This window comes from Eleutherodactylus coqui, chromosome 2, assembly GCF_035609145.1.
Source record: "Eleutherodactylus coqui strain aEleCoq1 chromosome 2, aEleCoq1.hap1, whole genome shotgun sequence".
In the NCBI taxonomy this organism is placed as follows: Eukaryota; Metazoa; Chordata; class Amphibia; order Anura; family Eleutherodactylidae; genus Eleutherodactylus; species Eleutherodactylus coqui.
In genome coordinates, this window is record NC_089838.1 from 82,485,091 (window position 1) to 82,773,448 (window position 288,358).

A 288,358-nucleotide genomic window follows, 5' to 3' on the forward strand; every position below is an offset into this window, starting at 1 on the left:
AAAATAAGCCCTTTTTAGCACTTCATTTCTCAAAAATGTCCATTCAGTAAGCGATACCCAATAAAATGTAACACAATGGCTGAGATATAATACAGCACAGTCTATTCTGCAACGCTCCTCAAATAGACGTGCTACATTCTGCTCCAGGTTACGTTTCAGAGGGAAAAGTGAAAGTAACTCAAACATAAAGCCAGAGGTCTTCAGTTTACAAAAGCAGATGTGAACATGCATAGTGAAGAGCGAGGCGTCCGTACTGCTTGGGATTTTCAGTGGATTATTTATCACTTTGACTTGGATGTGGATTATAATCTCATGATAGGATACAATAGGAAGAAATGAAGATCCCCAGAAGGTAATTATGAAGGTCCATTTCTTTTCCTAAAAAGGTCATGCAGATTTCTGACATCCCTAGTTGGTTAAACCTTTCATGAACAACCAAAAATCTAGGGGCTATAAAATGGAAACAGGGTGATAAGGGGGAAAACAAGAAGAATCCTGTAGTCCTACCCATAGCAAAGATGTGGAGAATGGGGCTAGTAATCACTCAATCCCCTAATCACAAGCGTTCTATTTCATCATAATGCTTAAGATTTCCCTCTACATTGTTTGATCTTAGTTTGTAGATTAATGCAAAGACAATCATTTAAACAAAAGTCGTCTCATAAGAAGAAAAACAAACGTTTCATATTACTCCAGTTGCTTTCACTTTCTATTTTCTTCTCTGCTTTGCTTATTTTCCCCTTCTTGTAGAATGAGGATGATTTTTGGTTTGATAAAATTGTATATAAGGCAATGTGAAGAGAAAAAAAAACATTTATTTGCTGAAAATCTTTGAAATGCAGCCAGGTTTTAAAATCTGTGATGATGATGATGATGATGATGATGAGCTGAACTATCAATGCAGATATGTCCAATCTAGATGTGATCTGCTCAATGATGAAGTCAGAGATTCTGTGCTTATTGTGTATTGATATATATGATATTTGTCACCTGTATGGACAGATTTAAACCCTGGTTTTATTGGTCGGCCTTTTTACATGACATGGAAGACTGACAGACATGACTGACGATTGACATCTGCGGAAAACTCAATCTGATGGATCCTTTTAGGGTACAGTCATTAGCTTGAACAATCCTTCAGATGCGCATTACATCAACTAAAGTCCAGGCCAGGCCACAGTTCAATCATCAGTTTGTTATTTTATCTTAAGCCACAGTAGTCTAGAAAAAAAAACCCCAAAGACCAACTGAGAAGGAAAAATTGTTTAGAAAGTTTCCCAAAGTCTGTATAGCTATCTAAGCAAACCTGTTGTTTCAGGTAATATTACAGAATATTGTACATGACGAATAACACCACTTCTGGCCATTATATGACTTGTGTTCTGCACTTTTACCAGTTTTCCCCTTTGTAGGCGGTTTATCTACTTGTCAGTTTTCCCTGAGTTAGTGGGTGAAGACTAGCAGCTGTGATGTACAGTGAATGGGAAACATCTCAGCTTTCTGTCTGTATCACGAAAAATTCCCACAGGTCAAGAATAAAGTGGGAATAAAGCGCGACCCTTAGATATACATGCACATACATGGGTCTTTGTCATGAAAAAAAATCTGTTTTATGTGATAAAACCAGCTTAGAAGATGCAACGCATTTTAAAGCAATTGCTGGGAGTACACTGTATACAATATACATAAAACATAAAAATGTTCAGAGACCTGATTTATAAAGAGTACATAGTGGGGAGATGGAGAGGAAACAGGAGCTATGGGGGAAATAAAACCAAATATATATATTTCATGTTGATGGAGCAAATAATTATGGAATGATATGAGTAGTAATAAAATGACAATAATAACATAAGAAAGATCGAGTATAAAAAAAAAACATAATAAAAAAATGCTAAAATGTTGAAAGGATATAAAATAGTGATAATAATAGCAATAAAAACAATATAAGTATAGGAGCAAGTACATTGCTGACCGTCATGATAATGGCATACCGGAAGAGTAATACATGCCGTAGAGGCATGGCTACAGACAGGTGGAGAATAAATGATGGGTATGAATGAAATGCAATGAATGTAGGAATATGAATTGGAGAGGAGTAGATAACAGATAGAGAAAAAAAAAGACATGCACAATCACATGCAAGCGCCTACACAGTTGCATGTGATTGTGCATGGGCGATAGGAAAATTACTAGAACGCGTAGAGTATCTCTGCCTCTCTTAGGCCAGCTTCACATGAGCGTAAGCATTTTTCCGTGTGCACGAGCTCCGCATATTTATGGAATGAATGATGCTTTTTTGCACCTGCAACGGCGAATATATTTCAGTTTTTTCCGCACATAAGGCACATGCATTTGCTCGTTAAAAGAAAGCATCGGTGCTTCCCAGCCACTGAAATGGCTAATTAATCTAATGAGTTTATGATATGCTTTTTCCTGTGCAATTAGGCAGTGTTTCACGCATCTCTTACCATACTGCCCGTGCATTTGCGCATCCCCATTGACTTCTGTGGGGATTGTTAGTGCACAAATGAGCAAGAAAATAGAGCATGCTGCTGGGAGTTTTTTTGTGCTACCGAAATGCCCAGGAAGATACGTACATGAAATCAGTGGGTTCTAATCACTAAGTATTGCATACAGAAATGTTTCATGCGCATACGCATAAAAATACATCCATGTATAGCCGGCCTTAGGACTTCTACCCACCAGCATTTTTTTAACGCTGCGATATCGCAACATTAAAAAAACGCTAGTGGATAAGAGCCCTGAGAGGGAATAAAGTGAGGGATCAGCGAACTAATAGCCCATAGATGTCTGTGAAGAAGAGAGGAGGAGGGACTATCTCCAGAGTAAGGGCTCTTACCCACTAGCGTTTGTGCTTTGCGATTTTTGTGCAATGCGATTTTAACATTAGAAAGTCCCATTGACATCTGCATTAAAAAAAATGCAGCGTTAAGAACTACTAGTGGGTAGAAGCCCTCAAGGTGGATTTAAGACTTGCATCTAAATTGCCATATTAATGCATATTAAACTACATTTTGTAATTCTATTACATAAGGAACTCAGTTGTGTTTTAGATTTTGCAACCATTTTAATTAATGTTGAATATTATCTGATGGTACAGAACACCTGCAGAAGAAACAAAGGAAAACAGAGTATTCTCAGTGAGTTTTATGGCTTTCATGTTCAGGCAGATCATTGTAAATTCCACAAATGCAGTTGCAAATCCTGGACATATGCCAGCCCAGCCCAGCACTTCAGTATCGGACCATACATCTAGCACACTTAGTACTGGCTGTAAAGAGCGGAAAAGAAGTCACTTTGGCTATAAAGTTTCAGGGAGTTTCTTAAAAAATGTTGCGCTGTTGTAGCTCTGGTAGCAAAAGGTTATGGTTGGTCACATTTGGATTTCCCATTGCAAAAGTAAAAAATACAAGTAAACTGCTCAGAATGTTGCATCATGGGACACTCAGGGGCCGACAGAACAGAATTTGGGATGGAATGTTAAACACAGAATAAAGGTCGTTGCCCATTATGTGATTACAGTATCTTCCCGTGGGAAGGATTCACAGCAGATTTTCAGCAGCAGAAATCCGCAGCGGTATAAACAGCGCCAAACGTTGCCGTTTTTGTAGAGGATTTCACTGGTAAATGCTGCTGATGTACTACAGATTTCACCGGCAAAGAATCTGCTGAGGATTCAAAATCCGCCTCATGTCTGTTTCTGCTGCGGAATTCAACCTTTAACATGCAATGATTAAATTCCACAGCTGATCTGCAATTAAAAACTTGGCCAAAACCTAAATGGTTCAGGTTTGTCCAATGCAGATTTACATTGGAATTGCTGTGGGTATTCCATTGTGGAATGCCTGCAGTGATTTCAACCCCCTGTATGAACGTACTCGAAGGTCTAGCTTCACACACAGCAATTTTTTAAAAACTCCTTTGCATTCTTTGATGCAGCTTTTTGAGCCAAAGCCAGAAATGGATTTAAAAAGAATAAGAACGGTACTATTGTATCTTGTCTCCACCACAAGTATGGGTGGAGACCTAGTGATGGCCTGTATCCGCCCATGTAATGCCCCCAAGCAAGGGATTGGCTGGCTGTAGCAAGGTCCTAGCATCCGTGGGGAGTGAGTTTTGCCTTGGATAGAGGGTTAGGGTTAAAAACTCACTGCACACGCTGCTAGGACCTTGCTGAAGGGGTTAAAATAATAAGCTAAAAATACTTACCCCACTGTGGCCACTTTGGATTCAGCACTGCAGCCTCGCTGTGGTCCCGGTGGTTATTGTGATTGCTGACATTACAGGAACTCAGTGACCGCTGATGCCAATGAGAGGCTACAACATCATGTTCTTGAAGGCATCATGGCACTCAGGATATGAGTGCTGATGCCAGGAAAACGATTGGTGATGCTGCTGTCTCTCATAGTTTACAGTTCCTGTGACATCAGGGATCGCAACAACCACCGGGACCACAGCAGAGCTGCAGGGTAAGTATGTTTCAGTTTATTATTTTAACTCCTTTAGCGTTATTGAAGTGGGGGGGTCCAGTAACTGCAAATCTCCTTATCACTGCTTACCTACAATTCCACTTCCTGTTCTGCGGGTGGTTCATATCCGGTTTCCTATTAGAAACTTTCTAAACTAATGAAAAAGTGTTCCATCTTAGCCAGTGCAATTCAACGGAATCGTATCTTGAAACTGAATCGGAAATGTAGCATGTGACTCCTTCAGGATGCGAAGCAGAATAAACTTGTGTGTGAGTGGATTAAACTCAGACAGATGTAGCATTTCCCATCTTTATGTATATTGTTATTATTGCCACAGTAGTCTAAACATATATCTAGATAATACCTCAGTGCCCCATGACTGCGTGGCATGTGTTAGCAGATTTTCCCCTTAAGAACCCCAGAGCAAATGGAACACAGTGGAGATAATATTTCCACAAATATCTGTATTACTATTAACCCTTTCCAGTCCAATTTTCCCGTCACCCGCACACTCCCCAGCTCTTATTTATTTTGGGTGGGAAAGCGAGTTGTGGATTCCTTGGAATTACTCAACAGAAACACCTAAAAATGATGTTATGATGATTTTATGCGCTGAGGTGCATTGGAACTGAGCTGTCCTGCATACTATAATATGCATATGCAGAACAGCCTACGACATCGAAGCTCTGTTCTGCATAGTGTTAGAAACATGTGTCAGACCTCATCAGGCATCAGAGCTATGTAGGGAAATCTGAACGTCGGACTAGGTCCATCACTGGGTTGGAAAGAGTTAATAGACACAATAGAAACATAACAGTCCCACACAAGTTAATACCTTGTTATATAGAATTTGGGCCGGCAGGAATGTGGTGATGGCATGCAGTAACTATAGGAGGGCTGACTTGGAACAACAATGCCCTCTCATTAAATATCTGCTTTAGAATAGCTATTCTTCATATCCTTAACCCTCCTTGTGCGCGATATAGTCAGTAGTTAACATTAGAAAGCGTACAAGTATAAAGAGAGAAGGGGAATTCCACAGACAAGACTCATGTTGTGGGAACAAGCGCTGAAATGGCAGACGTGTTTTATTAAATGGTTGGCGGTGTTACAGCATCATAAATAAAGGGCAAATTTCCTTATAAATCTCAAGTGAAAAGAAAGAAACACTGTGCTTTCTACAATATGTGTTAAATCAGCCTACTTTCCTGTTTTGTCAGAAAAATGGGAACAGATCCGTCACATGACACAAATGAATGGTTTCCATCATGCCACCATAGCGCAGCATGCTATGTCACATGTCACTTCGTCAGATGGCTTCAAATGGAGCCTCAGACACAGATGTACACAGAGTTACCAATACTAATCAATAGTGATGATGTCACCAATTATAGGTCAACGTTACACTACATAGAAACAGGATAACCTTCACTGTATAAATAAGAAACTGCACAATTGAAAGACCAGAATGTTGCCTTTTAGAGATGAGCGAGCACCAAAATGCTCGGGTGCTCGTTGCTCGAGTCGAACTTTCCGCGATGCTTGAGGGTTCGTTTCGAGTAATGGGTGACTCGAGCATTTTTGTATATCGCCGATGCTCGCTAAGGTTTTCATTGGTGAAAATCTAGAAAACCCAAGAAAGTGATGGAAACGACACAGAAACGGATAGGGCAGGCAAGGGGCAACACGCTGGGCCGCATTTCAGGTTCCCAGGTCTCACTATTAAGCCACAATAGCGGCAAGAGTGCCCCCCCCCTAACAATTTTTACTTCGGACAAACCCTCATTAGCAAGGCATACCTCAGCTAAGCACCACACTACCTCCAACCAAGCACAAGCACTGCCTGCGAGACACACCGCTGCCTCTTCTCCTGGGTTACATGCTGCCCAACCCCCCCCCCCTCCCCCCGCGCGCGCGCACGACCCAGCGTCCACAGCGCACACCAAAGTGTCCCTGCGCAGCCTTCAGCTGCCCTCATGCCACACGCTGGCCCCATAGCCACACCACGCTCATGTCTATTTATACGTGCGTCTGCCATGAGGAGGAACCGGAGGCACACACTGCAGAGGGTTGGCAGGGCCAGGCAGCGACCCTCTTTAAAAGGGGCGGGGTGATAGCCCACAATGCTGTACAGAAGCAATGAGAACTCCAGTCCTGTGCCACCTCCATCAGGAGCTGCAAATGTGGGCATAGCAATGGGGAATCCATGTGCCACACAGTATTCATTCAGTCAAGGTGTCGCATAGCTCAATCGACACTGCAAGGGGAAAGCCATCTGCGCTCTGCCCCCTACCCAAGTCAGTCAGTGTCTTTGTGCCAGACAGGTCAAACACCGCGATGGGAACTAAGTTTGCACCAACAGCATAGGTGGGTCCTAGGAAACCCAAGACATGAACAAAAAATTGATCTGAGCGGCCAAACATGGCAGACTTGCACCGCGCCCACGGCATAGGTCTCGGCCCACAGCTTCAGCAATCCTAGGCAGGAAGCGGACTTTCACTGCACCAAGGACATCGTGGGCCTACAGCGGACTCCAATGCTAGCGTAGCTGTGCACGTCTCATTAGCGCTGTATTGCTCCTGTAGTTTGTCCCAATGCAGTGCCCCGGATAGTAGAGCTAACGTCAGATGAAATACAGGTGGGCTTCGGCCCACACTGCATGCCCCAGTCAGACTGGGGTTTTTATAAATAATCACAGGCAGGTACAACTCCGCAATGGGAAGTCCGTGTGCACCCACAGCATGGGTGACTCCCTGGAACCCACCGGCGGTACATAAATACATCCCATTGCAGTGCCCCGGACAGCAGAGCTAACGTCAGATTAAATACAGGTGGGCTTTGGCCCACACTGCATGCCCCAGTCAGACTGGGGTTTTTATAAGTCGACACAGGCAGGTACAACTCCTTAATGTGAAGTCTGTGTGGACCGACAGCATGGGTGGGTCCCAGGAAGCCACCGGCGGTACATAAATAAATCCCATTGCATTGCCCTGCACAGCTGAGGTAACATCAGATAAAATGCAGGTGGGCTTCGGCCCGCACTGCATGCCCCAGTCAGACTGCGGTTTTTAATACATAGACACAGGCAGGTACAAATCCCCTATGTGAAGTCCATGTGGACCGACAGCATGGGTGGCTCCCTGAAACCCACCGGCGGTACATAAATAAATCCTATTGCAGTGCCCTGGACAGCAGAGCTAACGTCAGATTAAATACAGGTGGGCTTCGGCCCACACTGCATGCCCCAATCAGACTGGGGTTCTTTATAAGTCGACACAGGCAGGTACAAATCCCCTATGTGAAGTCCCTGTGGACCGACAGCATGGGTGGCTCCCTGAAACCCACCGGCGGTATATAAATATATCCCATTGCAGTGCCCTGGACAGCAGAGCTAACGTCAGATTAAATACAAGTCCCCAGCCTCATTCCTCGGACCCCGGGAACTTTGCAAAGGTTGGGCATCGGTCACGACAAACTCCTCCGGTGGGAGAGGAACCATTGTTGCCCAATCTGGGCAGGGGCCCGAGAACAGTTCCTGGGAGTCTGCCTGCTCCTCAGAATGTGTCATTTTCATGGAGTGAGGAGGCTGGGAGGAAGGAGTAGCAGCAGCCAGAGGATTCAGAGTTGCAGTAGTGGACGGCGTAGAAGACTGGGTGGTCGATAGATTGCTGGATGCACTTTCTGCCATCCACGACAGGACCTGCTCACACTGCTCGGTTTTTAATAAAGGTCTACGACGTGGACCCAAAAATTGTGATATGAAGCTGGGGACTCCAGAAACTGTCCTCTCTCCTACTCCCGCATCAGCCGGCTGTGATTCCCTGGACCAGGAACTCGGCCTATAACCACACCCTCACTTGGAACTCCGCGTCCTCGACCGCGTCCACGTCCTCTACCCCTACCCCTACCCTTCAGCATGGTGGATTAAGAATCGAGCAGACACTGAGCGGTGTGAAATTTTCTTTGAATTATTGCCGCGCAGTTGTTGCCTGCCAACGGTTATACAACGCAAAAAGAAGCCTGAGATAAATTATAAGGAAGGATGCAAGCAGGACTAGCTGTGCACTGTGCAGTTGAGATTTACCTCAAGTCCCAAAGGTCACGCAGTAATGTGCACTGGGTTACAAGCAGCCGTAAAAAAGGATTCCTTTTTTAAAATTACTTTTTCTGCAATGCAATGCAGGCAATGGAGCGTGTATTGGACTCTCCCTCTATGGCTGTCTTGCACTGTACACTGCACCGACAGCTGGCTGGTAACACAGAGCGGTGTAAAAATTTTGTGGTTTCTTGGCATACACTTGGAGGCAGACAGCGCTGACGGTACGCTAAGTGCAGACAGAAAAATATTTAAATGAAGGCTGCATGCAGGCCTTGCTGTGCACTATGCAGTTTGGATAGACATGAAGTCCCACAGGCCACGCAGGCAAATGCACTGGGTCACCGGATTTCTTTTTTAAATTTCCTTTTTTTTCTATGCAATGCAGGCTGAGGCTATGCAGTGTGTATTGCACTTTCAATCTATGGGTGTCAGACACACCGTACACTTCTGAGGCAGCTGGCGTCTAACACAGAGCGGTGTAAAAAATTTGTGGTTTCTTGGCGTAGACTTAGAGGCAGACAGCACTGACGTTACACTAACTGCAGACCGAAAAATATTTACATGAAGGCTGCACGCAGGCTCTGCTGTGCAATACTGAGGTACTACAACTCCCAGCAACCACGGAGTTAAATGCACACGGTAACAGGTAGCCCTAAGAAGGACCGTTGGGGTTCTTGTAGACAGGATTCTACACTACCACTGTCCCTGCATGACCAATACTGCCCCTATACTCAAGTACAGCCTGCAGCCTGAGAACGCTATAGCCTGCACGCCCGATATACATTAAAAAAAAAAAGTGCAAAACTGCTCACAGCAGCCACAACAGTAATGCACTAGGTGAGCTGTGGCCCTAAGAAGGACCGTTGTGGTTCTTGAAGACGCTAACACTCTCCCTATAGCAGCAGGAGCACTTTCCCTGATGTCTCTTAGCGTGTGTCTGTGGCGAGCCGCGGGGGGGGCCCACTTTAAATACTCGGCGGTCACTTGATCTCGCCAGCCACTCACTGCAGGGGGGTGGGATAGGGCTGGAACGTCACAGGAGGAAGTTGTAATGCCTTCCCTGTGTTTCTATTGGCCAGAAAATGGCACAAATTTCTCAGGGAAGGAAATGTAATTGACTTGAGTGCCGCGTGGTGCTCGTCTCGAGTACCCTAATACTCGAACGAGCATCAAGCTCGGACGAGTACGCTCGCTCGTCTCTATTGCCTTTAATCTGGTTATACTTAATTCTGTTCATCAATTTTATTATAAGCTGTCTTCATTGTAGGACGATCCAGACTCTTATCTTATTCTCGGGATTGTGAAGGGTCCCAGCAGGTCAACTCCAAGGGATTAGCAAATTCTTTATTCTGTGGAATCAGGATAACTTGTTTTCATTGGAGAAGCAGCTTCAGTTACTTAGAATAAGTCTCCACTTTTTACCAGCACTTTTTTGTTTTCTGTAGGTGTAAAATGATGTGCTAATTAATTAAAAAATATACATGTTTATAGCAGTCAGAGCTCCATCTCACTGATACAGAGCTTCAAATCATCTGCCCAGACACAGTATCTAATGATAAACTCTTGGCTACCTACTGACACCACTAGAGGGAGCCCTAGGAACTTACTGCAATACTGTTATTAGTATACACAGTATGCAGTATGCTCCTAAAGTCATTCCTGCAGCTGTACATAGATAGATTACCACTTCACACTATGTCTAGTGCTCTGTATCAGAAAACTAAGCAGTTTGAGTTTGTAGTAAGAAATTAAGCATCTTAGTATTTTTGACTTGTTATAGGGGTTTTCTGAGTTATTTTTTTTATATTGTTTTGGCCTCCCCATGCCCAAAACTATATGAAAGAAATATAGTCACTGCAGCACTGGACTACTGTCTTGGTAGAAGCCCCTAGGTTTACGTTGATGTCCCTGCTGGCCTCCCATTGGCTACAGTTCTCACATCAGTAAGCAACTCATACCACAACTGCAGCCGATGTAAACAGCGACCGGAGTGGCGGACAGTAGAACAGAAGCCCAGTGGGAGATATGTGCATTTTTTATTTTACACACATCTCGTCCCTCCTCCCCACCGCCACCAATGTCAGACAACCCCTTTAAGATTGAAGAAAACAAATTAGCGTTCAATGCTGGACATTCAAATTCCATGTACTGAGGTGTTTGAGTCTTTTTCCAAAGTTCCCCCAATATATCATTAACAGAAGAAGTGCCAGTCGTAGGAGTCACCATGATGGTGAAAGCCATAGTGCTCCATAAGTGACAGCCCCAACAAGACAGGAACACAACCAAGCAGACACATAGCAGACCTATGAAGGGCCTATATGTCTCTCTGGCTACTACTTGGGTATTACTTATGCAAAGAATGGTAAAATTGATATATTACATGCGAGCCGTAGCAAAACACCTCGCCAAAATTAGATGAAATTTATTATCCCAGAAGCACAGACACACATATTAAATACTAACACAGAGAACATAATATATTTATAATGAAAAAGTGGGGGAATGGGAAATCTGACCCTAACCTATTAATGCTATGAGACCCTACCTAAAAGCGAAGCACTTGTCCTGGTGAGGGTTACTGGACGTCAGGAACCTGGGGTCATCCTGACTCTCTCTAGTTGGAAATAGCAAAAAAGTTGGCTACAATAAATAACATGTAGAATAGATGTTAAACAAGAGTAGTGGCCCAGTACATGCTTTCGTGGCCCCCTCCATCATGTCATACATGTATGTCTTATGTAGGTGCTCTGTACAAAACTGTCTTGTCATTCTGTTATGTGTATTGCACAGCTGCAGCAAATGAGAGGTTAATTTCTGCAAAGTGTGAGCTGACTGTATGTAAATGTATCAATTCTATTCTGTCACGTGGTATGAATGAGGCTATAAATATGAGTGTTTGAGAGCCGGAAAGGGGTTCCATGTCTTCTGGAGTCGTAGTCAGGAGGAGCGATTTCTCGAGTGCCTGCTAACTATGAAGAAGGAGTGAGCCCCCACAAAAAGAGAGAGTGAGTGAACAACGAGTAAGCATTTAATTCCAAGGCCTAGTGCACAGGTACTCCGTCCTAGCTGCTTCACTCCCGTGCGTCCTAAAGACTGGAACTGCCAGGTGGAGGTACTCTACTTTCATTGTTCACACTCGAGCCTTCTGAATTCTGGGTCTGCCGTGTGGAGGTACTTTGTCTTATCTAATTCCTGCACTTTTCAAAATTTTCATTTGTGCCTTGCACTGCTGAAGTTTCAAGTAAAGTTATTTCTAGGCCCTGACCGTTCCCGGGGGCCTGAGGTACTATACTACTGTCTGTGGTTATTTCCCCGCCGATGTTCATGCCGGTGGGTGCCGGAATAGTGGCGTCACTCGTGACAACCCCTTCACCTGTCCTAATGTTTGTTGGGCATCCCCATGCCGGGGGTGTCCCAAAGAGCCCCAGCGCTGCCCTGGCCTTGGCCTCGTGCGTCCCTCCGGGAGGGAGCGTGGTAAATGCCACCGTGACAAGCCAGCATCTTGCCGTCCCAGCTCCTCAGTGTATGCCATGTGTCCGGGGTCACCCTACGGGACGCTGCACAAGCATCCGATGAACCAGATGAAATATCAATGCAGAAATAGCAGTAAGTCAGGAGAAAGATGTTACAACACCCCAGATATCCTTAACACCAAAACAGAATTAACTGACAATGGAACAGGACAGGAGCTGCAAACTAGAAGTATAACTGACGTCCTCCGTAAGGAGGAGCTGGAATAAATGTTTACAGACGCACTCTGATTGGCTGGCTGGGAAACACCCCTCCCAGCCAACCAATTCATCCACACACTAGCAGAGAAGTGCTCATGCCTGTGTCCAATGCTGAAATAACACCGAGTATATGCCATTGTGTTGGATCACACAGGCCGGGGCTGACGTCATGATGTTACCCCAGTCCCGATCCCAGTCCCGATCCAACACAGCTGGTGAGCCGTGACAGTTTGCTTACAATCTTTAGCACAATGTAAAGACGCAGGAGGAGACTTACTAAGCTAAATGTGCCAGAAATCCTGCCTAATTTGCATTAATTTTATTATGTATTTTAGATACTTTTTGAACCTTGATAAACAAGGAGTGTGGTCTAGGTAAAACAGGGCAAAATTTATCAGAGAAGGCTATTGATTAAAATACACCAATGTGCATCAACTATTTGTCCAGCTATATCCCATGTCTTGGTTGGTTTATTTCATCCTGTAAATTCTGGCAAAATGTAGGACTGCTGGCCGGAAATCGAACAGACCCTCATTATGCTCAATGGGGGGCCGTTCAGCGTCATTTTGTTCCGTTATAAGACGGAACCATGTGGCAGGGGGTGCATTTTCCCTGCTCTTCGAATGCATCTGGCAAATGGAATCCCCCAATGCTCATGTGAACGAGTCCAAACTATGCCAGAGCTGTTTGTTTGAAGTGCTGAACATTCTTTTGGTGCATTGCGCCATTTGTAAAGTCTATTGACTGCTGGTCTACACAAATAGCACAGACGCATGATGATAGCTACAGTATATAGCTCCCTGTCACAGTCAAGATAAAAAATAATAGTATATCTGTACTTGGCTTCCTTTTAGTTCTGTTGCAACAGTTGGCATCTACCAGGGTGAGCAAAGATGCAACTCAGAGTAGCATGTAGTGTCTTCTACTAATGAGGTTTACTAATACACATTATGCATCGGGTTGCCAGAAAAGTGGTCGTCCATCTTTGTTTCTCCAAGCCCAAAGACTCATTTTAAATATACCTCCAATGTAACCACTGGCTCATTCTATCCTCAAGCCCTCTCCATGCCAGTGCAAGTACAAATTCCCAAGTAAGTTTATCCATGTGAAGCCAATTTCCATCACAGCCAGGAATGCAACTAAACACAAACAAGAAAAAGATTATCAGATAATCAGATATAGGTCACTTTCACACGGCAGTATTCTGCTTTATTTTGCATTAGTGTTTGTAAGCCAAAACGAGAAATGGAACATAAACAGAGTAAAAGATACAATGGAAAGATCTCTACCTCTGCTGGGTTCTGGACCCAAGCCCAGTTTTGGCTTAAAAGTACTTGTGCAAAATACTGACTAAAATACTGCTGTGTGAAAGGGACCTAGGAAAGCCAATATTTTGTCCATTCTTGCTACAAATAAAACCCATAGCATGCTACGGCAAAACGCGATTTCCTCTACATGAGAGGAAATCGATTGCGAGTTTCTGCTCGCGGAGGAGAAATAGCAGCATACTCCATTTCTGTGCAGATTCCGTATGGGCGGCTTCCATTGAAGTAAAAATAAAATCATAGATAGTTGCTTTTTGCATCATTGAATATAGACAAATAGACAAGTACACCCTGCAATTTACAACTTCCTAGCTCAATTTTGTTTCTGGGTAAGGCTCAATTCTCATCAGCACCCCCTCGTATGCTTCCATCAGTGGGCAGAGCTAAGATATAGTCTTACTTGTACTATAGAAATGAATATTGTATGCAGATGTTTAGCAGCAGTGGTTGCCACTAGTGTTGAGCAATCACTGAAATATTCTAAAAAATTATCAAATTGGGACTGCCTATTCCAACTTCCATTATAATCAATAGGAGCAAAAACCGAGTACTCTAATTTGGCCTCCTTGAACAACAGTGGAGGTAGCGGCAGCGGCCCAATGGTCATCACTGTTGCCTTGCAGTGGTGGAGTGCCAGATGCAATTACTCATCAAGTTACGATTCGAACTCGGAGGTCCAGCATTGCAAGGCAGCAGTGCCAAGCCAACGAACTTGTCCTTTCTACTCAAAGCACAGAGCCAATATTTTGTCGATTCTTGCTAGAAATCAGATTGGGATGATCCAATCTGATTTAGCAAAAATTGGCCCGATGTTATCGCCTGGCCAATCACGCCTAGGATGTGATCGTTATTTGCTCCATTTCCTGCAAAAATCTTTATTATTTATCACATTATGCTGCCACCGCATCATTGATGCTATCTTCTTCAACAACACCATCAACACTAAACGTTACCTGGTAACTACAGGCCGGTAAGTCTCACTTCAAAAACTGGAAAAATATTCAATGGGTTTCTGAGAGATGCCATCCTAGAATACCTCAAGTAATACCTCAGCACGGGTTCATGAGGGGTCGATCATGTCAGACCAATTTGATCAGATTCCAGAATGAAGTAAATTCTAGGCTGGACCTGGGAGAGTCTATTGATTTTGCATATCTGGATTTCTCTAAAGCATTTGACACCGTGCTGCATAATAGGCTGATATATAAAATGAGACAGCTCAAATTGGGTGTAAGTGGGTAAAGAACTGGCTCAAAGATAGAAAGCAGAGGGTGGTAATAAATGGTTCATACTCTGATTGGGCCACCGTTGCTAGCGGGGTGCCACAGGGTTCAGTACTAGACCCCATTCTGTTCAATATATTTATCAACGACCTGATAGAGGGACTGCACAGTAAAATATTGATATTTGCAGATGACACAAAATTATAGAAGATAATTAATACAATGGAGGACAATGTGCAACTACAAACGGACCTAAATAAGCTGGAGGCTTGGGCAGAAAAATGGCAAATGAAGTTCAATGTTGATAAATGTAAGGTTATGCAGATGGGCAGGAGAAACGGATGTCACCAATATACACTAAATGGGATGCTGCTAGGGAAAAGTGATATGGAAAAAAGACCTGGGGGTACTAGTAGACTTAACTGGATGAATCAATACCAGTCAGCTGCTGGCAAAGCAAATAAAGTCTTGGGGTGCACTAAAAGAGGTATAGGGGCAAGGGACAAGAACATTATTCTTCCACCCTATAAGGCACTTGTCAGGCCTCACATGGAATACTGCGCACAGTTCTGGTCACCGGTGCTCAGGAAAGATGTTACAGTGTTTGAGGGGGTTCAAAGAAGAGAGGCTATCAAAATTGGGATTATTCACCCTGTAAAAAAGACGGCAAAGGGGCGACCAAATAACTATGTATAAATACATAAGGGAACAATACAAGGATCTCTCCCATGATCTGTTTATACCCAGGACTGCATCGGTAACATGAGGGTTTCCGCTACATCTAAAAGAAAGCAGGTTTCATCACTAACACAGAAAGGGGTTCTTTACTGTAAGAGCAATGAGACTGTTGAACTCTCTGCCTGAGAACGTGGTGATGGCAAAAATCGATAAAGGAGTTTAAGAGGGGACTAGACGTCTTTTTAGAGCGCTATACAGTAGAAGCAGAAACCCAAAATGTCAACAGAACGTAAGATAAATTTACTATCAGAGGTATACATACCTATAATCAATACTCTAACCACATTAAATACTGCAAGGTTCTTGGTATATAATTCGATTGAATTACATTGGCCCATCTACCAACGTTTAGGTGACCAAGCTGTCAGATGGGTCCTAACGCTAATAGCAGGTGGTAAATCTCAACCTGGGAAAGTTGGGTTCCTACCTCTCAGAATGCTCCTCTCTTGGAACTAAGCCTACAAATAAAACCAGGGAAGGTAGGATACCGTTCATATGCTCCAGTAGGAGGGACAGAAGGTAAATGGGCAGCAGGTGTGCATGACCAAGTGAAGGCAGCCAAAACTTCACAATATTTGTACAAAAAAAAAGATAAAATAGGTCAGCACTACCTATTAAATATTTTTTTTTACAGCGCTATGACATTACTGGATACAGACATTAAATAACCAGCAGGGTTGTTGATCCGGGTCTTGGAGTTAGGTAGAAACTTTCAAATCTTGATCCATGGATTATTTTGATTGCCATTATGGAGTCAGTAAAGAAATTTCTCCCCCCAAATGAGCTAATTGGCTTCTGCCTCATTGAGTTTTGTTTGCCTTCCTCTGGATCAACAAGGAGGGTGGGAGTGGAAACAGGCTGAACTTGATGGACATTGTCTCCCTTCAGCCTAATTTACTCTGTTACTCTGATGTCAGCATGTTGCAGCACATTTTCGACAACAAGTAGTGCCCGGGTTCAGAAGTGCTTGGAGGTCGCGGTGACCACTTTCAACATCTTCTGTGATGACTTTGAGCTCAGCAAGAGGTAGGCGTTGGTATCCACTCTTGTGAGATATTATTGTCCCACACACAAATATTGCGACATTACTGGATTGCCCTTCCAGTAAAACATCCTGTATATTTACATTATAAATATTATAAAGTATATAAATAACCATATAACAATCCAAATAAATACACAGTAAAAGCACAATAAGAAGGGAGCTTGGAAGGTCCATGATTGTCAAATTGTAACATTGCCACCTCCTCTTCCAACTCTCAGCTGCATTGTGCCGATATGACGGCATCTCCAGCTGAATGTTGCCCAAATATACCGTCCCACTGAGATTTGGGACACACTACAAGAACTTATCCTCCTTAATGTATAATTTGGGGAACTCCTTATACCTGCGATGCGCCTCCATTCTTTACCAAATTGCCTCTTTCAAAGACCCCATTCCTGTTAGCTGCTATGACAACTCAATCCTAGAAATGGAAAATAAAATATGTCCTTTTGAAAAAAAAAAAATGGTGGATGGGTGGGAAACTACTCCACTTGACGAACTACCGATCTGGAGACCTCTCGCTGCACCTACAGTGTATACTGACCTGTCTACCTACCAAGCAGGTAAGAGTCTGATCCTCATGTCACACTACCCCACCTTCTAAATATGCCCGAACCCTCCCAGATCTTACATTAACCCTAAGGCCTAATCATACCTCCCATGTCATGGTGCCCTCCCCTAAGCTATGCATTGGTCCATGCCTTTGCTGCATGGAGGTTAGTGCAGGACCAACAGTATAAATATATAAAGCACTCATGTTACCCTGCCTCCTCATCCACAAAACAACCAACGCTGCAACCAGTGCAACTAAGTATCTATGGAGGACAGCAAGCTATTCCGAGTCTTTTGAGTGATTCTCGTTCTGTCTAAATGCACTAACATCGTGCAGTTTTCGTGCATGAGTCATTGATCGCTGAATTCTAGCTTGCTAGAATTGAGCGATCTGCTGTTATTAGTGGAGCAGGCTGTTATAAACCGGCTGCACTGATAAGATTCTCTGTGCCTGTGTCCTGCTGTGAATTCACAGTGGGGACACTGGCAGTCAGAGTGCAGAAAAATATGGCTGTTTGCTTATTCGCCAGTATAAAGTGTGCAAAGATGATTGCTCAAAACTGTCACTCAAACTATCGTTTGAGCTATCATCTGTCAGTGTAAATGGGGTATTAGTGATGCAAGCTCAAAACCCATGCAATCATCCTCAATCCTTTTAATTACTGGCTCTAGTCACCTGCAGGAAAAACAATGCAGTATTGTCAGCATAAAAGTTGCTGATATTAACTATTTAGCAAGCTGCTAATGAGGTTAGTATGGTTAGGGGCATTTAAGCACAACGATCATCGCTCAAAATTCGTTATAACAATCAAAAGTGAATGAATAAATGTATGACTGTGGCCGGATTAACCACAGAGATTCCCACCTCATCATTAACCCGTTAACATTATAGGACGTACATTTGAGTCCTGCAGCATCGGGGTATGTATGAAGGGAGATCGCAGGCCAATCTTCCACCATACAATGCGGGTGCTGGCTGTTTCTTACAGCCGACACCTGGTGGCAACAGCTCCGATAAGCCGTGTGGCTGATTGGAGCTGTTAACAGGGAGCCGTGTGGGTGTAATATCTTTGAAAAAAAATAAACGCCTTAAACCAAAAAAATTATATAAGTTTGGTATCGTAGTAATCGCACTGACCCATAGAATAAAGTTATCATGTCATTTTTTGTTGCAGTTTGTGCGCCGTAGAAACAAGACGCACCGAAAGATCACGGAATTTTTTTTTTTTTCATTTTACTCCACGTAGAATTTTTAAAAAGTTTTTCAGTACCTTATATGGTACATTAAATAGTACCATTGAAAAATACAACTCGTCCCGCAAAAAACAAGCCCTCATACGGCTACGTCGATGAATAAATAAAAGGAGTTGAGATTTTTTTGAAAGGGGGAGGAAAATTCCAAAATTGAAAAAAAAGGGCCATGTCCTTAAAGGGTTAACTGTCTATGTGATTGAAAGAGATAGCCAAGCATGTACTTATGATGTTTTGTTTGTGCAGTTGGGGGGTTGTGTGTGGAAGTAGAAAATGATTTACCAATAAAGCAAAGTTTAACATGTTATCATACCTCGCTGTGGCAGTTTGTTTACACTTTCAATTACTTTAGAAAGGCTTTTGTTGTGCCAAGATTAGAGAACAATAGCCTTTTAATGGCTGAAGATAAGATAGCTTGTCTGCGATAACTCCTTGCAGAAAGTTTAAATCTGCTACATCTGAATACACTGCCGAATGAAGGGAGTCTAAAGGCCCTTTTACACACAACGACTATCGCTCAAAATCCGCTCAAAAGCCATCTTTTGAGCAATAATGATTGCGTGTAAATGTGCCCATCTTTCACTTTTCTGCCTAGCAATAACAATGGTATGTTGGGCTCAGCATATACTCGCCGCACCCGGGCCATCTGAATGGGCGCACAAATGGGAGATTTGAGTGCCCACTCACATGATCTTCAGTCCTGCTGTGGCTGTGACACGGCCGACCGGAAATCGCACGTGTGAATGAGCCCAAAGGCTGATGAGTTACATCTACTGCGGTTACAGCATGTTTGTGCAGACTTTAGTTTACATTTATTAACTATTTAGCCAGAGTGTCTTTGTTTTTATGTCTAAATGTATCTATTTACCCTATCAGATGAATTCCTAGCACTCCTTCCTGGCCGTTGGTGCTATGTGAGAGGCTGTCCTGTGCTGCATGTGGCTTCCCCTCCTCCTATAACACCGTTCATTGCCAAGTCCCAGAGCACTGAGTCAGTGTCTCAGAAGTATCATGCAGGGTGTAATACTGAAGCACGCACCTGATGCACTGAGACTCTGACAAAGTGGGTCAGTTCTTGGCAGTGAGTGGGCACTATAGTAGGAGAAGCCATATGCAGCATGGGACTGATATTTTTTTTCTTTGGTGCCTTGAAGGACTTTTACTAGAACTATAAAGCTGCTAACTGAGCATCTGTGAGATGTGCACTTCTAAAGCTAGAGACTTTGGTGTGAACCAGGATTTCCCATTTATTCTTCTATCCCGGGTAGAGACAGTTTCTGCTGTAGATATCTTAAAGAGGTTATCTAGGACAAAGATAAAGATGACCTATCCTTAAAGCACCCCTGCCAATCAGCTGTTTGAAGGGGCCATGGTGCTTGGGTAAGTGCTGCAACCTCTTCATGGCATACCTGGCACACTGCTGTACATTTTGTAGTGGCGGCATCGAGTACTACAGCTAAAGGTCCATTTACGCGGGACACGCTGTTTGGCAAGCGATACCCAGCAGCTCATCCCAGTGATATTCACTCCTGTACTGGAGTGAGTATCGGTTGCATTGCTCACAGCCCTGCCAGAATGGAACTGAACTGCGCATAAGCCATGTGACTGCTGGATGTGACGTCACAGGCCAGAGAAAAGGCCACAAGCTCTTTAGACAACTGGGGGTGGGAATTGGACCCCCATTATCTGATATACTGTAGGACAGGTCATCAATATTTTAGCCCTGGTTAACCCCTGTGAAGTTTCTTGGCAATTTGTTGAATAGAGCAGCCTTAATTTCTTAGATTAATAAATTGATGAGTTTTGGAAGAAAGCGCCATCTTCGCAGGCAGGGTGAGACTATAATTAAGCCACTAATTCTTAGTATTAGCTTACATAATGAGCCTCTGAGAAGAAGAGTGATGATTGATGAAATTGTATATCTGTGCAGACATTCCATTGAAAATCAATCTTTTCCATGTATAATGGTCATTTACAACATTAATAATGTCTGGTCCGTATTTCTCATCAATTTAATGTAATTTTCATTGAAAACAGAAAATCCCCGGGTGATTCCAGATTTTTGTGATGGCATGCACTGCTTAATAAATTTGGCAGATTGTACTCCAACAAAGTGTAGATTAAAACTGGTCTATGAAACACCAGTCGTAATAAATTCTCCCACAGTATACTCAATGCTGATTGGAAGATCTACGCAAGTTTCACAAACTGATGTGGTTCTGCATTGCCATCTAGTGGACACAGAATGTAGTACACTAAATATTTAACAATATGATGTCACGTGCCTTTTTCCTATTTTTATGATGTGCAGAACTGTCTCTTGTTGTTTTAAAGGGATGTTTCATAGTAATATAGTATGCTAGGCCTAAAAAAGACATATTTCCATACAGTTCAGCCTATTAAGCCCCTACCCACCACAATGTTTTTAGTTTAAGGAAGTAAAGAGGAAATACTGGAGGATTTACACAGGTTTACAAAACAGATGGCATTGTTCTGCATCTACGGGACAGAGTATGTAGTACAATCATTTTATCTTATATGTTGGGGTAAGGGAACTTGTTCTTGTTAGGACATGATTGGGATGTGATCAAAATCTACATCTGGTTTTTGCCACCAAATTGATGCAATTGTGATGCGGCTTTTAACTGTACACTTAGAAAGCACATTCATAGCACCAGAGCCTGGTATAATGAGCCTGACAATCAGTTACATTTGGATTACACGTGTAGAATTTGCAATACATGCTTCCTGCACAAACTAGAAGAGATTAAATGAAGACAGAGAAACCTACCACCAAACCCTCAATCCTCAGCCGGCAAAATCAATGCATTCACAATGGAATCAAGTCCAGAGGAAACTCCATTATTCAATGATGTGCGGCAAACAAATCTCATAATGCTCAATCAGCATATATCCATAGACGCACACACCATATTGCTTCTCAGAACTGACTTTAGATGTGTAGCCAATCATATACAATATATGAGATATACTCACCCACGTGTAGGTATATAAGGGGAGATTTATTAAGACCTGCATTTATAACACCGGTCCTAATATAAATCTTGTTGGCGCATGGTGTGCCAATATATAAGGAGTCACACACCTCTTCATATATTCTTTAGTTCCTGCACAGAAATATACATCAGCTACGATCTGCAGTAGATTTCTGGTATAATTTATGCATGTGTTAATCTTGGGAAGCCACACCTCCTACTGACAAGCCACACCTCCTACTGACAAGCCATGCCTCTTTTTTAGTAAAGTGCAGCAAGCAGACTGCAAAATCTCAAATTTGTTGCACTAAATTTTACACCTTTTTTTAGACCCGTTTTACCTTCAGACGAAAGTCCACATATAGAAATGCATGGAGGCTGGACTTGGACCTGCATTATTACACCACAGCAACATTTTGGAGGACCTTTCCATTCCTCATGTGTTGGGAATGTCCTTCAAAGGGTATTTCTATCTCAGACGTTTATGGCGTATCCACAGGATATATGAGGGAGCAAGTCAGCTCCAAGGATTAAGGTATCTCCTACCTAAGCCTGCAGGGAACCTGCTCCAACAGCAGTGGGGAATGTTTAGTAGCAGCAATAGTATTCAGTGTGCAAGAAGGTAGATAAAAATTCAAACTTTAATTTAAGAAAATTCAAACTTTAATTTAGACAAATCCCAAACCAGTGACAACTGACACATTTTGGACAGAAGTTCCTAATTTCGTCACCATTACTAAACTGAATGGAAACACATTACTGGTCCTAATTTTCTTGAACACCTCAATTTTTCCAGTTATTTTTTACATTAACAGCTTAAATCCAGCAAATAATCTGAAATTGTACAAAAGTTAACAAGGAAGCTGAAAACATAAAATTTTAACCTGAAACACAACCTGAATTTATGATTTTAACCAAAGGGTATTTTCAGGGAACACATCAAGGACAGCTGCTCTGCAGAACAGAAAGCAATCTATGGTTTGAAATTGGGTGCAAACTATTCCTATAGGTGTCTCAACATTTGTAGATTACTTTCCAACCCTCTGATTCTATATAACCAGCGTTATAACAGACTGCATAAAAACACCCTCTAGGGCAGGATTTGGACATTTTTGCTCTTCAGGACAGAACACATTGCTATCATAATGACAAGAAGAACGCAATTAATCAAAGAAGACAGACAAACATTTCTAACCCATAAAAAAGGTGTAGGTCTGTCCTACAGAGAAATTGCCAAGAAAGCCAAGGTTGCAGCTAGTACAGTTTCCTATACCATCAAAAGGCACTTGAAAACTGGGGGGAATTCTAGCAAGAAGAAGACTGGAAGAGCAAAGGCCACTATAAAATCAGATGATAAGTTTTTGAGAGACAATTTGGAAGAAGGCTCTAGTTCCCTTTGTACCGCCTCTAGCTTGGATACAAGATGTGATACAGACGGGCATGGAGGCTCTAGTACCCTGTTGTACCGCCTCTAGCTTGGATACAAGATGTGATACAGGCAGGCATGGAGGCTCTAGACCCTGTTTTACCGCCTCTAGCTTGGTTGTAAGATGTGAAACAGGTGGGCATGGAGGCTCTAGTACCCATTTGTACCACCTCTAGCTTGGATGTAAGATGTAATACGGGCGGGCATGGAGGCTCTAGTACCCTGGTGTACCGCCTCTAGCTTGGATGTAAGATGTGATACAGGTGGGCATGGAGGCTCTAGTACCCTGTTGTACCGCCTCTAGCTTGGATAGAAGATGTGATACAGGCAGGCATGGAGGCTCTAGACCCTGTTGTACCGCTTCTAGCTTGGATGTAAGATGTGATACAGGCGGGTATGGAGGCTCTAGTACCCTGTTGTACTGCCTCCAGCTTGGATGTAAGATGTGATACGGGTGGGCATGGAGGCTCTAGTACCCGTTTGTACCGCCTCTAGCTTGGATGTAAGATGTAATACGGGTGAGCATGGAGGCTCTAGTACCCTCTTGTACCGCCTCTACCTTGGATACAAGATGTGATACGGGCGGCATGGAGGCTCTAATACACTATTGTACTGACTCTAGCTTGGATATAAGATGTGATACGGGCGGGCATAGAGGTATACAGATTCTGTATGATATCCTGCAACATATTGCTCCACATTTCCTGTAACAGCCTCTAGATCATGAAAACTCGTAGGCTGTCGAAGTTGGCGTCTCAGATGGTCCCATACATGTTCTATTGGTGATAAATCTGGTGACTGGGCAGCCATGGAAGTGTGACAACGTTGTGAAGACATTCCTGTGACCCCCTTGTGTGTGCGGCCGAGCATTATTCTGCTGGAAGATGCCTCTTGGAAGCCACCATGAGAGGAACACATGTGGCTGCAGGATGTCCTGAACACGTAATTGGCGCTGTAAAACCAAAATGTCCTTCTTCCAAGTCCCTGGAAATGGTTCCGAGAAACGAAGGGGCCTGTAACAGTTAGAGGTACTTGTTGGACAATCAGACAATCTTCACTTCTAGTCATCTGTTCAGGGTGTTCTAAGCCCAGTCGCCTTGTGTGAGTGCCCTCATGAATTCATTGATCTCAACTAGGGATGAGCGAGTATACTTGCTAAGGCACTACTCGCTCGAGTAATGTGCCTTAGCCGAGTATCTCCCCGCTCGTCTCTAAAGATTCGGGGGCCGGCGTGGGGCGGGGAGCTGCGGGGGAGAGCAGGGAGGAACGGAGGGGAGATCTCTCTCTCCCTCTCTCCCGCCCGCTCTCCTCTGCTCCCCGCCGCAACTCACCTATCAGCTGCGCCGGCCCCCGAATCTTTAGGGACGAGCAGGGATATACTCGGCTAAGGCACATTACTCGAGCGAGTAGTGCCTTAGCGAGTATACTCGCTCATCCCTAATCCCAACACCTTCAAAAATGCGCCACTCTCAGCAAAATCTCATCTCTGCGTTGTAGAGGCGTCTAGTGGTCAACAAGCTCTACACAAGTGGAAAAAGAGGTCACTACACACAAGGAGCCTCTGAAAGCCTTTGGACGAGGGGCTGCTGATAAGTCTTTGGCTTTACCCAGAAAGAAACGAGATAGGAAGATGAAACTACATCTATTCCACATACTCTCCACTGATGGCAACACACTTCTTACATCGGTATTCCAAGTTCTGTAAGCCTTGCAAAAACAAGGATTTCGGTTATGCCTCAAACCAGTCATCTGTAGCAGTATGCAAATTTGGGCACACCTGAGCACTACGTATTTCTAGAATGGATGATGTTTTTTGCACCCACATCGGCATATTTTGCTGTGCTTTTGCTCCTGCAAGGCATGTTCATTTGCGTTTGGCAAACAAAGATGCACCGATTGAAATAGCTAATTAGTCCTAATGAGTTCCAGTTGTGCTCTTTTTCCTGCGCATCTCCTTGCATATTGCACAGGAAAAAGACTTCCATGGGCACACTTGGTGCCCAAATACGTATGTTCTATTTTTTTTTTGCACAATCGAAATGCATGCACAAAATATGGAAATGTGAATGAACCCATTCACCCTTGTGAAGCCGGCCTTTTTATTTTACACTTCCCCCTTTCCCTCCTCCTTTTAATTAGGGTGAGGTAGAGGGAGATAGGGTTAGGTCCCTGCGCAGGTCATCCTTTTCTTGGCGGTCACTCTATACCATCTACAAGTTGGTGCTTGGGATGGATTATGGTGCAAATTAAGGTGACCAGACATCCCAATTTAGTTGGGACAGTCCCGCTTTGGGACCCTGTGTCCCGTCTTTCCCTGGGACCCCAGCGGGACAGGCATTTCTCCCGCATTCAGGTGATGTATGGTCACCATGGTGCCGCAGCAGTGGGTGTATCTTATTATTGCTGGCCTGGAATAGGGGACCACTTATACTATGGGTCACTGTGGGGGTCACTATTATTGCTGGAGTGAGTATAGGCGAGTGCTAATACTATTTGGCTACTGTGGGGGTCATTATTATTGTTAAGGCGAGTACAGGGGACCACTAATACTATGAATCACTGTGGGGATCACTACTATAGCTGGCCTGGAATAGGGGAGTGCTAATACTATTGGACTACTGTGGAGATCACTATTCTTGCTGGGGCGAGTATAGGAGAGTGCTAATACTACTGGGCTACTGTGGGGGGCACTATTATTGCTGGGGCGAGTATAGGGGAGCGCTAATATTATTGGGGCTACTGTGGGGGTCACTATTAATCCTGGGGATACTGTGGGGTGTGACTATTATTGCTGCGGATACTGTGGGGTGTGACTATTATTGCTGGAGCTACTGTGGGGTCCCTATTATTGCTGGGAATACTGTGGGGAGGTCACTATTATGCTGGGGCTGGCATAGGGGAGCAGCAATACTACTGGGGCTACTATGGGGGTCACTTATTATTGCTAGGGCTGGTATAGGGGACTTTATTACTACTAAGGCCACTCTGCACGTGGCAGTGTACCTCAAGCTGCTTTAGGGTATGTTTACACATGGCGGAAATACTGCGGAATGCCCACAGCGTACATTTCTGTAGCTAAAAAAATAGTCAAAATCTATACTATTGGTGCAGATTTTGACTAAGTCAGCTGCAGATTTGCAACAGTGCGACCCTCACAAGTGCTTCCTGTCAGTGCTCCCCAGCTTCCAGTCCCCGGTGGCCTGGTCAGGTGCGATGCCACTGGTCAGGTGATGCTGCTACAGGCTGCTGGGAACCGGAAGCCGGGGAGCGCTGACAGTGGAAAGCCTATGGAGGAGGTGAGGGGGAGCGCCACATAGTATGAAATCTGCTGCAGTTATACTGCTGATTTTCAGTAAAAATCCGTACCAATGGTACATATTTTGACTATTTTTTGGATGCAGAAATGCTGCAGAATTTGCTCCTTGTCTTTTTCTGAATCGGCCCTGTACTTTTTATAACGACGGGGTAAAATCATACGTTGTGATAAGCCCCGCCCCTGACCACACCCCTTTGCCCTGCTTTAACCCTAAGAAAATCTGGTCTCTTTATGCAAATAGCTTATTAATTCTAATAATAAAGAGAACTATGTCACGCCCCTCTGTGATTAGGCTCTATTCATCCACATATCCCTGGTAATTCTGGGTGACATATTGTGGATAAGTGAGATAATACCCCTGTATAATCTGATATATAATAAAGGGTACGATCACACATCGCTGAGAAGGATCATTTTCTTCTCAGTATCCTGTAGATCTGCTAGAGAGTCCACAGCTTCTGCAAATAGGCATAATGTGTCTAAATTGTAACTAACCTCACTTGCACATACTTATTTTAATTATTGAGTAACCTTTTAAAAGAAGCGTGTCAGCACTTCCATGCTGCCCGCGGTTAGGACATCATGAAATACCAACAGGCTCCCTCATTACTAAGAAGTGGGACTCTAGAACTAGAAATGCTGCGTTTCAGAGAAAATAGTTTTAGAAAACAGCTGAACATTCGGAGAAGTGTCTTCTGGCACCTATCTTTCAATATCTCTTGATTGGCAGGTCTCTCTCTATAAAGCATACAAAAGTTTTGGGACACACATAAAGGTGATGAAATTCAATTTTATTCACAGTTGTCAATGTGGTGTTGGGCCACCTCTAGCTTTAATGACTGCAGTAACTGTCCACCAAATAGATGGGTGGAGGGATTTACCTCCATTCCTTGAGGGAAGCTTCAGATAGTGATGCGAGGATGGTTCTGGAGCTAATTGGATGTTTTTATTGGCCTGTGAGACCTCCTGAGCGAGTGTTTTGACAGACGATGTTTGTGATGCCTTCACAGCTCGTAGAAGGCTTCATTCTCCACGTTCTGTCAGTTTATGAGGTCCCCCTGAATGTGGCTGCACCACACACACCAGAGGGTTTCCATTCCGAATAACATTGCCAACAGTGGAATTTGGAAGGTCCAGAAGTGCTGCGATGACCCGGGCTGATTGGTTGCTCAGTTGACATCCCACCACTGTACCCCGTTAGAAGACGACCGACTCTACATCTGGTGGAAGTCTGATGGCTTCTGTACTTCTTGTGTGATTCTCTCCTTTATACCTAATGCTCACACATCCGGTTTGCATATCCCCTTCACCTGACAGTGCAGGGTTGGTGGGGGGTCCTAAAACTTTTGTCAAAACAGCATATAAGTAGAGATATGTGAATAATGCTTAGGCGGGCGAGGATAAGCCAGAGGTGAGAAGTCCAGCAGTCACTTTTAAAACTACAGTGGTACCTCGGGATGCGAGCGCCTCAGCTTGTGAGTTTTTTGACTTAGGAGTAGGCTCTCTCCTGAATTTTTGTTCTGATTTACGAGCAAAAACTCGGGTTATGAGCCTGCTTACAAGTCAAAAAACTCGCAAGCTGAGGCTCAGGGGAGGTCCAATACTCACCTACCGCCGGTGTTATGTCCTCCAATGGTCTGTGGCGCTGCTGCAGGCTGTCGCACCCACCTCCCCACCAACAGAGCATTGCTTTCTGGATGCGTTGAGTTAACCAATCAGTGCATTAGCTTGCTGGAGGTGGGGCATTCAAGCCCCGCATCGAGGAAGCAATGCTCTGTCGGCATGGAGGAGGACGCGACAGCCTGCAGCAGCGCCACAGACCATCGCATAAAGGAGTTATGATTTTTTAAAAGGGGGAGGAAAAAACAAACATGGAATAACAGAAGACTGGAGCAGCAGCAGAGCACTGCTGCAGTAAGAGGTGAGTATGCATGACTTTTTTTTAACTTGGGTTCTGGCCCCACTGCCACCACTGATTTTTATTGAGAAGACCATTTTACCCCCTTAATGCCACAGGACATACAGTTACATCCTACAGCTTCAGGATATGTATAAAGGGAGATCGCGGCCCTACAAAAAAGGGCCGCGTTCTTAAGGGGTTAATGTTTCTCAGTGATGTATTTACAGTTGCTCAGAAATTAACACATCAGGGTGAAAATTGAGATGCGGACCTTAAAGGAGTTGTTGGGGATAAAGATTTGTTCTGAATATAGGAAAGTTATATAATAGAATAAGAAGGTAAACTCACCAGTTCGATCCCCCGCGGATCCTGTGCCGGCGCTCAGCTCCTCTCTGCAGAGCCTTGTCTACATGGCTGCAGTGTGATCTGGTCCCTATAACACTGCAGTCAATCTCTGGCCGCCCAGTATATGGCATGAGTCCAGTAAGGCTAATGACTGGCTGTAGTGGCCACAAGGGTATACGAGCATATCACCATTGCAAACATAAGCACAAAGCCCAATAGGGAGGACAGCATTGGCAAAGTAATCAAACCAGTGATTATAGGAGCATTTTTATGTTCTAACATTTCCTTCTTATCTTTGAAACCCCTTTAACAGGGAGGCAATCCTTACAGAATCCAGTATCTGCCAGTTAATTTATAGGAACTGCTAGAAAATACCGTTGTCCTGTTATACACGCAAACTTCACCTGATAATCGGAACAAAGGAACAGATTTGCTCTGATGTTCTTCATTGTGCATTACAAAAAACATTACAGAAAGTAGTTAGGGAAAATACTTTTTACATGCACCCACTACTTGTTACCACTAGAGGGAGCCATTGCCCTTCTGTGCTTTGCATTGTCATTTATGTATTGTACTGTAGCACACAGCAAATTAAATGTCACCTGTGCCTCAGTAAATGTAAGTGGAGGTTAACTAACATGTATAGGTTTTCCTCAGTAGTATTGGACCACTTTTGGGCTATTTATGCTGAATTTATACATATGGCCTAGGGAGCCAGTAGAGATAAGTGACGCTACCGATGACTTGCTGTATGTGGAAAATACATTCTACACTTTCTATCATCAGCTGTTAATAGAGGAATTGCTTTACATTGCTGGGTGAAATGCAAAATCTGTAACAGGGCCCTCACCTACCCTGTGTTATTTATAGTATTGGGGTCTTCTGATGGTAGAGGGGTCTCTGAGCCCCCTCAGGCACTAGGACCCCAGTTCAATTGCTCGCACTGCATGTCTCCTTTACCGCTATGTCATCCACTGTAAATACAGCAATCTTTCTATTTCCTCAAATGTCTCTGATTTCCTGTAAAGTGTAATTAAGTGAACCAATACTGCATGCTCACCACTAGAGGGAGACACTATCATTTGTAGAGTAGACTGATACTGTATGAGAAGCCTTCTCTCTAGCAGTATTTAGACTGGGTGCATGCAGATATTTTGTGGACTGAAAGAAGTGAAATTTGCAAAAAAGTCAAAGTCCGTAAGAGTAAATTGAGCATCAGGTACAGACCGCTTTAATAAGATATGCAACTGTAATGTGACAATAAGACACAGGCTGCTTTCACATCTGCGTTGGGGGCCCCGTTTTCCGTCTCTCTTCGGCCAAATGGGTCCGTCCTATGACAAAACTGAACAGCGCCAAACAACCCCACTAACTAGAATGAGGTCTGTTTGGTTTGCACTCAGGTGCTGCAGGCAGGATTGTTTCTTCTGGTATTTTGTTCTACATCTGCTTAGATGCACCTCTATGACCTCTATGCAAACTGCTCAACTTTTTCTTTGCGCCAATTTTTCATACTTATTCCCCATGGTGTTTTTTTTTTCTTTCCATTATTGTAATGAGTTGCCCTTTGAACTTATGGCCTTTGGGAGTCATTGGGAGTCACCTGCGCTACCCTTCTTCTACCTGTAAAGCAGTCAATACGGCATCTATATCTCCCTTTTAGGCTGGGTTCTCACAGGACGTATTACTGGTGGAAAACTCACGGTTTGGCTGCAGCAAAAAAACTTGAGATTTCCACCGGGAAAGCGCTGCTTTAAAAGCCGTGGCACTTAGCTGCAGGTTTTGGAGCGCCTTGGCCACACGCTTTTCCGTTGCGGCCAGCGCTCCCAAAGAGGAGAGCGCGTCCGCAACAGAAAAAAAAAAGAATGGACATGCTGTGGCCGGGGAATCCATACCGCAACACCGGCTTATTCTGACTTTGCCGCGATGGATTTGCCGTTCTGTGTGGACGAGATTTCTGAGAAATCTCATCCACATGGCTGGCTAATCCCGGAATTAGCGGTCGCAGGCGGGTTTACCACGGTGAAATTCCTGACGGAATTTCCGTGGCAAATCCACCCTGTGTGAACCCAGCCTTAGACATACAAAATATTGCAATTTATTATCATTGTACATTTACTAATTCTCCATTCTATCTTAGTGCTAGAACAAATACGACATGAACACCCCTTCATAGCCGCCGTGTTCACACACACAAGTGGTTTGTAGCAGTTCAAGCGACTGATGAGTAGCTACTTGTTTCCAGAGTCCCTCTAACCAGTCCCAGCTGCACGGATATAGCATGTGCGCCATCAAAACTTTAGTTATACTGTATTGTGGTCCCTTTTAGCACAGTTAAGCATCACTGTCCACCGAGTCCATTTTGGTGTTACTGCTCCTTACAAGGTGGAACTTTAATTTTAACTTGCATGTACAGGACTGTCCATCTTTCCATGGTCGTCTCTCAGAATTATCCTGACCAGGAGTTGAATACAGAAGCTTTCCTTTTATTGACAACGCGTTTCGGGGTACATAAAACCTTTCTCAAGTCATAACCTTATCATACACAGTACAACATTTAAATAGTCTTTACCCTCTATGATCCCGCTGTCTAACCCCAGAGCGAGTGGTGAACAAGTAGTGTAGTCTAGCATGACCAGGATATAATGATGTCCTCTCACCGACTTGACTATGGGACCCACTAAATCCATACCAATTCTCTTAAATGGCACCTCAATAATAGGGAAAGGCACTAATGGAGTGTGAAAGAATAACACAGGGACTGTCATCTGAGACAAGATTCTTCTATTTTTTTTTTATAAATTTGAAGCCAGAAGGACCTTTGAAGGACTCTGTCCTGCGTCTTATCAGTCCCCCATGTAATTGCCCCTTGTTGCACTTTTTTCTACCAATCGTTACTGTTCTTATTTATAGGCACTGGTGCTTGAACTTGTCAACTTTCAATTTTAGCACAATCACTTAATGTTCTTGACTAGTTATCTGTGCATCCTATTTAAATGGGTTGTCCAGTTGAAAAAACATTTGATGGCCTATCCACAGGATAAGCCATCAATTGTAGATCATTGGGAGTCTGTCACGCTAGACCAGTGTTCCCTGACTCCAGTCCTCAGGGACCCCCAACAGGTCATGTCTTCAGGATTTCCTCAGTGTTACACAGGTGATGTAATTATTGTCGGTGCCTCAGACATTGCCACAGGTGTTTTTACCATAGGATATTCTGAATGAAAACATGACCTGTTGGTGGTCCCTGAGGACTGGAGTTGGGGACCCCTGCTCTATACCCCTTCCAATTGGCTATTCTCTGGGCTAATGCGCTCGTGCTCTGTCAGCATGGAGGAGGATGCGACAGCCTGCAGCAGCGCCGCAGACCATCGCGTAAAGGAGTTATGATTTTTTAAAAGGGGGAAGAAAAAACAAACATGGAATAAACAGAAGACTGGAGCAGCAGCAGAGCACTGCTGCAGTAAGAGGTGAGTATGCATGACTTTTTTAAACTTGGCTTCTGGCCCCACTGCCACCACTGATTTTTATTGAGAAGACCATTTTACCCCCTTAATGCCACAGGACATACAGTTACATCCTACAGCTTCAGGGTATGTATAAAGGGAGATCGCGGCCCTACAAAAAAGGGCTGCGTTCTTAAGGGGTTAATGTTTCTCAGTGATGTATTTACAGTTGCTCAGAAATTCACACATCAGGGTGAAAATTGAGATGCGGACCTTAAAGGAGTTGTTGGGGATAAAGATGTGTTCTGAATATAGGGAATGTTATATAATAGAATAGGAAGGTAAACTCACCAGTTCGATCCCCCGCGGATCCTGTGCCGGCGCTCAGCTCCTCTCTGCTGAGCCTTGTCTACATGGCTGCAGTGTGATCTGGTCCCTATAACACTGCAGTCAATCTCTGGCCGCCCAGTATATGGCATGAGTCCAGTAAGGCTAATGACTGGCTGTAGTGGCCACAAGGGTATACGGGCATATCACCATTGCAAACATAAGCACAAAGCCCAATAGGGAGGACAGCATTGGCAAAGGAATCAAATCAGTGATTATAGGAGCATTTTTATGTTCTAACATTTCCTCCTTATCTTGGAAACCCCTTTAACAGGGAGGCAATGCTTACAGAATCCAGTATCTGCCAGTTAATTTATAGGAACTGCTAGAAAATACCGTTGTCCTGTTATACACGCAAACTTCACCTGATAATCGGAACAAAGGAACAGATTTGCTCTGATGTTCTTCATTGTGCTTTACAAATAACTACAGAAACTAGTTAGGGAAAATACTTATTACATGCACCCACTACTTGTTACCACTAGAGGGAGCCATTGCGCTTCTGTGCTTTACATTGTCATTTATGTATTGTACTGTAGCACACAGCAAATTAAATGTCACCTGTGCCTCAGTATATATAAGTGCATGTGGGGGTTAACTAACGTATAGGTTTTCTTCAGTAGTACTAGACGACGTTTAGGCTATTTATGCTGAATTTATACATATGGCCTAGGGAGCCAGTAGAGATAAGTGACGCTACCGACGACTTGCTGAACGTGGAAAATACATTCTACACTTTCTATCATCAGCTGTTAATAGAGGAGTTGCTTTACATTGCTGGGTGAAATGCAAAATCTGTAACAGGGCCCTCACCTACCCTGTGTCATATATAATATTGGGGTCTTCTGATGCAGTAGAGGGGTCTCTGATCCTGGTCAGGCACTATGACCCCAGTTCAATTGCTCGCACTGCATGTGGTCTCCTTTACCGCTATGTCATCCACTGTAAATACAGCAATCTTTCTATTTCCTCAAATGTCTCTGATTTCCTGTAAAGTGTAATTAAGTGAACCAATACTGCATGCTCGCCACTAGAGGGAGACACTATCATTTGTAGAGTAGACTGATACTGTATGAGAAGCCTCCTCTCTAACAGTATTTAGACTGGGTGCATGCAGATATTTTGTGGACTGAAAGAAGTGAAATTTGCACATAAGTCAATAGAAGTAAATTGAGCATCAAGTACAGACCGCTTTCATAAGATATGCAACTGTAATGTGACAATAAGACACAGGCTGCTTTCACATCTGCGTTGGGGGCCCCGTTTTCCGTCTCTCTTCGGCCAAATGGGTCCGTCCTATGACAAAACTGAACAGCGCCAAACAACCCCACTAACTAGAATGAGGTCTGTTAGGTTTGCACTCAGGTGCTGCAGGCAGGATTGTTTCTTCTGGTATTTTGTTCTACATCTGCTTAGATGCACCTCTATGACCTCTATGCAAACTGCTCAACTTTTTCTTTGCGCCAATTTTTCATAATGATTCCCCATGGTGTTTTTTTTTTCTTTCCATTATTGTAATGAGTTGCCCTTTGAACTTATGGCCTTTGGGAGTCATTGGGAGTCACCTGCGCTACCCTTCTTCTACCTGTAAAGCAGTCAATACAGCATCTATATCTTGCTTTAGGCTGGGTTCTCACAGGACGTATTACTGGTGCAAATCTCACGGTTTGTCTGCAGCAAAAAAACGTGAGATTTCCGCCGGGAAAGCGCTGCTTTAAAAGCCGTGGCACTTAGATGCGGGTTTTGGAGCGGCTTGGCCGGTGAATCCTGGCCGCAACACCGGCTTATGCCGGCTTTGACGCGATGGATTTGCTGTCCTGTGTGGACAAGATTTCTGAGAAATCTCATCCACAAGGCTGACTAACCCCCAGATTAGTGGCCGCAGGCCGGTCTGCCACAGCGAAATTCCAGACGGAATTTCCGCGGCAAATCCACCCTGTGTGAACCCAGCCTTAGACATACAAAATATTGCAATTTATTATCATTGTACATTTACTAATTCTCCATTCTATCTTAGTGCTAGAACAAATACGACATGAACACCCCTTCATAGCCGCCGTGTTCACACACACAAGTGGTTTGCAGCAGTTCAAGCGACTGATGAGTAGCTGCTTGTTTCCAGAGTCCCTCTAACCAGTCCCAGCTGCACGGATATAGCATGTGCGCCATCAAAACTTTAGTTATATTGTATTGTGGTCCCTTTTAGCACAGTTAAGCATCACTGTCCACCGAGTCCATTTTGGGGTCACTGCTCCTTGCAAGGTGGATCTTTAATTTTAACTTGCATGTACAGGACTGTCCATCTTTCCACGGCTTAATTAAATTGATATGGCATGTCTGGTAAGACTGTATTTTCCCCAGCTGGTGTACTTTATAATTTACTTCACCAACTTTCTTTACATTTTCATAGGGACCTTGCCACTTGGTGAGAAATTTGCTTTGAATTGTGGGCAGCAAGAACAGGACTTGGTCCCCAGGGTTAAAAATTCCAGTGATGGCAGATCGATTATACAGAATGCTCTGGGCCTCTTGCACCCTCTGCAGGTTTCCTTACAATTGGCATTACCGTAGCAATCCTGTCTTACATTTGTGTCACATACTCATAACACTTTTGTAAGTAATAAACTCTGTTTCCTATGTCTCTTTGGCTATGTCTAGCAGATCCCTTGGGTGACGACCATAGACCAACTGAAAGGCTGGGTTCACATGGGACAGATTTGCCGCGGAAATCGCGCGGCTTGGCCGTACTTTAAAGCTGCAAAATTTCAGCGGGAGAGCCGCAGCTTCAAAACCCCCTGCATTTCGCTGCAGGTTTTTGAGTGGTTCAGCTGCCGACATTCCATTGCGGGTTTCTCTCCCCATAGAGAAGAGTGAGGCTGCAGTGGAAAAAAAAAGAATTGACATGCTCTGGCTGTCAATTCTGTGCTGCATCACCGGTTCCACCCGGGTTTGCCGCAACGGATTGGCTGCCCCGTGTGGACAAGCTTTTTGCAAAATCTCAAAGCTCGTCCACATGGCTGGCTAATCCTGGGATTAGGAGCCGCGGGCGAAATTGCCACACAGAAATCCTGCTAGGAATTTCCGCGGCAAATCCGTCCCGTGTGAACCCAGCCAAAGGGTGAGAATCCTGTAGATGCCTGAGGTACTTCTCTAATGGAGGACATCAGATACGGTAATAGACGGTCCCACTCACGCCCATCTTTTTTTACTATCCTTTTTAACATCTGCTTTAGGGTCTTGTTAAATCTTTCTACTAAGCCATCTGTCTGAGGGTGGAAAAAAGGAAGTGATTATAAAAAATCCTGAGCTCACAGGGCAGCAGATTACTAATCTTCCAAAGATTGTGCAGTAGCTGATTACACAGAATAGCCAACACTTACTTTAAAGGAGGGGATATGATACCACAACAGCTCCCCCCTATTGTAGATGACTCCTGTAGACATGGTCGTCTCTCAGAATTATCCTGACCAGGAGTTGAATACAGAAGTTTTCCTTTTATTGACAACGCGTTTCGGGGTACATAAAACCTTTCTCAAGTCATAACCTTATCATACACAGTACAACATTTAAATAGTCTTTACCCTCTATGATCCCGCTGCCTAACCTCAGAGCGAGTGGTGAACAAGTAGTGTAGTCTAGCATGACCAGGATATAATGATGTCCTCTTACCGACTTGACTATGGGACCCACTAAATCCATACCAATTCTCTTAAATGGTACCTCAATAATAGGGAAAGGCACTAATAGTCTGTGAAAGAATAACACAGGGACTGTCATCTGAGACAAGATTCTTCTATTTTTTTATAAATTTGAAGCCAGAAGGACCTTTGAAGGACTCTGTCCTGCATCTTATCAGTATCCAAGTGTCCCCCAAATACATGATTATGTGCGATTACAGGAACCTTATCCCTCTATGACAAGGTACAACGTGCTGTTCAACAATTTCCCCATTTATGTTTGTTTCTCTATACAAAAAAAATAAAATCCTTCATGGCCAGCACCTTGTTCTTGTAGTACACCATATGTGATAGCACTTTCTCGTACATTTGTGAGAGTCGGACCTCTCAATTGTGCAGTACCAAAGTTTTCATGTGATAGCTCCAGTTCAGATACACCCTGAACAAGAGGAGGATCCTCATCTTCTCCAGCTAAGACCTGCAACGAGATGTTGCAGTTGAGATGTTGCTTTTCTCCCACAAGTCCCAAAATAGAGGGAAATCACGCCCCAATATCAGACTATGCATCAATTTTTTTTTACCATGCCTACTTCGTAGGACACAGTTCCTACCACTGTGTCTATTGCAGCAAGAGCTACAGGGTACACCTGTGTATCACCATATATACATAAACTCAGTTATGCATTTTCCTGGCATAGAGCCTTCAGCTACCAGGCTGGCATGAATCAAGATAACCAGACTACCAGAGTCCTTCAAAAAAGTAATTCACACTTACTTTACACACCTATGGTCCTGGTGATACAACACAAACTGGCTCAGCAAACAAAGAGTGATGCCAACCTCAGTCACAGTCTATGCGTTTGGTGTTTAATGGGTAATTGGCTGAGATATGATCCAAATCCTGGCACCTCTAACACCACAACAGCCATAATCTCCTTGGCAGAGAGTCCTTTCTAGGGCTCTAAAGTCCCAGGAACCTGGTGGTGCCATCCCAGGAGCCCTTGTCTCTATCTATGCCCCAGCAGCTAGTAGTCTCTTAGTAGTAGGCCAGAACTTCTAGGATAGGTCTGGGCAGCAGGGAAGTGAAAAAAGGAACATCAAGAGAAGCCAGTGCAGTAGAAAGTGAATAAGTGTGAGTACTAACATCTAACTTGTGTGGAGAATAAAAATAGAAAAGAGAGACAGGGGAGAGAAGAATTAACAGACAGAATAAGAGCCAAGAGAGGGAGAAGAGATCTAAACTAAGTAAAAGAAAGAGAGAAGAACAGAAAGATAAAGAATAGCATATAGAAATTTTTCAAGAATTTATGGCATCAAAATGTACGAATGTGATCCTAACACGTAATTGTCATAACTGCTGCAGAGGAAAGACATGCCATTAATGAAGAACACTTCCCGGAATAAATCATTATATTGTTTTCACCTTTAATCCTGTCTCCTGGGGTCCCTTCCCAGCATCGAACCATCTGCACTGAGGTACAACACTATCCTCCAGGAAGATAGGTTTTCTTTATTATTACTTCGTCCGGAACTGGTCTTGACCTATACACGGACTGGCGTCATGAACTTGACAACCTTACCATCGCACACTGCCCGACTTCACGGGTAGCAGCAAACGCCAAACTAGAACACCATTTACACTGCGCTGTTTTTCCCGCATGCATGGTTCATGAGAGGGGGAATAACGGAGCCACTAACGCTGCTTTGGCTGTCATCCGAACCCCTCTGCGGTCCTGTCGGCCTGTGGCCGTCACACATTGCACAGCCTATCTTGCACATACAATCAAAGGAGTCCTTTCCTCCTTTCTTTCAGGGCGCCTCGCTACAGTCTCTTTTAGCAGTGCAATTTGTTCTTGTTGTGCCTGGAGATGCCACTGGATGCTTGCTACTGCTGAGTGTTTGCTTGCATCAGCTGTTGACAAGCTCCGCTAGAGCAGTGGACTATGATTGCATAGTAAAAGCAAGTTTCATCCAAGACATAAGCAGACTTAGTCCTTTAAGATCAGGAGGTTGTCATGCCATTGCAGCTAGCATCCAGATTCACCCACATCTGCTACAATATGTGGCCATGTCTGTGTTGGGATTGGGGATCAGCAAGGACACAGTCACTCACAAGGTCCATCCAGCTTTATTTTAATCCAGCAACAGGAAAAAATCTGTAGAAAAGCAGCCACTTGCAGCACAAGACAAAGATAAAACACTTACCCAATGGGCCACCAACCAGATAGTACTTAGCTCACCAAGTAGTACCATGCAGCATTTGTCAGCAAATCAGAAGTTCAGTGGACCTGTGCTCACCCCCAGTTTCTCACCCAGACTGCCTGGACTTGCAGTCTTTATTTTCCAGTAGGAAGATCAGTGAAGTACCTATCTGACCGCTCTTTCAGCGTCTCCTTTGCTGGCTCTACCTCCCCTCCTCCTCCCCTTGCTGTTGAGGTCCCCCAGGGCTCGGTCCTCGGCCCTCTCCTTTTCTCTATCTACACAGCCCCTATTGGACAAACCATCAGGAGATTTGACCTCCAATACCACCTGTATGCTGAAGACACCCAGCTATACACCTCTTCCCGTGACATCTCTGCACCTTTCCTCCAAAACATCACCGACTGTCTGCTGTCTCTGACACTATTTCCTCTCTCTACCTAAAACTAAACCTCTCTAAAACTGACTTACTGGTATTTCCACCCTCCACTAACCGACCTCATCCTGACATCTCCATCTCAGTTTGTGGCACCACCATAACTCCCAGACAGCATGCCCGCTGCCTTGGGGTCATATTCGACTCCGATCTCTCATTTACCACCTGCATCCAGTCTCTTGCCCGAACATGTCAGCTGCACCTCAAGAACATCGTAAGAATCCGCTCTTTTCTCACTGTAGACACTCTAAAAACGCTTACTGTTGCCCTCATCCACTCCCAGCTCGAATATTGCAACTCATTGCTGATCGGCCTCCCCTGCTCCAGACTCTACCCTCTCCAATCCATCCTGAATGCGGCATCCAGGCTCATCTTCCTGTCTAGCCGCTACTCAGACGCCTCTGCCCTGTGCCGGTCACTGCACTGGTTGCTCGTTAAATACAGAATTCAATTTAAACTCGCCACCTTCATCCACAAAGCCCTCCACAGTGCAGCGCCCCCCTATATCGCCTCCCTCATCTCAATCCATCAACCAGCCCGGGCTCTCCGCTCTGCTAACGAAACCAGACTGAGCTCCCCTTTAATTCGAACTTCTCATTCCCGCCTCTAAGACTTCTCCAGAGCAGCACCGGTCCTCTGGAACGCGCTACCAAAGGCTACCCGAGCAATCCAAGACTCGCAGAACTTCAGGCGTGCTCTAAAAACGCACCTCTTCAGGGAGGCATACCGAATTCCCTAAATAAACCCCTCTGTACTCCGCCTGATAACATGCTCCCTGACCTATTGACTGCAATCCCTGCTAGCCATTATAAACCGCTCCTGCAGTCATACTGATTCTGCCGTCACACGGCCAAATGTCTGACCATTGTCTATGTGTCTAGAATCTCTCACTCTCCACCCCGCCATACCATGCACATCTCCGCCATACCGTGCACATCTCCAGCCTTTACCTTCTGTATCACCCCATTATTTGTAGTATGTAAGCTCCTTGGAGCAGGACCCTCACCCCATCAACTGATTACTATGTAACCGTGGTTCTGTAATGTTTGTACTTTTGTCTTTCTGTATCCCCCTGTCTATGTAAGCGCTGTGGAATATGTTGGCGCTATACAAATAAAGATTATTATTAAGTATAAGAGGTACTGGTTCTACGTACGAAGGGGGACACTGCTGTATAAATCTTTGTTTTCTTCGTAAAACTGCTACTTAATGCCCCTTAAAAATGTGTATGCATCCAGGACACACACTGGAAATCCAATTCCCTTGCAGCAGCGCCACCACAGGAGAAATTAAGCATTACACAGTTTTTACTGAAAGCAATGCGCTGTGTGGAATAGACAAATGTGTTGGGTTCTCCAGCGCAACAGATTCTCTTTAAAGGCCTTATTCATAAGGGCTACAAAATCGCACGACTTTGTAGCCCTACAAAACGCATGTATGTGAAGCCCGTGGTTTCCAATGGGTTCTTTCCGGCTACCAAACATCTCTCATGTGAAGAACCCATTGGTAACCATGGAATTTACATACATGCGTTTTTGTGGCGCTATGAAATGGCGTTATTCTGTAGCCCATGTGAATAAGGCCTTTGGGCCGCTCTCTGCTCCAGATGAGTCTTTCGAACAACTAACTATTCACTCTGTAAAAGAAAGCCATTAAAATAGCATATACAGTGGTTGGCGTACGATTGTGTCCCCTTTTTCTATGTCCCTACCTGTGGATATTTTGCAGAAGAACAATTTGGATTCGACATCCGCGTTGAAGTCCAAGGGAAAACTCCAGAAACTTCTAACCGTTCCCACAATACATTAACCTGATTTAAAATCCAGAAAAATAAGGACACATATGCAACTGACAGTTCCTATGTTAAAAAACGCAACGCAACGCAAAAAAAAACGCCAGTGAACAGGAGTACATTCAATTCTAATTGCTCTTGAGAAAAAACGCAAAACGCAAAGAAAAAAAAATCGCCAGTGGGTGGGCGCCCTTAGGGTGACTACCCACTACAGTTTTTTTTCACTGCGAAATTCACAGCGTTTTTTTCTCTGCAGGGATCTATGGGAGTTGTAATGTTAAAATCGCGATCGCGCAAAATCGTAGTGGGTAGTCACCCTAAGGCCTCATGTCCACGGGGAAAATAAGAATTAAAATCCGCAGCGTTTTTCCCGCACGCGGATCCACGCCCTATAGGAATGCATTGACCACCCGCGGGTAGATAAATACCCGCGATGGTAATTAAAAAATTTCTGGAGCATGAAAAAAAATGCTCCATTTTAGTGCAGATCACGCGTGCGGGAGCTCATAGAACACATAGCTCAATTGATCTCCCTCATGAAAAAAAAAGACAATTACAGTGCATCCGCAGCCCAAATCCGCGTTACAAATCCGCAGCGGATCTGATTTTCCCCGTGGACATGAGGCCTAAGGGGGCTTCAGATGAGCGTAAGTGCAAATTTGTTCACCTCAGCGCAACCAATTTGTGCAATGAACAAGGTTTTATGAGGTAGTACTGTACTTTTTTGCGCATGCAGGGCCAGTTCACACATATTTAGAGTGTGTATGTGTGCACCTCCCATAGACTTCTATGGGGCTCTTGGTCCGCAAATACGCAGGAAATTAGAGCAGTACCTATTTTTTTACATACGCAAAACACGCACATGAGAGCGATCCTATTGACAGCAATCGTTTCTATTCTCTACACATTGCGTGCGTATATTTAACACGCACAAAAACACATGCAAATGCGGTAATCTGGAGAAGCCTATAAGAGTGCGTTCACACGTAGCCAATTTGGTGCACCAAATCCCCATCTTATGGTGTGGATTTTTTCGTTGCAGAAAATCTGCACTAAATCCGCTGTGTGTGAACGCACCCTCATACATACATCCATTATATACACATATATGGCACCTTCACATGTAGTCGTGTCATAATCTGCACCACGCTGCCCAACGGCTCTTTCACAGCTGAGCAGTGCTTCTTATCCTCTTTGGGGAAGAGTTGCCCAATTTGTACCCCACTAATCCCCTCCATACACACTTCCCTCCCTGCCCTCATTAACTATGTATTTACCATGCTTACCAAACGTTTGCATCACTCTTGCTCACTCTATTGGGGGAGGGGGGCACCATGATTATTATGTTTATGACCTTTTATGATTTTTCACTTCAATAAGTTTTATTAAAGTTTTCAAAGCAAAAAAGTTGCAGAATATCACATGTATAGAAGAGTTACACAAAACAGGAACACCAAGACAGAGTTGGAAATTTGCATCTTGCACATTGTCGAAGATACAGTGTTAGGGACTTCCTAATGCTGCTTCTGCTTTTCCCAAGATTTGCACAGTCTGTTCTTTTGCCAACTCCTGACTGTGTGTAAGTCTTGACATGAATATCCCATAGTAAGTAAGGCCTCATGTTCACGGGGACAGATCCGCAGCTGGTCACCCGCAGCGTGATCCGCGCCCCATAGGGATGCATTGGACACCCGCAGGTAATTAAATACCTGCGGAGGTCATTTTCCCCTGAGGCGCGGATTGCATGTGCAGGAAAACACCTGCAGCATGCTCCACTTTGGTGCGGGTCTCTCGTGGGGACGGCACCCGCAGGCTTCTATTGAAGCCTATGGAAGCCGTCTGGATCCGCGGCACACCCGCAGCTGAATTTCTGCTCTCTGGCGCGGGAGAGCAGGAGTTTTAAAAAGAAAAAATGCAGTGCACACTGCCGGCGTGCCGAGCACATCCGCAGCGCTGAAGAAAGAAGATCTGGCCACGACGGAGGGAAGATCTGCAGCGTCCGGACAGGTGAGTAACTCTCCTTTTTAGGCCTCAGGAGGGACCCGCAACGGGTTTCTGCATGGAGAATCCGCACGGGCCCGAATTTCCCCGTGGACATGAGGCCTAAGAGTAATGCTCAGCACATACCTCCACAGAAGATGAAGCCAGACTGTTGCCAGATCCTACTAACCACCAGCCTTTCTACTGGGAGCTCATTCTCCGTTGGGTTTCTAGGGCTGCTGACAATTACTAGTTCTCACTTAGCTACCCCAACGGTCCTTCTTAGGGCCACATCTAACCGTGTGCAGTAGTTTTTTTGTATATCGGCCGTGCAGAGCATTGCGTCCTGCAGTAATTTTACATTGTCCAGGGCCAGTAGTGGTGAGGCAGGGACAGAAGACATATTTAGTGTATATAGGCAGTGGGCCTTTCCAAAAACATTTGGGAAAAAAAATCTATTTGGGCTGCCTGTGACCGTCCTCAGTGTACTGGGTCTCTGCTGGGGGTAGTTGTCCTAATTCATATGCAGCCAGCTAAGTGTTACAGCAGGCTTGCGCAAAATTCTTTCCTGGCTCTGCTGTGCGTTCCGTAAGCGAAGTCAGCCTCCAACCACAGGCCAATAAGCGGCACATTTAATTACAGCGTTCTGTTTCTGCACTACTGGTAATACACCATGCTGGGGGGTACGGGTAGGCCTAGAGGACGTGAATGCGGGCGAGGACGCGGAGGCCCAAGTCAGGGTGTGGGCACAGGCCGAGCTCCTGATCCAGGTGTATCGCAGCCGACTGCTGCGGGATTAGGAGAGAGGCACGTTTCTGGCGTCCCCACATTCATCTCACAATTAATGGGTCCACGCGGTAGACCTTTATTAGAAAATGAGCAGTGTGAGCAGGTCCTGTCATGGATGGCAGAAAGTGCATCCAGCAATCTATCGACCACCCAGAGTTCTGCGCCGTCCACTGCTGCAACTCTGAATCCTCTGGCTGCTACTCCTCCTTCCTCCCAGCCTCCTCACTCCATTACCATAACACATTCTGAGGAGCAGGCAGACTCCCAGGAACAGTTCTCGGGCCCCTGCCCAGAATGGGCAGCAATGGCTCCGAATCCTCTCCCACTGGAGGAGTTTGTCGTGACCGATGCCCAACCTTTGGAAAGTTCCCGGGGTCCGGGGGATGAGGCTGGGGACTTCCGGCAACTGTCTCAAGAGCTTTCAGTGGGTGAGGAGGACGATGACGATGAGACACAGTTGTCTATCAGTGAGGTAGTAGTAAGGGCAGTAAGTCCGAGGGAGGAGCGCACAGAGGATTCGGAGGAAGAGCAACAGAACGATGAGGTGACTGACCCCACCTGGTTTGCTACGCCTACTGAGGACAGGTCTTCAGAGGGGGAGGCAAGGGCAGCAGCAGGGCAGGTTGGAAGAGGCAGTGCGGTGGCCAGGGGTAGAGGCAGGGCCAGACCGAATAATCCACCAACTGCTTCCCAAAGCGCCCCCTCGCGCCATGCCACCCTGCAGAGGCCGAGGTGCTCAAAGGTCTGGCAGTTTTTCACTGAGAGTGCAGACGACCGACGAACAGTGGTGTGCAACCTGTGTCGCGCCAAGATCAGCCGGGGAGCCACCACCACCAGCCTCACCACCACCAGCATGCGCAGACATATGATGGCCAAGCACCCCACAAGGTGGGACGAAGGCCGTTCACCGCCTCCGGTTTGCACCGCTGCCTCTCCCCCTGTGCCCCAACCTGCCACTGAGATCCAACCCCCCTCTCAGGACACAGGCACTACCGTCTCATGGCCTGCACCCACACCCTCACCTCCGCTGTCCTCGGCCCCATCCACCAATGTCTGTCAGCGCACCGTCCAGCCGTCGCTAGCGCAAGTGTTGGAGCGCAAGTACGCCGCCACGCACCCGCACGCTCAAGCGTTAAACGTGCACATAGCCAAATTTATCAGCCTGGAGATGCTGCCGTATAGTGTTGTGGAAACGGAGGCTTTCAAAGGTATGATGGCGGCGGCGGCCCCGCGCTACTCAGTTCCCAGTCACCACTACTTTTCCCGATGTGCCGTCCCAGCCCTGCACGACCACGTCTCCCGCAACATTGTACGCACCCTCACCAACGCGGCTACTGCCAAGGTCCACTTAACAACCGACACGTGGACAAGCACAGGCGGGCAGGGCCACTATATCTCCCTGATGGCACATTGGGTGAATTTAGTGGAGGCTGGGACAGAGTCAGAGCCTGGGACCGCTCACGTCCTACCCACCCCCAGAATTGCGGGCCCCAGCTTGGTGGTGGTATCTGCGGCGGTGTATGCTTCCTCCACTAAACCACCCTCCTCCTCCTCCTACGCAACCTCTGTCTCGCAATCAAGATGTGTTAGCAGCAGCACGTCGGCAGCAGTCGGTGTCGCGCGGCGTGGCAGCAGAGCGGTGGGCAAGCATCAGCAGGCCGTGCTGAAACTACTCAGCTTAGGAGATAAGAGGCCCACGGCCCACGAACTGCTGCAGGGTCTGACAGAGCAGACCGACCGCTGGCTTGCGCCGCTGAGCCTCCAACCGGGCATGGTCGTGTGTGACAACGGCCGTAACCTGGTGGCGGCTCTGCAGCTCGGCAGCCTCACGCACATGCCATGCCTGGCCCACGTCTTTAATTTGGTGGTTCAGCGCTTTCTGAAAAGCTTCCCATGCTTGTCAGACCTGCTCGGAAAGGTGCGCCGGCTCTGCGCACATTTCCGCAAGTCCCACACGGACGCTGCCACCCTGCGCACCCTGCAACATCGGTTTAATCTGCCAGTGCACCGACTGCTGTGCGACGTGCCCACACGGTGGAACTCTACGCTCCACATGTTGGCCAGGCTCTATGAGCAGCGTAGAGCTATAGTGGAATACCAACTCCAACATGGGCGGCGCAGTGGGAGTCAGCCTCCTCAATTCTTTACAGAAGAGTGGGCCTGGTTGGCAGACATCTGCCAGGTCCTTGGAAACTTTGAGGAGTCTACCCAGATGGTGAGTGGCGATGCTGCAATCATTAGCGTCACCATTCCTCTGCTATGCCTCTTGAGAAGTTCCCTGCAAAGCATAAAGGCAGACGCTTTGCGCTCGGAAACAGAGCCGGGGGAAGACAGTATGTCGCTGGATAGTCAGAGCACCCTCCTGTCTATATCTCAGCGCGCTGAGGAGAAGGAGGAGCATGAGGAGGATGAGGAGGAGGGGGAAGAGACAGCTTGGCCCACTGCTGACGGTACCCATGCTGCTTGCCTGTCATCCTTTCAGCGTGTATGGCCTGAGGAGGAGGAGGAGGAGGATCCTGAAAGTGATCTTCCTAGTGAGGACAGCCATTTGTTGCGTACAAGTACCCTGGCACACATGGTGGACTTCATGTTAGGATGCCTTTCTCGTGACCCTCGCGTTACACGCATTCTGGTCACTACGGATTACTGGGTGTACACAATGCTCGACCCACGGTATAAGGAGAACCTTTCCACTCGGATACCCGAAGAGGAAAGGGGTTCGAGAGTGATGCTATACCACAGGACCCTGGCGGACAAGCTGATGGTAAAATTCCCATCCGACAGCGCTAGTGGCAGAAGGCGCAGTTCCGAGGGCCAGGTAGCAGGGGAGGCGCTGAGATCAGGAAGCATGTACAGCACAGGCAGGGGAACACTCTCTAAGGCCTTTGACAGCTTTCTGGCTCCCCAGCAAGACTGTGTCACCGCTCCCCAGTCAAGGCTGAGTCGGCGGGAGCACTGTAAAAGGATGGTGAGGGAGTACGTAGCCGATCGCACGACCGTCCTCCGTGACACCTCTGCCCCCTACAACTACTGGGTGTTGAAGCTGGACACGTTGCCTGAAGTCGCGCTGTATGCCCTGGAGGTGCTTGCTTGTCCTGCGGCTAGCGTCTTGTCAGAGAGGGTGTTTAGTGCGGCTGCGGGAATTATCACAGATAAGCGTACCCGCCTGTCAACCGACAGTGCCGACAGGCTTACACTCATCAAGATGAACAAAGCCTGGATTTCCCCAGACTTCTCTTCTCCACCAGCGGACAGCAGCGATACCTAAGCAATACGTAGGCTGCACCCGCGGATGGAAGCATTGTTCTCTATCACCATCAAAAACGGGGACCTTTTTGCTTCATCAATCTGTGTATTCTATTCATCCTCCTCCTGAAACCTCACATAATCACGCCGAACGGGCAATTTTTCTTAGGGCCACAAGGCTCAGTCATATAATTTTTGTAAACAATTTTTATACGTTTCAATGCTCAATAAAGCGTTGAAACTTGCACCTGAACCAATTTTTATTTTAACTGGGCTGCCTCCAGGCCTAGTTACAAATTAAGCCACATTAACCAAAGCGATTAATGGGTTTCACCTGCCCTCTTGGTTGGGCATTGGCAATTTTTCTGAGGTACATTAGTACTGTTGTTACACCAATTTTTTGGGGCCCTCGCCTACAGTGTAATCCAATTAATTTTTGGCCCACCTGCATTAAAGCTGACATTACCTCAGCTGTGCTGGGCACTGCAATGGGATATATTTATGTACCGCCGGTGGGTTCCAGGGAGCCACCCATGCTGTGGGTGCACACGGAATTCCCATTGCGGAGTTGTACCTGCCTGTGACTATTTATAAAAAAACGCGGTCTGACTGGGGCATGCAGACACCTTGACAGAATGAATAGTGTGTGGCACATAGGTTCCCCATTGCTATGCCCACGTGTGCAGCTCCTGATGGCGGTGGCACAGGATTATATTTCTCATTGCTTCTGTACAGCATTGTGGGCTATCGCCCCGCCCCTTTTAAAGAGGGTCGCTGCCTAGCCGTGCCAACCCTCTGCAGTGTGTGCCTGCGGTTCCTCCTCATGGCAGACGCACTTATAAATAGACATGAGGGTGGTGTGGCATGAGTGCAGCTGAAGGCTGCGCAGGGACAATTTGGTGTGCGCTGTGGACACTGCGTCGTGCGGGGGGGGGGGGGTTGGGCAGCATGTAACCCAGGAGAAGTGGCAGCGGAGTGTCATGCAGGCAGTGATTGTGCTTTGTTGGAGGTAGTGTGGTGCTTAGCTAAGGTATGCATTGCTAATGAGGGCTTTTCAGAAGTAAAAGTTGTTGGGAGGGGGGGGGGGCCCACTCTTGCCGCTATTGTGGCTTAATAGCGGGACCTGGGAACTTGAGATGCAGCCCAACATGTAGCCCCTCGCCTGCCCTATCCGTTGCTGTGTCGTTCCCATCACTTTCTTGAATTGCCCAGATTTTCACAAATGAAAACCTTAGCGAGCATCGGCGATATACAAAAATGCTCGAGTCGCCCATTGACTTCAATGGGGTTCGTTACTCGAAACGAACCCTCGAGCATCGCGATAATTTCATCCCAAGTAACGAGCACCCGAGCATTTTGGTGCTCGCTCATCTCTACTCTCCAGATTCTGCCGGTTTCATGCCTTAAGTTTGGTTTTATAGCTGCCCGGGTTCCTCTGGTTGGAGGTTCCATCACAGATCCGGCAAAAATACCAAAGGAAAAAGTGCTTTATGGAGCGCTTGTTCTTCCGGCTGAAAGCCGGGAAGCTGAGTGGAAACTGAACAGACCCTGTTATAGTCAGTGGGGTCTTTTTGGTTTCCTAAGACGAAGCTATTTGGCCACGGGAAATCCTCTTTCTTGCGGCCTCAATGGAGCAGAAAACCAGAGCCCCCTTATCTGCATAGTTTTGTATAAGGCCCTGTTCAGACCTTTTGTTATATACTATACTGTATGCTTTAGGCCACCTGTCCATGGCAGTGTATTCACGCCGGCCGACGCTTCCCAAGGACGGATTTCCGCCGCATAATACGTGGCGGAAATCCGCTGCGTTGCCCGAAGCTATTAGGTTCTACTGAACCCAATAGCACAATGCTTACGGTGCGGAATTCCGCACCGTAAAATCACCTGTCCTCATATGCGGCATGCTCTATTTGCTGCGGGTGTACGCGCGGACGGCTTCCATTGCAGTTAATGATAGCTGTCCGTCACGCTATCTTCCGCTGTAGCACAGCGGAAGATGGCGTGAAACCACTTCCCCAGCCGCATCATATGATGCGGCAGGCGCGTCATGTGATGCTGTGGGCGTGTCATATGACACGGCCGACGCATCACGCGCTCTAATGCGCACCGAAGTGTCATGCGGGACGTAGGACGCCGGATCCGGAGGTAAGTATTGGGCTCTCGGGGGGGGGGGGGCGCCGTGACGGGCTCCGCCGCAAAATTACGCGGTGGAGCCCATCACGGCCGTGTGAAGCCGGCCTTAGGTGGGAAAAGGCTAAAGGCAGTCATAGGTTACAAAAAAAAGTTACCAATGTATGCAAATGTATTGCTAATCTTGCAGTTACATTCATGTGTTATATCTAAGGCTCTGTCAAGACCTTGTTTGTTTGCTCTTAATTCCTATGAGTTGTCTGTCTATCTTTTGGGTGTATTCCACAACATATACCTCTCATAGATGCTACTTTATAGGCATATAGTGGCATGTGTCCGATGTTTTTTTTTCAGTATCCCTCTGTATAGGAAAGTGCAGCAGACTAATAAACTGTAACAAAAAACGATGCCAATGCATACTAGCCCAGTGTCTGCTGAAAAGACAGTCTTTTGTCATATGCGGTGTACATGGGAAGGGGTCCTATGGATAGGTTGTTGTACAAAGATATATGGAAAATGACATACTTTAGTACATAAAGAAATAATAGGATACTTCTATGAGGCACTTCTATACTTTTCTTGCAAATTGTCTGTGATTAAAAAAATGGGTGTGAAAGGGGTTACTTGTCATCTGAGCTGTAACCCCCGGTACCTCAGCTTTTTGATCATTTTGACTGTGACATAATGAGGGAGTAGAATATTCCCACATGAAGACATGAATCTTGGAAAATATCCAAAACACAAGTGCCAAAAATTGGAGAACGAATTGAAGCCTAAAATGACATAAAGACCTATCAGTTAATTAACCAGAAAGGGTTAAACTATAGTAGTAGTACATTTTGGTAGATAATATCTGCTATTTCCCTCCTTTACATTACTGAAGGACAGGAAAAACATAATAAAAAAACATACACCAAAATAAACTGTTGCTGACAGTGATAGTTTACTGTAAAATGCAGGGGAAGGAAATGCTGGCAGAATGTGACACTAAGCACCACCAGCCTTGCTGCACTACTCAGAGACACCACTGGAGGGTGCTGATTAGAAAGCACAGTGCTTGCAAAAGTAAAATCTGAAGGACTTCACTGCTAATTGAATCAAGAAACTCCAGGAGTTTCCCTTCAATGATTATATAAGAAAATCCCAAAGCTAGAAATTCCCTGGTATATTTTTATCTGATTGTTTTGGAAACAACCTAATGCTAATATTATTATCCTGCATTACTTTTGTCTTAAAGAATATACCTACGTGTACATAAAATATGTGCACTTCTGAATACAAACACCTATGTAACGCCTTGGCTCGCCTAAATATAAAACACAACTTGATAACAGTTTGTTACAATGATTCTGGATTACGTTTACTGATTTTGCTACGTTGATAGTAGAAACACGTCCTATAAAACATTACCTTAGAAACTGGATTGCTCCATACTTACATTAATCTTCTTGGATGCCCCCAGGTTCTGGCAATAGCCAGTCTAGTCACAAGAAGCATTCGTCACCTATATTCAAATACTTTTCTTTTAAAGCATCTCCACCCATATGATTATTATTAGTTTCATCAGTTTCACAACTTTGGAGTAAAAGGGGTTTTCTGGGATTAGAAAAACAACCTCCTTTCTTTCAAGATCTGGCACCAGTCAAGTTCAAGGGTTGGGTCTGGAAATACCCAAAATAGCAAGCACACATCATGGACAAGACTGGTGCTCATCCTGAAATCCTATATCATTCATTTTCTGCATTTTTGTACTATACAATATAATGAAAATGTTTAAATGGTGTAGTCCTATTGGAGGAGGACATTAGATACTTCTATCTGTCGTTTTGTATTAAATCCCATTGTTTACTCTGATTTCTCCTAATTCCATTTTCCAAGCATTCCTACTAATGGAGTTAAAGGGGTTGTCTCGCGCCGAAACGTTTTTGTTTTTTTCCCATAGGCCCCCCGTTCGGCGCAGGACAACTCCAAAGGATGTGTTAAAAAAAAATAAAAATTTATTACTTACCCGAATCCCCGCTCTGCGACGTCTTCCTTCTTCTTCCTTCACCAAGATGGCCACCGGGATCTTCACCCACGATGCACCGCGGGTCTTCTCCCATGGTGCACCGTGGGCTCTGTGCGGTCCATTGCCGATTCCAGCCTCCTGATTGGCTGGAATCGGCACACGTGACGGGGCGGAGCTACGAGGACCAGCTCTCCGGCACGAGCAGCCCCATTCACCAGGAAGAAGACCGCACAGCGCAAGCGCATCTAAAAAAGCAAGAAGACATCAGAATTAGACGGATCCATGGCGACGGGGACACTAGCAACGGAGCAGGTAAGTGTATAACTTCTGTATGGCTCATATTTAATGCACGATGTACATTACAAAGTGCATTAATATGGCCATACAGAAGTGTATAACCCCACTTGCTGCCGCGAGACAACCCCTTTAAGGCCCATTTACACAGAGCGATGATCGCTCAAAAATTGCTAAAAAGCAAACATTTGAGCGATCATCATTGCATCTAAACATGTGCCTTTCGTGCACTTTTCGCACACTGCTAGCTGATTGTTAAATTCAGGCCAACCTAAAAATCGTCCTGTGGTCCTATCAGGAGTTCTCCACGGTGAGTGCTGATAGCATTGTTTCTCGTTGGAGAACAAAGGAACTGAAAGCAGATAAGAGCCCTCAGGCAATTAACTGCATTCAGCTAAAGGCTTCATTTGCACACTAATAAGCTATAAGGTAGCTACTTAATAGTTTATGCAAAATGATCACTCAAAGCTGTCACTCAAACTGTCGTTTGAGCGATCATCGCTCTGTGTAACACAATTAGCTCTGTGTAAATAACATAATTAGCTCCAACAACTATTTAAAAAATTCTTTGACTTTTCCCCTATTATCACTTTGATCAACCCAACTTATTTTAAGCCGAGTCTTTTGTCTTTCAATTAGTGATATCACATTTAACTAACACAATACTAATTTAGATCTAATTATACCAATAGAAGAGAAAATATTTTAGCATTTTGAATAATTCATGGGTATAAAAAGGTACTTTATTGCTGCATATTCCAGGAGTTAAAAACCTTCACATTATCCTTCCCCTGGTATATCATTTTTTGTCAATGTTCCAAAGAGTACTAAAACTTCCATCATAGGATCTTGTCCTTATTTTCCCTCCAACACCTTCCAACTATTCCTAATCTTGGTTGATAAAGGTTGAATCGCTAATACAAAGAGCGAGAGAAAGATTGGATACAACAGCGCTGATTGTTCAAAGTATGTAATATGTAACCTGGAAGTGCGTCCTCAGAATATAAACTGCAATGATGCGAAAAAGAAGTTTTACTACTGTAAACATTGTAAGTTGTCAGAATTTAAAAAGGACCGGTCACTTCTCCTCACTTGTCTGTTTTACTAAATACTTGCATCCCCTTTAGTATAACAATTCTGGAACATCTCTTCTTAGAACTCTGCGTTGTGCTGTTCCTCTGTTACTCCTATTAGAAATAAATAATTAAATTGTCACACCTGGGTGTTACCAGCTGGGGCAAGTCCGTACACACTCACCTTGTCTAAGAAAATGGTAACACCCAGTTGTCAATTTATTGATGAATTTCTAAAGATAATTCAGAATTAGAGATGAGCGAGCGTACTCGCTAAGTCACATTACTCAAGCGAGTAGTGCCTTAGCCCAGTATCTCCCCGCTCGTCTCTAAAGATTTGGGGGGCGGCAGAGGGCGGAGAGCGGCGGGGGAGAGCGGGGAGGAACGGAGGGGAGATCTCTCTCTCCCTCTCTCCCCCCCCCCCCGCTCGCCCCTGCTCCCCGCTGCAACTCACCTGTCACCCGTGCCGGCCCCCGAATCTTTAGAGACGAGCGGGGAGATACTCGGCTAAGGCACTACTCACTCGAGTAATGTGCCTTAGCGAGTATACTCGCTCATCTCCATTCAGAATTGATATTTTATGGGGAAAACAAGTATTTACTGAAAAAGACATATTATGAGAGGTGAGCGCTGAGCAGTCCTCTTTATAGATATCATTTATGCTATCCTCACTACGGGCAACATAAATTAGTCATAGACACACTGATTTATGCTACTCTGTCTGAGGGCAGCATGAAATCATGGCAGAGACACTGATTTCAGTGGACTGTCACTTATGTGGTAGGGTGCCGCAGGTTTTAAGTACTTAAAACTTTTTTCTGCAGCTCCTGGGGAAGAATAAGTCACCCTCATTATTGAGGTGCCGCTAGCCCCGCCCAACTACTCTAATTGACAGTTTTCTCAGTATGCAGCATAATAGCAAAAAAATTCTGCAAACATGACAGTGGATGGGGTTATAGTGCGTCATCAATAGGCGTGAGAAGTTCAGGCACAACTCACATTGGACACCACACAGACACATGTCCATGTGCTTACCGGTACACAGATGGCCCGCTCACTGACATGCATTAGTATGTCCTAACTCTCATTTGGTATACAAAGAATAGGACGTGCGATGAGTTCTTTCATGTGGACCACCGGTCTGTGTGAAAATACGACACTGTGCATGACCTCATAGGCTGTAATGGGACCATGTGCTGCATGTGAATTAACACGAACAGCACACAAACCCAAATACACTATTGTGCAGAAGGCCTTAGTGTGACTCACTGCTTGCCAGGACCTGCATGAATAACCTTTTATGTTCTTAAAACCCACTGCACATTACCCACTAAAATCAGTGAGTCCGTCACTATCTCATGCTGTCCTCAACGAAGAGAGCATAGCCCTCAAGACCCACATTCAAGGCCTCTCACTAGCCAAGCGAGAATCCCACTGCACACTGATGAGGGGCAAACACCCGAAACAGCTGTCTGTGTATGGATTCTGGCTAGGTTTTCAATTCCCAATCATTGCTCTACAGACCTGTATAAAGGGTCAAGCATTGATTTGCAGAAATGCTGCCATCCAATAGGTGGCGCTGCAGAGGTATTGTTCCATCTCCCTTATTAGCATAAATAAGATGACAGGCTCTCTTTAAAAGAAAAATACAGTTGTTAGTCTTGTTCTATTCATTAACATCACTAATAAAGTCATTATAATGTGGTGATCATTATTTGGAGAACCACAGTATAATTATAGCTTATTCTGTACTGGTAAAAATTATATAGGAGCGTAATAATATGAATGATAACAAAAGTAAGTGGCCTTATTTATTATTATGGAAAATCACACATTTGGCCAACTCTTATGATTATGCAAACAAAAGAACAAGGCAACAACCACAACCGGACCAGCTGGTAGATTAAACCTGCTAATCTGCTTTCTGTGCCACAGAGCAATGGTAAAAACCTGCAGGTGTCTGTTACCTTGGCTATCACCAAGTGCAGAATGAGGAACAAGTTTATGGGTAGACATTCTTGTGGTTAATATACATGGTTAGACTTGTTTTGGAATACTATTGCTAAATTAGGCGTATTTGTTTGCTATAAAGCACCATAAGTAACCTATTCATACAGTCATTCTAACCAAGCAGATGCAGTGTAAATAATGGAACAAACTTCATGGAGACACTGTGAAACGAGACAAGCAAACTTCCTGGAAATTATGGAAAACATGAGCTTTAACCTTTAATCCCTCTTAGAGATTTAGGTTATGGCTTTCTATACTTTTGACACCTGCCTAATAACATGTAGGTCCCCCTCGTGACGCCAAAAACAGCTCTGAGCCATTGTGGCATAGGTTCCATAAGACATCTGAAGGTGTCCAGAGGTATTTGGCACCAAGATGCTAGCAGCAAATTCCTTAAATCTTGATGCTACAAAGTGGGACCTCCATGGATTAGAATTGCTTTTCCAGCTTTACCCACAGATGCTCCTTTGCTGTCTGACATCACTCTCTGCTGTGCTGAAACCTCACATAATCACTGCCAGGGGTAGTTAATCAAGACGGGGTAGGGATTATGGAAGAAAGCCAAAGCGCTTGGCGCGATTCAGGCTGCTCACTGGGCACTTGCAACTCATTCACATAATGGAGAACAGTATATTTTCTCTCAAATTAAGACCCATTTAGACAGTACGATTATCGCTCAAAATTCGCTCTAAAGCCATCTTTTAAGCGATAATCGGTGTGTGTAACTGCACTGACATTGTGCAGTTTTCGTTAAGCAGTCACTCATCGTAGTCTTTCAGCGTGCCTTATCAGGGATTCACAGCGGGATACAGCTGATACTATTGTTTCAGCTGTGTCCTGCTCCCTGATAACAGTCTGGGTATAAAGAACAGAGCGGTCCAGCTCTGTTCACCATACCCCGCTCAGAGCGCCCGGTTTGTATAACAGCCGGATGCACCATGCAGAGAACAGCTGGATGCAGAAGACAAGTGGGGACACTTTGCTTGTCTTCTGCATCCTCCGCTCAGAGCGCTCGGCTGTATAACACCTGGGCGCTCGGAGTGGGAAACAGTTGGATGTAGCAGACAAGTGGGGAAGATGATTTGAGCGATCATCTTCCGCTGTAAATGACACAACGATTATCGCTCAAAAGACACCTTTTGAGTGATGATCGTTGTGTCTAAATGGGCTTTTAGACTTCACTCCACAACAATAAAGACATATTTGCTGATGTGCTGCACACCCCTGCCCAGTGCTGTAATTAGTTTAATAGCAACAACGGCTCTGACAGACTCCATCCTAAATGTTATGCATTTATGATATTTTAACAATTCTCTATTCTTCTATTATAGTTTTATATTCTTTAATAGGATTTTTCACATTTTTAAAGCTTTTATATATACTTACAACTGATGTCTCCATATACAGTCCAGAAAAAACTAAGTACACCCACTTTAAATTCTGTGGTTTTACATGTCAGAGCATAATAAAAGAATCAGTTTTTTACAAGGCGTTAAAATTAGGCAAATACAACCTTAGATGAAAAACAACACATGACAAATTATATTGTGGTATTATTGCACAAAATATTAGGCCAAAATGCAGAAGCAGTGTGTGAAAAATTAAACAGATGGCAGGAAACAATACCTTGTAGAACTACGGTACCCTTAACAGCAATAACTTGAAGTAATTGTTTTCTGTATGCCTTTATCGGTGTCTCACATAATTCTGGAGGAGTTTTGGCCCACTCTTCTTTAGAACATTGCTTCAGTTCATTGATGTTTCTAGGCCCTCGTTCATGCATAGCTCTCTTATGGACTTGCCACAACATTTCCATTAGCTCTGGAGTTTCACTGCGCATTGCAACACCCAAGCCATCACACAAGCTGACCTTGGAGTGAATTTGCTGGGACGTCCACTCCTTAGAAGATTGTCAGCTGTCTTGAATGTTTTCTGCTTGTGAATAATCTTTATCACTATAGAATAGTGCCCTGCGATTGCTTCTCTAAGATCCTTGTTGATGTCTTTTATCCTTGGTATTGTGCTAACACACGCCCAAATATTTCAGACCAGCTTTTCTGGCCTTCTTCACATGAACGTTTTATCGCTGCTGTCTTGCCGCCATAAAAAGTTGTCCGTAAATTGCAGCCATCTAAAGCATTGGATTCCAATAAAATCGGCTGGCAGGAAAAGATAGCACATACGCTGCTGATTCCCAACGGCTGCTTTTACACACGGCCGAAAAAGATAGGTCTTGACCTATCTTTTGGTCCCAATCAGCCATCGGCTCCCATAGAAGCCTAAGGGAGCTGCTGGCAAGGGGAGAGGTAAAGAAGGTAGGGAGAGACAGCTTAGCATTTGTAAACTCTTTTCCACCAGGTGACAGAAATTCCGGGCTGTGGCATATAAATATATGCCGCACCCGGCCTTGTGAATGGGTGAGAAAACACAAGATTTAGTCGTGACTTGGTCTGGTCTGGACATGAAAAGGAAAGAATCTGTAAAGCTTCCACTTCAATGCAGTTCTGATGACTTGAAAACGTGCTGTTTTCATGATGGATCGGCAAAATGGAAAGCAAAACACCAGTGTGAATAGACCCTCACTAATATGTGACTTTATTCGATTTTACACTGCGATCCAGTGATGGTTTTTAAGCTAGCTTTCAAAACCTGTGAACAAAAAGTGAGCGATTTTTGTGCATTTACACGTAACGGTTATCACTCAAATTTGTTCATTTGAACGAATTCTGGACGATAATCGTTTCATGTAAATGGCCCATTAGGCAGTTACAGGCAGTAGTAAAACATTTCAAAATGTTCATTGATGGGATGGGTGGGGGGCTCAGTGATGTCAAGTAGACTGGGCCCAGGAGGTAGGGAAGGAGTAGACTGCTTGGTCTGTCAGCGCACCTTGATGTCATCTTAGTCAGCCAATGCATCTATACAGATAGATACATAGCTGAGATGCTATATGCTGCCTATTTGTAGATGTTCATGGATGGGGGGCTGGGGTTCCATTCCTGCTCAGGGCCCATTGGGGGATTCATCTTATGGGCCAGTCTAATCCTATAAGGTAGCACAAAGAAAGCAGTATAAGCCATTCCCCCAACCAGTATCTGTGTATGCATAGATATGAAATGCATCAGGTGTATGGGGAGACTAATGAATGAAGGGATGAGATTTGGAGGTTAGCTTTACTTAAAGGCACTTCTAGCATTTTGTATGTTTATCATGAACTGATTTTTACCCTGTTCTATGTCTATATTCAGTCCCAACCAACATAAACCAAATTTCATCAGCTTTAGGCCTGTTTCACACGCTGCAGATAAAACAAACAAAAAAACATATATATCACCTAAGAAGGGCTGTCCTGCTCCACTGCATCCTCCCCATGGTCCCCAGCATGTCTTCTGTTCAGGAATTGGAAAATTCCTGCCTCCAGGAAGCTCTGCCTCTGATCGGCTGTGATTGGTTCACCAAAGCACTCAGCCAATCAAAGACAGCACTTCCTGGAGGCAAAGAATTTCCAATCCCCAGCCAGAACACATGCCTAAAGACAACTGCTGTGGGAGAAGATGCAGCGGAGCCGAACAGAACTTCTAAGGTGATGTATGTGGTTTTTTTTTCTGCAGCCAGGGCTTATTTTAGGGCTTTAACAGTAGGATTTCCTACTGTCAAAGTTACATTGCACTGCACGAAACTGCGTTTTCATGCGATGCAACAGAGAGGAAGGCCCCATAGGGAAACATGGGCTACAAAACATCGCTAGTCACGGGCACATTGCGAAAGCAGCAAGCTTTTAGACTTGCAATGTCGCATGCTACAAAACATTGCAAATGTGAAGGAACTCATAGGAAAGCATGAGCTTCGCATACCTGTGATTTATACCATTGTCGCAACCCGAGAAAATCACGTGACTTTGTCGCCCGTGTAAAACAGGCCTTAAATCAAGGAATGAATCCAGAAACTAGTCCCATCATATTCCTATCCATACCTCATATTTATCCTATATAGTACGCCTTTGGTGATGAACTGTCACTGGGGCAGAGGAATCAAATATACTTTCAATGAATTTCACTGGGTTGAAGCCCAAGACTTAACGTTTATTTCTTTCTTAGATAAAACTGTAGGCTCCAAAGACAAACAAATACATAAAAAAGGTATTTCTATGATTGAATACATTCCCCGCCACCCCTATTCAGTGGTTCTTATAACTCCCAGATATGAGTAGGCCACAGAACAGGATAGAAACACCTAAAATAACTTATCCAATCTACCCGACTAGATTCTCATCCTCACGATAATTTAGTAGGATGGAGATCAATTCAGGTATTAGTTGAGATCGGTTCCCGTATAGGTTAGTCTATAGTTTTAAGAAATGCTCTAAACCGTAGCCCACATGGTCAGAGGGCTCTTTTAAGTCCCATTTTGATGGTTTTGTGTAAAATTGGTGTAATTTATATGTAGCTGGTGTTTTTAGCACTGTTTCTAATGAACTAGAGGTCCCCTTAGGTAAAAAAATCAATTGATCTGGACTAGGTAACAGAGGGATTCCAGATCTTAGTTCAGGTAATACGTGCCCTTCTGGATAGCTCCCAACACAAGTAATAGACTGTAAATTAGAGCAGACCCAGACACAGTGTTACTAACTCCTTCTAAATTATTCTAAAATATGGTACCGAAATCCCAATTCACGACTGGGGTACCTCCTAATCATAGACTGTGGACCATTATTCTTTGTCCTAATTTTTTGTTCTCACAAGATTAGTATTACCTTAAGTTCTTTCAATCGTTTGCTTGGTTCTAGCTTTGGTTCAACACTAGAGATGAGCGAGCATACTCGTCCGAGCTTCATGCTCGTTCGAGTATTAGGGTGCTCGAGATGCTCGTTACTCGAGACGAGCACCACGCGGTACTCATCTCGATTAAACGAGCACTGACTATTGAATTCAATGGAGCCGGCAATACAGCTGGCTCCATAGAAAGCAATGGGCTGCCGGTGATCTCAGGATGAATTTTCGGGAAGGGCTTAAAAATATAAGCCCTTACCTGAAAATCATCCTAAAATGTGTAGAAAAAAAATAAAAAAAATGTCAGCATAAGGATCGTTCTCCTCTGCCATAGATGTAACAGCTGTGGCAGAGAAGAATGATGTTAGCCCATTGAATTCAATGGAGCTGGCAATACAGCCGGCTCCATTGAAAGCAATGGGCTGCCGGCGAGCGCGGGATGAATTTTCGGGAAGGGCTTAAAAATATAAGCCCTTACCTGAAAATCATCCTAAAATGTGTAAAAATAAAAAAAAAATGTATACTCACCTTTCCGCTGCAGCCGGAGTTCAGCCGCGTCTGGCCGGCAGTTCTCCTGAACTGCTTTCTGTAGTATTCAGCAGGTGGGGATTTAAAATCCCCGCCTGCTGAATGAGCTGCCTCTGATTGGTCACAGCCTCACCAATCAAAGGCAGCTCTCACTCACACCCATTCATGAATTCATGAATGGGTGAGTGCTGCCTGTGATTGGCTCAGCGCAGGGACCAATCAGGGGCAGCTCTCACTCACACCCATTCATGAATTCATGAATGGGTGTGAGTGACAGCTGCCTCTGATTGGTGAGGCTGTGACCAATCAGAGGCAGCTCATTTAGCAGGCGGGGATTTTAAATCCCCGGCTGCTGAATACTACTCAGAGCAGTTCAGGAGAACTGCCGGCCAGACGCGGCTGAACTCCGGCTTCAGCGGAAAGGTGAGTATACATTTTTTTAATATTTTTACACATTTTAGGATGATTTTTCAGGTAAGAGCTTATATTTTTAAGCCACTGCTATATTGCCGGCTCCATTGAATTCAATGGGCTAACATCGTTCTTCTCTGCCACAGCTGTTACAGCTGTGGCAGAGCAGAACGATCTTTATGCAGACAGGGGGGGGTCTCACTCCCGCGCTCGCCAGCAGCCCATTGCTTTCAATAGAGCTGGCTGTATTGCTGGCTCCACTGAATTCAATGGGCTAACATCGTTCTTCTCTGCCATACAAAAATGCTCGAGTCGCCCATTGAGTTTAATGGGGTTCGTTACTCGAAACGAACCCTCGAGCCTTGTGGGAAGTTTGACTCGAGTAACGAGCACTCGAGCATTTTGGTGCTCGCTCATCTCTATTCAACACGTTTCTGTCGTTTGCATGACTCATCAGGAACCTAAGTCTAACTGAACCTTCCCTGTGTATATCTGAGTACCAGGGTGTACACTAGTTTAATATCTGAATTAGCCAGGCCTATAGGAACCCAGTTAGTCAGTAATCTTCATTGTTTTTCTAGAATATAAATTTTCAGAATGATTCAATATTCTGACTAAATAGCCTAGATTAGATCTAATTCTACAGAGGATTCATGGAGAGCACCTTACATATCCACCCCACCCCCGGGATAGAGAACAATCTCTCCAGGCTAGATCCTAACTTGGTCTGATTAAAATAATCTAGGCTAGTTTATACATCTGTGGATAATACCACACAAAACCTGCTACCTAGCCAAAACCAAGATGATCATAAATAGATCAAGCAAAAAAATAACAAACATAAGACCTAGCAGAGCCTCCAGCCTTGACGGTAGACTGGAGACTAATGACCACACATAGATACAGTGCTTCCTTTTAAGGCCGTCTTTGGTAACTCCCCTCATGCAGCTCTGTCTCTGCTCCACCAATCCAGAAGAATAACCTCATTCACAACGCCACAGAAGGCCGGGGGTTTCAAGCACTACACCGCTTCTGGGTGATGTATCAGCCGATCTTGCAAATCATATCACCCTGACCTGTGGCCTCCCAATTGTACCTGCTGTCCAGTCTTGTTCCCTTCAGTTGCAGCCGATCTGCTCCTGGGCGCAATACACATAGTCGCTAGTTACGGCCCACAGAGGCCAACGACCACATGATAACCCTGCGTCATGCCGCGATGACGTAGAGGGTGAGTCTAGACCAGGACATAGGGTCACATGGTCACTTCGCATTATAGTGCGACGATGCGGGGACTGGGTGGGGTTGGGGAGGCGGGGGAGGTGCATGTATTGACCAGGGCCCATGGTCACATGATTCGGATTGTAACAGGACACTCACCCGTTCCCATAGTGACACAGTAGGATTGATACACCTTAGTGGATGCGCTCCGTGGCAACAGAGACCGCCCTCCATAATAATGTAGGTAAATTACTTATATTGCGGAATTGGAGATATATAACAGACCTTTATAATAAAGACTGTCAGCATAATAGCCATAATAATAGCCGAATAATTATTTAACTTTTTTTTCCTGAGGGGGACATAGAGAATAATAACCACTTTCATTTTTACTCAGATTCTGACAGAAGTCGTTTTGTTCATTAGTTCGTCCTCATTGATGGGAACTACAATCTCAAAATGATATTAGAGGTCTGATCCAGAGATAACAGTACAGAGTAGTGAATAATCTTAATCTTTTACAGGAAACAATTAGAAGACAATACCTCATTTAGCCCTCTAGGATGCACCCAGTCAATCCTGTACATCCATTCTGTTTCCTTCTGTAGGAGTCTTTTATCCACGTTACCTCTCCTCCCGCAAGATCTGACTGACTCAATGCCTTGGAATTTTAACTTATCAGGACCCCCTCTCGTGGAATTGGCACATGTGGTTTGTGAGGGGTGTACTGTCCACCATTCTGATGTTTCCAACATGTGCCAAGATCCGTCTCCTAAACTGCTGTGTGGTTTTACCCACATAGTTGTTTTGGGCAGGGGCATATTGCTATGTAGACAAAATTGGATGACCTGCAGTTCAGGAGCGCTCTGATTTTAGACGAGTTTTTAGTGTGGGCACTAGAAAAAGTCTCTCCTCTCATAATGAACTTACTGGCTAGGCAGTCATTGCAGGGGAAGATTTCACAAGGATGCCGGGCACTCAGACGGGTTTTGCCTCCTCCTAAACGTTATTAGTAGGACCTCTGGAAGAGGAAGATCTTTATTTTATTTTAGGATGTACCAAAATTTCCCCAATAAATCACTCATCTGTGGTACCCCGTTATCATATATACTGGTAAGTCTCATGGTTTTATCTGGTTCTCTTTTACGTGGGATCGGTAGGTCAACCCTATTTTGTTGTGCTGCAAACCGAAATGCTTGTTCGATTATATTATCCGGATATCCTGTTTGGATGAACCTATTTTTGAGATTTAAAGGGGTTGTCCCGCGGCAGCAAGTGGGTCTATACACTTCTGTATGGCCATATTAATGCACTTTGTAATGTACATTGTGCATTAATTATGAGCCATACAGAAGTTATAAAAAGTTTTTTACTTACCTGCTCCGTTGCTAGCGTCCTCGTTCCCATGGAGCCGACTAATTTTCGCCCTCCGATGGCCAAATTAGCCGCGCTTGCGCAGTCCGGGTCTTCTGCTCTCTTCAATGGAGCCGCTCGTGCAGAATGCCGGCTCCGTGTAGCTCCGCCCCGTCACGTGCCGATTCCAGCCAATCAGGAGGCTGGAATCGGCAATGGACCGCACAGAAGAGCTGCGGTCCATGGAGGGAGCAGACCCCGGCGGCCATCTTCAGCAGGTAAGTATGAAGACGCCGGACCGCTGGGATTCAGGTAAGCGCCGAGCGGTTTGTTTTTTTAACCCCTGCATCGGGGTTGTCTCGCGCCGAACGGGGGGGGGGGGTTAAAAAAAAAAAAAAAAACCCGTTTCGGCGCGGGACAACCCCTTTAAACCCTCTTGCCAAAAGTCCTCATCCAAGGAGCAATTTCTCCTTAACCACAGAAACTGCCCTTTTGGAAGTCCCCTCCAAAGTGGGAAGGGGTGCGAACTCTTCCTTGAGAGCAAGCTGTTCACGGCTGTGGATTTTCTGTACAGGGTTGAAGTCAGTATGCCTTGAGATGTTTTTGTAATCGTAATGTCTAATAATGTGATGGATGTTTCCTATATTTCTCATGTTACTATCAGATTGATCTAATTTCTGTTAAGTTGCTTTACGAAATCATCGAAGCTTTCCTTCATTCCAGTCCAAAGTTTCAGAGCATCATCGATATATCTAAACCAGATAAAAAAAATTTCTGTCCAAACACTATTCCCTTCAGAGAAGACTAGCTGTTCCCTCCACCAGCTCAGGAACAAGTTGGCATAGGATTGGGGCCCCTGAGCTGGTGGAAGGATTTACCATCAAATAGGAAGTAATTTTGGGTGAGTTTGAAGGAGAGGAGATCTTCCATGAATTGATTATGTCTCTTAAGGGCATTACCCCTTTGTTTAAAAAAAAAATGGTTTATGGCCATCAGACCCCCTTTATTGAGCTACATAAATCTTCAATATCAAGGCTTGCCAGGAGAACATCTGATTCTTCATGCATGCCCTCAATCTGGTGAAAGACATCAGTAGTGTCTCAAACATAAGAGGGGAGGGCCTGAACAAAGGGGCGTAAGATCTTATCTAAGTAGACACCGCTGTTTTTTGTGTCAAATTGTCTATCCCTGAGACAACAGCTAGTTACCCTTTCGCTTTAACCTCCCCCAGCACTAACTATGATGGGTCCCGAGCAACCCTCAGGGGAGAAGATGGCAGAGCCCTGTGACAGAAACCCTTATCCTACCCCGCCATCTCCTCGGCTGTGGATTTGCTCCTTGGACACTGCACATCAGAGAGGGCTAAATTAGGTATTGTCTTCTAATTGTTTCCTGTAAGAGATTACGATTATTCACTACTCTGTGTTATCTCTGGATCACGTAGACCTCTAATATTATCTTGAGATTGTAGTTCCCATCAATGAGGACGAAATAATGAACAAAACGACTTCTGTCAAAATCTGAGTAAAAATGAAAGTGGTTATTATTCTCTATATCCCCTCAGGAAATATAAGTTAAATAATTATTTGCTATTATGATGGCTATTATGCTGACATTCTTTATTATAAAGGTCTGTTATGCATCTCCAATTCCGCAATATAATGAATTTACCTTAAAGGGGTTCTGTCAGAAAAATGAAAAAAATTAGACTCACCTGCATCCTGCCCTACATCCCTTTACAGTCTAACCTGTGGAAAGAGGAAAGTTAGAAAAAACAAAGCAAACGCACCTAATCCCGTTGTACCTAGTTGCTCCCTTGCTTACCTGATGCATGAGGGGTTGGCTCCAGTGTCTCCTGCATGCGCGCTCCCGCCAACCTTGCCGCGTCTAACCTCTGCTGTCCATGGAGAGTCAATGGCGTATGCGCAAGTGCGCCGGGAAGGGGGACGCATGCACAATCGCCGTTGACTCTCCAAGGACGGCAGAAGTTAGATGCGGCCAGGCCAATCAGTGGGTAACGCGTCACTTGTGACGCGTGACCCCTGACCTGGACGGCAGGACTTGCCGTCCGGCAGTGGTCAGAGCAGGGGCACAAACTGGAACTTTGCCAGCTTCTGCCTTGCGATCGGACACCTGACGGAGGGAGAGGAGAAGACCAGCAGGTTCCTAGTGACCTTCCCCATAAGGCACAGGTGAATATGTTTTTTTCTTTTCCTGACAGAACCTCTTTAGGTCTAGTAGATCAAACAGTAAAAAATAACATAGATGACAATTAGGGTCAGGCATATGAGAGTGAGTAGGGCACTGGTAAAAACAGATACATTAATATGGAGGGTGGCTTCTGTCGCTACAGATGGCATCCACTAAGGTGTATCAATCCTACTGTGTCACTATGGGAACGAATGATCTCCTGTTACGATACGGGTTATGTGACTATTAGAGATGAGCGAGTATACTTGGTAAAGGCAATTGCTCGAGCGAGCATTGCCTTTAGCGAGTACCTGCCCGCTCGAGACTGATGGTTCGGGTGCCGGCGCGGGGGAGCGGTGAGTAGCGGCAGTCAGCAGGAGGGAGCGGGGGGGGGGGGGGGAGAGGCAGAGAGAGATCTCCTCCCCTCCGTTCCGCCCCGCTCTCCCCCGCAGCTCTCTGCCCGCCGCCGGCACCTGAACCTTCAGTCTCGAGCAATTGCCTTTAGCGAGTATACTCGCTCATCTCTAGTGACTATGTTTGTTATTTCTTGGCTTGATCTATTTATGGTCATCTTGGTTCCGGATAGGTAGTGGTTTTTCTGTGGTATTATTCACACATGTTTAAACTAGCTTGGATTATTTTAATCAGACAAAGTTAGGATCTAGCCTGGAGAGATTGTTCTCTATCCCGGGGTGGGGGGACATGTAAGAGGCTCTCCATGACACCTCAGTAGAATTAGATCTAATCTAGGCTATTTATTCAGACTATTAGATCACTCTGAAAATTTCTATCCTAGAAAAACAATAAAGATTACTGACTAACTGGGTTCCTGTAGGCCTAGCTATGGGTGAATACAGAATTCTCGCAGCAGGATGCGACCCGTGCCCCTGCAGTGACCCGCAGTTTACCTCCTCTGATGTCTTCTCTCTGCTCTGTGATGTGCCAGCTGGCGCACAGCCGCACATTAAGAGAGCAGACCCGGCACGTCAGCGCTGACGTTTCTGCGCGGGCCTCTGCGAGGTTTGCACAGAAATCGCAGCTGTCTGCATGGGATTGCATAAACCAATGCAATCCTACGGCAGCGTGTGCGGGCGGAAATTCTGCAGGAAATCTCGCTGCAGAATTTCCGTCCGTGTGCATTGACCCTAATTCAGATATTAAACTAGTGTACAGCTTGGTACTCAGATGTACACAGGGAAGGTTCAGTTAGACTTAGGTTCCTGATGAGTCGTGCAAACGACAAAAACGCGTTGAACCAAAGCTAGAACCAAGCAAATGATTAAAAGAACTTAAGATAATACTAATCTTGTGAGAACGAGAAATTAGAACAAAGAATAATGATCCACAGTCTATGATTAGGAGGTACCACAATCGTGAATTGGGATTTCGGTACCATATTTTAGAATAATTTAGAAGGAGTTAGTAACGCTGTGTCTGGGTCTGGTCTAATTTACAGTCTATTACTTGTGTAGTGAACACTGGACTCTAAAAAGAGCTATCCAGAAGGGCACGTATTAGCCGAACTAAGATCTGGAATTCCTATGTTACCTAGTCCAGATCTATTGATTTTTTTCACCTAAGGGGACCTTTAGTTTATTAGAGACAGAGCTGAAAACACCTGCTGCATATAAACTACACCCATTTTACACAAAACCATCAAAATGGGACTTAAAAGAGCCCTCTGACCATGTGGGCTACTGTTTAGAGCATTTCTTAAAACTATAGACAAAGCTACCCACAGGCTATAAGTCCTTAATGGTTGAAGACGGATATATACAGTCCTAAATGAAGGGAACCGATCTCAACCAATACCTGAATACTGTGTTTCCCGGAAAATAAGACAGTGTCTTATATTAATTTTTGTTCAAAAAGGTTTAACTTTTTTACATGTATAGCTGCCTGGACACTATTTAAATTGGCTTTTTTAATTAACTGTTAGCAGGGATTAATTTTGGAGTGGGGCTTATATTTCAAGCATCCTCAAAAAAGCCTGAAAAATCATTTTGCATCCTCAAAAATTCTGGAAAATCATGCTATGTCTTATTTTCAGGGAAACGGTAGATCTCCATCCTACTAAATTATCGTGAGGATGAGATTCTAGTCGGGTAGATTGGATACATTATTTTAGGTGTTTCTATCCGGTTCTGTGGCCTACTCATACCTAGGAGTTATAAGAACCACTGAATAGGGGTGGTGGGGAATGTATTCACTCATAGAAATACCTTTTTTATGTTTTTGTTTGTCTTTGGAGCCTACAGTTTTAAGAAATAAATAAAAGTTAAGTTTTAGGAATCATCCTTTGGTGATGAAAGTTGAAACTGTACATACAAATATACTGTAGGTGTTTGTGGGTTTACAGGAGAATAAGAGTTATGGTTAAAAAAAAAGAATAATTGTACTAAAGAACACAATTTAGGCTTAAAACTTAGAAGATATCACTCTATGATCATCTGTCTGGATCAGTATCTCCGGATCTGAAGTCAGCTTTTAGGCAAACAACTACAGAATAGTTTAGATGGCTATTCAGAAATTATACTGAACTTCACCATAGTGCTGTATACAGAGGCGTAACATGAAGCTCCTGGGCCCCAATGCAAAACCTGTAACAAGACCCCCAACTATATGCTTTATTCATAGTGCTGGGCTCCCTATATGGAGAAGAGAGGCCTTATGGGCCCTTTAAGGGTGCCTGTCCACTGGCGTTATTGCATTGCCTTCCTAGCGATAATCCTGCTGTGGGGAATTCAATGCACGCTTTCCATAGTGTTTCTATGGAAAGCGCAGCCCGCCTGTCCACAAGCAGAAAATCATAGGGATTCTCCTCTAGCAGCCGGCAAATCGCAGCATGCTGTGAATTGCCGCAATTCTCTGCGGTGAGCATAACTGTCAGATAGGCTGACCACAGAGATCCGTCTGCTGGCTCCTGCTCCCAGGCGGCGGAGATCCACCGTGGAATACATCAACGCCCGTGGACAGGCAGCCTAAGGCTCCCGGGCCCAGGTGTAACCGCATCCTCTGCATCCCCTATAGTTACACCAGTGGCTGTATATATATATCTCTGGACATGTAAGTATGCTTTGTGTCTTTTACTTCTAATCTTCAGACTATACTTGGACACAGATTTACATGTAATTAAACAACTTGTTATCACTTACTGGAAGATGTTACAAAACCAGTTCACCTGGTTCCTTACAGGAAATGGTTTGGTTTTTTTATAAGCGATTATAAGATTGGCCAGAGATACACGGTAAACGTATTTATAGGCTCCTAATCAGTGCTCATATATTCATGCATAAATGGTAATTCAGCAGTCTCTATGTGAAGTTTCTTTGATCTGTGTGATGATTTTTTGTGCCACCTAAGGGATGTGATCACTCTTCCGCTGCTGGAACTGATGCGTCCAGTACTTTCACTCTTTGGTTCCAAGGATGGAACCAAACAGAAATCACCCTGGAGGAGTCAGCGCAGGTCTGAATGAGGCCTTACCCACAGACATATTACCTTTTTATTATACAGATCATTACAGATTCAGGGCTCCTTCAAATGGAAGTATTTGCGTGCTTTTTTGCAAATGTAAAAATAATGGGCGCAAATACTGAAGAACCCTGCGTTGGTTCAAAAGCTCGCCAGAACATCATGTATTTTTGTTAGCCATTAAAAGCTATCATATCTACAAGATTACTTGGTTTTTCTTGCTGGGAAGAATCACATTTTGCTCTACTGGCTAACACGGTACCAAACTTTTTTTGTTTTAGTCTTTACAGATGTACCCCAATGTAACGGCAGCTGAAGAATTATGGGGAAGGTAAAGGGTGGGCCACGGAAATGTAGCCCAGCATCATCTTATGGAAGCTGTCTGAAAGAAAAGCTATATTTGTTGCCCATAGCAATCAATCACAGCGCAAATTTCATTTCCATAAGAGTGTGGTACGGGCCTACTTTTCTGTGGCCGACCCTGTACCTGCACTGATGTGAGATCTCCCCAAGATAAACATTTTATAAATGCAATGTAGAATATATCGCTACCAAATATAAACGAAGAGTCAGTGTCAGTCTGCGCGGGCGTTATATTTACTGAACGCAGAAAAAACATCGCCTTCCCGTAAGTCTGAGTATCACTATAATAACATGTGTGATAACAGTTTATGATCATTGCTGGTAACCATTGAACAGAAGGGAGAGGCCTATTGATTTAGCACTAAGTACATGATTGTTTTCATTCGGAATGGTATAATATGTAACTTCTTGACATAACAATCCTGTAGGACCATCATTTTATTTGACTAAACACCATATAATTTATCAGCAACCATCTTCAGTCGAGAAGACCAACAGACATTTTCTCACAGTGACACTATACATCTCACATACAGGGGGTGGACAAAAATATGGAAACACTGTATGAAATGCATGCCTTAAAATCAATCCCTACTTGTCCTATTGAAATATAATTTATAATCCCAACTTAAGTGGAGGTAATATGACACAGATGCTGCCGGGCAGAAGTGAACATTTGCCCTAGCAACAAGGTTCCATTGGTCAGGGGTTTGAGCCACATAGCTGCTGTTATCAGCTGGCTCCCAAAACCACCCAGAGCAGGGCAAGAGGTGAAGTAAATACAAATTTGGTGGAAAAGCTCTTAGCTAAGCAAGGGCCAAAAGGGCAGCTCAGTGCTAACGATTAAAATCCCATGCATTTTGTATAGCGTTTCGCTATTTTTGTCCACCCCTGTACATAATGACCGCCACTGTCACCGGACAGCTCTGCTGTCTATGCAGAATGTAGTCCAAAAGACTGATCCAGTGCTATATCTCAGTATGGGTGTTCTATGTCAAAATAACAGTAGTGTACTTGAATGGGATGGCATGGATGTGCTACATGATGGTATGGCACACAGCCCCTTGGGGCCCCAGAACATGATTTTCAATTCAGCATTGCGGCCCCTGTAAGAAATAGAGAGTAAAACCCAATTGCAAAGTTGTAGAGTAGCACGTGAGGAGAAATCCACTTTCTATGTCTCTTGAAACTTAGGCCCCTGTTCGCACATGTGAGCGTTTTTGCCTTTTTATGGATATATTCTAATACAGATTCATTTTTTTGTGGGAAGTGCTGTAGCTATTTCCATAGTTTTTTTCCATAGTTTTTTCCACATTGTATTCCTGAGAAACTGGTTTATCATTGTTCTCCAGCCCACTTCCTTTATTAGAGGTTGGCTGTTTGGTATAATGCTGTGGATCAAGATTTATGGTCTAGATAGCATATCGTGCCCGGATTCAGGCATTTTAGGAGACCACATCACCCCCTTCCCTATGTTGGGGCCTGTAACTATGTTCATCTGGTAGAGTCAGTGTTGTAGAGTCCAATAATACCCAGGCTGTGTCTTCAGAAAGCTTAGACACTTTATTGTATCGGCATATTTGTTCAGTGGAATAGTTTCCAAAAGACGGAACACCCAACAAAAGGAAGCATATTTTCTTATACAATCCACATAAAGGCATTCCTTTCCTAAAAACAAACTGGTTGGTTATGTTTTACTACACTAGTACATACTGGCGCAGTAGACTTTTTAACCCTACAATTGCTGTCTAATCTCCTCGCCCTAAAATGGGCATACTTCCGACCTCCCCTTTACAACACCCACCATATTACTTACGTTAATGCTTTCTTATTCAAATCCCAGCTACCACATGAGTAGCCATAATATTGAGCACCACAATAGCGGCTATTATAAATTAGTGAATCCTCTGTTCTACGGAAATTACTGTGTTAAGTTTTGGCAGCGTTATTTTTTCAAGAAGTTTATTTGTTTTATTTGTTCAAGAGTGAACAAGAGGAACCATACAGGACGGAATATTCCTCAATAGCATTGCAGAATATGCCGTCTCTATACTCCGCACTGAAATCTGCACTGCTAACTGCGTATTTTGATGTAGAATTGCTGGTAGGATTTTGCTGTTTTCAGTTCCGCACCTAAATCCACACGTTAGCAGTACGTATTTTGGGGCTCAATATTCTGCAGGAGGACATAATCCGCCACATTGTTGTGGAATAATCCATCCTGTTTGAGACGTGTCCCTTAGACTCGTGTAATATCTGTAAATTAGCCATAATTCTCTCCATAAAAATAATAACTTCACCACATCAGACGTATCACTATTTAGTCATATCAATCTAGACAAGGTAAAAAAATTCATTGGTTGCCGCCTTGTACATGTTGGCAGAGAATCAATTGTTACGTGACTTCTCGGATGAAGCACCTTTGGCAGTAAAGTCTAGCCACGCCATGTAAATCACACAGAAGGGCAGAGAGGTGTTTACTATGTACAGTACCTGAAAAGCCTGCCGGGAGTTCATTTCGCCTGTGAATCATTGTCAGAGTATCGCTATTTCATGGAAAAGACACATTCGACATGTGTTATATTACATTATGTATTACAGCCACATGAGTCATAGATGATTCTTTTCCATTATTGAGGTTATTATATGGTATACAATGAACCTTTTCTTTATTATGTTTTAAGTTCTTATCTGTTTGTAGTAATGCTTTATCTCCTTTACTGCCTCATTTGTAACATATAATAAGCTTTCTGTGGAACCCTTAGACTAGGGTCATACGGGGCGGATTTGCCGCGGTTTTGCAGCGGTTTTTCCGTTGCGGTTTTGTCACAGAATAATGGCTTCTGCGGCAAAACGGCTTCAAAGCTCCTTTTTTTGCTTCCGGATTTTCTTGTGTACATTGGCCACTTTTTTAGCACGGAAAATCTGCAAGCGTTTTTTTCACAAAGGCTAAATGCAAAAAAGCACTGCGGAAAATCCAAAAGTATTGACATGCTGCATATTCTAAAACTGCGCCACAGCTGCATTTCCGCACTGCGGCAGTGCAGAAAAATTCTGCACTGTGAGAACAGCTTTTTAGCCAAACATATTTACACAGCATTGCACTGCAAATGCAGCAGTTTTGCCACAGTGCTGATATGCAACGCCGCAAAACCGCCGCAAAACCGCAGTAAATCCACACTGTGTAAACCCAGCTCTAGGCCTCTTGCACACGGGCGTATTTGCATTGCGGAGTCCGCAGCGTGCGTCCGCCTTCGGACTCCGCAGCAAATACAGCCCATAGTTTTCAATGGCAAAAGGCCACTTCATCTCCACGAGCGGAAACCAATTGCGATTTTCCACTGGGGGAGAATAAATCACAGAATGCTGCGATTTTGTGCGGGTTCCGCACGGCTGGCTTCCATTGAAGCGAACACTGCAGAAGTATTGCTGGATACGTCACCCCCCAGCGCCGGCGGCTACTGCGCATGCACAACAGAGTGCCGGCCGGCACATCTGCAACATGTGCAAAAGCCGCCGGACAGGTAAGCTGGGGTCAACAGCCGGGCACTGGGTTGAACACCGCTGCAGGAATTCCTCATGCAGGGTCCGATTCGCCCATGTGCAGGAGGGCTTACTGTGAGTATGGAAATCTACACTCTGTTAGGGTAGAGGAGGTGGGCTGTCTTATTGTATTCCAAAAAAAAGCTTTCAATAAGTTATCCAATGAAAAGAAAATAGGTGCATGTACCTGTGATATTTATTTCCATAATAGATTTTTACAGGGGCAGAGCTTCGGTTTTTTAGATACAGCTTTCCAGGTAAAGATTCAAAAAGCAAACCTCTGGTGCCAAGAGGAAGAAATATTACTTGCCACTTCAACACTTCCCAGGCTCCTCTTGATCTGCTATGATGGCCGCAGTGCTACTTTTATTTCCTGATGCACACTGTGCATTGGTAGTGCATCAGTAGTCTAAAATATGACACGCTGCTCACTGATTGGCTAGAGCTGTTCATGTGTCGTGCATTGGGTTGTGAGTAGTGTTCCAGCCAGGGGTGCCCATCTACGAGGCTGGTTGAACACTTTTCCTACTGCCGGGGGGGCGGCAGTTTAGAAGACCCGCTGCCACCTTGAGCTCAGCGGGCTGCCGACATGGCCCGCTGATCCTCTTGGCTCTCTGTACTGCCGCCCAGCGATGCTGGTGGTGGTCAGAAAAGGCCAGGCAGTGCACAGAAGATGCCATGGAACCATATGAGATGTGAGTGACTTTATTGTTTTACTATGGGGGACAAAATGTGGTCGTTTTCAGCAAGAGAAACCAAGTAATCTTGTAGATATGATACCTTTTAATGGCTAACAAAAATACATGATGTTATAGCGAGCTTTCAAACCTGCTTAGGGTTCTTCTTCAGGCTTCAGAAATATCATGTCTTTTTGTTAGCCATTAAAAGGTATCATATCTACAATTTTTTCCTGGGACTGGTGGGGGATTGCTTTAATCAGGGCGGAGAGCCACTAGAAAGAACAACTCTCACTCTGGTAGACTAAATTTGCTCATGTTTAACTTTATTGCCTCTTGACTTGAAGGAGCACCTTGTGATATTATAGTATTTGAAGGGGAACTGAGTGGCAACCAGAAGCTTAGACAATTGGTATTATCAAAGGTTTCAGCTGATTACCAAGAAGTCTAATATATAATATAAGTGGTGCTCAGACAATACAATTACAATATTACAAAGCCAAACAGCGTATAATTGTGAGTCTATTTAGATTAAAAAAAAAAAAAAAAACAGAAACCACTTACTTGTATAGAAGGTATACATAGCGATGTAAGCACTAGTTCTGAGATGCAAAATATTATCCTAAGTATTTCATTTGCACTACACTTGCATTTACTGTGTTACAGTATGAGTAGTTTACTGCATTATCTTACAGGTGCTTGTTAGAAGTCTTATCTTTAGTTGTAGATCATCACATAATTATGGCTTTGTGGATGTTAATAATAATTGTTCCTTTATGGCATCATGCACTGTTATACTGCATGCCAACTTGTGTGTTTCAGTTCAAGGCTGCAAAACTCTACTTACAGTATTAGAGGGTCATTAAGGGAATTCCGCGGCGGAGCCCGTCACGGCGCCCCCCAGAGACCCCAATACTTACCTGCGGATTCGATGTCCTACGTCCCGCATGACGCTTCGGCGTGACGCGCCGCAGCGTCATGTGACACGCCGGCAACGTCACATGACACGGCAACGGCGTCATATGTGCTACAGCGGAAGATAGCGTGACGGACGGCTTCCATTGACTGCAATGAAAGCCGTCCGCGCATACACCCGCGGCATGCTCTAATAGAGCATGCCGCGGGTGAGAACGGGTGGTTTTACAGTGCGGAATTCCATCCGTATTACGTGGCGGAAATCTGTCCATGGGAAGAAGCCCTAAAAGGGATTCTAGTCTTGTCCACCATCTTTTGTAAACTAACTGGACATCAGGAACAAGAAGTGGAATAAAAAGGGAGTTAGGGCGCCCACCCACTGGCGTTTGCGTTTGCCGCGGGAAAAAAACGCAGCGTTTTCGCCGCGTTTCCGTTAATTTCCATTGACATTCATGGGTGCATTAGGAGAAAAATAAGGACACATATGCAACTGACAGTTCCTATGTTAAAAACGCAACGCAAAAAAAACGCCAGTGGACAGGAACACATGTTATCTCTATGCCTGTGCAGGAAAAACGCAAAACGCAGGTAAAAAAAACGCCAGTGGGTGCTCGCCCTTATATTTAGTAAGTCAGCAGAAAGAAGGGAGAATTTGGTGCGCTGAAGATAGGAGAAGTGGGATAAAGGGGGAAAGAATTTTATTGGCAACACCTTTCAACACTGCATCCATGTCTTTATCTGGCCTTTTGTGAACCTCTTACAGACACATACAGTATATAAAAATTGTGGGTGAAAACACTGATGACGTCCTTACGATCATGTGGAGTGTCACATGATCGCAAGGGCATTTAAACACGGTTAAAGAACTACATTGTAAAAACAAATGACAAAGTAAAGTGACAAAGAAAAGTACAAAAGAAAGACTAATTAATGGGAGAATCAATGAAATCATCATCGCTCCGCCCCCTGATGACATCATTGCAGGTCCTACAGCATATATATAAACACAGAGCCTGACCAACAGAAGAACAACAAAGTTAGGGCTCTTGGAAGGGGAGGACAAAAATAACAAAATGAAAATACAACTAAGCCGTTATTATCTCAGCCACAATTCAGTGGTCCTGACAGAAGGCACTGACCTCCCGCCACCACATAGATCCGGTGGGTTGAAGGACCTGCGGTGATGTCACTGCTGTGGGAGGAGCCATTGTGCAGTTTGGTAGAAAGTACTGTATGCTGGATAAGCCAACAGCAGCCACCAGGATCTGTGGTGACATCACCATCATGTGATCACCTGTGTAGGTGGAGTAAAGGATCAAATGACCAGGGGCTGATCACTGTATCCAGGAGTCTGCTGAGCTGGTGATGTCTGGAAATCAGCATAGATGTACCACAGCTGTGTGTGTGAATCAGGATGCATGTAGTAGAGTTGTGTGTGTGATGTGTGGGGATCATAAAGGATGTACCATGTAGCACAGCTGTGTGGTGCATTGTGCCACCAGAAACACTGGTACTATAATTTCCTAACAATTACTAGTATTTACATGTTCAGTAGTGACTTTGTTGTGTTTTCCTCTTGCAGTAATTTACAGTACCATGGCCAGATTTCATATTGTATGGGATTTTCTGGTTATAGCTTTTGACATGCCTGTGAGTGGGTGCGTGCTTCCTCTTCCTGCCATGGATGCACCGTGTACCTCCACACTCTATTGCCATATATTATTATACATGTAGAAGTCCACCCTCCTTATATTTTATGGAAGCAGGGGTGGGCATTTATTAAAGCGCTACTCCAGCGAACACATTTTTCCATCCCTGCCCCCTTCACACAATTGCCTGTCACACTCTGGAAGTCTCCTTTTTTCCCCGATTCACTTCCATGCAGTAAAGCCACCTGTCTGATACATATTATGCACCATCTTGATGCTGAGATGTTTTACTTTCAATTTTACATCTATCCTATGATGTATCAGCACAGCATTAGCTACTGTTATACCATTTTTACCTGCTGGAGGGACAGTTTAATTATCATTGTTTCTATATTCACCGAAATAAGGTACAGAGCATAAGTATGCAGTTTGGAGGATGAGCTGTGATCTCCTCTATTGTATCTGCGTGACAGCAGCTGTGTGATCATCATTAGTAACTGTGATGGGAGTGTCTGTTTCTTCCTGTGGCCAGTTTCTGTTGCAGATCTATGTAACACATCACACAAACCAAGAATTTGACTAGAAAATGAATCCATAACCCCAAGCAGATCTGAGTTGCTCAGAACTGGGATCACATGACCATCTGAGGGAAAAGAAGCCAGGAGTTTCAGATAGAAAGAAAAAATGAATTGAGGTAATACTAGCTGACTTATAGATAGACTGTGCCGATTCCAGCCAATCAGGAGGCTGGAATCGGCAATGGACCGCACAGAAGAGCTGCGGTCCACGGAGACAGAGGATCCCGGCGGCCATCTTCAGCGGTAAGTATTGAAGTCACCGGAGCGCGGGGATTAAGGTAAGCGCTCCGGTAAGCTTTCTTTACCTCCCTGCATCGGGGTTGTCTCGCGCCGACCGGGGGGGGGGGGTTGAAAAAAAAAAAAACCCGTTTCGGCGCGGGACAACCCCTTTAAAGTAGAGTTCATCTTTGTCTTTATGACTGCAGGTTACCCAGGTGTTTTGCAATGACTATATAATGACTGATGGTATACATTGTCTAGATCCACAGCTCTTTTTGCACTTTAGATTAATAAACTAAGGCTCCTTTTACATGGAGCGATAAATCGTTCGCTCGTGCAGCCTGTTAATCTAGGCAGAAAAGTCGTTCACAGTTGTGTTCACGTATTGTTCAGTCATTCATGTTCAGTGAATGTGGACAATTAAACAATCGCTGTTCACATGCAATAACATGCGAATGAGTGATAATTTTTATGCCTGGATAAAATGAATGAGAGGTGAAGGAAGTCTCGATCATCGTTCAGTCATTAGCCATGCTTACGCTAAACGATTTATCCATTAAATTCGCACGATCCAACAATTTTTTTTACAATATAATAATTCTGTGTAAAAGAGCCCTAAGATAGAAGAGTCTTCAGTAGCCATATGACTGCCGAATGATTCAGTGTCATTGCTAAGCACCAGTATAACCTACCTGTCCTTACAACAGGTGAAGCCTTTATCTATTGTGTACTCTGACTGCGTCCTACCTCTGAAGAAGGAATCAGGAAACAGATCACATAATCCATGATTGTGTTTAAATACTTTGTTGACTTTCCCCTTCAAGGGCCAAAAACCTTTAGTTTCGCGGAGGTATTCCGCCCAGTTCATATTAGGTTCTTCGTGACAAGGTTTCTTTATTTTCTCATCATTGGCTTAGATCTGCAAATAAATCTGTACCCAGAGAACACAATATCATACAATGACTATGGCTGCAATGTAGTTTAAAACATTATGCAAATGTATGTAGGCTTGTCATATTGACAGCTACTGTATAATTGTATAAACTTTAGATGTATGCCAAGTAGAGTTCTTCAACACTATCGCTTATACCAGAGGTGTAACTTGTAGCTTCTGGGCCCCAATGCAAAACCTGTAACAGGGCCCCCAACTGTAATGGTTTATTCATTGTACTGGGCTCCCTATATGGAGAAGAGAGGCCTTATAGGCCCCCTAAGGCTCCTGGGCCCAGGTGCAACTGCATCCCCGAAAGTTCCGCCAGTAGCTTATACCTTTGTGATTTGGCTCCATCCCAGGATGTGAACAATGATTAAACCAGAATTGCCACATCTAGCCCATGCCAGACCCAAATGGCACCAGATGGAACCCATTGTCGATAATGAGTTCCATCTGAAAATCTACGGTGGAGGCTGTCACTAGAGCTTCAAACACAAACTAATGCCAGAATTAGAAAAAAAAACAAGAATCCATAAATGGGTTCTGAAACATTATCTTTATGGAATAAACATATGTGCAAGAGCAAATATGAGAAACTCTGCTGAACTTATTAAAGGCCTAATGCATCAGTTTTCTCCATGCTCTGGCAAAGGACTGGATCTCCTTGCAGAGATCCAGAAGATGTAGGGTGTCGTGCAGACAATGCTCCCTGGGAAAAGTATGCAGGGTCCTTTAAGCTTCTAATAGACTGGCAGAATTATTGGCCCACTAGCCAAGCATTGATTTATGGGGACCAAGGATCACTAATAGGATCCTTCATTCCCATAGGCTGGTTGTATATCTTCCTATTTGCACAATCAGATGATGAAAAAGTTCCCAATTGTTGAACGATTGAATGTTCAGAGAAACATTCATGCCTGATAATCGGGCCTTGAAATAATGCTAATCCTTATGTATATAGCACCAGCATATTCCGCTGCACTTTACAAATTAGAGGCAACATATACAAAATGCATTATAACATACAGTAATCAATCAATGTGTATATAATATATATATATATACATACGCACACACATATGGCACATACATGAAGCTGTACGAGTGGATCAACAACCATGTTTGTGCAATGTAGTATTTGTTGAATGCAGTGGAAAGAAGGGGGGCAGGTTTCCAAGGGAGAGAGTAGAGGCAGGCTAGATGGAGAGAAGTTTAGATTAGGGAATATGACAGGCCTCCCTAAAAATATGTGTTTTTAGGGCCCAGTTTTTAGGGCGTTCAAAATTAAACTGTCTGGGACAGCGCATTCCAGAGAACTGGTGCAGCTTTGGATAACAGTACCTTACAGCATCTCTCAGCCAACCAGAGCCCTACTCATTGATGAGGAGCAAAAACTTTAAGACAGTACGGTCTACAGATAGTGTTTCTGGTTGAGCTGATATCACTAGTCAACTCTAATTGGTTGGACACTGACTTGCAGGGTTAGTTAGCAAAAGACAGGCAGTTTTGTTCCTTCTCGAGAAGAGCTACTTTGCAACAGTTCACTGCATAACCTACAACCTCGTTGGGTACGTTTACATGGGCAGGTGTCTTGTAGAAAAATCCATTACATGCATCTGGATAGGGCTTTTTCTGTAGCATGTGCATAATATTCTACAAGTCCCATTCAGATTCATGGAACCGTGGCAGGCATTTTTGCTCCAGATCTGCCATGTATAATGTTATATTCTAATACATTATGTAAAAAGTATTTTGTAGAGCTTAGAGAGCCTATGGCACACTTGTCTTCCGGTGATACCAAGTCATATTCCAACTGAAGCCCATGATTTTGATGTTTGCAAGCTTACACCATGACTTCTCATTTACTGGAGAAATGTAGATCCATTTTCCTCTTATAATATTATGTGCATAGTAATGCAATTTCTTAAATTATCTGATTTTAATGGGATACTCTGGTGAAAACACATTTTTCTATTACTTCCCCATCACCTGATTGTCTGTCTCTCTATGGATGTCTGTTATGTATATTGCAGTATCAGCCTCCTGTCTGATACTTATCAATTTCAAATCCCAAAGTCACAGAAGAATTTGGGAGTACAAATTTATAACAACCTTTGACACTTTCAGGACCGGAATGAACCTCAGAGGGGGCTTCTTGCATCAGTAGAGAATATTATAAATCTGAGCTAACACACAGGCCTGGTGACCCCCTAACACAAATTCAGAGATCATAAAACTGTCACATTCTTATCAATGGACAATGGATTCATTAAGTATTTACTCCTATGTTCATTCTGTTCTGGTATTGTTTTAAGTGCAAATTAATTATACTGTCTGTGCCTTGTCTCATATATATAAGCCTGAGAAGGAACCCTGCATAGGTTCAAAAGCTCACTATAACACCATGCATTTTTGCTAGCCATTAAAAGGTATCATATCTACAAGATTACTTGGTTTTTCTTACCGAGAACAATCAGATTTTGAAGCTATCAAGGTGCTATTATTTTTCTCCACTTTGCCTTTAGACATAATGTAGTGTGATGTTCTGATGAAAGAGACTTCTTTAGACAATATCGGTTTTATCAGTGAAGTCTCGTAAATTTAATGGCCTTTAACGTCCAAGTATATAGTTTATGATATGGGCTGTATGTGAGTTCCAGGTCTTAATGATCTATTAACAAAGGGGGTGGATTAGGACGCACCCCACTATACATGCTTCTAGTAAGACAAATGATAAGGTCTTCATGAGATGACAAGCTAAATCCTTAAGAGAATGTAGTCATAGAGAATCTGTGCCTGGCTGATGTCAAGCTATGGTTACAACATGCCCCTACTCTGTTAGTGAATAATAATTTCCAGCTTGGTTAATTGTCTTCAAATATAATGAAAAGTAATAACCATTTTGTGTAGCTCTTAGTCTTGGGCCACCTGCCCACGGGCAGATTTTAATTGTGGAATTGGGAGCGGGCATCCGCCTCCTGATTCCGCAGCAAATAGTGCCCATAGCATGCTATGCAAAAAACGTGTTTTCCTGTCTATGAGCGGAAATCAATTGTGATTTTCCGCTCGCAGAGGGAAAATCACAGCATGCTACCTTTCTTTGCGGATTCCACGCGGACGGCTTCCATTGAAGTCAATGGAAGCTGTCCGACCCACGGCCGGAAAGGTTGTGATAGGCAACAACGCGGGAACAGCAGGGATTTGAAAAAAAACCCTGTATTGTGCATGTCTGATGGCTTGGCGTGCGGACCATCCACAGTTCAGTTATGTCAGGTACGCACAGATGCCACTGCTGCCAGGGACGGATTCCGCATAGTATGCCACATACTACTTAATGTAATATATAATGTACTGAAAACTGCAACAAAACTGATGTGATAACTTTATTCTATGGGTCAGTATAATTATTACGATACTAAACTTGTATAGGTTTTATTTGCTGTAGTACTTGTATTTTTTTTCAAAGATATTACATTTTTTTGACTTATTTTCTGCCGCCATCTTCTGAGCGCAATATCTTTTTTATTTTTCCATCGACGTACTTGAGCGAGGACTCATTTTTGTGGGGCATCCTGTAGTTTCCGTTTTGAAATACATACGACTTTTTAAACACTTTTTATTGCATTTTTTTCTGGGAGACAGGGTGACCAAATAAAAGAACATTTCCAGCGTTCCTTTTTTTTCAGATGACGTTCACCATGCGGGGCAAATAATGCGCTACTTTGATAGATTGGACTTTTAAGGATGCAGAGATACCAAATATGCATTTTTGATTTATTGAATCCAATTTATTGAAGCCACCCCTTTTAGAAGGCCCCCGGCTGCCATAACACCCGCATGGCTCCCTCTGATCACATCGCGGGGGGTGGGCCGTACGGGACCCCGAAAATTTAAATGCCGCTGTCAGAATTGACAGCGGCATTTAAAGAGTTAACAGCCCCGATTAACCGTGCGGCTCATTGGAGCTGTTGCCCCCAGGTGTCAGCTGGAATGAACAGCTGACACCTGAGATGTATGTAGGAAGATAGCACCACGATCTCCCTCTATATATGTCCTGCAACGGCATGACGTAAAAACACTATAGGGTGGTCAATAAGTGGCTATTACAGCACAGCCTTAGCAGGACACATAGAGAAACTATTTTCTGATACACAACCTGGCATTGAACCCCAATGGCTTATATATTTGCTTAATCTTGCTTCTGGAGTGTGCATTTCTTTACTTCTATGCTGTTTTCCACTTCTTGTTAATAATAATGTATATTTTTTGTGGTGCGCACTCCATTACTCTGCTTAAACATCATGAAAATAATTTGCTGAATTTGATGGATTTATGGTCTTTTTCATTCTTTACTAGGACCAGAGTGTCTGGTATCCTGATATGAACTGTACTGACCTTATGCTGGTGATTGGGAACTATGAGGACTCAACAAGCACAAATCAGCTAAGCAACTATTCTTATCTTATTGAGGAGACTCATAAAATATATCACAGACTTCTATACCAAACATTGATCTATTTATTCTGTACTAGCCATCTACTATGGTTTGTGGCTTAGGGCATTTTAAGGTGACATTGTTAAGCTGACAGTTCCTTTATATCCTGAGAATTCTGACTGACCAGCTATCAGTGAGGGACAAAAGCTAACACACTGTTTCGCTAATCTTAAGCCAGCTTCATACATGCGTATTTGCATACGCAATATTTGCGCAAGGAACATTTAGTGAATAGAATTTATTGATTTTAATGGGTTCGTTCACATGCAAATATTTTTCCTGTGCACTTCGGCCACGCAAAAAGAAACTATTTTCTTGCACATTCCTTTCCATTGTTTTTATTTTATTTTTTTAATTTCTCACTTTTCTGCTGTAGCTGGGGCATCCATAAGCGCCCCAATAATAGGGTTAAATATGCCCCTATAGTGATAGTAGTCACTAACAGAGCTGATTTGGGTCTGCTATGACTCTGCAGCTCTGTCTTGGCAGGGGCACTCAGTGGTCACGTGATCTCAGGGAAATAAGATTTCCACTTTCTCTCTGCACTACTTAGCACTCATTGAGCGCTATGTATCCTGGAAAGGAGAAGGCAGACGTGGTTGAAAACTGCTTCTGCCTTCTCCTCCACATCCTCGGCTGTGTGACAGCCTAGAACCATTGCAGGAGCAGGAGCTTTTTTGCTATTGCCCAAGCTTAAAGTCCAGGACCAAGTGCCATAAATTTACTGTGCTTGGTCCTTAAGGGGTTAAATTGTATGCTTAGTGTAATAAATCACTACATTGTGAAAAATACATCCCAGATAATGTCCTATGTTTTCTTAAGAGTTGTTGCACCAGAAAACTAGTGTCACACCAGGGCATAACTCATTTCTTAATATAGATAGTTATCTAAAGAAAGAGGAACTCTGAAAGGACCTCTTATTTCAGTTCCCTGCAGCAGAATTAATGTTCTGTACACAATAGATAAAGCATGTATTTCAGGAGCGTAGCTAAAGGCTCATAGGCCCGGGTACAAAAGTTTAAGTTGCCCCCTTTCCCTCCCTCCATGAACGTCTCTTCATGACTGCAATCTATAAATTTTACAACTTTTGAAGTGGGTGAAATTGGAAATTAACACAATAGAGACATTGTTTTTTTGGGTTTGTTTTTATGGCCTTCTAAGTGCAGTAAAAGGACATATTCAATGAATTCTGCAGTTCAGTATGACTGCAGCGATCAGAAAGTTAGACTTTTTTTTATGTTTTACTGTTAAAAAATAAAAACCATATTTAAAAAGAATATTTTGTCGCCCTATTTTGATATCAATAACTTTTTTATTTTTCATCAATTGGGCAATGTGATGGTTCTTTTTTTGCAGTGCTGACTGTAGTTTTTATTGGTACCATTACAGGGTACTATTGAAGTTTTCAATAGGATAGGTTACAAAAACTTACAAATCTCAAAAATGTCTTGCAGGACTTATAAACCGTGTATAATAAAAGACATCGCTTTTTAGTATAACTCTTTGAACGAACATAAATGGGCCTCTTCTTGAAATATTCGTCTCATAAAAGAAAAGGTATTATTGTATCTTGATGCCACCGGAAGCTAGGGGTTTGAGAGGGCATCGAAGCAGGAACGCCCTTGTGACACCCCTAGCTCCCGATTGGCTACATTGAAGAAGGTTCTAGCAGCAGCGTCTGGATATCTTTTTGCCGCGGCTGCAGGGTTAAGTTTAGGGATTGGTGTTCGTGTTAGTCTTACTGTATTAGCTGTTATTGCTTCCATGTTACAGCTGTGCAACAAGCTCTGCTCATCACACTGTGCTCATGGCCCCCCACTCATTACACTGCTTCCCCCTCCCCCACGCTCACCACCGCTCATGGCCGCTCCCAAGTCTTGTCCGCTGGCTTATAGATGTGGCACAGCAGAGCTCACCACTGCCGACCACTGGCTCTGCCCTTCCTGCACGGGCAGCGCTGAGAAATGCCGACCGCCACCTGTCACCTTCCTCCACCATGGACCCGATACTGGGAACGGAGGGCCTACAACGCCACCACCAGGGACAGTCACCAGAGGACCGCTGCAAGGGAGCGGAGGCCATCACGTTTAGTGCTGCTAAGAGGCCGCCGACACATAAAAGACCTTTGAGGCCAAGGACGGGAAGACAGGTGGACAGCCAATCACCAACAGGGGGCGTCAACCACCTGTCAAATCCCCTGTATCTTGGCGTCAAGATACAATAATACCAAAGAGAATGCATAAAAGAGTTCAGCATGTTCTATTTTACCTTGTATTACATGCGAAAGAGCCCTGTTCTTCTCTATGGGTGCGTACGAAAACGCTATGCGTACATTGCATATGTACAGCGTCCTTTATGCATGTTGCTAGGAAACATGAGTTACAAGTTGAAAAGGAAAAAAAGAAACTGAGGAAGCCAGTGCATGACAATGTGCGTCAGATACGCTGTCATACGCGATCACAAACATGGCGAAACACAACTCCACATGGTGATAAAATACGGCCTGCTTGCGCAGAAAAGTGATGCTGGGGAACTTTCATGAGACACTATAAACTACAGCCCCTCACCTAGGTTTCACTGGCCAATCAGTGATCAGTGAAACAACCAATGAACGCTTCCTTCAGTGTGATGAAGGAAACACTCATTGATTAGTATGGCCTTCCTGATGTGATCTCCGCTACTGCCCCTGGCACCGCGATGCCAGCCCCAGAAAATGAGTAGTACTGTGCAGTCTGTGGCGAAGGGGGCCTGGTTACAAGTGTGACCCCTGCAACACCTATACCTATGCGACTGATGTAAATACATTTTTCTAGTGTGTCAATATACAGTGTCAATGTATATTTAGGCAGATACTTTGTACTCGAAGGTATGCAAAGTCATTTAGTCATATAGGTCTTTTTTTTTAATTGACTCATTCTATGTCAGTCTACAGGGTCAAACTGACAAGACTGATAAAACCACAGACCCTAAAAGTGGTAAAGAAAACAACTCCATCAGTAGCTGATTTTAACCCATTAAGGACATGGCTTAAGGTGACCAGATTTTCCCAGGCTCAAAGCAGAACAAAGGGTATGGGGGGCGGGGCTTATCACGACGTATGATTTTACCTCCGTCGTTTTAAAAAGTACAGGGCCGTTTAAAAAAAAAAAAAGACAGGAAGCAAATTCTGCATCCAACAAACAGTCAAATTACGTACCATCACGCCGTCTGAAGCTTTCCGTAGCGTTGCTATTGGAAGCGCCGGCCCCCTGTCCACAACCAGAGAATCAATGAGATTCTCCGCTCGCGGCCGACAATTCACAGCATGCTCCGAATTGCCGCGATTCTGCACAGTCAACTTATCTGTCAGATAGGCTAACAGCGGAGATCTGTCTGCTGGCTCCTTCTCTCGGCCGGCGGCTCCCGCGGCAGAGATCCGCAACGTCCTAATCATGCAGCATAAAGGACACAATACATTTTTTCTGCGGGTCGGTACGATTACAATACCAAAATGTTTAATTTTTTTAAGGATTTTAGACTTTTCCGCATACAAAACCCTTTTTTTTTGGAAAGCAATGAGCTGTAGTTTTTATGGGTACCATTTTGGGGTACCTACAGTTTTTTTTATCACTTTTATTGCGTTTTTAGGGAGGCAAAATGAAAAGAAATAATCACTTTACCTCAGTTATTTAGAGTTTTTTTTTTTTACACTTTTTGCCGTGCAGGATAAAAAGTGTGATCAATTTGTTGTACGATTCGTTACTGATACGACGATACCAAATATGTGGGATTTTAAATTTTTTTAAATTTAATTTTCTTTTTACGTGAATAGGGGAAAAAAGCACAAAAAAAAGGTTATTTTTTTACACTTTTTTTTTTAAACACAATTTTTACCTTTTTCTTACATTATTTATGTCCCTGTAGGGGACTTGTAACATGACACCTATGATCGCCATGATAAAGCATAGCAGGACTTCTGTCCTGAAATGCCTTATCGCTTGTAATAGCGATCATGGGCAATGGCAAAGCAGGACGCCTATATCTGGCGTTTTGTTGCCATGGCAACCCGTCAGCCCTCTGAGATTACATGTAAGGGGTTAACAACAGGGGTCGCAGTATTGGTGACAGCCGACTCTCGCTGCCGAATGGTGCTGGATCCAGGGGTGTAACTATAGAGGGTGCAGGGGATACGGTTGCACCCGGGCCCAGGAGCCTTAGGGGGCCCATAAGGACTCTCTTCTCCATTTAGGGAGCCCAGTACTATAGTTGGGGGCCCTGTTACAGGTTTTGCATTGGGGCCCAGAAGCTTCAAGTTATGTCTCTGTGCAGCATGGTTTAGGTATGGGTACGGGTACCCAGCTCACGTTTTGCATCAGGGCCCCCGAGCCCGAGTCTGGCTTTTGCTGCTGTCCCTGGCCTCTCACTAGCAAAAGCCAGACTCCTACTGTACACTGATGATGGGCAATAACCCGGAAACAGCTGTATGTACATGGGGTCTGGCTTTGCTTTTGATTCCCAGTCATTGTAGCAAGACTTGTATAAAAAGTCCCACTTTGACTCGAAGGAATGCTGCCTTTTAGTAGGTGGCACTGTGGAGGATTTATTCCATCTCCCTTATTTGCATATTACCCAGAGGAGCGTGCGTGGCCATTTGAGTCTCCTCACTTATTTATAGTATATAGTTGCTCTCCCTAAGGAGAAAAGAGTGTTTCTGACCCCTGTCCCAGGCCTCTCACTAGCAAAAGCCAGACTCCTACTGTACACTGATGATGGGCAATAACCCGGAAACAGCTGTACGTACATGGGGTCTGGCTTTGCTTTTGATTCCCAGTCATTGTAGCAAGACTTGTATAAAAAGTCCCACTTTGACTCGAAGGAATGCTGCCTTTTAGTAGGTGGCACTGTGGAGGATTTATTCCATCTCCCTTATTTGCATATTACCCAGAGGAGCGTGCGTGGCCATTTGAGTCTCCTCACTTATTTATAGTATATAGTTGCTCTCCCTAAGGAGAAAAGAGCGTTTCTGACCCCTGTCCCTGGCCTCTCACTAGCAAAAGCCAGACTCCTACTGTACACTGATGATGGGCAATAACCCGGAAACAGCTGTATGTACATGGGGTCTGGCTTTGCTTTTGATTCCCAGTCATTGTAGCAAGACTTGTATAAAAAGTCCCACTTTGACTCGAAGGAATGCTGCCTTTCAGTAGGTGGCACTGTGGAGGATTTATTCCATCTCCCTTATTTGCATATTACCCAGAGGAGCGTGCGTGGCCATTTGAGTCTCCTCACTTATTTATAGATTACTGAAAACAATCACACGTGGAGGAGGCTGAGGACAGAAAAGAGACAAGGCCAGGCACACAGTAATAAATCACTGCATGTGGTTTGTCCAGCTCCTACTTGTCTAAAACAATAAGGAGGGGGAGATCGGAAGTTGGACAGCCACTCCTCTATGCACCTTGTGGGGAAGACTGTCTACACCTATTTGACCTTAGTGATGATATGTCCTGTGTGTTAATGATAAGAACAAGGTTTACAATACAATTGGAATTTGCAGTCCACTTGTTCTATGTATATTGGTCTCCTAGAATCACAACCTTCTGGCGGCCCAAGGAACCCCATTCTGTTGCTGTTTACACAGTTTTCCCAGAGTGCAATGCTAGATGCAAGCAGTCATTACACTGTGGAGAACATCTCTCTCTATCTCATGTGCAAGTTTAGTGTTAGCTATTTTTTTGACTGTCAGATATAGTGTAGCACTAATAAACACATTATTATTTTACCAATGCGCCTGGCACCATAAATGTGTCAGTGTGAATAGTATTAATAGTGAGAAACTGAGGAAGAAGGCTGCGATATCCAATTAGGCAAAAGAATCTTTTATTGATTACCTATTGGCAATGTTTCAGTAGTTCAGAGCGTTTCTGAAACACAAAGTCCTTAGGCTAACTTCACACGTGCGAGGGCAAAATCGAGCCGTGAATCATGGCCCAATATCGCCCTTGTTATCCATGTGAAATCCCCCAGGATGAAAGGCGTTTTCATGTGAAACCAGCCTCCCATCACTTCGGGGATGCAGGGAACAGCCGTGACGGAGTTTCGCGGAGTTTCTCCTAGTCTTTTCAATGGGAGACCTCACATCGCGTGCACCTTGAAAACAATGGGCGGTGCGATGCGAGAGCATGCACAAGACAGGACACTCAGCAATTTGATTCCCACATCGCGTCGTAGTGCAATGCAGGAAAACATCACTCGTGTGTATGACTGCATTCAAAAGAATGGCTTCATATTTGTGTGAGATTTGTGCATCTTGCAGCGCACAAATTTTACGCAATTTTCTCTGGCGACCTTAAACTTAGTTCACAGTCTTTGTCCTATGAGCTGAGCAGAAAAAGGATGGACCAAAACAGCACCAGATGGACTTGACTGACTTTAACCCCTTGAGTGGCGGGTTTCCTACTCCCCCTGTTGTGCCCACCAGGGCAGGTTTTTTAAATGGTCTAATCATTTAATTTCAACTCATTTTCCAGTTGTGTTCCAAGAGCCATAACCTTTTCATTTTTCCATTGACACGGTCATGTGAGGGCTTGTTTTTTGTGGGACAAGCTGTACTTTTCGATAGCATCATTTTTGGGTATATAGAATGTATTGCATAACTTTTGTGAAAAAATTTGTAGGGAGATTAGGGGAAAAAAAAGAAATCCTGCCATCTGTTTTTTGGATTTCATTTTTACGGTGTTCAGAATAAATAGTGTGATAACATTATTCTCTGAGTCGCACGATTCCGGTGATACCGAGTTTATACAGTTTTTTTATGCTTTGCTATTTTTGTACATTTAAAACATTTTTTTTCTTAAAGGTTTGCTTTTGTGTCGCCACATTCCAAGAGCCATATTAATGATTTTTTACCATTGCCAGAGCTCTAGAAGGGCTTGTTGTTTGCGGGATGAACTCCAGTCTTCATTTATGTAATTTTTTTTGGAACATGTAAAATTTTGATCACTTTTTATTCCATTTTTTTCTAGTGGCACAATTAACAAAATCTGTAATTCTGGCATATTTTTTATTTTTATTTTTCACTGCATTCTCTGTGCAGTATAAATAATGTATTAGGCCTCGGTCAGACGGGCGTTTTTTCGTGCGATTTGCACATGCGCATGCGATCTGCGAACGCATATATAGAACCATTGCTTCGCAATTGCATCGGACACTTGGCCGCTTTTTATGCGGATGTCCAATAAATTATAGGACACGAGGAATCGCAGATCGGCGGTCGCGCCTATCTGCGATTCCTTGTGTTCTATTATATGCGCTCAATGGGGCAGGCGGGAGCAGCGCCGACCCCATTGAGAACATATACTATAGAAATCATTCTCCTCTGCCACAGCTGTAACAGCTGTGGCAGAGAAGAATGATGTTCCCCCATTGAATTCAATAGAGCCGGCAATACAGCCGGCTTCATTGAAAGCAATGGGCTGGCGGTGAGCGTGTGACGAATTTTCGGGAAGGGCTTAAAAATATAAGCCCTTCCCTGAAAATCATCCAAAAATGTGTAAAAATAAAAAAAATATATATACTCATATATATAAACTTGTCCCTGCAGCCGGAGTTCAGCTGCGGCCGGCCGGCAGTTCTCCTGAACTGCTCTGTGTAGTATTCAGCAGACGGGGATTTAAAATCCCCGCCTGCTGAATGGGCTGCCTCTGATTTGTCACAGCCCTCACCAATCAGAGGCAGCTCTCACTCACCCATTCATGAATTCATGAATGGGTGAGTGAGTGCTGCCTCTGATTGGCTCAGCACAAGGACCAATCAGGGGCAGCTCTCAGCTATTGAATGACAGCTGAAGGATGGTGGAATGTCATTTTTCTTTCATTTTTCAGTACATTATATGGTACCTTAAATAGCACCATTGAAAAATATAACTAATTCCGCAAAAAACAAGCCCTCATACAGCGGTCAATGGATAAATAAAGAAGTTATGATTTTTTTAACAGAGGGAGGAAAAAAAGAAATGGGGGAGAAGAAAAAAAAGGGGTTAAATAATGTACTAACTTCCTTCTCTGGGTCATTCCGATGCAGGGATACCACATGTGTAATTTTATTTTTAATTTTTCACAAAGTAAAGGGAGACAAGTGTTTTTAATTTTATTTATTTTTTTAAATAATTTTTTACTTTCTTTTTTTGTCCCTTTAGGGGACTTCCACAGAGACCCATCAGGACTCCCTGATCACATTCTGGGGGTGTCCCATGGTGACAGCCCTTTACATGCTGCTGTCACATAGACTGCAGCATGTAAAGGGTTAACACAGCAGAGATTAGAGGTTTTCTCTGATCTCTGCTGTAAGAGCTGGTGCCTAGCTGTCCTCAGACAGCGAAGCACCAGCTCTCCCTGCCACAGAGACCATCGGCTTGCTTCTGACAAGCCGATGGTCTCTATGGCAACCTGTAAACAAAGCAGGACATTAGAAGCAGGAGATTGCTGGCATATCGGCAATATCGTCCTGCTTCTCAATGTCCTGCTTTGTTCTCTGTGGGACTATGCAGGCAGAGCACACTGCCACAACTTGTGGCATTGTGCTCTGCAGCTCCCATAGTGATGCATAGCCCAGAAATCTTCTGGGCTATATCGCTATGGGTAGTGGAGCTTGTCCCGGAAAATTTCCGGGCGTGCCACTCAAGGGGTTAATTGGGTCTAGCTGGCTTCTAATATGTTGTCTGGAACTTTTTCAGATAAACTAGCACAGCATGCTGTGCTAACTCATCTGGGATTGTATGCTGGATCAGCGTCGGAGGCTCTCGTGTAGATGTGAACATAGCCTTACTGTGTCTTGCATAATAACTGTGCCTACAGTCTCTACTAGAGCACTGACAAACACCATTGCTGTGTCAGTGTGACACCATTACCATAGTTGATGACGGAAAATCGAGCTATGTGGTCTTCATCCATGGTGCACCTTACTAGCCATTTTGGCTTTTGCTTGAACTCTATGGAAAACACTTATTAAGACTAGCGTTTCAATGTTAACTAAAATTCCATTGCAGTGAAATGCACCAAATTTATCAAGAGGCACATGCATATGACGGAACATACGTTTTAACAGAAGTCATTAACACAGTGTGAAAAAGCAGCCATATACCCTCTGTGCACCGGAGTTTAGGCTTTGTCACACTCCATGTGTCTTTCCAGATGAATCGACAACTTCTGTCCTCCATGCTGCACCACACACCACAGCCAATGCACATTTTGCATCAGCTGCCTCACTTAGAAGTCATTATTTGCTGTGAAATACGTGTTGGATATGTTGGGTCTTTGGGTGTCTCCTCTGGTTTATTTTTATCATCAACTTTTATTTGGTATTTTTTCAAGCTTTTGCTGCTTGTTAACATGTTTATTGTGGGCTGGAACTACCTTACTTTGGCTTTGATGGCCTGTTGCTCTTACGTTAAGGTGGCCATATACATTAGATTGATGTTGGATGAACCCAACATTTTTGGTGAATAGTCTACATCTAATGTGTATGGGAGTCTCCCAGCTTTCCCCCCAACAGGTGACGTCAGGGAAAGGAAGGATCAGGTTTACAGATTTCAATTTGCCCATTCTTTCCTTCTCGGGGTAGATAGGCCACCTCTGGAGTTGTCTGGTAGCGGCTTACTCCCCTCTCCTTATTCATAACACATTTATGCTCGGCTATGGAAGGGGGCTAGGAAAGAATAGCTGTCGATCAAACAAGTGCTTAGTTGACAGCTATCTAAAGTTAACAGGCAGACTTAGGCCGCCTGCACATGGCTGGGTCGGATTCCGCATGTGCCCGGTCGGTGACCCCAGCCTACCTGTCCACCATCTTCATAATTTGTGCTGCGAATGTGCACACATGCGCACAACAGATTATGCTGTGCTGTTTCTAGGCAATGACGTGGATCCCGCAACCTTAAAGGGGTGGTCTCGCGAAACCAAGTGGGGTTATACACTTCCGTATGGCCATATTAATGCACTTTGTAATGTACATTGTGCATTAAATATGAGCCATACAGAAGTTATTCCACTTACCTGCTCCGTTGCTAGCGTCCTCGTCTCCATGGTTCCGTCTAAATTCGCTGGCAGCTTGCTTTTTTAGACGCGCTTGCGCAGTCCGGTCTTCTCCATTCAGCACGAGCCGCTTCAGTGTGCTCCCCGCTACAGCTCTTCTGCGCATGCGCAGACGAGCTGTCACTGCTCAGGAGCGCGCTGAAGCGGCCATTCTGCACCATCCTCTGTTAGAGGAAGGTGCAGAAACTGGAGCTGCCCAGCGGAGAAGACCAGCCCAGCCGCCCCGAGAAGCTTCCCAGGTAAGTGATGGGTCGGGGGGGGGCTGCCGCTGCGCCGGGGGGGGGCTGCCGCTGCGCCGGGCTGCGCCGGGGGGGGGGCTGCCGCTGCGCCGGGGGGGGGGGCTGCCGCTGCGCCGGGCTGCGCCGGGGGGGGCTGTCGCTAGGCCGGGGGGGGGCTGCCGCTGCGCCGGGGGGGCTGTCGCTGCGATGGGGGGGGCTGTCGCTAGGCCGGGGGGGCTGTCGCTAGGCCGGGGGAGCTAGCGCTAGGCCGGGGGGGCTGTCGCTGCGATGGGGGGGGCTGTCGCTAGGCCGGGGGAGCTAGCGCTAGGCCGGGGGGGCTGTCGCTAGGCCGGGGGAGCTAGCGCTAGGCCGGGGGGGCTGTCGCTAGGCCGGGGGAGCTAGCGCTAGGCCGGGGGGGCTGTCGCTGCGCCGGGGGAACTAGCGCTGGGGAGCCGGGGGCTAGCGCCGGTTACCTGCTGTCTGGTCGGCGGCTGCGGGGCGTCTGGTCGGCGGCTGCGATGCGTCCGGTTGCCATGGAGACACAGCTGGCGGCGTCTCGGGAGCGCGCACGTCGGGCTGCAGCGAGCGACTGGGAAAGAGCCGGCGGCCATCTTGAGGAAACTTTTATAACTTGCTGAAACGCTGGAACGGTAAGTACGAACCAGCTAGAAATGTCATTTACAGGGGGGCTTAGTAATGTGTACTTAATGGGGGGGACTGGGCAAAAAAAAAAATTAACTGCTTCCTCGAGACATCTCCTTTAATGATTGCGGAAGAGTTGCGGGATGGACGGCTTCTATTGATTTCAATAAAGCCATCGGCATAGAAGCCACATACAATTGCAGCATGCTACAATTTCTTCTCCACGAGCGGAAAATCGTAATCAATTTTCACTAGTATAGAAGAAATCTCGTTTTGCCACGGCTTGCTATGGGTGGCATTTGCTGCGGAATTTGGAGGCACAATGCAAATCCAGGCGACCTTGCACATCCATTCATGCATGGAATGTGCTGTGGAGATTGCATATATATATATATATATATCCACACATTGTGACACTAGGATGTGAGGACGCAGCTTTTTAACCTTATGATATGTATTTTTTTTAAATGCATTAATAAACCTGTGAATTTTAAGTTGCCCTTGGGTCCTGCGCATTCTCCTTGGTTGGTGTTTACTACTAAATCAAATAAAATGCACATCAGACTTCATTATAAAACGGTTTACCTGGTTTGTTAAATTAATATTTGCTGATACAAAAAACTCCGAAACATGCTGAATGCTACAAAAAAACATGCTGAATCATACCTTGCAGGAAAGTATTTCTGTATATCAAGACGCTGGCAGGAATTATTGGGTGTGCCTCCTTCTATTTTTTTTAATAAGGAAGCAGCATGTGTCTTGCCCTCATGGACTATGTCTGATATTGTAATGTGGGCGGAATGACTTGAATGAGGATGAGTTGTGATACAAGATACGATCAGGAGTGTTGCTGTTTTTAACAGAAAAAAGATCCTTTATCTTTGATAACCTCATGACGACAAACCCTGTAAGAACGCATCTGTAGCGTAGGCACTTTTGGGGGCAAATGTAGTGGGCACACAGTTATGAGGGCATCTGCGGCTTACTTTTGGGAACATAGGAACCAATGAAAAGAATAGAGTGAAGTATTTGCAATTGTGCATTAGGCTGTGTCACTTACACCTTCTTCCTTTAACAGTATCACTGGCATACCACTAGAGGTCGCAACCGTGACCCAACCGTTAGCGAATGGGGGCCCACAGGCCCAGCTGTGAGTGGCACTCAGAGAGGGGAGGGCAGTCACCTGGGGAGCCGGCAGCCAATTATATGCTGCAGACTCCCCTAGTTCGCTCCTTCCTTCCATTGAGAGACTGCAGTTGTGATTTGGTCCAGGCGGTGCACTGACCGTGTCGGGAAGCAGAGTTAGCAGATCCTGTTTGTACTATGCATGTACTATGTATAATCATATATGTACAGCTGGTGTAAGTTATTCCAGCATGCTTCATATCACTATATACAGGAGTATGTACAGTGATATGGATGATGCCGGTATAACCTGGATAATTCCTGTATATAATTACATGTACAACTGGTATAAGTTATACATTTCCCTGCATATAGTGATATAGAGCCTCCTGGTATAACCTGGATATCCCCTGCATATTTTTATATATGTACAGCTGATATACATCATACATCTCCCTGGATACATATAGTGATAAAAACCATGCTGGTATAACCTGGAAATCTATATATATAAAGACGAAAGCCCTCACTGACTGGCTGGCTGGCTGACTGACTGACTCACTGATTCACTGACTCGCTGACTTACTCACTGACTCACTGACTGATTCACTGATTGACTCGCCACTAATTCTCCAGCTTCCCGATGTCATTGAAACATGAAATTTGGCACAAGCATAGATTACCTCCAAAATAGGAAAAGTAAAGGAGTCCCAACTCGATTATTCAATTCTAGCGCAAAAGAATTAGCGTCCAAATTTTACGTACGGAATCTAATTCTCTCACTTCCCGATGTCATAGAAACTTGAAATTTGGCATGAGCATTGATTATGTCATATATAGGAAAAGCTAATGGGTCCAAACTCGATTATTCAATTTTAAGCGCAAAAGAATTAGCGTCCAAATTTTACATATGGAATCTAATTCTCTTACTTCCCGATGTCATAGAAACTTGAAATTTGGCACGAACATTGATTATGTCATAAATAGGAAAAGTTAATGGGTCCCAACTCAATTATTCAATTCTAAGCGCAAAAGAATTAGCGTCCAAATTTTACGTACGTAATCTAATTCTCTCACTTCCTGATGTCATTTTATATAAAGGAAACATCACATGGTTACCTCCACGTAGTGTTTCCTGGGTAACACAAAGAACCATGCAAAATGGTGAACATATTTTTTGTTCCTCGGTATCTCTAAAGTAATGAGAGGACATCTCATTACCTTACTCGCGCCTTCCCTGCATCGTCCGCTGGGGCCATTCCACCCCTTCAGATGACATAACTGCTGCACGTGATCCGTGGGATGCAGCGCCGCGCTCCCCCTCCCCACTGACGAACGAGCGCTGTCACATGACACGGATCACGTGCAGCAGTTACGTCATCTGAAGGGGCGGAATGGCGCCAGCGGACGACGCAGGGAAGGCGCGAGTAAGGTAATGAGATGTCCTCTTTCTGATATAAATATTATGATCTTTTAAATGTATACATGCTTGAGAAAGGGTTTTTTTGAGCCGAAACGCGTCGCATGATATGGACCAATAAACAATACCTCTTTACTACGCCTGTGATATATCTGCTATCTGGGATTCAGGGGTGCCGGGTGACAAGGTACCCCTGCAAAGTAAGTGCCCTATTCCATTATATTTCTCTCCCCTGTTGGTTGCATTGGAGCGCTGGTAACTTTTTCTTATCTCTGGTATTTATTCCCATTCCGTGGCGTTTATTTTACATCTGGAATTCTACCATGATGCTCTCCTGAGGATGCCTTAATTGACCAATGCAATCCTAATTTAATTTCAACCATATTTGAGGCTTGGACCATCCTGAGTTATCCAGTGATCATCTGGAGTTGCATGCTATCCTAGATTGTGACGTAACAGTGCCCCACAAAACGGCCCGGTAACGTCGGGTGAGTTCATTTTCCATTTCTCTCACCCTTATATCCCTAATACATCTAATCTCTGGAGCGCTACCCACATTTTACTGTCCTTTTATAGCAGCTATGCATATATAATTATATACAGTAGATACCCAAGTAAGGGTGATTTCACACCTGCATTGGGGATTACGCTTTCCTACTCTGTTCGGGGAGCAGGTCAAGGGAAACCTCTCAGCTGAATTGCTCCATCTCTGACTATAATGGGGTCCATCTGCTTTCCATTCAGCTGCCCGGCTTGTGGATGGAAGAAAAAGTGCTGCATGCAGAGCCCTGTCTTCCAGTATTTTGAGCAGGATCTGTGACGGAGGTTCCTTATACCATCAGGGTCCATATCATTATATGCAGGGAGATATATAATGAATACCAGCTGTATTTATATAATTATATGCAGGAAATACCCAGGTTCTACCAGCATGATCAATGTCACTATACAAGTATGTGTAAGGGTGCTTTCACACTTGCGATCGGGATATCACTGCGTTTTTTTAACGCGAATGTCAATGGGACTTCTAATGTTAAAAACGCATCACACAAAAATTGCAAGTTAGTGGTTGCAATTTTTCTGCGATGCGGTTTTTTAAAATTAGAAAGTCCTGTTGACAATCGCGTGAAAAAAACGAGCAAGAAAAACGCAAGTGTGGAAGAGCCCTAAAAATGGTGCTTCAAAATGTACATACATATCGTAATATGGACCATATTTATAGTGATATGGACCATGGCGGTATAACCTGGATATCTCCTGTATGTAATTATATATGTACAGCTGGTGTATACAGTTATACATCTTCCTGTAAATCGTGATTTGGACCATGTTGGTATAACCTAGGTATTTCCGGTATATGATTGCACACTTTATACACAATTGAAAAATGCGTCAAAAACTTGCATGAGGTTTAAAAAAAAAATGCATGTATTGTTTAAATCCGCGTGTTTTTTGAATACCGTATGCAGTATTTTTATGTGATCTTAATTGTGGTTCAAAAATGCAAAAAACCCATAAAAACAGCCTATGGCCGCCTGCAGACAGCCGGGTCGGGTCCCGCTGCGAGAATTCTCGCAGCAGGATGTAGACCCGTGCCGCTGCACAGCCCTGCGGCTCACCTGCTCCCGGCGTCTTCTCTCTGCACTATGTGCCAGCTGCTGGATGCGCATAGTGGAGCCGGCCCGTCACTAGTGACGTTTCTGTGCGGGCCTCGAAATAGAACATGCCGCGATTTGTTTTACACTCGTGTTTTCACGTGGACAAATCGTGGCCGTCTTCATAGGATTGCATTATCTAATGAAATCCTATGGTAGCGGGCACAGGCGGAAATTCTGCGGGAAATCCAGCCGCGGGGGCCTAAGGCCGGCTTCACACAGGTGCTAAAATCGCGCAAGATTTGTGCGTTGTGAGATGTATAAATCTCGCACAAATATGAACTCTATTCTTTTGAATAGGGTCATACACATGAGCGATGTTTCCCTGCATGACACCGTGATACTATGCAGGAAACAAACTGCAGCATGTTCTATCATCACAGCGCCTATTGTCTTCAATGGGGCCAGCGGCAGCATCGCAGTATGTGTACAGTGCACGCGGTGCGATACGAGATCTCCCATTGAAAACACTGGGGGAAGCTCTGCAAACCTGCATCCCCGAAATTATTTCAATAGTTTCGTTTTCACTATCGGGATTCTCACCTGTTAAGGCCTCCCTCACACAGGGCGTTTGCAGAAACGCAGCGTTTTGCAATGCTGCGTTACTGCAGATTCCGCCCGTTTCAGCAGCGCTGGCATACTTTATGCCAGCGTTTTGGCTGCGTTTCCAGCTCGGCTGAAAACGCAGCCAAGAATGCTGAAAAGAAAAAAAAAAGTAATACTCACCTAGCCGCTGCAGTCCAGGTCGCGGCCGCTGGTCTCTGCCGCTGATCCGGGCTTCCTCGGCACTCCAAAGTCTATTGCCGGAGGCCGGGTTTGAGAACCCGGCCTCTGGCAATAGAGTGCTGTGATTGGTTGTCGGTGCTTGCTCGATGCCCAATCACAGCCCTTCATTGACTGTCTCAGCCAATCAGAGCTTTCCGGCGCTGATTGGCTGAGACAGTCAATGAAGGGCTGTGATTGGGCATCGAGCGTGCCGATAACCAATCACAGCACTCTTTTGCCGGAGCCGGGGTTCTCAAACCTGCCCTCCAGCTATAGACTTGGGAGTGTTGGAGAAGCCCGGATCAGCGGCAGAGACCAGCGGCCGCGACCCGGACTGCAGCGGCTAGGTGAGTATTAACTTTCTTTTTTTCTCTAGCCCGCTGGGACTGTTTTTCGGGGTAGGGCTTCTATTACAAGCCCTCACCCCGAAAATCGGCGAGCGGTTAACGCTGCCAAAAATGCGGCACCAAGTGTTGCTGCGTTTTCAGCAGTGCTAAAAACGCTGCCCATTCATTTTAATGGGCGACGCAGGGCTGAAAACGCCCCAAAATAGAACATGCATCGCTGTCAAAGCGCAGCGTTGGAAGGCGCTGCGTTTTCAGCCCTGTGTGAGCAGCCCCATTGAAATGAATGGGAGTGTTGTACAGCGTTTAGCGCTGGGCTGAAAAGGCAGCGCTAAACGCTGTATAAAACGCCCTGTGTGAGGGAGGCCTAACTGTACGTAAGGGATAAATAGGGCAGGACCTATTTTCCTGCAATTTTTTTCAAACTCCCGTGCAATGTTGTGGAGTTTGAACAGCCCGACAATAAAGAAAAAACCTTGTTTAAGCGCAACTACGCTCTGTAACGGCGAGCACAGTTGCACATTCGGCCGTCTGAAACTGTGCTTAGGGGCTACAAACAAATTTTCACTTAGTGTAGGTTATTAGTCATATTTGGAAAGCTTATGCCAAGGGGATAGATCATTTCTGTAAATTAGTTTTGTAGCTATATGCAGCATGATTTAGGTATGGGTACCAGTACAGGTAGGGGGGCCCAAGCTGAACTTTTGTACCCGGGCCCCTGAGCCTGTAGCCACTGAACAGCATATATTTCAGCATAGTTGATGCTCCAAGCACTTGCTTAGCTTTCCTAAACCTATTAATGGCATATGAAAGTATAAAGCCTACAGTACAAAAGTTAGCTTGCTATTTGATATTTGTAGGACGCAGAGCTATCACGTGTCTACACACAAACGATTGCTTCATGTACAGTTCACTAATTCTAGTTCCTTTGTGGCTACAGATTCCCATGGGTCTGAAAAAGGTGAAAAAGAGTTTTCTCCATTCTCATGGGTCCAAAAAAGGTGAAAAGGAGTTTTCTCCTGTGATATCTTTACAAACGCAGGGGGTATCCCTGACAATAGACAAATTAAAAATGTACGATCAGTAGGCTATTAAGCCCACTGCCTCATATTGCAACATACTTACTAAAAGGGTTTGCGGGGATATAAATAAAAAGTTAAAAGGGTTTAAAATGAAGAAAAATTGAATACCCACCTATTTTGGTGGCTCCCGATCCAACGCTGCAGCTCCCGTGCCCGCTGCACGGAACCCAGAAGAAGTGTCAGGCAGTCACATGCCATATATTGTGCACATGATTGCTCAGCCACTCACAGGCTTCAGTGACCATTCTTCTATGGCCACTGAAGCCTGTGAGTGGCTGAGCAGCCATATGCGCAATATATGGCATGTGACCACCCGGTGGGCACCGGGGCTGCAGCATTAAACAGAGAGCCTCCGGGAGAGGTGAGGGTGCATTTACACAGGCAAATGCAATATTGCTCCGAGAGACTCGGACAGATATCAAACTTGCAAACCCGCGATTTGCATGTGAGAGTGATGTGCCATGTGAAAAAACGCATCGCAGCGCTTGTGATTTTAATGCCTGTGAAAATTGAGCATTATTTCCTTTAGGAGCAAAAACGCATCACACTCGCATGAAAATCGCATGTACAGGCAAGTGTGATGTGTTTTTGTTTTTGCTCCCATAGAGAACGGGAGATTTTTAAATAAAATCACCCAAAAGTAGGACATGCTGCAATTTTTCTCTTGCATCACTGGAAGAGAAAAATTGCACATGCAATTTCTGTGCATCTTGCAGTGTACAGAAGTCATGCCAGAAAACCGCCCAAGTATATGCACCCTTAGTGATGGGCATAAAGCTGCTCCTACCTTAGTAGAAAGATGTTCTGCAGAAGCTCCGGTATTTATTATAAGGGTATGGTCACACGAGCTGTGGAAGATCCGCACTTTATTTGCAGTGGCAAGATCTGCCCCGAATGGTGTGTTTGCTGCGGAACTTAGTGTGGATTTGCAGTGGATTCCATCCTTGCATTACATGGGTAAAATCTGAGTTCTAATCTGCATGAAACAATTGACATGCTTCAGATTTCAAATCCACATTGTATATCAAGTCTGCTGCAGATTCCACACGGAATGTTGTCACACCAAGATTTTTTAACCCTTTCCAATCCAATTTGTATTCTGGTTTTCCTAGGGGGCTTACTCTTTTTCTGCCATTATACAACGGCGCTATCTGCTGGCTAAAGCCAGTACTGCGTGAGGTGACACGTTGGATAGGCTCCGACAGCAGAGAGGCTGGCAATACACAGTAAGAGAACCCCGATGGATGTCTTCCAACATCGGAGCTGTATAGCCTTAAACCATAATGTTTTCACAGGTCAGACAGTGGATTGGAAAGGGTTAAAACTTATCCTCATAGCTTGTACTGTAAATGCAGCAAATTTTCCGTATGAAAAGTCCACAGCATGTATACCCATGTGACCATAACCTAAAGATCCTTTTAACCCCCTACTATAAATGACTAGGAATATGTTATACCATAAATTAGGGAAAAAAAACTAATATTAATGAACACACCCCACAAGCCTGAGTGATCTAATAATAACCTCGCAGAGCTACCAGGAAACTTTACATTTCCTTCCGCTGTTCATCAGTAGACATGTCTCTACTCTGTCCATGTTCAGCACACAAAGCAGGGGCAGACAAACCATACCAGCTGCACAGGGGCCCGGGAGGTAAGGGGGCCAACTGTCACATTACAAACTGCTTCCTACTGACAGAGATGTTGATCTGCAATGTATTATATACCTAATACCACAGATCTTAGGCTACAGCTTTTATTCTTCAGACTTGTTGAGAATACAATAGGTCCCAGTAAATGATGAAAGAGTCTAAGTGAGTAAATCTAGCTACCATGATATAGAGTGAAATGAATGAGACAACTTTGTTGGGAGGCAGACGATTAGACTCAAGGCGCCTTTTTGGCCAAAAGCCACGGCAGATGTTTCCCTTACGATATGCTATGGCATATTTCACTTTGACAAAAGGCCTGAGCATGACCCAACATTCACTCACTTCACATAAATATTTTCTTACAGTTTCTAAGTCTTTTTTCTTCCTTTTTCTTCAAGACAGGTGAGAAGGGCTGGATATGGAGTGGAAGAATAACATTTAAAAGGGTGAAGGGCTTTAATATTTTCTAGAAATAAAGTTGTTTCATCATGCCACGACAAAACCGAACTCTGTAATATAAACATTATATCACGCACTGAATGCAACTGCAAGTGAAAAGACTAGATGGCTCTTCTTGTCACAGTGACGTCCAAGGACATGTGTACACTGATCAGTCACAAGATTAAAACCACCCATTTAATACTGCACACGTCTGCCTCATGTGACCATAACAGCTCTGACCCGTCAAGGCATGGGCTCCTTAAGGCCTTGGAAGGTGTTCTGCAGTATCTACTCCCAAGGCATTAGCAGCAAATCCTCTAAGTCATGTTAGGGTCTGTTCATATATTTGTATTTTCTATGTCCAAGCATTCTGTCTGAATTTACGATTAAGATCCCAAAAACCGACTGGGATGGAAGCTATCTCTTCTGCTGTTGAAATTTGCTGAAATGGAGACCAATAGGTCTTTGTTTTCGGAAGGTTTCCTTGGGTTTCTGACACTTTCCTCCAGAAAGAATAACATACCAGTTATTTGCATTGAGGTTCTCCAGGATAACATCTCTTAGAAACCCTTCAAGTATTTTTTCCACTATAGAAGTTAAAATTACTAGTCTATAGTTTCTGGGCCCGAATTATGACCACTGTTTGTATAGGTTATTTTTACTTTTGTTTCAACTTTTGGTGCCCTTTTTTTTGGAAGTTTAAACTCTCTTTTGATCCCTTATTGAGACCTTACAATTTTGTTTCACTATATTGGATTTTTTTTTGTTTCTTTGTTTCTGAAATGTTTGTTCCTATAACGTATGTCACATTCATGGGATATATTTCAGATGCTTTAAAAAAAATGTTCCATTTAGTTTCAGTACTTTTATTTTTTAGGACATTGTCTCAGGTTATGCAATTAAAGAGGTTATCCATGGATAATGGTTTTTCAAAAGTTGCTTACCATGCTGTACTAACATAAAAAAAAATGATACTGAGCCACCTTCCCCTTTTCCCCAACCACTTCATTTCCCACTGTAGGGAGCCAGCAATCACATTACAGTCACCAGTTCCATCTGACTGCTGCCGCCACTCACTGGCTCACTCCAGTCATTCATTAGCTGGTTTGGTCACATGTCCTTTTTACAGCTCTGCAGCTGGAAGAGTTTTTGTAACTCCTTGACTAAACATTTCAATAAAGGATAAAAAGAAACCTTCCATTTTTGGTAGGTACTAACTGCTACAAAGTGACCCAAGGAGTGTCCTTTTATGCCAGAGCAGAATGCGTTAACATATAAATAGAGATGAGCGAACGTACTCGTTACGAGTACTTACGCACCCGAGCACCGCCATTTTCGAGTACAGCGGTACTCGCGCGTAAAGATTCGGGGGGCGCCGTGGCGGCACGGGGGGTAGCAGTGGGGAGTGGGGGGGAGAGGGAGAGAGAGGGCTCCCCCCTGTTCCCCGCTGCTACCCCCCGCACCGCCGCGCCTCTCCCCGCCCCCCGGCGCCCCCCGAATCTTTACGCCCGAGTACTGAAGTACTCGAAAATGGCGGTACTCGGGTGCGTAAGTACTCATTACGAGTACGTTCGCTCATCTCTACATATAAATTAAGGCCTGCAGTAAAAAATCTATACCATGCTGTATATTTTTTCACCCTTCTAGCTAATATCATAATGGCCTCTTACAATACAAATTCAGTACATTTTTGTGACATGTTAGCAAAACCCTCAACAGGATCCAATTTACATCAAGTTAGACCATTGGGTTGCCACACATACAGTAGGCAAATATAGCACATACATCACAAAATGATGCCATGCCTTTAAGAATATATCAAGCCAAGAAGAAAGATAAGGAAGGATACATCTGTATGCCTCCAAAGTAGCACTCATTGGAGCCTTCTGTCATGGTTACAAGCCAGGAAATCCTCCCAACATAGACCTCCGAAGAGCCTAACTTATTTCCTATTTCATTACAACACAGCCACTCTATATTCACAAAAAGTTTCCAATTAATTTAATAGGTTAGTCTAAAGGCTTAGTTACACGCAACGATTATCGCTCACAATTCACTAAGCAATGTCTTTTGAGCGATAATCGTTGCTTGTAAATGCTACCCTCATTTACTTTTCGTCTGAACATTGATTTTTAGGTGAGCATAAAATCCATAATTCGGCCAGAGAGCTGATAGCAGGGACCACATGCTCTGATCTCCAAGGGAGTGCTTATTACATTGTATTCAGATTGCAGCCCCCTGGCAGAAAAAAAATAGCTGTATGCAGAGAACAGACCACCTACTCTGCATACAGCTCATGGAGGCTCGTTTACATGCAAATTAAGGTAATAAGCAGCTAATAGGCATTAGTGCCCATTAGCAACTTATGCAAAATGATCGCTAAAACTGTCAATCTCCCTATCTTATGAACGGATTTTGAGCGATCATCTTTGCGTGTAAATGGACCTTAAAGGAGATGTCTCGAGGAAGCAGTGAATTTTTTTTTTTGCCCAGTCCCCCTAATTAAACATACATTACTAATTACCCCTGTAAATGACTTTCCTAGCTGGTTTCTACTTACCGTTCCAGCGTTTCAGCAACTTATAAAACTTTTTCCCAAGATGGCCGCCAGCTCTTTTCGCATCGCTTGCTGTAGCCCGACGTGCGCGCTCCCGAGACGCTACCAGCTGTGTCTCCATGGCAACCAGACGTCCCGCAGCCGCCGACCGGACCCCTGGAGTGAACACGGCCGACCAGTCAACCACCGCCAGGCAGAAGGTAACCGGCGCAGCCCCCCCCATCAAAGCGGCAGCCCCCCCGGCGCAGCGACAGCCCCCCCCCATCGCAGCGACAGCCCCCCCCCGGCGCAGCCCGGCGCAGCGGCAGCCCCCCCGGCCCATCACTTACCAGGACAGCTGGACGGCGGGACAGCTGGGCGGCTTCTCCGGACAGCTCGGCAGCTCTGCACCTTCCTCTAACAGAGGAAGGTACAGAATGGCCGCTCCAGCGCGCTCCCGAGCAGTGACAGCTCGTCTGCGCATGCGCAGAAGAGCTGTAGCGGGGAGCACACTGAAGCGGCTCGTGCTGAAAGGAGAAGACCGGACTGCGCAAGCGCGTCTAAAAAAGCAAGCTGCCAGCGAATTTAGACGGAACCATGGAGACGAGGACGCTAGCAACGGAGCAGGTAAGTGAATAACTTCTGTATGGCTCATATTTAATGCACGATGTACATTACAAAGTGCATTAATATGGCCATACGGAAGTGTATAACCCCACTTGCTGCCGCGAGACAACCCCTTTAACTGAGAAAAGCTGCTTACCTGTGTGTCTAGGACATTTGCTAAGTGAATCCCCATGGATGATATCATTCATTTCTAGCTTAAAAAAAAACAACAAAAAAACCCCGAAAAAGTAGATGCTTTTTTTAATTACATTTTACAGTACCTTTTGTAACTGTACTTCTATGTCTCTACCACAAGAGAGATTATGTCCTGTCTTCAAGAAAGAGGACTGCAGACAGTGAAATAAGAATGAAACAAGTTGGCATATATAAAACAATGTAACATTACTTGCAGGGACAATGTGTCCTCTGGGCTGGGAAAACGGAAATAGCTGCTATTTGGCATGCATTTAGAGTTACGCTACTATTGGCAACACATTGACCTCCTGGAGATTTCTTATAAACAGCCAGCTACCAATTCAGTGCAAAGTTCATAGTGGATATAGTTTGACAAAACCTCAAACTTCCCGAATAGGCAAGTAAGACAATGTTTATAATCCTGAATCTGTGACAGTACGGTTCTGAAGGCATAAACATGAAGCTAGTTTTCCTTCTGTTCAGTTGCACTTTTTCAGTATTGCTCCTTTTGCTATCTGGCAACCACCAGTTGAAAGCTGTCGACTGCCTTGATTCTTCAATGCGTCTGTTTAATATTTTGAGTACACAATGGTACATTATAGCTGTACTCCAATGCAGGAACGTGTTTGCATTGCCTTTATGGCATCTTGTATTGTATTTAATGTTACATCATACATGTTATTTCAGGTGACAGAATAAGCCGTTGTGTTCACATGAGGAGTAGCCGTATTTTCAGCCTTTATATGACTTGTGGATGGCATTTTTCACTAGTTGGACTCTTGCAGGTTTCAGCTTTCTGACAAGCCTTTTCATGTTGTGTTTGATATTAGTCACTTCTATTAACGTAACTTACTTTCTAGTACAAACTATAGAAGGCTATCCTAAAAGTGAGTATGATCATATACTGTCTGATTAGTGCCCAACATCTGTCAAACTAAAGGCCCATTTAGACACAACGATTATCGCTCAAAATTCACTCAAAAGCCGTCTTTTGAGTGATAATCGTTGTGTGTAACTGTACTGACATTGTGCAGTTTTCGTTAAGGAGTCACTGATCGTTCTTTCAGCGTGTGGAAAGACAATGATGAACCTTATCAGGGATTCAGAAGGTTGGGACATTGAAAACCGATATATCGAAATATTGATATATCACTAATGCTTTGGCGATACTTTTCATCGATATTGTTATGTCCGATATATCGGTAACTGATAGTTTAAGGCGATAGGATATTGATTTTTGTAAAGAAGAAACGTGTCTTGTGGTCCGGTGACCAGATTTTCTTTCCTTTGTGTTGTACAGGATGTAGTTTTGCTTGCGGCACTAATGAACTTATAAACAAGTTCTAGAAACTTTTGGAAAGTGTCAGGTGACTCTTTGTCACCAATAAGGTTTGCTCCAGGCAAAACGCCTCTCAAAAAAAGTGGAGTCTAGGCCCCTTTTCCACATGCGTTTGTTCATCGCGTTAGACGCAGGCTCTGAACGCTTGCGTCTAACGTGATGGCTGTGGGCAATGCTTTCTAAATGACAGCATTTCCACGTGCAGATGGAGGGCTGCGCTAAACGCATGAAGGTCGCGTCCAGAAAAGGAGACGCAACATGTCGTGCGTTCAGCGTCTAACGCGAATGCAGTGCTCATAGAAAAGATTGGAGACCCAACTAACGCAATTACAATTCGTTCGGGGGACTTCCTTAGCGTTACCAGGCCCTGCATTGTTTACGAGTTGCCATGGAGACCGTTGGTCCCTCAGCGGCAACTTGAAAAAATGCAGGGCACACAGCCCCACAAACACACAGAGATCATGCCCACAGCCTGTCAGGTCCAGCCTACATCTTCTGGCCTCCTTGTAGCTGGCAGGACCTTCTGCACTCCAGGTCAAGTTGGTGAATTTATATCTGCTCGAAGGAGCATTGTGAGGGGAGAGCATGCAAGCAAATTCATATTTCTTGGCTCATTAGATAACGATTATTGGGGCCGATGATAAAAAACTTATTTTCATAAACCTAATTTTATTGATATGTTTCATCTGTGATTTTTTATTTTCATTTGTAACTTTAATATATTTTCATGTTATTAATAGTTGGAAGTTAATAATAAATTCAACAGTTTAAAGTCTTAAAAGAAATCTATAATTTTTTTGTTGATTGTGTTGCTTTATTAATAGAGATGAGCGAACGTACTCGTTCGAGCTTGATGCTCGGGCGAATATTAGGGTGTTCGGGATGCTCGTTACTCGTAACGAGTACCACGCGATGTTCGGGTTACTTTCACTTTCATCTCTGAGACGTTAGCGCGCTTTTCTGGCCAATTGAAAGACAGCGAAGGCATTACAACTTCCCCCTGTGATGTTCCAGCCCTATACCACCCCCCTGCAGTGAGTGGCTGGCGAGATCAGGTGTCCGCCGAATATAAAAGTCGGCCCCTCCCGCGGCTCGCCTCAGATGCGTTGTGACAGAGATCAGGGACAGTGCTATCGTGTTGGAGCTGCTGTAGGGAGAGTGTTAGGAGTTAGTGTAGGCTTCAAGAACCCCAACGGTCCTTCTTAGGGCCACATCTAACCGTGTGCAGTACTGTGGAGGCTGCCTTTTGCAGTGGTGCACATTTTTTTTTTTCCCAAATCGGCCGTGCAGAGCATTGCGCCCTGCAGTAATACTACAGGGACAGAAGTGGTGGTTAGGCAGGGAGAGTGTTAGGAGTTAGTGTAGGCTTCAAGAACCCCAACGGTCCTTCTTAGGGCCACATGTAACCGTGTGCAGTACTGTGGAGGCTGCTGTTAGCAGTGTTGCACTTTTTTTTTTTCCAAATCGGCCGTGCAGAGCATTGCGCCCTGCAGTAATACTCCAGGGACAGAATTGTGTAGGCAGGGCCAGAAGACATATTTTATTGATTGAATATAGGCAGTGGGCCTTTCCTTTAAAAAAAAAGGGCAAAAATTCTATTTGGCCTGCCTCTGACAGTCCTCAGCGTTCTGGGTACGTGTGTGCTGGGTGGAGAACGTAAAAAAAGTCATACGCAGCCAGCTAAGTTTAACAGCAGGCTTGCGCCAATTTATTTCCTGGCTGGGAAATCACCGCTCTGCTGCAGTTAATAACAGTGCAACACTGCAGTTCTGTGACACACAGCAGGGCCACACAACACATTTATTAATTGATTGAATATAGTCAGTGGGCCTTTCCTTTAAAGAAAAAGGGCAAAAATTCTATTTGGCCTGCAGGCTTGCGCCAATTTATTTCCTGGCTGGGAAATCACCGCTCTGCTGCAGTTAATAACAGTGCAACACTGTAGTTCTGTGACACACAGCAGGGCCACACAACACATTTATTATTGATTGAATATAGTCAGTGGGCCTTTCCTTTAAAAAAAAGGGCAAAAATTCTATTTGGCCTGCAGGCTTGCGCCAATTTATTTCCTGGCTGGGAAATCACCGCTCTGCTGCAGTTAATAACAGTGCAAGACTGCAGTTCTGTGACACACAGCAGGGCCACACAACACATTTATTATTGATTGAATGTAGTCAGTGGGCCTTTCGTTTAAAAAAAAAGGGCAAAAATTCTATTTGGCCTGCCTCTGACAGTCCTCAGCGTTCTGGGTACGTGTGTGCTGGGTGGAGAACGTAAAAAAAATCATACGCAGCCAGCTAAGTTTAACAGCAGGCTTGCGCCAATTTATTTCCTGGCTGGGAAATCACCGCTCTGCTGCAGTTAATAACACTGCAACACTGCAGTTCTGTGACACACTGCAGGGCCACAACACATTTATTATTGATTGAATATAGGCAGTGGGCCTTTCCTTTAAAAAAAAAGGGCAAAAATTCTATTTGGCCTTCAGGCTTGCGCCAATTTATTTCCTGGCTGGGAAATCACCGCTCTTCTGCAGTTAATAACAGTGCAACACTGCAGTTCTGTGACACACTGCAGGGCCACAACACATTTATTATTGATTGAATATAGGCAGTGGGCCTTTCCTTTAAAAAAAAGGGCAACTATTCTATTTGGCCTGCCTCTGACAGTCCTCAGCGTTCTGGGTATGTGTGTGCTGGGTGGAGAACTTAAACAAAAATCATACGCAGCCAGCTAAGTTTAACAGCAGGCTTGCGCCAATTTATTTCCTGGCTGGGAAATCAAATCACTGGTAATACAGCATGCTGAGGGGTAGGCCTAGAGGACGTGGGCGCGGCCGAGGACGCGTAGGCCCAAGTGAGGGTGTGGGCACAGGCCGAACTGCTGATCCAGGTGTATCGCAGCCGACTGCTGCGCGATTAGGAGAGAGGCACGTTTCTGGCGTCCCCACATTCATCGCACAATTAATGGGTCCACGCGGGAGACCTTTATTAGAAAATGAGCAGTGTGAGCAGGTCCTGTCGTGGATGGCAGAAAGTGCTTCGAGCAACCTATCGTCCACCCACAGTTCTGCGCCGTCCACTGCTGCAAATCCGAATCCTCTGGCTGCTGCTCCTCCTTCCTCCCAGCCTCCTCACTCCACTACAATGACACATGCTCAGGAGCGGGAAGACTCCCAGGAACTGTTCTCGGGCCCCTGCTCAGATTGGGCAGCAGTGGTTCCTCTCCCACCAGAGGAGTTTATCGTCACTGATGCCCAATCATTGGAAAGTTCCCGGGGTCCGGGGGATGAGGCTGGGGACTTCCGCAACTGTCTCAAGACCTTTCAGTGGGTGAGGAGGACGATGACGATGAGACACAGTTGTCTTGCAGTGAGGTAGTAGTAAGGGCAGTAAGTCCGAGGGAGGAGCGCACAGAGGATTCGGAGGAAGAGCAGCAGGACGATGAGGTGACTGACCCCACCTGGTTTGCAACGCCTACTCAGGACAGGTCTTCAGAGGGGGAGGCAAGGGCAGTAGCAGGGCAGGTTGCAAGAGGCAGTGCGGTGTCCAGGGGTAGAGGCAGGGCCAGACCGAATAATCCACCAACTGTTTCCCAAAGCGCACCCTCGCGCCATGCCACCCTGCAGAGGCCAAGGTGCTCTAAGGTCTGGCAGTTTTCACAGAGACGCCTGACGACCGACGAACAGTGGTGTGCAACCTTTGTCGCGCCAAGATCAGCCGGGGAGCCACCACCAACAGCCTCACCACCACCAGCATGCGCAGACATATGATGGCCAAGCACCCCACAAGGTGGGACGAAGGCCGTTCACCGCCTCCGGTTTGCACCGCTGCCTCTCCCCCTGTGCCCCAACCTGCCACTGAGATCCAACCCCCCTCTCAGGACACAGGCACTACCGTCTCCTGGCCTGCACCCACACCCTCACCTCCGCCGTCCTCGGCCCCATCCACCAATGTCTCGCACCGCACCGTCCAGCCGTCGCTAGCGCAAGTGTTTGAGCGCAAGTACGCCGCCACGCACCCGCACGCTCAAGCGTTAACCGTCCACATAGCCAAATTTATCAGCCTTGAGATGCTGCCGTATAGGGTTGTGGAAACGGAGTCCTTCAAAAGTATGATGGCGGCGGCGGCCCCGCGCTACTCAGTTCCCAGTCGCCACTACTTTTCCCGATGTGCCATCCCAGCCCTGCATGACCACGTCTCCCGCAACATTGTACGCGCCCTCACCAACGCGGTTACTGCCAAGGTCCACTTAACAACGGACACGTGGACAAGCACAGGCGGGCAGGGCCACTACATCTCCCTGACGGCACACTGGGTGAATTTAGTGGAGGCTAGGACAGAGTCAGAGCCTGGGACCGCTCACGTCCTACCCACCCCCAGAATTGCGGGCCCCAGCTCGGTGGTGGTATCTTCGGCGGTGTATGCTTCCTCCACTAAAGCACCCTCCTCCTCCTCCTCCTCCGCAACATCTGTCTCGCAATCTAGATGTGTCAGCAGCAGCAGGACGTCGCCAGCAGTCGGTGTCGCGCGGCGTGGCAGCACAGCGGTGGGCAAGCGTCAGCAGGCCGTGCTGAAACTACTCAGCTTAGGAGATAAGAGGCACATGGCCCACGAACTGCTGCGGGGTCTAACAGAGCAGACCGACCGTTGGCTTGCGCCGCTGAGCATCCAACCGAGCATGGTTGTGTGTGACAACGGGCGTAACCTGGTGGCGGCTCTGCAGCTCGGCAGCCTCACGCACGTGCCATGCCTGGCCCACGTCTTTAATTTGGTGGTTCAGCGCTTTCTGAAAAGCTACCCACGCTTGTCAGACCTGCTCGTAAAGGTGCGCCGGCTTTGTGCACATTTCCGCAAGTCCCACACGGACGCTGGCACCCTGCGCACCCTGCAACATCGCTTTAATCTGCCAGTGCACCGACTGCTGTGCGACGTGCCCACACGGTGGAACTCTACGCTCCACATGTTGGCCAGGCTCTATGAGCAGCGTAGAGCTATAGTGGAATACCAACTCCAACATGGGCGGCGCAGTGGGAGTCAGCCTCCTCAATTATTTTCAGAAGAGTGGGCCTGGTTGGCAGACATCTGCCAGGTCCTTGGAAAGTTTGAGGAGTCAACCCAGGTGGTGAGAGGCGATGCTGCAATCATTAGCGTCACCATTCCTCTGCTATGCCTCTTGAGAAGTTCCCTGCAAAGCATAAAGGCAGATGCTTTGCGCTCGGAAACGGAGGCGGGTGAAGACAGTATGTCGCTGGATAGTCAGAGCACCCTCCTGTCTATATCTCAGCGCGTTGAGGAGGAGGAGGAGGAGCATGAGGAGGATGAGGAGGAGGGGAAAGAGACAGCTTGGCCCACTGCTGACGGTACCCATGCTGCTTGCCTGTCATCCTTTCAGTGTGTATGGCCTGAAGAGGAGGAGGAGGATCCTGAAAGTGATCTTCCTAGTGAAGACAGCCATGTGTTGCGTACAGGTACCCTGGCACACATGGCTGACTTCATGTTAGGATGCCTTTCTCGTGACCCTCGCGTTGCACGCATTCTGGCCACTACGGATTACTGGGTGTACACACTACTCGACCCACGGTATAAGGAGAACCTTTCCACTCTCATTCCCGAAGAGGAAAGGGGTTCGAGAGTGTTGCTATACCACAGGACCCTGGCGGACAAGCTGATGGTAAAATTCCCATCCGACAGCGCTAGTGGCAGAAGGCGCAGTTCCGAGGGCCAGGTAGCAGGGGAGGTGCGGAGATCGAGCAGCATGTACAGCACAGGCAGTGCAACACTCTTTAAGGCCCTGGACAGCTTTATGGCTCCCCACCAAGACTGTGTCACCGCTCCCCAGTCAAGGCTGAGTCGGCGGGAGCACTGTAAAAGGATGGTGAGGGAGTACGTAGCCGATCGCACGACCGTCCTCCGTGATGCCTCTGCCACCTACAACTACTGGGTGTCGAAGCTGGACACGTGGCCTGAACTCGCGCTGTATGCCCTGGAGGTGCTTGCTTGTCCTGCGGCTAGCGTCTTGTCAGAGAGGGTGTTTAGTGCGGCTGGGGGAATCATCACAGATAGGCGTACACGCCTGTCAACCGACAGTGCCGACAGGCTTACACTCATCAAGATGAACAAAGCCTGGATTTCCCCAGACTTCTCTTCTCCACCAGCGGACAGCAGCGATACCTAAGCAATACGTAGGCTGCACCCGCGGATGGAAGCATCGTTCTCTATCACCATCCAAAACGGGGACATTTCTGCTTCATCAATCTGTGTATAATATTCCTCCTCCTCCTCCTGCTCCTCCTCCTGAAACCTCACGTAATCACGCCGAACGGGCAATTTTTCTTAGGGCCACAAGGCTCACTCATATAATTTTTCTAAACAATTTTTATACGTTTCAATGCTCTTAAAAGTGTTGAAACTTTAACTTGAACCAATTTTTCGTTAAACTGGGCTGCCTCCAGGCCTAGTTACCACTTAAGCCACATTAACCAAAGCGATTAATGGGTTTCACCTGCCATCTTGGTTGGGCATGGCCAATTTTTTCTGAGGTACATTAGTACTGTTGGTACACCAATTTTTTTGGGCCCTCACCTACAGTGTAATCATAGTAATTTCTATGTTCTTCGCCTGCACTCATGGTACAGAAAGGTGTGTGGGGTTGGCCTACACTTTAGCTACATAAATGTAACTGGGGCCTTGTCTATACTGCAGCTACTGAAATGTGAAAGAGACTGTTATCTCCCTAAACTGCTGCAATGGGAATGTTACTGGGGCCTGTCTTGAGTGCTACTATTACTGAAATGGAACTAAGACTGCGCTCCCCCTATACTGCTGCTAGTGATATGTTAGTGGGGCCTGTCCCTAATGCTACCGCTGAAATATTAATAATTCTGGGCTCTGCCTATACCGCTGCTAATGGTATGTCACTGGGGTGTGGAAACAGAGGCTTCACAAAGACATGATGGCGGCGAGGCCATTTCCCACCAACGCTGTTACTGTTAAGGTGCATATAACCACAGACACGTGTAGAGGACACATAGTGCCTCCAAAACATCCCCCTCCTCCTCCAACAATGAAAACATTCTTGGCAAATACCTTTGCATTGGTCCGTCTGGTGGCAGTCCAAGAATTTCACCTTTAACGACACAACAAGAGAGCACCACCACCATCCCCCCGCCACGGCCCACTTAATCCTGGCCACATTCCGAAAACCAACTACATAAAACCGCGCTACCAGGTCCGCAGTCACCACCACATTACCACCAACGAGGTTACTGTTAAGGTACATATTACCAGTCTGACTGGGGCATGCAGTGTGGGCCGAAGCCCACCTGTATTGTATCTGATGTTAGCTCTGCTGAGTAGGGCACTGCAATGGGATATATTTATGTACCGCCGGTGGGTTCCAGGGAGCCACCCATGCTGTGGGTCCACACGGAGTTGTAACTGCATCTGTCCACTTGTAAAGAACCCCAGTCTGACTGGGGCATGCAGTGTGGGCCGAAGCCCACCTGCATTAACCACGACATTACCTCAGCTGTGATGGGCAATGCAATGGGATTTATTTATGTACCGCCGGTGGCTTCCTGGCACCCACCCATGCTGTGGGTCCACAGGGAGTTGTTACTACATCTGTCCACTTGTAAAGAACCCCAGTCTGACTGGGGCATGCAGTGTGGGCCGAAGCCCACCTGCATGAACCACGACATTACCTCAGCTGTGATGGGCAATGCAATGGGATTTATTTATGTACCACCGGTGGGTTCCAGGGAGCCACCCATGCTGTAGGTGCACACGGAGTTGAACCTACATCTGTCCACTTGTAAAGAACCCCAGTCTGACTGGGGCATGCAGTGTGGGCCGAAGCCCACCTGTATTGTATCTGACGTTAGCTCTGCTGAGTAGGGCACTGCAATGGGAAATATTTATGTACCGCCGGTGGCTTCCTGGCACCCACCCATGCTGTGGGTCCACAGGGAGTTGTTACTACATCTGTCCACTTGTAAAGAACCCCAGTCTGACTGGGGCATGCAGTGTGGGCCGAAGCCCACCTGCATTAACCACGACATTACCTCAGCTGTGATGGGCAATGCAATGGGATATTTTTATGTACCGCCGGTGGGTTCCAGGGAGCCACCCATGCTGTGGGTGCACACGGAATTCCCATTGCGGAGTTGGACCTGGCTGTGACTATTTATAAAAAACCGCGGTCTGACTGGGGCATGCAGACACCTTGACAGAATGAATAGTGTGTGGCACATAGGTTCCCCATTGCTATGCCCACGTGTGCAGCTCCAGATGGAGGTGGCACAGGATTGGATTTCTCATTGCTTCTGTACAGCATTGTGGACTATCGGCCCGCCCCTTTTATGGGGGGGTCGCTGCCTAGCCATGCCAACCCTCTGCAGTGTGCGCCTGCTTTTCCTGTGGCAGACGCACTTATAAATAGACATGAGGGTGGCGTGGCATGAGGGCAGCTGAAGGCTGGGCAGGGACAATTTGGTGTACGCTGTGGACACTGTCGTGCGGGGGGGGGGGGGTTGGGCAGCATGTAACCCAGGAGAAGTGGCAGCGGAGTGTCATGCAGGCAGTGATTGTGCTTTGTTGGAGGTAGTGTGGTGCTTAGCTAAGGTATGCATTGCTAATGAGGGCTTTTCAGAAGTAAAAGTTTTTGGGAGGGGGGGGGCCCACTCTTGCCGGTATTGTGGCTTAATAGTGGGACCTGGGAACTTGAGATGCAGCCCAACATGTAGCCCCTCGCCTGCCCTATCCGTTGCTGTGTCGTTCCCATCACTTTCTTGAATTGCCCAGATTTTCACACATGAAAACCTTAGCGAGCATCGGCGAAATACAAAAATGCTCCGGTCGCCCATTGACTTCAATGGGGTTCGTTACTCGAAACGAACCCTCGAGCATCGCGATGATTTTGTCCCGAGTAACGAGCACCCGAGCATTTTGGTGCTCGCTCATCTCTATTTATTAATAGAGATGAGTGAACGTACTCGTTTCGAGTACTTACGCAGCCGAGTACCGCCATTTTCGAGTACTTCAGTACTCGGGTGAAAAGATTCGGGGGGCGCCGGGGGGCGGGGAGAGGCGTGGCGGTGCGGGGGGTAGCAGCGGGGAACAGGGGGGAGCCCTCTCTCTCTCCCTCTCCCCCCCACTCCCCACTGCTACCCCCCGTGCCGTCACGGCGCCCCCCGAATTTTTTCGCCCGAGTACGGAAGTACTCGGAAATCGCGGTATTCGGGCGAAAAAGGGGCGTGGTTGAGCATGTTCGCTCATCTCTATTTATTAACCCTAGACCTGCTTTATTTTTATACAGCATTTAAGAAAGTCGATATATCAAAATATCGATAGTTTTCCACTGATGTTTTACAATAATCGATAGTTTGTTCAGCGATAGTCGATACTATCGATATTTTTGTGTCGATGTCCCAAGCCTACCGCTCCCTGATGACAAGCCGGGCGCTCAGAGCAGAGAACAGCTGAATGCAGAAGGCAAGCGGGGACACCCCACTTGTTTTCTGCATCCTCCGCTCGGAGCGCCCCGGCTGTATAAGAGCTGGGTGCTCGGAGCGGGGAACAGCTGGATGCAGAAGACAAGCGGGGACCCGGGCTTGTCTTCTGCATCCTCCGCTCACAGCACTCGGCTGTAAAACAGCCAGGCACTCCGAGCGGAGAACAGCTGTATGCAGAAGACAAGCGCAAGGTGGTCGCTCAGTGTTTGAGCGATCATCTTGCGCTGTAAATGACGCAACGATTATCGCTCAAAAGTCACTCGAAAGACATCTTTTGAGCGATAATCGCTGTGTCTAAATGGGCCTTAAGTGGCTGTCTACATTGGATAAGCAGTGTTTCATTCTTTTTGAAAGACAAATGCGTCAAAATTATGGTTCAGCATTGCATGCTGCGCTATTTTTTTTCCAGGGATTTAACAGAATTTGCTAAACATGTGAATGAGGCCTAAAATTGTTCTTTGGGATATTTTTCTGCAACAGTATGCTGTTAACCTAAATGAAACAAAAACACGTTCTTGACGCCATCTTTAAGTTTAACCCCCTCCTGCACACAGCACCGTCAACGGGATTGCACTGGCATACTGACAGCCTGATCCTGTGGTGTTATAAGGAACTGAAATAATCCATTCCCTGTCACAAAGGTCTTCAAACACATCACTCATATTGAATGCTGTGTCCATGAATACAGAAGCACTGTTTCTGCATTCAGGTAGTTTCTAAGCAGTCCTATGACATTAGTAATAGAGAGGACTGAAAGGCTATATCTGTTTAAAACAGATCACTGGTCACGGTCATCTAATGCTCTGTTCCCGTTAAGTCACTGTTTTTCAGTGAGTCGTATGTGGGAACAGCAGGGAACACGTAGATAAGGTATTCTCTGCTAACTTGTGCAGCCATAGTAAAATAAAAAATAATAAATGAGTATATTAAAAGTTAAAAATAAACCAAATAAATGAGAAAAAACATAAAAAGCCACCCAACCAATAAAAAAGTACGTTAAAGAAAGTCTGACAGGTCTTCGGCAATCAAAGCCCTATATACTGTTTGGGCTTATATCCAGCAGCGTATGCGTAAAACCCACAGGTCGCATGCAGCATTTTGCACATACGCAAAGCATAACCTCTGGCGGCAGAGAGCCAGCAGAGACCGTGTATGAGCTGAGTATGACGTCACGGACATGCGCAGTGTGATCCATTTAATTTTTGGCTGACAGAGGTCTGAGGGGGTGGGGCTTCATTAAGCGGGGGAGGACTACTGTTGCAACTAATTGTCTTATAGCCAGAGATTGGTAAAACTGGAAATCTATAGAAAAAGAGTGGGAAGAATGTATTTATTAACTGTATTTCTTACAGTTTGATTGCAATATCAGACAGCCTAAAAGAAATTGGGAAGTTAAAGCAGAAATTGCAGTTCTTTTTTTTTCTTGTTTTGGTGTATTTTCTACATTTAGTGCTCCTTTAAGTAAAAAAGAAAAGATGGTGTCATGTTTAGGTTATTATTGCTTCTTCTTTCATCTGCTGTTATTTTATCAATTTTTTTTTTATTCACAGTCTTCACTTTCTTTATATCTTTCTGTTGCCTCTAACATGACCTTTCTTGAAATCCTCTCCTCCCTTGTGTTTCCTTCAGCACTGCTCTTCACTCCCCCTCACAACAGTACAAAGAATGAGGGAGGGAGGACATACTTGGCTCGGCACATACAAACTGTTTATATTCCGCACAAAAACATTAAAAGTCTAAAAGGGGCGCTACAAATATGATGTGTATTGTTATAAAACCTTTAACACTACATACCTTATACAACTAAAACTACTAAGATGTCACATATCCCTTTTAGCTTATGACACTATAGGACTATGTATGTGTCTGAGGACTATGAGAACACATCAAATGTTTTCATTAGAAAACTAGTAACACAATAAAAGACTAACGAGTAACACATTCCATACAGTATATAGGTGTTAGATTTCTTCTGTTTTATTTCATAGCCTCAGATTGGCTGCAGAGACCTTTAAATGGCCGGTGTCAGCAGGGATTGTAGTCCATCACCTGGTGCCAGGACTTAGGACTACCTTTCACTGCATCAGTATGGTACTGATGACGGCTGCATCCTCTCAGCTTTCATCTCCTCATGCTGATATTTTTATTATCTTCTCATGCGTACGTGACACGGAGTCAATGAAAGTTCATTATTTTTCATTGATCCATTCACACTTGTGAATATTTATTGCGTAATAATGCAACAGGTTCTATTTTGCCACATATGCGCGATAGAGAGCATTGTACTTTATGGGCACATAATCAATGCTGTACATATGCAATTACATCGCATTCAGGCCGCGTTTATACACCTTGTTCGGATGCGACCGAGCGGAAAATTTAAACAAGAAAAGAAACCAGGAAGACTGTGCGTGACAGCATGTATGAGACACGCTGTCATACACAGTGCACAATCGCTGCCATATGCAGCGATAGGCCGGCTCCACAGTGGTAAACAGTGCTTTACGCTTAGGCCTCATGTCCACAGGGTTAAAATCCACAGCGTTTTTCCCGCACGCGGATCCGCGCCCCATAGGGATGCATTGGACACCCACAGGTAGTTAAATACCTGCGGATGTCATTTTTCCCGTCAGGCACGGATCCGCGTGCGGGAAAAAATCCGGACATGCTCCATTTTAGTGCGGGTCTCCCGTGGGGACGGCTCCCGCAGGCTTCTATTGAAGCCTATGGGAGCCGTCCGGATCCGCGGAACACTCGTACCATAATTAAAACTCACCTGTCCTGGACGCTGTAGGTCTCCCTTCCTTCCCGGCCGGATCTTCTTTCTTTGGCCCGGCGGATGTGCCCGGCGCATGCGCGCGGCACGCTGACGGCGTGCCGAGCACATCCGCCGGGCCGAAGAAAGAAGATTCGGCTGGGAAGGAAGAACCACAGCATCCGGAGAGGTGAGTTCTTATTTTTTAGCCTCATGTCCGCGGGGCAGGAGGGACCCGCTACGGATTCTACATGAAGAATCCGCGGCGGGTCTGATTTTCCCCATGAACATGAGGCCTTAAGGTCTTGGGAGCCTGGCCTGGCAAGTTCATAAGATAGATACTTGTTTTGTAACATCAATTATTAAAAAAACAACATTTTGCTTTTTATTTTATTTTCTTTTTTTATCTTTGATTTTTTTTGCCACTGGTGGGAATGCATTGTAGATAACAGTAGAGATTGGCTGGGAAATGGGGCATCAGGGTAATTACTGCAAATTAATTATTGTCAATATGACAACCAACATACTAAATTTAAGTGGCTAAGGATGGCGGTGAGCATCCTGAAACCACTGCCTTGGGCAAATTAGAGTTTTTGGCACATGTACAGCCACAGATGCGTCAAACTATCTTGCCCGGAAAACCCCGACTCAACCAAGTGTTCATGCGTTCTTAATGTGGTGAGGAGAGAAAGCTGCTGTCAGATTCATCTAGCAGTGGTTTATCTCCCCAAGAACAAAAGGATAAGTTAGTTGAAATCCAACAAGTTGGCAGGCCTCCTAACACATTGCATGATTGGCTAATCCTGCCAACAGGTTCGGCCAATTTACGAGTAATGTGTATGGCCAACCATTGTAATGTGAAGCCTGGAAGGTCGGTTAAATCTGTACAATATTTAAAGATAGGGATTAGTCAGTTACCAATTATCAATAATTGTATGGATATGGCATATTCACTAAATTTATCACATGTATGACACTTTCGGGAAAGGCAATAGGTAGTAACTTGTCCAGCTGTAATCGCAGGCTCGCTGAAGTCACTGTGTGTGCGCCTTTCCCCAAAAGTTGAAGATGTTACTCAATTGGAAAGGGTTATTGTGCAAGGAGAGGGAGGAAGCTGAACTAGTGCTGAGGGCTGAACTGCCCATCAAATGGTTTAATCCAAATTAGCATATGATGTGTAGAGTGAAAATAAGCTAATTTCAGGGACTGTTGAGAATAAAAGCAAAGGTATCCATAGAATAGTCTTTATTCTTCTAAGGATTGGGAGATTGTGGGAGGGAAGGAGTGACAGACGTCCTTTAAGTGCAAGGTGGGTTTACCAAGTATTGGGATACAGATAGCAGAGATAGTTGTGCAGGGATAAGGTGAAACTAACTATCCTTCTCTTTGTGAAGCAACATATGCTTATCTTCTCACATATGCAACAGATTCAAGGGGTCCTGGACAATATAATTACTTTTTAGCATTTTAATCACCTACTGTAGAGATAGCAATTATGAAGTCATTATAGGCATTCCATTCTAACAGGGCATCAGCGAGCCACAGTTGGTCATCCTATAGGTAATTTGGGCAGAAAAGGCATCCTTGACCACCTTCGAAAACCAATGGCAGTGTTCTGCTTGGTTGGCATTGACAGGATGTACCCATGGAAAATAATAATAATTCAGCAGGTTGATCTGCAATGCCACAAAGAAAGAGACAGGTTTGACTATAGACTACAAAGTAGGATAAGAAGAATAAGATCTATGTGGGTTAATATCTTACGAGATGCATCATTGAAAGTCATAGCACTTGTGGTGAAAAATGCCTCTGTATATTGTGCAACAGTACATTTTATGTGTATGTGTTAAAATGCATTCACTGGTGCAGAAAATGATAAATAATATTGTAAGGCAGTGTTATGTGTAGGCCAGGTGGACTAATGCCTAAACATTACGGTAGGAATATCATGGGCACCGCAAGGGTATAAAAATACCACATCTCACCGCCCACATGTCCCATTAGGTATACATATAAGTCCCATTTGGTGTGCTACAAATTTCTTTGGGGTGCAGCAGTAGAGTGGCAATAAGTGCAGAGAGTACAGAGACATTGTGTGATAAGGACTGAAGAGTGTCAGTTTGGGTGAGCAGTTAGTGTTCTAGTGTGACGGAAATTATATCATATGATTTAATGTTTATTTGAGGCTACTTTTGGCGATGTCAGCAAGCAGAATGTATGCTGTGCAGAGTAAATTCCTCACACAATGTTACTGCAAATTTTGTCTTTGTTTACTATCACCTGGGAGACAGAATCCAAGGGACAGATTTTTATCAGCACAATGGAACCAGCAGAGAGAGAGGAGTCATCAGTATATGATCATTCTTTACACTTCAAAGGAAAAACAGTTTGAACCAAATGAATGATGTAACTAAGTTTGGCTTTGTAACACCCCTTTTCTGTCTCAACCTAAAACCTACCTATGTGTCTATAAAAAGCTGTGTCTTGATGCAATAAATAAAATCTCTTGGTTAACACATCCCATTGTGTTGTGTGAAATGATTTTTTCTGAGTCCGTACCAACCACTCCTAATATGGCACCCGCAGTATATCGAACAGCACAATTGCACTAACACTAGCCAGAGAGAGTACATAGCGAGAGTACGTCTTCAGAGCAAGAGAGCCACACAGTGCCACAATAAGCTGAAAAACAAGCCTAGAATGAAGGTCCAAGTGAGCCCAGCAGATGAAAGTGCCAGCACCGCAGCTGTTTATTTGTAACCTGCAGAACCGGAAACTGATTGAGATTCTTTGTGAGTTTTGCCAGAAAGTGAAAGCACGTTCCAACATTCAGTCAAATTGGTCTTATTTTTCAACCATGCCTGTCAGTGCTGCGCTCAGGTAAACACTTTTAAGCACATTTATTAAAGGTTTTAAGCCAGTTTATGTTTAAAAAAGTTGCTAAGTTTTGTGCAGGCATATATTTGCACAAAATTTGCTCCTCTCCATGAAGTCAGCGCACCGTGCACCTGGGAAAATTGCACTAAGCTCGGCGCAGGAAATGCTGTCATGATGTCATTCATTAGTAAAAGGCTTTTCTTAGTAAAAAACAGAGATTTAACATTGAGTATTAATATGACTGTTCCATCCATTCATATCTTATGTTGGCATATCTTGGATTTCTACAACCTATTTTGGCAGTAGAATATGGGATAAGTTAGAAGTAGAACATGGGATGGTGCAAAAATAATATAGTCTTAAAAATGTTTGCGAGTCAGACACTGAGTAGTTAGAAATAAAGTAATCGAAGCTTTGTTTATCATAGAATCCATTAGCAATGACTATCATGAAACACTGAAAAAAACAATGACAGTTTTGCCATTTCCACTACTTGAATGGTATTTAATGGCCATGTCCCAGCTAGTTTAAAGCAGGAAATACATGTTGTGCAACAGAGTAGCTTGGTTTGAAATTCAATGCGAATCGTAGATGCTATTAGTTTAAGAAAAAAGGTATACTTTGTATACCAGCCAAATGAAGGCCAGGGGGACACACTTTTGGTTCCCTTTGGGGCCAATGGATGGGTTTGGTATGTATGCAGGGATTTTTTCTAGCATGTATGCCTAATGTAAACATCAAACATGATGAGAACATAGGCTTTAATCAGGTATAGATACACGTGTTGACAGTATGGAACATATAAAGCCTAAGAGAAGTCATTAATTCCAACTAGAATACATTGTCTCTGATTTGGCTTTGGTGCAGTTTGAGACAAATGAGTCTCAAACAAAAAATTATGAAGATACTCAAAATGCCTCTATTTCTACTCCCTAGCACAGAGCAAGAGTCCAATGTAACTAATGTCTTCTAACTGTGTGTACGTTGGCTCGCGCAAACAGAATCTAGCACTGCTGTTGCGTGTCAGTATCTGTTTCTGTAAACTTTGCTGTTGGGTGACTTTCAGGAAAATGCTGTCAGATGTCAGAAAAGTTGCAGCAGGCCTGAACTAATTCCTATTGAATGAAGCATCGTGTGAAGCACGCTGAAAATCTTTTGGCCAAGCCTAAATGAGCTGTAGTGTGCAATGGACATACTCCTTAAAGGGGTTGTCCCGCGCCGAAACGGGTTTTTTTTTTTTTTCAATAGCCCCCCATTCGGCGCGAGACAAACCCGATGCAGGGGTTTAAAAAAAAAAAAAACGGATAGTGCTTACCCGAATCCCCGCGCTCCGGTGACTTCTTACTTACCTTGCGAAGATGGCCGCCGGGATCTTCACCCACGGTGGACCGCAGGTCTTCTCCCATGGTGCACCGTGGGCTCTGTGCGTTCCATTGCCGATTCCAGCCTCCTGATTGGCTGGAATCGGCACACGTGACGGGGCGGAGCTATGAGGAGCAGCTCTCCAGCACGAGCGGCCCCATTTAGAAGGGAGAAGACCAGACTGCGCAAGCGCGTCTAATCGGGAGATTAGACGCTGAAATTAGACGGCACCATGGAGACGCGGACGCCAGCAACGGAGCAGGTAAGTGAATAACTTCTGTATGGCTCATAATTAATGCACGATGTACATTACAAAGTGCATTCATATGGCCATACAGAAGTGTATACCCCCACTTGCTTTCGCGGGACAACCCCTTTAACCCCTTAAGCCTAAAGAGTGTACATGTATGGCTTCTGGGTGTGGGGTTTGTATACAGTGGGAATGGGAGCTGAAGCCGCTCCATACACAGTGGGTGCTGGCTCTTTTTAACAGCAGACATTCCCTGTAACAGCCGCGATCGAAACTACTGCAAAAGTAATAACCACTATGGCGACAGATTAGTTCACTTGTAGAAGTGGCTGCAACACAAGAAAAGAAGTGTTTCCAATATGGCCGCCTGCAGACGGGCGGATTTGCATTGCAGAATACAGAGCGGTAGTCCGCCTCCGTATTCCGCAGCATGCGGAATCCGACTCGCCCGTGTGCATGAGACCTAAAGGAAGTGATATCATATTACAGTTCCTTCACAATGATACTCAAGGCTACCTGCTGTGCCCTACAATACAGCTACATGCACTGGACCCTCTCTGTGCAGAACGATAGCCAAATGGACCTCTATGCCTTCATTTTTAAGATTAGTGGGGTCACATATCCTTTAATATTTCTCTTATCTTGTATTTTATTACATTTCCCAGAAAAGCTGACATGCCCTGCAATAACTTTACCTTGCCTGCAAAATAAATGTATACAATGAATTAAGTAGAGCACCGCGATCAGTTACCAGTAAGGGTAAAAGGTGCTGACGTCCTCTTTGGGTCCATGGTCTGGGCTCTTGTGGCTTATAGCATTCCAGCTATGCTGGTGAAGCAATATGAATGAAGCAGACACGGGCCTATGTACTGCTGTGCAATATTTGCTTACTTCTAAGAGTTCGATAATGTTGTGTTTGGGTTACTACTGCTTTTGCCACGGTGACATATCACTAGTATGAAGCTGGACCCTTAACCTTTAAAGGAGATGTCCCGAGGCAGCAAGTGGGGTTATACACTTCTGTATGGCCATAATAATGCACTTTGTAATGTACATTGTGCATTAATTATGAGCCATACAGAAGTTATAAAAAGTTTTATACTTACCTGCTCCGTTGCTAGCGTCCTCGTCTCCATGGAGCCGACTAATTTTTGGCCTCCGATGGCCAAATTAGCCGCGCTTGCGCAGTCCGGGTCTCCTGCAGTCTTCTATGGGGCTCCGTGTAGCTCCGTGTAGCTCCGTGTAGCTCCGCCCCGTCACGTGCCGATTCCAGCCAATCAGGAGGCTGGAATCGGCAGTGGACCGCACAGAAGAGCTGCGGTCCACGGAGGAAGAGGCCATCTTCAGCGGTGAGTAGAGAAGTCACCGGAGCGCGGGGATTAAGGTAAGCGCTCCGGTGAGCTTTCTTTACCTCCCTGCATCGGGGTTGTCTCGCGCCGAACGGGGGGGGGGTTGAAAAAAAAAAAAACCCGTTTCGGCGCGGGACAACCCCTTTAAGAACGTGTTCTATTTTTAATGTCAATAAATGCAGCCAAAGGTTTCCTATAACTGGATATCAGCCTTTCATATCTTGGATGCAGTATTTTAATCATCTTTGCAGAACTTTGTACTTTAATTCAGACACATAAGTAGATTTTCATGCATGAACTACTTATTATATGTTACGCAACAGCCTCTTTACTGGAAGGATATTGACCCGGCCATTTACATGTAGACGTGCCCTACTTGTCTTGTTGTATAACCACACTTAACTTTCCATCTTATGGACAGATGACCCGGCAGTCTAGTACAGCGCAGAATTCCTTCTTCCTTTGAAGAGTTGTCACTGTCATTAGACAGCACATCATCCGTACACCATCAAACCGCCTGCAGATGTGACTGCTGGTGTAATGTTCTTACTCTTGAATGCTGTATTTGCTGAACACCAGACTGTGTGGGACAAGTTCAACTTTTCTTCCATTTGCCACAGATTATTCCAGTTTTCTCTTTAAATATAAGCTCCCATTGTCCAACATTACACTTTGTGTAAGGGCCATGTCTACCTTTTCGGACAATTTTTTTGCCACAAGGCATCTAAAATTAAGAAATGAAGCATCGAGGAAATAGATGTTGATTTAAGATGTCCTATTGTTTTGTTTCCCCAGCTCCAGGCATATGTATCTCTAAAAACAAACCCCGTGTAGTCTCATCCTGCAGTCATACTCGCTTCCATCAGTATCCTCCTCACTGCAGGGAGGGGTGCAGTAAGCCCATAGTGAGGAGGATAGGGGACACAGGCCCTCCCCGTTCTCGGTAACAGTCTCAGCGGTGAGACCCCCTCTAATCAGCAACTTATCACCTATCCTGTGGATAGGGGATAATTTTTGATGCTGGTACAGCTCCTTTTTATCTCTGAAAGGATTATTGAGGCAAGAAGTGGAAAATACTTTCCATAGTACTGTGAAAGGCATTAGGAAGGGTAATAATCAAAGCTATATAATACCCTAGAATATAAAAACTATTAACCAGTGTATAAACATTTATTATATCAAACATTTATATAAAAATACACAATATTTACAGACGGATATGCTACATATACACATGTATGAATACTGTACAAAGCCATGCTGTCTATAGGGTCAGCCTCTTTATGTAAGGAAATATAGGAGCAGGTTGTGGCTAATCTGATCACTTGATTCAATGCGTTTTCACAACACAATGTGGACCTACATGAAGATCTACATTACATCCTAACATGAATTTGTACTAAAAACAGTCACGGAAAAGTGCCAATAAAAGCCAGGAATAATATTTGGATAGTTACTATTTACATTGCCTTCAACCATTCTTCAATAAAACAATCATTTTTAGTCACTATTTAATATACAAAAAAAAACAAAAAAACACTTACAATCTTGCTTTAACACAGATTTTGTCACTGTCGTGTTCACGCTTGTAACTGAAATGTGCAGAATTCACTGACACAGCAGGTAAATATGCCTTTGCTGTACTATTAAGGATATGCACATATTAAAGGGGTTTCACACTACTTAAAATTACTTCACAACCGCCCTGTACTTACGGTTGACCAGGACATGTGACTGCTGCAGCCAATCACTGGCCACAGCAGTGACAGTCTATAGCCAGTGATTGGCTGCAGCCGTCACATGTCCTGGTCAACAGTAAGTACAGGGCGGTTGTTAAACAATTTTAGAAGGGTGCGAATAATGATTTTATTAATAATTTGACTCTAATTATGAACAATGCTGACTGTTCCCTATTAGTAGTAAATACATTGGTGGCGGAGTGAGTTCACAGTTATTTATAAGCCAGCATTTGTATCTGTGTTCAGTGTAATCTTGATGGGAGTCCTTTACCGAGGCCTTGTCTAAGCACAACCCATAGGTGGTGTCACGTTCTACAAGGCGCACCAAATTTATCATCCAGCAATAACCACTGTGACCAATTCGGCTCATCTTTAGACTGGCTAGCCTACGCATGCACTGTGTAACTATTAGGAAGCTATAGTAAGTCTGCCCCACGGTCTAACCCTATATAGGGCATCCAAAAACTGTGTTCCATCTTGGTAATTTATACTTAAAATAAATAATTGGAGTGGTTTTCAGCCACAGTTTAGGATGGATTTACTATGTACCCTTATAGCTAGCTATCTGAATAATGCTACATAGCTGTTGATGACTGCACTCTAAAAAAGTTGTTCCCTTAGGAATCCCCTCACTGTCGATCACAATTCATTCATATTCACCTGCTCTATTTGGGATTCAGTACAGGTCACCCGTGCTACAACAGCAGAGGGGATCCCTTCTTTACTACAGCTGAACAGCCATTTCCACCCTGGCTATGAAGTGCATTGCATTGATAGAATAGTGACATGGTAGCTGCTGTAACTTCGGTTCACAGTTTTATCTCTCTCCCAGGAAGACACAAAGCCAGAACACATGTAGTGAAATGGTACTCAGATTCCTGCTTCCACATGATTCAGGATCAGCTCAGCTTGAACTCCATTCTGGCCAACATGGTCCAAATACAGTTCTGCACCCATGTGCACTTCCATGCTTTGGTGGCCATAGCTTTAGGTTTGTGTTTCACATTGGCACCATCTGCCCGATGGCAGAACCATTGTCTGTGGCTCATTTGTGAAGTCAAAACACACCTAAACACCAAGTTCACATAGTAGTCTCTACTGAAGCTCGTTCGTGCTCACAATCAGCACATGATGCCCGACGCAAGTTCATGAAAATTAAACTCGCATCCTGGTTTCATTTCTGTAGTGACCCGGAATTCAAATTCTAACAGAGAGAAGGAAAAAAAATGGCGTTAAACTGGTGAAAGAAACAGCAAAGAATTAATAGACAAGTCTTTATACTGCCAGTCTAATTGTTTTCAGAGGTCTGCCATGGACCATCGCTGTCCTAGGACAGGCTTCCTTCACATAGTCTTGCACAAATATTGATCCCCATTCATTTGAATGGGGTCATACACATAAGCGAGGTTTTCCTGCAAGGCACCGCGATGCGTGAAACAAGCCGCAGTATGTTCTCTCTGGCTGCGTTGTCTCGCAGAAACTCTGTTATCCTCTGCTGCGGCTGTCATAGCTGTGGTGGAGGATCCATGGATCCCTGAAGTGATGCGAGGCTTTTGTTTTTTTCACATGAAAACACCTCACATCCCTTGTTATTTCACGTGGTGGAGGGGGGAAGGGGTGCAATATGGAGGCAGGATTCACGCCCCCATCTCACGCTCGCCCGTGTGAAGTTAGCCTTGCACACGTAAAAGAAAGAAGCATTTTTTAGAGGCTTTTTTAAATATACAAGTTTACATTTTTGCTTTTCATATTCCCCATTAACCTTTTTTTGCTGAAAAACACTATCTTGGATACCAGCCTAAGGCCTTGCTCCCACCGAAATATTTTCTTCGTTTTAGATCCGGAAGCCTTTCAGTTTGCATTTTTGAAACCCCATTGAAATCAATGGGGTAAAAAAAAAAGAAACAAACAAAAAACAGATCCGTTTTTTTTAAAGTTGGATTTTACTTTCCTCCTAAAACGGAGAGATGGAAGCCCTGTACTAAGCCCTAATGCAGATGTGAAAACAGCCAAACATAACATATGGACCCTGCTGGGTCCTCCAGAGGAAGAGCTGTCATTTGTGACGCTCTGCATTGATCCAATAGCGATTCCAAAGGGAGGCGCTCATCCCATAAACCGTGACCGTCAAAATCTACTAGCCTCGTCTGCTGCAGAAACTTGGGGGATTTGTGGCCCAAGTTTGTAATTCTATTTGTCATAGAATAAGGATAAAATACCTGATAACTTGATGGTATCGTAAATGCTGTACTCTGGAAGATAGCAATTTTGACCTCCAGATTCATTGGTGAAATAGCCTTTGCCATCTATGTTTGTCTGCTGCCAAACAGGATCGAACATCTGTCAGAAAACCATAACACATGTATTCAGACCAAGGCTCTATATTAAAGGGGTTGTCATTACAACAAACCCCGTCTACCCACTGGGTCCAGCCTAAAATAAAAAAAGGGCATACTCATCTGTCTTGGAGCCCCGGGACACAGCTGAGAACTGCCGACGGTATCATCAGCAACTTCTGGGTAGACAGCCAATCAGAGGCCGCAGCATCACAGTACATACATCACCGTACATACTCCCGGTAAGTACATTTATGGTGACGCTGTGGCCTCTCACTTCTGCCGGGCCGGCTACCTGGAAGTCGCCGCCACTATCGGCAGCGGATCTCAGCTGTGTCCTGGGGCTCCAAGACAGGTGAGTATGCCCTCTTTTAAATTTTAGGCTGGGCCCAGCGCGTGGACGGGGTTTTGTTGTAACGACAAAGCCCCTTTACTGAAACACAATCTGGACACATGAAGAATCAAGTGTCTGCACAATAATTTTCTCTCACCTTTAAAATCTCATCAGTGGCTTCATCATCCTCAGCTGCAGAAGAGAAAAATGCAATGTATCAACACGTCAGATCACTACGGTGACTGCAAGTAACTGTTCTAACTCTGTCCTATGAACTAAGCTATGAATTATGTTCAGCCTGATTTGTCTAATCAATGCACATCTCAAGCAGTTACCCAAATGTAAAATCTGTATCATGTAGGAGAAAATAGAATATTAAGCTTATCAATTACCTTCAGAGCTCATGGGTGACACCTGCAGAGGGTATATATCATTTGTGCTGTCAGGCATGGGCACATAGAGGTCATCTTTCCAATCAGGTACACTGCTAGTAACTTCACACTCATTCATGGCTGCAGAGAGATACCCATATCATAAATCATATTGTGTCTTCAAAGATATGCGAATTACCTACATGCATAGAACAGTCCTTGAGGAGTAAAGGCCCATTTACACGCACAGATGATCACTCAAAATTTGCCAGAGACTGACAGTTTTGACCGATCGTTTTGCATTAGCTACTAATGGGCTAATTAGTTCATTAGTAGCCAACTAGCTTCATTTGTATGTATTTAGAGAACAGTAGGTGGTCTGTTCTCTAAATACATCGCTGTTCTCCAGCGGGACAGCAGCTGAAAGGTCATCAGCGCTGCCTGCGGAGAACTCAGCGTGCGGTCCATCTTATCAGGGACGACAGATTTTAAGCTGAGCTGACAAAAAGTGCATAATCGGCGCACATTTACACTCAATGGCTGTAGCTCAAAAGCCGTCGTTTGTAAGAATTATGAGCGATAATCATTGCGTGCAAGTCAGCTTTAAAGCGCAATATATCCCAGAGCAGATTGTTAAAGCGTATTCTCTTTAGCTTTTGTAATATCTATTCTGTTCGCAGGAAAGCTAGGTCTCTGTAAGTTATGTATGTTCATATTACTAAATGTGCTGCAGCAGTTCTAAATGGAGTTTTGGTACTGTGTCTTGTGCTCTTGTATAGATCTGTATTAATAACTGCTGGCAGTATCTATCTCATCAGAGGTAACAACTTTTAAGTGACTTTGAAGTTACCTATAAGTTCGGAGCTTGCAATGTCGATTTCCTGTGTTGGGTATAAATTTGCTGTGTAGCCGTTGTGGTCGTCTGGGAGCTGACAGTTCTTCACAGCTTCTTCCACCTCATCTGCGGATGAGCTCTCAGTCTGCAGAGAACAAGCATGTATGTGTTACCACAAGTATTTTATAGACATACCATGCATGTATTTCAAGCTGCAAGCTATCTCTTTGCATGTAGTAGAGCTTGTACCTTATTCTTGGATCTGTTCTTGCAATCTTTAGAGGATTTGGATTTGCGTTCTGTAAAGAAAACACAAAAGTAAAGTTATCACAATCATATAGTAGCATCCTATATAGTAAGTAGTGCAGGCCAAAAGGGGAGCATAGCAACTAACTAGATAATGGTTTGAGCTGCAGACTAATATAGTAATGTAAAAACACTAATAATGGAAACAGGAGGTACAGTATAACAATCGCTGGTTCTGGCCGTTACCTTTCTTATCTGTCTTTACTTGAGCGGGCAGCATCTTGTAGACTCTAACAGCACTTGAACCTTTATATATACTTTTATCCCTCACTTCTTTAATATCGGGAAGAGAATTCATTGCACAGCGGAAGTTTGCTTTCCAGGTCTTTGGATCAGGTTCCTTCTCGCCAACTTTAAACTTTCCTATATGAAAAAAAAAATAGCCAATACTTTGAGCAGCTGAATGCAAACTGTGACAGTTATAGTATAAATACAGGACAAATAAGACTGACCAAATTAAGCTAAATCACAAGGGCTACACTGCAGATTTGACAGAGTTATTAAAGGGGTTTTCCAGAAAAATACTATTGATGACATATAAGTCATTAATAGCTGATCAGCTGTGGTCCACCACTTGGGACTCTGGGCACCTGCTATCAGCACTGCAACACAAGGATCGGAGCGGAAACTGCTGCTCTGCTCCCTGTGTAGTAGTTGGCACTTGTAACTACAGGCTAGGGTCTCATTAAAATGAATGGGAGCTGCGCCTGCAGTTACAAGTGCCAACCACTACACAGGGAGCGGAGCAGCAGCTTCTGCTCAATCAGCTGGGGTCCTTTGTGCTGAATCCCAGCCGATCAACTACTGATAACCATCAACCACTTTAACCATCAACCACTTTAACTACTGAATGAAAGTTTTTTGACATCCCAAACGCTCTTTCTGAAACTCCTCTACACCATGACCTTCGTTCTAGCGCCACAACTACTATAAAGTAATTACTTGATAAGAGTCTGTAGAGTCCCTAGGCTGTAAGCTCAAGTAAACGTGCACTTTGAAACCTACCGGTATGAATAGCCCAACTACGGAAGAGACAAGCATCTTTTTCAATATCCCAGCCGTGCCGTGCAGCATGCTTCCAGGGAATCTGGAAAAGTCCCTCATCCTGAAAGAATTAAGAAACAAAGTCTGAGATTAAGAGTAAAATCACAATCACTCCAAGATCAAATGGCTGTAAGACGTGTACACAAGTATATGTAGCTAAGGAGTTTCTGGCCAGCTATCTTACCTCGTTTACCCATTGAAGACCAGGGATCTTCTTGGACAGAATTTGCTGTTCCAGCCATGGCCTCATCCTTAAACGTGTCACTGGCATTTTTCTATGGAAACACAACATCCGAGTTAGAACAGTTTTCCTTCCACAACTGTAAGATTGGTAGATTGCAGCATTGTGCTGACACCTTCAGTATTCCAACTGTCACTTTTGCATTGTCTGCACTAGACAGATAACTATGTGACTGCATTATTTCATCTTCCCACAGCTCACATTGTGTCCCTGAAACCTACAATCTACATTCAGGAAGTATAGAAACATGTTCATTTCTGACAGATTGGGATGGGGGTGTTTTTTCACAAACTTCATTCAAAAGTATGTAAGAGTTGCAGAAAATTCTGCAAAAAAATTGCATATTCTGCAAAAAAACAAGACCTACCATGTGTGAACATGGTGCCGGTCCATGCTGCAGCTGAGATGCTGTATACAGCCGGGCTGCACTTGGACTTAGAAACAATTGAATGTTTTAGGAGGGCACTTTTGACCTAATGAATTATTTTCCAACAGACCAAAGAATTCCGCTTACTGCTGTCCAAATACAATGACCATTTCACCCGGCCAGAACTGTACATTTCACAATGGGTATAACTTACAAGATCACACACACAAGCCGTTAACAGAACGCTCTCACGGGACTATAACCAAGCCGATTGCATAATTCCAAACAGAATGCAAGGGAGATTTCTTCCTGCTATTATTAGAGCTGTATGCAAACAGCGACTCTGAAACCTGATATCGCTGTGTCAAGCCTGGAAGCAGATAACTACTGCACGCAACTGTCAGTGCCGCCTGATTGGTGCTGACCTGGTTTAGTGTGACTGCTTACCGCCAACCCCAGAGTTCAGCCAGAAAGCAACAAATACTTAGGAGAGCTTCCTAACTTCCCATTTGGCCACCAGGATACAGCATGTTCACAGTCATTTATTCCACATTATAGGGAGTTTGGTAAACTACTATAATGTATAGGTGAATGAGAGAGATACATGATGACATACAGGGTGCAATCAATCCAGTAACAATAGCGTGCTTGAATAGGAAGTCATGGATGCATTACAGGATAGTATCACCAGTACTGAGATACAGTGCTGGATCAGTCCATTTAACTATATAATATCCAAATAGATTTTAATTTTGTTTCTATGCAATGAAACTTGCATGTCAGTATACTGCATCATGCACAGGGGAGCAAAAATATATACTAACATGCACACATAATTAGTAAATACATTTTTATTTGTTTCCTTTTCTGATTGCTAACCCTGCAGCGCAGACTGATATCTGCCTTCTCATACTCCATGTACAGTCTGCGAGGACAGGGACCTCAGCGCAGAAAAGGCTTCTCAAGAGTACCAGCGCCACCTGGTGTCACCTACGCGGCACTACAGCTCCCCGCCCACTTCATCCAAAACTTCCCTTGTTTTTGCTGGGTGAACTTCCTCGTGCGCGCAGCCTGCAGCCTCTACTATGTCCAGTAGCTGACAGCCACACATCGCCCCCCTGCAGGGACCAGCAGTGCACGCTGCTGCAGGGCTGCTCTGACTAATGCACCCCAGCAGTCTGCACACATCGCCCATTCCCTGCACAGAGCTGATGAAGAAGCATTCCCTATGAATGAGATCTAGTGTGACATTGTATATAGAGATAGAACGCTGGCTGCAGCGGTTACCTGATGCTCCTCGGTGCAGCCGAGCTGTGTTAGTCCTGCGCTGTCTCCTCACTCCTGTAATGTGCCGTCTGGCTCGCTGTCACCCTGGGATCCCCAGGTATATTATAAGCTGACTAAACACGCCCTGAGCGGATAGGGCGCCCCTATTGGCCGCCGGAGATGTCACAGCGCGGCATCATTTCGGGGAAATCAGGCTGTTTAGAAACTGTATGAGCGGGGAAGTCCCGTCCGCCTCCTCCTCCTCCCCCCGCGGGCGGCCCGGCTGGTGTCCTCACACTCTCCGGCAGCCGCAGCAACACAACTCACGTTTACAGCTCCGCTCTTCCTCTCTTACCTCCTGTCACCAGAGGAGAGCGCAGGCTGTAGGTGGGCATTGTGTGTGCCAGTCTGCGGAGTGTGCCAGGGGCGGCTGCACGCGGGACGTATTATTTGTGCACGTCTTTGCACACGCATTACGCTGAGAATAAAAAAAACCCGCGACCTGCTCTATTTTTGAACGACACAATGTTGCAGGGAGATCGATAACAATGGGGACTAATTAAGCCCTTTTCAGTCACGGAGCGGGTACAACCTGCGCAGATGTTAACGGTCCCCGGCAAAAGCACAGTAAAACATGCACTGTCAGGGTCGCACTATCGTGCGTTTTTGCACTTTTGGACGTGTGAAACCACCTTTAGTGTGCGTTTGCGCACCAAGGTCCCCATAGAAGTCTATGGCGGTGCACAAATTTGCACGCAATACGCACGTACATGTGTAAAATAAAAAAAACAATTGCGCAGCCACCTGTCAGGACGCAATAAAGTTTGCAGGTAATCGCAGGGACGCCACGGCAGAAATGTTGGAGAGGGCTTCCCAAGCACGCCACGTGGTTGAGCAGAGGCCGGCCAATGGAAGTCTATGGGAGCCTCCAGCATGTTTCCTCAATAGATACAATAGATACGATACCAGACTTGTATAGTTTTTTTTTACTATACTACTTTCAAAGACCTTTAATTTTTCCCAATTATTTTCTGCGGTCATCTTGTGTGCGCAATAACTTCTTTATTTTTCCGTCGACGTAGTTCAGCAATAGCTCATTTTTTGCGGGATGTCCTGTAGTTTCTGATAGTACCTGATTTGGAATACGTACAACTTTTTGATCGCTTTGTATTGCGTTTTTTCTGGGAGACAGGGTGACTGAAAAAGTGCATTTCTTGTGTCCTTTATTTTTTTTTTCGGACGATGTTCACCGTGCGGGGTAAATAATGTGCTACTTTGATAGATCGGACTTTTACGGACGCGGCGATACCAGATATGTATTTTTATTTTATTATTTAGACTTTTTAATTATAGATATGGCAAAAGGGGGGTGATTCAAACTTTTATTACTTTTTTTTTACAATGAAAAAAACTTTATTGCTCTTTTTTTTCACTTTTCTTTTAAGCCCCCCAGGGGGACTACAATATGCGATACTTTGATCGCTCTTGCAGTATGATGTAATGCTATAGCATTACGTCATACTGCATTCTGACAGGCAGCCTATCAAGCCACCCCATGGGGATGGCTTGATAGGCAGTCTCTCAAGGCAGCCCTGGGGCCTTTCAGAAGGCCCCCGGCAGCCATGACACCTGCACGGCTCCCCCGATCTCACCACGCGGGGGCGTACGGGACCACGGGGTCTTTATATGCCGCTGTCAGAACTGACAGCGGCATTTAAAGGGTTAATAGCTGCGAACGGCCGATCGCGGCTATTGCCCGCGGGTGTCAGCTGTAGTAAACAGCTGACGTCCGTGCTGTATGCAGAGAGGTCGCCCCACAACCTCTCTGCATACATACCCCGACGCTCCAGCACGTAAATGTACGTCCTGGAGCGGGAAGGGGTTAATGTTTATCGATGATTTAATTTGAAGGCATAACATTTTTGTTGATAGTGTCCAATGTTACTTATGCCATAAAGCTTCCTCTAGATGTTAGAAACTACCGTATTTCCCCGAAAATAAGACAGTGTCTTATATTAATTTTTGTTCAAAAAGGTTTAACTTTTTTACATGTATAGCTGCCTGGACACTATTTAAATTGACTTTTTAAATTAACTGTTAGCAGGGCTTAATTTTGGAGTAGGGCTTATATTTCAAGCATCCTCAAAAAGCCTGAAAAATCATTTTGCATCCTCAAAAATTGTGGAAAATCATGCTATGTCTTATTTTCAGGGTATGTCTTATTTTCAGGGGAGCAGGGTACAGAGAGCACTAATAGCCCAATGCTGTATCGTACGTGGTCATATGGCTGTAATATTCTGCAGGGGCTAGAATAAGGGCACTCGGCAATTCTTTAGGGTTCTATGATGATCCATCTTTGCTTCCCCTGAATAGTTGGAGTTCTGGGTCTTTGGGCATATGCCCACAGCTGTGATGGACTCCGCCAGCGGAATAATGCAGCGGAGTCCGCCACAGCCCCCCCAAACCCCCATACTCACCCCTCCGGATCCTCTGTAGCGTCCCGCATGGATGCGCAGTACAGCACATGATGCACTAGCAGTGTCATATGACACGGCGGGCGGTGGGTGGGGCCGCATATACACACACGATACTTCCGCTGTGCTACAGCAGGAGTATAGCATGGCGACCGGCTTATTGACTACAATGGAAGCCGGCAGCGCGTATTCCTGTGTAGAAAACTACATTCAGAACATGCTGCAGTTTATTTCATGCTGCGAAATTCCGCAGCGTGAACATTGAGCCATTACCTTCAATAGAACCTAATAGCTGCGGGGCAATGCCGCATACATGGCGGCAGAAATCCGTCCGCGGCATTAGCCCTTTGTATTGTGATAATTAAAATAAACGTTTATTTGGGTTGTCTGAAAGTGGCCTTAGAAGTAACAAGCTGAGATATTGCCTAGGAATAAGGATAAGATGGAAGTGACACCCACAGAGGCACAATAGAGGAAGTGTAGCCGGCAGATCAAGTAAGAGTGCGGTTTACTAGATGAGAGAAGATCCAATTATGATGTGAATTATACTGTATGTCAGGAGGCTGAACGGACTGATGGGAATTATGTGAGTCATTGAGGCAAAGGGGAACCATGTTTGTAGAAACTGTATATTTAAGAGCATGACATTAAAAGGCCGGACTCACCGATGAAGTTATTGATGTAGGTTTGGAAACAGTTTTTCACCAAAGCCAGGACTGGACATACAAGACAGGAAGGGATTAAAGGAAAGGCCGTCTCATGGGCATATGTGCATTGCGGTATCTGGGGCAGGCGTCCGCCCCTGGATTCCGCAGCAAATGTTACCCATAACATCCAATGGAAAGGCGTTTTTTCCTGCACCTGAGCGGAAATCAATTGCAATTTTCTGCTCGTGAAGGAAAAAATCATGGCATGCTCTATTTTTGAGCGGATTCCATTAGGATGGCTTCCCTTGAAGTCAATGGAAGCCGTCCGACCCATAGGGTTTGCTTTGCAGAATTCGCAGGGGGCACCCATGCGGAAGATCCGCAATTCAAGCCGCCCATCGGGAAACATGGGCATCCGCACCTAAACTAAAGCATGCGGATTTGATTTGCGGATCTTTTGATTCAGAGAACAAATCGCAGCATGCTCCATGTCAGTACGGTTCCAGGATGGACGGCTTCCATTGAAGTCAATAGAAGCCGTCCGATCCGCGGCCCGTCCACAATTGCAGTTCGCAGGAAAGCAGGAGTTTAAAAAAAAACAAAACTGTATTGCACACATCCGCAGTACAGAAAAAAGAGGACCCGGACAGGTATGTGTGGGCAGGGTCGGATTCTGCTGCGGGCTCCACATTCAACACAAAGATGCCACTTTTAAGGATTGCTGCAGTCTCAGAATTATTCAACCCCCCTTAGGCCACCTACAGACGGCCGGGTCGGATCCAGCTGCGAGAATTCTCGCAGCGGGACTCGACCTGAGCGTCTGCAGAGAGCAGCGCGGGCACTCACCTCTCCTGTGGCCCCGGCTCTTTCATGTGCCGGCGGCCGGTGAGTGTCTCTGCGAGCCCCGCACAGAAATAGAGCATGGCGCGATCTGTTTGCCGCGCGAAATCGCGTCTGTCTGCCTAGAATTGCGTTTGTTAACGCAATCCGATGGCAGCTTCCAGCGGCGGAAATCCCGCCGCGGAATTTCCGCCTGTCTGCAGGTGGCCTTATTAGGGCTTTTCACACGGACGAAAATTGCACGAGCAATAGAAAGTTGTGACCAAGCCGCTGCTAAATCTCACGTTTTCTCGCCCATTAAGACAGCTGGCTGCGGTGTATATACGCTGCAATCCGGATTTCTGTCAGCTGGGGGGGAATAGAAGCCTGTAGGAGCTGCCGGCAAAAAGATGGGGGGGACTTTAGCAGCACTTGCCATGCTAGTTTTCCTCTCTCCACAGCCTATGGGAGCTGCTGGCAAGGGTAGGGACCTTAGCAACGCGAGACGCCGCTAAATTCCCTCCCCTTTTCTGACGGCTCTCATAGGCTTCCGTAGAAGTCTATGGGAACTGGCTACATTTTCCGGCAAAAAGATAGGACAAGTCCTATCTTTTCAAGGCCACGCATAAAAGGCGAAAAATCGCCCATATGAACGGATGCATTGGAATCCAATGTTACAGATGGTCGCGATTTTCGTCTGGCATTTTATTGAGATTCTGTTCTGTTAAAACAAACTTAAAACTTTTCAGACTTGCGGATCAGCGGTATGTCTTCAGGAGGAAGAATGATGCATAATATGCTGAAACCCCCTGCCTACAGTAAGCATGGCGTTGCTTTCTCTGGCGCTGGAAACCTACAGCTTCTGGAGGACAAGATGGATTCGGTCAAGTATCAGGAAATCCTAGGAGAAAACATCATGCCTTCTGTGAGGAAGCTGAAGCTTGGATGCCATTGGACCTTACAACACTCTGCTCAGTACTAAGACACTTGTCATGGAGGGGCTACATAATAATGAGATTGCAGTATTCATCAAAACTGGCATTTTGTGTTGAATTTGCTGAAACCCCTTTTTATACAGTATAAGGTCACCCTGCGTACCTGACTCCTCCGTATCGCGGATGTGCAGTACAGTTTTTTCTTTCATTGCTTGTATTTCCCGCGCCATCTCTAAGTGATGACACTGGTACCCACAGAACATATGTAATGTTAATTGCATATGGGCTGCTGGTTGGACGGCTCCATTGACTTCAATGGGGGCCGTTTGCGTGGAGTCCGCAGCAAAATAGAGCGTGACGGAATTTTTCTTCTGCTTGCAAAATACGCAATTTGCATCCATGAGTGTGAAGGAAAAAAAGTCAAAAGTTCATACCTTTCAATGCCTGCATTTTGCAGCGGATCCTCTTCCCCGTTCGTGTGAGACTCCCCCCCCCCCCCCCCCCCTCCGGTTGTGTTGAGATATATTGTTGTTGTTTCCGTATTTTTCACAAGCTAAACATTTGTAAATTTGGCGAACAGATCTAATCTGCAGTGGGGGGTGAATTATGGTGATTGCATCTGTGTGAGCAGTGTGCATCCTGACTGACGCCTCTACCTGGTAGTGGTTCGGTTTCTTATAAGTCAGGCTGCCTTCTATAAAGCAGAGGCTATTCTTATACTCAGCTGACAAACACTGCAGGAATCTCTGAGCCTACTGTATATCCTGTGTGTAGAGGCAAGGCTTGTGCAATGTCATGTGGGGCACTGACACAGTATCATTGAGCCTTAGCTTTTATAGCATAGCTTTTAGATGTTTATCAAGAATATGTCTTAAAGGGGGTTCTGAGTACAGCGGTCCCTCCATATATCGCAGTTCAATGACTGCGGCTTCAGTGCATCGCAGATTTTAGATAGACCATATATAATTCTGTTTTTGCTGAGTTTTTCACTATATCGTGGAATTTTGCGGTACATACAGGAAATACAGTACACCACTAGTGCTTGCCAACACGAGATTGTACAGGGCACACTATTGGCTGATGGAATGTGTTCTGTATCGGGCGCTGATTGGCTCACTGATTGTAGCATCGGTCTGTTTGTTCACATTTGCGATTGTTTGGCAGTTCACCCGACAGGTTGATTTGTGTAAATGTTATGCCGCTACTTCACTGATTTTCACGTATAAATGAATATAATACAAGTTCCACTGAATGTTCCCCATAAACTACATGTCAGTCTGCTCAGCTGCTCCTTCTCTAGAACATCATGCCTGCGGTTTGGACAGCGTGTTCCAGCTGACAGTCCCTTTGAGAGACCTTTCTCACAGGAAGTGATAGTCCACAGCAGCACTGCAGAATATGCCTTCCTGCAGAATATTCAGTACCCATATCTGCACTGCTAATCTACAGATTTTGGTACGGAATTCAAGGACGGCATATTCCATAATGCCATTGCGGAATATTCCTTCTAGTATGAGAGGTCCCTAAGGCTTTAAGCCTGTCTCCCTTGCGTAGCATCTATGAAGCATCTGTACATGGTGGTAAAGCAGTTGGATGCAAATGGGGGCTTTTTGTTAAGATTAAAGGGGTGTTCCAGGCATAAATACTATTGATGACCTACCCTTAGGATCGGTCATCAATAGTTCATCGGCCGGGGTCCGTCGCTCAGGGCCCCGACAGATCAGCTGTGCAGACGCAGGGTGTCAGCGACGCAATAACAGAGGCTGCAGCGGAAGCCTCTGCCCGATGCTTGTAAGTGCAGGCACTGCTCTCATTGAAATCAATGGGTGCCGGGCCTGCAGTTACAATCGCTAGCCACTACATGGGAGGACAGCGCAGAGGTTTCCGCTCCAAACATTTGTGTATTTGGAGCAGAAGTCTGCTTACAACAGTGGGAAAAGACGACAGCTGGCCCAAATTAGGCATTTAACTGCCACAGGAAGGGTGTTACATTCAAACGTGTGAACAGGCAAAAGGATCGATCGGCTAGCTGGCATGTATCAGCCTGCTTCTTGCCATCTCCTCAATTCATTCATGCGAATATACGTTTTGTACAGATGAACATATTAATGCATACGCTCATCTGAACAAGCCCTTACATTAGTTTGCCACTGACCATAAAGGGGGTAGATTGATCCGCAGTGCCCAGGGCAGCATTCACACCTGCGTTAGGGCTTTCAGTCACAACTCCATTTAATTTTTGGAGCAAAAGAATGGAATTACGGGCTCTTTTACAAGGGCGTAGGTGTTTTTATGTTCACCTGCCGGCGCATATACGCTGCTAAACTGCCTTTCCCCTTTCCGCCCCCTCTCGGCAAGCAAAGGGGGCGGGACAGAGCGGGAGCTCCCGCCCCTTCTCCACCCCTTGTCGGCTGCCAGCAATGGAAGGGAGCAGGACGGGGCTGGGGCTTAGCAACTAGCAAGGGGTGGAGAGAAGGAGGGAAGGGAGTGAAAGTTTAGCAGACAGGCAGCTGAACTCCCTCCCACTTCCCTTCTCCAGCAGCTGTCATTGGCTCCCATAAGAGTCTATGGCAGCGGCCGTATTCATTACGGGATAGTTTCAGGACTACCTTTCCTGCCCAGCGTAAAAGCACCCGTCTGAAATGGGGTATCTTAGCCGGGCACTTTTATGCTGCCTAAAATCGCCCATCTGATCTGATGCATTGGACTCCAATGCATCAGATGGCAGCGTATATTGGCCGGCCGTGAATACAGCGGCCGATATATGCTGGTATGAATAAAGCCATTGATTTCAATGGCTTTAAAAAAGAAAATCGAATGCTTTTTAGTTATCTTCTGTTCTATTCGTAGTTGGCAGTGCTACTTGTTCTGGTTAAAAAAAAAAAAAAAACGTAAAACCTTTTGTTTTTTTGAAAAGCCATTGAAATGAAAAAGGAAAAAATGGAAATGCTGAATTGTGTTTTTTTCTGAATTGAATTGTGAGTGAAAGCCCTAATATAGGTGTGAATGGGCCTTAGGCCTCATGTCCACGGGGAAAATCAGGCCCGCTACGGATTCTACATGTAGAATCTGCAGCGGGTCCCTCCTGCCCCGCGGACATGAGGGCTGAAAATAAGAATAAATAAGAATAAACTCACCTCCCACCCGCTCCGTTTCTTCTCTTCGCCGCGGCGTCATCTTCTCTGCGTCGCGGCCGGATCTTCTTTCTTCGGCTCGGCGGATGCACAGGATGACATCGGTGACGTACCCCGTGCATGCGCCGTCCCGAAGAAAAAAGATCCGGCCGCGACTGAGAGAAGATGGCGCCGCGGCGAAGAGAAGAAACGGAGCGTGTGAGTAAAATCTGATTTTTGTCTCCCGCGGATCCGGACGGCTTCCATAGGCTTCAATAGAAGCCCGCGGGAGCCGTCCCCGCGGGAGACCCGCATGAAAATGGAGCATGGTCCAGATTTTTTCATGCTCCATTTTTAAAAAAATCCCTTTTATTGACCATCCGCAGCAGGAAAGGAAGGGCCCACACGCTCTCCGAGTTCAAGGTCCTTTCCCTAATTGCATCTGTTCCTGTATCAGTAACTGTATTCCTATATCTGAAGTCCACAATGCATTCTTTTCCTTCCAACTAATTGGATCTGTCAAGATTTATTGTACATACCACAACACAGACACTGATAACTGTCAGAACGCATGTTGTCTAATTATGGGACTATTTTGCAGGCAGGCGGTGCCTTCACTGAAAAGTGTTTAGGTATTTTAGTTTCCAACAGAGTGGGAGGGATTCCTTCTGAAACTAAGACTTATACCACAAAGGTCGCAGGTCTGCTGAAGCAACGCTTCCTCTGGGGAATTACTCCTTGCAGGCCATTGTTTCATTTACATTTACACCAAAACATCCAAGCTGTTGTGTAAGGCCGCCTACACATGACCAGGTTGTGACCGAATTCAACCCTGTCTCCGCTGGTGACCCCTGCAAATCCAGCCCATAGCATGCTATGACAATACGCGATTTACTGGACTCGAGTGGAAATCAATTGAAAAAAACAGCCTACAGTAACCCTGCTGCCACCAGCCTACCCTATGAGCAGCTCCTACATTCACCTACTGTCTCCCTCCGCCTTCCCTTGTAGACCATATACCCTCACAGGCAGGGTCGTCTTCACTCCCTCCCTACCAGTCTGCCACTCATTTAGGCCTGTTTGTTAGTTTTTTTTTGTTTATGTTATGTAACTTTTTTTTTTTTTTTACAGATATGTCCAGAATTGGAAGAATCTAGGAGTAACAACTGCTCGACCATGAACTGGCAGACCTCGCAAATTTACAGAACACGGCCGAATGTTGAAGCATATGGCATGTAAAAATTACCTATCCATTGCATCACTCACTACAGACACCAACGCAAGAACTGTGCGTGAGGAGCTTCTTGAAATTGGTTTCCACGGTCTAGCTGCTGCACACAAGACTGAATCACCACATTCTCCAAAGTGATCACATTCCACTAGCAGGCAGTTGGATGGACAAATCTGAGTTTGGCCAATGCCAGAGAATGCTACTGTATGGCATCTACTGTGGAATTTGGTGGAGGAGGGATAATGTTATGGGCTTTTTTAGGGTGCGGTCTAGACTCAACTAATGTTAGTAAAGGCCCACTCACCTGGGTCTGCAGTGAGGTGAGGGTTGGAGCCACATACCAGAAGTAAATATGTGATCTTATTGTTTCATACACTTTGTAGAACTATTTACATCAAGATGTATGGCCTTGTGAAAGGTCAGAGACCACTGGGAAAAGAACACACGAAAGGGGTGTCTTGCGTGAATGTGTGAACTGGCCCTTCGTGCGCAAAAAGTACAGTGCTATAAGCACAACTCGGTATTAGTGTATCTTGATGCCACCAAGAAGTCCTGGTGGAGTCAAGATTGACAGAGGGGTGACGCCCCCTGTGAGTGATTGGCTGCTTATCAGCTTGGCCTGTAGGCCCTGCAAGGCCACTAAGCATTCAGCGCAGCTGGGACGTAGCAGAGAGGAGTCAGCGGTCGGCCAGGTGTCGTGGCCGTGGAGCAGCACATGCGTGCCCAGCGGCCACTTTGGCACTGGTTGAGCGAAGGAGCGTCCGGCAGGGAAAGCAGAGGCTGCGGCAGTTGCCGCCTGGCTGTTCGGCCGGCGGAGCAGAATGAGCGTGCCGATCGTGTAGTTTTGCAGCAGTGACAGGGTGGATCGGACTGCAGGGAACCGAGAGGCTACGGAAATTGCCGGCACGCAGCAGTCAGCCGCCGGCCAGCTGGCCGTCCAGGTGGTGGAACAAATGCATGGCCAGCGGCAACATGGCCCTGAGCAGGGGAACGGGCGTCATGGAGCAGAGGCTCTGTCCCACATGAAAGGCACCTAAGGCTTCTTGCACACAGGTGATTGGGCCCGAGATTATCAGGTGTAAGTGGCATTAGACAACACTGAGACATCCCTTCCGTGTACTGCCTGATGTGCTGAACACTGCCCGTTAGCATGTGCGATTCTAGTCTGAAAATCAGACAAGAACAGGACATGCTGCGATTTATTTTTACTTGGACCTTTCCTCTAAGGGCTTCTGCACATGACCATGTTTGCGCAGGTATTTCTGCGTGCAAAAATTTGTGCAGCTAAACATAGAGAATAGAACCCATTTACTCTCAGTGGGTTGGCTCTCATCAGCGTGTTTTGCACGTGAATTTCACAGGCAGGAAGGAAATAGGACCTGCTCTATCTTTTTGCCTTTTGCACAATAAAGGCTCCCATAGAAGTCTATGGGAAGTGTGCAAATAGGCAAGGGGAAACCTGAAACACTGGGAAAAGAACACATCAGGACCTTATTAGGTGAATTAGCCTTTTAATTAACGGAAAGGGTGTGTGATGTGCCTGTAAACTGGCCCTGCGTGTGTAAAGACTAGAGTACTATGCACAGACATGCATGCAAATCAACCTCATCCAACCTCGTTTATGTACAAATACGTTGTGCATACAGCCCCATTTACACTGATAGATGATCGCTCAAAAGTCGCTCAAACAACAGTTTGAGTGACAGTTTTGAGCGATCATCTTTGCATACTTTATAGTAGCTAATTTACTATGGAAAAAATATGCAACCGGAGCCAGACACAGACGCGCCCGCTAACAGAACAATACAGCTGCTTTGCATATGCAAACAGCTGTAGTGTTCTCTGCACTTACAGCCCGTGCCCCGCTGGACACAGGCACAGAGAATCTTATCAGTGCAGCCGGCTGATAACAGCCAGCTCCACTGATAACAGCTGATCGCTCAATTCTAGCAAGCTAGAATTCAGCAATCAACGACTCGTGCACGAAAACTGCACGATGTCCCTGCATTTAGACAGAACGAGAATCACTCTAAAGACGGCTTTCAGCGATTCTCGTTGTGTCTAAAAGGGCCTTAAGCCCTAAAAAAAAGCCCATGTGCATACGCCCATTCGAATGACTAGGTGCTATTTTTGTCTTTTTGGACAGAATTATCGTCCATGTGCCTGCACTCTAAGGCCTCATGTCCACGGGGAAAATCAGGCCCGCCGCGGATTCTTCATGCAGAATCCCACAGCGGGTCCCTCCTTTCCCGCGGACATGAGGCTAAAAAGAAGATTAAACTTACCTGTCCGGACACTGCGGATCTTCCCTCCGTCGCGGACGGATCTTCTTTCTTTGGCCCGGTGGATGTGCGCCAGGCACTCCATTTTTTTTGGAACTCCTGCTCTCCCGCGCCGGAGAGCAGAAATTCAGGTGCGGGTGTGCCGCGGATCCGGACGGCTTCCATAGGCTTCAACAGAAGCCTGCGGGAGCCGTCCCCGCGGGAGACCCGCACTAAAATGGAGCATGCTGCAGGTGTTTTCCCGCACACGCAATCCGCGCCTCAGGGGAAAATGACATCCGCACGTATTTAACTACCTGCGGGTGTCCAATCCATCCCTATGGGGCGCGGATCACGCTGCGGGAAAAATGCTGCGGATTTTAAATTAAAATTTAGCCGTGGACATGAGGCCTAAGGGCGCCCACCCACTGGCGTTTGCGATTTTCGTGCGTGAAAAACGCAGCGTTTTCGCGGCGTTTTTTGCCGCGTTTTCACGGCTTTTCCATTAATTTCCATTGACTTTCATGGGTGCATTAGGAGAAAAATAAGGACACATATGCAACTGACAGTTCCTATGTTAAAAAACGCAACGCAACGCAAAAAAAAACGCCAGTGGACAGGAGTACATTCAATTCTAATTGCTCTTGAGAAAAAACGCAAAACGCAAAGAAAAAAAAATCGCCAGTGGGTGGGCGCCCTAAGAGTGGAACTGGAATATCTGCATAAGGGCGGCTTCAGACGAGCTTTAGCGCAAATACCCTCGCCGCAGCGCAGCTTATTTGCGCATGAGGTTTGAAGAGCCAAGTAATCAGGGGATTGCATGAGGTCCAGCTATCCTTTAAACCAGGGGTGGGCAATTAATTTTCCCATGGGGCCACATGAGAAATTGGAATGGTTTTAGAGGGCCAGACCAACATACGAAGGCTCCATGCACATTGCCTTAATGGGGCCGTATTCCAGCCGCCCGATTTGCGGCCAGAATACGGCCGCCATTGAAAATGAATGGCGCTGTAATACGGCGCGGTGAACACCCGGTGTTTCACCCCGTTTTACGGCGCGGCCCCCGTCTCTGCCAATGGAGAGGGGAGCGGTAAGGAGCACTCCCATCTCCACTCAGAAGTTACAGTGGCATCACTTAGGGCTCATGTCCACGGGCAAAATGAGATTTAAAATCCGCAGCGGATCTCCCGCGCGCGGATCCGCACCCCATAGGGATGCATTGACCACCCGCGGGTAGATAAATACCCGCGGATCGTCAATAAAAGGGATTTTAAAAAAAATGGAGCATGAAAAAATCTGGACCATGCTCCATTTTCGTGCGGATCCGCGGGAGACCTAAAATAGGAATTTCAAGGATTTACTCACCCGCAGCGGGCCGCGAAGCTCTTCTCTTCCTCACGGCCGCATCTCCCTTGCTTCGGCTCGGCGGATGTGCCCGGCGCATGCGCGCGGCACGTCGACGACGTGCCGGCGACGTGCCGCCGGCGTAAGGAATTCATCCGCCGGCCGAAAAAGAAGATCCGGCCATGAGGAAGAGCAGAGCTTCGCCGCCCGCTACGGATAGGTAAATTCCTTTTTATTGTTATTTTCAGCGCTCACGTCCGCGGGGCAGGAGGGACCCGCTGCAGATTCTACATGTAGAATCCGTAGCGGGCCCGATTTTCCCCGTGGACATGAGGCCTTAGTTTCGCTGCTTCCCGTTGCTGACACCGGACTCATTGGTGAGTCACCAGGACACTCTTTGCGGGCCGGTCCGAGCTATTCAGCGGGCCGGATGTGGCCCGCGGGCCGTGCTTTGCCCAGGTCTGCTTTAAACCCTTCCTCTTGTGTAATTTCGCTCCTACCATCAACTTCTACAGAAGTTTTGCTAAAACACAGAACAAGTCTTATTTTTTGCACGAGCAAAATCTGCAAGCGCACAGCGCACCAATTAGAGCGATGCCATTGAAATCAATCGGGTCTATTCTCAGTGTTTTGTACACACCAATCTTGTGCGCGCAAACATCTCCGTCTGAAGGAGCCCTAAGGGTGCCTTCACACTTGCAAGAAAATTGCACAATTTTTGAGCGATGCGAGAGTGCTAGAAAACGCAGAATTATAAAACCCATGATTTTCAATGGTTTCATTCCTATTTGCCGTTTACTGTCCTGCCATGTCGCCTGCCTCTATCTTTCTGCGTTTTGCGATTTGTTTCTTGCCCATCTTTCCCTACGAAGCCTCCGATTAATCGCATCACAGTGCACAAACTTGCGATATTTGTGCAATGCATTTTTAACATTAGAAACTCTTATTGTCTATCACGCTGGAAACTTGCGCGGCAGCAATGCGATATTCTCAAGAAAAATCATCGCTGAACAAAAATGTAATTTTACCACGATTTCTTCGCGGTGATATCGCGATCACAAGTGTGAAGGAGCCCCAAGGGCAGCTTCAGACGAGCGGAAGCACTAATACGCTCACAGCAGTGCAGCGTATTTGCGCATGAGGTTAGAAGAGCCAGGTAATAAGGGTGTTGCGTGAGGTCCAGCTACCTTCTTGCACTGTGTTTTGTGCACCCTTCCTCCTGCTTAATTTTTCTCCTGCCATAGACTTCTACAGCAGTTTTGTTGTGCAAAACGCCAGAAAATAGAGCAGGTCCTATTTTTTTAGCGCAAGCACGATCGCGTCACCAAGGTTAATTCTGAAGTCATGGTGTGAGACCCATTTTTTGATCACGGTGTTAAAAAGGTTAATTAGCTACTATGGCAGCTGGAATCACAGGGGTCCATCGCAGCCGCCCGCCTGATGCTTAGTGTACAAACAGAAGCTAGAGAAATATGCTGAAACCACCGTCAACTAATGACTGAGGGTCCCCCGTCCTGTCATCTAATGACTGAGGGTCCGCCGTCCTGTCATGTTATGACTGAGGGTCCGCCGTCCTGTCATCTAATGACTGAGGGTCCGCCGTCCTGTCAACTAATGACTGAGGGTCCGCCGTCCTGTCATCTAATGACTGAGGGTCCGCCGTCCTGTCAACTAATGACTGAGGGTCCGCCGTCCTGTCAACTAATGACTGAGGGTCCGCCGTCCTGTCAACTAATGACTGAGGGTCCCCCGTCCTGTCATCTAATGACTGAGGGTCCGCCGTCCTGTCATCTAATGACTGAGGGTCCGCCGTCCTGTCAACTAATGACTGAGGGTCCGCCGTCCTGTCAACTAATGACTGAGGGTCCCCCGTCCTGCCATCTAATGACTGAGGGTCCGCCGTCCTGTCATGTTATGACTGAGGGTCCGCCGTCCTGTCATGTTATGACTGAGGGTCCGCCGTCCTGCCATCTAATGACTGAGGGTCGTCGTCCTGTCATCTAGTGACTGAGGGTCCGCCGTCCTGCCATCTAATGACTGAGGGTCCCCCGTCCTGCAATGACTGAGGGTCCGCCGTCCTGCCATCTAATGACTGAGGGTCCGCCGTCCTGCCATCTAATGACTGAGGGTCCGCCGTCCTGCCATCTAATGACTGAGGGTCTGCTGTCCTGTCATGTTATGACTGAGGGTGCGCCGTCCTGCCATCTAATGACTGAGGGTCCGCCGTCCTGCCATCTAATGACTGAGGGTCCGCTGTCCTGTCATGTTATGACTGAGGGTCCGCCGTCCTGCCATCTAATGACTGAGGGTCCCCCGTCCTGCAATGACTGAGGGCCGCCGTCCTGTCATGTTATGACTGAGGGTCCCCCGTCCTGCAATGACTGAGGGTCCCCCGTCCTGTCATGTTATGACTGAGGGTCCCCCGTCCTGCAATGACTGAGGGTCCCCCGTCCTGTCATGTTATGACTGAGGGTCCCCCGTCCTGTCACGTTCATTTTTCAAAGACATTAATTTACTGTATGGCTTTATTTACTTCTGCATACAACTGCGGAATAAGTTGGTGCTATACAAATAAAGATTATTATTATTATTATACAACACCTTATATTGTGTGATGTGAGATATATATATATATATATATATATAACTGGAAATACAAGTCTAATTGCACTTTCATGAGGGAGTTTTCAGACCGAGCACACAGTATCTGGCAGGCAGCACTGCAGTTATTTCCTAGAAGCCCTAGTTTCGGTTTCCTTCCATAGGAGTGGGTCTGTGAATGAAATCCTATTCCGGGAATCGGCAGTAGCGGCGTCCAGCCTGCAGGGGAGCTGCTGAGCACAACCTCTGTGTGAACTGTAATGAATGCCTACGGCTCGTGTACCGCGCGCGCCGTGTGTTCTGGGTTACATGTGATGCTGCATTGTAATTATGAGGTAAAATCTGTCAGACAGCTTGAGCTTGTACTGCTGGGACTTGTAGTGGTAGGGGGACCGTTTATTTCATTGACCTACAGTATACTGTGGAGAGTAACAGCAGCTGACTAGTGAAGAGACCTATGGATCCTCTCGGGGAGGCTGCTGGTGACAAGGCTGTCATGCTGCTGAGACGGACGGAATTTCCTGCATTCCAAAGGCGGGAAAATCCTGAGAGGAAAAAAGTCCCTGACCAAAACTCCCGAGCGCCGCCTGTGTGACTCCGCGCCCCCTAGTGGCCACTCCTGGTTATGGTGTATTACATGCAGCTGGAGATAGGATGGAGCTGCTGAAACCCCCCAGGAGGGACGCACACAGTATGGGGGACATTCCCATGTTCACCGCATCCATTTATAGGGAGTTATTTTCAGATGTGGTCATTTGTATACAATAAACATGTGGAAAATGAGGGAAATTCTCAGATTAGGCTGCAGTAAGGCGGACGTAAGCCTAAAATGCTGCAGGGGTCCCTCAGTGTTTGCAGCTGGGGAGCCGGCCATGATCCTGCGTATAGCGGCGAAATGGTACTGCGCATGATTGGACACTCCCGCACGCCGCCATGCACAGTACACCTGTGGTTTGTTTATATTTCCCGTCGCTTAGCCATGATGCGTACCGGTATCCGTACGCGATTACTTTACGTATGGGGATGTGAATATACACTCCTGTAGAGAACAATGGCGCTATCTTGCATGTGTACGTGGCAAAATAGACCATGCTGCATTCAATTGTGCGCTCGCATATTACGCAATTCCGACACGGTAATGTGAACAGAACTGCGTAAGGCGATGTAATTGATTGTCTGCGACTTATCACATATCACGAAGATATATAGAGCCCTTGTAATACGCGGTAAACACGCGGTCGTGTGAGCTTCACAGTGGTCACGCGTTAGCGCAGTGTATTTGTGCTACGAACGAGGTTGATTTGTGTGCGTATTGTAATGTACTTTTTTTGCACACAGGGCATGGTCATTTGCGCGCGGCAGACGAACACATCCCAATTTACTGTATTTTCCGGCGTATAAGACTACCTTTTAACCCCCCGAAATCTGCTCTGCAGTCGGGGGTCGTCCAATCACAGCCATTCAACCACGTCATGAATGGCTGTGATTGGCTAACGCCAGACTAAGTTAGCCAATCAGAGGATTAGCTTTCTGGAGGCGGGGCAGAAAGCAATGCTCTTCCAGCGTGCACGGAGGAGCGACAGCCTGCAGCAGTGCTGCCAGAGGTGAGTATTGATTTTTTGTTTTTCACACTGTATTCCCGGCATATAAGACGAAAAGTCGGGTGTCGTCTTATACGCCCCATCGTCTTACATGCCGGAAAATACGGTAAATGGCTCTTTAGGCCAATGAGGTCCAATGTGTTCTTTCACAGAATTGTGCAGCATCTTGTGCATTTTGCGCACCTCCCATAGACGTCTACGAGGACCTTTGCAGCACAAATGCACAGGAAAATAGGGCAAGTCCTTTTTTTCTTTGCGCGCGCAAGACATCGCGTGCAAAGACGGTAAACATTTACAAACCCATTGATATCAATGGGTTCCATTCTCTGTGTATTGCGCATACAAGTACGTACGCAAATACGTTCGTGTGAAGGAGCCCTAAGGTGGTGTCACATAGGTGTAAATGCGTTGACGCGCACGTTTGCGCAACGGGCGTTGCATATTTACTCACACGTGTATGAAAAGCGTGTGCATTTGCGGTGCAACTCCTCCGTTGATTTCAATGGGCTTCGCAGACTAGCGATCTATTTTCGTGCGTTTTAACAGCGCTGTTTAACAACACTGTCAAACGCAGTAGAATGCGTTCAAAAACTTTTGGGTAACGCACGTGTGAGAGCGGACTAAGGGTGATTCACATGGACGAGAGTGAGTTGCACCCAACATTCCTGGGCACAGCTTGCGCCACACAGCACACGGGTGCTCCATCCATATCCTGCGCAGTGTGCGGAACACCACACATCTGCATGTTCTATTCTCATGCCAGACTCGCACCAAAATGGAACATGCTGCAATTTTTCCGTTTCATAGCTGTGGTGCGAGAAAAAAAGGGCGCATATGGCAACGGTTTTGGTTGGTGTCGGCGGTGGGTCATTTTCTTTTTTATTATGTATACATTTTTTATTTTATTCTGTAATTTTATATAAGAACTCTGTGGGTCATTGGCATTATATATTTTTTTCAATTTACACTTTTTCACTGTAGCTGGAGCATCCATAGGAGCCCCAGTTACAGGCAAAAACATCCTCCTGCTGTGACATTAGTCACTGCAGAACTGATCAGGGTCTGCTAGAACCCTGCAGCTCTGCTGTAACAGGGGGCATCAGGTGGTCACATGATCACCAGGTCGCGTAGTTTAATACTTCGACTTGTACTCTTTAGTACATAGTTGTCATTGAGTGTTATTTAGCGGAAAACAAGAAGCCAGTAGCGGTTAAAAACCACTTCTCCCTTCTCCTCGGGGTCCTCAGCTGTGTCTATCAGTCAAAGACCTGACCTGCTCCTGCTTGATTGCAGAAGCAGAGGCTCTAATTCTGCGCATTACTAAGGGTGTCCGACTGTCATATGTGATGGCCCCCCCCCCCCAGACCATCACACCATGAGTGGGGGAAGTGTGCTGCTACGCAGCAAAGGCAGGATTGAGGTGCTCAGCCCTAGATCTGCAGACACAATCAAACTAAACCTGGATTTGTGCTGAAAATAACCCAGTTCCACTCTGTAGCATCCAGTTTCTTCATTCACGACATCACTGCAAACAGAAGTAACAGTGGGTGGGCGTCAAAGGAAATATATGTAATGTGCACAGTGAGACTAATTATCCTTCATCCAAGTGCCTACAAATACTTCTGACAGATACTACATAGTAACATCGTATGTTAGTTTGGAGGGAGACAATGTCCATCCAGTTCAGCCTGTTTCTACCACCGCACCTCCCCACATTGTTGATCCAGAGGAAGTTAAAAAAAACAAAACAACGAGGCAGAAGCTAATTAGCCCATTTGGGGGGGGGATTCTTCCCGACTCTTTAACAAAATAATCCCTGGGTCAACATTTGAAAGGTCCTACCTGACTCCAAGACCCAGATCAAAAACCCTGTTTGTCACTTAAAGGAGATGTCCCGAGGCAGCAAGTGGGTCTATACACTTCTGTATGGCCATAATAATGCACTTTGTAATGTACATTGTGCATTAATTATGAGCCATACAGAAGTTATAAAAAGTTTTATACTTACCTGCTCCGTTGCTAGCGTCCTCGTCTCCATGGTGCCGACTAATTTTTGGCCTCCGATGGCCAAATTAGCCGCGCTTGCGCAGTCCGGGTCTTCAGCAGTCTTCTATGGAGCCGCTCGTGCCAGAGAGCGGCTCCGTGTAGCTCCGCCCCGTCACGTGCCGATTCCAGCCAATCAGGAGGCTGGAATCGGCAGTGGACCGCACAGAAGAGCTGCGGTCCACGAAGGTAGAAGATCCCGGCGGCCATCTTCAGCAGGTGAGTATGAAGACGCCGGACCGCCGGGATTCAGGTAAGCGCTGTGCGGGTGGTTTTTTTAACCCCTGCATCGGGGTTGTCTCGCGCCGAACGGGGGGGGGGTTAAAAAAAAAAAAAACCCGTTTCGGCGCGGGACATCTCCTTTAATGTCAATACCCCATAATATCATAACGCTTTGAAAATAGCGCTCCTCTACCGATTTTGCCATCACCTCTTCCTCAGGCAGAGAGTTCTACAGTCTCACTACTCTTACAGTAAAGAACCCCCTTCTGTGTGGGTGATGAAACCTGCTTTCCTCTAGACGTAGAGAATGCCCTCTTGTTACCGTCGCAGTCCTGGGTATAAACAGATCATGGGAGAGATCCTTGTATTGTTCCCTAATGTATTTATACATGGTTATTTGGTCACCCCTTTGCCGTCTTTTTTACAGGGTGAATAATCCCACTTTTGATAGCCTCTCTGGGTATTCCAGTCTTCCCATTCCGTTTATTAATTTAGTTGCCCTTCTTTGAACCCCCTCCAGTACTGTAACATCTTTCCTGAGCATCGGTGACCAGAACTGTACGCAGTATTCCATGTGAGGCCTGACAAGTGCCTTATACAGTGGAAGAATAATGTTCTTGTCCAACCCCCCCTATGTCTCTTTTAATGCACCCCAAGACTTGATTTACTTTTGCAGCAGCTGATTGGCATTGATTGCTCTAGTTAAAGGGGTTGTCCCGCGAAAGCAAGTGGGGGTATACACTTCTGTATGGCCATATTAATGCACTTTGTAATATACATCGTGCATTAAATATGAGCCAAACAGAAGTTATTCACTTACCTGCTCCGTTGCTAGCGTCCTCGTCTCCATGGTGCCGTCTAATTTCAGCGTCTAATCTCCCGATTAGACGCGCTTGCGCAGTCCGGTCTTCTCCCTTCTGAATGGGGCCGCTCGTGCTGGAGAGCTGCTCCTCGTAGCTCCGCCCCGTCACGTGTGCCGATTCCAGCCAATCAGGAGTCTGGAATCGGCAATGGAATGCACAGAGCCCACGGTGCACCATGGGAGAAGACCTGCGGTCCACCGTGGGTGAAGATCCCGGCGGCCATCTTCGCAAGGTAAGTAAGAAGTCACCGGAGCGCGGGGATTCGGGAAAGTACTATCCGTTTTTTTTTTTTTTAAATCCCTGCATCGGGTTTGTCTCGCGCCGAACGGGGGGGCTATTGAAAAAAAAAAAAAACGTTTCGGCACGGGACAACCCCTTTAAGTCTACAGTCCACTAGTACCCCCAGAGTCTTTTCCATATCACTTTTCCCTAGCTGTACCCCAGGGGTGTTAAACTCATTTTCACGGAGGGCCACATCAGCCTGATGGTTGTCTTCAAAGGGCCGACTGTAATTGGAAGGCCTCCTGTCCACAGGCGATTGTTCATTGCGTTATCTGCGGCAATCATGCAGGTAACGCAGCGAACCCTTTCCATAAAGTAGCTATGGAAAGCGCAGCTTCGGCGTCAACGAGCGGAGAATCATAGCGATAGCAGTAATAGTGACCCCCATAGAGACCTCCCTAAGTAATAGTGACCCCCATAGAGACTTCCACAGTAATAGTGACCCCCACAGAGGCATCAGCAGTAATAGTGACACTCACATAGCTCTAGTAATGCTATTACTACTGGAGCCGATATAGGGGACACTATTACTAATAGTATCCCCTATATCAGCCCCAGTAGTAATAGCGCCCCCTGAAATCCATATACTCAACCCCTCCTCCTCCTCGTGGAAGTGCCCCTGCTCCTCTGCTTGCTGTTCCTGGCGCTGATTGTGGGTTCACACTGTGACGTCAGTGTACACGTCCGGATGCCTCCTCCCTTCTTTTCTTGCTGAACCAGGGGAGGGGGATCCCGGGTGCACATTGATGTCACAGTGTGCGTCTGGGATTTGCGCCGCTGACTGAATACTGTCAGGGGAGCCGCGGCCCCCATCTGGTAGTCACTGCCGTAGTGAGCGGCCGCCAGCATGCGATGCCGGCCATGCTCACGGGCCACATTCAACAAGGTGGCGAGCCGGATTCAGCCCGCGGGCCTTGTGTTTGACACGTGCTGTACCCCATTTAGTGTATATTGGTGACATCGGTTTCTCCTGCTCATGTGCATAACCTTACATTTATCAACACTAAACTTCATTTGCCATTTATCGACCCAAGCCCCAGCTTATCCAGGTCCTTTTGTAGCCGTACATTGTCCTCCGTTGTATTTTTTTTCTTACCGCTCACACGCTCTCACTGCCTGCACACTCTAAGTCACAGCTGATTTGCTTCTCTTACACACTCACGTGCTCTCTTAAAACCCCTCACCTGGGCACACTTAGACTGGACACACTTAGACACACAAAATAGACTTATCCGCCCTTCTTCACAGCTCCTCTTCACCCTGGTGACGTCACCTGCTGGCTCAATGTCGGGACCTCTCTCCTGGCGGTCACACTCTATGGCCTCCTGCCGCTCCGGTACCTGCTGTTTTTTTCCTCTTCTCCCCACTAGATGGCTCCTCTAGCGGCTCTTCCCCAGAGGCTCCCCTGGTTTTCTTGCGCCTCTGGTGCCGCTCCGACACGCCCCTGCCCCTGCTCTTTGCTCCACAGACTCCTGAGAGACCCCCCCGATACTGGGGCCTGTAACAAAGGTGTCACTTGTCTCTGAATGACAGACAACGAAACAGCTGGCATTGCTCGTGCTTGTTGGATGATCAGACAATCCTCTCTACTGACAGTCTGTCGCGGGTGTCCTGAGTTCGGTCACCTTGAGTGCCCTCACACATCCACTGGTCCCAACACCTCCTAACAGTCTGGTCAGAACGGCCGGTGATGGCAATTCATCGATACGACCATGCAGCTTCTCGCATTTCAATATTGCCCCCCTCAGACTTTAAAAACTGTATGAAATATCTTTGCGTCGTAAGCTCTATACAAATGGAGGAAGAGGTCACTACACACAAGGAGCCTCTGAGAGCCTCTTTATAGGCCGAGGTGGAACCATTTTTACGACCTCAGATGGCAAGACTGTTTATCTAATCACGCCACAATGATGTAATTCTGTGTTTAGACAAAACTGTCCCTCTCTGCAGAGGAAGGAGGCCGGGCCGGGCCGGGAGCAGTGCACTGAGCTCCCGCCCCTCGCCACTGTTTGCAATGGGAGGGATGGGATGGGGTGGAGCTAAGTGCCGTAACTTAGCCCCGCCCCTCCCATTGCAAATAGTAGAGAGGAGCGGAAGCTCAGTGCACTGCTCCCGGCCCGGCCCGGCCTCCTTCCTCTGCAGAGAGGGACACCGTATATCAGCCGGGCGTGAAAACCCAGCCGATATACGGTCATCTGAATAAGCCCTAAAGGTGTTTGACAAAGAGTATATGTAAAGATTTAATAGTAACTTTAAAATAGCCTTTTTATTTGTGTTTGGCATCATCTACTGTAATTATGTTATATGAGATCTATTTTAAGATAAATGGGACAGAGGCATTTTATTAGCAATTAGTCATTCGGCTGCCTAATTAAACCTGCAACATATATACATTGGCACAGATTCACGGATTATAATACATACCTGTGAGAAGGCAATTTGAAACGCCGCGGTAAACGCTGTAAGAAGCGTTGTGCCTGAGGGGGCCTAATGGCTCAGCTCACGGTTTCCGTCTCTGCTGCATTTTTATACAGAGAAACTAAAATAAAACTGAAAAAAACATCAGTCTTCTTCCCTATTGATCTCAATGAGGTTTCCAAATAAAGGGAAGCTAATGGAAAGGCTTCCGTCTGCTTCCATTCTGTCAGTTTTCTGTTTTTTGGGATGGATAAATAACACTGCAGAATGTACTATTTTTTCGTCCAAAACATCGGAAACCTGATGGAATTGAAGCCTTTAAGTTCGCTTTCCGTTTTTTTTAAGCCCCACTGAAATCAATATGGGAAAAAAAAAGATCAATTTTATTTCAATTTCTCTCCTCCAAAAAACAAAGCAAAGAGACGTAAACCCTGAACTGAGCCGTACCGCCAGTGTGAAGGCAGCCGCATCAGTCATCTGCTCTCCTGGTTATCTGACTCCTGCTTGTTCCTGGCTCTTCTGACTTCTCCATCACTGACCTCGGTTTCGTTTATTGGACCGCTTTCTCTGCCTGTTCTGACTTGGACTGTTTATTATATTGCAACTGTTCTGCCAGCCCTGACCGGAGAATACACTACCTGCCGTGACCTCAGCTACGTCTCCTGTCTATGTCTCTGTTCACATCCGCAGCTTGTATAGCCTCAGCTGCCACATAACTAAGACTACTTCTGCAAGTATCTGCCTGGGGAACCTGCTGTGAAGACCAAATTCCAATTGGTGGGGTGAAAGGGTATAAATCAGGGTACCCCAGGTGTTACCTCCAGATTTAGCCCAAAGTCACATCAGTGTGTGGCGAAGCTGATCCCAAGTTCAACTCACTTTTTGAAAATGAATGCCTTGCCTCAGATCCTTTAACCCCTTCAGGCTCTCCCTATCTGTCTTCAGAGCGTCTTTAAACAATTATAATCTGTCCTCATTCGTTCTGCTTGGGCTGCATCTCATGCCTAGCGGGACTATAAGCATTTAATTCCACCTAAGGATCAGGGTGGTAGGGCGTCCCAGACATCTGTATGTATTATAGAGCATCTCTTCTAGCATCGCAGGAAGGATAAGCGATGGGTAAACCTGGACAGGGACATTCATGCCTGTGGCCCATTTACTTTGGGTAACGCCAATGTTCAGGCCTCCGGGGCTTTCCTCTCACTTTCACACTATAATTCCCAGGTTGCCATATAAGCCCCGTTATTAAAGCCACACATCTGAGTGTCTGCTGCCAAACCTGGTAGGGAAGAACTAATGTAACTACAAGTTATGGTTTTTCATGTAGTGCCTGTGGTTGTGTAGTTGCTCTTTCTACAATGATGTGGTCTGGACATGCACAGGCAGACAGCACACCCTTTTCCTGCCTCTGAAGAGAACAAACGGTATGTAAAAACTAAAAAGTAGCTTTAACTTAAAGGAAATGTGTCTTCGTGTGCATTCTGGGGCCTAAAGACCAAATGAATCGACACATTAAAACTGTATCATCCTGCCACACTTAGGGCTAATGCCCACGAACTGACTTTTACTGCGGTTCCTGCGGCAGAATTCCACAGCAATTAGGTTCTATTGAACCTAACCTGCCAATGCCGAAACGTGAAATTTTACAGCAGATTATCGCTGCGGGAAATAAATTGCGGCATGTTCTATTTCACGTGGATTTACACCACGGGAGGTCTTCATTATTATTGTATTAATGGAAACCACGGAAAAACGCACATTTTTCCGTGATCGCTAGCTGGTGCATTTTGTTTACCACGGCGGTACTCCCGTGGCGGAATTCCACGACGGCTGTGGGCATGAGCCCTTACTTATTTCTTATAGTGTCCACAAAGGCAAAAGAAGGCACATCAAAATGTCAATTCAGCGTTTTAATATACAAACAGTAGTTTGCATCAGGATTTGGCCGCATACACACGTCCAGGTCGGATTCCGACTCTGAGATCTCGCAGCGGAATCAGACCCTGTGCCCCAGCAGTGATCCCCGCATACCTGTCATGTTGTCTTCACTCTGCTCTGTGGATATGCCGGCTTGTGCGCCGCCATGCGCAGTGCATAGAATGTCGCACTGGCAATGATACGGATCCACGGCGACTTGCCACGGGATGGACGGCTTTCATTGACTGCAATGGAAGCTATTCGTGTGAGGCCCGCACTAGAATAGGATATGCTGCGACTCCCTCCACCCCTTCTTCCCCTTCTCCCGTGAGCAGAAAATCGCAGTTGTTTTCTGCTCGTTGGCATGGAAAAGCGTTTTGCAAAGCATGTCTACGGGCAGTACTTGCTGTGGAATCCGGAGGCGAACGCTCGCTCCAGATCCCAAAGTGCAAATACGCCAGTGTGCATTGGGCCTTAGTAAGCCAAAACCAGGAGTGCGTGTGAAACACATAAGAGGCAAAGATCTAACCATTAGGTCCAATGTCCATGACGGACTCGCTTTGCGGAATCCCCGCAGGGCCCCCGCACGAAAGATCCGCAATTCAAGCCTGGGCGTCCACAACCCAATTAACACATGCAGATTTGTTTACCGGATTCCGCATGCGGAAAAAAAAAGCGCAGCATACTCCATTTTACGGCGGATTCCGTGCGGACGGCTTCTATTGAAGTCAATGGAAGCTGTCTGATAGCAAGAGTTAAAAAAAAAACTGTACTGCACATGTGCGCCTGCCGCCACTTCTGCACACATCCGCATTACAGAAAATAGAAGACCTGGACAGCTACGCAGGGTGCTCGGCCGCGGGCACGAGCGGATTCCGCAGCGGTATCCAACCCGCCTGTGGACATGAGTCCATAGGCAGTATTCTAATGGTTGTTTGCACGCAAAAACATTTTTCGAGTGCCATGGGATGTTCCTGCACCCAATTTACTGCAGGTCCTACTATGTCTATGAAAACAGGTGAGAATAGGACATGCAGTGAGCTTTTTTTTTTAAAGCACGGCCTGTCAGCGCTTAAACAGACCGTGTTTGCGCAGTTTTTTTCGCACGTGAGACTCGCGCCCATAGAACGAGACGAAGCAAACCCATTCATCTCAATGGGTTTCGTCTCATGAGTGTGTTTCTTGCACTCAAATTTGCCAAGACCAATGTTCTCTTTAGGGCTTATTTACACAAGTGTATATCGGCCTGCGTTTTCATGGCCGTTTAATATATGCTTCCATCTAAGCAGTTCTCCCCTTCCCTCCCACTTGCCAGCTCTCTACCTCTCCTCAGAGCAGTTTGCAATGGGAGGGGGCAGGATGGGGCAGAGCTAAGCCCTGCCCCTTGTCATTAGTCAGCAATGGGAGTGGGTGGGACAGCTGAGCTTAGCTCCTCCCCATCCCACCCCCTCCCATTGCAAATGCCGGACAACCTTTGTTCATGCGCAAATATGCTCCGTTGCAGTGAGCGTATTTGCACATCCATTCGTCTGTGGAAGCCTTCAGTCTGTGTGAAATACAGGCTATGATGGGGCTGTATGCTGTCCATGAAAAACACAGAGGGCACAGCCCCAAAATAGGTCTGTGTGAATGGGCGCTTGTACTTTTTCTATGTAGGTTCCATTCCCAGTTTTGGCTTTCAAAGTTTGATGCGAAATGCAGAACAAAATTTTGCTGTGTGAAATTGACCCATTATATACTGAGGGGCTTGTATGCTGGTGGGCACTAAAAAATGCTTTAAAGGTGTTTTCACATAAGACTTAAGACGGCTTCACATGGGCGAGACGCATAAATATGACCCCATTGGGTTCATAAACACAAATGATTTTTTTCCCGCATGGCACCGTGATGCAGGAATCAGATCGCAACATGTCCTATCTCGTGCATGTGCTCGCATCGCACCGCCCATTGTTTGTAATAGGGCCAGCAGTAGCATCGCACCATGTGCAAAGTGCTCGCGATGCAAGATCTCCCATTGAAAACAATAGGAAAAATGTGCTATCTTGGCTGGCTGGGCGCTTTTACGCCACGGAAATACTCCCATGTGCACTGATGCATTGTAAACCAGTGCATCAGAGGGGCAGCGTATATATGCGCCCGTGTGAATCCAGCCACAGGCTGAATTTAATGATACATTGGTAAGATAATAATGCATTGATCAAAAAGTCATATGTACCCAAAAATGGTATCAAGAAAAACTTCAGGTAGTCCTGCAAAAAAAAAAACAAGTCCTCACACAACCAAATCAGCAGAAAAATAAAAAAAAGTATGGGGGGCAGAATATGGCAGCAGGTAGTAATCATTTCCTTTTAAAACAATGTTCTATTTTTTAGAAATAGTATGGCAACAAAATAAATAAAGTTGGCATTTCTGTAATGATACGGACCCACAGAATGAAGTGAATGTACCATTTTATTGTTTCCCTATTCATGTTGCAAAATCAGAACCCCCAAAAAGCTGCAATTTCGTTTTTTTGCCATTTCACCCCATGTAAAAATTATTAATAGTTGAACAGTACATTATATGGTACCATTAAAAAATTCAACTCGCCCTGCAAAAAGCGAGCTCTCATACCGCTATGTCAACGGCTGAATTAAAAGAATTGAGATTTTTTTTGAAAGCGGGTGTGTAAAAACTAAAAGTGTCCATTGTTGTCTGCTGTGACATGGGGGTAACTGATTTCAGATGGGCTGACAGTCTCATAATTAATCAGATGAGGGCAGTATTGAGGGTCTATAAACACGCAGAGCTTGCCCAAGACACCCATCAGACTCCTCAGTAGCTTCATTTGAAAGGGGCATAGAAAAGTTTACTGGGGGACATGGGGCCGCCTCTTGAGTGTGAGACATCATTGTAAGTGTTACCTAACTCTCCTGGAACTGAGCTCAAGAAAAACTGACAATTAGAAATAGCACTTTCAGAGGGGAAATAATGCTGAAAGATGTGTCATACCGGTAACATTGTGGTCAGAAATACTCTTCAAGTAATTCAAGTAAACACACAATGGCCTATTCTTATAATTCACCTGGTACGCTTTGACAGGGTTTGTCCTATTGACCTGAAGTTAAAAGAATTCTGTCAGCAGGTTCATTCTGCCTGAACTATGGGCCACATCAACCTGGGACAACTATGCCTATTGCGTTCCAAAACAAACTTTCAGGTTTGACTGGGAGCGGACCTCTAAGTCACGGAGTTGAGCCGTGCCAATCTCACCATGCCAGCATTATGCAGACTGACAATACTTAAAGGGGAGACAACCTCCTGGCAGAATCCCTATAATCTCTGTGTGAATTTATTGCAGAAAGTGTAAGTGCTCCAAAATGCTGCAAGCCTTACTAGAACCATAGCCATCACAACTAGGATTTCTGACTGTATGCTGTATGCAGCATTGAAAGTGTTTTATGGCATTTTTTAAAATAATAGGGCCAATTTATTGCAGTTAAATTATAACTTTAGACAGGATAAAACTGAGCCAGAAATGGCACTAAATGCAGTATAGCGGCACATGCTTAATGATAAGTTGCTTCACATGTTACACTTCTCTTCCTTATGCCACCTCTTGGCTGAAAAAGGGGATATACCTTCGAAACGCATTGCATATTCACTGCCCTACATTACGTTTTTATGAATATCCTGTTGTTCTTGCATAAAGTTCTGACTGAAACTACCCAAGTCGTCTTCTGGATTATGGAAGACCCAACTGGATTTAGAGGAATCCTATCTGTAACAGGACTCCTCTATGAAGTAAGTTCAGTCATCATTCACGTATTGCTTATTATCCAATCACCAGGAGCACGGGGTTTACTATATTCCTCAATTGTGTTTACGAATGAGGTCCTCTTTTCATACAGGTTCTTCCCACTGGCGCTCTCTCTGCACTAGAGATTCATGCATTGGATATGACACAAGGCCTCCTTGGACTGGCGGTGTGGATGCCTGTCATCCAATGGGATGACATTACAAATTGGTCTATTGTCCATTGATTGGAGCGAGTATCCGTGTATTCATTTATTGTTGTACCTCTTGGCTGATGTACTTTTTCGCAATATTTTGTGTTATAATTATGGTGTTTGCCATTAATTAATTTAGTCCATTTTGTAACTCCTCTTAGCCACCTAGTTGTATAGTGACACGTAAAAAAAATATGTAGTACACATAAATTTGGTGCATGACATGTATGTGTTTGTACATGAGAAATGACATAATTTCTGACCATTATATAACTTGTATTTTGCCTTTTTTTACTAGTTTTTTCCTCTGCAGGCTCCAGCTCTAATTTTCAGTTTTCCCTGAGCTAGTTGGTGGAGACGGCCCGCTATGATGTTTAATTGTTATCTGTGTCACAATTATAGACAAATACATTCTAAGTAAACTAATCACACACAAACGGTTGTATCCTTCATGTATTTTATTGAGTGCAGTGAGTAAACATCCACAGTGCAGGGTGAAAAAGTAAAATACCCCTTGAATTTAACTGCCTGCAGATCACCTGTCGCATCCGTGCAACACACAAGCACTAAGTTTAGTACGGATGCAGGGTGATGATAATCACGACAGTAATTGATCGCCTATTGCAGTGACAAACAGTGTGCACCACAACTGAAGTACGTAACCCAGAAGTAAGGCCAGTGCGACACCAGAGTACAACACTTGGCATGGTGACAGGGAACATACATACGGTAGAAAATAGCCCTGCACCACGCTATGTGGGATGGTAGCACCACTCCAGAAAGAGGGAAGGAAGCCTGGCCCTAACCTAGCAGAGAGGGTGATAGGTCCCTGCCTAAAGTTGGGACATCGCCTAGATAAAAGGCAGCCCAGCGGTCTTCTTTCTGGGCCCTGATTGTCTCTATAGGAACCCCTAGAGAGATGTACCGATATGTAAAGCAAAAGCAGAAATGAAAAGCAGCAAAACAAACTGGAAAGGAAACACCAGCTACTTATCTGCAAGTTAAAAACCACCCAGCACAGCAGAGCTCCAAACTCCAAGATCTCCACTATGAAACGGAATAAGCAGCACTGGTCACCAGGAGGGGTGAGAATATATAGGCACTCTGCACCTGAAACAATGGCAGTGAACAGAAACCACACTTCCACCCTACTCTCAGGCATGGCTAATCCAGCATGCATCCATGCAGCAAGGCGGACAGCACCAGCAAACCCTGCACATGATGCATTAACCCTTGAGCTGCTTAACCAGGCAACCAGTCTTTGCTTGTGTTGAAGCCACCATGCCACGATGTTGTCGCGACCGACCAGCCGCAACATCACCCTTTATCAGCAGAACATTGAGGAAGAATTTTGGAGCATTCCTCCTGCAAATGTGTTTCAGCTCATCAATTTTCTGGGATGCCTTCATTATTCCGTCAATGGTCACAAAGCAGAGCTGTAAGACCACACACAGGTGAGGGAACACCATTACTGCTGCGGGTAGCTGATCATGGGGCAGCCATGAGTCCGAACAGTCTGATACTGATGGCTTATCCTAAGCTAGTGCCTGGTAAACAATAAATGTAGGGGTGTTGTGTCCACTTGAAACAGCTCAGGGATGAATATACCTCCTGTACAACCTGTTCAGTTGCACATGGGTTGAGGAGGGTCCGGGCTGCCTTATGGTAGCCAGCATTGTAATCTGGCAATCTCAGCTTTTTTCAATGAAAGCAGTTGAATAAAAAAAAATCTTATACTCAACTCCCGGCTACTGAAGTCCATACCTTACCTGTCCCCCACTGTCTTACAGGTAATGTGATCATATAATAAGTTCTTATTGTCACTGCAGCCAATCCCTGGCTTCAGAGTTGGTCAAGCCAGGAATTGGCTGCAGCAATCACTGAGGGGGGCATATAAGGCGGCATTATTGATGAGTGGGAGCCTATAAGAAGGTACTATTATTTAACAGGTATATAAGGGGACAGTATGGCTGAATGGGAGTAAAAGCGGACATTATTACTGAGTGGAAGCATAAGGAGTATCATGACTGAGTGGGGGCATAAGCAGGCTTAAGGAGTATCATGACTGAGTTGGGGACACTCAAAGCAGCACTTACTGTGTGGAGTTTACAGGGAGCACCAAAAGGGGACTCTTTTACTGTATGGGCCATCAAGGATGGCATTACTACAATGAGAGGCACTATGGGTTTGGAGATTGTATAGAGGTGTGGAAAACAAAAAAAGATTGCAGGAAATTGAGAAGCCAAAGATATCTGTGTGTCAAATTCATAATGACAGGTTATGACTGTAAGACATTGTTTCTCATGGTTTCTGGCCCTTTCTGGCATTTGTGCTGGACAGGATACCTCTGCACGGTGCAGACCACCCTACCTCTCCTCCCTTGTAGCCCTCTACCACCTTTCCCCTGTTCTGCGTTCTGCTATTAATCTAAGATTAACATCCTCCATAATCCAAACCTTCCCCTCCTGAATCCAAGACTTTTCCCTTGCTGCATCAGTTTTCTCGAATATACTACCTGTACAATCAGTTTAACCCTTTGCAATCCAATTTTGGATTCAGGGTTTTCTACGGGGCTTTTTCTTTCTGCCATTATACAATGGCGCCATCTGCTGGCTAGAGCCAGTACTGCAGTGTGGGACATGCTGGAGAGGCTCCTGAAAACAGAGCAGCCAGTAATATACAGTAAGATTACGCTGCCCGACGTCTTCCGACATCGGAGCTGTACAGCCTTCAATCAGAATGTCTTCAGACGTCAGGCAGTGGATTGGAAAGGGTTAAGGCTGGTCTCACACGACTGGATTTAAATAGCGGATTCCAAGAGCGTATGATCAGCGGTAATACGCGGGCAATCAAATGCCTTGATTTACGCAGTTCCGATCATATTAGCGTGTCAGAATTGCATAATCCGCGAGCGGAAGATAGAATGCAGCATGTTATATACACAACATAGATCCCATTGTTAGAAAAAAAAGGTGTACTGCGCATGACTGCCTGTGTGAGTGCGCAGTCATGCGCAGTATGCCCTAAAAACACATCTTTTTTTGGCAGGCCTATAAAATGTAATAAATTGACTCCTGTCTTTTACTACCATTATTTCTCAGAATCGCCCACACTCCTTGCCCCCTAAAGCACTTCATATTTGGACAACTACAAATACTGGTTGGTGACCGTCTCATGCAGCTTAAGACCACTCTCACATGAGCGTATGTAAAAATGCAGCATTTTTTCACGCAGCATTTTACTGCCTGCAGAGCTGTGTTTTTTTGCGCAGTTGCCTGCGATTTAATGCATATTTTTGTGCAGTAACAACACAGGCAAGCAAGCTGATTACCCCTCCCGGTGGCATAGTTGCCTGAGTAAATAATGCAGTATTACGTGTGCAATTACGTATATACTGCGACTTTTGTGCACCCCATTCATGTCAATGGGCGATTTAGTAAAATAAACAAAAACTCAGAAAATAGAACATGCTGTGTGTGGCTTTGCATATGTATAATTCTTGGCACAAAAACACTAGTGTGAGAGGCTCCATTAAAATAAATGGAGGTTTAGTGCTGCGTATTTCGCGTGCACGTAATACGCAGCCATAAAATGCTCATGTGAGAGTGGCCTTATGTACAGATGTAGCAAAGTTTAACTGAGATGTCCTGATGTTCTAGTCAAAGTCAAACTTTACTACCATACATCTGTGCTCTACCTTGTCTAGAAAAAGATGGCTGCACCATTGTTCAAGCCAAGAACTTTTACCCTTTGTGTCTTAGTTATTTCCTCTTACAATCAATGCCTTCTTGTTTTAACACTTGCCTATCCTCCGACGCATGTGAAACATGCGCCATAAGATCAGAATTTCACAGGAGTGATGCCAGGCGTTTTTTCAGGAAAAACACCTCCCATCCGTGGGTAAAACGGACGTTGACAGTTATGATTACATGCCAGGTTTTTCAGCCCAATATCGCGCTCGCCTGTGTGAAGGTAGCTTTAGGCGTGAGTGTGAGCAGGTGAGGCACCTCTGGCATTCAGTGTCTTGAGTTAGTGAAGGAAGCAGCCCCTACAGGGCATGGATCACACTCGGCACAGTTGGAGGGGAAACCTATTGTCAGCCTCTCAGTAGTGTATAGCATTTTGTATAGCGGGAACCAATGCCTTGGCTGATAAAGAGACATGTTGCAGTTACCAACATTAAAGTTTGCCTGCCAGCATTGGAATGTGGTCCACTGACCCGTCTCGTGAGCTAAGAATACGGAGCAGCCCAAGTCGACAACAATACTGACCCATGACTGCATTGCACAGACCCAATGCACCAGAGGTATGTGATGACACCGACTATGCCCAATCCACCAACCACAGGGGGTATTTTACACATGTACACTTTGAAATGTAAAATGCCCTGGAATGTGTTGATGCTCCATAAATACAGATAATCTACGGAAAAATACAGAGGATCTTTAACAAATTCTTTATGATTCCAACCAAAAAATGCATGCGCAATTAGGTACACTATTCTGGAAAGGTTCTTCCTCAAAATCTTTGCGCTTAAAGAGGTTGTGCCAAGATGGCATCTCGCTCATATGTCCTACTAGCTGATATACCCGGCTTCGCCCGACATAATTTGGTACTGGTGTTTACCTGGTGTTCACACGGAAAATCTTATGAAGTCGTGGTTATTTTAGAGATACCGGGAAAAAAATATATTCACCATTTTGCATGGTTCTTTGCGTTACCCAGGAAACACCACGTGGAGGTAACCATGCCACGTTTCCTTTATATAAAATGACATCAGGAGTGAGAGAATTAGATTTTGTACGTAAAATTTGGATGCTTATTATTTTGCGCTTAGAATTGAATAATCGAGTTGGGACCCATTAGCTTTTCCTATGTATAACATAATCAATGCTTGTGCCAAATTTCAAGTTTTTATGACATCGGGAAGTGAGAGAATTAGATTACGAATGTAACATTTGGACGCTAGTTCTTTTGCGCTAGAATTGAATAATCGAGTTGGGACACCTTTACTTTTTCTATTTTGGACATAATCTTTGCTCGTGCCAAATTTCATGTTTCTACAACATCGGGAAGTTGGAGAATTAGTGGCGAGTCAGTCAGTGAGTCAGTCAGTGAGTCAGTGAGGGCTTTCGTCTTTATATATATAGATTAGGGCATATGAACGTTCATAGAGCGGGGTCTTCTGCCTCGGACCTCCCTTTGTGATCTAAAACAGAGAGCTGCTTAGTAAGAGGCAGCTCCCATTGTGGTAGACCATCTGTCACCCTGATATTACAGGACGGCCATTGATGATGATTGGCTGTGCAATAATACTAGATTTTCCCTGCAGTGAAAGAAAATCAGCTTATTGTCAGTGGTGCCAAGAGCAGCGGTGATCAGCGGTTTGCCCCAGGCTGCACATTATGGGAGGGGTTGTGCATCTTGGCATAATCCCAGTAAACTAGCCTCATAATGGATGTATGGGGGCACCAGAGTGCAGCAAGAAGTCCTCCATACTGCTTATTGCACATCCCTCTGCCATATGCATGTGCACCATGGCTAACCAAGTTAGCCATTGATGTAAACTACTGTGAAAGTACACAGATAATGACCGTCCACTGGAATTATCTTTATTTTATTGTGGCCTACCTGACACTTGATTTGTTGATGTGTTTAAAAAAAACAAACAAATGATAATAAAGCATACCACCACATTAGCAGATGTAGCTTTTGTTCACAGCTGCGTCACAACTGCACGATATAGTGCTGCATGCATGGGCGTAACTATATGGGATGCCGTTGCACCCGGGCCCAGGACCCTTCGGGGGCCCATAAGGCCTCACTTCTCCTTATAGATGGCCTAGTAGTATGAATAAAGCATTATAGTTGGGGGCCCTGTTAAAGGTTTTGCATTGAGGCCCTGAATCTTCAAGTTCACTTCTGGCTGCATGCAGTGTTAACTCACCCTGGAAGCAGCAAGGTGTTTCATAAAGTGTTTAAAGGGGTTGTCTCGCGCCGAAACGGGGTTTTTTTTTTGCATAGGCCCCCCGTTCAGCGCAGGACAAACCCGAATTTTACTTACCCGAATCCCCTCTCTGCAACTTCTTCCTTCTTTTCCTCCAAGATGGCCGCCGGGATCTTCACCCACAATGCACCGTGGGTCTTCTCCCATGGTGCACCGTGGGCTCTGTGCGGTCCATTGCCGATTCCAGCCTCCTGATTGGCTGGAATCGGCACATGTGATGGGGCGGAGCTACGTGATGACACGTAGAAGGGGGCGGAGCCAGAACGCCGCTCATGCCCGGACCGACCAGAAGGGAGAAGACCCTTCTGCGCAAGCGCGTCTAATCGGGCGATTAGACGCTGAAATTAGACTGAGCCATGGAGACGGGGACGCCAGCAACGGAGTGGGTAAGTGAATAACTTCTGTATGGCTCATATTTAATGCATGATGTATATTACAAAGTGCATTCATATGGCCATACAGAAGTGTATACCCCCACTTGCTGCCGCGAGACAACCCCTTTAACAGTGGCCAAACTGCCGTATAGTCACTGGGTTCTGTCCGGCGTCGTGCTCGTCCAGCATGTGCCTTATCCAGGTACCTGGTTTTAAAGCCAGAAGACAGGCCGGGACTGAACAACAGAATTAAACGGCGCTAGTGTGAACGAGCCCTGACCCTCTGAAAACACATACTTTTTCATGATTAGGGGGTTGTATGTGCATTTGTGCCACAAACAAGGTGCTTTTGCACGTATATCGGCCCCTTTTTTTGTACTTTTTGCACTCCCAGGCCATTTAGCCTAATTAAGTCCGGATGTGTTCTTTTTTTCACGGAATTGTGCAGCGCATTGCGAATTTCCACACATATTGCGCACCTCCAATAGACTTTCTTTAGGAACCTTTGGTGCTCAGATGCGGACAAAAGTAGAGCATGCTGCAGATTGCCAGCGCAAAGAAGAGGACAAAGAGCGAGCACATTGAAATCAATCGGTTCTATTCTCTGCCTTTTGTGTGCGCAAATTTTGCGTGCACAAATACGTTTGTGTGAAGGAGCCCTAGAATGTGTTTTTTGATTATAATAGAAACCTCCGATCATAAATGATTTTTTGTCATTTGACTAAGAAAAGAGATTTACCCTTTCCAATCCAATTTGTATCCTGGTTTTCCTAGGGGGCTTACTCTTTTTCAGCTGTTATACAACAGCGCTATAAGCTGGCTAAAGCCAGTACTGCATGAGGTGACACGTTGGATAGGCTCCAACAGCAGAGAGGCTGGCAATATACAGTAAGAGAACCCCGACGAACGTCTTCCAACATCGAAGCTGTACAACCTTAAATCATAATGTCTTCAGACGTCAGACAATGGATTGGAAAGGGTTAAACTAATTCACTTGAGTTTCACAACATTTAGTCCCTGGAAAGCCAGCCGTCTGCTGCAGTGTGACGGAGGCTCCATATATCGCTGCAGTTTTCGTAACTTCCTCATAGACATCTAAGGGGAAGTGCACATTCACAGCCACCTGTTTGTAGAGTGCGATAGACATGATGATTATTTATAAATGTCTATCGATTAATATAACCCAAATGTATTTTGCTGTTGTAATGACTCTAAGCTCTGTGGAGTCTAAAGGACACACACAATCTAATCATGGTATTTGCTAGCCAATGGATGGGTGATGTATTTGCTCTAAGTACATAGAAGTTGCTCAACCAGTTTCTAAGAGTTAAAGGGCCATAGTGTTATGTGTAGATTCTGTGTCCAATACTGAGTGTTTACCTAGGCCCCCTTCCACTCTCATCCTGAAGCTAGGTAAACAATGATTCATCACTACACAGAGATGACTTCAGCTACACAGAATCTTCTACAACAAAGAAATTCCTTCAGCCTAAGCACATGTTGATAAGAGTTGCCACATATACAGAACCTGCTTAAGGTTGCCTGCATAGAGGACGAAGTCCATGCTGCCTCAACACTTGGAAGGGGGTGGGCAGAGAGGTGGGGGATTCTATATGATCCAACAAATGAGAATCTTATATGTTACTGATGTAATCTGTTGCACGCCCATTGAAGGGCGGTTGTCATGTGTTATAATAAAAAGCCTGAGCCTCTACACAGTGTAGAGACTCTCCCGGTTTTAGACAAGCATTTGTGTCTGATTCTGGTCGACGATGTGTGCACACGATACTCAATTCGGAAAGCGACAAAATACCCCAAAGCCTGCTGGAGAAATCATAATCCAGATCAGTGGAGTCCCTGGGTGAGCGAGTGGATCTGTGAGGTCACAGCCTGGAACGTACAGAGATCGGCAGATGGCACGCAGAACTCAGGGGCCCGAAAATCTACAGAACACGGTAAGATTGCTTTATATAAATCTACCGATGTGAGCTGGGTTCTGACTGCTTTTCTGCCTGTTCCTGATCCAGACTGGACCTTCACTGAAAGACAGGTAATAACTCTAGTTCTGTCCACTCGGAAAAACCACCACGTTACCTGTCTAGGGGTATTTTGTACGCTGTGTATGCTGTTGTGTCTGAGACGGTTAAAAATTGTTTATACAAGACCAAGAGATAAATTCTGTGAGGGTTAATGTGTCAGAAGGGCGGACTCGGCTGTTTAAGTCTGAGGGAACACGCCAGTGACACGTGCTCCTAGGTAAAACTAGTGTGAGGTTAGGAAGATTTATGATACGTATATTTACCTTTTATGATTGAGCGTGTTATGTTCTCATATGTGAAAAGGTATATATGCGGGGAATATAGCCGTGGTGTGACGGCTGATTTCTCCAGAATATTATTGAGGTTTTGGTCATTGAAAATAATCGTCAGTCTCTGTGTATAGCTAAATGTCCTGTCTAGATCGTGTACAAGGAGTGCTCTTGGGGATTACTAGACGGTGGGCTGTTATAAAGGTAGATGATATATATATATATACCTTGAGCCGTTGTGGGTATTCTCCAGTAATCCCGTCTGTCTGGTATTATAGAAAGAATGTGCAGTGTTTATTGTTGGGGGGAGGGCTGCTGATAAGAGTGAACTGAAAGCTTTTTCCAATTAACCCTTTCTGTTTACTTTGTCGTTCCCTGTGTTTTGTAGAATTAATGTGCATTATAATTCTGAGTGGGAAAGAGAGGTTATATGGGAAGAATTTTAAGAAAGCAGATTTTACAAGAGAAAGACTACTGTGTCTTCGAATAGAATAGAGTTGAGCAAAGTGAGCAAGGACAAAGGTCATAGAGCTTGTGATTTGGTTACTGAACAATGGGAAAGGACCAGGAAAAGTTGCAGAAAGAAATGTTAGGTCATGGACAGATAAGCAGAAATGAGTATGGACAGATAAGATAGGCTGTAGAAAGTTTACAGAAGATGAGCAGGAAGCCTAGCAGAAAGAAAGGTGTTTTTAGATTGCTAGGAGGAGGTATAACGTAGTTGAGAGATTGAAGAGGGGAAAGCATGTAGGGGGGTATGTGTATTGCTTATGAACAATGTAATGTCTTTGTGTTGACTACAGCCCCTCCCTGTAATGGCGGCCGTGCTTGCAATGTTTACAATCCAACATAGTGTGACTCTGCAGTAAATGTAGTGAGGCCTGCCCCCACCCTGAAGTTACTTCCCCCCATGTGCTCACTTTCAGGGTGTGTGATGTTACTTCCGGTCCCTCCCCATCCGGGACAGGACCTGGCCCCGCCCCTTCCTCCTCCAGCGGCCATCTTGCCTCACCTGGAAGTGCTGCTGCCCCTGGCCCGCCCGGTCCTCCAGCGGCCATTTTGCCTCACCTGGGAGATCTGTAGCCCCGCCCCTTTCTGCCTCTGGCGGCCATTTTGCTGCATTTGGGAGGCCTATATTCCCCAATGCCACTGTATCCAGTGCTAACATCATGATTGTCTGAAGTAAGGTTTTGTTTGACCAGACTTTGTTACGCTCCAAGATGTGGCCAATTTGGATGTGTGATAAGTTCAGGGAAACAAACCTTTGTGGAGATGCAGCTTGGGACATAGTAGATGACTAAGCTGGTTTATAGTGCATGGAAGATTGGAGTTGATGCATGGGGGGGCAGAGACCAGGAATACATGACAGGGGACGCTCTCTCATGTTCCCAGGGGCTCTGTTTTCCACTGCCCGCTTCTCCAATGGATACTCAGACCGATGATGTTATGGAAGGCTCCTACAGATGAAATAATTTCCCTATAGTCACCCAGCAAACTTTTTCATGCAATTTGGTGAAGTAATTTTACTTTTTATGTGAAGAAAGAGGGACTGAATTGCCCAGAGTAGGATGTTAATTCATCCGTATTCTTTAGTTTTTCTTTAAGCCTTTTGTATATTCTAGTGTCAGTCTACACTGAAGCTATAATTATATTCCGACAGGAGAGTAAAAGCTAAACGCTGCCCATACCCTGAAATACTATGACACTGGGTGACGTAAAATTTGAATTGTGTGGCGCCCCCTTGTGGTAAAAAATGCTAACTGCGACCTGAAATAAAAAAAAAAAACAACATTTTTTTTTGTAAGGAGATTTTCGCTCAGACTTCGCTGTATACAATGTCACCTTGACCTACAAAGTGCTTGTTTTTGTGCCTCTTGGTTTACTAGTTTGAACGCAATGACTCTTTTTCCATTGAGTATTCCGCTTCAAAAGGGGGGAGGCAGAGGTGATCTGGGCCATAGATGATCTAGGTGTTGTAGATCAGCTATTGGGTTTGAAAAAAAAAAATATATAAATGGAATAAGATAACAAGATTCCGAGCCATGTGAAATAGAACATCAGCATGATTATTTAGTACTAATTCAGTAAGAAACTGCAGGTATGCAAACAGTTATCAGAACCTCTGTTGATAATGCATATGTTGAGCTTTTTGCAGATGGTACCAGGGTGAGGACTGATGACTCCACATCGGATATGCAGTGGTCACACAACAAGATGTCCTAGAAGCAGAAGCTCTGCCTCCGCATGTCACAGTACAAGAAGCGGAATTGAAGGCCCTCACTGAGGCGTGTAGAGTGGCGAGAGGTAAGACGGCAACCCTTTACACTGACTCCTGGTATGCATTTGGCATAGCTCATGATTACGGCCCAATATGGAAGGCCAGACAGTTTTTACCTCAACAGGACAACCAATTGAGAATGGTGCAGCGGTACAGAGTCGCATGGAGGCCCTGCTTCTACCTGACAGAGTTGAGAGTTCGCACCGATTCCTACACTGGAGAGGCGAGAGACGACACCCTTGCTGACAGCGCAGCAAAGGCAGCGGCCCTCAAGCCGTGGAAGAAAGAAGAAAGATACTGACAGCATGAGTCAGTGGTAAAAAACTTTGGACATTGACAAAAACTTTGGACTTTGATATGCTAAAAGACTTTTACAGTTACAAGCCAGCAAGGAAGAAAAGAATAAATGGACTAATATGGGAGCAGCAGAAACAGGACAGCGTGTGGTGAACGGTCAACAGCACTTGCCCACCACAGTTCCTGTATCCCATGATGGCCCAGCTAATGGACGGAAAGACCCACCTAGTAAAGCAGTAATGACGACGACGCTTGAAAGAGGTTGGGCGACTTCTGGGTTCTCTGTAGCTGCTGCATCATTTGTCCGGTTTAGCATGATCTATGCCATGGGTAAGTCAGGGCAGAAGTAAATTTGCCACACCACACTTGCCTGGACCACTCTACCCATTTCAGGGATTGCAAATTGACTACGTTCAGCTCCCACTTGTTGGGAAGTATGAATACGTGCTTGTTGTTGTTGATGTCTTTGCAGGTTGGAGGCCGACCCTGTTACCAAGGCAAACAAGTAGGTAACCGCAAAGAAGCTCATGAACGAGGTAAACTGTGAATATGGGGTACCAGAGGTGATTCAGAGTCAGACAGAGGTATAAACTTCGCAGGTGAATGTAACATGTCATGTCTGCTCTGGGTGTATCCCAGGCCTTTTACATACTGTACCACCTTTAGTGTAGTGGAAAGGTGGAGAGACGTAGTGGCACGCTAAAAAGTAAGATACTTAAAAATGACGCCACTTTGGAAAGACTGTCATCCAATAGCCTTATACAGTGTTAGATATGAACCCAGGGGGGATTATACATTATCTCCCTACGAGATTGTTTGGGCTAGCCCCAAGGCTAGGTCGTTACTATCCTCAGTGGTTACAATTACAATCTGATGTGTTGACTGAGTATGTGATTTCCGTTGTTAAAGAACTAACCAAAGCCTATGCACAGGTGTTCTCTTCCAGACTCAGAGGCAGACACTGGGACACATATCTTGCAGCCTGGGGATTGGGTGTGCGTCAAGAAGTTCCCCAGGAAGCACCCTCCTGAGCCCCGATTTGATGGCCCCTACCAGGTGCTTCTGACTACTGCCACAGCTGTGAAACTAGCCGAAAGACTTACATGGATCCATGCTTTATACTGTAAGAAAGCTTCAGATCCGGGAGACCAGTCTTAGTTGTGCCAAAGACGTTACTCTGGTTAGGGCTAGTGAGAGAGGAGGGTGGCAACTGGAATCCTTAGTCGGAAGAATATGAGGGTATGGTTACCTTCTAGTATAACTCGTCCAATGCTCAAGTAGCCGCATATTCCTTCGACTATTGTACTGTGGTCCCGTGTCTAGGCGCAAGATCCCACCGCAGGCCAGATTTAGCTCAGTCCAGCTGGTTATATGACTTATATACCCGGGGAATACAATATGTTTGCGCCACTGATAACGTCTGGGGAGAAGACTGCCGTTATTGGGGATTAGTGGGATGGAACGCAGGAACAGACTAGTCCTATAAACCGCGAAGTGCCTTAAATAAGAAAGATAAGAGCGGGAAATCCCTAATTAGTCGTATAACCCTCCTTGAGAATAATAAGGACAGCAGGTATTGGAAGGCTGAACTTAGTATGTTGCTTGGTTTTAATGCAGTTTTTACATTAACCATGGGAGATCCAAGCCCGGGGGACGAGGAGACTTATAGTCTGGGGACATACCGGTACGGGAGGACAGATCCCTTAGGGAAGTTTAAAATAAGGGATATGGTAGATGCAGAAGCCTTCACTTAGTCCCGTGCCCATAATTAACCCCCTCCGCCGTAAGATAAAGACCTTGACGAACATGATGATCATAGCCAACCCTACCTTTTGAGGACACCTTGACAGTAGCGACTGGCTACTCTGACCAGAATCTCTGGTTGGAGTTGATGAGGTACAATGCTAACAGGAGCAACAGGTCTAACTGTTGCGTGTGCGGTAGTGCCCGACTACACTCGGGGATGGTCCCCCTAAATCTCCCTGTAGATGCTGAAGAGTGGTTTGTTAGTCTCTTCACGAACATTTCCGCTAATTACACTGTCCGTGAGAAATGGAAGAAGGAATACTCTATAACTACTTAAGTGTTTTGCACCGGAGAGAGTATTACTGACTACCCTGGAAACTACACCTGCCAGGCAAATAGGCAGGGTGGAGGGAGATTTTTGGGGAACTCGCCAACGGGTATTGCTCCTCCTACAGTATGATAGGAGGGGAATAGATGCAGAATCAGGTCCAGTCCTTAGGAGACGTTTACTGGCTTTGTGGAGACATGAGGTAGAGGACCCGCCTGGAGGGTAATTGGACAGGGGAGTGTGCCTTAGTAAAGCCCTTATGCTCCTCCACATCCTGTCAGACACTAACGTTTCCCTTGTTTGAAAAAGATGAAGAGACAGTTCTGATAATGCCAACCACGTACGCTACCAAAGAAAAGGAGAAATGTACTAGTACTGCGCCTGCCCCGATCTCCTAAGATGGATTGTCAGTGGAATTCCCATTTGCCAAGGGATAGTGCAGAAGACCTTAGGTTCCGGCGAGGGCACACCCTGTGGGGTGTTAACTTGTACAGATAGAGGGTATGGATGCCCGGAAATGAGCCCAGGGAATCCATGGCCTCCCTCTGAGGTGAGGTAGGGATCCCCCCCTCCTAGGAGTAGGGACTTACGGGCAGTGGGAAAACCCTGACGCAAGGGTGAGGCGACCTAGACGTGTTCACCGTTAGGACTATCTCCAGGAGGGACATTGGTGTGGGTGAAGATTAGGGAGTCCCACACCATGCGTGCCTGTGCACACTACTTTATGCTAGAGCGAGAAGAGAGACCCCTGGTGGTAGTTTTGATCTACACGTATAAATTGACGTCATAGGATAGCCAAGGGGGGTACCTGACAAGTTTTAAAAATTAGAGATCAAGTTAAAACTAGATTCGAGTCCATTTTCCTGATCATTAGGGTAAATAAATGTTGACTGGATTAATTATGTTTATTATAATTAGCAGCGGTTTATAAATTATACTAGAGACGCCTTATAGTCGACTATGACTTTTTTTTTAAAAATAGAGTGACCTTAGATATGACTTTAGCTAAAAAGGGGAGTGTCTGTAAAATGATAGGGAAGACTTGTTGTACCTACATCCTAGACGACACGTGACCCACGGGTAAAGACGCAGTTGTCATTAAGAAGCTGACCGCACTGACTAAAAAGAGCTAACTTTTGGGACCAGCACTCGCCATGGATTAGCGGGTGGTAAAGGATCCTGGCACAGACGGGCGTCGCTGTTGTATGTGAACTGATGGTTACCTTTTCTGTTCTAGTCTGCTGTGTTATCCCCTGTGTCAGAGAGACCTGTGAAACTGATGTTGGAAAAGCCGCCCCCACCATGAGTTTGCTGAATGCATCCCCAGAAGGAGTGGACAAGTCCTACACCCCCTTGAAGACCCTAAAACGAACCTTCAACGCGCTCCAGTTATAGGCTCATGCGCAGAAAACTGTGAAAATTAGATAGAGAATTAGAGGATAGACATTTTAAGGGGGGATTGTGATAGACATGATGATTATTTATAAATGTCTATCGATTAATATAACCCAAATGTATTTTGCTGTTGTAATGACTCTAAGCTCTGTGGAGTCTAAAGGACACACACAATCTAATCATGGTATTTGCTAGCCAATGGATGGGTGATGTATTTGCTCTAAGTACATAGAAGTTGCTCAACCAGTTTCTAAGAGTTAAAGGGCCATAGTGTTATGTGTAGATTCTGTGTCCAATACTGAGTGTTTACCTAGGCCCCCTTCCACTCTCATCCTGAAGCTAGGTAAACAATGATTCATCACTACACGGAGATGACTTCAGCTACACAGAATCTTCTACAACAAAGAAATTCCTTCAGCCTAAGCACATGTTGATAAGAGTTGCCACATATACAGCACCTGCTTAAGGTTGCCTGCATAGAGGACGAAGTCCATGCTGCCTCAACACTTGGAAGGGGGTGGGCAGAGAGGTGGGGGATTCTATATGATCCAACAAATGAGAATCTTATATGTTACTGATGTAATCTGTTGCACGCCCATTGAAGGGCGGTTGTCATGTGTTATAATAAAAAGCCTGAGCCTCTACACAGTGTAGAGACTCTCCCGGTTTTAGACAAGCATTTGTGTCTGATTCTGGTCGACAATGTGTGCACACGATACTCAATTCGGAAAGCGACAAAATACCCCAAAGCCTGCTGGAGAAATCATAATCCAGATCAAGAGCACTTCACCATTATTTATTGCTGTTATTTCCTATGCCTTGTAATGTGCTCCTATATATGGAAGCACGCTGACACTGGTCACACATGCGAAAGACCTCTAAGCTTAGGATATAGAGTAGACTGAAAACATCTTTCCTTGCTGAACATACATAAGTAAAACCAGGGCCAGAATAAGTTGATGGAGACCTTTGGGAAAAAAAGAATTGGGGCCACAGTCCCACCTGATCTCTTATTGCAACCCAACATAGGAGAGATGGCAGCACAAAGCCCTCTCCAGTGAGATCTATGGGCAATATGTAGGCAGTCAAGCCAGCAACTCCCTTAGACTGTTTCCCATTGCTGTCCTAAAGAAATCTGATACAATTTTTGACACCAAATATGTGGTTCCCATATAGAGCTGCATTACGGACATCTTAACAAAGCCTAACGCTTGCCTTGGACATTCTTTGTACCACCATATGGTGCCACACCATATTACAGAGGTATTCTCCTTCCAAGGCAAATACCTCCATAATATTGCTTTAGATGGAACATAGTGGATTCATTGGGAATCAACATAAAAAAAACACCTCTGTATACCTCTATATGAAAACGGAGGCCTTCAGAGGTATATTAGGGCCCCACACACCTCTATAGGTGCCATATTACAGCTCACTACACATTGTAGGTAGTACAGAAGTACACAGCCATACTGTAGTCAAGTGTGAGAACATTGAGGCCTCTTTCACACGAGTAACAGTGATATCAATATCACAATTTTGTGGTGCTGCAAAGGCAGGGGCCTCAAATATAAGCCCTAGCCCACACTTCTCATCCAGCAGTTTCATGGCACTTGTTTGTAGTCTTCAGTCAGCACTTCCTGGTCCGAGGTTCAAAAATCCTGCCTCCAGGGAGCGTTGGCTCTGATTAGTTCTCGAGCGCCGCAGCTTAGCCAATCACTGCAGCACTCGATAAACCAATCACAGCCATTCAATGGCTGTGATTGCTTCATCGAGCGCTGCAGTGATTGGCTAAGCCGCGGCGCTAGAGAACCAATCAGAGGCAACGCTTCCTGGAGGTGGTGTTTTTGAACCCCCTGACCAAGAGGTGCTCCCTGAAGACTACAAACAAGTGTCGGAGCTGCAGTTGAGACGTGCGGCGGTGTGGACAACGCTTCTTAGGTGATGTATTGTATTTTGTGGTTTTTTTAATGCATCTACAGCTTATTTTAGGATTCGAACAGTAGGATTTCCTACTGTAAAAGTTTCATCACACCGCACGGAAAAAACACGTTTTCGTGTGATGCGATGCAACACATAGCAAGGCTCCATAGGGAAACATTGGCAACAAAACATTGCAAATCGCGGCTGTATAGAGCATCCCGCGATTTTGTATTCTCGCAATGTAGCGGCCTACAAAACATCGCTAAGAACCCATTGAAAAGCATGGGCTTTACATACATGGGACTTGTAGCGCTATCGCATCATGAGAAAATCGCGTGCCCTGTGAAACTGACCTAAAGGTATTTTTACGCAGTGTAAATGCTGCGGATTTTACATGGGGAATCTCCTTATGGAGAATCCTCAGCATTTACAGTACAAGCCATGTGGATGGGATTAAAATGCTGCAGATTTTCTGATGTTAGTTCTGCTGCGTGTGAACATATTAATGAATTGCAACTACTTCAGCTCCCTCTTTTCAATTAGGCTGTGTTCCTCCACTAGTACTAACCAGTGCTGCCTTTTACATGGGCTGATTATTTCTTCATAAATCTGCTATTTCAACAGAATTGCTTATTAGACAATAACAAGGCCATGTGACAGTAGAATGAAGCAACACCTCAGAAACACATTCTAATTTTAATGTGTTGGCATGAAAACACACTGCTGGTTCATTTGCATGTTGCATTGTGTATGGAAGTAACGTGATTTCTTCAGAAACCGCCAATTACACAGTACTGTATCTATTGAAGCTTTGCCATGTGATGCCACCTAGTGTTCAGTCCTGAAAACACACCTCACTGAAATACCAATGCTTTTTATGTGCCTAATTTTTCCTAGCATTTCTTCACTTAAAGGGGTTGTCCCGCGGCAGCAAGTGGGTCTATACACTTCTGTATGGCCATATTAATGCACTTTGTAATGTACATTGTGCATTAATTATGAGCCATACAGAAGTTATAAGAAGTTTTTCACTTACCTGCTCCGTTACTAGCGTCCTCGTTTCCATGGAGCCGACTAATTTTCGGCGTCTAATGGCCAAATTAGCCGCGCTTGCGCAGTCCTGGATTCTTCTTTTCTCAATGGGGCCGCTCGTGCAGGATGTCGGCTCCGTGTAGCTCCGCCCTGTCACGTGCCAATTCCAGCCAATCAGGAGGCTGGAATCGGCAATGCACCGCACAGAAGCCCTGCGGTCCACCGAGGGAGAAGAATCCGGCGGCCATCTTCAACTGGTAAGTAAGAAGTCACCGGAGCGTGGGGATTCAGGTAAGCGCTGTGCATTTTTTTTTTTTAAGTCCCTGCATCGGGGTTGTCTCGCGCCGAACGGGGGGGGGGGGGGGGTATTGAACAGTATTGAACAGCCGCTATGTTAAGCCAATGGAGAGGGGCGGTTGAGCGCGAGGAGAGAAATCTCCTCCTGCCACCCCGCTGTGAGCCAGTGATATTATCTCTCATGCAGCAGCACTGAAGCCAGTATGTGCGGGGACAAGTATTTTTTGTGCAGTACACATATGAATGAAGACTTTCGCCCCAAAATGGATAACCCTGTTTCTCCCGTGTTCAGAGACATACCTGTTGTGGCCTTAATCTTCTGTCTGGATGCACAATGGGGCCCAAAATGAAAGGAATAGCCGGTGGCTTTCAGAACGGAAATTTTGTTTGAAGGCCTTTTAGGCCGCATAGCACACTTTCTCAGTGAGGGGAGAGAGATAGACAGGACTAACTCTGTGCTATATTCATTGAAAAAATGGCAAAGATGGCTGTGATAGGTGTATCACAGCCATCCATGTCAGCAGGGACCAATCACTTTGGACCCTGCTGGTTACTATGCAAAAGCTATTTGGCATATGCTTCTACTGCGCATGCGCCGCCATTTTGTCGGCGCATGCGCAGATTAGCTAAAGAGCCTGTCACTTTAGGAGACTCCGGGGGACCTTAGGTGAGTATTTTCATCTCCCCTCATGGATTGGATTCGTGAGGGGAGATGGAACTTTGACTTTGACTTTATTTCACTTTTAAAGCTTTTTCCTGATCGCTGCTATACATTGGATAGCAGGGATCACAAACCCGAGGAACCTCACCATGGTCCACTGTGACATCTCCTGTTTCAGGAAATTCTAAATCTCCCAAGCGACCCGGGCTTCTGCGCATGCGCCGCCAAATTTTCTTTGGTGTGTATGCGCAGAAGCCCGCGGCAAGTGCAGATTGCCATGGCACATCACAGAGGACGGTAGGGAGTATTTTCACTCTCCTCATGGATCTGATCCTGGATTCGTGAGGGAAGATGAAACTTTGACTTTACTTCACTTTTTTGAACTTTTCTGTGATCGCCATTAACCATTGGTTAATGATGATCACGGGCCTGGGGATTGGTCACCGTGGTCCCTGGTGATACCTCCTGCGTCCCGGCTACTGAAGGTACCTGAGAGCCGGGTGATCTGGGCTTCTGCGCATGCACTGCCATTCCTTTCTTGGCGCGCATGCGCAAGTGACGGAGGAGGGAGTCTGTTCTGGAACACAACATCGTCGAGCATTGTGGAGGATGGGGGTAAGACGTTTCAGCCCCCATCATGGATGCGGGCTGTGAGCTAAAATCTTTTTTCACTTTTTATTTACTTTAATACGATCAACGCTATCCATTGCCAGGGGGAACTTCCCGTGGCCCGGGATGACAGCTCTAGGTTGTCAGCTACCTCCGGTAACCGACAGCATGTAGCTGTCATGTCCACAGCCCACTTAGCTTTAATCCTTAGGGGATGCATGTTTTTATGTCCCTGAGAACTAAAGCCCACATAGGCAGGACGTAAAAACACTATGGGGCCGTCAATAAGGAGTTAAAATAAAAACATAGTATATACTCATTTGTATCGCTTCTCCCACTCCTGGCCTCTGCAATCGGCGATACACTGCTCACCTGAGCATCTCCTGATGGAACGATCATTTGATCACTATGGCCAGTTCCTGGCCTCACCAATGCGGTTGCTGAGGATGGCTGCAGCGATCACATGTGCTTGTCACATGAATGCTCTACCAGAAAGTCCTCAGGTGAGCAGTTGGATGCCAACTGCAGAGGCCGGGTGTGGGAGGAGCGACACAGATGGTGATATATGTGTTTTATCTTTATACACTTCCCCACTTAAAGTTTTAAAAAAATGTCTGCCCCTGTACCAGTCCTAGGAGCTGATCATTCCACCAGGCTTTTTCCAGGAGGGTTTACTGACCAGTCTACCCCTGTTGATTAGGTACCTTTCATATTTAGTTTTCTTCTCCACTGTTCTTTCCATCTTGGTTATGTAAAAAACTACACAGAGATAGAAACCTGGATGGAACTGGAATGGCAGCTTAGGGTTGAATATGTGAGGAGATCTCCTTGATCTCTGTTTCACAAGATTTCTGTACCTGTCAGAATTTTACACTAAATAGCATAAATACGTTTCTGGGCAGGTTTTGTGTGATATAATAGAGAAGAGTAAGGCTTGTCCACACGTACTGTAAGGGTATTTAGACATGGTGGAATGTGATTTTTGTCTCAAAAAACTGCCATGGTTTTTGGTGCGGATTTGCCCAGAGAATTGGCCCTGTCGGAATCCTTCATGCAAATTTTGCCCATTGACAGGCCAAATTCCGCATGTGGATCTGTGCCAAAAACTGCAGCAGAAAGCCACCCAGGGAATAGTGTTGCTCATCTAGATTGGCCAAGGGTAAAATCGTACTGATTTTTGCCAAATCGCAGGAAATTCAAATTTCCCGATAATGCTTGCAAGAGAGGTCAGCGTACAGTCAATCAGCAGCCAGGACACCTTGCTGATGTCACCAAAGGTATCCACTATCTTTCATATTGGCAGCAGCTTCACTGGATGTCTGTATCACATAACTGAGCCACATGTAACAACATAGCTACAGTATAACAAGTAACCATTTTACAGTTGAGCACAAGACAGGGGCTGCATCATGTTTATATGCCTATATAACACTGGGTCTGTTGCTATGGACATATTCTACAGCGGATATATTGATGCTGTTGAGAAAACTTGTATACTGGAGTCATATTGGAGAGAACAGAGAAAAAAGCTGCTTCACGTTTATATGCCCATACAACACCTGGTTTGTTAGGGTCAGATATTCTACAGAGGATATATTAATGATGGCTTCTTTTGGTGGGAACAGAGAAAGAAGCTGCATCATGTTTATATGCCAATATGAAACGTACATTGGGAGAGGGTATATTTCTGCTGCTGTCACTGTATATAACAGCAAAGCAGGCAGACATACTATGCTTTACAGTGGGGAATATTGCAGTTTTCAGTTTGTGTCCTGCAATGTTGTTCAAAGTCACCAGTCCTGCCACTATGAATTAATTGCAGACCTTACACAGCCAGCAGTAGAGTGGGGGGAATTTAATTACGCTGTGCCAAACAGGGATGAGCTCAGAAAAAATCCAAGCTATACTTTGTGGCCTTCTGGTGGTATAATGATAAAATTATTTAATAGAGAAAGCGAGAGGCAGTATAATGGTAATACTATACAATAGAGGGAAGGAATGGCATAATGATAGTAATATATAATAGAGAGAGCGAGGGGCAGTATAATGGTAATACCGATTTTAAAGGGGAGGGGTGGTATAATGATAATGAATATCCCACCATCTACACTACATAATATCAAAAGATTCAGAGTATCTCGAGAAATTCATAGGCACAAGGTCGATAGTCAATATTGGATGCTCGAGATCTATGGGCCCTCAGGTGTTCCTGCATTAAAAACAGGCATGATTTTGTAATGCAAAACACTTCATGGTCTCAGGAATACTTCCAGAAATCATTGTCTGAACACAGATTGCCATACAATCCACAAATGCAAGCTAAACCTATATCATGCAAAGAAGTCATATATCAACACAATCCAGAAACACCAGCACTTTCTATGGGCGAAAGCTCATTTAAAATTAACCGAGGCAAAATGGAAAACTGTTTGCTGGTCAGATGACTCAAAATGTGAAATTGTCTTTGGAAACCACGTATGCCATGTCATGCGGACTCAAGAGGAGAAGGACCATCCAGCTTGTTATCAGCGTGTAGTTCAAAAGCCTGCATCTCTGAAGGTATGAGGTTGCATTAGTGCCTATGGCATGGGCAGCTTACACATCCTGAAAGGCACTATCAATGCTGAGGCATCCGAGGTTTTAGAACAACATACTCCCATCCAGACAATGTCTCTTTCAGGGAAGGCCTTGCATGTTTCAGCAAGACAATGCTAAACCACATAGTGCATCCATCAAAACAGCATGGCTTCAGAGAAGAAGAGTCCGGCTGCTGAAGCAGCCACCTACAGTACATACCCTTCACCAGTAGAAAACATTTGATGCATTAAAAAACAAAACATCTGACAAAGACTGTTGAGCAGCTAGATTCATACATTAAACAAGAGTGGCACAAAATTCCTCTCCCAAAACTCCAGCATCTGGTCTACCCACTTCCCAGATGTTTACAAAGTGTTGTAAAAAGTAGAGGGGATGCTACTAGAGATGAGCGAGCACACTCGTCCGAGCTTGATGCTCGTTCGAGTATTAGTACTCGAGATGAACACCACGCGGTACTCGAATCAATTGCATTTTCCTTCCCCGCATGTTTAGCGCCATTTTCTAGCCAATAGACATGCGGGGAAGGCATTACCACATCCTGCTGTGACGTGCCAGCCCTCTGCCCGGCAACAGCAGTGAGTGGCTGGCGGGATCAGGTGACCGCCGAGTACTTAAACTCAGGGGCGTCCCTAAGGGCTCAGGGGCCCGGGTGCAAAAGTTCAGCTCGGGGCCCCCCTTGGGCCTCCACCCCACACTCCCCCGTACCCATACCTAAATCGTGCTGCATACATGATCTCCCCCTTGGCGTAATTTTTCCAAACATGACGCATTTCCTGAACATGATGATTTGTTTGCAGCCCCGCAGGCCACTCTCACGCACCACTTTTTACCGCTATTAGCACGGTGTCCCGAGCACCGTACTAACCACGGTACAACACTCCCAGAGATTTTAATGAGCTTACTAAAACCTGCGCTCGTACACAGTGTTTCTAACGCTGTGATTTTCGAGAGCTGTCTGTTCTATTTTTGCGTTGTCATGGTTTTTAACACACCTCCTCACAACGATGGGGTGCATTAAAAAGCGTCGTCCGACGCTGTAACCTGTGTTCAAAAACGCTGCTCGAAATCCTGGTAAAAATGCCACGATTTCAAGCTCCGTTTTCTGAACACATGTCTATCTATCTATTTATATACTATCTATCTATCTCATATCTATCTATATACTATTTATCTATCCCATATCTATCTATATACTATCTATCCCATATCTATCTATATACTATCTATCTATCCCATATCTATTTATATACTATCTATCTATCCCATATCTATCTATATACTATCTATCTGCTATCTGTATACTATCTATTCATCCATCCATCTATACACTATCTATCTCATATCTATCTATACATTATCTATCTATACACTATCTTATATCTATCTATATACTATCTATCTCTATACTATCTATCTATATACTATCTATCTCTATACTATCTATCTATACACTATCTATCTCATATCTATCTATACACTATCTATCTATCTATCTATCTATCTATCTATCTATCTATCTATCTACTATCTATGTATCCCATATCTATCCATATACTATCTATCTATCCCATATCTATCTATATACTATCTATCTGCTATCTATATACTATCTATCTATCTGCTATCTATATACTATCTATCTATCTGCTATCTATATACTATCTATGTATCCCATATCTATCTATATACTATCTGCTATCTATATACTATCTATCTAATCATCCATCTATCTATATACTATCTATCTCATATCTATCTATATACTATCTATACACTATCTATACACTATCCATCTATATACTATCTATCCACTATCTATACACTATCTATCTATATACTATCTATCCACTGTCTATCTATATACTATATCTTTACACTATCTAGCTATACATTATCTATCTTATATCTATCTATACACTATCTATCTATCTCATATTTATCTATATACTATCTATCTATCTGCTATCTATATACCATCTATCTATTCATCCATCTATCTATACACTATCTATCTATCTATCTACCTATATATATATATATATATATATATATATACACACTATCTATTCATCTATCTATATACTATCTATCTCATATGAGATAGACAGTATATAGATAGCAAATAGATAGTATATAGATAGATGGATGAATAGATAGTAAATAGATAGATATGGGATAGATAGATGGTATATAGATAGATAGTATATAGATAGATATGAGATAGATAGTATACAGATAGATATGAGATAGATAGATAGTATATAGATAGATGGATGAATAGATAGATAGTATATGGATAGATATGGGATAGATAGATGGTATATAGATAGATATGGGATAGATAGATAGTATATAGGTAGATAGATAGATAATATATAGATAGCAGATAGATAGTATATAGATAGATATGGGATAGATAGATAGTATATAGATAGATATGGGATTGATAGATAGTATATAGATAGATATGGGATAGATAGATAGATAGAGAGCAGAGAGATAGATAGTATATAGATAGCAGATAGATAGATAGCAGAAAGATAGATAGTATATAGATAGATATGGGATAGATAGATAGATAGCAGATAGATAGATAGTATATAGATAGCAGATATATAGATAGCAGAGAGATAGAAAGTATATAGATAGCAGATAGATAGTATATAGATAGCAGATAGATTGATAGTAGATAGATAGTATATCGATAGATAGTATATAGATAGATAGATAGTATATAGATAGATAGATAGTATATAGATAGATAGTATATAGATAGATAGATAGATATGGAATAGATACATAGATACATAGTATATAGATAGATAGATATGGGATAGATAGATAGTATATAGATAGATAGATATGGGATAGATAGATAGTATATAGATAGCAGATATATAGCAGATAGATAGATAGTATATAGATAGCAGATAGATAGATAGATAGATAGTAGATAGATAGATATGAGATAGATAGATAAAGGAGAGAGACAGACAGACACACACATATGCACTCACCCCAGGGCCCGGTCCACTTCTCCTTCATGTGACAGCAGCAGCAAGCCAGCAACTCAGAAGCTTCCCGTTCGCATATTACCCTTTTCAGTCGCAGTCCTCCGGCGCGGCGCATTCAGCCAATCAGCTGGCTGGAATCGGCACCACGTGACTACACAGCGTGCACGCGGATTGCCTTCAGCAGCCGTGTGCACTACACACTACAGTTAAACAGACTTGCACTACACACTACACTTAAGCAGCACAGGGTTAAGGTTTAGGGTTAGGTTTAGGGTTAGGTATAGGGTTAGGTTTAGGGTTAGTGTTTAGGGTTAGGGTTGGGGTTGGAGTTAGGGTTAGGTTTAGGGTTAGTGTTTAGGGTTAGGTTTAGGGTTGGGGTTGGGGTTAGGTTTAGTTAACCCTAACCCTAATCCCGTGCTGCTTAAGTGTAGTGTGTAGTGCACGTCTGCTTAACTGTAGTGTGTAGTGCACACGGCTGCTGAAGGCAATCTGCGTGCACGCTGTGTATTCACGTGGTGCCGATTCCAGCCAGCTGATTGGCTGAATGCGCCGCGCCGGAGAACTGCGGCTGAAAAGGGAAATATGCTTCCCGTTCAGCAGGAAGCAGGGGGCAGCACATGATCCCTGTCATGTGACTTATTCCCTCCTCCCCTGCCATCCCATGTGACTTCCTCCATCCTCCCCTGCCGGCTCATGTGAGTTCCTCCCTCCTCCTCCCTGCTCTGCCGAGCCTTCCTCTCACGCTGGCCGTTCCGGCTGCGGCATGATGAGAATTTTGCTGCAGTCATAACGGCCAGCGATTAATGCACTAAATGTGCATGTTGGTATTGCAGAGGGCGGCCCCGGGGCCCCCTGAGCGCACAGGCCGGGTCGCCATGGCGACCCCAGCACCCCCTTAAACTGGTCCCGCCCGCGGCTCGCCTCAGACACACGCTGGCAGAGGTTAGGGAAAGTGCTGCTGCTGATATAAGGAAAAGCCAACAGTCCTTCTTAGGGCTACTCCTCATAGTGTGCATTAGTGTTGTGGCTGGCTGGGAGCAGTAGTGCACCAATTTTTTTTTTAAGCATCTAGGGCTGTGCAGGCCATTTCAGCTATACTATTTCACAAGTTATTACCTATGCGGAGCATCAGTCCCATACAAAAATGCTCGAGTCCGCCATTGACTTCAATGGGGTTCGTTACTTGAAACGAGATCTCGAGCATTACGAAAAGTTTGACTCGAGTACCAAGCACCCGAGCATTTTGGTGCTTGCTCATCTCTAGATGCTACATAATGGTAGACCTACCTCTTTCTAAACTTTTTTGAGATGTGTTTCTGCCATCGTTTTCTAAATGAGTTAATTTAAAAAAATAAATAAAATGAAAAATATTTACCTTTCAACTTCTGATATGTGTTCATATAACCATAGCGATTAAACTATGGTTGTATGAGATTTCCAAACCATTCCTTGCTTTTTTTCCTTACATTTCTTTACACTGTACAGAGCATCTCAACGTTTTTGGAATTGGGGTTATAGATTCTGTGAGGGGATATATCTGACCTGTCCTTCCCCTTTCAGTGCCTGCTCCTGGACCTGCCTACTCACCATACTCTCTTATTCTTCTGGTTAATGGACAGATTGCTACTTACACAATCCCAAGATATGCACCATAAAACCAAAACTAACAGAACCTCCAAAATGCCTGAAATCCCAGCAACTGGATTGTCCTCAAAATCTGGCACCAAGAAAGACAAAATGCCATTGAAATCCCACGATTCTCAAGAAAGAGCCTCATCGCCAGCTATGTTCGAGTCTGACTGTGGAGCTGCCACTGACTTTCCTTCTTCTATAGCAGCCAGCCCATTCATCACCTCAGGGGGGGACAACTCAATTGCCACTTTGGTGGCTCAGGAGGTTATCTGACAAGTTATACCCCACTTAGATAAAAGATTAGATCTACTACACTTTTCTATTAGCTCTGGGCAATCCCAAATGGTAACGAGTAGTCAAAAAAATCACCACCTTAAAAACTGGGCTGGTTGACATGGAGTCTTCATTGGAGGAACAACAAAATAGATGTATATTGCAAGAAGACAATGTCAAACTCCTCCAAGAGAAGTTGGATGGTTTAGAAAATACATTCAGGAGGAATAAACTTCACTTCTTGAAGATCCCAGAGTTCATAAAAGGTCCTGACCTAGTCTGCTATGTCACTTCTGATATCCCAGCCATCTTAAACCTTACTCTAGACCTGCTGATGCTGGCATTGGAAAGGGTCCATAGAATTGGTTCAGAACGCAGAGAACAACAGACATTACCCAGACAAGTGATAGTGTACTTTTTTCATTTTCAGATGAAGGAAGAAATACTGAGAGCTTTCAAAAAGTTGTCAACGCTGTTGATAGACTGGCGTAAAGTCGTAATGGTTCAGGATTACTCAGTCACCCTCCCTATGGAAATGCCTGATAGAGCTGAATCACAAATTCCAATTTTAATATCAATTGCAACACCCCAGGAGTATGACTGCGGACACTTGACCACTGTGCAGAGCTGGGAGTGATAAGTATTAGCTTGTCACTGCGACACTTACCAGGCTCTGGTCCCTGCGGAACATCACGCAACCAAGGCCAGAGTAGGATCGCAGGCCAGCTTCAACACCCCTATGATAGGGAATGCCAATAAACATGATGGGGGGAGTAGTAGTACTCATCACTTGTGATACCAGCGTTCCCACACTCCGGTATGTAATGTGGTGGAGAAAAGAACCTGGGGACCCGAGGTACTATACTTGTGTATAGTACCTCGGGTCCCCAGGAACGGTTACGGCCGGGTATAACTTTTATTGAATAATAAACTTTACAACAGGTATTCAAGGTAAGGTAGGTAGAATTTACTTTCAACATCAACAGGCTAGAGCTCAGAGGTCAGGGAGGATGCACAGGATGAATACGGTCCTACAGTCCACATTATCTACACGGCATCGGTCCTGGACTGGAGCACTCCAGAGGATGAAGGGGGGTAGGGGTCACTCTGCAGACTCTCTGGCAGACAATTATTGACAGAAAGGCTTAAACAATAAACAACTCACACAGCAGGTGCATGGGTGTGTAAGCCATGTATCGGGGTGGGCTCCCCAGGATACAGCGAAGTCACGAACAAGGTAAACAACTCCGACACCAGTTCAAGCGCAAGCCAAATTTTACTCAAGCACTGTGGCCCACGTGACTACAAAATATAGGTATCCCAACAAAATTCACCTACACTCAGCCAGATGGAAGAGGCCCTTGTGCTGTATAGCGCTGTACTCCCCAAATGTGCGATACTAAAATAGACTATGCTTTTACCTAATGGGCAGGCCCCAATGAACCGGACCCTTGTTATCTATTAACAGCACTACTCAGGAACAAAGGGAAGGGAGAGTGATCTGAGTACCGGCGGTGCAACACAACAGCTTACAAACTTAACCACACTGATTCTATCCCCCAAACCCAATACAATAAGGAAAATGTATAAAGATCAAAAGAAAAGCGACTATATAGACAGGTGAATGTTCCCAGAAGCTTCGTACTGAACAGTTGGATGTGGTATGCCAGCCACTGTGCATATCCCGCTGAAGTGTGGCCTGACACGATCCATAAACCTATCTACCGGTAGTCTAACTACAGGCCAAACGCAGTCCCGAGTAACTTGGCGCCAAAATGTGGTGTCTTACGTGCACGTAGTTTTCTTACTGGCCCGGTATGCTGTATAATCAGCCAAAGAGTCCAGAGGGATGAGGGGCACCTCCAGAAAAGCGTGCGGTACCACAGAGAGTCATTACTTACTTCCTCAGCGACATCCAGTATTTTCCCACACAATATCCAGTCTCACTCCGGTTATTCAGCAACATCTCCGACAGCAAGTCTTCTCCCATCCGGCTGGCATCTGATAAGAATCTGAATCCGCTCCGCCCTGCTACAGCTCTGGTCCCCTCAGGACACTCCCCTCGCACAGGACACGACCTCCTTCCTTCTTCCGTTGCTCCACTGAGTTACCTCCCTGGACTAACTGTCACCTCACAGTGTACGCACGCTATTTAATTTTCTTTCATTCCATGCGCACGGTGTAACCAGGCAATGGGTGCTCCAATCACAGGCTACCATGGTCCTGTCACCTTACAGCTTGACAATAATCTTTTTGTAGAACAGCGACCTCTTGGGGACGAATAATAAAACACACAGCAGAGGACTATATAGAACTATAACAAGAACAATGTACACATATTGGAGGCTGTCTCACCCTCTCAGAAGTGTAACTCAGTCGCGTATCTCTGTGCAGTGATCCTAACTTTGGGCGGCCGCACAGGAAAAGCTTGTAGTGTGAACTGGTACTTGTACAGAATTATTGTAGGGCTCCCTCTCAGATGGTGGGACTCACTCCATTCAGATCCACTCCCCACACGCTACGGGATATCACTCCCTCTCTTCCATCTTCACCTACATGGAAGCTGAAGGTGCTTCCATGTGGATCTGTGTTAGCACTCTCTTGGGCTCTGAACAAGATGGCACTCACAGATTGAAGACAGAACTCCTCTTCCTGCTCTCTAACACTCACATTTATAACCTCACCTGTAACATATGACATGACAAACTGTTAACCTCCCAAGCGCCGCAACTTTGCAACACACTGAATATGACAAGACAAGCTTTGCACAGTGCATCTACATAGGGCAAAATATGTATGACATTTATGGAGCGGACCAGGATAGTGTTCTGAGCCACTACACAGTATTTAGAGTAACCACAAACAAAAGGACTTTTATTTTTGATGATCCTTCAGAAGCTCGGAGAAACCTCCAAATGCTTAAACCTTATAAATAGGTCACTTCCTGATGTAAGAATGAAATACCCCCTGTGAAGTATTGCTGTTGATTGGTAAAGGTGTTTTCTGGGAACTCCAAGCATTGATGGCAGTATGACGGGTATGAAAGGTATATAAAAAAATAAAACAAAATACCTACATGCTGCTTCCCTGCTGCTGCTCCAGTCTTCTATTTACAAGCGCTGTAGCGGTCATGTAAGCTGTTTACCCACATAAGTGCTGCAGCTAATAGAAAGCCAGACAGAAACGTCTTCAGTGACGTTTCTGTGTTATAACATAAATCTATCTCAGGGCTTCCATATTAGTGCAACACCCCATAGGGGTACCCTGGACTCTTGACTAACGTGAAGAGCTGGGAGGGTTATGTGTTGGCTTGTCACGGTGGCACTTACCATGCTCTAGTCCTGAAGGGCATGACACGTAGCCTAGGCCAGAGCAGGATTGCAAGCCACCTTCGACACCCTACGGGATGATTGGGGTAGTAGTTGTCACAGTGACGCCACCGTTGCAACACATCGGTATGCTACACGTCGGAGAAATAACAGGAACGGTTAGGGCCCGGTATAACATTACTTTGGCAATACAATTATTCAAGAAATGCGGGTGCAATTCTTTTAAGTACAAGCAGGCTAGAGCTCAGAGGTCAGGGAGGATACTCAGGATGAAACCGATCCTACAGTTCATGTTATCTGTACAGTACCGCTCCTAAACTGGGAGAACTCCAGAAAAGGAGGGGGGTAGGGGTCACTCCGCAGACATTCTGGCAGACATTTATTTACTTAAAGGATTAACAATAACACCTCGCACGGCAGGCACGTGAGTGTGTCTCAGTAGCGTACCTCTATGCAGTGATCCTGACTCTGGACGGCCGCATAGGCAAAATTTGTGGTCTGAATTGGTACCTGTACAGTGGGTTCCTAAATAAAGAACTATTGGGAGATGCTCTCTCTCTTAGGATCTTGGGACTCACTCCATTCACATCCAGACTCCAATTGGGATATCTCTTCTCCTCTTCCATTTTCACCTACATGGAAGGTGCTTCCATCTGGCTCTGTGTTAGGACTCTCTCAGGTTGAAGACAAGATGGAAGACCTCTTCCCGCTCTCAACTCCTACTATTTATCATTACATTCATACCACATGACATGACAGCCTGATACATTTACATGCAGGCAATGATTTTATTATAGTTAACCCTTCAAGCTCCGCAGCTGTGCAACACACACACTGGATATGAAAGGACAAGCTTTGCACAGTGCATCTACAGAAGATAAACATGTATGACAATTATGGAGGGAACCATGATGATGTTCTGGACCACTGCATTAGAGGCTCATGACAGATTTATGGGACATCACCTGTCAGATGTCATAGCACCAGGCCACCGAAGCAGCGGTCCAGCACCTCAGTGAGTATATTGATTTTATATAGTTTTGAGCATGTGGAGTCCAAAACTATATAAAATCAGTGATTCAGAATGCCCCTTTAATTATCATGTTTTTGCTTTTCCAGTTTATCATTGATATACTCTTAATTATAAACGGGTTTGTTGACCCTTTGGTTGACTCTTATTCTTTTTCTCCATTGCAGCTTGTACTACTACTTTTCTGTAGACTCTTTGCAAGATGCTTCATCCTGTCTGAGGCCTCTCTAGCCCACTTGCTCCATAGTTAAATTAAATGTTGCTGGTCTAAACTTGCCAATCAAGAGGAGCAAAATTTTAGCCCACCTAGAAAGATTGCAGTCAGATGTAATGTTTATACAAGAGACGCACTGGCAATAAGATAATCAACTTTGAAAGCTCGCTGGTTGGATCACTGTATTGAAGCCTCTTATTCAATCACTATCTAATATCTAATCTGTGTCTCCTCGCTTTCAGTTTCATCGAATTGCTTCTAGTCTTTCCTTGTGCAAATCAGAATAGGGTTGTTCCCACTGCACTGTGACAGCCCTTCAGATATTTGTAGACAGCTATTAAGTCTCCTCTCAGCTTTCTTTTTTGCAAGCTAAACATTCCCAGATTCTTTAACCGTTCCTCAGAGGACATGATTTGCAGACCGTTCACCATCCTGGTAGCTCTTCTCTGAATTTTCTAATTCAGGTGCCCAGAATTGGACACAGTATTCCAGATGAGGTCTGTCCAAGAAAGAATAGAGGGGGATAATTACTTCACATGATCTAGACCTCAAGTTTCTCTTAATACATCCCAGAACTATATTTGCATTTTTTTGCTGCTGCATTACACTGTTGACTCATGTTCAGTCTGTGACCTATTAGTATATCCAAGTTCGGTATTATTGTATCTTGTCACCACTGGAAGCTAGGGGTTTGACAGGGCTTGCATGGAGAAATGCCCCTGTCACACCCCTAGCTCCTGATAGGCTGACTTCTGTAAGGTTCTAGCAGCAACGTGTGTATAGATTTTTGGCTGCCCTGGAGGGTTAGGGTTAGGTATTGTTTTCCTGTTGGGCTTACATTATGAGTTGTAAATACTTCCATGTTACACCTGTAACATGGAAGCATTTGCAGTCAATAATCTGAGGCTAACAGCAAAACAATCCCTAACCCTAACCCTACAGGACAGCTAAAAATCAATACACACGAAGCAGCAATCAGTTTCACTATAGCTGCCACCTCCGCTGACTCTGTGATGTTGGCGGTGTGGCAGGAATCCCCCTGCAGTGAGGTAGTCCCTCCGCTCCCTCACTGCTCTGGTGTGTGTCTCCTGCTGCCACTGCCGCCACTCTGGAGATTAGGGAAACAGACGGTAAGCGCCAGTGGCAGCAGCGTATAGGTAACATCAGGACCGGGGAAGAGACACCAGCAGCAGGGAGCTAACATAACAGTTGTGGAAGAGATGGGGAACACACGCACAGCGGGGAGCCAGGGAGAGTAACACCAGAAGTGGGAATGTTAAAGCAGGCCAGAACCCCAGACAGAAGAATAATACTGGCTTGCCAGGACCTGCAGGGGAGGCATCTCTACAACCAATGAGGTACAGGAGGCATTACTGGCCTGTCACTCTTGCTCCACCACTACTTCCTGGTGGTAACAAGATACAATAATACCCCCAAGTTCTTCTTCACAACAATCAATCAATTTTCCCACTAAGCATGTTTATCATTTACCCACAGGAGGGGTGATAAGCGCACAATCACTGAGGATTTTAACTCTTCATCTTTAAATACCCCAAAACAATATTCTCATGTATGCCACAGAAGATGCATTGCCCTCCCTGCTCACCTACTGCTCAGGCTGTGGTCAAGCACTGCTGCCATCTATGCTCTGCATGCTGCTCATACTCCTCTGCTCATCCCCAGGTCTCTGCCAATAGGGCTTGTGCATGCTCGCTCCTTCTCTCTTAAATGGCCAGTGTATGCTCCCTAAACCTGTCCGCCTCCAATCCTATCCTTGCACCTTCTATATTATACATCCACACCCAAGGGTGGATGGCTAAGCAATTGGAGTGAGGCATTGTGACAAAGCTCCAGTTAGTTGTGTATTCCAGTTCTGACTCTTACTTCATTCCTGACAATTCATATTTCCTTGACCTTGGCTCTGTTTATTAGACTCCGCTATTGTGGTGGCATCTCTGACCAATGCTACTTTTTCGGTGAAGCACCTGTTCACACGACCAGATTCTACACCTTGGAGCAGTGCTCCATCAGCAGTCACCTAAGCGGCACTATCTATGTGTGTAAAGGCTTGTGTACCTACCAGCAAAGCCAAAGTATCCCATTTAGAGGGGTTAAGTGTAAAAAACAGGATTTCACAGGGGCTGCCACCTCAGATAGCCAGTGTGTGGCAGGGCGGATTCACATCAGTCTGCCTGACAGTTTGCTTTGCTAATAGATCCCGCTGGAGCTGCAAACATCACGGTGGATGCAGCCACATGTGAACATGCATTCCGCTCATGGGCAGGAAATCGTGGATTGTCATAGCATGTGTAGTAGCCTGGTACAAGAGGGCCCCTTCATAACTGTATGCATGCATTTCTCTATGTAATGTCAGTGTCTTCTGTGTTGCATGATTGATGTGTATTGCATATTTTCAGCACTGAAAGCGTTAACTGTCTGGTAGGTGAGCTGACTGTCTGGAAAATGTATCTGTTTGTCACGTGACCTCGTAATATATATGTAAATGCTAGGTGCGTGCAAGGACTTCTGTTCTGGGTCTGAAGAGTTCTTAGTGGAGAGAGTTCTGTTCTGGAGCTGCAAGAGGACCACTTGGGCACCTTCATCCTGTGTGGCCCAGAATGGAAGAGGCTGAAAGGAGACTACAGCCTGCCTTGGGTTTGCTGTACCCAGGAGATATGAAAGTACCCCTTCAATGCTAGGAGGGAGAATGAAGAACCACCATGCAGCAGAGAAGAGAGTGTGTTGCTGGGATCGTGACCTACATATAACAAGACTATGGTTTCTCCTGTACACTCGTGAGTAGTGATGAGCGAGCATACTCTCTAAGGGCAATTGATCGATCGAGCATTGCCCTAAGCGAGTATGCTCGCTCATCTCTACTTGTGAGTCCTCCCAGTCACAACAATTTGGCGGTTTTTGCACTGTTTTCCTGCTGGCGTGTATTTTGAAGTTGTAATCAAGTTATTTCAAGAAAAGCGACCAATTGCCATTCGTTTCCAGAGGCTGTCTTAAAAGAATCCTGTGTGTGTGTGTGTGTATTCAGTGTGACACCCAGGAATTCCCCCACAGAGGCTGCGCGAGGGTGAATTATCTCCATCATCCATGAATTCCCCCGTGGCAGAAGAAACGGCGTCATGCATGTCATAAAGGTGTCAGGGTGTGCTGCTGGGATCTATTTTGCTAAGATTTCTAGCAGCACAGCTCCACAGGTGAGGGTTAGGCCCCCTGCAGAGGCCTGCGGCTCACCCACTCCCGGCATCTTCTGTTTTCTCCTATGCTTCGGCTGCCATCATCCCGCGCATGCGCAGAGTGGAGCCGGACCACTGGTGCATGCGCAGAGCGGAGCCAGCCCTGTCACTACTGACATTTCTGTACGGTCCTCTGCGAGTCCCGCACAGAAATAGAAGATGCCACGACTTGTTTTCCGCGTATGTTTGCATAGGATTGTGTTTTTTAATGCAAACCTATGCAGTTGGGCAGGGGCGGAAATTCTGCGGGAAATCCCGCCGCAGAATTTCCGCTCATGTGCATGGACCTCAATTGAGCTGGCTGGGTGCGGTATTCTCCAGCAGCCAATCCCCTTTAGCCTGCAGCACATATAAACCCAGCTCCTGTCAGTAGTTGATGCTGGTCTTTGTACTGTTTGGATATTTTTGTTTTGTTCCAACTCAGAGCTGTTTGCATGTAGGTCTGTTGTGTCTCTCTGCTTCCCAAAGATGGTTTGGACACCTGTAGTCCTTGTCTGCAGCACATGCAGCTCCCGTTTTCCCTTCCCCTGACAGGTGCGGCCTCCAAATGTCTTATGTCTCGGTCTGTGTGTCAGTTGGTAGATCCCTGACACAGTTCGCTATGTCAGCTCGGTGGCTGACTGTCTATTCCTTTGGTATGAGGACATTTTTAGTCTTGCTGTGAGTTTCATCTGTGTGCGTGTGAGCTCTGGGTGGAGTCCATGTCGTTTGCACTATATGTTGTAGTCTGCTGTAAAGCCAGTGCCTGTAAAGCCAGTATCCATTTGTCTGTCCTGTACAGCTTGCTGTGTGACTTGTATTCTGTTGTCTGCGTTGTGCAGCTTGCTGTGTGACTTGTGTTGTGCTCTGTCCTGTTGCTTACGGTGTGGTCTGTGTCCAGTGCCCCTGGACTCCTGGTTAGTGTAGGGACTAGCGGTATAGCCAGGAGCCGTGAAGTTGCCCGCCAGCTTCCATGTTTTAATCAAAATGTCAATACCTGGTATTTATATTCAGCTTTACGATCTGCTACTAGTGGTTGCATTTTGGCTGCTATATGCTGTTTTCTGGCTCTGTGTGTTTTCTTGTTCTGTCCACTTGTCCCTGCCACCTGGCATGTGTATGTATCCTGTTGTGGTGGCGTTTTCCTAGGAGCAGCTAGGGTCCAGATCCGAAGACCGCCGGGCCGCTCTTTATCAGGGCGATGTTCCTGCTCAGGTAGGGCCATGTCATCCTCCCAGTTGTCTGAAACCTGGACCTCCCTGGCACTCTTTTGTCTACCCCTCCAAATTGTCACCTAGCTCATCTTGCTCTCCCATACTACCATCCACCCTTATATCTGCTGTAGTGAGTGTCTGCTCAGTGTTGTCACAGGATTGCAGTTTTGCAAGTTGCTCATTTGTAAACCAGGATCTGGGCTTCCAAATGTGCAACACACTCACATCTCATTCTGCAGCGTCCTATAGAGACACATGCAGCCAAGACCAGAGTATAACTGCAGGCCACCGTAGACACCCCTAGGATAGGGAATGCCAATAACAGGAAGATTATGCAGTTGATATAGGCTTCCCCCGTTTGCCAGTATCCCTTCTTATGCTGCCTTTGGGATCTAGGAAAATAAAAGTTGAGCAACAACCATTTTTTTAATTTATTTATATATTTTATTGAGTATTTTTAATTATATACAAAAATAAATGTTATATACAAAAATAAATGTATATTAATCCAAACATAAATCTTATTTTATGTCCTGATCTTACTTCCTGGATGGGCGTTTGGAAAACAGGTTGGCCACCCAGTCTGTGATCTGTACAACATTAGTGGGATGATAGTCTTTAGACCACATAGGACATACGAAGCTGAAGTCCCTGAAAAGCTTCTGAGACTTTATGGGGTATGGTGATGGTTCTTCCCTATGGCGTCTATTAGTAGTAAGATCTAGGTCCTCTGGAACTGACTTCAGCATCTCAGGTGGGACTGCTCTCCTGTTTTCTATGTCGTTCCAGTTTACAGTTGAGAAGAATGGATGTTCTCTGATCTTTCCATTAACTCCCAGCCGCATGTGTTGGTTTTTATTTAGAAGCCCTTTTAATATGTCTATGGTCTCAGGGGCTAGAAACTCTGGGTATTGAGGAGTTTTGGTAGTGATAGCAATCCTCAACTCTTCTCTGTTTCTACCAGAGAAAGGGTACTCTCCAGTGCACATTAGGTATAAAGACACTCCCAGTGCAAAGAAGTCAACCCCTGGTCCATATGGCTTGAATTTGACCATTTCTGGGGCAGCAAATTCTCTGGTTCCTCCACACTTGTCTGTGGTATGCCCATGCACATTCATAATGCAGATGCCAAAATCGGCTAATTTGATGTGGCCCTCTCTGGTCAGTACAATGTTATGTGGCTTCACATCACGATGTATGATGCCTTTTTGATGGAGAAACTGCAGGCCGCAAATTACTTCTGCTGTTACAAATCTCAATGTGGGAACATCCAGGCAAGGACAATGCTTCTTATGAAGATCATATAGGCTTCCCCCGGTGGCCAGTTCCATCACATAGTAGATGTAGCTTTTTGTCTGGAAGGCAGCAAGGCCATGGACTAGGAAGTCATTCTCATGAGAGAGACATAGGATGTCACGCTCTACCAGGCTGCACCCTTCCTCTGTGTACGTACTTTTGTTGACTATTTTAATGGCAACATGTTCTTGCCGGATGATATCCGTTGCTGATGTAACTTTTCCATATCCTCCTCTTCCTAATAGAGTGTGGAAATTGAAGGATTTCAGAGTCAGCGGTACAGTGGCAATTTTCTTCTTAGGATTCATTATGGCTGCAGCCTCTTCCAGACAGGCAACACTTTTCTCCTCATAATAAGGGATGAGACTTTGAGATATTTTTGGTGTCTCATTTTCTTTCTTGTCTTCAATCTCCTCTACAGCATCCTTCGCAATCTCCTGTCCACTATTACATTGTATATCTATAGCCTCATGGCTAAGGATTTGGTCCTGGACCTCAGGGTGATGTTGGAGAACTTGCTCTTCCACATCTTTGGTGATCAGTTTGTCTTTCTCCAGCCCACTGTAGTACTGAATATAAACATCCTCATAACTAAGGATTTGGGCCTGGACCTCAAGGTAATGTTGGAGAATTTGCTCTTCCCCATAGCTAGTTGTCAGCTTCTCTTTCTCCAGCCCACTGTAGTACTCAATGTAAACATCCTCATAGCTAAGGATTTGGGCCTGGACCTCGAGGTAATGTTGGAGAATTTGCTCATCCACATAGCTAATTGTCAACCTCTCTTTTTCCGGCCCACTGTTTTTCTGTGTACATACAGTCTCAGGGCTGTGGATTTGGGCCTGGACCTGATGATCATGTTGGAGAACTTGCTGTTCGACATCTTTGGTCCTTGGCTTCTCTTGTCCATTTGTCTTCAGGGTCAGATCTTTACAATCTTCCTCCCTGTCAGATGTCACATTGACTATTTAGAGAAAAAAAATAGAGATTTTAATGTTATTATCAGAGCCTTAAATTAAATTAGTAATAATATTCTTATTTCTATAGCGCCATTACAAATTAGTAACCTCATGTGCCTCACATTAGTGCTGTGTGCGCACATCACAGCCAAATTGCCTATATTGTTGTGATTTTTGTAAAATTGCAGCAAGTAATAGCACAATTTGAAAAGAACATGTGATTAAGCTATAATAATAAGTAACTCCATGTACAGATGAAGGGTTTGTTCAGACAATGAAGTAAAGTCACTTTTTAAATATAATGAAGTGAAATAAAATTAAACTGGAGTTTTGCAGCAATTTCCCACAAAAAGCACCATTTTGACCTGGTCTGGCACTAACTGCAGTGAAAAGATACATGACTTCACTCTACCATAAGAATAAACCCTTATTAACAGGTCGCCCATTTGGATAGAACATTGCCCAGTTCCCTGACTGCTCCAATCAGCAGCTACAAAGACTTAGAGGGAACATCAGACTGAGACCTGTTCTGTGGAATTATTATCCCACAATCTACAGTATTTCCTACTAGTGTTGGGTGATTATTGAAATATTCAAGTCAGGAGTGTCCAACCCGGTGCCTTGCAGTGCTGGAGTGGTAGGTTCAAATCTGACCATGGATAACATCTGGATAGAGTTTTTTTAACGTCCATGCAGATGTTATTCTTGATGGGATTTGGGCATAGGACCCCAGCAATGAAAGGCAACAGCTCTAACAACTCAGCCACTGCATAGTAGAACACACACAACATTTTCTGAGTGTTGTTTGTAAAATGATTTTCTGGTGATTTTTTTTGCTGAAAATTGGGCTGGGATAGGCCAAGACAGTTTAAATTGCCCTGCCCGTCATAATGAGCAACACTATTTCCTACCTTTCTCGTTCTCCCATGAAGCGATGTAATTGGGTTCTGGAACATCATTGGATGGTGTTTTTTCCTGATTAGATTTGTTCCTCCCCCGAATACAGCGGGTAAGCGTCGCCCAGCATCTCTGCAGGGGTGCTAAGAAGCGTTGTCTTCTGCTCCTCCTCGCTTTACCCACTTTTATCGGTTGCTCTTCTCCGATATTCTTTTTTTCATTTCCTCCTCCCTTCTCTCCTTCTTCAATCTCCAAAAGTTTTGCTTTCGGCATTTTGTCAGCTCTCACTTGCTCCTCCTTTCTCCTTCAGCATGCGAGTGCAAAGAGTCTGCCCTGTCCATTGGTTTATATAAGCTCTTGGCATTGTGATGTCATAAGCCATCATTGTGATGTCATAATGCCTAGTAGCTGGCATTGTGATGTCATCAGCTAAGCCTTAACCCTTTCCAATCCAACGTCTTAAATAATTGCTAGGGAGTATGTAGGTGGTAGAATAATTGGATTGGAAAGAACATCTGGCATTGTGATGTCATCAGCTATGTCATGCAGAATCTTCATTCTGGCAACTAGCATTGTGATGTCACAGCTCATTCCACCTGCTGTGCTTTATTCAGTATGGCAGTTGTCAGCAATAAGTCATGTGGCTGAGACAACCCATATGATATTTCAAAACATTGTAGTAGGCTAAATGCATACAAGCGAGAATCTTGTGCGAGTTTTTTGTATTATGAGACACCCAAAAAGTACACAAATATGAACTCTATTCCTTTGAATGGAATTATTCACAGGTACGATTTTTTTTCAAGGTGAAAAATCACTGAATGTCCTATCTTTTGGTGTTTCTTTGGAAAGCTAGACCATTATTTTTTAATGGGGCCTTTAACCCCCCCCCCCCCCCCCTTAGGACCAAGCTTTTTTTCATTTTTGAATTTTTGGTTTTTCCTCCCCCCTTTTAAAAAATTGTAACTCCTTTATTCATTCATAGAGGTAGCTGCATGATCGCTTGTTTTTTGTGGGCCTAGTTGAATTTTTTAATAGTACTATTTAATGTATCATATAAAGTACTGCAAAACTTGAAGAAAAAAAAAGTGAAATTCCGCCATCTATTTTCTACGGTACACAAACTGCAACAAAAATGACACGATGTTCTTTTTTTCATTTCCTCCCCCCTTCTCTCCTTCTTCAATCTCCAAAATCTCCATATTCTATGCGTCAGTACAATTACTAGGATTCCAAACTTAGGGCTTTTTCACAGGGGCATATATCAGGCAGGTTTTCATGCCCGGCCGATATACGCTGTCCCCTGATACATTGACTTACAATGCATCAGTGCACATGGGCGTATTTCCACGGCGTAGAAGCGTCTGAGCGGGCACAGTGATGCTGCCGCTGGTAGCTACATAGATTCATATGGAAGCCAATGCTAGCTGCTGAAGAAGGGAGGTGGGAGAGAGTTTAGCAGCATGACGGCTAAACTTCCTCCCCCTCCTCTTCTGCTCTCCTCTCCTTGCCGCTGTTTGCAATTGCTGCAGACAAGGGGCGGGGAGGGTTACCATGTGATGAGATGAAGCACAATCTGCACTCTGGAACTTTTCATAGTAAAGATGAAAGGCTTCTTTTATTCCTCCACAAGTAAAATGCTGCGACGTTTCGACCTTTCAGAGGTCTTTGTCAAGCATGCAGCACATGTTAAAACCACATGTATATATACAATGCACATACACTAATAGCAAACACATAGATAGAACATACCCCCAGCCCATACAGTGTGACAGGTCCCGTCCTCCATACCACAGGTGTTGACCCCTAAGCCACAATCACATACCAATATTATCTATTTGTTGTAATTACTAACCACAATGGTTCCGTGCCTGCAGCGTCCTGTATGTACATCGGCGCATGTGCCTGCCACTAACCAATCACTATGCTTCCCATATTCTCTGCGGCCTCAGTTAGCTTACCGTGCATGTGCGAGATTTTCAAACGTTGCAAGAGGACGATCACACAGCTTAATACTACTGCATCACACAAATGTACCGGTGTGCATGCGTCTGGAGCGCAACTCAAGCAATTCACTATCTAGCAGCTCTAGTGTATGAACAAATCAATGGGCAGCCTAACTCCTCTACAGCCTCAATGGACCAACCGCACATACGCGTGATCCAAAGCGCCACAAATGGTAAGCGGCACAACTTCATGATGCCCATACATAACTTTGTTGCGCCGTTGTACATGCATATATTGCCCAAATTAAGTGATTTCCACTGGCTTCTCCAATGTAGGTGTGAATTTTTTAATATCACCATTCATACAAGTAGAACTATCTAATAAATGGACATGGTATACTCAGCCCTAACAGGTGGATCAATCACATAATATACATAAGACATAAGCAAACCCACCAGAAAGTCCATCATAGTGCCAAGAATACAATTTTATTGATTGCATATACATTAACACATAGTGATGTCCAAAACCACATATGGGTTACAGAGCAATGTGCAGCTTATTTCCACTTATATTTATATTCCCAACAGAACCATGGTGGTATCAATAACACGAATTAATTTGCATAGAGAAAATCCTCATTCAACAGGAGATCAGCATCCTATGCACAGAGACCAGACGCAGCACACTAAAAAAGAGAAAAACAATTAGAAAATTTACAATAAAAAATATATACATACACCAATAAATCAAATATATGTCTCTAAAAACCAAAACCGTTATCTGGATAACCTATGCGAAAAACCACCAGAAGAATAAGTCATAGAAATGGAGCCAAATTGTATTCTCGATGAGTCCCCTAGGGGATAACGTATCTAAAGTATGAATCCATTTTAATTCTAACAATTTTGGTTTTTGTTCTCTGTCCCCTCCCCTGCACGATTTAGGTACCTCATCAATAATACGGAAGCGTAACTGGCTGATGGAGTACACCAGCTTCCAAAAAATGTTTCGACACCGGTACTTCATTACTCTTCGCACTTTTATGTTTTGATATGCAATGCCTAATCTCTAAGGCGGTCTCTCCAATGTACAACAATCCACAGGGGCAAACCACCATATAGATCACATATTGAGACCTACAGGAAAACCGTCCACGTATCCTAAAACTCCGACCAGTTTCAGGGTGAGAAAATCTGTCACCTTTGATGAGGTTCCCACATGAGGCACATCCCATACATGGGTAACCACCCCTCCTGTTCATGTAAATGTCTGGGCTCACTCTGTCCTTATAAACTGGTCTCTGGGTATGAACTACTCAGTCCCTGATGTTAACACCCCGACGATAAGCCGTAAGGGGGGTGCACCAAAGTCTGGTATATCAGGAAAACACCTGGATAAAATGTTCCAGTGTTTCCTCAGGATCTTAGAGACCTCCACACTCGCAGTACAGTATGTAGAGACAAATGGAACTCAATTCATACTCGATTACTTATGTACGGAAGTCAAAAGTTTATTTCTAGGCTTGGCATGTGCCCGAGAGCAGAACCGTTTGACTAATCTTTCTGGATATCCCCTCACAAGGAATTTGTTGGCCATTTCTTCAAGCCTATCATAAATTTTATCATCTTCTACTACCCTCCAAGGGAGTGCTCTGAGAGTGCCTGGAGGATAATGGCTGTAAAAATTCAAGACATTTTTTACGGTCCTTGGATTTACAATACAAATCAGTCGGCAATGTGTCACCATTAATCGTGACCATAACATCTAAGAATGGAATATGTGTCAGAGAATGCGACATAGTAAATTTTAAACCAGGTACAATATTGTTAAGTTCTTGATGAAACAAATTGGGATCCTCTATACTACCCCTCCAAATGCTAAACTCCCTCACCCTTCTTTTCTGTTCTCCTTGCTACTGTTTGCAATGGCTGCGGACAATAGGCGGGGAGGGGAAGAGACTTAGCTCCGCTTCGCACCCTACCATTGCAGAGGGGGGGAGAGAGGAGCTAAGCCGGCGAGGTGGAGGGAAGGGGGAATGTCTCCCCAGGCCCCACGGCATTGTCACCTTGGCGTATATGTGCTGGGCCCTTTGCTATTCAGGCGTTTTTACTGCGCCGGCGTGCGCACGTAGAACGCCCACAGTCGTGTAAATGGGCGCTTATATTGTTTTCTCTTGCTATACTACTTGTAATTTTTTCAAATTTTTTCCTGCCACCATCTTCTGCACACAATAGCTTTTTTATTTTTCCATTGACATAGTTGTGCGAGGGCTCATTTTTTTCAGGACACGATTGGTACAATTTTACATTGGTACAATTTTGGAATACATACGACTTTTTATTGCATTTTTTCTTGGAGACAGGGTGACCAAAAAAGCGCATTGCTGGTGTTCCATAGCAGTCAGCCCATCCATCACCTCAGAAGGGGACAACTCAATTGCCACTTCGGTGGCTCAGGAGGTTATCTGACAAGTTGTGCCCACTTAGATAAAAGATTAGATCTATTACACTCTTTTATTAACTCTGGGCAATCCGAAATAGTAATGAGTAGTCAAAAAAATCATCACCTTAAAAACTGGGCTGGTTGACATGGAGTCTTCACTGGAGGATCAACAACATAGACTCATATTGCAAGAAGACAATGTCAAACTCCTCCAAGAGAAGTTGTATGGTTTAGAAAATACATGCAGGAGAAATAAACCTCAGTTCCTGGAGATCCTAGAGTTCATAAAAGGTCCTGACCTAGTCTGCTATGTCACTTCTGATATCCCCGCCATCTTAAGCCTCACTCTAGACCTGTTGATGCTGGCATTGAAAAGGGTCCATAGAATTGGTTCAGAATGGAGAGAACAACAGATATTACCCAGACAAGTGATAGCATACTTTTTTCATTTTCAGATGAAGGAAGAAATACTGAGAGCTTTCAAAAAGTTGTCAACGCTGTTGATAGACTGGCGTAAAGTCGTAATGGTTCAGGATTACTCATTCACCCTCCATATGGAAATGCCTGATAGAGCTGAATCACAAATTCCAAATTCAATATCCAGCAATATTTAGAGTAACTAAAGGAAAGGACTTTCAACTTTGATCTTTCAGAAGCTCGGAGAAACCTCAAAATGCTAAAACCTTAAAAAATAGGTCTTCACTTCCTGATTTAAGAATTAAATACCCCCTGTGAAGTATTGCTGTTGATTGTTAAAGATGTTTTCCGAGAACTCCTGACATTGATGGCAGTGCGGGTATGAAAGATATATAAAAAAAAAACAGCAAAATACCTACATGCTTCTTCCCTGCCGCTGCTCCAGTCTTCTATTTACAAGTGCTGTAGCGATCATGTAAGTTCTTTACCCACATAAGTGCTGCAGCTAATAGACAGCTAGACAGGAACGTCATCAGTGACATAACATAAATCTACCTTGGGGCTTCCATATTAGAGGCTCACATGACAGGTTTATGGGACATCACCTGTCAGATGTCATGGCACCAGGCCACCGAAGCAGCGGTCCAGCACCACAGTAAGTATATTGATTTTATATAGTTTTGAGCATGTGGAGTCCAAAACTATATAAAATCAGTAACTCAGAAAACCCCTTTAATTATCATGTTTTTGTTTTTCCAGTTTATCATTGATATACTCTTAATTATAAACGGGTTTGTTGACCCTTTGGTTCACTCCTATTCTTTTTCTCCATTGCAGCTTGTACTTCTACTTTTCTGTAGATTCCTGCTTCATCCTGTCTGAGGCCTCTCTAGCCCGCTTGCTCCATGGTTTAATTAAATCTTGCTGGTCTAAACTCGCCAATCCAGAGGAGCAAAATTTTAGCCAACCTATACAATGCTTATAGGAGAGACGCACTGGCAATAAGCTAATCACCCAACTTTTCGCTGGTTGGATCACTGTATTGAAGCCTCTTATTCAACCACTATCTAATATCTAATTTGTGTCTCCCTGCTTTCAGTTTCATCGAATTACTTCTAGTCTTTCCTTGTGCAGATCAGCATAGGGCTGATCGCTCTGCACTGTGACAGCCCTTCAGATATTTGTAGACAGCTATTAAGTCTCCTCTCAGCCTTCTTTTTTGCAAGCTAAACATTCCCAGATCCTTTAACCGTTCCTCATAGGACTTGATTTTCAGACCGTTCACCATCCTGGTAGCTCTTCTCTGAACTTCCTCCAGTTGGTTGATGTCTTTTTAAAATTGGGGTGTCCACAACTGGACACAGTATTCCAGATGAGTTCTGTCCAAGAAAGAATAGAGGGGGATAATTACTTCACATGATCTAGACCTCATGCTTCTCTTAATACATCCCAAAACTATATTTGCCTTTTTTGCTGCTGCATCACATCGTTGACTCATGTTCAGTCTGTGACTTATTAGTATACCCAAGTTCTTCTTAACAACAATAAATCAATTTTCCCACTAAATATGTTTATCATTTACCCTCAGGAGGGGTGATAAGTGTATAATCACTGGGGATTTTAACTCATCATTAAGCTTTTCAGCAAGGGAAGATCTTTAAATACTCCAAAACAATATTCATATACATACTACAGAAGATGCATTCAGTTTAACGAGGCAAAGCCAAACTGATTATGATAATAAATTCAGACATGTATATGTGTGTCCAGAAAGTCTTCACTACTCTTTCACTAATAAAAAAAAGTGAAAACAGAATTTTTTTTAATGAAAAACTAACATTTTGCAATGACATAAATATTCAGATCCTTAGTATTTTGTTAAATTGATAAAAATAAACTATTAGCAATTGTATTTTTAAAAGCATTCTTACTTTGCAGCATTTTTTTTACACTTGCCTTTAAGCCTTTGCATAGTACTATATAACTGTCATGGCATGCTGACATTGCCCTCCCTGCTCGCCTACTGCTCAGTCTGTGGTCAGGCACCGCTGCCATCTACGCTCTGCATGCTGCTCACACTCCTCTGCTCATCCCCAGATCTCTGCCAATAGGGCTTGTGCATGCTCCCTCCCTCTCTCTTGAATGACCAGTGTATGCCCCCTAAACCTGTCCCCCTCCAATCCTATCCTTGCACCTCCTATATTATTCATCCACACCCTAGGGTGGATGCCTAAGCAATTGGACTGAGCCATTGTGACAAAGCTCCAGTTAGTTGTATATTCCAGTTCTGACTCTTGCTTGATTCCTGACAATTCATATTTCTGTCCTCCTTGACCTTGGCTCTGTTTATTGGACTCCGCTATTGTGGTGGCATCTCTGACCAATGCTACATTTTCGGTGAAGCACCTGTTCACACGACCACATTCTACACCTTGGAGCAGTGCTTCGTCAGTAGCCACATAGCCGGGACTATCTGTGTGTCTAAAGGCTCGTGTACCTCGCAGCAAAGCTAGTATCCCATTTGGAGGGGTTAAAGGAGATGTCCCGCGCCGAAACGGGTTTTTTTTTTTTTAAACCCCCCCCCCGTTCGGCGCGAGACAACCCCGATGCAGGGGTTAAAAAAACCACCCGCACAGCGCTTACCTGAATCCCGGCGCTCCGGTGACTTCTCTACTCACCGCTGAAGATGGCCTCTTCCTCCGTGGACCGCAGCTCTTCTGTGCGGTCCACTGCCGATTCCAGCCTCCTGATTGGCTGGAATCGGCACGTGACGGGGCGGAGCTACACGGAGCTACACGGAGCCCCATAGAGAACAGCAGAAGACCCGGACTGCGCAAGCGCGGCTAATTTGGCCATCGGAGGCCAAAAATTAGTCGGCACCATGGAGACCAGGACGCTAGCAACGGAGCAGGTAAGTAAAAAACTTTTTATAACTTCTGTATGGCTCATAATTAATGCACAATGTATATTACAAAGTGCATTATTATGGCCATACAGAAGTGTATAACCCCACTTGCTGCCTCGGGACATCTCCTTTAAGTGTGAAAAACAGGATTTCACAGGGGCTGCCACCTCAGATAGCCAGTGTGTGGCAAGGGGGATTCACATCAGTCTGCCTGACAGTATGCTTTGCCAATAGATCCCACTAGAGCTGCAAACATCACGATGGATGCAGCCGCGTGTGATCATGCATTCCAAGACCAAGTTTCACATATTCTTAGTTTGTTGCAACCCACTTGGACTCCTTCTAGGATGCACAGTCTGCACAGGTTCCTATCCAAGAGGGCCACCCAAGCTGCTACACAAGTGATTACACAGCTAGTTAAAAGGGTTGCCGACTTGCTGGACAACTCCACTTCAACAGCACTGCATGCATTGAAACCATAAAAAGATTGCCCTGTTTGGTCTCTCTAAAAATTCAGCCTCCCCCCCCCCCCCACTACCAGGCCCCGTCTAGTCTGAGATATATTTTTTATTTGTTTTATTGAAGCATAATGAATCTATTCAAACAATTACAGTGTTACTATTTTGCTTCATACATTAAATAAAAAAATATGAATAAAACAACGAAAATTTGTGTTTTGATTAATCACTGTTTACAATCGAAGAGTTTCTTCCACACATGCTGATAAACCTTAGGCCACCTACACACGGGCGGGTTGGACCCTGCATGCGGGATTTCCGCAGTGGAGTTCGACCCGGTGCCCGGCTGGTGACTCCAGCTTTACCTCTTTGCCATCTTCCTCTGCTGCGTATGTGCCGACCAATGCGCCAGCGCACATGCACAGTACAGAGAACACCATAGCTATGGCGATGACGTGGCTCCCGTGACCATTCTGCAATGATGATTACAGAATGGCTGAGGGACGGCCGGCTTCTATTGATTTCAATGGAAGCCAGACGTGCGTAGCCCGCACAAAATCGCAGCATGTTGCAGTTTCTCACCCATGAGCTGAAAATCACAATCGATTTCAGCTCGTGAGCAGGAAATTGCGGATTGTCAAAGCATGTGTAGTGGCCTGGTACAACGGGGCCCCTTAATAACTGTATGCATGCATTTGTCTTCTGTGTTGCATGATTGATGTGTATTGCATATTTTCTGCACTGAAAGGGTTAACTGTCCGGCATGTGAGCTGACTGTCTGGAAATTGTATCCGTTTGTTTGTCACGTGGCCTTGTAATATATATGTGAATGCAAGGTTCGTGCAAGGGCTTTTATTCTGGGTCTACAGAGTTCTGAATGGCGAGAGTTCTGTTCTGGAGCTGCAAGAGGACCACTCGGGCACCTTCAGCCTGTGTGGCCCAGAATGGAAGAGGCTGAAAGGAGTCTACAGCCTGCCCTGAGCTTGCTATACCCAGGAGATATTAAAGTATGCCTTTGATGTTAGGAGAGAGAATGAAGAACCACCATGCAGCATACCCTTTTTATCGCATGTGAGTGTTGACTTGTAGAGTGTTGGAGAGGAGAGTGTTTGTTGCCGGGATCAGGACCTACAGATAACAAGACTGTGGTTTCTCCTGTACACAGGAGAGTCCTCCCTCTCACACCGCTTTGATGGCTTTTGCACTGTTTTCCTGCTGGCGTGTATTCTGTTGTAATCAAGTTACCTCAAGTAAAGTTACCAGTTGCTTGTCCGTTTCTGGAGGCTGTGTCCTTAAAAGAATCCCGTGTGTGAGGATTTACTCTTGCAACTAGGAATTCCCCCACAGAGGCCGCGCAAGGGTGAGTTTACTCCGCCATCCAGGAATTCCCCCATGGCAGAAGAAATGGTGGCGACAGGCATGACATAAATGACTAAGGTAATCCATTATTGGGTTTCCCGTTTATTAACCTGCCCTCAAACATGTCACCGGTTACACTGTCACAGTGTTTAGTGACAAGGGGACTCCCCACGGGGAGTAAAGAATCCCCTGCCACAGCTGTCACAGCTGTGGCAGAGAAACGCAAAGCTCTCCCATTGATTTCAATGGGGCCGCTGCTGCCGGCGGCCCCATTGAAAGCAATAGGATTCCGGCACCCCTGCAGTGATTTTCAGGGGAGGGCTTTAAATATAAGCCCTTCCCTGAAAATCATTCCTATCTGGTGTAAAAAATAAATACTCACCTCTCTGCCGCTGCCGGGGCTCAAGCGCGTCTAGCAGTTTGGGTCCCGTCACTGTAAGTTCTTTCAGTAGGCAGGGACTTAAAATCCCCACCTGCTGAAAGGGCTGCATACAATTGGCTGAGCGCTCAGCCAATCACAGGCAGCGCTCAGTCATTTATTGAATGACAGCCGAGCGCTGCCTGTGATTGGTCACAGTGCTCAGCCAATAACAGGCAGCGCTCAGCCATTCAATGAATTACTTCCATCCCCTTTAAGAACAACACTGTGCAGTAACGGAGCGTGCAAGGCAAAACCTGTAAACACAACTCTTACCCCTGGTCACCTATATGTTAGGATGTACCCTCTCCCAGTGTACTGGATCTAAAAGAAGTGTCATTTCTATGTGTGTTTTTTTTATTTATGACAGTGTTAAAGAACTATGACTTGCAAGTGCATTACAGAAAAATCTACTAGCCTGGACAGAATCCAAAGGCACTAGTACTGCTATGGAGTTTCCTACATAACTTTGCTCCAAAGACTAGAACTGTAAGATCAGTGGAATGAACATCACTGTTTCTTACTGCGGAGGAAACACACTGTTACCAAGCATAAAAACATGAAAGGGTGACTGGCAGGAAAAAGAGCAATAATTATCAGCTGAGCAGTCTGTAGCTTACGTCAATACCGCTGCCCGTGATTTGAAGAGGTGAATGGAAGGCCCGGCCCCCTGAGACAGGCTAGAATGGGCTGCTGATGCTAAAGGCCCATTTACACACAACGATTATCACTCAAAAATTGCTCACAGCCATCTTTTGAGCGATAATCTTTGTATGTAACAGCACTGAAATTGTGCAGTTTTTGTTAAACCAGTGCTCATCATTGTCTTTCATCGTGCTGAAAGACAACAATGAGTTTTATCAGGGATTCACAGCAGGATACAGCTGATACAATTGGTTCAGCTGTATGCTGCTCTTTGATGACAGGTGAGGTATGAAGAACGCAGCTGTCCAGCTGCGTTCTCCATACCCCGCACGTAGCGCTCGGCTGTATAACAGCCGGGCACTCCGTGCAGAAAACAGCTGGATTCAGAAGACAAGTGTGGCCCCCTGCTTGTCTTTTGCATCCTCCCCTGGGAGCGCTTTGCTGTATGACACCCGGGTGCTCGGAGTTGGGAACAGCTGGATGCAGAAGGCAAGCGGGGCCACCCCACTTGTCTTCTGCATCCTCCGCTCCATGGGGTTAGTCTAGCTGGGGTTTGTCGCTCTCCCATTAAATGAAACAAAATTGGAGTCCCCATATTCTAGGATGAAGGGTCAGAGCAACACTGGCATAAAGTCCTTTACAACTCCGTTGCATCGTTGGATCAATATCCACGGCAGCTGTCTCGCCTGTGCAGTCACGCTATTCCTCCGGAAGAAGCAGAGGCGTAACTTAAAGCTCTTGGGCCCCAATGCAAAATGTGTAGCGGGGCCCCTAATTATAATGTCTTATTAATAGTACTGGGCTACCTATATAGAGAAGAGAGGCCTTATGGGCCCCCTAAAGCTCCTGGGCCCGGGTACAACCGCATCCCCCGCACCCACTATAGTTACCCCCTGGGAAGAAGTACAGAGGTTGAGAAGGCCCTGCGGTCCTCCGGGTGTCAGCCTCTGCTTGTTCGTCCATTGATGTAGTCTCTGTGTGTAGCCAGATTAGCTGGGGATCCTTCCCCAGTACAGAAGTTGCCTCCTTGGAACTGGCTTTACCACTGCCACTGAAACTGAGTGTAGTCTCTGTACTCTATGTAGTCTTATTGTTAGCTTGGCAAAAAGTGTTCTGAGCCCACGGGTCTGCAGCACAGGTAACTCCTCCTACTTTGGACTCCAACAAGTCCATTTAGCAGGGGTAGTCCCACCCACTACTTTGTGCCAGGCCAGGGCTTAGTCCTTTTGGCGCCAAGAGCTTTGGCTGGAACTTGAGCCAAAAGAGCCAGAGAGGAGCATATTGTATTGGGCGCCATCTCGAGTGGCCTAACCACAAATTAAGTGACAGTCCATTAAAAAGTCCATTGACTTTATATGGCACAACAGTTCTGATCATGTTCGTAGTAACGCCAGAATTCGTATAGCTGCAGTACCCCATAGGGACACCCCTGACACTTGACAAACGTGGGGAGCTAGGTGGGTTAAGTGTTGACTTGTCACGGTGGCAATTACCAGACTCCTTTCCCAGAGGGATGACATATAGCCAAAGCCAGGGTGTATCTGCAGGCCACCAAAGACACCCCTAGGATAGGGAATGCCAATAAACAGCATGATGGGGTAGTAGTTGTAATGGGTGACGCCACCATTCCTACACACCGGTATGATACACGGCGGAGAATAACACAGACACAATCTTTAAGTACCTCGGGTCCCCAGGAATGGTTAGGGCCCAGTATAAACTTTACTTGAATAAAACTTGCAGCAAACAATTATTACAAGGCGATTTAAGTATAGTCTTCACAGTGCAGGTAAGGAAAGAGATCAAAGTCTGGGAGGAAACTCAGGATGACACCGGTCCTGCAGTCCAGGTTATCTGCCAGGAACCGCTCCTGGAAAGGGAACACTCTGGAGGAGGAATGGGGTTGGGTCACTCCACAGACACTCTGGCAGTAATTATTGACTTTCGGTATTTGCACCCTGCACTGGAGACGCGTGGGTGTGACAACATGAGTAGCGTACTTCTACGCGGTGATCCTGGCTCTGGACGGCTGCGTAGAAAAACTTGAAGACTTAATTATTCAGTACCTGTGCACTGGCCATTTCAGGGAAAGTGATTACTCACAGATGCTTGCACTCTGATCTGGTGGCTCGCTCCACTCACATCCAGAATACAGTCGCTACAGGATATCTCTCTTCTGCTTCCATCTTCACCACAAGGAAGCTGAAGGTGCTTCCATGTGGCTCTGTGTTAGGTGGCACTCAGGTGGTAGACAACATGGAACTCTCTGAACACAGATTGAAGACGACCACTTCCCGCTCTCAAGCACTCCTATTTATACCTTCTCACATACCACATGACAGACTGATACATCCACAGGCAGACTATGATTTTATTAAAGTTAACCTCGCAACACGCACACTGGAAATGGCAAGACAGGCTTGCACAGTGCATCCACATGAGACAAACATGTATGACAGAATGATGTACTGGGACACTACAGGGGCACTAGTGGATTTAAAATTCATAATAAGTAGGAAGCAGTACTGTTATCAGCCTTCCCCCTTCATTGGTAAATCCACTCACTCACCTATTTGGGAATCCAAATAACCAGATGCTCCGCTAAATTATAGAACAGCAATATGTATCTTTTTTCTAGGTCACTACAAGATGATCTTGTACTATGGGGTTGCTTTATCTTATCCTTTTTGAATCGGCCAAACTTACTTAAGATGGTTGCTTTTCCGCAATTACAATAACTATTCAATGTCCTAGATCTAGCAATGAGCGCATACTTTGTTGTCAACTTTGTTCGTTTACTTGATGGAGGTAACAACCAGGAATATGATTTAATATTCTCATGCAGCCAAAATATATTGGCAATACTAACCTTTTAAATATCAAAATGTAAAATCTGGTGGTGAATATGGATCTTGCAGTACTAGTTAAGGGATACCTCCACATGCTTGCCTGTTGCTCTTAAATCCCACAGTAAAAATTATTCCAATAGATCATATTCCATTTACTCGCTATAATAGATTTGAATTCCTGCTGAAAAGAGAGATCTATTGGATATATTAACTTGGATTAAACAAAATAACCGAGACTATTCTCTGAAATTCGTACTGTATTTATCATTGTGGCAACCTATTGGTGACATCTAGTGGAGGCTTGTTGCAATGCATTCATTTCAAATTCACATGTTTTTTGATACTTTTTTAAAACAATATTTAGTTTTAAAAAATACAGTAAAGGGAATAAAAATATACAATAATGACATGAGTAAAAATCAAAGCTACTTCCTTGCATCCCTGATCCAAAGGTCACTGGAAGTAGTCAGCTAAATGCAGGTCACATTGACCTGAAAATTACTTATAATAAGGACATTATAATAGAGAGTTTTGATTACTCATTTTGTTTTCTACAGTGGTTCATCCTAATAAAAACTAAATTATATTAACATACTAGCTTACCCGTCGCGCGTTGCTGCGAAGACAGACATACATACATTCGTTTTTATATATCTAGATAACAACCAATGACAGCGCAGCTTTCATCTTACCTCAGTGGTATAATATATAACAACAAATCGCAGCGCAGCTCACATGTTACCTCAGCTTTATAATATATAACAACCAATCACAGCGCAGCTTTCATGTTACCTCAGCAGAAAGAGAAATAACAACCAATCACAGCGCAACTTTTATTCTGCCTCAGCAATATAAAAAATAGCAACCAATCATAGCGCAGCATTCATTTTACTTCAGCGGTATAAAATATAGCAACCAATCACAGCACAGCTTTCATGTAACCTCAGTAGTATAAGTAGCAACCAATCACAGCACAGCTTTCATGTAACCTGAGTAGTATAAGAAGTATCAACCAATCACAGCACAGCTTTCATGTTGCCTCAGCAGTATAATATATAGCAACCAATCACAGCACAGCTTTCATGTTACCTCAGCAGTATAAGAAATAGCAACCAATCACAGCACAGCTTTTATTTTACCTCAGCATTCTCAATATCCAGCAATTGTCTTGCAAAACGTTCGGCGAATGCATCATTTTGTAGTTGAACACGCATCCCGTTGCTCGTAATGCCTTTTGCTTTAGTGCTTGTAATGGAAATCAAATGATCTTTGCCTGGGGGGGGGGGGGCATAACTGTCGACGATGCTCGCACGCGCCACCTATCGTAGGATAGATGTACTATGCCAGTAATCTTCCCAGGAGTGTACTCAACAACTTCCGAAAGTTTCATGGCGATTGGATGAATGGTATAGTAATGCATAAAGGACAGACAGACAGACGCACATTTTTATATATATAGATGACATCAGGAAATAAGAGAATTAGATTCCGTACATAAAATTTGAACGCTAATTCTTTGGTGCATAGAATTGAATAATCGAGTTGGGACCCATTAACTTTTCCTATTTATGACCTAGTCAATGCTCGTGCCAAATTACAAGTTTCTATGACATTGGCAAGTGAGAGAATTAGATTCCGTATGTAAAATTTGGACGCTAATTCTTTGGTGCATAGAATTGAATAATCGAGTTGGGACCCATTAACTTTTCCTATTTATGACCTAGTCAATGCTCGTGCCAAATTACAAGTTTCTATGACATCAAGAAGTGAGAAAATTAGATTGCGTACGTAAAATTTGGTCGCTAATTCTTTTGGGCTTAGAATTGAATAATTGGGTTGGGACCCATTAGCTTTTCCTATTTATGACATAATCAATGCTCGTGCCAAATTTCAAGTTTCTATAACATTGGGAAGTGAGAGAATGAGACTCCGTACGTAAAATTTGGACGCTAATTCTTTGGCGCTTAGAAATGAATTATCGAGTTTGGACACAATAACTTTTCCTATTTATGACATTATCAATGCTCGTGCTAAATTTCAAGTTTCTATGACATTGGGAAGTGAAAGAATTAGATTCCGTATGTAAAATTTGGACGCTAATTCTTTTGCGCTTAGAATTGAAAAATGGAGTTGGGACCCATTAACTTTTCCTATTTATGACATAATCTATGCTTGTGCCAAATTTCAAGTTTCTATGACATCGGGAAGTGTGAAAATTAGATTCTGTACGTAAAATTTGGACGCTAATTCTTTTGTACTTAGAATTGAATAATCGAGTTGGGACCCATTAGCTTTTCCTATTTATGACATAATCAATGCTCGTACCAAATTTCATGTTTCTACGACATCGGGAAGTGAGAGAATTAGTGGCAATGATGGAAATTGAACAATCTACGTGCGCAGTTTATCATAGGATAGTTGTACTAAGCCTATAATCTTCCAAGGAGTGTACTCAAGAACTTCCCAAAGTTTCATGGCAATCAAATGAATGGTGTAGTAGCGCATAAAGGACAAACAGACAGACAGACACACATACATACAGACACGCATACATTCAATTTTATATATATAGACCAGCTCACCCGTCGCGCGTTGCTGCGAAGACATACATACATACATACATTCGTTTTTATATATATAGATAACCAATCACAGCACAGCTTTCAAGTTACCTCAGCAGTATAATATATATCACAACCAATCACAGCACAGCTTTCATGTTACCTCAGCAGTATAAGAAATAGCAACCAATCACAGCGCAGCTTTCATTTTACCTCAGCATTCTCAATATCCAGCAATTGTCTTGCGAAACGTTCTGCGGATGCATCATTTTGTAGTTGAATATGCATCCCGTTGCTCGTAATGCCTTTTGCTTTTGTGCTTGAGATGGAAATCAAACGATCTTTGTCTTGGGGGGCATAACTGTCGACGATGCTCGCACGCACGCCACCTATCGTTGGATAGATGTACTATGCCAGTAATCTTCCCAGGAGTGTACTCAACAACTTCCCAAAGTTTCATGGCGATTAGATGAATGGTGTAGTAATGCATAAAGGACACACAGACAAACATACAGTACATTCCTTTTTATATATATAGATGACATCAGGAAGTGAGAGAATTAGATTATGTATGTAAAATTTGGACGCTAATTCTTTAGCGCTAGAATTGAATAATCAAGTTGGGACCCATTAGCTTTTCCTATTTATGACATAATCAATGCTCGTGCCAAATTTCAAGTTTCTATGACATCGGGAAGTGAGAGAATTAGTGGCAATGATGGAAATCGAACGATCTACGTGGGGGGGGGGCGTAACTGTTGACGACGCTTGCACGCGCGCCATTTATCATAGCATAAATGTACTATGCCTATAATCTTCCCAGGAGTGTACTCAACAACTTCCCAAAGTTTCATGGCGATCGGATGAATGGTGTAGTAGCGCAAAAAGGACAAATAGACACACAGACAGACATACATTCAATTTTATATATATAGATTAGGGACCAATTCAGTTTTGTCATGGCTTTTAACCTTTTCAGGACCGCAAGGATTGTATTCAAGTAATTTTAGATTTTATGAAATATTTAGCCTAAAAATGCCGTATAGATTTCAAATTTTTTTTTATAAAAAGTGCTATTCCCCATACTTCTCGAGATGTACCGTAGGACAAATACGTCCCTCTGGTCAGCAACAGAAAAGCATTGGAGATGAGTCTAGGTATGGGTTTACAAAGAAATACATAACAATATATAAGTTTGTTCCATTGTGAGCTGTAGGGACATATATGTCCCATGGCAGAAAAGTAGAGATTTTTTGAAAACCAGCAAGAAAATCTGCTAACAAAAATATTAGTGACATTAGTGACATCCATGAGCAAGACCAGTGATCATTTGTCCTGTTGACATAGCTTATGTTTAAAAAAAAGTCCAATTTTCCAGATGGTCTTCAAATTGAAAATTCTAGTCAATCTGCCAATGTAGCAAATGTATATATATATCATAGCAAGCTTGAGTTATATAAAGTCAGTGATATACTCAGTAGTTACATAAAGAGTTCACCTCTCTAAGTTGATTGAATTGAATTTGGAAGCAGTGTAAGACCTGTTTCACACGGGCGACGTGATATTGCTGCAAGACAATCACACCGATATTGCATTGGTGGTCCGTGCGATATCGCTGCGTGTTCTCACAGCGATATTCCGATTTTATGTTGCTACAAAGTCGCATGTTTTTGTAGCACCACGTGAGTCGATTTTCATTGGGGGGGGGGGCTGGAGATAAAAGGCCTACCACGAAAATAAGCAGCAGCTGCATAAAAAAACACATACATCAGAGACGGACAGCGCTTCTTAGGTGATGTATGTGTATTTTTTTCTGTAGCTAGGGCTTATATTAGGGCTTTTACAATAGGATTTCCAATTGTAAAAGTGGCATCTTACTGCATGAAAACCTCATTTTCGTGCAGTGCAGCAGAGAGGAAGGCTCCATAGAGAAACATGGGCTACAAAACATCGCAAGTCGCAGGTATGTCTAGCTACCTGCAATTTTTTGTCTTGTAATGTCACATGCTACAAAACATTGCTAATGTGCAGGAACCCATAGAAAAGTATGGGCTTCACATACATGTGATTTGTAGCACTGTCACATCGCAAGAAAATCACGTGATTTTGTTGCCCCTTGGGAAACCATTTTCTTCTTTAACACAGCCGAAGTTAGCAGAGAAATACAACTCAAAATTTATTAAACTGTTTCTGCAGTTTTTAGAAATATTGCAGATGTGGCTCTAATGTGCAACATGACTCAAATGCAGGCCTCAGAAATGAAGGAGCACCTTGTGGATTTTTGAAAGAGAGAAAGGAAAGGGGTGGAGCAAACCCAATAATGTCAGAGGCTTGAATCCCAGATAGGTGAGCAGGATTCAAAAGGTCTTGAGGAGGGTTGCGAAAAATTGACAGTGGAGGTGCTACCAACCAGATTGACCCACCAACGGCGGGCAGAATAGATATATAAAAGCAAAAAAATGGTATCTTGGCGCCACTTCCCATCAAGTCATAAGACTTTAATTAAATTATTAAAAGTCAGCAAAAGATACACGTTTCAGGGTGAACCCCTTTATCAGTCAAGTGGGTACGTCACTCTTAGGACTGCAGGGATATGGATCCAAAAAGTACTGGTGGTACCAAGAGTGGAAAGGACCGGGGCTGTAACACCAGGAGAAGCGGATCTCTGTGCCAAGATACCAGTTTTTTGTCTTTGCATATCTTTTGGATTTTCAGGTCACCCTTTTATTGGTCACCATTTCAGGTTTGTAGAGGCTATAATTTGGTCAAACTTAAATAGCCCCCGCAAATTACCGCATTATGGAAACAACATCCATCAGGGAATTCATCAAGGGGTGTAGTAAGTGTTTTGAGTTCATAAGTGTTTTGTGGAATTTGTTAACATTCTGATTTGAAAATAAAAAAAATCCAATTTTTCCAGTAATAAGTTTAGCCCAGATTTTTTATTTTTGCCAGGGGCAATAGGAGAAAAAGCATCTCACAGTGTGTTAGTCAATTTCTCCTTGATGACCTGCTCTTAGAATTCAAGAAAAGAACGACCCCCACCCCCTCCCTTGGCTTGCACATTGATATAGCATGTAGGCATTTTACAGTGCCATCAGTATGATGTACACGGCCACTTTCTTATGCCACACCCTTGTTTCACGCATAGCTATGTACAGCTTTAGAGCTTCATCAGACAGGTCAATCCCACCCATGTACCTATTATAGTAAAGGACACAGTCTGACTTGGGGGTCAGAGTCACTAAATGATAAAGAGAATGCCACAAGAAAAGTTGTGTCATCCTCACTAACAGAGTTTGTCTTGGATGCAATAATGGCATACACCTCCTCAGCAGTACATCTCCTGCAGGCAATAGTTTTGGTGTACAATTTATTATGCACCAGAAATTTACTTGGGCACAGTGCATGCTGACATACAAAGTCCACAAAAACTATTTATTGAGTGGATGACCATGGGACAGGCAATTACTAGGATGGGTGACCACAAGACGGAAAATCAGCGGGACGGTGTGTCCAAGGAACAGACTATAGCTGGGATAGTGTGGCCATGGGAAAGCGTTCAGTGGGACGGCGTGAACATAGAAGAGACGATTCCTGCAATGGGGTGCCCACGGGAAAGACAATCACTGGGACAGGTGACCATCACTACAATGTGGCCACAATCTGCGACATCGCAACATTCTAAAGACTGGATATAAGTTTACATCCTTTCGCACCAACTACTTCCTGGATGGGGCATACATTTACATCCTGGGGCGGGATGAAGTAAAGAAGGACTTCACATGGTACTCTCGCTTTCTCTCAGTATCAATTTTATCCATATTGAGAAACTGTTTAATTTTCTGTATCAGGAAAACTTTGAGCTAACTGAGGAGGCAGCACTTGGGGAGCCACAGTTTTCACCTTTCACCCCTCCAAGTGGGACTTGGTCTTTGCTGCGATGTCCCAAGCCATTACTCGCACAGGTAGTCCTGGTTCTGTGGCTGCTGATGCAGAGTAGTGAGTGTGGAGAGCAGTGTGTGGATGACTGGGACACCCAATGGTGGTCACAGCAGCAGGTAACCAAGGCCATGCACCCAGACACTCTGCACCATTTCCTATAAAGAAGGCCCTCCTTCTTTCTCAGTCAGTGCTTAGTGATAACACTGGCATATCCTGGGTAGACTGGTTTGCCTGGTCCCAGGCAAAGCACAGGGAAATCTCTCAGCTTCCTCCATTTTCTCCACACACGGACCAATCTGTGTCCGTGGGGTTCACTCAATGACTTCACTTACTTGCTAACTAACTGTCTCTTGCAAGAACCACTCTCAGACTCTCATGTATCCCCCTTGGAAGACTAAGTTGCACTGCACTTTGCAAACACGTATAACATAGCACGATCACATGACACACAACATGATATATTTTCCAGACATAACCCAGACATTAACCCATTCAGTCCTGCAGAGGTGCAATACACATAATCCAAATGCATACCACACATAAGACACTGACAAGACAATGCCACAAGACAGACATATAACATTATGGAGGGGCCCCACTAACTTTGCGCCACTACACATGTAACTTGACCTTACCAGGCTCGCAGATGAAGGCAGAACTGTGGTGGTGATGAACACTGTCAAATATATAACTGAGATTCAGAGACAACTTGCAGATTTGGATGTATACGAACAATTGGGTAGAGATCCTACAGAGAGATTTATGACCGGTTTTAAAGTAATTGTTGAGGAGGCTTTTAATGAGGGATTGGTAGCTCAGGAATTGGTTCTGTTTTTGGTTGTACCTTCACCCTTGGTACCAGTTTTGTACATCCTCCCAAAGCTTAGGGGTTAAAAATAGGTGAACCACTCAGCCCGGGAAGGTAAGTGTTATACTTACATTCCCCATCGTTACCCTGATGACAACACCGGAAGCCAATGCTCAATGCATCTAGAGACTAATTTTATAATGGGTGGAGTACTTAGCAGCACTCCTCAATGCACTGAGCAGCAGTTTCCAGCACTGAAATAACAGTGAATGTAAGTATAACACTCATATCCCTGGACTCAGAGGGTCACCTACTTTTAGCCCATAGGCTTAGTCAGAGGTCATATTCCTGCCATGCGTCCAGCCATTTTTTTTGGGGGGCATTGTCATTAGAAGATGCATAAAATGAGGCATAGCATTGTCTCAGCATTTGGTTAGTCCTAGTAAATTCTTTAGTGCATTGCTTTTTGAAATGCGATGTGTGGGTCATAATGCACCCCCTAGTACTGATATTGCTCTTTCCCAAAATAGCATGGGGTTATCCATAGGATCTTAAGATGTCATAAAATGTCACCCTGGGGAAATTTATTCAAAAGAGCCAACAAGGAAGGAGAAGCAAACAGATCAATGCGTGACCAGGAATTGTGTGCATTGGAAAAATAGGCGAATTTCCATCCTTTGGGGTGGAGGTTCCTTCATAGATCATGCAATCCTGTTAAATGAATAAAAGAGCTCATCTATCTACCTCTGAAACCCCTTCTCTGTTCTTAAGAGCCTCTCCTGTCCCCTGACACCTCCACCACTGAATTAAAATCTCCACCCATGAACTTATGATGGAAACTATCTACATTTACCCAGTTACCTAAATTCAGCAAGAAGGTTGCGTTAGGGGTATTGTGACTGTACACATTATATATCCGAAATTCACCTGTTATAGTGAAAGGTGTATTCTCTGCAGGCTACCCTTCCTAACGAACTCATGACTACGAATTGTATAGGGAAATTGATTATTAAAATCATAACCCTGGCAGACCATGCCCACTCACATCTTTTGTATTCTCCAATATAATCTGTTTCTATCAGATGATTTGATACTTTTTTGATATTTGTTTCACTATTCAAATACAGCAAACTGGTTAATGGACACATTACTATAAATTTGCTTTATGTGTTTTCAGCATTTAATCTTTTATATATTTTATGTCCTCAATGATCAAAATACTTATGCCATCCCAACATATCTTATACTGTATGTTGAGCTGCTGTTTTCTAAACTAGATCGGCCCAATGTTTGCAACACGAACAAAAAAAGTTTAGAAAAATGGTTGTAAATATCTTAGGAACGGATTATTTTGATTGGCAAGGACTTCAGGATAAACTACATTTTCAGTGTACCAACTTCCATCTAAGCAACTGAACTGTTCACGGTCCGCGGCTTGGTCTTCCCCGATTTGGGGACATGGCAATAGTCAAACTGGTAAGCACTTGATATGAGCGTTGCCTAAAAACACTTGACTTTCCCTAGCAGCACTTTTGGCTGAAGCACAACATCGCCGCTAGACTTAACATAGGAACTTTGACCTTGCCTGACAGGTCATTCAATGTATCAAACTCAAATTTGATGAGGATGTACCAAATCTAATGACACCAAAATCATCCACCAAAGGTCATGCAAAGAAGTCAAAGTGTGCTGCAAGAAAAGGCCTGGAGGCTTTTTTATATTAGATGTTTAAATTATTACATTGTAACATAGTATGTAAGAGCAAAAAAAGACATATGTCCATCCAATGCAGTCTATTACCACCCCTTCTGCTCCCATGTTGAGCCAGAGAAAGGCAAAAAAGCCCAATGACGTAGAATTTTAGGGAAAAAAAATCCTTCCCGACTTTAATCTGGCAATCAGAATAATCCCTGGATCAACAACCCTTGCATGTGCGTTCCGACCAGTGATTTGTAAGGAGGAAAAACAATGTTCTTGTCATGTGCCCCTAGAACTCTTTTGATGCATGCCATGATCCTATTTGGCAGCAGCTGCCTGACACTGGTTGCTACAATTAACATTAGGGTGGCTTTACACTGACGAGAGAATCGCACGATTTCCCAGAGCTGTGAGGCTGCGAGAACGCGCAAAATTGAGAAGCCAATGACTTCAAATGGCTCCATGCACATTTGCGATGTTTTAACGCTTGCGATGCAGCATTAAAACAAAATCGTGGCATGTCCATTCTTTTTGCGATCTCGATCATTGTCCACCAATGGGGCTGGCGCCAGCCCCATTGAAAAGCAATGGGTGAGGATCGCGATCCTCTGCCAGTGCTGTGGCAGCAGTGGCAGGGGACTCTCCAAGACGAGGATTTTCAGGAGGGAAGCTTGAAATATGAGCCCCCCTCGAAAATAATCAATAACTGTAGAAAAAAAAAAAGAATACATCACCTTAGTAGCGTTGTCATCTCTGGTGCATCTTCTTGCAGATCCCAGAACTCTTCTTCTGCTTCTTTTCTGGCCAGGGATTGAAAATTCCCACCTCCTGAAAGCACTGCCTCTGATTAGCTGAACGCTGTGACCAATCAGAGGCAGCGCCCAACCATCATTGAATGACAGCTGAGCGCTGCCGGAGATGACAGTGCTACTAAGGTGATATATTCTTTTTTATTATTTTTTCTACAGCTAAGTTAAGGTCCCCATAGCAATTACCTCAATCTGATTTGCTGCTTCATCAATTTGGATCAGCAATACATTTTCAGTAGCTTCTTGTTAGGTTGTGCGTCTGGGAGCTGTGGTTCTACAGGTTTCCATGAGCACAGCTTCAGGTGAGGGTTAATTGAGCTGGCTGGGTGTGGTGGTTTTCCAGCCAATCCCCTCTGCTGCACATAAATACCAGCATCTCTTTGTAGAAGATACTGATCATTTTACTCTGCTGATGCATTCTGTGTTTATCCCACTCTGAGCTGTGTTGTGCATGTCTTGCCTGTTGTGTGTCTTTCACTTTTCCTGAGGACTGTCTGGACACCTGTTGTCCCCGTCTGCATCATATGCAGACTCCCTCTTCCCTTCCCTTTGACAGGTGAGGCCTTCAGAAATCTGATGTCTTATGTGCGTGTCAGATGGATGATGCCTGACACTATTCCCTGTATGTCAGCATGGTGGCTGACTCTCTTTTCCCTTTGGTGTGAGGACACTAGGACTAGCTATGGTTTACTATCTGTATGTATGTGAGTTCTGGGTGGGGTTCGTTTTCTATGTGCTATGCTTAACCCTGTGTCTTGGTGTGAATAGCAAAGTGTTTTGTATGTCTGTGTAGGTGGCCAGACATGTGCTCCATGCGAACTCCTGTTCTGTATGGAATGCATAACTTTGTGTGTTGGTGTGAACAGCGATGTGTTCTGTATGTCTGTGCAGGTGGTCACACATGAACTGTCATGCTCTGTGTTTAGGCGTGTCGTGTCCTGTGCTTTGTGCATATCTCCAGGTCCCAAATGAAATCAGTGGGTCTGTCCTTATCGGGACAATCACCCCACTTTTAGGCAGAGGTTACCCATTTTTCCCAATTTGTAAGTGACGGGTGTCTTTCCATCTTTACCTGGAGAGGTGCAATTGGTTCCTGCAAATGCTGTGAGAGTGTTGCAGTTTTGTTGGGACACCATATTGCATTCCTGCTGTGGTGTGGCACTTTAGTGCGCCGCATGAACGTGACACTTCTGTTATATTGGGTTGCCCATAGAAAACCCCTATGAGGATTTTATTGTTGTTTTTCCCTCCACATATTTCTACCCATAGAGACTTCATAAGTTAATTTCTTCCCATAATGTGGGCTTTAAACAGGATTTTACATAAAGTCAAACCCCTCTCCCTTTCCATTTTCTATGATGCCTTCTGAACAAACTTTAATCCTGTAAATTCACCGCCCAGTCACAGCTGTCATACAACCAGGTCTCTGTTACTCCTGCTATGTCGTGGATATTTTTACTTCGAGTTTGTCTTCTTTATTGGTCAGATTTCTAGTAATAGTCACCATAAAGTTTAGAGGATTTTGGTTATTTTTTATTTTACGTGTATCCCTATTAACTATTCTGCCAGTTCTAGCTGTACTTACCTCTCCTTCTCCTCCACCCCCATTTCCATTACTTAGCCCCAGAACACTGTCTACACTATTTTCCACTCTATCTCTCTGGTTGCCTTCCCCCCAGTCCCTAGTTTAAACACTTGTCCAACCTTCTAGTTGAAAAATACAACTCGTTCTGCAAAAATAAAGCCTTCAGACAGCTATGTCAACAGGAAAATAAAAGTAAGGAGGAGAAACCGAAAATAAAATAGGGCCACATGCTAAAGTGATCCAATGACAAAACTTGGCATACTATGCTCATCAAGCCCATTTGAGAGGTCCTGCACCATTAGGGCTCAGTCAGACGGGCAATTTTTCGCGCGATTTGCGCATGCGCATGCGTCCGGCGATTTTATAAAACCATTGCTTTGCAATGGTATCGGACACATGAGCGCTTTTTATGCGCTCGTGCGATAAATTATAGAACAGAAATCGCAGATCACACCTATCTGCGATCTGCGATTCCTGTTCTCTTCTCTATATGCGCTCAATGGGGCCGGCGGCAGCAGCGCCGACCCCATTGAGAACATATACTAGACAAATCATTATTCTCTGCCACAGCTGTAACATGAATGGGTGTAAGTGAGAGCTGCCTCTGATTGGCTCAGCGCAGGGACCAATCAGGGGCAGCTCTCACTCACACCCATTCATGAATTCATGAATGGGTGTGAGTGAGAGCTGCCTCTGATTGGTCAGGCTGTGACCAATCAGAGGCAGCTCATTCAGCAGGCGGGGATTTTCCCCGGCTGCTGAATACTACAGAGAGCAGTTCAGGAGGACTGCCGCCGGCCGCGGCTGAACTCCGTCTGCCGGGACAAGGTGAGTATATATATATTTTTTGTTTTTACACATTTCTGGATGAATTTCAGGGAAGGGCTTATATATTTAAGCCCTTCCCGAAAATTCATCCCGCGATCGCCCGCAAGCGCATTGCTTTCAATGGAGCCGGCTGTATTGCCGGCTCCATTGAATTCAACGCGCTGGACAGCTCCGGCCCGTTTCTATTGAAACGCGGCTAGGAGCAGTATTTTCGGGCGATTTTTTGGCCCCGGTCACGTGATTTGCGGATGCGCATCCGTCATGCGATCCGCAAATCGTGGGAAAAAACGCCCGTGTGACTAAGGCCTCATCTGCTATTTTCTCTTCAGTCTCCCTGTTTACAATAGATGATTAACAGACTGTAAATATGATCAGACTGGGTGAGGGAAAGGCTATGGGGCAGATATACGTAGACTAGCTAAGTAAAGGAGGTGCAGGAAGGAAGTAGGGCAAATGTATAAAGTGGTGCATGCCTATTGCCTAAGTTTTTCGTATCCTCGAGCATCAAATATGAAATTTATGTCAGCAACGAGCTAATGTAGATTTTAGCTATAATTTTGAATAGTTTCTAGCATAAATTATAGTAAATGTGATGTACCGTGAGTGGCCACGCCCAAAGCCTTACTCACTTAAAAAACGTGTTGGGCCCTGTGCAAAATCACAAAAACTTGCACAATTTGGGCAAAAGGAGCTGTGCTCCAAAATGTGAGACTTTTTGTGCCATTTTTCTGGTGTAAACTCTTTAAGTAGTCCATAATCTGTCCATATGTATCTCTTTGGATCACTAACATATACGTCAGCTGACCTTGCCCGTTTTACAGGTGTCTTTGACACTTTCCACTTTGACTCTGCTCTTGTTCTATAAGTCAAACTGGTCCTGGTCACTGATGAGGCCTCCAGTATCAGGCGGCTCACAATGGTGTACCCATAAGGGTCGCAATTGTGACCAGGCCCCTGCTCTGAGGGGGCCCAGAGGCAACCAATTACCAGGTGCCTGGAGCCTCCGACAGAGGGTCTAGGTCCCCTCTCTACTTACCCCCAGAGTGGTATCCGGACAGCCTGTAAATAAAAGTCTGGGACCTGTGGTCGGTATAGCAACGTGGATCACATAAGCCAACTCTGGTCATGTGATCTGCATTGCTATGCTGACCACAGGTCCTGGACTTTCATTTACAGGCTGCAGAGGTGAGTAGAGGGGGACCAATGGCAGATTATAATAAGGACAATTGAGTCTACCGCAAGCTGGGCCCGAGATTTCAAGGGGGCCCATGGCAGTCCCAATCACCCTTATAGTAATCCGCTCTGCTAAACGTCCAGCTTCAGTGTCCGAAATGAGGGACCCTATCACTATTAGGGTGGCAATGGAGGATGCTGTTACTACTAGATGGCAATGGAGGCGCCATCACCACTGGGGCTGCAATACAGGAGCCTATTACTACTAGGGCGCAATAGGGGTCATTATTACTAGTGGGGATAATATAGGGGTCACTATTACTACTGGGGCGAATATAGCGGTCACTAAATCTACTGGGGCCAATATAGGGGTCACTAAATCTACTGGGGCCACAATAGGGGTCACTATTGATACTGGGGCCAATATATGGAACACTTTTAACCCTTAATGACGCGGCACATGTTTTTTTCCTCCCCCCTTTTATAAAATCGTAACTCCTTTATTTACATTTGATTTGACCATTTTCATGTTTTGTAGCTATTATCCATGCCTTAAGCATGTTCTAAAAATATTGATTTTAAAATACAATTAATATTTTATTTGTTATTGGTTGATCTTAGGAAAATACGTTATCTAGATTTTATGATGATTTTCATAATATTGAATTTTTAGTGTCCAATTCTTATATTCAGTTCATGTATTCATCAGCTATGAGTATATAATAATGATGTAATGTACTTTGACCAACGGTGTGCGGTAGTTTTCCCCTTTGTCCACCAGATGCTGGTGGAGTTCTATGTTAAGTATATGGCCTTTCATATTCTTGTTCTGGTAGAACACAAGGCTTGTTTTTAATCTAGCGTCACAGTTTGAGATGCATTAGAATTAGATCTACATCCCACTGTCTGACTACATATCTCCCATAAACATGTGTGTTTTACGCTGTATGTCACAACAAAGAGATACAAGTTTTTTCATCAACAGTTCAGAATGTCCAGTTGAGTTCAAATGCCCTGTGAGAAGCCTGTTGACATATCCCTGGGTTGGGCGGTACTGGTGGTAGAAGCCTGTTTTTCTGAAGTGCCTTTTAATTATGTCTGTGAGTATAATTAATACATTTTTGCGGAAGCAAGTTTGGAATATATTGCACTACGCGTGGTCCTTCCATTTAGCATTTCATGCCGGTTGAGACTCTGTGCCCTGTGGAGATTGGAACCATCTGCTGGATTATATGATAACAATCGCATGGGTGGAATTCTGCTGCATTTTCTGCACAGTGTGAATGCCTCAGTCAGAGGAATGATTTTTTTAGCGCATGATAGGTGCGCTAAAAAAAAAAATCACCGTTCGCATGCCTGCAAACCACGTGAACAGGCAAATTTTCTAAGCGCAGAAGATCCATGCTTCATGCGCCTGAAAATCGCCCATTCCCTTAAACAGCTGTGCTTGGAGAGAGGGAAGAAGCCCCGCAAGGCTTTGGGATTTCCCCAGAGCAGAGAGAGATAGAGTGGGGCTATGGGTTAATCCCATATTGCTACGCTATCTCTCCCTTGTTATGGGGAAATTCCCCTGCTCTGGGGAAATCCCGAGGGATTGAAAAAATGGGTGGGGCTATAGGGATTCTCATGGAGATTCCATATAGCAAACTATAGAGGGGGTGGAGCTGGAGGGTCAGATCCCTCCATCCCCGCCCCCTCCTCCCATGTCTCTCGGGGGAAGCCCCGTAACTCTGACCCCCTTTCTCTCTATGAGAAAATTTCCTTGGGGAAAGAGGGGCAGTGAGTACCCTCATCCTCGCGGGGACAGGAGTTTACAGCCGGACATTTAAAATGTGCTTCTGGGCAGCATGTTTAAAATGTCTTGCTATAAGCAGCAGGGAATCTATACCGAGCGCAGGAGTTTCCATGAACTCCTGCTCCCATAGGAGTCAATAGAAACTCCTGCACAGCGCCATGCTGTCCTATCTTTGTTAGGTGCCTTCTGTTTAGTACACCTACATTCTCTCATGTAAGCGCTTCTATAGGAACCCATTCGTTCTTTTAGAAGCGCTCTTTTTGAGCACACATAAAACACGTTCATCTGACTGAGCCCTTACTGAAGCAAGTAGTGAATCACACTTAGGTAATTATTTGGGGAAACTTTAAATATCTGAATATGAATTGGTAAACTAAAACCTGCAGGTTTCTATCAATGGCCAAGGATAATTACCTTACCCAATTTACCAGCATTAACTCCTTGAGGATACAGACTTTTTTTTTCATTTTCGTTTTCTTCTCCCCACAGTTTTTAATGGTACTATGCAAATAAGGGAGATAGAACAATACCTCTGCAGCGCCACCTATTGGAAGGCAGCATTCTTGCGTGTCAATGTTAGACTCTTTATACAAGCCTTGTAACAATGACTGGGAATTGTATACAGGCTTGTATAAAGAGTCTAACATTGACTTGAAGGAAGGCTGCCTTCCAATAGGTGCAGAAGTATTGTTCCATGTCCCTTATTTGCATATTACCTAGAGGAGCATGAATGGCCTTATAAGTCTCTTCACTCACTTACCTTCTAGGTGCTCTACCTAAGGAGAAAAGATAGCGTTCCTGATCTCCATAGGTGTGAGACGCAGGAGCCTCTGTTAGGGTTGCTTGTCAGTCATAGCTGCATCCCCTGGTTCATTTGGTCCAGTTTATATGGCCATGAAATCTGCACGATTTAGTCTAACCGGTAATCCCATTTCGGGGAAATCTCCACGACAGCACCACCTGAGATTGCCTTCTTCCTGATAGGACAAGAAAAACACAGAGAAGTTAACCCTGTCCCCCTCCCCACTCTCCTGAGTGATCTTTAACGGACAGACAAGTGTACAACTAAATTTATAATATATACATCTTTACAAACAATGAATCTGGGAGGGAATATATGGGTGCTGTTGCGAAGACTTCCCGGAAACTGGCAAACTACTTGATCTTTTCCTTAGCTGTCTCCACGACAGCATCACCTTAGAAGTACCAATGAAACTAAATTAGGGAGGGACTACTGCAGAAAGGGCTTTGCGTCCAAAAGCGTGGTCTTCATTTGGCCGAACATCTAGCCTATAATGTTTAGTATAGGTATATAATTTTACATATTTGATCAACAGACGCTGAGGGCTGTTCTGCCCATGAAGTGGACGTGGCCCTGGTAAAATGAGCTTTAACCCCTTGAGGGGCACGCCCGGAAATTTTCCGGGACGAGCTCCACTGCTTATAGCGATATAGCCCGGAAAATTTCGGGGCTATGTATCACTATGGGAGCTGCAGAGCACAATGCCATAAGCTGTGGCATTGTGCTCTGCCTGCACAGACCAAAGAGAACCAGTGTAGGACTTTGAAAAACAGAAGCAGGAAGATATTGCCGATCTGCCGGCAATCTCCTGCTTCTGAATTCAAACTCCTGCACTGGTTTGTTTACAGGTTGCCATAGAGACCATCGGCTTGTCAGAAGCAAGCCGATGGTCTCTGTGGCAGGGAGAGCTGATGCTTGGCTGTCAGAGGATAGCCAGGCACCAGTTCTTACAGCAGAGATCAGAGAAAACCTTGATCTCTGCTGTGTTAACCCTTTGAATGCTGCAGTCTATGTGACTGCAGCATGTAAAGGGCTGTCATCATTGGACCCCCGGAATGTGATCAGGGGGTCCTGATGGGTCTCTGTGAAAGTCCCCTAAAGGGACAAAAAAAAATTAATAAAAAAAGTTTTAAAAAAAAGTTAAAAAATTATTAAAAAAATAAAAACAAAAACACTTCTCTCCCTTTACTTTGTAAACAATTAAAAATAAAATTACACATGTGGTATCCCTGCGTCGTAATGACCCAGAGAAGGAAGTTAGTACATTATTTAACCCCTTGATGACACCCCCCCTTTTTTTCTTTTTTTCCCATATCTTTTTTCCTCCCCCCATTTAAAAAATCATAACTCCTTTATTTATCCATCGACGTCGCTGTCTGAGGGCTTGTTTTTAGCGGGACGAGTTGTATTTTTCAATAGTGCTATTTAAAGTACCATATAATGTACTGAAAAACTAACAAAATTCTAAGTGGAGTAAAATGAAAAAAAAAATGACATTCCGCCATCTTTCAGTGCGTTTTGTTTCTACGGCGCACAAACTGCAACAAAAACGACATGATAACTTTATTCTATGGGTCATTATGATTACTACGATACCAAACGCTGTAGTATTTGTATTTTTTTAAAAGACATTTAATTTTTTTAAATTATTTTCTGCTGCATCTTCTGTGTGCAATAACTTTTTTATTTTTCCATCAACGTACTTGAGCGAGGGCTCATTTTTTGCGGGATGTCCTGTAGTTTATGATAGTACTAATTTCAAATAAATAAGACTTTTTGATCACTTTTTATTGCATTTTTTCTGGAGACAGGGTGACTGAAAAAGTGCATTTGTGGCATTCTTTTTTTTTTCCGGACTGCATTCACCGTGCGGGGTAAATAATGCACTACTTTGATAGAGCGGACATTTACGGACGCGGCGATACCAAATATGTATTTTTCTTTTGTGATTTAGATTTTTTTAATGATAGATTCGGCAAAAGGAGGGTGATTTAAACTTTTAGTACTTTATTTTTTTTTTAAGTGTGAAAAAGTCATGAAAAAGAAAAAACACTATTATAATTTGGTATTGGCATAATCATACCGGCCTGTAGAATTACTTTAATACATTATCTATACTGCTCAGAAAATACAGTGAAAAATAAAAATAAAAAACATGCCAGAATTGCAGATTTTGTTAATCTTGCCACTAGAAAAAATGGAATAAAAAGTGATCAAAATTTTACATGTTCCAAAAAATTAGATAAATGAAAACTAGGGTTCATCCCGCAAAAAACAAAGCCTTCTAGAGCTCTGGCAATGGAAAAATAAAATTATACGGCTCTTGGAATGAAAAAAAATGTTTTAAATGTACAAAAATAGCAAAACTTAAAAAAACTGTATAAACTTGGTATCGCCGAATCGTGTGACTCAGAGAATAATGTTATCACATTATTTATTCTGCATGCTAAACGCCGTAAAAATGAACTCGAAAAAACAAATGGCAGAATTTCTTTTTTTTTCCGCCAATCTCCCTACAAATTTTTTTACAAAAGTTATGCAATACATAATATATACCCAAAAATGATGCTATCGAAAAGTACAACATGTCCCGCAAAAAACAAGCCCTTATATGGGTGTGTCAATGGAAAAATAAAAAAGTTATGGCTCTTGGAAGGCGACTGCAAAATTAGTTGAAATTAAATGATTGGACCATTTAAAAAACCTGCCCTGGTGGGTACGACAGGGTGGTAAGAAACCCGCCACTCAAGGGGTTAAGTCCTTCCGATCTTGGTTTATTGAGCTCTTTATATGCCATAGTAATTGCCAGATGGATCCATCTGAAAATAGAGCTCTTTGTTGCTTTTTTCCCTTTGTTGTGACTAGAGATGAACGAGCACCAAAATGCTCGGGTGCTCGTTACTCGAGCCGAAATTTTCGCGATGCTCGAGGGTTCGTTTCGAGTAACGAACCCTATTGAAGTCAATGGGCGACTCGAGCATTTTTGTATTTCGCCGATGCTCGCTAAGGTTTCCATTTGTGAAAATCTGGGCAATTCAAGAAAGTGATGGGAACGACACAGCAACGGATAGGGCAGGCGAGGGGCTACATGTTGGGCTGCATCTCAGGTTCCCAGGTCCCACTATTAAGCCACAATAGCGGCAAGAGTGGGCCCACCCCCACCCCCCCACCCCCCAACCATTTTTACTTCAGAAAAACCCTCATTAGCAATGCATACCATAGCTAAGCACCACACTACCTCCAACAAAGCACAATCACTGCCTGCATGACACTCCGCTGCCACTTCTCCTGGGTTACATGCTGCCCAACCCCCCCCCCCTGCACGACCCAGTGTCCACAGCGCACACCAAAGTGTCCCTGCGCAGCCTTCAGCTGCCCTCATGCCACGCCACCCTCATGTCTATTTATAAGTGCGTCTGCCATGAGGAGGAACCGCAGGCACACACTGCAGAGGGTTGGCACGGCTAGGCAGCGACCCTCTTTAAAAGGGGCGGGGCAATAGCCCACAATGCTGTACAGAAGCAATGAGAAATATAATCCTGTGCCACCGCCATCAGGAGCTGCACACGTGTGCATAGCAATGGGGAACCTATGTGCCATACACTATTCATTCTGTCAAGGTGTCTGCATACCCCAGTCAGACCGCGGTTTTTTATAAATTGTCACAGGCAGGTACAACTCCGCAATGGGAATTCCGTGTGCACCCACAGCATGGGTGGCTCCCTGGAACCCACCGGCTGTACATAAATGTATCCCATTGCAGTGCCCTGGACAGCAGAGCTAATGTCAGATTAAATGCAGGTGGGCTTCGGCCCACACTGCATGCCCCAGTCAGACTGGGGTTCTTTAGAAGTGGACACAAGCAGTTACAACTCCGTGTGGACCGACAGCATGGGTGGGTCCCAGGAAGCCACCGGCGGTACATAAATATATCCCATTGCAGTGCCCTGGACAGCAAAGCTAAAGTCAGGTTTAATGCAGGTGGTCTTCGGCCCACACTGCATGCCCCAGTCACACTGGGGTTCTTTAGAAGTGGACACATGCAGTTACAACTCCGTGTGGACCGACAGCATGGGTGGCTCCCTGGAACCCACCGGCGGTACATAAATATATCCCATTGCAGTGCCCAGCACAGCTGAGGTAATGTGATGTTTAATGCAGGTGGGCTTCGGCCCACACTGTATGCCCCAGTCAAACTGGGGTTCTTTAGAAGTGGTCACATGCAGTTACAACTCCGTGTGGACCGACAGCATGGGTGGGTCCCAGGAAGCCACCGGCGGTACATAAATATATCCCATTGCAGTGCCCTGGACAGCAAAGCTAATGTCAGGTTTAATGCAGGTGGGCTTCAGCCCACACTGCATGCCCCAGTCACACTGGGGTTCTTTAGAAGTGGACACATGCAGTTACAACTCCGTATGGACCGACAGCATGGGTGGGTCCCAGGAAGCCACCGGCGGTACATAAATATATCCCATTGCAGTGCCCTGGACAGCAAAGCTAATATCAGGTTTAATGCAGGTGGGCTTCGGCCCACACTGCATGCCCCAGTCAGACTGGGGTTCTTTAGAAGTGGACACATGCAGTTACAACTCCGTATGGACCGACAGCATGGGTGGGTCCCAGGAAGCCACCGGCGGTACATAAATATATCCCATTGCAGTGCCCAGCACAGCTGAGGTAATGTCAGGTTTAATGCAGGTGGGCTAAAAATTACTAGGATTACACTGTAGGCGAGGGCCCCAAAAAATTGGTGTACCAACAGTATTAATGTACCTCAGAAAAATTGCCCATGCCCAACCAAGAGGGCAGGTGAAACCCATTAATCGCTTTGGTTAATGTGGCTTAATTTGTAACTAGGCCTGTAGGCAGCCCAGTTAAAATAAAAATTGGTTCAGGTGCAAGTTTCAACACTTTAATGAGCATTGAAACGTATAAACATTGTTTACAAAAGTTATATGACTGAGCCTTGTGGGCCTAAGAAAAATTGCCCGTTCGGCGTGATTACGTGAGGTTTCAGGAGGAGGAGCAGGAGGAGGAGGATGAATGTAATACACAGATTGATGAAGCTAAAAGGTCCCCGTTTTTGATGGTGATAGAGAACGATGCTTCCATCCGCGGGTGCAGCCTACGTATTGTTTAGGTATCACTGCTGTCCGCTGGTGGAGAAGAGAAGTCTGGGGAAATCCAGGCTTTGTTCATCTTTATGAGTGTAAGCCTGTCGGCACTGTCGGTTGGCAGGCGGGTACGCTTATCCGTGATGATTCCCCCAGCTGCACTAAACACCCTCTCTGACAAGACGCTAGCCGCAGGACAAGCAAGCACCTCCAGGGCATACAGCGCGAGTTCAGGCCACGTGTCCAGCTTTGACACCCAGTAGTTGTAGGGGGCAGAGGCATCACGGAGGACGGTCGTGCGATCGGCTACGTACTCCCTCACCATCCTTTTACAGTGCTCCCGCCGACTCAGCCTTGACTGGGGAGCGGTGACACAGTCTCCGTGTCTCCCTCGCTACCTGGCCCTCAGAACTGTGCCTTCTGCCACTAGCGCTGTCGGATGGGAATTTTACCATCAACTTGTCCGCCAGGGTCCTGTGGTATAGCATCACTCTCGAACCCCTTTCCTCTTCGGTTATGAGAGTGGAAAGGTTCTCCTTATACCGTGGGTCGAGCAGTGTGTACACCCAGTAATCCGTAGTGGCCAGAATGCGTGTAACGCGAGGGTCACGAGAAAGGCATCCTAAAATGAAGTCAGCCATGTGTGCCAGGGTACCTGTATGCAACACATGGCTTTCCTCACTAGGAAGATCACTTTCAGGATCCTCCTTCTCCTCCTCAGGCCATACACGTTGAAAGGATGACAGGCAAGCAGCATGGGTACCCTCAGCAGTGGGCCAAGCTGTCTCTTCCCCCCCCTCCTCATCCTCCTCATGCTCCTCCTCCTCCTCCTCAACGTGCTGAGATATAGACATGAGGGTGCTCTGACTATCCAGCGACATACTGTCTTCACCCGCCTCCGTTTCCGAGCGCAAAGCATCTGCCTTTATGCTTTGCAGGGAACTTCTCAAGAGGCATAGCAGAGGAATGGTGACGCTAATGATTGCAGCATCCCCGCTCACTATCTGGGTAGACTCCTCAAAGTTTCCAAGGACCTGGCAGATGTCTGCCAACCAGGCCCACTCTTCTGTAAGGAATTGAGGAGGCTGACTCCCACTACGCCGCCCATGTTGGAGTTGGTATTCCACTATAGCTCCACGCTGCTCATAGAGCCTGGCCAACATGTGGAGCGTAGAGTTCCACCATGTGGGCACGTCGCACAGCAGCCGGTGCACTGGCAGATTAAACGGATGTTGCAGGGTGCGCAGGGTGGCAGCGTCTGTGTGGGACTTGCAGAAATGTGCGCTGAGCCGGCGCACCTTTCCAAGCAGGTCTGACAAGCGTGGGTAGCTTTTCAGAAAGCGCTGAACCACCAAATTAAAGACGTGGGCCAGGCATGGCATGTGCGTGAGGCTGCTGAGCTGCAGAGCCGCCACCAGGTTACGGCCGTTGTCACACACGACCATGCCCGGTTGGAGGCTCAGCGGCGAAAGCCAGCGGTCGGTCTGCTCTGTCAGACCCTGCAGCAGTTCATGGGCTGTGTGCCTCTTCTCTCCTAAGCTGAGTAGTTTCAGCACGGCCTGCTGGTGCTTGCCCACCGCTGTGCTGCCACGCCGCGCGACACCCACTGCTGGCGACGTGCTGCTGCTGACACATCTTGATTGCGAGACAGAGGTTGCGTAGGAGGAGGAGGAGGGTGGTTTAGTGGAGGAAGCATACACCGCCGCAGATACCAGCACCGAGCTGGGGCCCGCAATTCTGGGGGTGGGTAGGACGTGAGCGGTCCCAGGCTCTGACTCGGTCGCAGCCTCCACTAAATTTACCCAATGTGCCGTCAGGGAGATATGCTTTTGAAAGCCTCCGTTTCCACAAGCCTATAGGGCAGCATCTCCAGGCTGATCAATTTGGCTATGTGCACGTTTAACGCTTGAGCGTGCAGGTGCATGTTGGCGTACTTGCGCTTGCGCTCAAACACTTGCGCTAGCGACGGCTGGATGGTGCGCTGAGGGACATTGGTGGATGGGGCAGAGGACAGTGGAGGTGAGGGTGTGGGTGCAGGCCAGGAGACGGTCGTGCCTGTGTCCTGAGAGGGGGGTTGGATCTCAGTGGCAGGTTGGGGCACAGGGGGAGAGGCAGTGGTGCAAACCGGAGGCGGTGAACGGCCTTCGTCCCACCTTGTGGGGTGCTTGGCCATCATATGCCTGCGCATGCTGGTGGTGGTGAGGCTGGTGGTGGTGGCTCTCCGGCTGATCTTGGCGCGACAAAGGTTGCACACCACTGTTCGTCGGTCGTCTGCACTCTCAGTGAAAAACTGCCAGACCTTTGAGCACCTCGGCCTCTGCAGGGTGGCATGGCGTGAAGGGGCCCTTTGGGAAACTGTTGGTGGATTATTCGGTCTGGCCCTGCCTCTACGCCTGGCCACCGCACTGCCTCTTCCAACCTGCCCTGCTGCTGCACTTGCCTCCCCCTCTAAAGACCTGTCCTCAGTAGGCTTAGCAAACCAGGTGGGGTCAGTCACTTCATCGTCCTGCTGCTCTTCCTCCGAATCCTCTGTGCACTCCTCCCTCGGACTTACTGCAATTACTACTACCTGAGTGATAGACAACTGTGTCTCATCGTCATCGTCCTCCTCACCCACTGAAAGCTCTTGAGACAGTTGCCAGAAGTCCCCAGCCTCATCCCCTGGACCCCGGGAACTTTCCAAAGGTTGGGCATCGGTCACGACAAACTCCTCCGGTGGGAGAGGAACCATTGCTGCCCATTCTGGGCAGGGGCCCGAGAACAGTTCCTGGGAGTCTGCCTGCTCCTCAGAATGTGTCATTGTAATGGAGTGAGGAGGCTGGGAGGAAGGAGGAGCAGCAGCCAGAGAATTCAGAGTTGCAGCAGTGGACGGCGTAGAACTCTGGGTGGTCGATAGATTGTTGGATGCACTTTCTGCCATCCATGACAGGACCTGCTCACACTGCTCATTTTCTAATAAAGGTCTACCGCGTGGACCCATTAATTGTGAGATGAATCTGGGGACGCCAGAAATGTGCCTCTCTCCTAATCCCGCAGCAGTCGGCTGCGAAACACCTGGATCAGGAGCTCGGCCTGTGCCCACACCCTGACTTGGGCCTCCGCGTCCACGTCCTCTAGGCCTACCCCTACCCCTCAGCATGGTGTATTACGAGTACAGCAGAAACAGAACGCTGTAATAAAATGTGCCGCTTATTGGCCTGTGGTTGGAGGCTGACTTCGCTTACGGAACGCACAGCAGAGCCAGGAAAGAATTTTGCGCACGCCTGTAGTGAGACGTAGGTGCGTATGACTGAGCTAGTGAAATTCACAGCTTAAGACCACTCTCACATGAGCGTATGTAAAAATGCATTTTACTGCCTGCAGAGCTGTGTTTTTTTGCACAGTTGCCTGCGATTTAATGCATATTTTTGTGCAGTAACAACGCAGGCAAGCAAGCTGATGATGTCAAAACCTTTTTACCCCTCCCGGTGGCATAGTTGCCTGAGTAAAAAATGCAGTATTACGTGTGCAATTATGTATTTACTGCGACTTTTATGCACCCCATTCATTTCAATGGGCGATTTAGTGAAATACACACAGAAACTCAGAAATAGAACATGCTGCGTGCGGCTTTGCATGTGTATAATTCTTGGCACAAAAACACTAGTGTGAGAGGCTCCATTAAAATAAATGGAGATTTAGTGCTGCGTATTTCGCGTGCACGTAATACGCAGCCATAAAATGCTCATGTGAGAGTGGCCTTATGTACAGATGTAGCAAAGTATAACTGAGATGTCCTGATGTTCTAGTCAAAGTCAAACTTTACTACCGTACATCTGTGCTCTACCTTGTCTAGAAAAAGATGGCTGCACCATTGTTCAAGCCAAGAACTTTTACCCTTTGTGTCTTAGTTATTTCCTCTTACAATCAATGCCTTCTTGTTTTAACACTTGCCTATCCTCCGACGCATGTGAAACATGCGCCATAAGATCAGAATTTCACAGGAGTGATGCCAGGCGTTTTTTCAGGAAAAACACCTCCCATCCGTGGGTAAAACGGACGTTGACAGTTATGATTACATGCCAGGTTTTTCAGCCCAATATCGCGCTCGCCTGTGTGAAGGTAGCTTTAGGCGTGAGTGTGAGCAGGTGAGGCGCCTCTGGCATTCAGTGTCTTGAGTTAGTGAAGGAAGCAGCCCCTACAGGGCATGGATCACACTCGGCACAGTTGGAGGGGAAACCTATTGTCAGCCTCTCAGTAGTGTATAGCATTTTGTATAGCGGGAACCAATGCCTTGGCTGATAAAGAGACATGTTGCAGTTACCAACATTAAAGTTTGCCTGCCAGCATTGGAATGTGGTCCACTGACCCGTCTCGTGAGCTAAGAATACAGAGCAGCCCAAGTCGACAACAATACTGACCCATGACTGCATTGCACAGACCCAATGCACCAGAGGTATGTGATGACACCGACTATGCCCAATCCACCAACCACAGGGGGTATTTTACACATGTACACTTTGAAATGTAAAATGCCCTGGAATGTGTTGATGCTCCATAAATACAGATAATCTACGGAAAAATACAGAGGATCTTTAACAAATTCTTTATGATTCCAACCAAAAAATGCATGCGCAATTAGGTACACTATTCTGGAAAGGTTCTTCCTCAAAATCTTTGCGCTTAAAGAGGTTGTGCCAGGATGGCATCTCGCTCATATGTCCTACTAGCTGATATACCCGGCTTCGCCCGAGTTAATTTGGTACTGGTGTTTATCTGGTGTTCACATGGAAAATCTTATGAAGTCGTGGTTATTTTAGAGATACCGGGAAAAAAATATGTTCACCATTTTGCATGGTTCTTTGCGTTACCCAGGAAACACCACGTGGAGGCAACCATGCAACGTTTCCTTTATATAAAATGACATCAGGAGTGAGAGAATTAGATTATGTACGTAAAATTTGGACGCTTATTATTTTGCGCTTAGAATTGAATAATCGAGTTGGGACCCATAACTTTTCCTATGTATGACATAATCAATGCTTGTGCCAAATTTCAAGTTTTTATGACATCGGGAAGTGAGAGAATTAGATTACGAATGTAACATTTGGACGCTAGTTCTTTTGCGCTAGAATTGAATAATCGAGTTGGGACACCTTTACTTTTTCTATTTTGGACATAATCTTTGCTCGTGCCAAATTTCATGTTTCTACAACATCGGGAAGTTGGAGAATTAGTGGCGAGTCAGTCAGTGAGTCAGTCAGTGAGTCAGTGAGGGCTTTCGTCTTTATATATATAGATTAGGGCATATGAACGTTCATAGAGTGGGGTCTTCTGCCTCGGACCTCCCTTTGTGATCTTGAACAGAGAGCTGCTTAGTAAGAGGCAGCTCCCATTGTTGTAGACCATCTGTCACCCTGATATTACAGGACGGCCATTGATGATGATTGGCTGTGCAATAATACTAGATTTTCCCTGCAGTGAAAGAAAATCAGCTTATTGTCAGTGGTGCCAAGAGCAGCGGTGATCAGCGGTTTGCCCCAGGTCGCACATTATGGGAGGGGTTGCGCATCTTGGCATAATCCCAGTAAACTAGCCTCATAATGGATGTATGGGGGCACCAGAGTGCTGCAAGAAGTCCTCCATACTGCTTATTGCACATCCCTCTGCCATATGCATGTGCACCATGGCTAACCAAGTTAGCCATTGATGTAAACTACTGTGAAAGTACACAGATAATGACCGTCCACTGGAATTATCTTTATTTTATTGTGGCCTACCTGACACTTGATTTGTTGATGTGTTTAAAAAAAACAAACAAATGATAATAAAGCATACCACCACATTAGCAGATGTAGCTTTTGTTCACAGCTGCGTCACAACTGCACAATATAGTGCTGCATGCATGGGCGTAACTATATGGGATGCCGTTGCACCCGGGCCCAGGACCCTTCGGGGGCCCATATGGCCTCACTTCTCCTTATAGATGGCCTAGTAGTATGAATAAAGCATTATAGTTGGGGGCCCTGTTAAAGGTTTTGCATTGAGGCCCTGAATCTTCAAGTTCACCTCTGGCTGCATGCAGTGTTAACTCACCCTGGAAGCAGCAAAGTGTTTAAAGGGGTTGTCTCGCGCCGAAACGTTTTTTTTTTTTTTGCATAGGCCCCCCGTTCAGCGCAGGACAAACGCAAATTTTACTTACCCGAATCCCCTCTCTGCAACTTCTTCCTTCTTTTCCTCCAAGATGGCCGCCGGGATCTTCACCCACAATGCACCGCGGGTCTTCTCCCATGGTGCACCGTGGGCTCTGTGCGGTCCATTGCCGATTCTAGCCTCCTGATTGGCTGGAATCGGCACACGTGACGGGGCGGAGCTACGCGATGACACGTAGAAGGGGGCGGAGCCAGATGCCCAGACTGACCAGAAGGGAGAAGACCCTTCTGCGCAAGCGCGTCTAATCGGGCGATTAGACGCTGAAATTAGACGGAGCCATGGAGACGGGGACGCCAGCAACGGAGTGGGTAAGTGAATAACTTCTGTATGGCTCATATTTAATGCATGATGTATATTACAAAGTGCATTCATATGGCCATACAGAAGTGCTTAACCCCACTTGCTGCCGCGAGACAACCCCTTTAACAGTGGCCAAACTGCCGTATAGTCACTGGGCTCTGTCCGGCGTCGTGCTGGTCCAGCATGTGCCTTATCCAGGTACCTGGTTTTAAAGCCAGAAGACAGGCCGGGACTGAACAACAGAATTAAACGGCGCTAGTGTGAACGAGCCCTGACCCTCTGAAAACACATACTTTTTCATGATTAGGGGGTTGTATGTGCATTTGTGCCACAAACAAGGTGCTTTTGCACGTATATCGGCCCCTTTTTTTGTACTTTTTGCACTCCCAGGCCATTTAGCCTAATTAAGTCCGGATGTGTTATTTTTTTTTACGGAATTGTGCAGCGCATTGCGAATTTGCACACATATTGCGCACCTCCAATAGACTTTCTTTAGGAACCTTTGGTGCTCAGATGCGGACAAAAGTAGAGCATGCTGCAGATTGCCAGCGCAAAGAAGAGGACAAAGAGCGAGCACATTGAAATCAATGGGTTCTATTCTCTGCCTTTTGTGCGTGCAAATTTTGCGTGCACAAATACGTTTGTGTGAAGGAGCCCTAGAATGCGTTTTTTGATTATAATAGAAACCTCCGATCATAAATGATTTTCTGTCATTTGACTAAGAAAAGAGATTTACCCTTTCCAATCCAATTTGTATCCTGGTTTTCCTAGGGGGCTTACTCTTTTTCAGCTGTTATACAACAGCGCTATAAGCTGGCTAAAGCCAGTACTGCATGAGGTGACACATTGGATAGGCTCCAACAGCAGAGAGGCTGGCAATATACAGTAAGAGAACCCCGACGAACGTCTTCCAACATCGAAGCTGTACAGCCTTAAATCATAATGTCTTCAGACGTCAGACAATGGATTGGAAAGGGTTAAACTAATTCACTTGAGTTTCACAACATTTAGTCCCTGGAAAGCCAGCCGTCTGCTGCAGTGTAACGGAGGCTCCATATATCGCTGCAGTTTTCGTAACTTCCTCATAGACATCTAAGGGGAAGTGCACATTCACAGCCACCTGTTTGTAGAGCACTTCACCATTATTTATTGCTGTTATTTCCTATGCCTTGTAATGTGCTCCTATATATGGAAGCACGCTGACACTGGTCACACATGCGAAAGACCTCTAAGCTTAGGATATAGAGTAGACTGAAAACATCTTTCCTTGCTGAACATACATAAGTAAAACCAGGGCCAGAATAAGTTGATGGAGACCTTTGGAAAAAAATGAATTGGGGCCACAGTCCCACCTGACCTCTTATTGCAACCCAACATAGGAGAGGTGGCAGCACAAAGCCCTCTCCAGTGAGGTCTATGGGCAATATGTAGGCAGTCAAGCCACCAACTCCCTTAGACTGTTTCCCATTGCTGTCCTGAAGGAATCTGATACAATTTTTGACACTGAATATGTGGTTCCCATATAGAGCTGCATTACGGACATCTTAACAAAGCCTAACGCTTGCCTTGGGCATTCTCTGTACCACCATATGGAGCATAGTGGATTCATTTGGAATCAACATAAAAAAACACCTCTGTATACCTCTATATGAAAACGGAGGCTTTCAGAGGTATATTAGGGCCCCACACGCCTCTATAGGTGCCATATTACAGCTCACTACATTGTAGGTAGTACAGAAGTACACCATACAGCCATACTGTAGTCAAGTGTGAGAACATTGAGGCCTCTTTCACACGGGTAACAGTGATATCGCTGTGAGAAACTCGCAGCAACATCGCAGCTGTGTTTCTCGCAGCGATATCACGATTTTGTGGTGCTGCAAAGTCGGGGGCTTCAAATATGAGCCCTACCCCACACTTCTCATCCAGCAGTTCCATGGCACTTGTTTGCAGTCTTCAGTCAGCACTTCCTGGTCTGAGGTTCAAAAATCCTGCCTCCAGGGAGCGTTGGCTCTGATTAGTTCTCGAGTGCTGCAGCTTAGCCAATCACTGCAGCACTCGATGAATCCATCACAGCCATTCAATGCGATGGCTGTGATTGCTTCATCGAGCGCTGCAGTGATTGGCTGAGCCGTGGCGCTAGAGAACCAATCAGAGGCAACGCTTCCTCGAGGTGGTGTTTTTGAGCCCCCTGACCAAGAGGTGCTCCCTGAAGACTACAAACAAGTGTCGGAGCTGCAGTTGAGACGTGCGGCGGTGTGGACAACGCTTCTTAGGTGATGTATTGTATTTTGTGTTTTTTTCATGCATCTAGAGCTTATTTTAGGATTCGAACTGTAGGATTTCCTACTGTAAAAGTTTCATCACACCGCACAGAAAAATCGCGTTTTTGGGTGATGCGATGCAACACATAGCAAGGCTCCATAGGGAAACATTGGCAACAAAACATTTCAAATCGCGGCTGTATAGAGCATGCCGCGATTTTGTATTCTCGCAATGTAGCGGCCTACAAAACATCGCTAAGAACCCATTGAAAAGCATGAGCTTCACATACATGGGACTTGTAGCGCTATCGCATCATGAGAAAATCGCGTGCCCTGTGAAACTGACCTAAAGGTATGTTTACGCAGTGTAAATGCTGCGGATTTTACATGGGGAATCTCCTTATGGAGAATCCTCAGCATTTACAGTACAAGCCATGTGGATGGGATTAAAATGCTGCAGATTTTCTGATGTTAGTTCTGCTGCGTGTGAACATATTAATGAATTGCAACTACTTCAGCTCCCTCTTTTCAATTAGGCTGTGTTCCTCCACTAGTACTAAGCAGTGCTACCTTTTACATGGGCTGATTATTTCTTCATAAATCTGCTATTTCAACAGAATTGCTTATTAGACAATAACAAGGCCATGTGACAGTAGAATGAAGCAACACCTCAGAAACACATTCTAATTTTAATGTGTTGGCATGAAAACACACTGCTGGTTCATTTGCATGTTGCATTGTGTATGGAAGTAACGTGATTTCTTCAGAAACCGCCAATTACACAGTACTGTATCTATTGAAGCTTTGCCATATGATGCCACCTAGTGTTCAGTCCTGAGAACACACCTCACTGAAATACCAATGCTTTTTATGTGCCTAATTTTTCCTAGCATTTCTTCACTTAATTTACCTTCCCTTCTGGTTAGAAAATGCATTAAATGCCATATTAGCTATTATTGGTATATTATGCTGTATGAACATGGCCTTAAGGGCCCCTGCACACTGGCGAGAGCGATATCGGGCCGTAATTCATGGCCTGATATCTCCCTCACAATACTTCTGAAAACCCCTGGATGCAAGGCATCTTCACATGGAAACAGCATTGCATCCTTGTGAGGGTTCTCTTCATCCCTGCTGCAGCTGTCACAGCCGCGGCAGGAGATCGCGATGTTCTCCCACTGTTTTCAATGGGACCAGTGCTGCTGCCGCCAACCCCATTGAGAACAATGGGCGATATGATAAAAAGAAAGGAGCTGCTGTGATTTTTTTTTTCATGCAGCTTCACAGGAGTAAAATCATTGCAAATGAGAATGAAACTATTGAAAATCGTTGGTTTCATAATCATGCGTTTTTACTCACTCGCGCAATTTTCCTTCTAGTGCAAAAGAGCTCTAAAGAGAAATGGTCTCCCCTCAACAGCACAATAAACTTAGGTCCCCCTTCACAATCCTCCAGCGTTATCCAGTAGACTCAGCCACCAGCTCCTTTAGGACTTCTACTTTTATTCGACGCTGGATCTTGATCTTTCCACTTCTGGCTCCATAAAGGGCTATATTGCCCAAGATATATTGTAAACATCTACCGTATAATTAAAGCATTCACGAACTCTCGCTAATTCAAGAAATATGTGTATTCCTATTTTTGAGTTTTGCTTGCTCCAACATAATGCCTCTCATGGCCTCCAGTATTATACTGCTTGTGGCTTAACACAGCGGCTGTTCGATACTGAACGGCTGCTATTTACACTGAACGATCAGCGATCTGCTCATTGTCCATCCCTTATGTTACATGAACGATGGATGATGAGCTGATCGCTCATCGTTCAATGTTAATAGCAGCCGTTCAGTATTGAACAGCCGCTATGTTAAGCCAATGGAGAGGGGCGGTTGAGCGCGAGGAGAGAAATCTCCTCCTCCCACCCCGATGTGAGCCAGCGATATTATTTCTCATGCAGCAGCACTGAAGCTAGTATGTGCGGGGACAAGTATTTTTTGTGCAGTACACATATGAATGAAGACTTTCGCCCCAAAATGGATAACCCTGTTTCTCCCGTGTTCAGAGACATACCTGTTGTGGCCTTAATCTTCTGTCTGGATGCACAATGGGGCCCAAAATGAAAGGAATAGCCGGTGGCTTTCAGAACGGAAATTTAGTTTGAAGGCCTTTTAGGCCGCATAGCACACTTTCTCAGTGAGGGGAGAGAGATAGACAGGACTAACTCTGTGCTATATTCATTGAAAAAATGGCAAAGATGGCTGTGATAGGTGTATCACAGCCATCCATGTCAGCAGGGACCAATCACTTTGGACCCTGCTGGTTACTATGCAAAAGCTATTTGGCATATGCTTCTACTGCGCATGCGCCGCCATTTTGTCGGCGCATGCGCAGATTAGCTGAAGAGCCTGTCACTTTAGGAGACTCCGGGGGACCTTAGGTGAGTATTTTCATCTCCCCTCATGGATTGGATTCGTGAGGAGAAATGGAACTTTGACTTTATTTCACTTTTAAAGCTTTTTCCTGATCGCTGCTATACATTGGATAGCAGGGATCACAAACCCGAGGAACCTCACCATGGTCCACTGTGACATCTCCTGTTTCAGGTAGCCGTGAGCCAGGAAATTCTAAATCTCCCAAGCGACCCGGGCTTCTGCGCATGCGCCGCCAAATTTTCTTTGGTGTGTATGCGCAGAAGCCCGCGGCAAGTGCAGATTGCCATGGCACATCACAGAGGACGGTAGGGAGTATTTTCACTCTCCTCATGGATCTGATCCTGGATTCGTGAGGGAAGATGAAACTTTGACTTTACTTCACTTTTTTGAACTTTTCTGTGATCGCCATTAACCATTGGTTAATGATGATCACGGGCCTGGGGATTGGTCACCGTGGTCCCTGGTGAAACCTCCTGCGTCCCGGCTACTGAAGGTACCTGAGAGCCGGGTGATCTGGGCTTCTGCGCATGCATTGCCATTCCTTTCATGGCGCGCATGCGCAAATGACGGAGGAGGGAGTCCGTTCTGGAACACAACATCGCCGAGCATTGTGGAGGATGGGGGTAAGACGTTTCAGCCCCCATCATGGATGCGGGCTGTGAGCTGAAACTATCTTTCTTCACTTTTTATTTACTTTAATACGATCAACGCTATCCATTGCCAGGGGGAACTTCCCGTGGCCCGGGATGACAGCTCTAGGTTGCAGCTACCTCCGGTAACCGACAGCATGTAGCTGTCATGTCCACAGCCCACTTAGCTTTAATCCTTAGGGGATGCATGTTTTTATGTCCCTGAGAACTAAAGCCCACATAGGCAGGACGTAAAAACACTATGGGGCCGTCACTAAGGAGTTAAAATAAAAACATAGTATATACTCATTTGTATCACTTCTCCCACTCCTGGCCTCTGCAATCGGCGATACACTGCTCACCTGAGCATCTCCTGATGGAACGATCATTTGATCACTATGGCCAGTTCCTGGCCTCACCAATGCGGTTGCTGAGGATGGCTGCAGCGATCACATGTGCTTGTCACATGAATGCTCTACCAGAAAGTCCTCAGGTGAGCAGTTGAATGCCAACTGCAGAGGCCGGGTGTGGGAGGAGCGACACAGATGGTGATATATGTGTTTTATCTTTATACACTTCCCCACTTAAAGTTTAAAAAAAATGTCTGCCCCTGTACCAGTCCTAGGAGCTGATCATTCCACCAGGCTTTTTCCTGGAGGGTTTACGGACCAGTCTACCCCTGTTGATTAGGTACCTTTCATATTTAGTTTTCTTCTCCACTGTTCTTTCCATCTTGGTTATGTAGAAAACTACACAGAGATAGAAACCTGGATGGAACTGGAATGGCAGCTTAGGGTTGAATATGTGAGGAGATCTCCTTGATCTCTGTTTCACAAGATTTCTGTACCTGTCAGAATTTTACACTAAATAGCATAAATACGTTTCTGGGCAGGTTTTGTGTGATATAATAGAGAAGAGTAAGGCTTGTCCACACGTACTGTAAGGGTATTTAGACATGGTGGAATGTGATTTTTGTCTCAAAAAACTGCCATGGTTTTTGGTGCGGATTTGCCCAGAGAATTGGCCCTGTCGGAATCCTTCATGCAAATTTTGCCCATTGACAGGCCAAATTCCGCATGTGGATCTGTGCCAAAAACTGCAGCAGAAAGCCACCCAGGGAATAGTGTTGCTCATCTAGATTGGCCAAGGGTAAAATCGTACTGATTTTTGCCAAATCGCAGGAAATTCAAATTTCCCGATAATGCTTGCAAGAGAGGTCAGCGTACAGTCAATCAGCAGCCAGGACACCTTGCTGATGTCACCAAAGGTATCCACTATCTTTCATATTGGCAGCAGCTTCACTGGATGTCTGTATCACATAACTGAGTCACATGTAACAACATAGCTACAGTATAACAAGTAACCATTTTACAGTTGAGCACAAGACAGGGGCTGCATCATGTTTATATGCCTATATAACACTGGGTCTGTTGCTATGGACATATTCTACAGCGGATATATTGATGCTGTTGAGAAAACTTGTATACTGGAGTCATATTGGAGAGAACAGAGAAAAAAGCGGCTTCACGTTTATATGCCCATACAACACCTGGTTTGTTAGGGTCAGATATTCTACAGAGGATATATTAATGATGGCTTCTTTTGGAGGGAACAGAGAAAGAAGCTGCATCATGTTTATATGCCAATATGAAACGTACATTGGGAGAGGGTATATTTCTGCTGCTGTCACTGTATATAACAGCAAAGCAGGCAGACATACTATGGGGAATATTGCAGTTTTCAGTTTGTGTCCTGCAATGTTGTTCAAAGTCACCAGTCCTGCCACTATGAATTAATTGCAGACCTTACACAGCCAGCAGTAGAGTGGGGGGAATTTAATTACGCTGTGCCAAACAGGGATGAGCTCAGAAAAAATCCAAGCTATACTTTGTGGCCTTCTGGTGGTATAATGATAAAATTATTTAATAGAGAAGGCGAGAGGCAGTATAATGGTAATACTATACAATAGAGGGAAGGAATGGCATAATGATAGTAATATATAATAGAGAGAGCGGGGGGCAGTATAATGGTAATACCGATTTTAAAGGGGAGGGGTGGTATAATGATAATAAATATCCCACCATCTACACTACATAATATCAAAAGATTCAGAAAAACTCGAGAAATTCATAGGCACAAGGTCGATAGTCAATATTGGATGCTCGAGATCTATGGGCCCTCAGGTGTTCCTGCATTAAAAACAGGCATGATTTTGTAATGCAAAACACGTCATGGTCTCAGGAATACTTCCAGAAATCATTGTCTGAACACAGATTGCCATACAATCCACAAATGCAAGCTAAACCTATATCATGCAAAGAAGTCATATATCAACACAATCCAGAAACGCCAGCATTTTCTATGGGCGAAAGCTCATTTAAAATTAACCGAGGCAAAATGGAAAACTGTTTGCTGGTCAGATGACTCAAAATGTGAAATTGTCTTTGGAAACCACGTATGCCATGTCATGCGGACTCAAGAGGAGAAGGACCATCCAGCTTGTTATCAGCGTGTAGTTCAAAAGCCTGCATCTCTGAAGGTATGAGGTTGCATTAGTGCCTATGGCATGGGCAGCTTACACATCCTGAAAGGCACTATCAATGCTGAGGCATCCGAGGTTTTAGAACAACATACTCCCATCCAGACAATGTCTCTTTCAGGGAAGGCCTTGCATGTTTCAGCAAGACAATGCTAAACCACATAGTGCATCCATCAAAACAGCATGGCTTCAGAGAAGAAGAGTCCGGCTGCTGAAGCAGCCACCTACAGTACATACCCTTCACCAGTAGAAAAAATTTGATGCATTAAAAAACAAAACATCTGACAAAGACTGTTGAGCAGCTAGATTCATACATTAAACAAGAGTGGCACAAAATTCCTCTCCCAAAACTCCAGCATCTGGTCTACCCACTTCCCAGATGTTTACAAAGTGTTTTAAAAAGTAGAGGGGATGCTACTAGAGATGAGCGAGCACACTCGTCCGAGCTTGATGCTCGTTCGAGTATTAGTACTCGAGATGAACACCACGCGGTACTCGAATCAATTGCATTTTCCTTCCCCGCATGTTTAGCGTCATTTTCTAGCCAATAGACATGCGGGGAAGGCATTACCACATCCTGCCGTGACGTGCCAGCCCTCTGCCCGGCAACAGCAGTGAGTGGCTGGCGGGATCAGGTGACCGCCGAGTACTTAAACTCAGGGGCGTCCCTAAGGGCTCAGGGGCCCGGGTGCAAAAGTTCAGCTCGGGGCCCCCCTTGGGCCTCCACCCCACACTCCCCCGTACCCATACCTAGATCGTGCTGCATACATGATCTCCCCCTTGGCGTAATTTTTCCAAACATGACGCATTTCCTGAACATGATGATTTGTTTGCAGCCCCGCAGGCCACTCTCACGCACCACTTTTTACCGCTATTAGCACGGTGTCCCGAGCGCCGTACTAACCGCTGTACAACACTCCCAGAGATTTTAATGAGCTTACTTAAACCTGCGCTCGAACACAGTGTTTCTAACGCTGTGATTTTCGAGAGCTGTCTGTTCTATTTTTGCGTTGTCGTGGTTTTTAACACACCTCCTCACAACGATGGGGTGCATTAAAAAGCGTCGTCAGACGCTGTAACCTGTGTTCAAAAACGCTGCTCGAAATCCTGGTAAAAATGCCACGATTTCAAGCTGCGTTTTCTGAACACATGTCTATCTATATACTATCTATCTATCTATCTCATATCTATCTATATACTATTTATCTATCCCATATCTATCTATATACTATCTATCTCATATCTATCTATATACTATCTATCTATCCCATATCTATTTATATACTATCTATCTATCCCATATCTATCTATATACTATCTATCTGCTATCTGTATACTATCTATTCATCCATCCATCTATACACTATCTATCTATCTCATATCTATCTACACATTATCTATCTATACACTATCTTATATCTATCTATATTCTGTTAAGGACCGCTAGGTCACATTAACCTTTCAAGTCTTGGGTTCCAAATCAATTCGTAGCTGCAGCACGGAGGCCAAGAACCACACAAGAGTCGGTTTCTAGTTCTCCTCAGATACGGAGAGAGAGCCACGGCAAGTATATAGCTCGCTCTGCTTAAGGCGTACGTACTCTGAGCGTTTATTGACTGACTATAGTTCTAATACAGGAAAGCAATACGTCATTAGTCACGAGGTTTAATCTCATTGGGTTAGAAAAACATTAAGAATCATGCATTGTTTAGTGAGAATATATCTGTTATATTCTCAAGCGTCTGTTTCATTTCAGCGTTATCTCGTCCTCCCTTGTATTCACTTTGTTATTCAGCTCGCTGTAGTACAGTCAATTCCCTTGTCCAAGTTTCTCCGCAGGTGTGGGAGGACTTTTCCTGATAACAGCTGTGTCCAGACTTGGTTCTCATGAAAAAGAACAGAGAGACACATCATTACGCATTGCAACGAATCTCCTGCTCTAAAGCTATTTCTGCTTGAATTATTGTTTCACTACACACAAGCTCATTTACATCTTATAATGCTCCATTTTGTATCTAGCGGCCATTTTGAGACAGATTCTTTATTTTTTTTATGAACCTGTACTTTCTCAATACTATCTATCTCTATACTATCTATCTATACACTATCTATCTCATATCTATCTATACACTATCTATCTCATATCTATCTATACACTATCTATACATATCTATCTATCTATCTACCTATCCCATATCTATCTATATACTAGCTATCTGCTATCTATATACTATCTATCTATCTGCTATCTATATACTATCTATGTATCCCATATCTACCTATATACTATCTATCTATCTATCCCATATCTATCTATATACTATCCATCTGCTATTTGTATACTATCTATCTATTCATCCATCTATCTATACACTATCTATCTATCTATCTATCTCATATCTATCTATACACTAACTATCTATACACTATCTATCTACTATCTATGTATCCCATATCTATCCATATACTATCTATCTATCCCATATCTATCTATATACTATCTATCTATCTGCTATCTATATACTATCTATGTATCCCATATCTATCTATATACTATCTATGTATCCCATATCTATCTATATACTATCTGCTATCTATATACTATCTATCTGCTATCTATATACTATCTATGTATCCCATATCTATCTATATACTATCTATGTATCCCATATCTATCTATATACTATCTGCTATCTATATACTATCTATCTAATCATCCATCTATCTATATACTATCTATCTCATATCTATCTATATACTATCTATCCACTATCTATACACTATCCATCTATATACTATCTATCCACTATCTATACACTATCTATCTATATACTATCTATCCACTATCTATCTATATACTATATCTTTACACTATCTAGCTATACATTATCTATCTCATATCTATCTATACACTATCTATCTATCTCATATTTATCTATATACTATCTATCTATCTGCTATCTATATACTATATTTACTTCTTACTACAGGACACAGGTTAGCATGGAACGTATGGTGTGTTCCCTTCCCATTTACACATCACTGGTACCACTGGAACACTGTTCTCAGCGATCTGTATACACATACATGCAGAAGACGCAGGTCACATCATTGTATACCCCGAGACTCCTCCGCACAGGGAACACGCCATGTCATAAAATACATAGGACACGTTACTCTACTATGGTAGGATGCATCTTACGTCTTTTTTTTTCTTGTCCGGTACCGCAGTCTGCTTCCTCATATTGTTTCCAGTGTATGCAACGCATTTCTTACAAAGATACAAATATACATGTTAGATGTTCTTGGAGGATCAGAAGACACATTACTGTAAACTAAGGAGTCTGCTTACCAGCTGCCACTCTCCAATATCTTCATTCCAGTGGACGTAGTTTTCAATCATGTCCTGAACACAAAGAGCATTATAGATATATTGCATGAATACGTTTTGAAGGTTTTGATGGCTTTTCGTACATAAGTGGACCGATACATGTTAGATCCTCATTATAACAGTATACAAACATAGAGGTGGTGTAAGAATGGGTCTGCAATAGCTTCCTAAGGAAAACCCTCTCAATAAATTGTTTGAAAAGTCGATTCATCAATGTTATTTCCTCCGATCCAAGAGCAGAGATGTAGATGTATACAGTTTAATAATAATAATCATTTACATCCTTCCTCACTATTTCATGCAACGGCGGGTCTCCAGCAAAGCATTCCTGCGCTGTCTCATGGCCCTTTTAGATGGAACGATTATCGCTCCGTTTCTCGCTGGATCGCAGGAATCTGAATGACAATCGTTCGGTGTAAAGACTGCCAGCAACTGAACAAGGAACGATAATTCGTCCAATTATCGCTGATTGTTCAATTTCTGCAGGCATAAAAATCAAATGATGATCAACCTGAGTAAACAGGCAGTCATTCATCTGTGAATGACTGCCTGTTTACTGTGAATGGAGGCGGGCGGCCAGAACGATCTCCTGCCCGCTCCGCCTCCATTCACTGAGTGACCATCACTGGGTCAGCTAGAGCCCGACAATCGTCAAGTGTAAAAGAACGCTTAGCCCTACCAATTTTTCAACTCCACACAATATGACACATAAGACTAGTCGTCTTAGAACATTCCCAAATACATGTGTATATACAAAAGTACCACTGAAATTAATATCAGTGCAGTGTGAGAACCGTGCCGGAGATTGCCAGTGATGTCAATAGCCAACTAGTTTATAAACTACTTGCAGGAATGTAGGGAACATATGGGAATTTTACATTACATAAACACCCCCACCCAATTATGGAAGCCCATGTGCTTATATATGAAACAAACCGCATCTGATTTTTTAGTATAAGAAGCGGCTTTGACAAAAGGGAAGGTGCAATTTATAGACAGACACATCGCACTGAACTACATCTGCGGACCAGGATGTTAAAGAGGTTGTCTGAGCTGTATGTTCTCTGTAAACCCTCGTTCCCCATGCACTAGAATAACAAATGGGCATATACTCCCCACTGTATCTGGTGCCACGGCTCTGTCATTGGTTGCAGCAGCCTGTGACATCCCGTAAACAGGCAGAACTGCAGGCTGTTCCGTGGCCCTTGACTTACTATCGTGCCAGGCTGCGGACACGGGTTAATATACGAGGGCTGCTGTGAAGAGTGTAAACCAGAAATGTATGCCAAGTCATCGGGCATCAGCGCTGCGGGGATACTGACAGCTCATCGCAGGGGTGCCAGTGTTTGAAGGAGGGCATTACATGGCACTGTCACCTGATTCTCACCCTTTTAATGCCACCCCATGATGAGGTGGGCTAAGGCCTCTGTAACACGGCGTATGCCGATTGTGCGCAACGTATTTGCACTACGACTAAAGCTTTTTTGCACACGTATCGGCGTATTTTCCTGTACATTTTGCACACAACCACGCCCTGATTTAAATGGCGGTGTAGCCTGGTGACTTACTGACGGGTTGTTCTTCTCGCACAGTTCTGTAATGTTTTGCGCACACATTTGCGCTCCCCCACATAACGCTGCATTTTTCTCCGCGTGCACAAAAAAAAGAAACCATAAACGAACCGATTGAAATTAATATGTTCTATACTCTGCAGATGCAGAACCGCGCACAAATGTGTCCGTGCGAAGGAGCCCTCAGGGTTTGTTCCCAGGGGTTGGAAAAATGATGGAATATTGCAGAGAGGATTCTTTCCCTTCTCTAGTGCCGCTCCTCCACGCAAACGACTTGTTTGTTGTAGCGACCAATCACAGCGCAGCTCTCTGCTCTTGAAAATTGAGTACTTTTTTATGTTTGGTTGCTACGGGCAACAGGAGTTTCTTTTAGGCAGTTTTATAAGTCCTCTTTTACCCACAACTAAACGGCCGCCATAACAGCTTCCCCGCTATTAAAGTCACGCCCAATAAGGTTTCATTAAAGGGGTTGTCCAGTTGTGAAATATTGATGGGCGTACCTCCAGGAAGGAGATAAGTGCAGAATACTACAGATGAATTGTTTTTTTTTCTTTCTTAGACCCTCTTAAAAATGTTCATGAAAGTCAATCAGCGCGTCCCAAAAATGGTGTCAGTGAGAAACACAAAGCGTCCCGCCTCACGCTACACGGGCGGACAAGGAAAATCCTGACAATTAAAGCCCAAACAGTACTGGCCACTGAGGGGTTAAGGGTCACTGTCCCTTTAATGTAACCCCACGAGCACCGACTGCCATGAGGAGCCCGAGGAGCCAGCAGGCTGCAGCACAGAACAGGATAAGTAATGCCGGGACGACATCTCGGCCCTCACCTTGTCTCTCTGCGTCTCAATGCCAAGCTCAGGACACACGGCGACATTCGGGTGAAGGGAAAAGCTGCAAGTAAGCGCCACCTGCTGGCAGCCTACACGCGTATACCGGTGTACAGTTTCATAAGTGCGTGGGCGCCCTCTGGTGTCGAGTATGGAGATAGCAGCAGATTGTAGTCATGACTCATTTGCACTACAGATTTGTCACATAAACCCCTGAACGTCAGCTGGGTTATTAATCACTGTGACAACCAAGGCTCTTCGAGCAATTTAAACTATTTGTCACTGAAAGTGCCTGAAACTAAAATATAACCTTTATTAATATTAATAATAAAAAACCAATACTGCTAAGGCAGGATGGTTCCGACCTAAACGGACACAAAATGACAGACAACCATACAAAACAACCACAAAATTAATTGCCTATGGGGTTAGCGCAATTTGCTTAAGTAATTAGAATGACTCAAATACAGAATTTTAATATATTATTTAAATTGATAATGATAAGAGGGGCTACCAGATAAGGTGGTGACCGTAGCGGGCCGTTATCAGGTATACAAGGGACCAGAGAGTGGTAGCGCCTACTGAGATAACTCCATGTTGTTATGCATTAATAAGAACATGCCTATTGATGGAAAGACACTGTTCCAAAACAACTAGAGAGCGTCACTCATAAAACCCTAAGTGGTGGATAATGACAATTAGATCATCCACACTAGACAAATATTATACTAGTACACTCGCTTATAGGAGCACTGTACTGAGTCCGTAACCTTATTTGTTACTAGACTTATTCACTTCCCCATAGGGTCATCGATCTGACAAGACCCAGTTCTTAAATTAGGTCAAAGTCTGTATCATCGGAAACAGGCTAGAAGGCTGGACTTGTAATGACAATTAAGTCAGGAGAAGTCCAAGCTACTTATAATATATGTCAATTCACAAAATTGCGAATTTGATGAACATATAAATAGTTAGCTGAAATCCAATGTGGACCAGGGCGAACAAGATCGTCCGTAATCGTCTAATCGTCAACGCGTTTCCGCAGCGCAAGACAGATTATTTGGCGCGCTGCTTCATCAGGACGAAAATAAGACTGAATGATGCCCAAAAATTGTGCGATGCCAATCAACTGCACACAATTTTTGTTGCAATGGGTTCGAATAGCAAACAGCAGTTGCACAAAAATTGCGCGTAAGAACTGGTTTTTTAATGCGCCAATGTAAGAAGGCTGGTAGATTAATTGCACATTATGTACAAGCAAATAGAATGGTTTTTAGTGTAGTGTAATTAATAACACTGCTTTACACTAAACAGACGACTGTGGAGGCTGATTTACACAAACAGATTGATTTGCGATTATAATGCAATCAATCTTGTTGCCTTACACTAGACAGTCGACTGTAAAGGCAACCCGATTGGTTTGCAAATAGTGCAATTGACCATGCTGTTTTATAATGAACAGACAGCTGACATAGCAATCCTTATGTTAGATAGGTCCATTAATTGAACACTATTCAACAAACACAGGTGCTAGTGATTAAACAGTCTGAACACCTGATACTTGGCGTTTATTGTCCCAGACTGACAAAAGAGCCAGGGAGGTCAATTAGAAATTGTGATGATAAATTTTCTAACCTGGCTAAAGTACAATACGGTCCTAGATGGTGACCGCTATCTAAACTACACTACCAGCCCCTGTGAGGCATTATTTCAAACTGACAGACCTCTGTTCATCAAATTCGCAATTTTGCGAATTGACATATATTATAAGTAGCTTGGACTTCTCCTGACTTAATTGTCATTACAAGTCCAGCCTTCTAGCCTGTTTCCGATGATACAGACTTTGACCTAATTTAAGAACTGGGTCTTGTCAGATCGATGACCCTATGGGGAAGTGAATAAGTCTAGTAACAAATAAGGTTACGGACTCAGTACAGTGCTCCTATAAGCGAGTGTACTAGTATAATATTTGTCTAGTGTGGATAATTTAACAGAGGCAGTGAAGTCCAACTAGTTTGGAAAGAACTGACTATGTGGACCCTTGACCAAAAAAAAATTTATAATAAAATATAACTTTTATTAAAGAAATTACTAAAAGGAAGAACATACACACATAAATCTAGATCCAGGAAAACCCATGGAACCGATAAAAATGTATTGATACCACTGTCCATAAACAGTAATAGACCGGTCAGTCTGAGTATCGTTATGACTCAGCCATTTAGTGTATTCGGTCTCTTTGCAGAATCTGACAGGATTATCAGAATCTATTGTATACACGTCAACCTAATCAGGAGATGAAAAAGTGACATAAGTCCGACAGTTGGATGTTACAGAACGTGACCCAAAATCCAGAGAACAGGTTCGGTGATGTATACGTCGTTCACATCGAGAAAATAAGCTATGCCGGACCACTAAAAATTGTAAGCGTAACCCAACGCGTTTCTCCCACAACGTGGGTTCATCAGGGGTTTCAATACGCAAAAAATGGTACTTTACTGGTTTAATGACTCCCAGTCAGAAATCGGATAGTGGTACAGTTTTTGCTTATTAAGGCTCTGACTTAGTGACCACCTTATTGAGGGACTAATATAGGTCTTTGAATCCTCTTTCCACTCTATTGAGGGACTATTATAGGTCTTAGGAATTTTCCTTGTAGGTCTAGAGCGAAAATTTATCAGATGGCTATCCAAAAGGCGGCTATTCTGGGCTGCTGTGAATATGCCATCTGATTATCCAGGGACCCGATTGCTAAAATTTTGCCCTCGGGATACTCTTTGACTTAACGGCTAAAATTATTCTATCTTTCTGTACTCGGGACTATTATCCCTGAGAAATTATAACTTTCTCTCACATAAAGGGTAGAAATTTTTCTTACCTATACCCTACTCTTATTTCTACCATTGTAGTAGTAGGGTTTTCGTAGTCCTGTCAGTTCATTTATCTTATATGGCGACAATAATCTATCTAGTAATATAATTGTCACCAGTAGAAATGACAGTTCTACTCTGATTGATCCCTCTATATCCAGTGTGTCATTTATTTGACAATACTGGACATTTTGAGGCTTCATCAATTTTTTATTTTTGTACCACTATCCGATTTCTGACTGGGAGTCATTAAACCAGTAAAGTACCATTTTTTGCGTATTGAAACCCCTGATGAACCCACGTTGTGGGAGAAACGCGTTGGGTTACGCTTACAATTTTTAGTGGTCCGGCATAGCTTATTTTCTCGATGTGAACGACGTATACATCACCGAACCTGTTCTCTGGATTTTGGGTCACGTTCTGTAACATCCAACTGTCGGACTTATGTCACTTTTTCATCTCCTGATTAGGTTGACGTGTATACAATAGATTCTGATAATCCTGTCAGATTCTGCAAAGAGACCGAATACACTAAATGGCTGAGTCATAACGATACTCAGACTGACCGGTCTATTACTGTTTATGGACAGTGGTATCAATACATTTTTATCGGTTCCATGGGTTTTCCTGGATCTAGATTTATGTGTGTATGTTCTTCCTTTTAGTAATTTCTTTAATAAAAGTTATATTTTATTATAAATTTTTTTTTGGTCAAGGGTCCACATAGTCAGTTTTGTCTAGTGTGGATGATCTAATTGTCATTATCCACCACTTAGGGTTTTATGAGTGACGCTCTCTAGTTGTTTTGGAACAGTGTCTTTCCATCAATAGGCATGTTCTTATTAATGCATAACAACATGGAGTTATCTCAGTAGGCGCTACCACTCTCTGGTCCCTTGTATACCTGATAACGGCCCGCTACGGTCACCACCTTATCTGGTAGCCCCTCTTATCATTATCAATTTAAATAATATATTAAAATTCTGTATTTGAGTCATTCTAATTACTTAAGCAAATTGCGCTAACCCCATAGGCAATTAATTTTGTGGTTGTTTTGTATGGTTGTCTGTCATTTTGTGTCCGTTTAGGTCAGCTGGGTTATTAACATGTAAGAGAAGTGCTGCCCTGTGTGTTGTAGGAGGTGTCAGGAGGGATGTACAGTCCGTGATAGGAACTAGTACAAACTTGTAGAAGTTGGTTACCATAATGTCAGAGGAAAAAGAATTCAAAAATAATATAAATAAATATATATATAATATCATAGTATGTGAGGATAAAAAAGACAAGTCCAACCAGTTCAGCCTATTACACCCAATGTTGATCCAGAGGAAGGCAGCCCCTTCAGCCCCCTCTCAACCTCCAATGCGGTAGAAGCCAATTTTCCTCATTTTAGGGGGAAAAGATTCCTTCCTGACCCCAATCTGGCAATCAGAATTAATGGCTTTTTAATGACTTATCAATCAGAGGTGCCATTAGGGTACTGTGGGCATGAGTTGCAGTAAGTGGGCACAGAGTACCGCTCATTTGCTGTGCGTCACTATAACCAGGGCAAGCACAGGGGAATAATGGCAAGCAGCGGTTACTGCTGCCTGGCCGCAGCTTGTATGGGCACTCTTTGAGTATATGCGCAAAAAAACCGGCCGCAGCACAACGTTTTTGCGCCGTGAACGAGGTTGGAGGAAGTAGATTTGCGCCTGTATCAGCACATAGTGCGGTACTTTTTGTGCACACAGGGCCACCTCACACAAGCGCGGCACGCCCTGTCTGTGGATTAAAAGGCGAATGAGGTCCAGATGTGTTCTTTTCCCCACAGTTTTGCGGGGTGTTTCATGCATCTCCTTGTGTATTTGCACCCCCCCCCCCCTCCGTAGACTTCTATTGAGCCTTTGGTTCGCAAATACAGCATGCTGCATTCTTTTCTGTGCGTGGGAAGTGCGCGCACAAAACATGCTCATAAGACTGAACCCACTGAAAACCCAATGATTTCCATGGGAGCCATGTCTGCAGTTACCTGTGCCGGTCACTACACAGAGGTCGGCCCAGAACACCATCCTGGTCCCCTCCAGAAATGTCATACATGTCTGTCCTATGTAGATGCACTGTGCAAAGCCTGTCCTGTCATATCCAGTGTGTGTGTTGCACAGCTGCAGCGCTTAATAGGTTAACAGTAATAAAACCATTGCCTGCATGTAGATGTATCAGTTTGCCATGTCATGTGGTGTGTGAGAAGGAAAATGGGAGTGCTTGAGAGCCGGAAAAGAGTCCACCTTGTGAGAGGAGACCATATAGATGGCTGCTGTTTATGGTATAGGTAGGTGCGTTCTCAGTTTATATACATTATCATGATAGTTATCTATAGGTGCTATAAGGCCACTCCCACACAGGCGCTTGTTACAGCGTTTTAGCGGGTGTTTGAAACGCTGTACTGAGTCTCCATTGATATCAATGGGGCTTCATAGCGGTATGTTCTATTTCAGTGCGTTGCAGCGCCTTTTAGCGCACCACACCACCCATTGCAATGATGGGGTGCGGTAAAAACGCTGTCAACCACGTTTACCAGCGCCGTTCTAAAACGCTGTGAAATGCCTGTGTGAGACTGGCCTAAGGACAATGCTGCATTACTATATAGACTTTGTGCCCTGCAATGTATGTCACAAGGTGCTAATTACTAGTTTCCAGCACCTTATGGATGGCGACAAGGTTACAAAATGAAAGCTGAGTTCTGATTGGTGGCTATGGACAAGAAGGTCAGTTTTGGTTTTAGACTGTTTTGATCAATTGAACTGCCCCAAAATGTACATTTCTTCACATTTAGATAACGTAATGGCCTGCTCTGAGAGCGCTCTAAGTGATGAACTGTTCCTGCTCAGCTCTACTACTCTCAGGCTTCTCCCTTCAGTTGGCGGATGAATCACTGACTAACATGTTACAGGAATGACACCTGGTATGAGTATTATTTTAATGCAATTAATGAAGGTTATGTTTTAAACCTGTGTTAATTAGTGAATTAGATCATTTATATATAGTGGGCCCTACTAGTGATATCTGGTGTACAGTGAAGTGTGTCTCCCTTCAGTCGGTGACATCATAGGATTCTGTTTAATGACATCACAGGTGGCTCATTTGTGACAGCGGTCTACATTCCATCAGATAACTCTCAGCCCACAAGACCAGCATCTTCTCACTATACGCCATGGAAGAGCTTCAAGCGGTGATCCCGGATGGTTCTGCAGGAAAAGTGCCCCCTGCGTGGCACGTAAGGATCATTTCAGTGTTGTATGCTCCTCTGTACGGCCCCATTCACATCTGCGTTGGAGGCTTCATTAGGAATCTCCGGCGCAGATCCAGCAGAAAATCCCAGATGAAATATTGAAGCTACACTGGGAAATACCAGAAGCAGGATGGCCCCCATTATAGTCAATGGGTTCTGTTTGGTACTATTTGGGGGCTATACAGATAGTCCCCGACTTGCGAACATTCGAGTTACGAATTTCGCTAGATACGAACTATCTGTCCTGCACAGTATGATGTAATGCTATGGCATTACATCATACTGTGCAGGGATCGGACAGGCTTCTATCAAGCCTGATAGAAGCCTGTCCGGTCAGATTGCAACTGCTAGGCAGCCGGGGGCCCTTCAGTTGGCGGATGAATCACTGACTAACATGTTACAAGAATGACCAGCATCTTCTCACTATACGCCATGGAAAAGCTTCAAGCGGTGATCCTAAAAGGCTCTGCAGGAAAATCGCCCCCTGCGTGGCACGTAAGGATCATTTCAGTGTTGTATGCTCCTCTGTACGGCCCCATTCACATCTGCGTTGGAGGCTTCATTAGGAATCTCCGGCGCAGATCCAACAGAAAAACCCTGAAGAAATATTGAAGCTACACTGTATAAGTGCTGATCAGAATACCAGAAGCAGGATGGCCCCCATTATAGTCAATGGGCTCTGTTTGGTGCTATTTGGGGGCTATACTGTATATTTGACTTATGTTATATAAAAACGCACTGCCCCATATGGGGTGTAACGATACTGGTCCCACACCTTCAGCCAATAGCTACATAGCACTATACAGATGGACTAATAAAATATGATATTCTGGGAATACCCCTTTAAATAACACATTGGGCTCTGCTTTATCTGTCTATGTAGTGCACTACAGTGGGATTTGGCTGAGCAGGGGTTAATGTTACATTATAATGAATAAATCTGTAAGAGAAATATTTGGGTTGGTGAGTTATTGCGGGTTACTCTATGGCGGCAGGATGGGCGACGCTCCTGAGAATACATGGTAGATACAAGCATTACATAACATGGCAGCCATGCTTGTGGCTACTTGCTCCACTGAGCTTCCTTTTCCAGGGAGTGTAATTCCTGAGAAATTATTGATAATCAACAAAAATATGGTGAATATTTAAGAAACCTTAGTTATCAGAACAAAAAAAGCAGGCCTGGTCGCCCATGGCAACCAATCAGAGCACAGCTTACATTTCTGAAGCTGCTGTGGAGAAATGCAAGCTGCTCTGTGATTGGTTGCTATGGGTGACGGGGCCTGTTGTGGGAATATGTCACCTGGCAACAACAACATGATTAGATGGACTATGTATTAGCCGCATGAGGGTGGCCGTATATTCCTATCCAGGCGACAGAATGTAAGTAGTTCCCAGAAGGTGAGCGTTATAGCGGGGATTTGTATTATAATGGCCAATTTGGCAGTTAAAGTCAGATTGGACAAGATGGCTGCCGGACAGAGATAGCGGTGATCAGCCTGGCTTATATATGGTTTTCTTTTAAGATAAAAGATGTTAATGTTTGCGTTGTTTTTTCTAAACTACAACCCCAGTATTTAGGGAGGGGGGAGGCAAACTGGGCAGTTGCTCAGGGCCCCCACCCCAAGATGACCCCACTATAGCACTGCTGTCCGGCAGCCCAACTGTGAAAACGAGCGGAGGGCCCACCGAACAGCAGTGATGGCGGTCATGTATTTAATGACTTTCAGGTCCCACTGAGCCGCTGTCACCGCACGGCGGTTTTTATTCACATGCCAGCTCCTCCTCCTGCTCTCCGTCCATTGCTTCAGAGCAGAAAGCGGAGTCGGGTATGGGGAAGCTCATTGTCCGCTGGGACAGTCACTCAGCGATAGAGATTTCTGTGACTCTATAGCGTTTTTGGAGCAGAGAAATGGAATTACATGTTTATATTTTTGCTCCATTCATTTCAATGGGTTTTATTAATAATGTTTTCTTTTGCTTCCGTTTAGTTTCCATTTCTTAAACAGAACAAATAGCGCCGCAGACCGCACTGTCTGTTCTGTTTAAAAAACGAAAATTGAACGTAAACAAACAGAAACATTTCTGTTAATTGAAAACCCATAAAAAGAATGAAATGTTTAATTCCATTTTAATTTAATTTCCCTGTTCCAAAAACAGAGAAAATCGCTAATGGGTGCTAAGTTAACGCTGGTGTGAACGGCCATTACTTTGTACAGATACACACAAAGGGCACTATTACTTTGTGGCGCCATAGAGGGCATTACCTATGGAGGCATGCACAGTGGGCACTAATACTTTGTGAGGACGCAGGGCACACTGAGACACTATAACTTTGTGGGAGCACAGAAGAGTACAGTGACTTTGTGGGAGCACAGGGGGCACTATTACTTTGTGGAGGCGCACACAGGGCACTTACTTTAGTGGACATAGAAGGTGTATCATTTTAAGGGTTATTATGGGACTTGAAGCATGATGGCCCCCATTATAGTCAATGGGTTCTGTTTGGTGCTATTTGGGGGCTATACTGTATATTTGACTTATGTTATATAAAAACGCACTGCCCCATATGGGGTGTAACGATACTGGTCCCGCACCTTCAGCCAATAGCTACATAGCACTATACAGATGGACTAATAAAATATGATATTCTGGGAATACCCCTGTAAATAACACATTGGGCTCTGCTTTATCTGTCTATGTAGTGCACTACAGTGGGATTTGGCTGAGCAGGGGTTAATGTTACATTATAATTAGAGATGAGCGAGCGAACTCGGAAAAGCACTACTCGCTCGAGTAATTTGCTTTATCCGAGTATCGCTGTGCTCGTCCCTGAAGATTCGGGTGCCGCTGCGGCTGACAGGTGAGTCGCAGCGGGGAGCAGGGGAGAGCGGGCGGGAGAGAGGGAGAGAAAGATCTCCCCTCCGTTCCTCCCCGCTCTCCCCTGCAGCTCCCCGCTCCGTGCCGGCACCGGAATCTTCCGGGATGAGCACAGCGACACTCGGATAAAGCAAATTACTCGAGCGAGTAGTGCTTTTCCGAGTACGCTCGCTCATCTCTAATTATAATGAATAAATCTATAAGAGAAATATTTGGGTTGGTGAGTTATTGCGGGTTACTGTATGGCGGCAGGATGGGCGACGCTCCTGAGAATACATGGTATATACAAGCATTACATAACATGGCAGCCATGCTTGTGGCTACTTGCTCCACTGAGCTTCCTTTTCCAGGGACTGTAATTCCTGAGAAATTATTGATAATCAACAAAAATATGGCGAATATTTAAGAAACCTCAGTTATCAGAACAACAAAAGCAGGCCTGGTCGCCCATGGCAACCAATCAGAGCGCAGCTTACATTTCTGAAGCTGCTGTGGAGAAATGCAAGCTGCTCTGTGATTGGTTGCTATGGGTGACGGGGCCTGTTGTGGGAATATGTCACCTGGCAACAACAACATGATTAGATGGACTATCTATTAGCCGCATGAGGGTGGCCGTATATTCCTATCCAGGCGACAGAATGTAAGTAGTTCCCAGAAGGTGAGCGTTATAGCGGGGATTTGTATTATAATGGCCAATTTGGCAGTTAAAGTCAGATTGGACAAGATGGCTGCCGGACAGAGATAGCGGTGATCAGCCTGGCTTATATATGGTTTTCTTTTAAGATAAAAGATGTTAATGTTTGCGTTGTTTTTTCTAAACTACAACCCCAGTATTTAGGGAGGGGGGAGGCAAACTGGGCAGTTGCTCAGGGCCCCCACCCCTAGATGACCCCACTATAGCACTGCTGTCCGGCAGCCCAACTGTGAAAACGAGCAGAGGACCAACCGAACAGCAGTGATGGCGGTCATGTATTTAATGACTTTCAGGTCCCACTGAGCCGCTGTCACCGCACGGCGGTTTTTATTCACATGCCAGCTCCTCCTCCTGCTCTCTGTCCATTGCTTCAGAGCAGAAAGCGGAGTCGGGTATGGGGAAGCACATTGTCCGCTGGGACAGTCGCTCAGCGATAGAGATTTCTGTGACTCTATAGCGTTTTTGGAGCAGAGAAATGGAATTACATGTTTATATTTTTGCCCATTCATTTCAATGGGTTTTATTAATAATGTTTTCTTTTGCTTCCGTTTAGTTTCCATTTCTTAAACAGAACAAATAGCGCCGCAGACCGCACTGTTTGTTCTGTTTAAAAAACGAAAATTGAACGTAAACGAACGTAAACGAACACTATAACTTTGTGGGAGCACAGAAGAGTACAGTGACTTTGTGGGAGCACAGGGGCCACTATTACTTTGTGGAGGCGCACACAGGGCACTTACTTTAGTGGACATAGAAGGCGTATCATTTTCAGGACACTTGAAAAAGGCCGTCCGGCTGAAACGAGTTGTGTATTTTATCCCTGCACATATTACAACTATGAAAATATCTCCTTGCCGTGGATATTCATCATCCTGTGATAAGTTAACCTGGACTTAGAGGCGCCTGGGCTATAGGCGCCTCTAACAAGTAAGTTCCATAACTCTTTCCATCTATTCATCTTTTGCACATAGCAAGGTGTGAGCGCTGAGGACTTTTTCTTTTCTCTTGCATTTGAATTTTGTCTCCCTCACTACGTGATCGGAGTTCCCTCTGGCTGCTCTCTCACGCATTATGTGAGATCTGCTTTCAAGCACCTGCAACCCTTGATTCCATCTGAGAAGATTGAACTCTCAGACCCTAGAAATCGGATTTGCCTAACAGCTACATCCTTTAGTATCCTTTTAGTGAGCGCTCGTCTCTATATATATCTTGCATTTTCAGGGTTATTATGGGACTTTCATTACCTTTTAGGGGGAAAAGAGGGATGATTATGGCACAGAGTAGGGCACTATTAGTCTTGTGGTGGGCACTATTACTATGTGAGGCACTGAGTAGAGCAGCAGAAGCTGAATTCTGATTGGTGCCTATGGACAAGGTCAGTTTTGGTTTTAGACTGTTTTGATCAATTGAACTGCCCCAAAATGTACATTTCTTCACATTTAGGAAACGTAATGGCCTGCTCTGAGAGCGCTCTAAGTGATGAACTGTTCCTGCTCAGCTCTACTACTCTCAGGCTTCTCCCTTCAGTTGGCGGATGAATCACTGACTAACATGTTACAAGAATGACCAGCATCTTCTCACTATACGCCATGGAAGAGCTTCAAGCGGTGATCCTAAAAGGCTCTGCAGGAAAATCGCCCCCTGCGTGGCACGTAAGGATCATTTCAGTGTTGTATGCTCCTCTGTACGGCCCCATTCACATCTGCGTTGGAGGCTTCATTAGGAATCTCCGGCGCAGATCCAACAGAAAAACCCTGATGAAATATTGAAGCTACACTGTATAAGTGCTGATCAGAATACCAGAAGCATGATGGCCCCCATTATAGTCCATGGGCTCTGTTTGGTGCTATTTGGGGGCTATACTGTATATTTGACTTATGTTATATAAAAACGCACTGCCCCATATGGGGTGTAACGATACTGGTCCCGCACCTTCAGCCAATAGCTACATAGCACGTGGTCCAGCTACTGGCGACCCCCTTGCAGTTTGTATTGTATAGGGGTCTGAAAACTTTGAGAAATTATGCCTTCAGAGACGCACTCATGAAGAAATTGCACATCTACTACATTGTTTTTCTTACTTAATCTCTTTTATCTATTTTTATTAAATTTTTTATTTATGACCAAATAATGCGCAGTTCTAGCGTTGTGTTTTTTTTGTTTTTTTTTTAAACGGACGGCGTTCATTCTGCTGGATAAATAATGATATATTTTAATAAACTGGACTCTCACTGATGCAGCAAAAGCTATTTATTTGTATGTGATGACTGGAATTTTTTTTTTAAACTGTCATTAATTTTTAATGTACAAATAATTATAGAAAAATGTTACTTATCTTAGTTTTAATTCCTTTAGTCCCCGTATGGGACTTTAACTAGTGATTATCAGATCTCCTGTACAATATACTGCAATACATCATCATTAAGGATGCATCTACACGGAGAGATGCACAGAAATCACACTGGAAACAATCCAGTGAGATGTGAGAGAAAAATTGTAGCATGTCATGTTTTTAGGTGATTCTGTTGAAGAATCGGCCATTCTTCCCTTTGGATGCTGAAAAAATAAATAATGTACCTGTGAGTTTCATGCGAGTGGGATGCATTATGTTTTTTCTCCCATAGGGAATAATGGGTGATTTTCACCCATATTTTTCACACAATGCGAGTGCCATGTCGGTGGCTGTGTGTACTCAGGCCATCTAGCACTCAGAATCACTGTTTCAAGCAATTACTTGGAAGGTAATTGCCCCGTGTAAAAGTACCTTTACACTAGGAGGTTAGTATAAAATTTTTGGGAACTTGTCCTATTAGAACCATAACTTAGTTTATAGTGCTTACAGCTGGTGACTAGAGATGAGCGAGCCTACTCGAATAACTGGTTAGTGATCCGAGCAGGCTCGGATGGGGAAGGAAGAAAGAGCGAGAGAGACCTCTCTCTCTTCTCCCCGCTTCGTCCCCCCCACTTACTCCCACTGCCCACCCGAGCCTGCTCGGATCACTAAGCAGTTACTCGAGAAGAGTGATACTCGCTCGAGTAACTGCCTTACCAAGTAGGCTCGCTCATCTCTACTGGTGACAGATCCCCTTTAAGTAAAAATGTACCTGAATCATGTTTTTTTTTAGGCCACACCGGTTTGTCAGCTCCCATGTCCCATATGAGGTATGAAGATAGAAAATGGACCGTCATGGGTATGTTACTATTTGATTGGGTTCTTGAGTGGGGCCCCAGTGGAAGTGGATACCACCTGCATCCTGGGTAGAGGGGAAAACTGCCAAAACCTGAGACTATCTAGAAGGTTGGAAGGAATGCATTCACGTTCCTGAGATCTGCAAATAAAAGCACCTTGCACACCGCCGTTTTTGGATACAGTTAAACACTACATTGTTTTCTATGGTGACAATATATGCCAAATAGCATCAGGCATACCTTGTAGACCACACATGTCAAGCACAAGGCCTGCGGGCCGAATCCAGCCCGCCAACTCATTTTATGTGGCCCACCAGCTGTGCAGCACGCTAACAAGCCTTCCACTTACCCAACCAACTCTGGTCCAGCAACAGCAGTGTATAGTCTGTGACCGCTGACCTCTCTCTCCGGTGTCTGTGTGCGCCATCCTGCATGCATCACAGATGCCGAGGAGAGAGCTCAGCGGTCACAGACACAGAAGAGGCTGATGCCGGACAGGAGCAAGCAAAGTGAGTGGATGGAGTGGAGGGATGCTGCCTGGCCAGAGGCCATAAGGAGGGGTCTCTATAACTACCGGAGCCAAGGTAGGGGGCACTATTACTGCTGGGACTAATTTGGGGGTCACATATTACTACTGGGGCCAATATAGGGGACACCATTACTACTAAAGCCACTATAGGGGGCACTATTACTACCACGGACCGGTGGTTGGGGCCCCCTGCTTCAGTGGACATAGAAAGTGTATTATTTTCAGGGTTATTACGAGAGTTTTATTACCATTTGTGGGTGAAAAGGGGGATGATTATGGCACAGAGGAGGGCACTATTACTCTTGTGGTGGGCACTATTACTCTATGAGGCACTGAGAAGGGCAGCAGAAGTAGCAGGAGGATGGGGAGTGTTCAAAGACAATTTGTGGCTAGAAGAAGTTGCCAGGGCAGTCCAATCCCAGACAAAGAGAAGAAGAGAAAGTGAAAAACCCCAATCAGAGGAGATGCCCACTGTCATCACTGGAGGTAACTGCATTGTAATCATTATGACTGGGTAGAGCTGGTATCTGGTATAGGCTGACTGTATTATTTAGACGTATACTAGACCTGAGCTGATGTGTTTAAGCTCACAATCTTATAAAAATGATAATCATAACCGCTTAACAGGACAAAACAAAACCACTGATTTCAATTGATTTCAGTGGTTTCGTTTTCACTATCAGGATTCTCGCCTGTTAATTGTACGGCTGGGAAGAGATAGGATCTGCCCTATCTTTCCCGCATGTACTATTAACTATGCGTGAAAAAGACTGGACAAGACCTATCTTCTCGCTATTTTTTTAAACTCCTTCGCTATGGCGTGGAGTCTGAACATCCGGTGAAAAATCTTGTTCATGGGCAACTACGCGCTATGCTGGCGAGCGAAATTGTGCTTAGGGTCGTCTGAAACTGTCCTCATACTGATATGTAATAGTATCTTTGTGCATTACTAATACTTATGTTATAAACACTGATGTGTTTGAGAAATATTCTGTTGAGAAGAAATGCCTATATTTTTAGCTCTTGGGCTCTAAGTAACAGTAAGGCCTCATGTACACGGGTGGGTTGCATTCAGTGCGGACTTCTTTTGTGCTGGGAAGTCTATACTGCGGATGGTCCACACGGCTCGCCGTCGGAAATGCGCAGTACAGATTTTTGCTTTAAAGCTCCTGCTTTCCCGTGGCATCCATGGCCCGTCTGCAGTGTCAGATGCAGGTGTGCTGCGGATCGGCCGGCTTCCTTTGACTTCAATGGAAGCTGTCTGTACGGGAACTGCACTGAACTAAAGCATACTGCGATTTGTTTTCCGGATTAACAGGTCCGCAAAACAAATCCGCATACTTTAATTCCAGCATGGACGCCCATGCATCCCTATGGGCGGATTAAATTGAGAAACTTCCACGAGAATTTAATTCCACCCATGCACATTGGGCCTAAGGTCAGGCTCCCATGCCATGACCCTGCGTACAGCTGTGTAGATAGAGAATCATAATTGAAGGCTTTGTCAAAAACTTTGTATAGTTGGCCAGTGGATAAAAGTTATTAGTTTACGTAATTGTAATGCGCGTTGCTATTAAGCAGCATAGTACTGGCTCACAATCTAACCCTTTTCTTTACAACAGTCTAAGGTGAGTATAGCGTTAATAGGTCTTGCACCTCGGTCTTATGTTAGTGTCAGCTGCCACACAACTGAGACTACTTTTGCGAGTAACGGCTTGGGGACCCCGCAGTGAAGACCAAATGCCACTTTATGGTGCAAGAGGTGAAAACCGGGGTATCCTAAGTGCTGCCTCCAGATTTAGCCCAAAGCCAAATCAGTTTGTGGCAAAGCGGGTCCACATCCGCTTGCTGAACTAACGGTGCCCAGTTCTAGGTTTAGTCCAGTTTTTAGGCACCGACCACATTAATGTGAGCCAATACATCTAAACGGTGAAGCACTTGTGTTTTTTTTTTTCAAAATGTACAATTACATTAAGGATTAGGCTAAAAGTTGTAAGCTAGGCCGGTCTGTGTATGCAATATTGAGGAGATATACTAGGTGGTCCTTCTGTTTCTCCTAGATAGCCAGCAGATTGAATGAACATTTTTTTCTACCTACCTTTAATGGTAGAAAGCACACCATGTTTGGTGATGGAAAGGTGGGCTAGAGGGGTTATGGAGGAGGCCTATGCGTTTTAATTCAAATTTTTTGCTAGGTGTGCTTTCATCTGTTTGCTGGTAATCTAGGAAAAATAGCTACAAAGTGTAGGGCCAAAGGTGTAACTGTAGTGGGCGGAGAGTATGCTGTCTTGCTTGGGCCTTTAGGAGAGGGTCGCTCACGCAGGTGGTGCGGCGAGTAGCGAAATGCAATCTGGAGACTTCTTCCTCTGTGGTTGGTTCTAGTATTGATAGTGAGATATGGAGTTATTGCTAGAGAGACCAGGATCGGGTCTCCCCGTACAGTTTTTGGAGATTTGTTTTCAGATGTTTTTGTTTTTTTTCTATGAAATGGGCGGCTAGCTCTTCAGCAGTGGGATCCATCACGGGGGCCTGTTCTTTGGGGCTGAAGAGGGAGTGGAATGTATCGAAAAGTCGTTTGGGTTGTGGGATAGTGAGGAGACGTATGAACAGATCGGCGGTATAGATAGGGAATTATAATTGAAGGCTTTGTCAAAAACTTTGTATAGTTGGCCAGTGGATAAAAGTTATAAGTTTACGTAATTGTAATGCACGTTGCTGTTAGGCAGCATAGTACTGGCTCACAATCTAACCCTTTTCTTTACAACAGGCTAAGGTGAGTATAGCGTTAATAGGTCTTGCACCTCGGTCTTATGTTAGTGTCAGCTGCCACACAACTGAGACTACTTTTGTGAGTAACGGCTTGGGGACCCAGCAGCAAAGACCAAATGCCACTTTGAGGTGCAAGAGGTGAAAACCGGGGTATCCTAAGTGCTGCCTCCAGATTTAGCCCAAAGCCAAATCAGTTTGTGGCAAAGCGGGTCCACATCCGCTTGCTGACCTAACGGTGCCCAGTTCTAGGTGTAGTCCAGTTTTTAGGCACCGACCACATTAATGTGAGCCAATACATCTAAACGGTGAAGCACTTGTGTTTTTTTTTTTTCAAAATGTACAATTACATTAAGGATTAGGCTAAAAGTTGTAAGCTAGGCCGGTCTGTGTATGCAATATTGAGGAGATATACTAGATGGTCCTTCTGTTTCTCCTAGATAGCCAGCAGATTGAATGAACATTTTTTTCTACCTACCTTTAATGGTAGAAAGCACACCATGTTTGGTGATGGAAAGGTGGGCTAGAGGGGTTATGGAGGAGGCCTATGCGTTTTAATTCAAATTTTTTGCTAGGTGTGCTTTCATCTGTTTGCTGGTAATCCAGGAAAAATAGCTACAAAGGGTAGGGCCAAAGGTGTAACTGTAGTGGGCGGAGAGTATGCTGTCTTGCTTGGGCCTTTAGGAGAGGGTCGCTCACGCAGGTGGTGCGGCGAGTAGCCAAATGCAATCTGGAGACTTCTTCCTCTGTGGTTGGTTCTAGTATTGATAGTGAGATATGGAGTCATTGCTAGAGAGACCGGGATCGGGGCTCCCCGTGCAGTTTTTGGAGATTTGTTTTCAGATGTTTTTGTTTTTTTTCTATGAAATGGGCGGCTAGCTCTTCAGCAGTGGGATCCATCACGGGGGCCTGTTCTTTGGGGCTGAAGAGGGAGTGGAATGTATCGAAAAGTCGTTTGGGTTGTGGGATAGTGAGGAGACTTATGAACAGATCGGCGGTATAGATAGGGAATTATAATTGAAGGCTTTGTCAAAAACTTTGTATAGTTGGCCAGATGATAAAAGTAATAAGTTTACGTAATTGTAATGCACGTTGCTGTTAGGCAGCATAGTACTGGCTCACAATCTAACCCTTTTCTTTTCAACAGGCTAAGGTGAGTATAGTGGTAATGGGTCTTGCACCTCGGTCTTATGTTAGTGTCAGCTGCCACACAACTGAGACTACTTTTGTGAGTAACGGCTTGGGGACCCCGCAGCGAAGACCAAATGCCACTTTGAGGTGCAAGAGGTGAAAACCGGGGTATCCTAAGTGCTGCCTCCAGATTTAGCCCAAAGCCAAATCAGTTTGTGGCAAAGCGGGTCCACATCCGCTTGCTGACCTAACGGTGCCCAGTTCTAGGTTTCGTCCAGTTTTTAGGCACCGACCACATTAATGTGAGCCAATACATCTAAACGGTGAAGCACTTATGTTTTTTTTTTTCAAAATGTACAATTACATTAAGGATTAGGCTAAAAGTTGTAAGCTAGGCCGGTCTGTGTATGCAAAATTGAGGACATATACTAGATGGTCCTTCTGTTTCTCCTAGATAGCCAGCAGATTGAATGAACATTTTTTTCTACCTACCTTTAATGGTAGAAAGCACACCATGTTTGGTGATGGAAAGCTAGGCTAGAGGGGTTATGGAGGAGGCCTATGCGTTTTAATTCAAATTTTTTGCTAGGTGTGCTTTCATCTGTTTGCTGGTAATCTAGGAAAAATAGCTACAAAGGGAAGGGCCAAAGGTGTAACTGTAGTGGGCGGAGAGTATGCTGTCTTGCTTGGGCCTTTAGGAGAGGGTCGCTCACGCAGGTGGTGCGGCGAGTAGCGAAATGCAATCTGGAGACTTCTTCCTCTGTGGTTGGTTCTAGTATTGATAGTGAGATATGGAGTCATTGCTAGAGAGACCGGGATCGGGGCTCCCCGTACAGTTTTTGGAGATTTGATTTCAGATGTTTTTGGTTTTTTTCTATGAAATGGGCGGCTAGCTGTCCAGCAGTGGGATCCATCACGGGGGCCTGTTCTTTGGGGCTGAAGAGGGAGTGGAATGTATCGAAAAGTCGTTTGGGTTGTGGGATAGTGAGGAGACTTATGAACAGATCGGCGGTATAGATAGGGAATTATAATTGAAGGCTTTGTCAAAAACTTTGTATAGTTGGCCAGTGGATAAAAGTTATAAGTTTACGTAATTGTAATGCATGTTGCTGTTAGGCAGCATAGTACTGGCTCACAATCTAACCCTTTTCTTTACAACAGGCTAAGGTGAGTATAGCGCTAATAGGTCTTGCACCTCGGTCTTATGTTTGTGTCAGCTGCCACACAACTGAGACTACTTTTGCGAGTAACGGCTTGGGGACCCCGCAGCGAAGGCCAAATGCCACTTTGAGGTGCAAGAGGTGAAAACCGGGGTATCCTAAGTGCTGCCTCCAGATTTAGCCCAAAGCCAAATCAGTTTGTGGCAAAGCGGGTCCACATCCGCTTGCTGACCTAACGGTGCCCAGTTCTAGGTTTAGTCCAGTTTTTAGGCACCGACCACATTAATGTGAGCCAATACATCTAAACGGTGAAGCACTTGTGTTTTTTTTCTTTCAAAATGTACAATTACATTAAGGATTAGGCTAAAAGTTGTAAGCTAGGCCGGTCTGTGTATGCAATATTGAGGAGATATACTAGATGGTCCTTCTGTTTCTCCTAGATAGCCAGCAGATTGAATGAACATTTTTTTCTACCTACCTTTAATGGTAGAAAGCACACCATGTTTGGTGATGGAAAGGTGGGCTAGAGGGGTTATGGAGGAGGCCTATGCGTTTTAATTCAAATTTTTTGCTAGGTGTGCTTTCATCTGTTTGCTGGTAATCTAGGAAAAATAGCTACAAAGGGTAGGGCCAAAGGTGTAACTGTAGTGGGCGGAGAGTATGCTGTCTTGCTTGGGCCTTTAGGAGAGGGTCGCTCATGCAGGTGGTGCGGCGAGTAGCGAAATGCAATCTGGAGACTTCTTCCTCTGTGGTTGGTTCTAGTATTGATAGTGAGATATGGAGTCATTGCTAGAGAGACCGGGATCGGGGCTCCCCGTGCAGTTTTTGGAGATTTGTTTTCAGATGTTTTTGTTTTTTTTTCTATGAAATGGGCGGCTAGCTCTTCAGCAGTGGGATCCATCACGGGGGCCTGTTCTTTGGGGCTGAAGAGGGAGTGGAATGTATCGAAAAGTCATTTGGGTTGTGGGATAGTGAGGAGACTTATGAACAGATCGGCGGGGTAGATTGGGAATTATAATTGAAGGCTTTGTCAAAAACTTTGTATAGTTGGCCAGTGGATAAAAGTAATAAGTTTACGTAATTGTAATGCACGTTGCTGTTAGGCAGCATAGTACTGGCTCACAATCTAACCCTTTTCTTTTCAACAGGCTAAGGTGAGTATAGCGTTAATAGGTCTTGCACCTCGGTCTTATGTTAGTGTCAGCTGCCACACAACTGAGACTACTTTTGCGAGTAACGGCTTGGGGACCCCGCAGCGAAGGCCAAATGCCACTTTGAGGTGCAAGAGGTGAAAACCGGGGTATCCTAAGTGCTGCCTCCAGATTTAGCCCAAAGCCAAATCAGTTTGTGGCAAAGCGGGTCCACATCCGCTTGCTGACCTAACGGTGCCCAGTTCTAGGTGTAGTCCAGTTTTTAGGCACCGACCACATTAATGTGAGCCAATACATCTAAACGGTGAAGCACTTGTGTTTTTTTTTTTCAAAATGTACAATTACATTAAGGATTAGGCTAAAAGTTGTAAGCTAGGCCGGTCTGTGTATGCAATATTGAGGAGATATACTAGATGGTCCTTCTGTTTCTCCTAGATAGCCAGCAAATTGAATGAACATTTTTTTCTACCTACCTTTAATGGTAGAAAGCACACCATGTTTGGTGATGGAAAGGTGGGCTAGAGGGGTTATGGAGGAGGCCTATGCGTTTTAATTCAAATTTTTTGCTAGGTGTGCTTTCATCTGTTTGCTGGTAATCTAGGAAAAATAGCTACAAAGGGTAGGGCCAAAGGTGTAACTGTAGTGGGCGGAGAGTATGCTGTCTTGCTTGGGCCTTTAGGAGAGGGTCGCTCACGCAGGTGGTGCGGCGAGTAGCGAAATGCAATCTGGAGACTTCTTCCTCTGTGGTTGGTTCTAGTACTGATAGTGAGATATGGAGTCATTGCTAGAGAGACCGGGATCGGGGCTCCCCGTACAGTTTTTGGAGATTTGATTTCAGATGTTTTTGGTTTTTTTCTATGAAATGGGCGGCTAGCTGTCCAGCAGTGGGATCCATCACGGGGGCCTGTTCTTTGGGGCTGAAGAGGGAGTGGAATGTATCGAAAAGTCGTTTGGGTTGTGGGATAGTGAGGAGACTTATGAACAGATCGGCGGTATAGATAGGGAATTATAATTGAAGGCTTTGTCAAAAACTTTGTATAGTTGGCCAGTGGATAAAAGTTATAAGTTTACGTAATTGTAATGCATGTTGCTGTTAGGCAGCATAGTACTGGCTCACAATCTAACCCTTTTCTTTACAACAGGCTAAGGTGTGTATAGCGCTAATAGGTCTTGCAGCTCGGTCTTATGTTTGTGTCAGCTGCCACACAACTGAGACTACTTTTGCGAGTAACGGCTTGGGGACTCCGCAGCGAAGGCCAAATGCCACTTTGAGGTGCAAGAGGTGAAAACCGGGGTATCCTAAGTGCTGCCTCCAGATTTAGCCCAACGCCAAATCAGTTTGTGGCAAAGCGGGTCCACATCCGCTTGCTGACCTAACGGTGCCCAGTTCTAGGTTTCGTCCAGTTTTTAGGCACCGACCACATTAATGTGAGCCAATACATCTAAACGGTGAAGCACTTGTGTTTTTTTTCTTCAAAATGTACAATTACATTAAGGATTAGGCTAAAAGTTGTAAGCTAGGCCGGTCTGTGTATGCAATATTGAGGAGATATACTAGATGGTCCTTCTGTTTCTCCTAGATAGCCAGCAGATTGAATGAACATTTTTTTCTACCTACCTTTAATGGTAGAAAGCACACCATGTTTGGTGATGGAAAGGTGGACTAGAGGGGTTATGGAGGAGGCCTATGCGTTTTAATTCACATTTTTTGCTAGGTGTGCTTTCATCTGTTTGCTGGTAATCTAGGAAAAATAGCTACAAAGGGTAGGGCCAAAGGTGTAACTGTAGTGGGCGGAGAGTATGCTGTCTTGCTTGGGCCTTTAGGAGAGGGTCGCTCACGCAGGTGGTGCGGCGAGTAGCGAAATGCAATCTGGAGACTTCTTCCTCTGTGGTTGGTTCTAGTATTGATAGTGAGATATGGAGTTATTGCTAGAGAGACCGGGATCGGGGCTCCCCGTACAGTTTTTGGAGATTAGTTTTCAGATGTTTTTGTTTTTTTTCTATGAAATGGGCGGCTAGCTCTTCAGCAGTGGGATCCATCACGGGGGCCTGTTCTTTGGGGCTGAAGAGGGAGTGGAATGTATCGAAAAGTCGTTTGGGTTGTGGGATAGTGAGGAGACTTATGAACAGATCGGCGGTATAGATAGGGAATTATAATTGAAGGCTTTGTCAAAAACTTTGCATAGTTGGCCAGTGGATAAAAGTAATAAGTTTACGTAATTGTAATGCACGTTGCTGTTAGGCAGCATAGTACTGGCTCACAATCTAACCCTTTTCTTTACAACAGGCTAAGGTGAGTATAGCGCTAATAGGTCTTGCACCTCGGTCTTATGTTAGTGTCAGCTGCCACACAACTGAGACTACTTTTGCGAGTAACGGCTTGGGGACTCCGCAGCAAAGGCCAAATGCCACTTTGAGGTGCAAGAGGTGAAAACCGGGGTATCCTAAGTGCTGCCTCCAGATTTAGCCCAAAGCCAAATCAGTTTGTGGCAAAGCGGGTCCACATCCGCTTGCTGACCTAACGGTGCCCAGTTCTAGGTTTCGTCCAGTTTTTAGGCACCGACCACATTAATGTGAGCCAATACATCTAAACGGTGAAGCACTTGTGTTTTTTTTTCTTCAAAATGTACAATTACATTAAGGATTAGGCTAAATGTTGTAAGCTAGGCCGGTCTGTGTATGCAATATTGAGGACATATACTAGATGGTCCTTCTGTTTCTCCTAGATAGCCAGCAGATTGAATGAACATTTTTTTCTACCTACCTTTAATGGTAGAAAGCACACCATGTTTGGTGATGGAAAGGTGGGCTAGAGGGGTTATGGAGGAGGCCTATGCATTTTAATTCAAATTTTTTGCTAGGTGTGCTTTCATCTGTTTGCTGGTAATCTAGGAAAAATAGCTACAAAGGGTAGGGCCAAAGGTGTAACTGTAGTGGGCGGAGAGTATGCTGTCTTGCTTGGGCCTTTAGGAGAGGGTCGCTCACGCAGGTGGTGCGGCGAGTAGCGAAATGCAATCTGGAGACTTCTTCCTCTGTGGTTGGTTCTAGTATTGATAGTGAGATATGGAGTCATTGCTAGAGATACCGGGATCGGGGCTCCCCGTACAGTTTTTGGAGATTAGTTTTCAGATGTTTTTGTTTTTTTTCTATGAAATGGGCGGCTAGCTCTTCAGCAGTGGGATCCATCACGGGGGCCTGTTCTTTGGGGCTGAAGAGGGAGTGGAATGTATCGAATACTCGTTTGGGTTGTGGGATAGTGAGGAGACGTATGAACAGATCGGCGGTATAGATAGGGAATTATAATTGAAGGCTTTGTCAAAAACTTTGTATAGTTGGCCAGTGGATAAAAGTTATAAGTTTACGTAATTGTAATGCACGTTGCTGTTAGGCAGCATAGTACTGGCTCACAATCTAACCCTTTTCTTTACAACAGACTAAGGTGAGTATAGCGTTAATAGGTCTTGCACCTCGGTCTTATGTTAGTGTCAGCTGCCACACAACTGAGACTACTTTTGCGAGTAACGGCTTGGGGACCCCGCAGCGAAGACCAAATGCCACTTTGAGGTGCAAGAGGTGAAAACCGGGGTATCCTAAGTGCTGCCTCCAGATTTAGCCCAAAGCCAAATCAGTTTGTGGCAAAGCGGGTCCACATCCGCTTGCTGACCTAACGGTGCCCAGTTCTAGGTTTAGTCCAGTTTTTAGGCACCGACCACATTAATGTGAGCCAATACATCTAAACGGTGAAGCACTTGTGTTTTTTTTTTTTTTCAAAATGAACAATTACATTAAGGATTAGGCTAAAAGTTGTAAGCTAGGCCGGTCTGTGTATGCAATATTGAGGAGATATACTAGATGGTCCTTCTGTTTCTCCTAGATAGCCAGCAGATTGAATGAACATTTTTTTCTACCTACCTTTAATGGTAGAAAGCACACCATGTTTGGTGATGGAAAGGTGGGCTAGAGGGGTTATGGAGGAGGCCTATGCGTTTTAATTCACATTTTTTGCTAGGTGTGCTTTCATCTGTTTGCTGGTAATCTAGGAAAAATAGCTACAAAGTGTAGGGCCAAAGGTGTAACTGTAGTGGGCGGAGAGTATGCTGTCTTGCTTGGGCCTTTAGGAGAGGGTCGCTCACGCAGGTGGTGCGGCGAGTAGCGAAATGCAATCTGGAGACTTCTTCCTCTGTGGTTGGTTCTAGTATTGATAGTGAGATATGGAGTCATTGCTAGAGAGACCGGGATCGGGGCTCCCCGTGCAGTTTTTGGAGATTTGTTTTCAGATGTTTTTGTTTTTTTTCTATGAAATGGGCGGCTAGCTCTTCAGCAGTGGGATCTATCACGGGGGCCTGTTCTTTGGGGCTGAAGAGGGAGTGGAATGTATCGAAAAGTCGTTTGGGTTGTGGGATAGTGAGGAGACTTATGAACAGATCGGCGGTATGGATAGGGAATTATAATTGAAGGCTTTGTCAAAAACTTTGCATAGTTGGCCAGTGGATAAAAGTAATAAGTTTACGTAATTGTAATGCACGTTGCTGTTAGGCAGCATAGTACTGGCTCACAATCTAACCCTTTTCTTTACAACAGGCTAAGGTGAGTATAGCGCTAATAGGTCTTGCACCTCGGTCTTATGTTAGTGTCAGCTGCCACACAACTGAGACTACTTTTGCGAGTAACGGCTTGGGGACTCCGCAGCAAAGGCCAAATGCCACTTTGAGGTGCAAGAGGTGAAAACCGGGGTATCCTAAGTGCTGCCTCCAGATTTAGCCCAAAGCCAAATCAGTTTGTGGCAAAGCGGGTCCACATCCGCTTGCTGACCTAACGGTGCCCAGTTCTAGGTTTCGTCCAGTTTTTAGGCACCGACCACATTAATGTGAGCCAATACATCTAAACGGTGAAGCACTTGTGTTTTTTTTTCTTCAAAATGTACAATTACATTAAGGATTAGGCTAAATGTTGTAAGCTAGGCCGGTCTGTGTATGCAATATTGAGGACATATACTAGATGGTCCTTCTGTTTCTCCTAGATAGCCAGCAGATTGAATGAACATTTTTTTCTACCTACCTTTAATGGTAGAAAGCACACCATGTTTGGTGATGGAAAGGTGGGCTAGAGGGGTTATGGAGGAGGCCTATGCATTTTAATTCAAATTTTTTGCTAGGTGTGCTTTCATCTGTTTGCTGGTAATCTAGGAAAAATAGCTACAAAGGGTAGGGCCAAAGGTGTAACTGTAGTGGGCGGAGAGTATGCTGTCTTGCTTGGGCCTTTAGGAGAGGGTCGCTCACGCAGGTGGTGCGGCGAGTAGCGAAATGCAATCTGGAGACTTCTTCCTCTGTGGTTGGTTCTAGTATTGATAGTGAGATATGGAGTCATTGCTAGAGATACCGGGATCGGGGCTCCCCGTACAGTTTTTGGAGATTAGTTTTCAGATGTTTTTGTTTTTTTTCTATGAAATGGGCGGCTAGCTCTTCAGCAGTGGGATCCATCACGGGGGCCTGTTCTTTGGGGCTGAAGAGGGAGTGGAATGTATCGAATACTCGTTTGGGTTGTGGGATAGTGAGGAGACGTATGAACAGATCGGCGGTATAGATAGGGAATTATAATTGAAGGCTTTGTCAAAAACTTTGTATAGTTGGCCAGTGGATAAAAGTTATAAGTTTACGTAATTGTAATGCACGTTGCTGTTAGGCAGCATAGTACTGGCTCACAATCTAACCCTTTTCTTTACAACAGACTAAGGTGAGTATAGCGTTAATAGGTCTTGCACCTCGGTCTTATGTTAGTGTCAGCTGCCACACAACTGAGACTACTTTTGCGAGTAACGGCTTGGGGACCCCGCAGCGAAGACCAAATGCCACTTTGAGGTGCAAGAGGTGAAAACCGGGGTATCCTAAGTGCTGCCTCCAGATTTAGCCCAAAGCCAAATCAGTTTGTGGCAAAGCGGGTCCACATCCGCTTGCTGACCTAACGGTGCCCAGTTCTAGGTGTAGTCCAGTTTTTAGGCACCGACCACATTAATGTGAGCCAATACATCTAAACGGTGAAGCACTTGTGTTTTTTTTTTTTCAAAATGTACAATTACATTAAGGATTAGGCTAAAAGTTGTAAGCTAGGCCGGTCTGTGTATGCAATATTGAGGAGATATACTAGATGGTCCTTCTGTTTCTCCTAGATAGCCAGCAGATTGAATGAACATTTTTTTCTACCTACCTTTAATGGTAGAAAGCACACCATGTTTGGTGATGGAAAGGTGGGCTAGAGGGGTTATGGAGGAGGCCTATGCGTTTTAATTCAAATTTTTTGCTAGGTGTGCTTTCATCTGTTTGCTGGTAATCCAGGAAAAATAGCTACAAAGGGTAGGGCCAAAGGTGTAACTGTAGTGGGCGGAGAGTATGCTGTCTTGCTTGGGCCTTTAGGAGAGGGTCGCTCACGCAGGTGGTGCGGCGAGTAGCCAAATGCAATCTGGAGACTTCTTCCTCTGTGGTTGGTTCTAGTATTGATAGTGAGATATGGAGTCATTGCTAGAGAGACCGGGATCGGGGCTCCCCGTGCAGTTTTTGGAGATTTGTTTTCAGATGTTTTTGTTTTTTTTCTATGAAATGGGCGGCTAGCTCTTCAGCAGTGGGATCCATCACGGGGGCCTGTTCTTTGGGGCTGAAGAGGGAGTGGAATGTATCGAAAAGTCGTTTGGGTTGTGGGATAGTGAGGAGACTTATGAACAGATCGGCGGTATAGATAGGGAATTATAATTGAAGGCTTTGTCAAAAACTTTGTATAGTTGGCCAGATGATAAAAGTAATAAGTTTACGTAATTGTAATGCACGTTGCTGTTAGGCAGCATAGTACTGGCTCACAATCTAACCCTTTTCTTTTCAACAGGCTAAGGTGAGTATAGTGGTAATGGGTCTTGCACCTCGGTCTTATGTTAGTGTCAGCTGCCACACAACTGAGACTACTTTTGTGAGTAACGGCTTGGGGACCCCGCAGCGAAGACCAAATGCCACTTTGAGGTGCAAGAGGTGAAAACCGGGGTATCCTAAGTGCTGCCTCCAGATTTAGCCCAAAGCCAAATCAGTTTGTGGCAAAGCGGGTCCACATCCGCTTGCTGACCTAACGGTGCCCAGTTCTAGGTTTCGTCCAGTTTTTAGGCACCGACCACATTAATGTGAGCCAATACATCTAAACGGTGAAGCACTTATGTTTTTTTTTTTCAAAATGTACAATTACATTAAGGATTAGGCTAAAAGTTGTAAGCTAGGCCGGTCTGTGTATGCAAAATTGAGGACATATACTAGATGGTCCTTCTGTTTCTCCTAGATAGCCAGCAGATTGAATGAACATTTTTTTCTACCTACCTTTAATGGTAGAAAGCACACCATGTTTGGTGATGGAAAGCTAGGCTAGAGGGGTTATGGAGGAGGCCTATGCGTTTTAATTCAAATTTTTTGCTAGGTGTGCTTTCATCTGTTTGCTGGTAATCTAGGAAAAATAGCTACAAAGGGAAGGGCCAAAGGTGTAACTGTAGTGGGCGGAGAGTATGCTGTCTTGCTTGGGCCTTTAGGAGAGGGTCGCTCACGCAGGTGGTGCGGCGAGTAGCGAAATGCAATCTGGAGACTTCTTCCTCTGTGGTTGGTTCTAGTATTGATAGTGAGATATGGAGTCATTGCTAGAGAGACCGGGATCGGGGCTCCCCGTACAGTTTTTGGAGATTTGATTTCAGATGTTTTTGGTTTTTTTCTATGAAATGGGCGGCTAGCTGTCCAGCAGTGGGATCCATCACGGGGGCCTGTTCTTTGGGGCTGAAGAGGGAGTGGAATGTATCGAAAAGTCGTTTGGGTTGTGGGATAGTGAGGAGACTTATGAACAGATCGGCGGTATAGATAGGGAATTATAATTGAAGGCTTTGTCAAAAACTTTGTATAGTTGGCCAGTGGATAAAAGTTATAAGTTTACGTAATTGTAATGCATGTTGCTGTTAGGCAGCATAGTACTGGCTCACAATCTAACCCTTTTCTTTACAACAGGCTAAGGTGAGTATAGCGCTAATAGGTCTTGCACCTCGGTCTTATGTTTGTGTCAGCTGCCACACAACTGAGACTACTTTTGCGAGTAACGGCTTGGGGACCCCGCAGCGAAGGCCAAATGCCACTTTGAGGTGCAAGAGGTGAAAACCGGGGTATCCTAAGTGCTGCCTCCAGATTTAGCCCAAAGCCAAATCAGTTTGTGGCAAAGCGGGTCCACATCCGCTTGCTGACCTAACGGTGCCCAGTTCTAGGTTTAGTCCAGTTTTTAGGCACCGACCACATTAATGTGAGCCAATACATCTAAACGGTGAAGCACTTGTGTTTTTTTTCTTTCAAAATGTACAATTACATTAAGGATTAGGCTAAAAGTTGTAAGCTAGGCCGGTCTGTGTATGCAATATTGAGGAGATATACTAGATGGTCCTTCTGTTTCTCCTAGATAGCCAGCAGATTGAATGAACATTTTTTTCTACCTACCTTTAATGGTAGAAAGCACACCATGTTTGGTGATGGAAAGGTGGGCTAGAGGGGTTATGGAGGAGGCCTATGCGTTTTAATTCAAATTTTTTGCTAGGTGTGCTTTCATCTGTTTGCTGGTAATCTAGGAAAAAAAGCTACAAAGGGTAGGGCCAAAGGTGTAACTGTAGTGGGCGGAGAGTATGCTGTCTTGCTTGGGCCTTTAGGAGAGGGTCGCTCATGCAGGTGGTGCGGCGAGTAGCGAAATGCAATCTGGAGACTTCTTCCTCTGTGGTTGGTTCTAGTATTGATAGTGAGATATGGAGTCATTGCTAGAGAGACCGGGATCGGGGCTCCCCGTGCAGTTTTTGGAGATTTGTTTTCAGATGTTTTTGTTTTTTTTTCTATGAAATGGGCGGCTAGCTCTTCAGCAGTGGGATCCATCACGGGGGCCTGTTCTTTGGGGCTGAAGAGGGAGTGGAATGTATCGAAAAGTCATTTGGGTTGTGGGATAGTGAGGAGACTTATGAACAGATCGGCGGGGTAGATTGGGAATTATAATTGAAGGCTTTGTCAAAAACTTTGTATAGTTGGCCAGTGGATAAAAGTAATAAGTTTACGTAATTGTAATGCACGTTGCTGTTAGGCAGCATAGTACTGGCTCACAATCTAACCCTTTTCTTTTCAACAGGCTAAGGTGAGTATAGCGTTAATAGGTCTTCCACCTCGGTCTTATGTTAGTGTCAGCTGCCACACAACTGAGACTACTTTTGCGAGTAACGGCTTGGGGACCCCGCAGCGAAGGCCAAATGCCACTTTGAGGTGCAAGAGGTGAAAACCGGGGTATCCTAAGTGCTGCCTCCAGATTTAGCCCAAAGCCAAATCAGTTTGTGGCAAAGCGGGTCCACATCCGCTTGCTGACCTAACGGTGCCCAGTTCTAGGTGTAGTCCAGTTTTTAGGCACCGACCACATTAATGTGAGCCAATACATCTAAACGGTGAAGCACTTGTGTTTTTTTTCTTCAAAATGTACAATTACATTAAGGATTAGGCTAAAAGTTGTAAGCTAGGCCGGTCTGTGTATGCAATATTGAGGAGATATACTAGATGGTCCTTCTGTTTCTCCTAGATAGCCAGCAGATTGAATGAACATTTTTTTCTACCTACCTTTAATGGTAGAAAGCACACCATGTTTGGTGATGGAAAGGTGGACTAGAGGGGTTATGGAGGAGGCCTATGCGTTTTAATTCACATTTTTTGCTAGGTGTGCTTTCATCTGTTTGCTGGTAATCTAGGAAAAATAGCTACAAAGGGTAGGGCCAAAGGTGTAACTGTAGTGGGCGGAGAGTATGCTGTCTTGCTTGGGCCTTTAGGAGAGGGTCGCTCACGCAGGTGGTGCGGCGAGTAGCGAAATGCAATCTGGAGACTTCTTCCTCTGTGGTTGGTTCTAGTACTGATAGTGAGATATGGAGTCATTGCTAGAGAGACCGGGATCGGGGCTCCCCGTACAGTTTTTGGAGATTTGATTTCAGATGTTTTTGGTTTTTTTCTATGAAATGGGCGGCTAGCTGTCCAGCAGTGGGATCCATCACGGGGGCCTGTTCTTTGGGGCTGAAGAGGGAGTGGAATGTATCGAAAAGTCGTTTGGGTTGTGGGATAGTGAGGAGACTTATGAACAGATCGGCGGTATAGATAGGGAATTATAATTGAAGGCTTTGTCAAAAACTTTGTATAGTTGGCCAGTGGATAAAAGTTATAAGTTTACGTAATTGTAATGCATGTTGCTGTTAGGCAGCATAGTACTGGCTCACAATCTAACCCTTTTCTTTACAACAGGCTAAGGTGTGTATAGCGCTAATAGGTCTTGCAGCTCGGTCTTATGTTTGTGTCAGCTGCCACACAACTGAGACTACTTTTGCGAGTAACGGCTTGGGGACTCCGCAGCGAAGGCCAAATGCCACTTTGAGGTGCAAGAGGTGAAAACCGGGGTATCCTAAGTGCTGCCTCCAGATTTAGCCCAACGCCAAATCAGTTTGTGGCAAAGCGGGTCCACATCCGCTTGCTGACCTAACGGTGCCCAGTTCTAGGTTTCGTCCAGTTTTTAGGCACCGACCACATTAATGTGAGCCAATACATCTAAACGGTGAAGCACTTGTGTTTTTTTTCTTCAAAATGTACAATTACATTAAGGATTAGGCTAAAAGTTGTAAGCTAGGCCGGTCTGTGTATGCAATATTGAGGAGATATACTAGATGGTCCTTCTGTTTCTCCTAGATAGCCAGCAGATTGAATGAACATTTTTTTCTACCTACCTTTAATGGTAGAAAGCACACCATGTTTGGTGATGGAAAGGTGGACTAGAGGGGTTATGGAGGAGGCCTATGCGTTTTAATTCACATTTTTTGCTAGGTGTGCTTTCATCTGTTTGCTGGTAATCTAGGAAAAATAGCTACAAAGGGTAGGGCCAAAGGTGTAACTGTAGTGGGCGGAGAGTATGCTGTCTTGCTTGGGCCTTTAGGAGAGGGTCGCTCACGCAGGTGGTGCGGCGAGTAGCGAAATGCAATCTGGAGACTTCTTCCTCTGTGGTTGGTTCTAGTATTGATAGTGAGATATGGAGTTATTGCTAGAGAGACCGGGATCGGGGCTCCCCGTACAGTTTTTGGAGATTAGTTTTCAGATGTTTTTGTTTTTTTTCTATGAAATGGGCGGCTAGCTCTTCAGCAGTGGGATCCATCACGGGGGCCTGTTCTTTGGGGCTGAAGAGGGAGTGGAATGTATCGAAAAGTCGTTTGGGTTGTGGGATAGTGAGGAGACTTATGAACAGATCGGCGGTATAGATAGGGAATTATAATTGAAGGCTTTGTCAAAAACTTTGCATAGTTGGCCAGTGGATAAAAGTAATAAGTTTACGTAATTGTAATGCACGTTGCTGTTAGGCAGCATAGTACTGGCTCACAATCTAACCCTTTTCTTTACAACAGGCTAAGGTGAGTATAGCGCTAATAGGTCTTGCACCTCGGTCTTATGTTAGTGTCAGCTGCCACACAACTGAGACTACTTTTGCGAGTAACGGCTTGGGGACTCCGCAGCAAAGGCCAAATGCCACTTTGAGGTGCAAGAGGTGAAAACCGGGGTATCCTAAGTGCTGCCTCCAGATTTAGCCCAAAGCCAAATCAGTTTGTGGCAAAGCGGGTCCACATCCGCTTGCTGACCTAACGGTGCCCAGTTCTAGGTTTCGTCCAGTTTTTAGGCACCGACCACATTAATGTGAGCCAATACATCTAAACGGTGAAGCACTTGTGTTTTTTTTTCTTCAAAATGTACAATTACATTAAGGATTAGGCTAAATGTTGTAAGCTAGGCCGGTCTGTGTATGCAATATTGAGGACATATACTAGATGGTCCTTCTGTTTCTCCTAGATAGCCAGCAGATTGAATGAACATTTTTTTCTACCTACCTTTAATGGTAGAAAGCACACCATGTTTGGTGATGGAAAGGTGGGCTAGAGGGGTTATGGAGGAGGCCTATGCATTTTAATTCAAATTTTTTGCTAGGTGTGCTTTCATCTGTTTGCTGGTAATCTAGGAAAAATAGCTACAAAGGGTAGGGCCAAAGGTGTAACTGTAGTGGGCGGAGAGTATGCTGTCTTGCTTGGGCCTTTAGGAGAGGGTCGCTCACGCAGGTGGTGCGGCGAGTAGCGAAATGCAATCTGGAGACTTCTTCCTCTGTGGTTGGTTCTAGTATTGATAGTGAGATATGGAGTCATTGCTAGAGATACCGGGATCGGGGCTCCCCGTACAGTTTTTGGAGATTAGTTTTCAGATGTTTTTGTTTTTTTTCTATGAAATGGGCGGCTAGCTCTTCAGCAGTGGGATCCATCACGGGGGCCTGTTCTTTGGGGCTGAAGAGGGAGTGGAATGTATCGAATACTCGTTTGGGTTGTGGGATAGTGAGGAGACGTATGAACAGATCGGCGGTATAGATAGGGAATTATAATTGAAGGCTTTGTCAAAAACTTTGTATAGTTGGCCAGTGGATAAAAGTTATAAGTTTACGTAATTGTAATGCACGTTGCTGTTAGGCAGCATAGTACTGGCTCACAATCTAACCCTTTTCTTTACAACAGACTAAGGTGAGTATAGCGTTAATAGGTCTTGCACCTCGGTCTTATGTTAGTGTCAGCTGCCACACAACTGAGACTACTTTTGCGAGTAACGGCTTGGGGACCCCGCAGCGAAGACCAAATGCCACTTTGAGGTGCAAGAGGTGAAAACCGGGGTATCCTAAGTGCTGCCTCCAGATTTAGCCCAAAGCCAAATCAGTTTGTGGCAAAGCGGGTCCACATCCGCTTGCTGACCTAACGGTGCCCAGTTCTAGGTTTAGTCCAGTTTTTAGGCACCGACCACATTAATGTGAGCCAATACATCTAAACGGTGAAGCACTTGTGTTTTTTTTTTTTTTCAAAATGAACAATTACATTAAGGATTAGGCTAAAAGTTGTAAGCTAGGCCGGTCTGTGTATGCAATATTGAGGAGATATACTAGATGGTCCTTCTGTTTCTCCTAGATAGCCAGCAGATTGAATGAACATTTTTTTCTACCTACCTTTAATGGTAGAAAGCACACCATGTTTGGTGATGGAAAGGTGGGCTAGAGGGGTTATGGAGGAGGCCTATGCGTTTTAATTCACATTTTTTGCTAGGTGTGCTTTCATCTGTTTGCTGGTAATCTAGGAAAAATAGCTACAAAGTGTAGGGCCAAAGGTGTAACTGTAGTGGGCGGAGAGTATGCTGTCTTGCTTGGGCCTTTAGGAGAGGGTCGCTCACGCAGGTGGTGCGGCGAGTAGCGAAATGCAATCTGGAGACTTCTTCCTCTGTGGTTGGTTCTAGTATTGATAGTGAGATATGGAGTCATTGCTAGAGAGACCGGGATCGGGGCTCCCCGTGCAGTTTTTGGAGATTTGTTTTCAGATGTTTTTGTTTTTTTTCTATGAAATGGGCGGCTAGCTCTTCAGCAGTGGGATCTATCACGGGGGCCTGTTCTTTGGGGCTGAAGAGGGAGTGGAATGTATCGAAAAGTCGTTTGGGTTGTGGGATAGTGAGGAGACTTATGAACAGATCGGCGGTATGGATAGGGAATTATAATTGAAGGCTTTGTCAAAAACTTTGCATAGTTGGCCAGTGGATAAAAGTAATAAGTTTACGTAATTGTAATGCACGTTGCTGTTAGGCAGCATAGTACTGGCTCACAATCTAACCCTTTTCTTTACAACAGGCTAAGGTGAGTATAGCGCTAATAGGTCTTGCACCTCGGTCTTATGTTAGTGTCAGCTGCCACACAACTGAGACTACTTTTGCGAGTAACGGCTTGGGGACTCCGCAGCAAAGGCCAAATGCCACTTTGAGGTGCAAGAGGTGAAAACCGGGGTATCCTAAGTGCTGCCTCCAGATTTAGCCCAAAGCCAAATCAGTTTGTGGCAAAGCGGGTCCACATCCGCTTGCTGACCTAACGGTGCCCAGTTCTAGGTTTCGTCCAGTTTTTAGGCACCGACCACATTAATGTGAGCCAATACATCTAAACGG

The 288,358-nt window shown here is 44.9% G+C and overlaps 1 protein-coding gene and 2 long non-coding RNA genes across 4 annotated transcripts; 1 reads left to right on the forward strand and 2 right to left on the reverse strand.

Moving 5' to 3' along the window:
* The first annotated feature begins 223 nt into the window (after positions 1–223).
* Positions 224–141,848, forward strand: LOC136611489 (uncharacterized). The gene is made up of 3 exons (XR_010790281.1): positions 224–352; positions 81,085–81,170; positions 141,378–141,848. It is a non-coding gene; the product is annotated as an uncharacterized lncRNA (long non-coding RNA).
* Positions 124,576–132,415, reverse strand: IRF1 (interferon regulatory factor 1). 2 transcript variants are annotated; one of them, XM_066591143.1, is made up of 10 exons: positions 132,280–132,414; positions 130,569–130,659; positions 130,346–130,445; positions 129,527–129,703; positions 129,284–129,333; positions 129,050–129,179; positions 128,221–128,340; positions 127,986–128,020; positions 127,378–127,498; positions 124,576–126,362 (listed from the first exon to the last, which is right to left on the reverse strand). In XM_066591143.1, exons 2-10 carry the CDS (start codon positions 130,653–130,655, stop codon positions 126,280–126,282), a joined length of 903 nt encoding a protein of 300 aa, XP_066447240.1. In that variant the 5' UTR covers positions 130,656–130,659; positions 132,280–132,414; the 3' UTR covers positions 124,576–126,279. The 2 variants fall into 2 exon arrangements, with proteins under 2 accessions (XP_066447240.1, XP_066447241.1); XM_066591144.1 differs by lacking the exon at positions 127,378–127,498 and having other exon boundaries at positions 132,280–132,415.
* Positions 141,849–252,087: 110,239 nt separating the features above from the next.
* On the reverse strand, positions 252,088–254,707 carry LOC136610577 (uncharacterized). Its single transcript, XR_010790110.1, has 3 exons — positions 254,661–254,707; positions 252,223–252,276; positions 252,088–252,141 (listed from the first exon to the last, which is right to left on the reverse strand). It is a non-coding gene; the product is annotated as an uncharacterized lncRNA (long non-coding RNA).
* Positions 254,708–288,358: the final 33,651 nt, after the last annotated feature.

Coding starts and splice junctions, on each gene's coding strand:
- IRF1 (XM_066591143.1), bottom strand. CDS start 130,655: ATGCCAGTGACACGTTTAAGGATGAGGCCATGGCTGGAACAGCAAATT. Junction 128,021..128,220: donor GTCACCCATGAGCTCTGAAG/GTAATTGATAAG, acceptor TCTCTTCTGCAG/CTGAGGATGATGAAGCCACT. Junction 127,499..127,985: donor CCACTGATGAGATTTTAAAG/GTGAGAGAAAAT, acceptor GTTTTCTGACAG/ATGTTCGATCCTGTTTGGCA.